The sequence below is a fragment of the Apostichopus japonicus genome, chromosome 23, assembly GCF_037975245.1.
Source record: "Apostichopus japonicus isolate 1M-3 chromosome 23, ASM3797524v1, whole genome shotgun sequence".
In the NCBI taxonomy this organism is placed as follows: domain Eukaryota; kingdom Metazoa; phylum Echinodermata; class Holothuroidea; order Aspidochirotida; family Stichopodidae; genus Apostichopus; species Apostichopus japonicus.
The window spans coordinates 2968764-3214262 of NC_092583.1; the positions used below are offsets into that span (position 1 = coordinate 2968764).

Consider the following 245499-nt stretch of genomic DNA (forward strand, 5'->3'; position numbering starts at 1 on the left):
GTACAGAACCGATCGGAGACAGAACAAAGCCTAGTACAGAGCCTTCATTCAATTGTTTTCTTTTTCTGTTTTAATGGTTTTCAATTTTGACTGAATAATCAGTCAACATGTGACCGGCCAGTGCAAGTCGGTAGAGACTTTGTGATATGAAGGGGGTCACATTATACAGTGGGTTATTCATATACACTCAAAGACGGCCTACTCACAGGCAAAATTTGGTACTGCTTGTTTACTCACCTCTATAATAACAATAAAACCAGAGAACCGGGACAATGCATTGTACATTACTGTAAAAAATTGCACCCGATTGAACCGAAATTGACACTGAATCAAAATGAATCATGGATGAATGGATGAGGACCTACTTGTACTCTTATGAAGCGAGGTTGACATTATGGTCACAGGGTGTGATCAAAGACACGGTCTAGTGTGGTATGTGTAACCTGTTCAAAGTATAAATTACCTACGAGGGATATTGCAACATAATCTTATAATGCAAACGGATACGACGCCGTTCACTAGCCCGTTAAATTTCGGGAAAAAGGGAGATGTTTTATTTTAAGAAATAAATCTGCAATGACTAGTGCAACGTTTCTGTAGTTGGATAAAACTTAAAGACAAGCATGCATGGCTTACGGCTTAGCCTACATTGTCTAGCAACATGTGATATATGTAAACTATACTCCTCTCCAAAACCTTCTTAGCCTCCCCCCCCCCCCCCCCTGCCAGCGATGGACGCAGCTTCTTTTGACACAAAAAGCTGGTCAGTGAAAAAATAACGCAACGCAACACAGCAAACATAGGCACATTCGCTATCGAGGAACACGTACAACATTAATGTTTTAAACAACCTCATGCCCTTGTTACAAACATAACATGGACATAACACATACACCAGGATCTTTCACGAAGACCAGAAGGCCGTGAAGGTTAACTAGCGAGACGTGAATACATCAGATGCATCGTTGATATTATGTGATCAAAGTATGGAACAAGTATGTTAGCAAAGTTCATCAAAAGGCTATAGCGTGTTATTGATCTTACCTCCCTCTCTCCCTCACCCCCCCCCCTCTCGTCTGTGCCCTTGAAGACTATGTGCTACCTAGATCCCTTTATGAAGCTAAGAAGTCGTGTTAAATGGAGTTTGACAAGATTATTGAGATAATCTATATATTTATCTTTATCTCTAGTTCCAATTCAATCTTTACTGCCCTCAGTATCTTTTCAGGGACCGTATGACAGTCTAAAAGGGTTATGAGAAGGTCACAATTGCACACTAGTCAAGACTATCACAACTATACAGTGGAAAATAGAGCCAAATTGAAGAGAGAAATGTACTCACCGGTATATGTCTTCCTTGGGAAAAAAATCCTCCAATAATTACACCGAATATAGTGGCTAGTTGCTTCAAACTCAACATGACGATCGGAAGAACGTGTTTAGATTTAAATTAAGAAAATGGAGAGAGATAACGAGATTCCCCCCAAAAAAGTTATTAGAACTTGAATACAAAATAAAAGAATAAATAAATATAACAAAATGTAATCGGATAAATATTCCACTCTGCTTCCTTCCAGGCAATAATTAAAATATCGGCGTCATATCAAATATATATAAAACGAAATTGTTTTCACGAGAGCCTCTTCTGCTATAGACACACACTCACTATTACTACATCAAGAAGCTGTTAATTGTTCGTTAAGGCACGTTCGAATAGTTACTAACCAATAGTAGTTGGCTCTATATATATACCTATATACCGGAACCGTTCACGCTTGTTCCAGTAACAAGGTAACGTACAATATCTAAGAAATCAAGTCTAAGATCAAGTCCCGCTCGTTATACCCACCCGGTGTAATGCGTGCGTGTATGTGGGTGGGTGTGTTTTAATTTGGACTATACCATTGATAATAGGGTTGGCTAAGTTCGTTCGCGAATAGAGTTATACCAGTTCTCACTCAATATGAATTGTTCGGATGTGAGCTTACGCATTGCTGCTATATTGTAGCTCTTATGTCAAATTAAATGACGAGGGGTAGCTCGGATGACTTATTAAGGTGAGGTGGGGGGGGGGGCGAGGTGGGTTAGGAAAGACCAAAATGGGAGGAGAAGAAGAGAAGAGGACAGGGGGAAGGGAAATGGTAGGTTAGGAAGGGAAGGGGAGAGGTGAACATGAGGGTGTTGATTAGAGAAGGTATGGAAGGGGAATGAGGGTGATGGGTGAGGGTAACGGAAAGGGAATGTGGGTAGGAGTGATGTTTATCCCTTAAATGTGGAAGAGGAAGAGAATGAAAACCACAAGAACAAACTGTTACCTACAGACAAAAGGGTACTGTTGGCAGGAGTATACTTCTCTTCCGAAGGTGAGAACCTACTGCTGGCGCATTTTGAAAACTTTTCAAGCTTTTGAATATTTTAGATAAAACCACCCAAACGTGACATGGCATTAATTATTTTTAATATCTATTTCTTTATTTCTATTTTTAATCAACTATTAATTACAGTTCAATATAACCGAGGAAGTGCGGTATAATTGGCTATTTATATATGCACGCATTCTAGCAGATAGTGGTATGAAATGTGGTCAGTTTCTGGGTCATGGTCAGTTATAGTAATTAGATCAACAGACAAAAGCTCATTAACTATTTATATTGTCACACATATTTGTCAGGAAACCCGTAAGAAGACAAACGAATTCTTCAGCGGAGTTGAAAGATATTACAAAGACATTCTTCTGTTAGGACAGAGGCTTGGATTACATTGGGGTGAGCAAAGTGGGTCCCGCGACCAAGTTTTAAAACCACTTTTTGCTGCGGGAAATGCGCGTGGGGGCCATTCTCATCTTTTACTAACAATATGATGTAAATGTGCCCAATTCTGTCAGTTATCTGGATTAGGTAAAAACTTTTCATTGTCGCACCGTCGTATGTCGTATATTTAGTCCTACATTCAAAAACTCAAAATAAATTAGGGAACAGTCACACTGTTACGGAAGCGAAGTGGTTACATATGCGTACCATGCATTGTAGTCCCCTAGCACCTCCCCTACCCCTCACACCTACCCACTAGATTTCAGAAGCACTATCCATAGAGGAACGGCCACATTATTGACCTTTTTAACCAGATCAAAAGAAGAACCAAATACGAAATTAAACGGTTCCATATCGGCAGGTATACAGGCTTCGTTTTGTATGACGAGTTTTCTCCTTTTCCGCGTATCTATATTCTTTACCCTACAGGCCGACAAAGTTTTACACTTTGAAGTCGAGGGATGATTTTGTAGATCTGTTGCTTTTTATAGTGATTGTATTTACATTTTAATAACTATCTCGCCATAAAGTTAAGGATCCATGGTATTTAAATCGTGAATTGGTGGAGAATACGGTGGTTCATGATAAAATTCTGAAATGAACATGAAAAAAAATGGCGGTGGTTGGGGGGGGGGGGGGGATTGTTTAGTCAGTGGTTCGAATTCTGATATCGCTGAACATGTTTTTTGCCCTTTTTCAAAGTTCGCTAATAATTTCACAGTCAGTTTTCTTATTATGTATTTGACAATGTTGGAGAAACAGGTTAACGGATAATGTATGTTATTTGATTTTTGTTTTTTTAAATTTATATTTGTCACTGGAAAATGCATTACCTGTTCCACTGAGCGTGAACTGGCGTAATAAAGTACTTTTAAAGCGTAAGGGCAACATATAGCATAACGAACGAGATTCAAGCACTATACGCTATGGCTTTCACACGCCGTTTGTAGATTTATATGATTGAATTACAATGCATGAAGTGCATTTCAAGTGATTTATTTTATTTTATTAGTGCCTCCCCCATTCCATGAACTTCAAATGATTTCCGATTTGACTCACGGTTAACGTTGCAGACTTGGCAATTAGTTGAAAGTCGTACTGTGTGGATAGGGTGTAAAGCGCAGACCTTATCATAATGTTATTTCTATCATATGAATATGTTGATTACAAATGGATTATTCATCCCGTAGGTGTTAAACATTGACATTTCAATGATTAACTTGGGAGATACCGGTTATGTGTAAGCGGAACTAGATATACGCAGTTAGAAACGTGATGTATGGAATGTATGCCACTACATGTCCGACCGCCTAAACATCATGCAACGACCTTCACAAAGTTTTCCACAAATTTCTCTTAATTGACTTTTATGTTCCCCCCCCCCCTTTCCCACCCCATCACCTCGACAAACCAATTCACATTGTGACGAAGCTGGCATGTAAGAGAAGTGTTGGTTGTCTTTGTTTATTCAAGTTTCAAGTTTAACCAAATGTCACTTGACAAAATGACAGGTTTGTGCCCAAAACTACCCACCCCCCACTAACCCCAACCTCCTTATACTTGGAGCAGTGAGCAGTTAGACTTGGAGCCTAGCGTGGGCAAGTTGATAACCTTCAGGAGAGAAGACTGCGGGGCCCTTACATATGTGTTCTGTTGTGTATGCGTGTAGGTGTATGTGTGTATATCTTTGTTGGTGTTTTGGAAACGACCACTTCTTGGTAATTCACGGTAATCTGCGAAGGCCGAGAAGGCGGAACGTTATCGAGTCTTATGTGTGAATGAGAAGTTAAAACAAAAGAGAGGTTTTACGATGAAATCTCTAGAAGCCTTGTTGAATCGTTGTTGAATCGTTTTTGGGAGTTGCAAGCAATAGAGCCTCACAGAATATGAAATGCTCAGATCTCTTAATTCTCCAGAAAAAATAAATAACTACACGATTTTTGCATGATTCCTGAAATTGTTCTCCCTTCTATAGGTTTAGCATTTCGGATAACATTTCTATTTATAAAGTTTCTTTCCTTCTCCCTATATTAAGACTCCTTTTTTTTTCAAATTTGTAACAAAAGAATGAAAGAAACCGATTTTTTTGAACACATGTAGCCCTTCATGTCGACAAGTTCCTGAGAACTCTTTAGAGGTTTAGAAATGTATTTCAAACGTAACTTTGATATAGAAAATACGTTTTTTCATATTTTTTATAGAAAATCATATCCAAAATATCTTATTCTATGAATATCACCACAGGGTGTTTCTTTCCCGATATGTGACAACCCCACCCACGCACGTGTGACCTTCATTATATGATGCTCTGCGTGCAAAACAAGCAGTAGACTATTATTAGAGAAACATACAGAATAAGTCACACTTTTGATGCAGAATTGAAACATGAGCCTACTCCTCTTTTTCATTCCTTTTTTTTTGGCAGCTTTCTCTAGTAGTTGTTCAATAAAAGGAAGAAAGAGTTCTTAAACATTCTGCATTATAGCTGACAAGTGTGATAGTTTCTTACTGGTATGCGAAGTGTTAGCTCAGTGGTTAACGCGGTGCCTTTCAATCATAAGGTCCCGAGTTCGAGTCACTCCAAGATTAATGTATGTCGTCCAGTTACAGAGTTGTTGACATTTGACAATTCATAATCATGGACGTTAAATGTGAATCTAAGAGACTGACTCTGGTCAGCTTGCGGCTTTGATAAGCCAATGTTGGCTCAGTCTTCGCGAGTTCCTGCTTGCAGGAGGATCTAAAATACAAAATAAATACATACTGTTCGATATTCCAACTTAATATATTCTTCATAATATTCTAACTAAAACTACACACACATATTGCAATGTGTCTCAATCTATACTCAATCTATACTCAATCTAACCGACTGATCACGTGGTATGAGCATTTTTTTATGGAACGCCAGAAAAGCTAATTTGGTATAATGATGATGTAACAAAAAGCTATGCCAATGTTCTAACAGGGAAACTCCCTGTTTCTAAGAGATTTGTACATATTGTTAAGTACCTCAAACCATTCACCCCAGTCATTTGAACCCGTTTTACAGTTTAGATGTTTATCCGGATGTTTTACAGTTCAGATTTAACACATATCACTTTATATGTAAGACTTATCTTTTTGTACATGGACATATATCTCGAAGCACCGATCATATCTCGTGAGTCTCTTTGGCGTTCCATACCAATTTGCTTTCCACAAGTCAACAGTAATGCGCTATATGCTCATTTGCCACAAACTGGTTGTATTAAACTCTTTTGTTTATCTTGATTATACCGTAAACGTTTGACAGTGTGCATCGATCACATTAGCTGTAACTTAAAGGTATATGCACATGTGTTGGCCCCAGTATGCTAGATATTCAAATATGGTCACCTTTGGTGAAAATTCTTAAACTGTTTCTTATTACCGTTCTTCGAGGAAATTTTCCTCATTGGGACATTCAGTCACCTTCTGTGTTCCTTAACAGTATCTGAGAACAATTTGGAGAGAAAAGACCTCCAGGAAAGTACTTTTTTTTTAAACTTCTAGCCATTATTGAGTGCTATAAGTTTGGGCCTATACTGACTACCTTTAAGTACCACCGGCAAAATCTCACAAGGATGCATGAACTTATCAGTATATATAGCTTCAGGGGTTTGCTAAATGAAACAATATGGCTTTATATTTAAATTTGTGGGACACATATAGGTATAAACGGTCGAAAACTCAAATTTTAATCAAGAAGGTAATCGAGACGTTGTAGCCATGTAGATAGGCCTATAGCTAAATTAGCAGATATCTGCGATCATTACATTTGGTAAAACTTAAGAAAATGATACAACATAACTAATACAGTTTCGAACGCCCTATATATGACTAAGTTAATTTCCCACTAGTCAAAGGAAACCTTTCACGTTTTGCCTGACTATGTAGGAACTGTGAATCAAACAAGGCGGTTGAGTATAGTTTTTTTCTTCCGCAACGAAAATGTGTCATTTTGAACTTGGTGTCTGTAAATAGCCATTTCCAATTAAAGAGCTGACGTTCTTTTGTTCCACAACAATGAAGTTTTAATTAACAATAGACGTCGATTGGTTTCATATACATTGGGGTAACCCCGTTAATAATCGTAATTTAGCAACGAGAAGAGGTTACACAGAATGATTGGCTCAGCTAGTTTGTAAACAAACGGACTGCCAAACTATGACTCATGATCTATCTTACTTGATACTGCATGGAATGTATTACAAAACAACGTTTTAACAAGTCACTCCTTCATTTTGAAGTCGAATCGAGTCATTTCCTGACTCGAATCGCTGTACAGTCTCATGGGGTGGGGTGCGGGTAGGGGTGGGGTGGGGTGGGGTGGGTGGAGGGGACTTCACAAAATCACTTTCGAGCATTTTCAGTTTGGAGAATGGTTGAATAGAATCGTGGACTCGTTAAACAAACTCTGTGACAGAAACGTCGACGTAAACACTTGTTAATTTCACCAATCCATCAGAACTGGACAAAAGTCTTTCTTCTTTTTTACTGATGTGGAAGCTCATTGGTGTATACTTTCACAGCTATTGCGTGGTTTTATCCATATGTATAATGTAGCCTAAATACAAAGAACGGTCACGTGATGGAAGTACGGGGAGAATGATGACTATATATCTTCAAGTCAAAATGCCAGTTATAACCCTTAGCATGAATGGCTGAATGATAAGAAGACACGAAAGACGATTTCACCCCGCGTACAACCTAGGGCATACATTCTCCAAATGGCCTGACATTTTTTCTATTTTTACCCCCGGGTCACGATTCTACTGACACCACCTGTAAACCCATATTGACAGCTAACTTCAACCATTCGACGGGATGCCAAGTTTAATTATGTGATGGGGTAGCCCTTTTCTGACCTAATTAATTGAAAAAAAAGTTAAAGAATGTAGCACAAATTTGGTGAACTTTTACCCGCTTCTCTCCGTCGCTTGCATGTCAAACGTCATCGTTGGAGACAACATGTGTTACTTCATTAGTGTTGGAACCAGATGTGCGAAACGCGGTTCTGATTACGATACAGCTTTGACCCCTGGAGAAGAAATACACCAAATATGTTATAGAATACCAACAGAAGAAATATAAAGACTCCGGGGTGGTCAATGTTTTGTGGGGGGTATATAAGAGAAGGTACCTCTCAGTCACCAAATGCATCGAAGGAAAAGTAAAAAAGCCAACAAAATAACAACATGAATCTCTCTTGAAGACGAAGTCAGCAATGTCAATGTGAAAATAGAAATTATAGAAGTGTTCTGTGGTTTTTTTGACAGCGGCATAGCAATGTTGTCACCTGTTGGGATGTTATTTTTGGCTATCTTTGAATGAAATATGAGATTATTAATCTTACTAAACGTCTTTGACATCTGATTATATTTGTGGTATAGTCACCCGGTGTCTAAGATATGTGGATATTTTCACTTTATAAACCGCCAAAGAGTTTCTACCTTTTTGTTGTTGTTGTTGGAGGAAACTGATTATGTCTGCAGAATGATCCTTCCTTTCGCTTTTATAATATATGTTTGAATAGAAACAATGTTGTCAGTTTGTTTCCTAAATGTCACCAGGCCTGACGAGAGGTGTTGGCGGGAGTAGAGAGGGGGGGGGGGGGTTACAGCTCCAGGGGCTTCGGTGTCAATTAGGGGACCGGGAGAATATAGTCCATGCATGATAAAGATTAGTTCATGTTCACAGTTTCATAATGTACTTATATAAGGACGGAAAGACGACTACTTCATGGGACGGGAGCGGGCGGGGGGAGGGGAGGCGTTAGGCTAGTGGTATGATTTCCCAGGGCACAACTGCATGGCTCTCCACATCACTGGTTTAAACTGTTTGAGCTGTTTTTTTTTATGTTTTCTTAAAACAAACATGGAGCACTTGTTGTTAGTCCACATTTTACCTATAGCTTTACAGAGGTCCCTATAACCAAGGCTAATGGCATTCAGTATGTTGGGCCGACTTCGGTATTAAAATGAATGCCTAATATCACAGCTAGCTGCCATTGTTTGGACCGAACCAAATCTCGAAGGAACAGACTTCTTATACAAAGCTTTTTCAGTGTCATTTGTTTAAGATAACCCACACTTCAGTATTTGGTGTACGTAAGTATTTGCACTTAAGACTACATGTATGTATGTATGTAGCTGATCGTTATACGTCATCGAGAAAATGTTCAGAGGATGGGGATGGGGCAGTCATTTTGTATAACGCACTCACGAAAAACCAACTTACACATTTATGTCTTTTCTCTCCTCTTTTTTAATATTTCCAATTACTTGAGGTAGAGGGACGAGATGCCTGATTGCGGATACAAATGATGACGTCATCGAGAAGTAAGCAGCGGAACACTAAGGTGAGTGTTTAGGGCAGGAAGGGGAAAAAACTTTTTTATTGTGTTTGGGAAAAGTACAACAGCGTTCCCTCAAGTATGATTGCCGTTCATAAGTTACAATCACACCACACGATGTGCCGGAATTTTTTCCCCCCTAAAATCATCATAATCGCTTTTCTGCCCCTCTAGACCATAAAATTTAGGTTAAATTCTAATAGTTTTTAACCTCAAAAGTTCAAGGCCAGTTTTATTGATTCACGCACTAATTAGTTAATGGATTTTTAGTGTTCTGTACCTTAACGTGTTTTTTTTTTCTTAAATAAAGTCATTAAACCAACTACAGAAGAAAAGAAAAGAAAAACTTTGTGTCGATAAGTGATATCCCTTTTTATAATCTGTTTATAATCTGTAGGTAAAAAGCTTCTTAGGCAAACAAAACCCAATTCCTGTTCTCCATTCAAGGTAAACTACCTGCTATAGTGGTTGCAGTAAAGCTCTTATACCACCTCATATCTAATTCATGGAACTTTGCTAGTATTTTACCATAAAACTAACAAAAGATTAAAAAAAAAATAGACAAACACAGAGGTGTACTTTCGTAGAGTTGGTGTTATTGACACCGACGTGAGTGGCCAAGTAGAAGACTTGAACAGGTAAATCACCGTTCAATGTCATGTCACGTAACGCGTTTGTTTACATCGGATAACTTCGAATGAACCTAAAATAACGATGAACTTAAAAAGTGCATCTTTATCACTATAAGTGCAAGTCACAAAGGGAGCTGGCATACCAAGGGGGTGAACAAGGGGGGGAGGTCTGTTTCAGGTAAATGGGTCCGGGAAATGTCGGTTGTATCGCCCCCTCCCCCTGTTTCCAACCCAAAATTAAAAGTAGTTATTAGCACAATGTTGCGTGTAGAAATAATTATAGAAAGTTTAATTCCACGACACTTCATAAGAGTCAAGTCTGGTAACACCGTGAACAGTCTGAAATGTTCATAGCCCCCACCCCAAACAGATTTAAATCTCGTGTACGTCTGTTCCTTGATGAGGGTGGTCCCAGTGGGGTGGGGAACAAGTGGGCTATGTGGGTGGGGAGAGGCGCATCTTATCAATGGTAGTAAATGTCTTAGGGAGATGATGCTGGTTGCAGTCGTTGACCGTGATACTATATGTCACATATGCTATTACTTTTAATTGGTTAGTGGATTTTAGTGGTGTTAGTCACGCTGGACTGTAACCAAAGAACATTGCACTAATATTGTTTGCGGTAAATTAGTGCTTGCAAAAAATGATGCAATACTGCTTAGCTATTATAGTCGTTTGACAACTTAAGCTATATTAAAAACCACATCGCGGATTTGGGTATATGTGATTTTTCTGAGTCATGTGACCTTTTTGTAAAGACTTCGCATCCTTCCATGGAGTCTAACCAAAGCAGTCGTTTGACCGAATATCACTCACATAGCTGTAGATACACCGATAACTTCTATCTACATTGCTGAAAAACTAACTAAATAAAAAACAAATCATGGCTCAGTCGTTTTATGACCAATTGAATCCAAGTATTTAGCCCGAGGGACATCCCCCTTCCTTCCTCAAGAACAACGACAGATGAGTGAGCTGGGGTTGATGTTTACATGTTCATTTAAAGTTATTGTTACTCAGTTATGTCATTATCGTTATTAAATGTAAGATTTCTACGTTATATATAATTCTTCTGTTTCTTTCGTCCCCTTTTACCTCTCTTTGACTTTGATAAGTTCCGCCAATAATTTCAGGAACTTCAGTTAGAAAAAGAGTGTTGGAATGCAACGACCATAACTAGGACAATGCACTAGGTTGATTATCTATTCAAGGATTCATATACGTGTGAATGGTAACAAATAAATTGTTGTGACGTCATAATCGTGTCGCTTCAATGGTTCCGGTAAAATAGTCGTCAGTGGGTGACAACTCCATGATGGTTTGAATATATATATATATATGTATATATCTGTGCAATACCTCTGTATCTGGTATATGCCTTAGATATATACCGGTAACTCGTTGTTAGGTCAAATTGTAGAGTGCCATACCGTATTGTATATATATAAGAATTAACTTTACTGATGCTTCTTGCAGTATATATATATGGTATAGCGTATAACCTGAGTATGCATGGAGGTAGTTGTCCTTCCACTTGGGGGGGGGGGGGGTGAGTGCCTGACTAATCAAATCGGGATGGATGGATGGAACAGTCAAATTGTAGCCGAAAAGTTCCCTTCCCAGTCTACTTCAGTTATCGAGGTAATGTAGTGGAGCAACTGTTGACATGGATGCCCTCTATACTCCCACCCCCAATTGCCCCCACTTCCTGCCACTTCAAGCCACACCCTGTCCTTTTTCGTTCCCAAAATCACAAATTATTTAAGTAAGGATAGAAAACAAAATCGGAAAACATATGAATATACCAATCAAGCATTGTTTTAAAAAGAGGAACCGGATGTATGACGTCATGATCACGTGGATTAAAACGATGTCCGTATATGGCTTTCCGATTATATCGTGTATATATGGGGAAGGTTGGGTGCAGATTATTTAAGGATTTAGTCCTGTCGAATTCCCCAGAATTCTCTCTAATAATGGTTTATATAATTAAATTCCAGTTGCTCTTTATTTGTTCTTCTAACAAAAGATTAAATACCGATATTATCTTGTCTTTAGGTTTGCACTAATAATTGTCTGCGGTTTGTTAATAGATTGATATGTCACGAGTTAATTGTTATCAGTGTGTTTAGCATTAATTATTTTCTATTTGTTTAAGAAACTTTAAATAGCCATAACGTTCGAGTAGCGTTGAGGGATTCTTTGTGGGTAAAATTCTGTCATTGACATCCAAAAAATCAAGTAATAATAATGCACAGGGCATATACTATTTTGCAACACTGTTTAACCTCGTAAAGTTATGTAGGACAGATTGTGTAAAGATAAACGTATGATTATATTCTTGTTGATTCACTCTGTGGAATGCTTTTCATTTTTTTGGGTATATAAATATTTTTAGCTTGATGACTGTGTCACCATCATAAAATTATAATCCGTATATCTACACTACACGCTAAGAACGATGTAGCAAAAATTGCCCAACATTGAAGAATATAATTACTAGAAATTGGGGAAACATAGCACGTGAAACTTTTTTAGCATTTTTTGCTTAACTGTGTTTAGCACAGGTTTTTCCTAAACTTTTGGGTAACATTTTTCTTAAAAATTGGGCAAAACTTGAGTTGCTAAACTATGGGCAATGTCACATTTACCCAATATTTATGAAAATTTTTACCAAAAAGTTTAGGAAAAACCTGTGCTAAACACAGTTTAGCAAAAAGTGCTAATAATTCTTACGTGCTATGTTTCCCCAATTTCTAGCACTATTATATTCTCCAATGTTGGTCACTTTTTGCTACAGTTGATTTTTAGATTATACAGCAATTACAAACATGCAAATCAAATCACAGAATGGACCAAAGTAAGTTTCTGATTCGCAAACTGCTTTATTTTTCACTTTCTCTTAAGCAACATTTTGCAATTTATACAATTTCTCTTGCAGTTACTTATTGTTTTGTTTTTTATCTTGTGATATAAGTTTTAAGTGTATCTGCACATATATAATATGAATACATAAACATTCCCCAAAAGAATTTATCACTTGGGTTTAAATTGAACAAGCAAAAATGTGATACCAAAAAATTAAAAATTGTTATCATTCACTGTAAAATGTAGCCTGTAAATTTTGTAGAGTTTGCAAGTAAACCAGGCCTGAAATCTTTGACTAACATGGCAAGAGTTTGATGATGTTAATGAAATTCCTTTTCATAGTGGGTCATCCCTTTCACTACTCTATTTAATTGAAAAATGTAATATAAACCCTAATATCGTTGTTGTTGTTATTATTATAACTGTTTGTTTTTCAGGAGGTGGTAGATGTTAATTGACAGTTTTAACAAACATATCTAACAATTAAGTTTTCATTGCAATGCTAGGTCAGGAAAATCTCAGGGCCTGGAACACAATACATGGAGGGCTTTTGAAATTGAGCTATATATATCCAAATGCTTCTTGACTTTGCAATCCCTGCATGTGCAGGCAGAGTACCTAAGTTTTTATAGCCTCTGCTGATGTCAACTTATGATATACTTCATATCTCATATTAAGTATCTATGCCTCAATAAAGAATTCATCAAAATAACAGGTTTATCAATACCACTCTATCTGAGGACTTCAAAAACCCAACAACAATATGATTTCACACGATGTATACTAATTAAGAAACCAATCAATTAAACAACAATGTTGACCAACAAAACCCACCATATTCCTGATGGTCAGAGACTTGAATCATTCATGTAGTTGAACTAATAAATCATTATATGGTAATTACATGTTATGTTGATCAAACTTACAATGTATAACCCATGAAATATCTTTATGCTGACTGTCGATCAAGCTAATTAATTGTAATTAACTATCATACTATTTGTGATGTCAAACTAGTCAGTCATGTAGCTTACATAATAAATCAGTACCAACATGGCAATGGTAACCAAACCAATCAGTCATAAACAATGATACATAATATCACAATCAAACTATTCAATCATAATCAACTGCTATATTAATAATAATATTCAGGTAAACAATTCAATCTTAAACTATCAAACTAGTCAAGTCATGTTGAATGAAAGTGATAAACTAACACATAATATTCATGAAAAGCGAACTTAATCATTACAACAAACAAAGTCCATTATAGAACTTACAACAGAAAAGTTACAAACCAACACAGTAGAACAGGGTTATCAATGCAGGCAGTTACACGTAATAGCAGCTGGTGGTATAATACTTTACATTGAGTTGTAATAGGCACGGAAAGCCTTCACAGAGCTTATTTCCTTTGTGATAGCTGTGTTCAACTGATAAATAATGCTTTGCAGAAATTGCCATGATGCCTCACAGTCAGGCTGATACTCAATATCGAACACAAAGTGCATCTTGAAGCATGTGTCAATGGCTTTCAACAGTGAGGTTGCAGGTAGAGCCTTTCTCTCAATCAGCACAAAAAATTGACGAGACTTCTGCTTTAAGTCCCAAAGAACTACATGAAATGGCTGTGGATGTACCGTTTCATCTATATCTCCACAAAAGGACTTGATGTTTGTCACGTTCTGTAATGATAAAGGATGTATAAATCATTCACATAAATGCTGACTGAAAGAGAGACACAGCTGACCAACAGACAGACAGACAACAGACTAATGGCAGATATAACGATGGAAAAAGTGTAGGCCAATAATTTATTTCACGATAACCATAATAAAGTTTTGTTATTAGCATAAATGAATGCATATCAGACAAATGGCTTACTGATATTGGCAACTGAGTAGACATCACTGTAATGAAAAACATTGACAATACTAAACATTTTGTGGCACCAAAATTCATGATATCCCCTGTTGACCGATGATACCATCAAAGATATGAAAAAGCTTGTGATGCTGACCTTGAAGTATCAATATCTACTAACTGTGTAATAACAAATAATGCTACAAATATTGTGGAGAAATCTTGGTTTAACAGCATATTGTGGCATATCACAAGTGTAGCTTCACATGGTCATAGGGTGCCAGCAGATTTGCATAAATATCCAGCCTACATCATATATGAACTGAATGAATATTCAATACTTACAGATCGGATGTCTATGAATGCCTTTACACCGGCAGAAACTGACATAGATCCTCTGCCCTTCTTTCTCTTGTGCCGACTCTGAAATACATATGGCAGAGCAAAAAATCCAAGTTCCTCTTCTGTCACTGTCAAAACGCAGAAAATAAAAATGTAAATATAGACTGTTATACGAACTTGCAGGGTTTTATAAATAGTTGCATAAACCCCTCCTGAGTGCACTGCCCTTAATCATGGGTTGCCATTTCCATTTTACTGCAGGGATGGGATGCCCAAATATTTAGGGGTGAAAAATATATGCTAAAACATAAGTCAAAGGCAGCTGATTAAGGGAATTGCTCAATGTGTGTGTCTCCTGTGTGTGTCATATGAACCTTGAATTTACCAAGGTTTTACAATTGGTAATATAGACAATTACATCCTTCTTTTCACACACAAACACACACATACTTCATACTATTAGCCAAAAGCTGTTTGTCTAAATTTTTCTCCTTTGGTAACATTACACAAAACTTTTTTACTGGTTTGTGATGCTTAATCCAACTTACAAAGTGTGCAGTCCCAAGGAAGTTCTTTCATCCATCCTGGAAAGTTCTTTTCCGTATATGATAAAATGACCTTGCAGACAGCTGGCCACTTCTGGAAAATGGAATGGAATGGGAAATAATTTGGTAAATCACTGATTGCACTGACGTAATGCTGAGGTTATAGTGCAATGTCAATCACACAAAACTACTAGAAAGACACAATGCAAAAAGGCATTGAGAAACAAGAAATTGTAGTTAAAGCACATATCAGGAATTTAGGCATGAGAAACGGTTTTTCACCAGAAGGATAACTTGCCATTCGTTCCAATCGTTCAAATCACAAATTGGAGAAAGTAGACCATAACTACATATGTTTGCAGCATTTTCTTGCAGAATTGGTGCATTTAATCTTTCAGCTTTGACTCAGCAAAACTGTGTATTCATCTTTTTGGAGAATACCGGTTAGTCTTATTTCAGCTTGTCACACTGCATATATCTGTAGGCCTATACCTAATCCTTCATTTACCACCCCTGTAATGATGTGCATGAAGCCTGAATGAATTTGCAAGGGCAGCCAAAATGTAAAGTATTACAATAAGACATATATTTGTCTTCCAAACTCAACCATTACCATTTGTGAATTAATAGCACAAACCTGGTATCAGGTCATCAATGCTCCAAGATGTTGGAAACATCAACAATCCTTACAAAATGGGTCAAACAGCTATTATCAAGGAATGTTCTGAGTCAATCACTGTTTAGCACAATATTCTTAAAAGTTATGTTAAAGTTGCATTCTTTCTATGCTCCAAGCACAATTAATTCAAGAGCACTGTCATTGAGACATAAGAACCCTCCCATTCTCAACAGCTGTGACTTAGAAAACAGCTACTTCCATAAAACATCACAAAAGATAAGCTGCAGAGGTAGAAATTAATGAACAAACCCATTCATCCTAGTAGCATTTACAATATGCTGACTTTTCAATACTTACCATGCCTGGAAGTAGTATCTTTGGATACTCCACAAGAGCTTCTTTGAAGCCTTTTGATTTGATCAGCATCTGTCTTCTCTTTGCTGTCTTTAGCATGTACTCTTCCATAGTAGCACGTGGCTGCTCATTATGTTGAAGCCACGTCTTCATCTTTTGGGTGTCCTCCTCAGACACAGAATCATCTGAAATCAGAATGCAAAAATGCATAGTGGTTTTAATTAGGTAATAATAGGGTTCTATGGTCCACCTACAACTAAATATGAGATCTGACTAAGCTTCTAGTCTTGAGCACATACACACATGCATATGCCCACGCATACACACACACACACATAAGCCACTATGAATGCATATGCTTCTCTTTACATTGAAACCATAAAACTAAGTTGTGATGAAACTTAATGTGAGCACCGAAATAGACAGATACTATTGGTTGAGGAAAACATTTCTTATTGTAACACTACTTTTTGAAGACAGCAATGTGATCTGAATGTAGTGAAATTCAATGCACAATTTTTTCTTATATTAACACCCCACTACCAGGTTACTCCTATTTGCTCATCCATCCAGGCTTTTTCCAGATATTAATGGAGTGCTAAGATTCAAATCCCCAAGTCCACCTTGAACCCCTCCCCCCCCCCCAATTCACATCAACATCAGGATTAAAAACTGTGTTAGTGTGAAACATTATTCTTGCAGCACAATGAATCTTTCCTTACATATCAACATGTTCACTAAAAATTAACCAGCCAATTGGGACCCCCTTCCATCTACCAAGAGAATAAAAAAAAACATTTAGAAATTGTTCAACTGCCTAATGTGGGTGAATTTTCTCATTCTCTACACTCCCTAACAGCTCCTATAACCCAAGGGGTTCAAAACCTTTCATAAACCTATGGAACATCCCAAGTTTGCAATACAATAATGCTTTCTTATCAAGGTTCTTTCTTTATTCCCCCACCCTACCCTTCACTGGTGAGGGGCCCTTCAATTCAGTGTTGACTAAGTTACTCAAGTGTTTCACACTCACCAGTGTCTTCATCATTATCATGCTTGCCTTCTGGTGATGTTGCTTCTTCAGTTGTGCTGTATTTCTTCACTCGTTTTCTACTGTATTTAAGATGCTCTTCCAACCAACCGCTCGCTGGTCTCCCACTGGTGCCTTTAGTGTAAAATGCCTCCTGCAAAATGAAATACCACCAATTTCACAATTAACTATACCAATCCCTTCAAGAAGTTAAACATATCTGCAATAATGTGTTTACTACAATAATTCCCTTTTTACTTGACACTGGTTATCAAATATTACTTGATGTTTTGTAAGTATGCCCACATCTGGTGCAAAATTTGAGTCTATTTGGATATTTCCTGTGGCAAATCCAGCACAGGGGGTACAATATGCACCAACAGATAGTGTCACTCTGGCCTATAAGTAGATAATAACCCCCCCCCCCCATCCACACACATCCATTGGCCCCCTCACACTAGTTTTGTTCCAGTTCCGGAATGAATGCCATGTATGTATTTTAAATGACCAAGAAGAGCTTCTACACTTGCCTCTTGTAATGTAGCCAGACACTTGAAGCATACTAATAACATGATAGTAACTATAAGTAGTAAAGTAAAGTATGCAGAAACAGTGGTTTTAATACTAACATAGCTTTTCAATCTGTAGGCAAACTTGACACGGAGCCCAACTTTTGGAATCAGCTCTTTCAGTGAAGTTTCATCAAGAAGTTTGAATGATTCAAGGTCGATCTCATTGTCTGAAAGAAACAACAAACAAGAAAGAAAACATTATTACTTTAAAACCTATTCATATTTATGTGAATAATGTGATCAAAACAATTTGAGAAAACTACTGACCAATGTTTGAAATTGGTAACCTAGGTGGCTTTAAAAGACCAACTGAATGCAAATTAAAGAAAACATAGACCACCATACTGTACCTGTAAATACTAACAAAGCACAAGCCAACTCCTGAATAAAAAATCAAAACAAGCAAACTTGTCAGCTGTCCATTTTTCTTCCAGAGATGTGCCCCTGTCGGGCGGTTCCCCCGCCCTAGGAATTTCCGCCTGGCAATAATTAAAAAATCCCGCCCGGCGCTTTATATCTACTTGGTGCGGGCAAATCTCTACCGTAGAGGCCTATTCCTGATAGAAAATTCAAAATTCTACTTTTAATAGTTTCTTATAATTTTCCAAAAACCAATCTTATTATCATGATAGTCATGCAAACTACAATAACAAACTTTCATAATGCATCGGTTCATATAGTTAGCCTACATAGGCCTACAATCGCCAACATACTTTGCGCGTAACCAACCTACAGCTATTGTAGTATTGTACGTGTTACTATTTGCCGCACAGCAGATTCATAACAATGAAACAGAGCAGTCTCAGTTTAATATGCAAGTTCTATTTGATTACACTATACCTATTGTGCGCTGCACTTTTGAGGCTAGATGTACAACAGCGAAACTGCTGTACATAGTAGGTTTGGATTTTGACTGATTTTGCCAATTTATCAATGTAATCTAATCACTATATTTGTGCTGCTAATTAGATAGTTTAATAAAGAAATGTTTACATCAAATCGAGGAACAGACTAGGCCATACAGGATGAACACCGATTGGGAATTGAAATACTGTAGCAACTCACAATACTTAACGGTTTTCAAATAAGTACATGATTTATTCTTAAACTTACAGATTTTCCTTAAAGAACTCGAAAAACGGGTAATTGTCCTTTTCATTCACACAATGTCGGCCTAGGTCAAATGTTATACAGGCTTGAGCTTTACAAAGTGGTCATGCATGGGACACCCCCTCCCCCAGTGGCAGCAACTTCCCAATAAGACTAGAGGAAAATAACTAAACCATAACTGAGTGGTGATATAGCATACTTGCGGTAGGCTGGGCTAAGGCCTGGTCTTATGTTGGACCTCCAGTAATCCAGCATAGCTAGCCTATTACAGGTCTCAATTGCAACCTACGCCTAAGCAACATTTAAACTGGTAAAAACTCTGTAACTAGGCCTAGGCTAATCATGGTGTTAGGCTCACCAAATCATCACTATCACAAAGAATGAGTACGAAATGTCTGGCCAAGACTAGGCCCTTGGTGCATACTTTCGGTGGAGCGTGACCACAGTTTCTGTGTACTAGCCTAGCCCATTATCATATTCATAACATAAGACTTCACATTACAACCTAACACTAATAATACATACCTACTTGCTAAGCTAAAATTTAAAACGTTACTGTTACTACTTCTAGGCTAACGTATATGCCTACAACAAATAGTAACGGCGACCTAGCCTCGCGTTAGGCCAACGGACGGAAGTTAAAATCGTGTATGCCGCACATGCATAGTTTTACGGTTTTGGCGAAGGAAATTACAAATAACTACCTTCAAAAGTCTCTATTAGCTCATCCATTCCCCATCTGGTGAGAATTGATTTGACTTCAGGCTCTGACATGATGAATTACGGCCATAGAGCAAGTATTACGACAAATCACCGTTCGCTTTTCGGAGCTTGATACTGCGCACAGGTACGGTATGGCGCGATTGCAGTGCAGAACAATGAGGGCCAAACGAATTTGTTGCACGCAACACTCTTTGTGCTCAACTATTTGGCACAAACCCTTTGCTAAGTGCATGAAGCAACATTTTGCTTACGAACATAGTAATTGACTCTCAGGAGTTGGGCAATTTTTGCCAAAAAAATTATTACCCAACTAAATTTGCCCAACAGTTCTTAGCGTGTATTCTACTAACCCGGGTAGGAGGAGTGGGGGTGAGGCGGAGTGGAATTTTCTTGATGTCGTTGGTTATCCTGTTATAGTTTGACTCTCTTTCATACCGTTCTGTACGTTTAAATATTTTGAAATTATCTTCATGATCATACACGGTGACATTTTTTTTTTGGAGGGGGGGGGGGGGGGGCTATGATCAACTACAAACAGTACACAATCGATGCCGCCCACCAACCGTAAACTTGATCCTGTGTATAGTTGATAACTATATTCCCTGGCGGAATCGTGGTTCTTACTTGACATATATGCCGTCATGATTATATATACGGTTAATCGGTTACGCTCTCGGTGTATAAGGGGATTGAAATTAAGAGTTAAGTTATAAATTGGTATTAAGTGACTTTTTCTTAAAAATTTTTTTTTAATATTTTAAATGATCTCCATTCCGACACTCTTAATTCGACAGAGTGAGAATGTCACTCTTGCCGAAAGATTGGCTGTACGCAAAAGTAGCTCTAAAACTATAGAAATTCCGCTAATACTGTAGGATTTCACTCTTACTAAGAAGTCGCAGTGGTGCCAACTCCTGAAATATCGACCAGATACTTTAAACATTAATCACATACACAAAATCAAAACGGGAAATTAAAAAACAAAAACAACAGCAACGAAAGATATTTAATATATTTGAACTGAAACTTGCCTGTAGTCGAAGGAACGAGCGAACGACATAATTATAGGATTTTAGCAAGGGCGAACTGGCCTTCGGACTGTACCGACTCGGACCCAGTGCCCCTCTTCGGGACTCAAGCAGCCGTCAGGTTGTATGCCGAGGCGCCGAATTCCTATAGGTACATCGCGGAAGGCTCTAGTCTCGTCTTAAGCGTCAGATGTGATGTTTATTTCAAGGCTCCAGGGCCTCCGGTTGTATCACCATATGCTGGTATCAATATCTGCCCTAGTCCACCTCTGCATATGTCGATGACCAACAATTAAATTCATAACGCCGCTGTAATGTACATCTAATCATAGTAATAATAATAACAACAACAATAATAATAACAACAATAATAATGATAATAATAATAATAATAATATAAATATATATAGCGCTTTACATAACGAATATCTCAATAATAATAATAACAATAACAATAATAACAATAATAATAATAGTAATAATAATAAACATTTATATAGCGCTTTACATAACGAATATCTCAAAGCGCTTTACAAACAATGCAAAGAAAAAACCACTACTAATTAAAGTACCAAGCAAAGAGGAAAGTTTGAGATGAGACTTGAAAGTTTGAAAATTATCAAGTGCACGAAGAGACTCTGGTATAAGGTATTCCACAAACGTGGCGCGCAAACATGGAACTCCCTATCGCCGTAGAACTTGGTATCTCCGATAAGTTGGTTGAGACTATATCAGGGTTGTCCAACCTACGGCCCGCGGGCCACAGTCCGGCCCGCCGCAGGGTTGCGTCCGGCCCGCCAGAGATGCTCTACGGTGCGAAATTTTAGTGAGCAGATTTATTGATAACAATTTGAAGCTATATATTCAATCATTCGAACCTTCTGGGTCCAAAAAAACTGCATACAGGTCAGTTGATGTGACACTCTCTCAGCGGAGGGGGGGGGGGCGGCTGAACTTTATTCATCTGTTGTATCAGGAAGGAAAATAAATCAGTGCGCTCCGTGCGCAGTGCTCACATTTTGTTGCCTTGGGCTTCGGGCAAAAAATCGAGCGTAGGGTTCATGCGGCCCCTTCCTTCATCATAAACATTCCATGTGGCCCTCCTCTGCAAAAGGTTGGACAACCCTGGACTATATGCATATCTACACACAGGTTAAGCATACACGAAAACAAAAAGAGATAGAACGATGTAAATAATAACATACTTGTCAATTCCTAAACCCTTTAGGCCTTTAATGTGTATTTTAGTTATGTTTGGATGTGGATATATATATATATATATATATATATATATATATATATATATATATAAATATATATATATATATATATATATATATATATATACACATCGGCCTTTCTCATTTACAATCTATTGTTTACGTCATTGTGCTTTGCTTTTAACCGTTATCAAAGAAATGTATTTATAAACATCCGGACTTTAAACCCATGATGATTGTTCAAATACAGCTGTTTTTGCATTCTGTGTTCTTTAATCCTCGATTCCCAATAACAAGTCAGTTTAGGACGTAAAATAGAACAATAGAACGTTTTACGTCAAGAGTCTATTGTCAACTATTTACCACAATGCGTCGGACATGACAGTGTTTTATTTATTCTCATTCTGGAATGGCAAAATCCCGGAAACCTTTTGTTTCCTTTCAGGGGGGGGGGGGGGGCTGGAGGGGGTTTACTTATATCCAAAGATTTTGTATCAATGTAGCAATTACACTTTAAAGTGATGCATGACATCACTATATAAACACTATAGTTTCGTTAAACTTACTTCTATTGTACTATGTTGAAACAATGAGTCTTTAATACAGGACACTTGGTGTACTGGGTACATATGCTGTATGGGTAACTAACAAAAACTATACTTGAGCCAGTGGCGTAGCCACGGGGATGGGGGAGCGGTATAGGCCTCCCCCAAATATTGCCCACCCCCCCCCCTTAAAAAAAAGAGTCCAACTACGCCCCTAAATTGCGGAAGGTTTTTACCCGACCTGTATAATACCACACCTACATGGAGTGGTAATGTGACGCAAGAAATGGAGAATGGCATGCATGGTTAATCGTAGCTATAGGTTGCCTATTAAACCATGACAAAACAATTGCACATCATTGTGCCTCAATTCAGATCATATATACGCAGACAGGCATACTTCATTCAGGAACAAGGAGAAGAAGAAAAAAACCCATCATCGCAGTGAACATCATATTTAAAGGGACATTCCGGTGGCTGTAATTGATTGCTTCACAAAATTGCTGGAAATTATTCGCACAAGAAAATCAAAACCATATCTTCATAGCATTTAGTATTGCGAAGATATAAATTTCTTTCTACTTTGGTGAGTTTTTGCGGAAGCATCGATGACGTCATCATAGCAAATATGTTACTTTTTAGAATTTAAATAATTTATCCACACAGGATAATATACTTTCTACCAAAACGAAACAATTGTTTTCGAAATGATTAATACAGAGAATATCGGCAACTGAGAAAACATTCAAAATGAATAACATTTCAAGGACAAATCAGTAAAAAGACTAAATAAAGGCCGGAAAGAACTTTTGAAGAGCATATACCATGATGACGTCACGAGGAATCTACTGTGATACACTTGCTGGAGTATGGGTGTTAAAAATATGTTAGAACCAATCAACCTTATTGTATGAGATGGGGGGGGGGGGGGGTCTTAATAGCAGGGTAGAATATTTTGCTCATCCATTTTATGTGTCACATTTTATTCCACCGAAAATATCCCTTTGAAACCCTAAAACACGGGCTGAAACTACGGATTACTACTAAATAACACACGGGAACTATCGATTTAAATCCTTGCAATAAATTAACATTTAGGTGACCGGTAATGTGAACACTTCGTCTAAGAATAGACTCGATAGTAAAGGATTTATTATTGAACTGAAATTACGTCATGACGTAACAATGAAAAAGCAAGACATGAAAAGGTGACGGTAACCTTATGTATATCGTTAACGCATTTAATAGTGAAAGAAACGGCGCGTTATTATAAACAAGTATTTCTTTATGGTAGTTTCTGTGTCATTTAGATCGCGACATTAAAACCGATCAAGTATCTTTATAAAGAACATGAATTACTACCACTTCAGCTAATTTGAAATCAGAGATAAATTATATAGCACTTGATATTATACTGTCTTTACTAAATGATGTTGTAAATAAACTATTGATGGCATGGCTTTACCTTGATGGCTTGTATATAGATCCGCTTGTAACTAAGTCGCTACAGCAACGTATTCTTTGCAGACAAAGTTCGCTCTAAGTTTAGTAAATAAATTGTCAAATTCAATCTGGTCGGATGAACATTCATTCGAAAAGTTGACACAGATGTAAAGACTTTTGGAACATCAACATCTCTTATATATGGTTAACCAAAGTTATGAAAGGTAGAGTATGACGTCATCAGACAGCCTTTGTGACGTGAAATCCATGTATACCTGCTTTAAGACACTACGAGGTATGAAGTCAGATAAATCGACACCCAAAACGTTCAATTGATAAATCATCATATCGATGAGTAATAGAGACATCTTTCCTGTTTTAGTATCTATTTCTATACATGTTCGTTGAGTCGTCGGGTTGCTCGTGGAAATGATGAACATTTCCCGTTTCCTACTGCGCACATGCGGCTGTCGTGCAGTTCCGGTTCCTGTCGAGCGACAGAAACAGAGTTGCGTATGACTTGTGCGCAGGAAGATCTGAGGGGGAGGGGGGGTGGTTGTGCAGGGGGATTTGTCCCTGCCAACAGTCGGTATTGATCAAAATGAGCAGAAGGTCAGAAAATAGTAAGCCAGGCTCAGTCTTCCAGAAGCATTTTAACCCCTGCACTCTCAATTCCCTTTGCCCAGTTCTCAGCTATTCTAAACTTTGTGGTCAATATTGATGACCTTTCACCTGTTGCTTTTCGTTTTCGGCAGCTTAGGTGCAGTGTTACGTCATTGAAGTGTCTGTAACTCGTAAAAGATTTGAATGAACCTGACGATAGTTAATGTCATATTTCACAACTTCAAAAGGATTCAATTCACTGTAACACTGAAATGTGACACTGAAAATAGAAGTGGTCAGTTCTTCTTTGTTTTCAATCTCATCTAATAGAATATTCATATTGCTCATTTAAGTTTTGATCCTGGAAGAGATTATTCTAGTAACATTTTAGACTTTACAAAATAACAGTTACGAAAACAATGTGAAAGAACACTTCATGTTATACGTGTACAGTTATTGTTTACTTGTCAATCAACCAAAAGTTATGTTTACCGATCTGCAACTGGCATCCTGTTTTATACTTGTTATTTTGCGGAAAGATAAAGTCAAGTAGAGCAGCCGGTAAAACGATATAAACCAAGACAAACAAGTTTATGTCAAAGTCTTCAATGTATGGAAGATGAAAATATAGATGGACTAGCTATGAAATCATTATATTTTAAAATATTGCCATCTCAGATGTGTCCAAATTAATTTTTCACACATTAAGTAACTACAACTTGTGACATATACGTAAGTGTGTAAGTGCTATTTCTTATGTATCTTCTCCTTTCTCCCCCACCGCCCCCCCCCACCCTCCCACCTATTGATCTCGTTGTGTTGAAGTTATCAGTGTATAATTTCTCTATGTGTTTACATTCTTATCTACAAATAATATCCTGAAAAGAACTTAGGAAAAAGGGAAATGACTTGGAATGGAATGGAAAGGGATAGAATGAATGGAATGGAATGGAATACTGAGAATCTTTCATGTGTATATTATCATCTATTCTCTATTTTTTTTAATTTTTTTTTTTTACTATTACTATTTTACTATAAACCTGTAGTAACCTTGGGTATATAACAATGCTATAGATAGACTACTCCTCGAGATACCTTACTTTGCGATTTCTCCGCCCGGAACGGGATTGAAATATGATTATTCATGAAGTCGCGGTTATCAGGAAAATTACGGGGGTGGGTGTGTTTAGAACTGTTTGTTTATATAACTGAGCAGGGAATATGTAGGCTGGTTTATTTGCATATGAACTTATTACTCTACAAAATTTCTAGGTATGGATTCATGTAGTTATTGGAGGAGAGAGGGCCGAGTGGAGGGGTTTGAGTTTGGGTTGGCGGGGTGGGGGGATGGGGAAAGGTGGGGGTTGAAGATAAGTATGGGAAGAGTTTCTACCTACACTGTTAACAAAAAAGCCTGTATATTAAAGGTGGAAACCTGACGTTAAATTACTGTGGCACGCCGTTTGTATACTATAACAGCGTTTTATGGCTTAAATAACAGGAAAACGTTATATAGCATGTGTACTTCGCTTCATATATAGTTAGGTGTAAAAAGTTGAACATTTAAGGCAATCACTCGTAGTTACATGAAATGAGTTGCCGATTTATGAAGTAAGTACACAATTTGTCAAAAATTGATCTGATGACGGTAAGAGAGGAACTGTTTTTTTAACTGAATTCTGATGATGTGATTTTATGATTCGAATGTAACCTTCAAACACCGACGCACTTTTTTTCTCTTCAAAACCCGCGTGACTCCCGGTATTCTACCGTAAAAATACAACACTTTTTTTTTAACGCCAAACTTTTCAAACCCAACTCAGGCTGGTCAATGCATCCCCATTTACTGAAAGTAACGTGGTGATGCATGAATCTATATAACGAGTGGTTTTTCATAAGTTTACATAATCTTTGCATAATTATGACGGACGCACCGAGGTAAAGAGTATGGTCCAGGGACCCTCTCACCACCCCACTCTCACCTCCCAACCCCCCTTACCCCTCACCGACCCTGCACAAGCTATATCCCAGAACTGTACATTGATATACTCATTAAAGATAAAGACCTTTTAGGCCATTCGCCTCCTCATTCTGTATAAGTGGAGTTTGTACAGGTATATAACTGCGTAATGCATTACGTGGAAGCTCTAAGCTATAAAGTACGCTCAAGTAGCTACATTTTAGGAAGCTCGGTGCATGAATATCTTCCTGTTTTCTTGATTGCTTCCACGTTTTTGTGACAGTACTGAGTCCTTGTTTTTTTTTCTGTGAAGGACAAGCTCATATATACTACCTTAATGTTTCCAGACAGTACCCTGAACTTGATCCAAGAAAATTCCTCAGTATACTGTGACGAAAAATCTTCGAACTTCGCCACCATGGATGGGGAGGGTGATGGGGTGAGAGAGGGATGGGAAGGGAAGGCGAGAGGGAGAGGGAGGGGCGTGAAGGGAAGGAAAGGGAGAGAGACAGAGAGTTAAGAGAAGAACATTGAATAGATTGGTGAGAGGAAATGTCAGTGAAACCTTTCGAAAAAAATGTTCTGAACATGAATAACCATTGTTTGACTTTGTTAGATATTAAGTAGCAATATGCCTGGTCACACACACACACCCAGGTGTATTTTACATTCAGACCGAGGACCCCATCGTTTTTTCGATTGTTCAAATCAACGTACCCTAACCTTAACAATACCCCATAACAATAGAATTCTTGCGAGGACATGATGATTCTTTAGAAATCACGTCCGAGGACCTGGAATGCTCTTCTTCAAGTCCTCGCCAGGAATACAAAACAAATACACCAAAAATGACCCTGCTGCAATTTCGCATAGCCGAAAATATTATTTTGTTCACATTTCATGTCATTCATATTCTCCGTTTGCATTAAGATGAAATACTCTCATCAGGTATTTATATAGGCCAATCATCGGAATTTTTATGAAAAGTCTGCTCTTTTTTATTAACCAACTTGTGGCGACTAACTACCCAATCAAGATGGCGACTGACATATTTTTTTTGTTGCTTTCATTTTTTCTTCTTTTCTTGTTTTCGTTTCAACTCGTCACATTTCTCGTCTCTCTGCAAATAAAAACATGAAAAGAGTTGATTTGGCGACAAGATGTACTCCGAATGGATAAGAAAACAAACATTGTCCGGAAAGAATGTACTAAGCATTTTCTTTTCTCGATAAGGTTTTATCTGTCATTCTTCGTGTCCAAATTCTCAGTTAACAAAATGGAAAAGCCTTTAAGACGTGACGTTTGTGGCAAAGACTAATAAATGGACGTCAAGCTGATAATAAACATCTCTAAAAGTTAGACGAAACAATTATAATACTTTTCTTCGAGATCGTGTCCTACTTTCACATTTTTACAGCTCCCCTGGCTTTATTTTGATGGGGTACTATATATTGGGACGAGTGGCAGATCACAAAAGAGAATGTTGTTTAGCTGTATACATTGTTTCTAAGTTAGTGGATAGGGTTGACAGTGATACACAGCAGACAACGTACAAAATGCCACGGTTACTACCAAGACAATGGTTAATATCTTCTTTTTTTTTGTGATCCGAATATCTTACTATCTTCTACATCTCTACTTTCCAAATAGATTTAAAACAACTGTTATGCTGTCGAGCCGACTTTTCTTTTTTTGTGAGAAGTACAAATAGTCAGACAATATTGTTACAAGGTCAAGCTTTTATATTATATATATGTGGCGTAAATGAAATCGATATGTAAATGTACATGCAGCCACTTTTCTTCAACTAGCACCTAACCTGCCATGGTTATCGTCCAGACGATTTGTAATATACATAATTTTGATAAAAACCGAATGTATTATTGTTTTTACTTCTATAATTTCAAAGTTAATTTTAAAGCACTTTATCTACTGCGGGAAAAGTATTTTTTTTTTGCAGCTTGTAACAATAGAAACAGTTATTTATATAATGCGTGAATGCATGGTGACGTCAGAGAATTCGATATGCAAATTTTCATCGCTTCTCGGCCTTTTGGCTAAGATCATGTGTAGTATCTGTTCCCTTTCGAGGGGAATGGTGATGCACACCCGACGATGATCACACAGTCACAGTCCCAATGCAAGGGGACTTGGGTTGAGAGCGGATCAGTCGTTTGGTATAGTTTGGTTTTCGTGCCCAGGTTCTTTCCTGGGCGACTTTTCCTTAAAGAAAGCAAATTTTCATTTGGAATGGATTTTATCTTAACAGTGTAGATTCACTAACTATAATTCGTATATTACAGCATAGCTTTCATATTTAGTAAACAATTGACATATACCTGTACATCTGTGAAAAAGGTTTACAATATCAGCCTGATCTATACCATAGGCTCACTGAACGATTACATAAACGCCACACATAGCAACCGATCTGGATGAATTGGTTCCGGATATTTTGTTAATTGTTACCGTTCTATTGCTTTCGTGTTGAACTGCAAAAACGTTCTCCATAAGTTCATATAATACATGAACTTCGAATTGCTGATTTGAAAAAAAGACCAAAAAAAAAAGGAGAAGTTTATTACTTAGAAAATGTAGGGAAATTATATCACATATACTATAGAAATATGGAAATTTTAACAAATTATTGTTATTATTGTTACCCTGACTGTGTCGTACTGCCATTGATTGGACGAGAACACCAATAGTATGGCCCTATACCGGAAAGGTCAACTAGCTACTAACAATTTCGTAGAAATGTCTGAATTTCTGTATTGTCATGGTGCGATAACCTTCGTGGAGGTAACGACAATGTTAAAGTATTGAGGTAATTTTATAGTATAAAAATTTTGATTACCGGTAATATAATGTCAGTGTATACATACTCTCTCTCTCAATCAACTTATTCCATAGCAACCGTGTTCCATTTACATTCTTCTGGCTGTACGAGTGGTATATATATATATATATATATATATATATATATATATATATATATATATATATATATATATATATATATATATATATATATATATATATATAAATAAATATACTTGAATCTACAACTGATGGTCATTTGGATTTTAAACGCCGTGTCATTCTGAACATATTCTCTTCCATGCTCTGACTAGGGGCGCAACCTCCATTTCTGTCCTGGGAGGAGGGGGGGGGGGGGAGAGTGGTTAAGATGTTACGTCATCGAGGGGAGCGATCTAAAGAGACGGATGGCCCCTCCCCTGTGAGGAATTTGAGTGAAATGGATGATGCTTATATTAAAAATTGTTCTATACCTTGCAACTTTTGCAACAATGTTGGAGCAATTTCATAATGCAAGTTTTGCAACAATGTTGGAGCAATTTCATAATGTACCGGACACACATTAATTTATGTACATTAGGATTTTTTTGGTGGAGAGGGATTTAAGCTGACACCACCCCCCCCCCCAACCCCTCCTCCCATCAGATGTGTATGTGGTTATATTGACAGACGAAATCTATCATTGTGGTGTAAATTCATAACTACTGTCAGGTCAGAACGTCTTCTGGTAACTTCTTTTACACTTTTCAGTTTGGTCTTTATTGTGTCCGTTTGAAGACGGAAGGTTTTGGGAGTAAAGGTATGATGATGTGTGGAATGTCCTTTTTCCTTCCATTTTTTCGTTCTTCTTTTCTTTTGGTCTGTTGCCCATTTAGTGAAAGACAAATATGTACAACATATCTCTTGGTAATTTTCATAAAGTGTAAGTTGTGGTTTCCTTAAGCGATATATTGCGAGCCCTGTTGAACTTTCGCGCCAGCATGTCCGTTTACTTTGCATGGACAGACCTGTTTACTTTGATTCTTATATAAGACTATATATTCCTCTTTTCCAGGGTTGACTATAGCTTGCCTCAATGATCATCACCAAAATGAACCAATTGGATGTCATATTTGTGGTTAGACTACCGTAGTTGTCGTATAGAAGAAGCGTTATTGACAATAAATAGGCTATTAACGATTGTGGTCGTCAGCTCTCTTGACTTTGAAGAACAAGAAGAAAAAAAAAAACATAGAATCTCCAATGGATTAGAAATATTGAGGAAGCAACAGTGAGTTTGTTTTGCCTTAAATAAATACCTATGGAATTAAAACTAGGCATTAGAGATTTGAAATAACTCAAGCCAGAGGATGTCGATGATCCGATTGTTGGTTGCACTATTGACAACTACCGGAGGAGGGTTTGTAATCTATCGATAAATGGTATCATGGCTATTAAACGCCGGGGGGGGGGGGGGGGACTGGGCCAATAAATTATACTTATAGCTCAGTGACCCAACCGGCGACTTGAAACCATGGAGGTAAAACAGTTGGAAAAAACGGCGCATTTGGCACCTCGGGACGAAACCAGCATATTTCGCGACCAAAGTTGTACGAATCATGGATCGAGATACAGGCTTCAGATATGGAGGATGTGGGTGGGGGGGGGGGATGGCGGACAGACAAATGTCCACCAGTGAAATAGATATTTCCACCTATGACGGTACCAAGACCCCACGAAAATCATTGCTGTGGAAATTATTGTACAAAATGGCCCCTCGGCGGATTTAAAACATACCCCAAAAGTTTCATTCAGTAAATGAAAGTGTCTTCATATAGCTCAACTAAAGAGCTATGTGCATAGATGACAAAAGAGAGTGGTGAACCTTGAACGCTACCAAAGGAAAGAGAAATATCAAGCAAAAAAAAAACAACCCACAATGCAGTGCGCAGTTTACCCGAAGATGCGCGCACCGTCGCGTAACAGACGGGAATGTGATAACCGAAAGAAACTTTTCCCTCAGTTTTGAGGGTGAAACAGGTAAATTGTTATGTAGTTTATGTGTTTATTATAGCGTAAACAGCACGATGGGAAGGTTATTCGCAAACTACACTGAATCAATGCTTGGAGGATGGATATACCAAAAACATTTATCCCTGCTATAGTTCCTCCCTCTTATCCTTCCCCTTCTGTACACCACCCTCCCCTCCCTCACCCCACCATACAACCCCCTCCCCCGCCCCCATCGGAAATGTCATACGCCACATAGTACTTGGCATTTCACCAACGAAAGGCAAACTTGATCCATGTATACTTTTCCCATCACGCAATAGCAAAGGAGTATAGGAATCTTGTTAGCCAATAGCCATCATATTACGGAATCCTTTACCTTGCCCTTCCCTCACCCGTCTCCTTCTTTACCAGGAAGTACCGGTGTACTAGGGTGAAGTCATACTCCTCCTTTAGTAGTTTAGGACGTGTAAATTTACGGAATAGAGGAGCCATTAAAATTCATACAAACACTTCAAGTGAAATCAAATTGATACTTTGCCAAGTCTTACCTCGAAGCGGATGCCTTTCCTCAAAAAACTTATACAATAACATCGGTATGGTATCCTAGCATTGATGACGTCATATTGTTACCACACATGCGAGCGACGCGCTTTCAAGTTTATTTACGATGTTCTAACAATTGGGGGATATTGTTTAATTGATCTTCCGTCCCCAAAGATGATTGGAATAAGAGAGATTTTGTTCTTCAACTCTTTAACCTCACGTACTAGTAGCCTACCACTAGGAAACATTATTGCCAATGAAAATGTTAATTTCCCTAGGGTCGAACATTGATAGATATGGGGTAATGGTTAAGGAAAATATTTGATCAAAACATGATATGGAAAGGAAATAAAAATAATACGCCCTCGCTGTATATAATGTTATATGTTGAAGCTATTAACCCTTGAAAACACATCATTACTCTCACATGTAATGGATAAATGCCATACCACGTGGAACTGACTATTAGCAGAGTCAATAGCTTCGTCAACAATTGAATTGTCACATGGGAACAAGCTCTGCGTATATACATTGTAGCACGTAATAAACTTCACAGAAGACATACCGAGAAACTTGGGATCTTTCGTCGAATAAAAGAAGGGAGATAAGAAAACCCAAGTTTGTCATTCTTTCTTGAAAAGATGGATCTCCTTCAGTAGCTCGTTGACAGTTCGACGTCATAATTCAAAACATGATAGGCGGGTGAAATAAAAAGGAAAAAATGAACCGTATCCCTTGAGACAAAACACACAACATACTACATATTATCGTGATGAAATACGAGACAGTTGTACCAATGTTCAACTGTAAAGACATAATGTGCGAAAGGTCGAGAGTTTAGGAAAATAGAGGGCGACATACTGCATTTCAATGACTCATCTGGAATAAGAAGGCTTCGTAGTTTGTTTTTCCTCATTTAGGTAAAGTGACGTACCCCGCTGCATAAATAGGTATTTGCCAAGAATTTAACCACCTAACTGTCTTTTCATCATCTTCATCCCCCCCCCCTAGTCCTTCCTCTATACCGCTCCCCCATACCACTACCCTTTGTTGACGTCAAATCGCGTCTCATTTTTTTATAACCGAAAGGTATAAGAATGACAAAAGATATGATACAGAGCATGTCAAAGGAAGCAAACTAATCCAAGATTAATCCCAAATTTCATATCTTTGCTCCGTATAGCTCTTGTATAAAATGCTGCAGTTTATTCACTTTTCACTTTTGGTGCATTGCGGTGCACTGTGCAATGTTTTGTGGGGAGACGACAAAGAAAAGAGACCGACTTATATAAGATCCTATAGCAATCATCAGTTTCACAAACGAGTAAAGGAAAGGGGATGGTAACGTCATTATATAGGTATGTTTGAAACTAGTGTATATATGCATGGAACTTATTACAGAATAGTTCTATAAACTGACTATCAACTTCGTGTCACTTGCATTGTAAATATGTTTACCAGGATTGAGCGGCTATTTTGAGAGATTTATTCCTTCTTAATTAAAACTAGAAAATTCACTCCATGAATGACATCCCCATCAGAAAAATTAAAATTCACATCAAATATCGTCATTTTTTTCCACCGCATTTGCCCAAATATCCTTCCATATCATCATCGTTATTATATATAAGTTTAACATTATGAGACATTTCCATTACAAAAATATACAAAATTACACCCCAACATAAATTAAGAAATGCTGGGTTAAAATGCTCCCGACGGTTTTTTTTTATCGTGTTTTTTTTTATATGAAAACACTGACAAATTTCCAAATTGTATTAAAAAGTAAATTGCTTTTTCTGTAGGGTAAATAGCAAAAGTTAATATAATATTGCACATCTAGCAACAAACTCCAATACAACTTTGCCATGAGTTCAAATTTCGATAGGGTCAAGGTTTAAATTATACAGGCGTCTTTACCTGCACTCACCAAAGAACTTATTTTGGCAGATTTTTGTTCAAAATACCATATGAAACGTCTGTGATTCTTCCGTCCGACACAAATATTTTTCCACCTGAGGAAATAAATAGGCCCTTATTCTGATGTTTGTAAATTGACTTTATAAACTGTAATATTGTAAACTTGTTTCCGCTTTTCAAAGTGTCCGGTCAATTCAGATCTAAAAATAATAGGAATAAAATGACAAACAGCAATTCGAAGTATCCAAACATACAAAAGGAAGAAATTGGGTTATCCTTAAAAAGAAAAATTAACCTCAAATGAATGGTTGACGTAAGCATATATACTAGTCATTCGTTGGAATAATTTGACAACAACATTAAATATTGAATTTGCAAGTACATGAGATTAAAAAAGGAGTCCTGCGTCAATATGGGAGTGTGGAGTGTTAGCTCAGTGGTTAACGCCGGTGCCTTCCATTCATAAGGTCCCCGGTTCGAGTCACTCCAAGATTAATGTATGTCGTCCAGTTACAGAGTTGTTGAAAATTGACAATTCATAATCATGGACGTTAAATATGAATGTAAGAGACTGACTTCGATCAGCTAGCGGCTTTGATAAGCCAATGAGGCTAGTTCTGCTTGCAGGAGGATCTAAAATACATACAATATCAGTACGTGACAGCAAATTTCTCGATACATATGAACCACAAAACGCTAGACCCAGTGGCAAAGCCAGATACTTCCATATGCCAGACCGGGAAGCATGGGTAGGGTATAGGTGGAGATGTAGGCCCAGGTGTACAGGTTGAGGCGAGGCTTTGACAGAGAGAGACACACGTGACGTATAAATTTCCATAATGTTGAATATATATAGATTACTATTCCCACTACCATTTTAGATACCACTCCTATGTGTTAATTTCGCCAGCATCGAATGTAGTGATAGATAATTATATATGTATATATATATATATATATATATATTTACATTACGCTCTTCTTCATAACGTGGTATTGAGCACTCTGTCGTGTTCTACTTGGAACATTTTATACACTTCTATATATATATATATATAGCCTATATATATATATATATATATATATATATATCTCACATCGCGACTAATCGACCCTCGAGAATATGGCACCGTTTCTCGAGCAATTCTTATCTTGAAATTAATATGATAAAAATAGTACCATCTGAACACGTGTACCATTTATATTGACAAGGTATTTGAAGAATTGTAATATAATATAAAGTTTATCGGTATAAAAGTCTATAGCCTGTTTTTATATGAGACAAGGTTGAATAGCACTCAACTTAATGTTAGTTGGGGTCATTTATATTTAGAAATAGGTAAACCTTTTGAACATACCTAGACACCGGTAACTTCGCGATTACGAGGCAGTTTGATTTATTGCTCAGTATCCTTAATTTTATGATTTCAGGAGATCTCTTATACAACATAGAAACCCATCACCTCTGTTAGCTCTATATAGATTATGCTTATCCAATACCATATATATAGGGTTGCAATTCCTATTTTCCACATCTCTGTTTTTCGAGATCTTTGTGATATTTCTTCGGACCTGTTTGAGTGAGTATCTAAAGACTTTTAGTTAAATGGGTATTCCGGTGCTATATAGACAATGTAAACACATATCTTTGAAAGACGTAACTACCCTATACTTTTATAGTTGTAAACCCGTCTCAGTATCTCGTAGTTTAATGAATGTAACAGACCTATATCCGTGTTGACAGCAGGCTGCACCGTCCCTGACTCCACTATAGGTGGATCTTACCAGCTGGCCTGGGATATGATAATAATTATAGCAGGTCAACTTCAAGAATTCACGTTTTACTTTCCTATGAAATACACAAAAATATATATTCTTGTTGGGGTTGAGATACATTTGGCTGTCATAATTCTCTCTATTTGAGAATCTCATCAAAGTGCAATTTTTCTGTAGACACATTAATTCACAAAATATCACTAAAATTAAAAAAGAAAAGACAAGAAAAATCATCATATATTCCCCATAAGAAATGCTATAAGTATGTGGTTTTGAGCTAAAAAATATACATAAAACTTCCAGCAATTTTGTTTGAAACAAAAATCAAGTTCATCTATCGGAAAACCTTTCCGCAGATTATATTTCTTATATCTCAATTTGTTTTCGTTAAGATGCCATTATTATAGCTCCTTCTCCCATGTACCAATTTTTAGGTACCTGGATTTGATGTCCTCCGCGTTCAAAATCAAGCCCTGGAACCAATTAACACAATCAAACGGACGTCAAATAAAACACCTGAACTGGAAGATGAGATTAAAACGTAAGAAACTCATTACGTCGTTAATTTTATTACCTTCTTGCAAAGGTTGTCCGGAAAGGGACATTGTTATTGCAAGGACTCAAATGTTTTCTGCTCCAAATGTTTAGTCTGTTTTTTATTTTATATTTTGATTTCTTGTTTGATGTACCAAAGCATAATTTAGGTCAGTCAATGACGAACAAAAACGAATCCGTCAAAGTTCTCGAGATCCCCGGTGAATTAATCTGTTGTTCAAGAAGAAAAAAGTATATTTTTATAGAAAAAAAAACTATAAAAAAAACTTTCAACATGGTACGCTGGAAAAAAAATTAAAATCATTTGCCAACAGTTAGGTCATATTAGGGATTAATGCTTTTTCAATCTGATTGTATAATTTTGTTTATTTGTTTGAGTGATGACAATCACATTCATTAGGGTGGGGGAATCGGAGGGGGGGGGTGTTCTTGCTAAAGTTATTGCATTCGGGACTTCACTCCACAAACTGTTTATCGGAAAGGTCTAATTTTTTAATCGATTTTTATCTCTATATTTTACAGATATTTATGCAATGAAAAAGCTGAGAAATTTAAGTATACTGCCATGAATTTCTTATCTTTAGGTTTCTATAGCGGCCGATTACAGTCCACGCACCTATTCAAGAACAACCTTAACGAAAATATAATTTTGCGCCACTGTGGATGATAATTAAGAGGAGTGAAAACTCCCCCTTTTTTTAATAATCCCTTTTTCCTTATAAGTCATTTCCGGTTTATATCGGTTTGATATTTTGACATAGCCGGGGTGTTGAAATAATTCCTTTATTTCAAAAGTCTCTATAAACTGGAATTACGGAAACCACCGCAATTACCACAATTACATTTGATATTGAATAACGACAAATGTTTACCAAGAACTATTACATCATATCTATCCGGCAGACGTAAATACAGGATAAAACTGACGTCATGAGTTTGTCACAAGTCGTTTTCATAGTGGCCTTCATCAGATAAACATTTAATGTCTTATAGTCACATTAACACAGTTAATATCGCCATTGACCTACATACACACTTGGCACATCTATAGAACTGTTTTTTTATTTGCCAATCCTTCCTTACCGTATTAGCCTATGATAGTTAATGATATGGACAATTATGGCACATATACTATGAAAAGTTAACTTTCTTGAGCTACAAATTGACAAAATAATTGACAAAATTAACTAAAACAAAGATTGCTTTAATGAAACCAAAAAGGCTTCTATCGGTACGATGTTGCTTGCAGGCGCGTATACGCAAGATTTTCTATGAGATGCAGTGCGTTTACTGTTAAGTGTATATGGGGGACCGAGGTGGTTATGGGACGCCGATTGAGCAATGACAAGTATAGAGCAGTGTGGTTAGCCGTCATGACTAACTCTATCCTATACTGGTTCATTATAGGTGTTCCTCATTCAAAATATTCCCAGAATTTCCCATAACTGAGCGTTTCCTTTTGAAGTGTCGCCAACAATGAATCATGAAGTGGTTCTTAATTAGTAGCCCCTTTCAGATGAAATAGGATCTTTATCATTGTTCCATGCACGACTATGGTAGTATTGTTCCGTTTTAAGACAATAGCTTCGGACCCAAATAAGGCTTTTATATATGATATCCCTGGCAGAATTCCAAAAATTACATGGCAACCGATCAAGTTTAAAATCACTAAGAAAAACTTTAGAATCCTGATCAATCATTTCATGAGATTTTATCTGGTGAATCCTGATTTTTTTTATAAATACTTATTCGTCTCAATGGTGCATGGAGGGGGCACGGAACCTTATCCTTCCTTAATCGCAGGAGAATTGTACCACCAAATGATGACGTCATCAGTTCGTATCCGTTTTAGTAATGTAACGATTTGTGGTAGAAATTTATCAGTGATTTATAAAATGTTTGGTCAAAGATTAATGATCATGCAGTCACAACGATTTTTTTTGTTTCCAGACGGGTCACTAACCACATTTGTTGCCGACTTTTAACATTTCCATTTCACCACATCCACAAGCCCGTTCTAACCTTCTCCGCCCCCACCCCTCCCGTCCTTGCTACAGCAACGTTCTTCGTCACGACATTTTCTTTATTTATGTGCACCAGATATGATGATGTTCTAAAAAATGTGTCCATGTTCTAACAAAATGTTCACATTCATGCGGGTGTCACATTATATGTGGACGATATGTACACATATAGGTTGTGTTGCAAAACTGAAAAATATCGAAGCATCACTTTGGCGTGAACAAGATTTCAAAATATGTGTGCGTTGGGGGGGGGGTGGGGGGAGGGCATATCTAAACTGTCCCATGACTGATTTAGGTATAGGGCTGAACTTTCATGAGGGGAACTGGGGAACTCCCCGAACGAAAAAAAAAGTAGAAAATTGAGACGTCAAATTGTGCATTCTGAAGGCATATTATATACTACATAATTTACGTCTATAATTAGCTCTGAACGCAAGATTGTTCGACTTACTCTTCATTTTGTGTGTATGTGTGTGTGCGTGTGTGTGTGGTTGAAAAGGAGGTCTATACATGTAGCAGTGGTCTTATTCTTCCCTGGCAGAAGGAACGTATCGCTGACTGAATCATTTTCTCCCGACTGACTATGGTCGTTAGGGCGGGCCGACCACCCCCCCCCCCTTGCGACCTTGCGAACACCATTACAGCATCGCCCTATCAGGCGAATTTCTTGGCGCTTACAGAAAGTCAAAAGGCCCGGCAAATGTGCCCGACCCCCTGCCCCCCCCCCATAAATTTGGCGTCACACGAAAAGAGACGTGGCATGGTATACGTTATAAGGGGATCCAAAGTGTTGATCTCATAAGCAACAATTAATATGATCTAAATAAACCTATCAAAAAGACAAAACAAAATGGCTACTAGCGAGGGCTATACCCTCTTTACTTATCGCCACCAACATCAACAAATATGACATCATACACGTGATTATGCTTTTATAAATATTGAGTTTTCCACCCTCTTCTCTACATCCATCTAGCTGTTTTGTTCTCATAGAAATTGGCCAGTATTCCCCGAAACCGTCACCTGCTTGTTTAACCAAAATTGAATTTCATAAACAATTTTTCAATGATCCATCATTATAACTCACCTCATACTAGGAGGATATGACGTCATTTCGGGAGAACATTGAAAACCGTTTGTTTATATTTAGACTACGTAGGATGTTACAGCAATGTGTGTAAATCGAAGCACACGTCCCCTTCGCATTAAAGAATGATTTTGGGCGGAATTTTAATCTATGTTCCCATCGAGATTTGTGATGTTTCTGAGCTACTGACCCGATGGTCTGTGTGCTAGCCTCAGCAGACCAGCCACTTTGGTATGATGCCTTGAGATTTGATGGTCTGTGTTCTAGCCTTAGCAGACCAGCCACTTTGGTATGAGCCCTTGAGATTTGATGGGTCTTCAAAAAAAAAAAAAAACACACAGACCCGAGTGGTCTATTTAAATAGCCTACAACTTGGAATGCTAGCAATGGGTTTTAATTAAATGTCTTCATCTTGGTATATCAAGCTCCTATTTGCGATATTATATATTTGAACATATAACAGATGCATGCAGGGGCGGCGATTTGTTTCAAATATTGGGGGGAGGCGCATTTGCTTGGGTGCAGGCGCGTAGCAACTTCATCCCCAAATTTGTTCGCGCGCTTCGTGATATTTTGTATACCAAATTTCATTACGGATGCGGTTCGTCTCATGAGCGCAGATCAGTCTTGGATAATGGTGGGGACGCGTGTCTGTTCTCTGATACTATCTAAGCGGAGCGCGACCATTGGTTCGCGCGTAGCGTACAAGATTTTTTTTGGCAAATATACCTCCCAGATCGCCGGAAATAACACTTCCCAGACCCAATAATGCTCCGATACCTCCTTAAAGTTGAGATCTCATGGCTAAGAAATTTAAGTTGGGAAAACACATGGGCCTCTGCAGAAAAAAAAGTCAGGGGACAAATATTCCAAGTAGACTTTTGTATACGATGGGTCTGGGGTCCTCTCCCAGAAAACAATTATAGACTGCCGCAAATGCGATTTCCTTCCAATATTTAACAACTGTGGATAATGTAATAAAGTGAGAACTGCTGCATGTCATTTGCACAATGCTGGATCAAACTGCGCCAATGTTCAATACAGTGAAATTTGCAATGCAGCGTTTGGTCAAGACAAATTAGTGGGGACACGGTATATCATGTCCCCACCATTGAAAATGTTGATGGGGACGCGTCCGCTGTCCCCACTAGGATCTGCCCCCATGGTCCGTCTAGCTAATTCATTTCGAAAATAAGTAAAAACTACTCTCGGTGAAAGTCTGTGTCGTTTTTTTGGTGATATTTAGTAACAAATTGTGACACGGTTAGACATGCGCGTAGCGAGGAATTTGCCAAGGGAGGGGCGAAGCTTGTAGGGAAACTATCTAAGCGTGGCGCCACCATGAGTTGGCGCGAAGCTGGAAATGGCACTTCCACGAAGTGTCATGTACCTCATGCACCATGTGTTGGATGAAGTTTTAGCCACCGCCAAATATGATTTGGATAAATAATCTCACACATTATTTTCTATTTATAGCCACAAAAAAAAATGCCACCAAATATTGGGGGGATATTAGATACTATATCCCCCACCTAAAATATTGGGGGGACATGCCCCCCGCCCCCCCCCCCCCCCATGATCGCCGCCCATGGATGCATGGACAAGATGTGGAAACTTTTATATATTTTAATTCCCATATAATGTACATCCTTGTCTTGGCACTATAGATACTGCGGCACCTGGATTTGGTATACAAAATATCACTTCGGTCCGCTAAATCATTTCCTTGCCCACCCCCTAACGTTCTATGACATGCCCTCATCACGTACTATATTTCTTGGTAATTGTACGGTATTCTGTTTCCCTATAGTTACAGATTATAGTGTATAGATTTGCAATACCGAGGTCAGCAAAGTTGGCCGTCTCCCAAGGTTAGGAATTAACTATTGAGAATTGTTGTGTGACCTATATATATGCACTTGTGTGGGCCTATATCGTTTTCCAGTCTAGGCGACAACTCTCATGCAGACTTTGAATAGGCTTTATGATAACAAAAATGCAACTAATATGTATTTAAATAAACATAAATATAAATATGATGATTTGTAATTGTGTTAATTGATAAGTAATTGATAAGATATTAATTTCATTGCCTATATCTATATTCATTCGTGATAGCAGCCGTATACGGCTCTGGTCTTTATGCGTTTATGTACGTCCGTGCGCGCGCGTGTTTGTTGGTTTGTCTAAGGCGCGCACGTGTATGGTCGAGGGTATAGCGTATTATGCGACTCCCGCTGGTACACGGAAAATAGCCCAAATGTTGGTCGATTAATTAACTTTGCCCACGTGAGAACAAGTGTACGAAGCTTAGCTGAGTTCAGAGGTCAACTGGTGTCAGTAGCGCCTATATACGTTCCTTTGATTAAAGAATGCTAAGTAAGAAAAGTATAAAAGTAAAATTTTGTATGTAGACCCCGTTATCATATCATCTTGCAAGATTGTTACACCCGGTCAAAAACGTGCATTAGGAACCAGATTCTCTTGACCTGTTTAAAATAGCAACTTGGTATAGTGTTGCTGTCTTCCGTGGATATTTTTTTTGGGGGGGGGGGGAGAAAATTGGGGACACGGAGTTTGGGTCTTTTCTTCCAATGTTTCTTGAAGACTTCCTTCACCAGTGATGATGAATGGGGGGGAGGGGTGCCTTTACCTCCCTTAGTATTTGAGAAAGCGGTCAGTTGCTGAGGTACACTCTCGTTCGTCGGATGGGGGCGTTAAACGAGGGTCAAGGAAGCAGGTATGGGTGGAGACAATTACACGTCTGCATCGGAACTCCCTGAAAATTCATCGGAAGAGGGAAGGCTTCGTGGAATATTCCGGTGTTCATACACGATGCTCATCACACGGATAGCTTTTCAAGAAAGGAGCCTTTTCCTGGCTTCCGGGCTTTTGGGGAAAATACAAAATTTAACTTTACCATTACCATTACCACAGCAATGACATATTTTCCAGGTACTATAAGTTACTGTATATGCACTCACTGATGAAGAGAAAATATACATTTTGTGTTGAAATCTATTTCTCAGTTTCCGTCCTATTACGATTATTACCCCGTAACTACTTCCATGTGGTTACCAAGGAACAATTTTTTTTCTTCTCGTGATTGGCAATAATGGTACAACAAGTGTGACTTATCGAACACTTTTGGTTAGCCCAGGGGTTTCAAAACGGGAGAGAGAATCGGAAATAGTTCATTTTTGACTGTTCCTCATTATGGGTTTCGAACTGACTAATTGGGCAATCGCTTCAAAACAACATTTTTGGCAAATGTGTTCTTGCGGAAGATCTTTATTAATAAAGTATCTTTGTATTGATGTTTCAAATTTGATTTCCATATAGAGCTTTCAATTGTCACCGTTCATATATGTGTCTGTGGTATTGAAGCGCAGTTTTTTTTCTTTGACGTAGGCGTAAGATATGTATGTTGAGTTCAGATCAAGGACACAGAAGGATTGAGAAAAAAACAAGAACTGAAATGAAGACTACATTTGTTGTGTCACAAGGAATGTTGGCAAAATTATGTCACGTCGAGCAACAGTGAATCTCTGTCCCGATACATTTCACATGTCGTCACAAAATCGTAGCAACAACAACAGACAGACAGACAGACAGACAGACTGCCCGGCCTTACATTTCGGTATGATCCCGTTGAGTCCAAATAAAGGAGGTAAAAGTCTTAACGGATTTTACGTGAAACTCGTCCCCATCTCATGTTTGTTACCTACTCGCAATTCCCCATGCATAGGCTGCAACCTAGTGAAAATTTCATATGTATTTTGCTCTTAAAGACCATCACCCCATAAACACAAAATTTAAAGAAAAGCCAAACCCATGCAGTAGCACCGAGAACCGCGATCGTTCGCGAACCCTCTTTTTGAAGTCCTCATATTAGAATGAAAATCATAATACATTATTCATATAATGCCCTTTTTCACCTAGCCCATATTGACCTCGCCCCTCCACCCCCCCCCCCCCTCCCCTCAGACCGGTCCATCCGATGTAGCTCCACTGATCACAGTCTGGTCAAGTCTGGCCGCACCCAATCTATTCCTCTTCCAATTCCTGTTTCCTTTTATGATCACTATAGCATTGCATCTCCCTAAATATTCTAAGATATGGCCTACGATAAAAAAAAAAAAACGTCCGCCATTAAACTAATGGAACCCGCGGCTTTCAAAACGGTTTCATATCATACTGGCTGTACGCCAGCAAACAATGAGGTACCGCTAACGGTTATATTCAAGTATATAGCCTTGTGTGACCACTGTAGACCTGACCCGCCCCCACCTGCAGGGGCGTAACCATCAAGTTTGTACGAGGTGTGGGGGGGGGGTAAGATGTTATGTAGTTCAGGAAGGAGTCTAAGAGGCGGGGTGGCCTCTCCCGTTTGAGAAATTTGGGGGTGATTGGATGCAAAATGTTGCTATGTTTTGCAACTGTTTCAGTTTTGGTTGTGTACGGCACATATATCTTGCATATAAGCACCATAGGCCTGTATTTATACTTTCCAGTTGTAATATTCTGTCGTTTAGTGTGTGTGTAGGGGGGGGGGTGGTGAGTCCTCAGATTGTATAATGACCCCCCCCCCAACCCCGAACTATACGTAGTTGTATGCGTAGGGCGTTGTGAGGGCGTTGTATGCGTAGGGCGTTGTGAGGGCGTTGTGGTCAAGTGGTTAAGGCAGTGGACTTGTGATCTAAGGATTACAGGTTCGAGCCCTGGCCAGATCATTGCGTTGTGTCCTTGGGCAAGGCGCTTTATCTCCATTGCCTCTCTTCACCCAGGTGTATAAATGGGGACCTGCGAGGTAACTTGTAAATATAGTTGCGTGCGCCGGTTTGTGGCTGCACCCTATGGGAAGTCCCCCGGGGGACACGTGGTTGTGGTGCACTGTGGTGCCCCAGGAGTGATTGATTGAATTGTGCACACTTTAGTGTGTGGGTGTGACAAGTTACCAATGACCAGGGGTTAAGTTGTAAAGTCATGTGAGGAGGCATTAGCCTCATACAAGACTGTAAACCTTCAACTTTATGCGGGAATTTTTCATTGTCTTTTGGAATTCTGTGTTCTCTTGTTTAAAGTTGGAAGACGGTTTTCTAAGTATTTTGCAATTTTAATGAATTTTACCTCTTGTATAACCGAATTTTAACCCAACACGTATTTTTCGCTATTGTCTTCACGCCCACGATGGGGATTACTTCAGTGTAGTCTAACTTCCTACCCCGTTCTTGGAAGTAAGTAGTTTTGGTGATTAGGTTACCAGGATTCCAATACGAACGTTAACAATTAATCATTTCGTGTGGAGTCGTCTATACTGCAGTTAGTTATATAACAGTTGTCACCTTAATCATTGAAAATAAATCTGCCAAACAAATCATATTCATTATGTTTTAATTGTCTTACCCACATACCGTTACCTCGGGTATATACAGTCAGTATGGATGTGATCCTTCCCAGAGGGAGGGGGAGGGGGAGGGGAGGAAGGGAGGGGTTCTTAAGAAGGAGAATACTACGGGTAACGCATTTCGTCATCCACACTTGTGGTTTGGAGCCCTCAATGGAGGTTTACTAAAGCTTTTCTCCCTCTTCTTTTGGTCGTTTAAATGTTTTATTAAGAATCTACATCCCCCCACCCACCCCCTTCCCACCAACCACTCAATCACACACACAAGAAAGCAATGAAAGAGTACACACTGACGAAGCATCCCCCCCCCCAAAAAAAAATGGGATTTGAAAGCCTTCAGATGGGGTGCAGCAAACTTGCCCCGCGGCCCACATGTCGACCATGCTACAAGCAAGATTGGCACTAAGGTTAAACCTCAAGTGGTATGTTACGACACCCATTTCCGCCACTACGGTACTTCAAATCGCATATATGGATATTGTACGCGTTAAGTATACAATAATGAATTTCCCTATAATTTGATGCTATTCTGTGCCATACAGTATAAACCAACAAAAACGATATCAAAGTGTTTAAACACCGGTTAAAGTGCAGCACTAAAAGGTGAATAATGTTGAAATAAATCAAATATATCAAGAGAAGGAAAATAATCAAACATGTATAGTATCAATGACCTTTGGACTAAGGTAAAGTTAATAAATAGTTTGACAGGAAACGGAGAGACCTTTTCTTCGTGGAACCCTATTAACACCTTCGTTGGTTTAAGCAGGCCCTATATACTTAAACAGGCCCTACAAACTATACAATAGGACCGTTAGGGAATGTAAGGAATGCCACTCATTGTTTAAAACTGGAATACTATACTTTCGGAAAGTTTAACGGTTTCCGTTTGTGGTCAGCTCAGGTAAATAATTGCAAGAACGACAATGGCATATATAACCAGCGAGATGTTGACGAACCCTTTTTGCATATATGATGTTAACGTTTTTGGTAACTAGCCTCCCCCCCCCCCCACCCTTACCTCTCCCATCATCCCTTCTACATGTTATCTTCTGATCCTATAAGATTATGGCCATTATAACTTCCTTTTTTAAAAAGAAAAGTCACCCAATATAGAGTCTGGGGACGAAAACCAAACCGCTTAACTGTACCACGGTCAACCCCAGTCCCCTTGCATCGAGACTGTGACCGTGTGATCATCGTCAGATATGTATCACGAGGGAATAGATATATAACTAATTACTATACATGACTATAGTCAAAAGGTCGAGAAGCGATGATAAGACATATATTCCATGATCGTGTTGAAAATGTTATCTTTAGCTGTTGCAATGCAACACAGGTCGCATTCAGGTATCAAATACCGTACAAAGGGCACTGTACATTTGTGACGTATAAGCTGCTGTAACGAGGCCCCGTCCATTGGGGTCCAAAAACGAGGCCCCGCCCATCGGGGTCCAACAAAGGCATCACAACATCAATAACAACAGAGGACTTAATACTCATTGCCGATACGATTGAAAACCAAATAGACACTAATACATAGCTTCTATATACTTTTCCAACTTAACGTAAACTACAAAATTGTGCAAATAAATGCAAATTACTTTTCAAGGCAGACCTTAGAAGACAATAACCTCCTTAAGCCCAGGTAGTCATTACAGGACAGATCTAACCTAAATTCAACGAAATCATTAGCGAGTATAGGAGTATGAGCTGATAAAAGAACAGCGGTGTAGTTGGGATGTGGGTGAAGGGAGACTGAGGAATTGTTACGAATTGTCAGTGAAATGAGGTGATCATAATATAAGATGAGCATTAGTGGCAGTGTAATAATAATTATGGTAATAATAATATTTGAATAGCTGTACAAAAAACTAAATTCCGTGTAAAACTTATCATCGACGGCTTACTAATAGTAATAACAAACAAGGGATTGAACTTAATATCTCCGGTCCGCTGAACCGGAATGGGGGGGGGGGGGGGGGGTATTGTGCAAGTTTATGCATTCACTAGTGCTTGTCAACACCCACGTGTTGTTACACATGCTTTGTATATACGGTGTAAAGCCAAAAAAAAGTCACGCATGTATGGTACACTTTGTATACAATGATAACTGAACCCAACCCGACAGGCGACGCATTCAACTCGAATGGCACGCGTCACACAAAGTTCATGGCGTTACACATCATGGGCACCTCCGGGGACAACGGTCGTGGTTGTTAGGCAATAACATGCTGCAGTTACGTTATATTTTAACAGGTATACGCCGCCGGAAATGACGTCGTATTCGATGTTCGCTTGATCTATAAAGTCCGGGGCATGTAAATATGGACCACATGACAGACACAGTTAAATGTTTCTAGTCGGCGGACCTTTCCACTCCGATATCATATACTTACTTAGCCTATACACTAGAACATATATTACCAATGGATGCATAAACGTGGATGCATAAACATGCATAACATGCATAAAGCTATTAAAATTCAGGTCTCCTTGTTTCAGTGTTGTCTATACTTTTCATAATTTTGAAATAATTGATCATATAGTAATCAGAGATAAGAAATTCTCCGATAAGTATACGGAGTAAATGTTATGGTTTGATTGAAAGTTTCTCCATAATTAAAAGTTTGTGCATTTAATCATTGTTTGTTGCTAATCAAGAAAGAGAGGTTTAGTTGACGGTCAAACAAATAAATCGCAGGCAGAGAGAGGTGAAGAACTCAAGATTGAGCTAATATTCAATTCTCGACGGCTTTATAAGTTTGAATATTTATTCTCGGACCCACATGATGTCTCGACCTTGGTCGCATCAGATATGTGTTCTCAATACTAAGAGGTTACAACAAGTTCCAAAGCAAGCGTCCTTGTATCAAACATGTTTTCTGCAGACTTATACACCCGCGTTTTCTAAGTTAAGTTTGGGTCTAAAACAGTCTTTCAATAACAAAAAATGTGTAACTGTAGTTTAATCGGGAAATATTGATAAAGTGTCCCTAACACAAATTTTTTGTAACAAACCCGTTAAAATGCAAGTCATTCTCAAGTAACATAATAGACTCTGTATGGTCAACACAGTAGTATAGCCTGTCCCCATTGCGAGCACAACGACGGTGACAAGTTATGAAAGTTTTCAAAGGTGACCTGGTTTTGACCTTGTTAATTAATCTGTGACATTGTTGACTGATAAATTAAACCATTTACATCACACAGAGGAGGGAAATTATTCGAGATGGTACTAAAAATATCCTTGCTGATGTTTGAACACGAGTGACCATTATTTCATACTTACTAGCAGATTTGGGGAATTGTACCGTAATGACCTCGAACTACGTGCGCCGAGCAGAAGTAACGGGTGGGGTGTCGGTGTGTGACCACTTCCACAAAATAAAAAAAAATAAAAAAACACCGAATGTTATACTTTCAAGATGTTAGCTAGTAACTTTGAATCCAAGATGGCGGACTCAAATTTCTACTGATTTACCACAATTTTAGGTATACCACATGATTTTGACAGAATTCTGTTTACAAAATTGGGTATGGAGTCTATTGTACGTAGCCCAATACCCTGCAGGTTAGTTCATTGTTAACATGCCAGGAAGTCAATTGATCATGGGAAATGGTTGTTGAAATTCTAGCTATCACGTGCTTATGACTTTGGCCTATTCATTCATGTTATTATAGAAAATAATTAGGTCACAAAAGTATATTATGGGTAAACAATCATTGTATATGCCAAAACAAATCTCTCACAAGAAAACGACTTCTAAGAAATACGAGACACATTCTTGGATATCAAAACAATATTTCGTTTGCAACTCCTTAATGCTTGATCAGAAACGACGTAACTATGGTGACCCACAACAGGTTATTCGATTTTTTCCGCGTACGCTTATCGCTCACTTCCCGTTGTTGTAAACATGATCATTATGGAGAAAGTTGGAGAACATACCCATGTGTCAAGTAACAAGTGGAGACTGGTAATAGAACCATAGGTCATTTCCCTTCCCAACGTCCACCCAACACAGACACACAGACACACACACGATGAGACGTTATAGAGAAAGGAATATGAACTACTAACAAAGTTATTGAGTGAAACTAATAAATATCAATGCATAATCCTTAGTAGTAGTAGTAGTAGTAGTAGTAGTAGTAGTAGTAGTAGTAGTAGTAGTAGTAGTAAGTTGAGTCTCGTCTATCCGACATGCTCAGTGATTAACCTCCGCCACTTATCACGATCTTGCGCAAGGTTTATTGCTTCCTCGAAATTGTTAATTGTTAACGTCCTTAAATTGCGACTTTATTTTTCCCAGCAAGGTAGTCACGGGCCTTCCTAATGGTTTAGCAGTGTGTCTCAATGCTTCTCTTAAAGCAACCTTTGCTGGAGCGTCCTCCTGGAGTCTTGCTATATGACCGAAAATTCTCAACCTCAATCTCAATCTTCTATGTAATTCTCGAACTCATTACATGGTCAAATCCTTACATGGTCAAATTCTCATTACTTCGTATAAACTTAAGCACAATCCTATTAAACGCCGAAACGGTCAAAACTGCGTTCAAAATTCATGTGATAGTAAGTCATCATGTTAATACAAAATAATTTATCACGATGAACACATTACAACGGCAAAGGAGAACGATGCCAAAATGTGATTATGTGAAGTCATAGCAACATGATGACTTGTGATTGAAGTCTGTTTTGGCGATTATTAGAACGAAAGTGTTGTTGTTCGTCTTTTGATAACAGTAATTATGTCACATTAGGACTTGTAAAATTCTATGTACTTTGTGACTACGACATTACCAAAACAGGTTTGTTTTTGGTTGCTGTTTCTTTGTGAGTGTGTATGGGTTGTTTTGGCATAGATGGAAGTACGTGTGGTGCATAAAATGTGAAAACCATTAGGCAATTTTAGACCACTTTATTCCTTCAAAGAGTGCTGAAGGAAATCTGCCTACGCGGTTTAGATTTCCATTGCCAACAATCTGTATGTTCATGGAACGAAGAATTGGAGATGCCACGTGAAACACCAACGGATCAGCAACTTTTTTCATAGTCAGCCTGTTGTTTTTAGAGGTCAAGGTCATTTGGGTCACAAGAGGATCTCGAGAAGAGAAGCTTGGACCAATCTTATATTTAGCATATAGTTGTGACACGTTGAGTTCAAAATGTCTATTGTTTTGAGGGAAGGTCAAAGGTCATTTGGAGGGTCAAATTGTGAAAACCTTGTAAACACGATATCTCAAGAAGGGAAGCTTGGACCAGTCGGATATGTAGTATGTTGTTGTGACACGTTGAGCAAAAATGTCTATTGTTTTTTGTGGAGGTCAAAGGTCATTTGGAGTCACCAGTGGTCAAATTGTGGAAAACTTGTTTTATAATCTCCAACCGAATAGTCCATTAGATAACATGTGTATTACTCCTCATAAGAATAGGACTGGAGGCAATTGGGAATTCGCTTATGGTCAGATTTCAAAAATACCTCAAACGCCCTGGCAAAATGGCTCCTCTGTGCATTATGTACCACAAATGCCACTGCTATTCGACAAAATGATACTTTTTCCTTCCTTACCTATTTTTTAAAACTTTTTGCAACAAAAAGGCTCTTTCTAGTTACAGTTTTCTTTATGTCTCAACAAAGGTATATTTCTTTTGCTTGAGAAATAACAAAAGGGGACAAAAGAACACTTCTTATTGGGCCACGTTTAAGTTTTTCGCAAATGTCATGTTATTAATATACACGCTTCATTGTTTTGGAAAGAAAACAGTATTACTAATCAGGATTGATACAAAAAAGGAATTCCTCCTTTTTTTTGTGCAAATCTAAGAGAGATGGCGCTATAGTTTTATGTAATAGTTTCGTAAATATATTAAATATTAAGATGGTACTTGTGAGCTTCCGTAGGGACAATGTTAGGAGAAAAGCACCTCATTGGGCCACGTGGACATGGGCTGAACACATGTCGGTCGCAGAGTGTTTCGACCCTCTGGCAAAAGGCAAGAATTCGCGGACACCACCTAGGACGCTTCTGGTCGACCTCTGATCAACCAATCCTCCCGGGTTCGTTTACGACAACAAGGGAAACATGGCCACAAAAAGGACCATACCTACAGCCAGAGGTATTATCGCCTCCAGCCTGTCTCGAACCCTAGCCATGGTTTACTCGATTTGCAGTGTAAGGTATTTCGCTTACACCGTCGCGCTAACCAACATGGTAAATGGATTTGCCATATACTGAGTCCAATAATCTTGTTGCTTGTGAGGCCAAATCTCATTAAAGGTCACCAGAGGTCAAACTTAGAGAACCCTTTTACGTGATATCTAACGATGGGAATCATGGATACTTCTCATACGTGATGCATGGATGCATCACATTGAGTACAAGACCCCTATTGCTTCTTGGTGGAATAGGTTGGAGAACACGAGAGAGGGAGATGAACGAATTCGTTAACACAAGTAGTGGGGGTGGGTGGTGAAGAGGAACATAGGACTCGTGGACAATTGAAAGTTGAATTGTTGCACAAATTGAGTGGAAACTATCTGAGTAGCCATCAAAACATCTTTGTATTTATTCCCACAAATGTAAAATGTTGCCATTTTTGATCAGTTGAGATATTTTATTCTCATACTAACTGTATTTTTAACCAAACATTAATAGTGCACACTCCCCCCCCCCCCCCCCCAACCCTACTCACTCAAGTTTTTCAACCCCCTTTCTATTCTTCCTACTCTCACTGACTATAAACATTTATGTCACTTCTGGGAATGTAGTTTAGGGCTGATCAGGATCAGGGACGTCGCTAGAGGGGGGTTTGGGGGTGTCTCACCCCCAATCTTGGTAAAACTGACGATACTTGGAACATTTGAGTGCGACTGTCGGAATTTCCGACTGTCGCACCCTAAGTTACCTAGGCCTATTCATATATTTTTGTGATTGTGCATGACCTAAAAATTTCGGTCAAAATTGACCTTTTATCGGTTGTATTTACCACGTTTTTCTTGCCACTTTGAGAAATTGTATCTCGCGATCCTTATACTCCACCGTACAAAACTTTGATGATTTTGAATACTCAAAAAATGCCTAGTAGAACTACTGTACAACGTTCGCCAGCTTCTTCTTATCTTATCTTATATGGTTCCTTGGCCCTTCGAGGCTCTGAATGCCATGGTTCGCCACTTCGTTCTATCCTCCGCTGTTCGTGTCAGATCGTGTAGGCTTTTTCCTGTCCAATTCCGGATGTCTGCCAACCACGTGTTCCTTGGTCTCCCTCTTTTCCTTTTGCTCCCCACCTTCCCTTCAAGGAGTTATTTCTGAAGGCCCATTCGATCACAAGATGTGGCCCATATACTGCATCTTTCTGTTTTTCAGCTCTGATAGTAGCTTCCTCTCTTCGCTCACCCTGTTAAGTACCTCCTCATTGCTCATCCTGTCTTTGTAGGACACTTTCAGCATCTTTCTATACAGCCAAATCTCGAAGGCTTCAATCTTATCTCTGTCTCTTTAGAGAGTGTCCATGTCTCTAAGCATACAGCAGGGTTGAAAGGACGTAGCATCTCACCATTCTTTTCCTTGTTGCAAGCTTTATGTACTTACTAGTCAGCACACGTCTTTAGGCTTTATGAAGGAGCCTCTTGCAATTTCTATGCGTGACCTGATCTCTTTATCACAGCGGCCATCATCGGTTATCGTTTGTCCGAGATATTTGAAGCTCTTCACCTGTTCTAGTAGCTCTCCGTTCACTCTGATATTCAGCTCCTTCCCCTCGTCTAACCGACTGACTAGCATGGCTTTTGTCTTCTTCGTGTTTTCAGGCCCATCCTCTCACTCCTCTCTTTAACCTCCTCCACTATTCTTTGCAGTTGGTCTTCATTCTCTGCCAAGAGTGCTGTGTCGTCTGCATATCGCAGGTTGTTCACATTCCGTCCACCGATGCTAACACCCTTCAGGTCTGCTATTTCTTTGAAGATGGTTTCTGTGTACAGATTGAACAGCTTCGGAGATACAACACACCCTTGTCTGACCCCCCGTTCTAAGTTCAATACATCAGACTGTCTCTATTTCTTCTTGTGGCAACCATGGAAGACTATAGGACTTATACTCTGTGAGGTCCCAGACTCTTCAGAGGTGGATGGCCGATTACCCCGTAACTATAAGGCTCGCCCATGACATTCCACAAAGCCTTTGCTGGTTCCGCCGTAGAGACCGTTGCCCAGAGGATCCTCCGCTCTCCTTGCCGTTCCGGTCTTCACACACTTAGGAGAGAAACGTCTCTCCCAGCAACCAAGTGCATGGTTACTGTTCCCTTCGGAAGGTTTAGCAGGCTAGTCGAAGCCAGTGCCCAGGGTGTACCCGCCGGTGTGTGCAACCGACTACTAGGAGGTACCAACGAAAGTAGTGGGGTGGTTTGGGCCCAGTATGCGCCCCATCCACATGCAGAACATGAACGACTGATGGGAGCTGCAGAGGTACTACCCAGACCGCTCCCCACCTATGCCAGCTTCAATTCGGCTTATTTATGTAGTAATTTTGCTATTGTGTGGGTTGACACTGTTCGCTAGCTTCAAGTAAGTTCAGGATATATAGGCCTATTGTCTCTGGGGAATACAATAAAACACTCAATGCTAATCTACGGAAGCTTAAAAATGCCATCAACATGGAAAAATTCCATGTGAGTGATAAATAGCCCCGCCCCCCCCCCCTTTGTTATACATTAAGGTAGCTATTGTAGTATGTGGTCTATGTAGCCTTCAAGCAGATAACTTATACTCAGTTGGTTATTTGCTTAACCAGAGTGATTAATAAGTTTGTGAAGTGAGGGCCATTGGTACAATTGTATCGAAAAAAGTTGAAAAGTGCAGTCGCGAAAGAATGGGTGTCTGGCTGACACTGACCGTATCGTTGACGAGTAGCGCGGGTGGGGGGGGGGGGAGGTACAAGGCAGCAGTCGGAATTTTCTAGCTCCAAAACCCATCCAGTTGGAATTTCAGCCACTGCACACCCCCAATAACCAGGGCTTAGCTATGTCCCTGATCAGAATACTAGTATATGTATGCATTCAAATATGCAAAATACAATTTAAAGAGATGATTTCACTTCAACAATGGTAGAGTCCAAGGGTATATTATATAAACTGCTCAATACCATATTGTTAAACCACAATGTGACATTTTATTAGTTTCAGGCGTCATGCTACTTGATATTGTATAGTGCATGATGAATATACATGACCTTGTTACTATTGTCATGAAGTATTGTACCATATAGGTTCAAGTTCCTAGGTATTGTGTAGATTTCACATTGCGCACTTACAGAAGTATAGTTGAATATTTATAATCTAAATGTAGTTAGTTTCTGTGGAATATTCTTCAACTCTTTTGCTGTTAGTATCCAGAAACATTGTTCTTTGGTTAAACACAGTGTTGGAAATACACCTGTCAGAATTTCATATTTGCCTGAAGAAAATTGCAGTGTTACTAAAACTACATATACTATGAAACTTGATGATTAAGGAGTTAAGCACAGTGGCCGAGTGGTTAAGGCGTTGGACCCTAAAGCTCCAATGGACATGTCCGCGTGGGTTCGATTCCTACCTGTGCTAAGTTTTTCCTCGCTTTTAATTCAATTTCAAGTTCAAAATTGATCAATTACTGGAGAAATTGTTACTTTTAAGAAAGATATAACGTTTTATTTAATCTTCCATGTTAATGTGATGGCTTAATGGCAGAGTGGATAAGGAGTGTGACTTGAAAGGGATTGATGGAACTGAGTTAAATTCCCAGTCTAGCACGATCCAACTCGTAGTAAGCAATTAAGATGACTGTAGACACTTTATATATATTTCTAGATCTCGGCAAAAACCATTGTCACCATTGTTATCAGTGCGAATTACTATCTAAGCGGAGAGCCACCATTGGTTGGCGCGCAGCGTACCAAGAAAATTTCTGGTTTTGATAGCCCCCCAGATCACCGGAAATGGCGCTTCTCGGGCTTGAAATTAACCAACCAGATGTACACTTTTGCCTGAGAACCAAGTTTTTCCCAATAGTTTTTTTTTCATCCATAACCTTTTACAAGATTGTCACCAGTCACACATCATGTTCGACCTCATCGCATCTCCTGTGGATCATTGCTTTTGTATAGGTAATACTACGTAATGGCCCACAATACCCGTCAGCCCCACTTTTTCAAGGTTTTAAGCCCATTATTTGTTCATAATTTGAATAATAAATTCATTTCAAAACATACCCATAATGTTGCACAAAATTTCATCTATGGACAACCAATATAGAAAAAAAAAACCCTTCAACCCTAACAGACCGGTCAAAATTGCACGAGTAGAGGGAAGTATGATGAAGAATGTTGGTCAGGGAATTTACGAAAATTCAGATATTGTTAATTTATTGGTGTACAAATATTAAAACCTCTTATAACGGCTACTATAAAACTTCGATATCATAAAAATACAAAAAAATATGCTCGAGGCGGGGCGGTCTCCCCCTTCGCCCCCCCCCCCTGGCTACGGGCCTGCGGTTAGAAATCTTGTAGGTAACAGGCCAAATGGAAACCCAGTGAACCCATGTCGATGTGGATTATATATATGATTGTACGTACTTACACTCATACACAGGGGATGTACAGACATTATGATAATAATCATGAGTGACAACATGCTATACGGTCACAGGTCACAGAAACGACCACGAAGAGTCATTTACCTCATGCAGCATATGTTGGATGAAGTTTTAGCCACTGTCAAATATGATTTGGATGAATAATCTCACGCATTATTTTCTACTTATAGCCACAAAAAAAAACTATGACACCAAATATTGGGGGATATTAGATACTATATCCCCCACCTTAAATATTGGGGGACATGTCCCCCCGTCCCCCCCCCACCCCATGATCGCCGCCCATGGGCTAGAAGATTGTATGCTGCTATGGGCAACACATTGGCCTGCCACTGGTGATATTAAGAAGTGTCATGCCACCGTCAACTAGGCATCAGCGTACTGCTGCTGGTGAGCCTTCCCCAATTAAGATACTTTCCGAGGTTACAGCCGGTAATAATTTCTCACTCATTAGAAAGGCGAGCGATGACTTAAATTCAGATGACCCTTTCACATGCCATTCAAATCGATTAAATATTTAACAAAATAAACTCCATATTTTCTCAAGAGGACTCTCTCCCAATCTCTTCCCCCTCCCCTTTTGTAGGTACTTTGTTCATCACTTGCTTTGAAAATAAAATAAAATACTGCACACATAAGTTTCCAATGTGCAATTAAATCGAACCATGTATCTGTATAAATGCCTAACCTTTGTTCATTGAAAGTATTGATGTCGTAGATATCTATTATGGAGATTTGAACAGTAGTCATAGTGGCGAGTGAGTTTTGCGTTTTGGCGAGTACATTTTTAGTCACTGTCGCCAAATAGCGAGTACTTTAAAAATATTTAATTGTCGAGGCCTGAAAACCATTAAAACATGATTTCTCATAGTCGAAATCAATGATACTTTTCATGCATTGCATATGGATTTGCCATATTGTGTACACAAATTATTTTGCTTGTGAGGTCAAATCTCATTTGATGTCACCACAGGTCAACTTTGAAAACCCATTTACATGATATCTAACGATGGGAATCAAAGATACTTCTCATACTACGGTGTGTGGATGCATCACATCGAGTACAAGACCCCTGTTGTTTGAAGGTGTGTATAGCCACGTATCATGACATAGCGTAATTGTACATCATAATAGTGATTCAGGCCACTTATATTGTAACAGCTATTTCTGGATAACAAGCAGCCTAGTTTGAAGTCATCTAAACTTCAATGCATTTTGCATTCTGGTTTCATTCAAATGGATGGCGCTGTTAACAAACAGTGTGGATGAATTGTACATTACTAGTTTCAGTTCTTTTTCATATTAGTAGCCTTCGAAATCCACCGTTATCCACACCATCGTTACAAAATGTGATATCGATAGGAAATGGTGTTGTCAAGGTTATGTGCGAAAAAGTACGTTCTTTAGTTCATGGAAATCCACTTTCTATAAGTTATATCGTCACAACTGAACCAAAAGGGATAAGGTGGGGAGTCTTAAGAGGATACTGGTTTTACATCGAGTATGCAGTGATCCCTTATCCGACATAATCAATGACATTTTAAGGGACAAGAACTAATATTTTTCAATGGCTGAGAATAATGCAGAGGATCACTTTTAGTGACAATACTAGAGTGCTCAGGTGGAGAGGGTGGACAAAGATACCACAGGTGGTGGGCACTCAAAGTTTATACTCGCCCCAAACCACGTGCGGCGCTCTGAAAAAGTTAACTTTCCGTTGCTTGCAAGTGAAGTTTTCTTCTTGTCGTTACAAAATGCAGACAGTAATGAAACGTGATACCTTGTTACCTTTTATTAAGACCTGTGATGTCCATCGCTGCTATGTACACTGTGTTGTGGGTATTGACCGTAGCTGTATGTATTGACTGTACACTAGTGTCTAATTACCCATGTTAACAAGCTGTGTGTGTATGTTCTGGGATCGATGGTGGTGTCTAACACTTCTGTTACACCTCATTCGAAACTAGGTCAGATTACCGGCATGAGATGTTTCTTTGTGCGCGAGTCTTCACACCCTTTAATTTGCCTCTTGTTAATAAGTTTCTCAAGTTAAGTTCCACTTTTCGAACAACACAAAATTGAGAAAAGCAAATAATTGTGTCACAATGAGGATGGGGAGGTTAAGAAAGTATAAAAGCTTTTTTCATTAAAATAATCTTGCTGAATAGTTTTAAAAATGAGGTGTTCAATGCTTCACTACTTGCACATTGCATAACAATGGAGGATGGGCTGAGGATAGGTCCAACTGATCAGAATACACAATGTTAGACTGTGTAATACTCTGTAATTGTTGCTAAACAAAAGAGAGACAACAAAAAAAGAAGACCCAAGTGTATAGTTTTGTTTTTTCTTTCACATTCTGGATACCATTAAGCAACACAACATTACAAAATCAGTTAATTCTCTGATATTTTGTAGTCTATGACTGATTCAGAAGCAGGATCGGTCGTCTGTTCTTTATGTTCGTGGTCCAGGGCCTCCGCCACCACCACCGCCGCCGCCAGTGTTACCGCCACCACCACCCCCACCAGGGCCGCTCTGTCCTTGCCTCTGTTGTTGAGACTGCTAGAGAAATAAAGAAGATTGAGAAATCATCAGCAGTGTGAAAACTCAGGAAGCCATGTTACTTCATCAACGACCACCCCTTCCCCTCAACTCTTTATAACTATTGAATATCTGACCAGGGAGCAAAAAATTGCATGATTTTCATTGCCATGTTTTTTGCATGAGAACATATAAGGACATGATTATTACATATACAACAATGTTAGACACTGACCTCTGGTGACCTCAAAATGACCTTTAATCTTCACAGATAACAAAAGTGTGCTAATTTTCAACCGGTGCATAAAAAACTAAGAGACAGGTGTAGCCAAAGATGTTATGAAAACAATTTTTCTTTCTTACAATCATCCTCCAATCCATTTATCTACAGAGGAAGATTGCTGCATGAGAAACATGCACTTTTCAAATGCCTTGATATTTATAGCACATTGGCAGCTAAGTACACATTGCTAGTGTATCACAACTTAATAGGAAACCTGGACAGTCTCGACAGGCACATAATGCCTAAACTCGCCTTCTCACAAAAACCTGCAATTTTTCGTCAGATTAGGATTGTATCATTTCCAGGATGCAACCTAACCTTTCAGCCTTATTTACCAAGCTCCACCTTCCAACTTACCATGCCTGGCCTGAAACGAGGCGGAGGGGTACGGTCCTTACGAGCTTCCTTAGAACGGTTACGCACAACCTTGGAGTGAATGGCACAGCTTACGCAGTAGTGTAACTTTGCGTAAAGTTTTGGTAGAGCGTATACTGTAATACAAGAGAAAACGAAGGAGGGAGTATTATTGAAAGCATTCCTAGTAGTTTGCTAGAAATCGACATCGAAAGTTCATGTCGATATCTTCTGTAATTTTAAGAATATGTGTCGGTATGGACAGAATGTTAAGTAATGTTTTTAATTTGCTCATACTAGTTTTACTATGCAAATGTGTCCAGGTGAAGAAATGTGAGGACGAAGTCATCAACCTTATTTCATGAGTAATATGCCTACCGGGAAGAGCTGTCAAAACTTGTCAAATCATAAATAGCTCTGGTGTCCGTATGATCTCTAAACATGACGATGTTAAAGATGCTTTCCCACTTGGCTTTAATAAATGCTTTGATGCGACCCCATACCAATATAGTTGACGTAAAAATAAAGTCCAGAGCAAAAATTTTTTTTTTCAATGCTTCAAACTATACAAATCCATTTAAAATAAAAAGATTCATTCAGTCCACATAGCGTCAAGACAGATCTCAAGGAAAAGTTTTAATTTCTTCCATCTTTCTTACCATCATACACACTGGCATCTTGGATATCCCTAATAGCAGCAGCTTCCACGATGTTCCTGATCACAAACTTCTTAATTGCCTTATCCTTAGGCACACAGCGGGCACAGTTGGTGCAGCGTACCGGCTTTACGTGGCCGCGCCCCTTCTTGCTGCGGCCGTTGTTGCGCCTTTTCTGCGTCTGCAAGAGAGATAAGAGGATGGAAGATACAATATTGAGCTAACACATAATTGTGCCATGTTTTATGTTCACTACTCTACAGGACATTCCAAATCATGACAGATGGGAAATGTTCTCACATTGCTTCTTCACCTTTGTACTTCGATGACGAGAAAGTTATTAATTAATAAATCAAAGATATTCACAAGAGACAAAAGTTTACTTTAGAGTAGGTACAATCTGAAGACAAAAGACAAGTTACATTATCAATCAAAGTCATGAAATTGGATTTTTTATCTTCCGAAAATTGGTACTCTCTTTGTACTATCTTATAGTGGTTTCATATAAATGCAGAAACAAAATATCAAGGATTGAAGTGCAAAGAGTTTACAGAAGAACAAGAATTCACAGAAGAACAAGATAAGGCAAATTCTATGTGGACACTTAAGATAAGATACGAAACTTCATGTGACAGACAGTAAAGAAGTAATCTGTGAGATTTGTCATCTAATTAGTAGAATAACAGCTCCAATGTATACTCTTAAAACATCATGTTTATTCACAATAAATTCTCAATTATTATCTCAATGATGTCATATTTCATAATTTTGATATATACAATCTGGATGCAACATAATTTGTTTTCAAATCCATGCTAGAGGTTTATGCAAAACACTGTCCATTACAATGTTAGCTCAAATGCTATATAGTTCACTAATATTGATCATCCTTGGCTCAGTAGAAAAGCTATGTGAAAAACTTTTTTTTTTCTTTTTAGAAAATTTCAGCATAGTTTAAATAGAAAGTTTGATGTGTAAGTATATAACATTGGGAACAGGCAGGGGTGCCAGCCATCTCATGGGGCTTTCAGCCCAACTGCAAAATAGTAAAGTTTAGGGATATCAAGAACCAAAATTGCAATTTTCATTAGTGAATCTTTGTATAAATGTTAGTTTCACTGATTTAAGGCCACTTCAAGATATTCTGCCCATTAAATATGCCTTTATCTTTTTGACTGTAGATACAATAATCTATTCTGATTTCAGAATACTGTGAAAATGGTCAAACTTATCAGTGTATGATCGCCATTTTCACCTACCAAACTTGGAGAGCTTTTGTACCTTTACAGCATCCAGTTATCAGTCACTGTGCACTGCAAATTGTCAATTTACAACTAGCCTCTAAGTAAAGTCAGTTTAACTGTTATGTTGTGGTGTTGATTAGTAGTTGATGGCAAGCCTAGTCAGGTCAGTTTAGCTGTTATGTTGTGGAGTTGATTAGTAGGCAATGGCAGGTCATGGGCCTACCTACTAATAATATTACATCTCAATATAAAAATAACAAACTAATGGGAACCCCTGCTTAGGGCCTAGGCCTACATCATATCCAATACGATCTTCACCCTGGGCCATGTGAGACAAACACTGGCCCAACCCACAATGTAGAATGCTAAATATGTAACACAGACCTAAGGTAAGCCTAACATACTGAGGCCAAGTCTAGGTTACATAACTACAATATTACATGTAGGCCTAGGAGAGTAATTATAGAATACCCTGCACTTTTCTATCACCATATTTTTTGGTTAAAGTTGGAGTCGCAGTCGTGATATCATGTTTTGATTGGCCTATACTTGAACCAGAGTCATAGTGGAGAAGCATAAAACACCTGACTATGACTACATCAGAAAAAGGTAGCTGCAACAAAGTGTGGGTATTCTATAATTTTACCCAATTAATTTAGGCCCAATCCAAGATTTCACACTTGTGTAGCCTAGGCCTAGGCCCTACTCTCATTCAGATATGACATAACTTCAGAGAAAATATTAAACAATGACAACTTGTAATTATTACAGCCTGCTTATTTTCCAGCGGTTTATAATGCTGTGAACGTCAAAGATTAATAAAATACGGACTAGGCCTACAGCCTTTATTTGCCTTGTCGTAGGCTAGGCCTGCAGGATGGTGTGATGAAGGTATGTTAGTCTACCCGAATCTTTGACATGCTTTTAATTCTGAGAACAGTCGTGAAAATCAAGTGAAGTTTCCACGACTTACTCACAAAACCAATAACATTTTGTCGACCGTTTCAAATCTTTATGCTCATTACTAACGGATTAGGGTAAAGAGAACTAAAAGAAGGCGCAAAGTAGTGAGAAATTAGAAGAACAAAATAGCGGGGATTTTGGTCACACATACCATGTTGCAGGGTGTCGATCAAAGAGGGCGCTCGGTAAAAATCATTTAGAATCGTGAACGTAACCAGATTGCAATACGCCTTGCGGCTAAATGTAATTTGCATTTTGCGGTAGTTGGAAATAGCTGTGTATGTGTTCAATTGGGGGTGGTGGCGGGGGGGGGGGGGTAGGCCTGCTTCGTTTCTCGCCAGAAATGTTAACTTTAACAGATGACAAGCTGTCAAAGTTTAACTCATTAAGGGGGGGGGGCGGGCCTTTTTACCCTTCCCCGGATCCGTCTCTGCATCCTAATATCGGTTCCCAACTCATGTATGATTTTCCTATGCCCCTAAGAGTAAGTCAGTTGAACTTATTTTTTCCAGAAATGGCATAGTATTTTCATAGCAATAAGGGGCACGTATTCACTTTACATTTTGTTAAACTAATACCAGTCGAGTGCGCAATTGGGAGGGAAGCAGGGCGGGGGGGGGGGGAGCCCCACCCCAACGTCGCAGAGAAATTGGTTCAATCGAGGTATTAGACCACTACTACGGGTGTCAACGTTGCGTTTAAAGCTACCGTTTGTATAGCAATAATTGATAGTTTAATTTAGTATACCACAGAATGCATCATTTGACATCAGGAAGTTTAATTCTACCTGTCATTCAACGTTCCTTATTCAATTCGTATCCATATTTGTTCAATCATTTCAGTGTCATTCTGTTTCCTTCTCGTGAACGTTTTTAATTTGATTAATTTTACTAATTTTGAAACAGCGCCACGAGAATGTCACGTTTTCAAATGATGGAACAGATTTCAAACTTGGAAGTTCTCTATAAGTAGTGTACTTTCTTTAGCCTTACTGCCCAGCAGTTAATCCTTTTTTCAGAGAAACCATCCTCTTCTCCCGTGCCTTGCGAAAACTTGACCACAGCGTTAGAAAGAGTATTTAGTGTGTTGGGGATCTTCCTCAGAACTGAGAATATTAGGTTTATTGTGTTACGGTGGCACAAAAAAAAAGACAATTGAAATTGCAGCACGCAGCTGGTTCAAAATATCATCCATTTTATTCCCAAATATCGATTGCTATTTGAAATTTCGCGGTTTTAATGCCGCAATTTCGACTTAGTAAGTTTATATAAAAGTAATCTACCATCTTCGCGAAATTTTAACTTGTATATCGACTCGGTTCGAAGTGTTCCTCGGGATTTCGATTCAAGTCTATCGACTTATTTGCTTAAATATTTCGGCGTTTGTGTCGAAATTTCGACTCGAATTTAAATTATTTCGTCGCAAATTTTACACAAACAATGTGAGTTTGTGGTGACTTTTTACTCGAACAGTTTCAACATGAGAATCGAAAATTTGACATCTTGTAATATCGACTTATACTGCAGAGCAGTCTTTCAAGTGAAATACTATTGCATAGGTCTGACCTACTTCCTTCCAAAAAAAAAAAAAAACATAAACAAGAAAAGACTAGAATGAATCAAGATAATTTCATCAACTGTCTTCATGAAGCTCTCGTGTTCGTTGGGCGGCGAAAATGGAAGGATAGAAAATTCCGTTTTGTCAATGAGGACTCGGGAAAACATCGGTAAATCATAATTTATCCTCATTTTCATTAGTATACTGACTTAATTCATGAAGGGGCTCCCCCCTCCCCTGGCTATGTACGCCATCAGTGGTACTTTTTAAGCAAAGTCACCCAGGAAAGAACATTGGGCACAACAACCAAACTACCGAACGACTGATCCGTTCTCAACCCCAGTCCCCTTACATTGAGACTGTGACTGTGTGATCGTCGTTGCGTGTGTATCACCATTCCCCTCGAAAGGGAACATATACTACATATGATCTTAGCCAAAAGGCCGAGAAGCGATCTGTGGTTACGAACCCAGAGCCTAGTCTGTACTGCTTTATTTTTTTAGGTAAGGGGTTCACTGTTACCAAAAGTTGAATTTCTGCCTATAGACTGCGTTCTCATACAGTAGTTATTTTGTTGAGATCATATTATATCTTACCGTTCCCCTCTCCTCTAACCCTCCTCTCCACCCCAAAATAGAAGAAGAATTAATGAGCATACATCTGATGTCGCAACTGTTATAATTGCGTAAGGTTACCACCAAAACGTTGAAATTATGGGAGATATAGCAACGTTTCTTGTCCTCGTGCATAATACAGACTGGAGCAACTTTTCTAAGCTCGAATATCGTCGTCATGCAGAAATTACTACTAACACGTTTGTTATTTGCTTACCGTGACTGCCTTGCAATACTGTACACTGTGGTCTCATTTTGCGCACATGTGATTGTGCCGAAGTCGCAGTTAAGACAGTAAGAGGATAGCCTAGGTCTGTGCCGGTCGCATGGACAGAGGAATCTCAGAAAGGACCTTTCGAGTCAAATGTTAGATTTTTAAATGCGTTATCCTTTAATTCAACGGAAAGGTAAGTATCTAGACACTTGTAAATGATTGCGGCCATAATGTCTGCGTTGAATTATTCATGAAAATAGCAGTTAAGCGAAGTCACCACACTGCCTTTAAATTAAAGTTTACTGTTCGTATCCCACAGCTGTTTCCTTTGTGTATCGCATAAATGTGGTCGCCTATCACATGTAAAATTAACGTTAGGACACGGTTCCGCGAATACGCACTCATTTGATCGTATTGTATGTTGAACTAGATTTGGGTTGGGACTATTCTAAGAAAGGTCTTCAGACATGATCGAACTGAAATGAGCACAGGTCAATTAAAGCTAGGCCTAGTAACAGCACTATAATGTAATCCTAGCTATAGCTGGGCCCTAGGCCTAGCCTATGTTTGGCCAAACGACAATATTAGTTGGCCAGTCCAATTAGGCTAGGCCTGCAAGCCATTAAGTGCTACATCTTGAGACTGAGATGAGGCAGTTTTCCTTTCTCATTTTCGAACTAGGCTACTGTTATTTTTAGCCTCTTATTTACGAAGAAGGACTCTACAAAGATGTATTTAACAAAAGGGCTGTGAGTTTTCGTTTAAAGACCTAAACGTTTAAACGGCCGATTTTACGTTCGTTTAAACGTTTAAACGTTCGCGAAAATCGCGAGAAAACGCCGAGTATAAAGGCGTGGGGTCCAGGGGGCCGCCCTAGGGCCCTGGTGGGGCGAAGACCCCGGAAAAGGAAAAGGATTTTTTTTTTCGTGTCTGGCGATAAAAAAATTCGCAGTTGAGGATGCAAAATGCTGACAACTTTTTGAATTTAAATTGTCACGAAGCTGATGAAAAATTTTAAATGACAAGTTAGAGTAGCTGTATTATGTTATAAAATGAAAAGAGATTTAATCTGTTTTACAATCTTTAAAAAGTTTAACTTACAGGACCTCCGATATTATGAAACAAAAAACGTTCGGCAAAGCCCCGTTTCTAGAATGCCTAACAATGAATAGCGCGCACTAAACGTACATTAGTTTACAACTGCAGTACGGTTTAACCTAACTTAAATACTACGGTAGGATACTGTATATGTGCTCAGAATTTTCCCAGGTACCTTGGCAAACAACTGCGCGCTCATCCCCTGTCTAACACCTGTTTGTTAACATTTTTGGCACGTTTCCAAGAAACGTTTCATGGAGTACTCCCCATGATACACGAGGCACATTTCATACACGCAGCACAAGATATCAAGCTATGTCATCTTTATGAAAGTAAACCTTGTAATAAAATATGTTTTAGGCCACACGTTTTTGTAGTTACGTGAGATCCGTAACAGACGAGGTGGTTAGGCTATTTGCTATACACTTAACTGTGGTAGGACATTATTTTTTCCGTATTTTTGGAAATTCTAGAAAATACTTTCTCTTCCCCCCGCTTAACACCAAATGTGGTCTTACGGTTTATTCATAAATGGGTGTACTAGAGCCTTGTATACATGACATTAGTTGCATTTAGCACGATTTGCCAGTTTCGCGTGAATTTTTCGAAAGTGTTTTGCTGGATCTTTCGTAAAATTTGAAAGGTGTACCAACTTACTTTTCGTACACAATTGGTAATTTCTCTACTGATTTTCAGAGTTTTTTTACGATCTCCAATCGATACATTTCCTTTGATCATGTATTTGAACAACTATTACCAAGTCGAGTATTCGACCCGGTATTGTCTGGTCGGAGAGTTCAACGTGATGGACAGGGATTGTAATCATTTCGATCGAACATGCATTGACTGGATTATCTGCGCCGCCGCTGTCGGCCCTAATACTAAGTATATTTCTACTCCGGTTCTAATAATACATGTTTATAACAACGAGGTGTGATCAACAGATGATCCTAACAGATGGCGCTATTACAATATCGTAACAGCTACATCATCAAAGTACTCCTAGTCCCTTTTGTTTTAGTTTTAATGAAAGGCCCATTAAAATCCTGCAATATGTCACTGACATTTGATTGATACTGAAGGTAGGGTTTGGGTCTAGGCCCCAGCCCTAATCCATATTGTATTATTATTTTTTGGGGTAGGGAGGGGGGGGGGTAGGTGGTAGAAACCTAACTGGATTCTTAGATTCATTTAAATAATGATAAATGTCTGAATGAAGGAATTTGGTGTATTAACTGCACATTGATAAATTTATGATCATTTTGTGTACTACTACTGTAGAGTCCGAGGGCTTGACAACGGACAGACTTTGAACACAAAACACAGAAACAAGAAAATACATGTGCACACTCTGAGGGTCTGGGAGGCTCTGCCTGTACTTCTTTATTCAGTCTTACTAACTAGACTGCTTGTCTAGCTATTTACATAACATAAATGAATAAGAACAATGTACCATTGATAGGAGGAATGTAGCATGTACCACACCAACTATAGACCACTGGTCTAGCTATTAACATAATATATGCATAAAGAACAATGTACCATTGATAGGAGGAATGTAGCATGTACCACACCAACTATAGACCACTGGTCTAGCTATTAACATAATATATGCATAAAGAACAATGTACCATTGATAGGAGGAATGTAGCATGTACCATACCAACTATAGACCACTGGTCTAGCTATTAACATAATATATGCATAAAGAACAATGTACCATTGATAGGAGGAATGTAGCATGTACCACACCAACTATAGACCACTGGTCTAGCTATTAACATAATATATGCATAAAGAACAATGTACCATTGATAGGAGGAATGTAGCATGTACCATACCAACTATAGACCACTGGTCTAGCTATTAACATAATATATGCATAAAGAACAATGTACCATTGATAGGAGGAATGTAGCATGTACCATACCAACTATAGACCACTGGTCTAGCTATTAACATAAATATATGCATAAAGAACAATATACCATTGATAGGAGGAATGTAGCATGTACCATACCAACTATAGACCACTGGTCTAGCTATTAACATAAATATATGCATAAAGAACAATATACCATTGATAGGAGGAATGTAGCATGTACCATACCAACTATAGACCACTGGTCTAGCTATTAACATAATATATGCATAAAGAACAATATACCATTGATAGGAGGAATGTAGCATGTACCACACCAACTATAGACCACTGGTCTAGCTATTAACATAATATATGCATAAAGAACAATGTACCATTGATAGGAGGAATGTAGCATGTACCACACCAACTATAGACCACTGGTCTAGCTATTAACATAATATGCATAAAGAACAATATATAGGAGGAATGAACTGAATACAGTATTATGTCCACCTGGTATACATATGTAAACTGACACACATACTTCTTGAACATAACAGTGCCAGTGCAAGCCGCATAAGTAATAAGCTATCTCTACACTACTAGGCTAATGCCTATTGTTGTAAATCATTAATCTGATGCAAAAAGCTCCTAGAATTCTCCTTGCTAAGGTTTATTCATGACATGTAAGATTGGTTTTGGGTCCAGAATAGAATGCAAGATATTTCATGGAAGGGGCACGTTGTTGGTTTGAGTTTTAGGGGCATTGGACCATTCTTCTTTTCAATTTTTCAGTACTAATTCTATCAGTTTCCTCTGATCACTTAATCTTATAAAGATTGGGTCTCTCTCTCCACGCCACCTCTCTCTCTCTCTAATTGGCTACTTTGAAATATAGGCCAAAGGCAGCTTCCATTAATTGATATTATAAAGATCACGTTGTCACTAACCTTGCAGGTCAAGTGTTACCAATGTTTGCTGAAAATGTACCATGGAGTTTTGTGACATAACTTTTACTGTAACTTAGTGTTGTTGGTTGAAAGGTTTACTTTTGCTGCCTATAGTATTTGTGACAGCATTTGAAATCATTTTGCCAAAGTTTTTGGACATTGCTACCATTTTACCAGATTTGCCAGTACTACGGTAAAACTGCAAATGTGCATTGAGTTTGACATTGTACGGTTATAAGTACCAAGCCATTTGATATGAAACACATGATTTGATACTACATGTAAACAGACTGTTGGGAAATATAGCATATGCAATGTAGGCCCTATGGCCCTATGGCCCTGTAAATTTTGGGTCCTTCTCATAGTAAATGTTTTGAAAATTAACATGATGCTTAAATTTATTGGGCAGATACTGTAGATTCACCCCTTGTTGATGACTTTACAAAAGTGAAATCCCAGAAACTTGATGGATATTTTGTTTGAGCAAGGTTTGTAAGGACTAAACAGAATAGTCTAATTACAGTGTCTCTCCTGTAATGGCACCATATTGTGATTTGTGACATATCTTCAAAAATGCAGTACAGAAGATATATAGTTAGCAATATTGTTAGCATACATATTTCATTACGATGGGGGGGGGGGGTGGGGGGGGGGGCTACAATTCATTCTATTGTGCTCAATCATGATAGAGATGTTACCAAAGAGGTCTATTTTACAACGATACGCTTGTAGCCACGTTGGTTTGAATGATGAACAATTGAGAGCGGTGCTGACTCACAGGAGTCTCTTTTTGGAGGATGTGATGAACAAATTCCACTTTCCACCAGGCTCAGCCCCTATAGTAAATATAGTGAGCTGTTATGTATCAACACAATGCACAACATGTCTTAACATCTAAATAGTAAGCTAAAAATTATCATTACCAGACATAGAATCTTCTGGGGGGGGGGCATGCCACACCCCTCCCAGCTTCCAAATGACATTTGCCATGTGACAATAAAAAAAAAGGTAGGAAGATTTACAATTCTTTGAATGCAACTGGTTATATAATTCACTTGCTTCTACCTTCAAATTTCTGCTTATTTGAAGCTGATGTGCACCTGGAATTGGCTTTGTTTTAGGCACCCATGTTGGCTCCTCTTGCATCACATGCATCCTGTGCCCCCCCCCCCCAAATGTTGCCTTATTAATTCTATGCCCACCTCTCCCCCCCTCCCCGGTTTCCAAATGCCTGCCACCCAACAAATTGCCAGAACAGTTCATGAAATTAGTGAACAACCTTTACAAGTCTATATATGCAAAGTATGGAAGGCTTCTAGGCTAGGCTTGGTGCTGCTAAATACGTACCAATTTAATGGCATTAAATCAATGTCATCCTTTCATATTTAGAAAGAGGTAAAAGGTGGAGAAGGTTGAGACAATGTTAGAATGGTTCAAAGCATTGTTCAGAATACAGAAGTGTATATATTTAGATGTTTCTGAAAGTAAAAATAAATAAGAAGCTGTTTACATTGTAAATAGATTATACCTACTTAATAGATATTGTACTCGTTTGAGTACACAATGCTATGAAAAAAAAATCAATTTGAAGATCTGATTGTTTGTGAATGTGAACTTTGTATGATTGATGGTTCGACACATTGTGTACATTTCTGGGTGTTTAAATTAAACAAAGAGACTCAATGAGAGTATGTAAAGGTGAACTTGTGAGAAAAGAAGCACGCATTTATTCCCAACTTCAGATGGCAAACTCATTTCCAGTGTGTTTTTAATGTACAGTACATAAATCTTGCAATAAATGTTATATACTTTGCAATGATGTATTACATTCAAGATGAATTTCAATATGAATTTCAATATATGCCAAAAATTGAATTTTCAATTTTGAGTTGGGTTGTAACATTTATTTTTTACCTACAGGAGTCATGTAATACTCACACATAGTGATGGCTCTGAATTTATGTCTCTTATACTGAATTGTATTTTGGTTCCTGTGTAAAAGAGCTGCCATGTAAACATTTTTGGACCTTGTAGCAATGAATTGTCTCTGGCTTATAGGACAGAAGATTCACTTCTAACAGCTAAGAATTTGTTTTTCCGTTTGGGAGATTTAGTAGTTTAAAAAGTCATGTCTGATAGCTGTCATTTTGTAAATCTGTGAAAATCAAAGTTTCTGCTAGGATCTGAAACCTTCCACTTCCTCGTTGTTTATCTCTTCATATTTCCAAGGTAGAATGTTAACAGTGTTGAACTTGTTACCAATGCCATTTTTAGGTCATAGTAATAGTGTCAATATTTTAGATTAAACATTTGTAAAAACCCATCTTCATTATAGAAATATTGTTATAAAGAAAGAAAAGCATAAATAATTGAGGCACATGTGGCTCAATGATGTCATATTATTTATACTTGATCAAGTCTTCAGCCTTTTGTGTGAAGAAACATTAAATCGGTGATATCTCCTAAATGGATTAACTTTTTTCTAATAGCTGTTTGGATTGATATTATTCATGACAGTTTTTCTCCATCACATAAGCCCATTAATGATGGTTGGGTTTTGGGTTCTGTTAAAGTTACAGTATTGTGTTAGTATACATAAGTTCTAACTTCTTACCAAAGATGGATTTATTGTTTTGAACAGTCTTCCAAAGAATTGATAATAATTATTTCTAATTAATAATTATTTTACCCTACCTGTATATGTAAACTATTTACTGCAGTGTAGGATAGGGTGATGATGTTGGTATTGAAGTCTGTATAATATTATACCCCAGTGGTACCTGGTTCAAAATCTATCTTTGCCCCCTGTGATTATCAACCAATTGCTGCAATGCATTTCAACTGAGTCAGGGAAAGGGCAAGAAATATGAATTGGAGGGTTTTGTTAGTAAAATGCACCCAGTGGACTAAATCATATTACCCTCTGTAAGTTACCCAACCTGATTTGAAAGTATTTTTTAAGGTTACAAGAAGTAGATTGCAGACTATTGCCTGTTAGAGAATAGAGACAGTTGTTTCCATATCCTTCTGACTTTCTGAGCATAGCTCCATTCTTGAGCTACCCATGTGTACTGTATTGGGACAAGTGTGATGGCAGTAGTACTGTAGGTAGGTGCTTATACTATGTTGTCTGTAAGGCCAATTCCTTGGAAAGTTATTAGAAGTTTTTTAAGCATTTTAGAGTAAAAGGATATTACTTAGAGCAAAAAATTGTTTGTCATAGATATGTAGTACATGTGTAGAATGTGGTGATTACCACAGGCAAAAACGTAAATTTTTCCCCTGGGTGACAATGTTTGAATATTCATAAATATCTAGTTCAGTCTGAGTTTACAAGCTGAAGCACACAATACAAAACAATACAATACAATAGAAAACAATTCAAAGATTTTCATTTCAAGTAGTGAACAGGAAGTTGCTCAATTTTGAGAAATTTGTTACTTGCTGTTTACATAGTTTATACTAATCAATATGAAAACAACGTGGCCACATGGGGAAGAAAAATCAGTGGAAGTAAATGGACTTGTTGATTAATGTAAGTGTTTCATTTCGTGGGAATGTTTACTGTATATATAAACAGAAATTAGAATGGGCGTCATACCCAGTTCAATGGCACTTTGAAGTAATATTTTTTGGCTATCGTAAAATTGATGGGAAATGACGATTAAATGGTAAGCACTCCCTTTGATTATGTTGTTGTATTTAGTAAGAACTTTAGAAGTAAAAGTCGTCCTGATACTCCCAATCCTCCCATTTTCTGTACCTCTTTCAAATTGCCTGAAAATATGGCAGGCTTTTCCTTGTATGGAGTCACTTTTGCCAACTCGCAAAATTGTGATGGGGACCGAGAATTGCAAAGTCAGCAATGACTATAAACGTGGATTGACAGTTGGTAAATACTATTATGGTTACGTTCGTCAAACACGGCAACATATAGAAATGCTGTACTCAAAGCCGAAGACTTCGTTGGTACAAATCCTGTGGCCAGTGACAGGACACTGTCATTTCTCAAATAGGTTGCTAATATTACTAAAATCGTAGGGTCTGCACTGTTTGTCAATGTTATGAAAAACATTTAACAGGTAGAATAAAATTATCAAAGGAATATTAAAATTGAACTTGGTACTATTAAACTAGTAAATGTTGATATGTATTTTTAAAAGAATCTTTGAATGTTAAAATATGTCGATTTTGATACAAAAATTGGTAACCCACTGTACAATTGTCCATGTACCTGAAACTTTGTAGATTTTTCTATTATGTTGATAACAAGTAACTGGCCTGTTAATGTAACTTGGCTTTATATAAAAACTAAAATGGAAATATATCTGTAAGGAAAGTAACTGCTTGCAAGGCAGATGACGTATAAGGAACACATTTAGTTTTTTTATTATGTATTCTGAAGTAATGTTCTCATTTTATTACTCAAAAATGTATTTTTACATGCAAACCATGTTCATTACGAGTAGAACCCCAGTGTCAAATCTTACGCGGTACAGGTAGGACCCTTGCAATGTCATCTGCCAATTAATCAGATCACACATATGCAGGCCTGCACATATGGAGTCTATACATGCTAGCTAGGTCATTTAATACTGCCCTAATTACCTATCGGTAAACATTTTATACTGTAGTTTTGAAATTGTCTGGGCTGAGTTCTTGCTATTATTGTTCTCTAAAAGTGACCAGGTGGCCTAGTCTACAAGTCCCTGGCAGTGTTCAATGCTGTGCTGAATAGTGCCTTTAGAGAACTTTTCATTGGAAGAACTTGCTGGTCCAGTAATTCATTTAAGGGAATCATGCATACTGTAGTCCTGATATCACCAAGAGGTTGAAATTTGAGAATTATTTCCGCAGGCCAGTTGTCGTGCAGTCCTATTGGAATGCTGGAGGTACAGTACTGTAAACCAGGGCAATAGTCCCAAGGTGCATGTACCTCTGCTTGTACCAGATGTTGTACTGTATGGTGTATTATCTTTAGGGCTGTTAAAATAAACACAATTCCATGGTTAAGCTATTAGGAGGTAGAAATTATGTCTTGATCTATATTATTTCAGATGAAAGGGAGACACAATTGTATACTGTAGGTATATATCATCACATTAAATGGCCTGTGATGCATAAAAGACTCTATGTCACATAGACTTTCAAGTACTGTAAATTGTGCTGTTGTGTCATCAAAGTTCTGTGTGTTGTCTTGTAAGTGATCACAAAATCATTACAGGCACACAGGAATGGTATTCATGTTCCTCTTTTACACCCTTGTAGCCTCTCCTCTGCCTCTCATAGTCCCTCCTCTGTTCCTCCTTTCTATCCCTCTTTCTTACCCCTCCTTCCCATCCCCTGTCCCACCCCTCCCTCCCTGACCAAATTCCACCAATGACACTCTTACTCTTCTCTGATGGCAGAGAAATGAATCCATCATGGAAAAGCAAAGTACTTTCTCAAGCAGGAATCACTCTGTGTACTGTACTGGTTAGAACAACTCCCTGGTCCAAAGTAATCAATTTGCTATGTAACAAGCAGTGTGTTAGAATGTGTTTTAGTACTTGTGAGTTTCACCATGCATTATTACACTTACAGTACTTTAGGAAAGAATATTTGATAGGGAAGAGGAATCCTCTTGATGTGTAAAAGTGGTCTAGATGCATATTAAGAAAGCTTTAATTATTCTGTGCTTGTTCAGCTCAAGTGGCTTTGAAGTGTTATTTCTGTACTTGACTTGTTAATTACTGTAATTGTCATCTCTTGCTGACCAGACTTTTAGTTTTAATAATTTGGGTGAGTTGCTTTGTGTGTGGCTCGGTTGACTGTTCATCGCAATTATTTGGTTTGAGATATAGATATAGTATATTATACAAATAGTGCAAATATTTCATTCGTTGAAAGATGTAATTTGTTCCATTCAATGAGGCGCAGCCGAGTTGAATGGAACAAATTACATCTTTCAACGAATGAAATATTTGCACTATTGCATGAATGGAAACCATTCATTATTTGTTTTATACAACATACAGTATTATATTAAGATGGGTAAAATGCACTTATGCAACAGATTGTTTTGAACAGACAGGTTTCTCTGCTCTCTTACCATTGAAAAAAGTGCTCCCAAAAAAGTATAACCCATGGTTCTATTTCATAGAGTGGAATAGAACGGATTTTGCATGCAATCAAAGAGCAATTGACCAATCAAATGACCAGAACACAATTAGGTGTTGTATAAAGTAACATAACCAAATGAGATGAAGCAAAATAGAATCAGCCTAAGTTTCAACATTTCCTCTTCTGTGGAAAAGAAAGTCCCTCTCAGTAAATTGAGGTTATTAAACTGTTGACACATTATAATTTATAATTGTCCCCCCCTTTCTCTCCCTTACCCATTTCCTCCCCCCCCTCACCCAAACATGTATCTAATTACTTGTGCCATCATTGGTAAGGACCTGCCTGTCAAACTGGTAATGCATTGCCACCCTCAAGCAGTTATTTTGAAAATCTGATTAGTACAATATTAATTCATTAATCATATCTGATATCAACCATCAAAGTATATGGTTCTGTATATTAATGTGTATATTCAGTCGTTATTGAAAATTGCACATAAATTGTAACATTCTGGCATGAATACAATATGGCGGGGTCAATATGTTAGATCTACTGTATACTGTACAATACAGGCATGAGACTCTTCCGCGGAAACGTGGATTTCCCAATTTTTTTTTTTTTTTCATTTTCGCGTTTTTTCTCGTAATTCGCGTTTTTTATTATTTATTTTTTTTATTTTTTTTTTAATTTTAATTTTTTTTAATTTTAATTTTTTTAATTTTTTTTTTTGCCGAACATGCTGGACTGTGAAGGGAAGGAACACCGAATTTGACCAGTGGTGGAATCAAGTAGCACAAAGCAAGAAAAAAGCCTTTTTTTGGTTCAAAAAAGCTAATGGATAAATTATACAAGCAGAAATTCCACACTTTTTTGGCGAGTTACGTGATGTGATAGATTCCATTTAGAGTCTACCATTTTGCATCTAAGCCCTCCTTACCTGACAAAAAATTCTTAAGGGGAGGGGGACACCCCCTCCCCTTAAACCCCTCCCCCAGGACGGCGATCGATAAATTTCAGATTTTTTTTCCCCAGCTCAGTCTCATCCCTGACAATAGACGTATGTGCTATAACAGAACAAGTACGTCACAGTGCAGTGTTTTAGTCATATTTTGAATCAAGTTTGACCTCAGTTGCAATGACATGTTCATGTATATATTGAAAAGAGGTGGCATACTTTTGTTTTCATTTTTATCAACCTTGCATCATGGGTATCCTTTCGATACTAATAGAGGTATTGTCTCTTTAAAAGAGAGGGAGGGGCCAATGTCTTGGCAAATGTTGATCCAGTTGGAATTGGTGCAACAGGTGTGAACAACTGAGCACTTTCTTGTAGTGATCAAACCCACTGTTTTGTAATACCTTTTGAAGTGATGTGGAATTTAGAAATCTATTGAGAGTCATATCAGCATGTTTCCACAGATCACCTTGACAACAAGTGGACCATGTTGTCCAGTAGGCAGATCCATTGTTAGGCAACTCCGATAGTTCTTCTTGACTAGACTTACGATAGCTGAGGAAGGAAAAGAAAGTTACCATTGGTACAGTACTGTAGTTAAAGACGTACATGTAATTATTTGCAACCAAATACCAAAATGTTGCTCTCATATTGTTGTGCCCTCCTCCCACTTCAAGATTTCAAGATGATGTCATGTGTCTTTTAAATCACAAATTTACTTTTGATAGCCTTTGATGATTAACATACAGTATTTACAGTACAAGCACTGAACATAAAAATCAATAGTATATACACATTAGTATAAAGCACTGCAGCCTGTCTGTAAGATATATAGCATATTATATCGCACTGTCACAGTGATTGCTGTTGATTCTGGCTTGATATTACAGTACTGTATACATACAAATGGTTTACTTAGCCCCTGTCAGGTATTTGAACAGTGACATTACAGCAGTTTGCATAGAACTCTAGATATCCATATATATGTTTAAAGCTGTGTTTTGTTATGATGTACACTTTTGGTATTAAACACTGGCCCAGTTCCTTCCATCTAGTCAAACATGAACAGTATTCAGAGGCACACCTGATGTTAACTTACAACCATTTGGCTGAACTTTCACATTGAAAGGGCATGAACTCTGCTTTTAGAAGGCAGTACAAAAAATTATATCTCACAAATATTTCTCTCTTGTTCCCCCCCCCCCCCCCTTTTGGCTCCATTTTGTGTAATTCCTTAAAATTTATGCCCAATTTTAATGGGGGTTCCTGTTGTGAGCTTACTTGGTGAAATGTAATAGATTAAGTTTACAGGACTATACACTGGTTAGTACAGTAGCTTGCCCTCTTTAGTAGTCGAGTATTGTGCTACTAGATGGTCTAAAAAAGAAAGAAAAAATATATAGTTGATTTTACAATAATTCAGCTTTTTTTTGCCAGAAAGCAAAATGCAGCCTGTACGTTTTTACTCAGAGTGCAGTCTTTGTAACTTTTCTTATCAAGTGTTGATATAAATTTATACATGGTTGTATAATTGTCAGTACTTCACTGTATGATCCCTGGGAGTAATATATAACACTTGCTGGTCAGGTGACTCTACAGTACTGTATATACAGTATTTATAGTAAAGGACTCAAATATTGCTCCACCAGTCTTGGAGGATCAAACCCCTGATAAGGCAGAGGTTGAGTCCTTGTATTAAATTAACACTGGATGAGGATGAAGTTGTCTTTATTGTAACACTTCAAAGGATATTTCTTAAAAGTCTACTTAATTATTACATGTAGCAAATTCCTAAAGCAACCTTTGGAATTTTGTTGTGATTTGCTGTTTGATATTGAATTCCAGTGTAACAATGAACTGACATGTAGCCCATTAGCTAGGCAATGCTCATTTCACTATATATAACAGAGGGAAATTTGAAAATGTTGGCATATTTTTTGCCTTTTCACATAAATTGAAAATTTTGGAATATTTTTGCTGTCCACATTTTCTCAATAGTAACGTAAAAGACAGTCTAAGCGAAGAAATATCGTTAACAAAATGGACTCCTTTATTATTCGGCTTAAAATTCACTTGTAATAATCTGTATCTGAAAGGTTGATTGATTGCAACTGGTAGTTTGAGATGTAATCAGTATAGAAATGGAGAACTTTCTGACCAAATGCCCCAAGAACAGGTCTGAAGAGACAGATGTCTGTCTGTTGGTAAAGCTGCAGTTTGTAGGTTGAATGTGTTACTGAAGTTCTGATGATGGAGCCATACATGATAGGGTATGATACTGTAGGTCAATCTAAATACACTTTGTTTTGTCAGAAACCCTCTCTTAGGTCAGTATTGCTTTATTTTGTCAGAATCACATTCTTAGATCAGAATCATTCTATTTGTCCTCGGTGACTTTGTATGTCAGAGTTACCCTTTTGGGTCAGAGTCACTTTCTTTTGCATGTGAACAGGAAGTATTAACTTTTTGAACATTTTTGTGTTGGAAAATGTGAGTTAAATCTGACTGGTAGAAGTTTGTATGTATACATACGTCCACAGAGCAGGGATTGCACAGAGCTATGTATACTACCCTGTTGTTATGTCCTGGTATTGTTATTTGTTATGTCTAATGACCAGGTGTTATTGTCTGTATACAGTTGAGCCTCATGAGATGCTACTGGGCAGAATGAATATTTGGACTGTATCTACATATTGACTGAACACACACAATCACCATTGTGTTTATTCAGTGTAGTACAAACCAGTTGACCAGTCTGCTGCACACAAAACAGTACCCTGCATTACAATGCACAGTTTTTCAATAGACAGAGGAATGCTAAATCTGTTGCGGCCTGAAATATCCATCAGGGGTTGTTGATTCACCTTCAAGAATCGCACTATAAAGAAGAGTTCTGACAACGCAACAGCTCTCTATTTATTGCTCTTCCCTAGAAGTCCCTAGCTGATAGCTTGCCTGTCTCCTAATGACACTATCACTCACACGATACCATGTTTACAGTGAACTGGTTAAACCTTTTTAACACTATGCACCCTTACATAGCGACCAACACCTAGAGCTGGCCAGTGACCGACCTCCTCAGTCTACCAACAAACGTGTCTGGAAGTTTTTTTCTCTAAGTTGACTGGTCTATAATATCTACATGTATATAACATGTACTGGGGATGAGATGGCATATGCCATTATTCACTCCAGAACGGAAGTACCTACAGTTAACATGTTACCTATATGTATATAACATGTACTGGGTGTGAGATGGCATATTCCATTATTCACTCCAGAACGGAAGTACCTACGTTTACATGATACCTAAATCTCTACATGTATATGATATGTACTGGGTGTGAGATGGCATATTATTCACTCCAGAACGGAAGTACCTACAGTTAACATGTTACCTATAATCTCTGCATGTTTATAATATGAACTGGGGATGAGATGGCATATTTTACTTGCTAAAATCAAATTCCCTTCAATTTACAACACAAAAGCAAGTGAGCCTACTGGCAGCAAAATGCCAGTACATTTTTATTCTGCTGGCAAATAGCAAAATCCATTGGCATTTAGCCAGAAAATAGCCTGAATTTGGAGGCTTGACTTAAATACCGTAATTTACTGCCCATTCCATTGTTCCATGGTATTCAACTGACATTTGGTAGGTTAGTATGCATCAGTGGAGGGGAGGGGGGAAGGTGGGGATGGAGGGAGGCAATGGCAAGCTATGATAGGTTAACACATTTAACACACAATTTAATGTAAAATTTGCAACTTAAACATAGTTAAAGCAATTCATAATCAGGTGGATATATTGTGTATACCTACACTGTAGGTTAGAAGTAATATGGAACATTGTGTAGTTGTGTACAGTAGTCTATTGCACATTATGCAATGTAATACTGGATACCATACTAAACTTATCACGGTTTGGTTCTTTCTATTATAATATGACCTGTCCTTTTTGCCATTTAAGGATAATGTCTTTTGTTGAAATGATCAAGGAAACAGTGTTATGAGCTGTTGACCTATAGTATATAGGGTTACTACAGTATGACTGACAAGGGAATCTGAACATTGTATGCAGTGTACAGTATACTGTTGTCCGTGCACTAACAGCTATTAATGCATATTAAACAAAAAGAGATGCCAGTTGAAAATTTCTGCTAGCGGTAGAAGATTGGATATGGAGCTACATTGTATCACTTCCTGTTATTTGAAATAGAGTCGTTTAATGTTTTGACTATTGACTTCACTCCTCTCTAACCTGTCTCCTACCACACTAAAGCGCTTTCGTAATCTACCCAAAACGCCACTGGTATAAATTTTGCACTGCGCAAATTGAACTGGATGGGGAGGTCAGTAGAGAATCATTGTAACAGATGTCGTCCACTCCTTATCATATTTAAATACTTGGTCAGATGCATGTTGTAAAATCTTTGCAACTACTGTGAATCAGAATGTTTTCAGTTGAAAGTGCACTAATTTTATATATATACCTGTAAATGGTAGATCATTGATCATGTAATGGAATCACAGTACATCCATGCAGTAGTAGATGCACCACACTGTTTGGTTGCCTGTTTGAGGCATGTGTTGATAACGTTAGGATGTTGGAGTACCGAACGGAAGAGACAGGTAAGCTGATTTCATATGATCCATCTGATTTTGGCTAGCTTTAGGATCCTTTTGCTTACCTCGCTCTGCTCTTAAGTTCAACTTCAGTACCTGTCTCCCTACAATCTTAGCACCCTCATTCTACCTAAAATGTCATGGTAACCTTTTTAACACAGTGTTCTCTCTATGACCGGCTCCTCCGGTCAAATGCCCCTCCTCATTTTACTATCCATTGAAGTACCTGGATCACCTGTTTTCAAGTGGATTTTTTCCTTCGGTTTTCCTCCATAACGGTTACCAATGATTCAATATTTTTTCCATCCACTGGATTAAAGTGTTTAGAAGTCGCTTGCAGCCCAAACTGTCTTTACTATACTGTATGCACTTACAATTTACCTTGCTTACAATTTTAGCACTGCGCCCTCATTGACTCACTCACCGACCAACGCCCCGCTCTCCTCTCCCTGTGAAGATCTGCTTTTGGTGACTTTTCACAAACAGATTCTAAATGTGTGTTTTCATTCATTTCCAAGCTAGGTGCAGCAGATTTGCATTATGCAATATTGTTTCCTTCATAATTTAATAATAAGCAGTTGATTAACTGGATATTGACTTAATACTAGGGCATGGTGTTAATATTATCTTAAAGGAGACAAATCCCCAAACATCATTATCTATCTATGGGATAGAGATAACTGTCATAAACAACATCCTAAGGAAGCTAAGAAAAGGCTTATTCCATTTGGGAGATATCACAGACTTAAGTTTCTTCACAATGCTATGAGAGAGATGACTTGATCAAGTCTAAATATGGCATCATTTATAATGGATATTTGAGTTGTGCTGAATCTGGTTACATACTGTACCTAACACGGTCAGAAAAAATGTTTTTTTCCCTGGAACATAAATCCGGCAAAGTCGGATTTCCCGCGGAACGCATTGTAGGGGGGTGTCTGAGGGGGGTGTCTGAGGGGGATGTGCCCCCTCAGAAGCTGAAGCTTTTTGAAAATTGAAGACCTAATTGACGCGATTTGGTGGCCCATTTTTACAGTGATTGCCAGTGTACTACACATATGTTAACCATGTTACGGTAGCACATGAGTCGTTTTGTTGCAACATGAATCCCGGTATCGTAACTACAACCGGTATTTTCCTCAACTTTCGTCTATGGTTCAAAGCACTTAGTTACGAGACTGTCAATGTCATAAATTCAATATGCATAGCCTAGGCTACAGTATGTACATACTCTTACACGCACGGTTATAAAAAAATATAAAAAATAACAAGCTATATTAGGGCCGTTGTGTTTTAACATACACTTCCAAAAGAAAAGCACAAAACTTGGAAAAAAGCAACCCACACCATCCTTCATTCATACTCGACGTAAGATATTAGATTATCACGTTCACACATGGATTAAACTAGTAATCCGTACGCAAAAAGAAATTGAGAGTTCCCCACTATTCCATGATATTGGAATAGGGCAACCCCTTCAAGTTCAAAATGAAAAGTTTTTAACTATCAACAAGTCACCACGTGTTTGGAACTTCAGACAATAAGAATGTAACATAGGGGCTACGTAAATACGGGATTATAAACTACATACATAAGAATAGTACAGATTTATTCATATCGTTAATCGGCTGTTGTTTACTCCAGAAAATATACTTTCAATACGTACAATATCAATCTTTCGTACAAAAATCTTAAAAATTAAAAAAGTGGCGAAAGATAACTATAAATGACATCGTGGAACCCCCCGCATTAATAAACGAATCCATTTCATTACAGCATCAACTCTCAAGTACCGCACAGCAGTGTGTACCAGTGTTACCGTCCCCTGGAGGGGAGAGAGTAGACAGACAAATATAAATTTTATCTGATAAAATGGCGTTGCTGTATCCTCCGTACACATAACAAAGAACTGAAGTTTTAACATTAACCATGAAACAACTTTAAGATGTAGCACTTCACCTACAGTAGAGACTTGATGCCTCTCTTGTGTAATTAATTTAAGTAGATACTGACCTCAGTCTGTTGCTTAACAATAACAGCTAGACAAATAAGTGGTTGAGTGTCCTTACTTCTTTATAATAATAATAAGCAAATATTTATATAGCGCTTTATGCAAAGGCCTCAAAGCGCTTAAAACAAGTACACAAATATGCAAGACAAATCACTGTAAATTTTGGAATAAATGTGTTTTTAAGAGACGCTTAAAACAGTCAACCGATGGTGCATTGCGAATTGAAGATGGTAGATTGTTCCAGAGATGAGGTGCAGCAGAGATGAAGGCTCTTTCTCCATAAAACTTTGTGTTTGGGGTATGGCTGGTGGCAATATAACAATATTTATACTCAATTAACAGCACAATGATCAACTATATGATCACTCCTTGAGGTGAGGCTCCTTATACAATTTGTATGATTCAACCCTACTCATTTGCTTACCACGCTTCCCTATGCACTACGTACTGTTACACAAATGCATAAAACCTAGAGCAACTGCTACCTAACACACATTATAATACAGACCATGCCTACAGCTGTCAAACCTATGCTAATAGACTCTATATTAACAGTACAGCCTTGCCAACATAATATACTATCACATGGACGTATGGTCAACGTAAGCCAACGGCCTGGCCGTAACTATGAAGAAAACTAACTTTATAATCATTGTAAATATGGCAACAAGCTTGCTTTAAGTAATCAAAGAATGACCGCTGAAGAGTCATTTATCGTTTGTGATCATTTAAGGTAAAATTAATACATTATGTACATACCTGGAGGGGAGAGAGTAGACTGACAAATATAAATTTTATCTGATAAAATGGCGTTGCTGTATTCTCAACCAGTAGCGTGCCCAGCCCCCGCAGTAAACAAACTGACAGATTGGAATCTGCTAACTTCTGACAACCTGAATCGATGCGAACGCAGTCGTATAAATGACGATAATACTGCCAATTGGAAAATGACATGTTTTTTTGTAGGGGGCATAATTCATACCTGTTACACCAGTACCCTACCCTAGGCTATAATAATATACAGTCCCGTGCGAAGATGGATTTAAACTGGATATACTCCCTGCGGTTTTGGCTCAAAATTTATTAAATCGTTATAATTATTATAACAAAATGAGGTGAAATGCAAAAGGGTAAGATTTTGTACATGGGAACCTTCGCAATCATCGTTTGAAGGAAAAATAAATAACGAAAATTTCAGAATAACTTTGAAGACCCGTAACATGCTGAGCCCAAGTAACGTTCGATATTTGGTGTAGCCTAGGTCACGTAGTGCACGTAGGCCTATATTGACCCGCAGATAGTGACTGACGGTAAATCGGTAATAATAGAGTTTAATGTGCTAATTTAATGGTTCACATATGATGTTTTATTGTAGGACACGTCTTATTTCTTTTCATTTTCCTTTCCATCTTTCTTTCTTTCTTCCTCTTCATGTATTTGCTGTCTGTTTTTTTAATTTTTTATCTCTGCTCCAAAATTTCCCGCGAGTGACAAAGATTTATTTTTTTTATCTATGCTCCAAAATTTCCCGCGAGTGACTAAAATTTCCCGGGAACGAGGTTCCCGTGTTACCTTTTTTGTCCTGGCCTGGTACCTAATGATGACATTGGGTTTAGGGTCCAAACTGTTATGAAATATATATATATAAATATGAAAAGAAAAACAAAGAGAGAGTGAAAGGTTTCAGATACTAATGTCATTATGACATCACAGTACTGTAAATCACTGCTCCCATACGTGACACTTAAAGTAGTGTACCTGTGCTTCACAAAGATCATATATTGAAGCTACAGTAAAGATGATGGTTGGGTTTGTAATCCCATTTAAGTGTCAATTAGTAGTTTATATAAGCTAGCTAGATAAGTATGTACGTATTTTAGATCCTCCTGCAAGCAGGAACTCGCGAAGAAGCCATCGGCTTATCAAAGCCGCAAGCTGACCGAAGTCAGTCTCTTAGATTCATATTTTAACGTCCATGATTGTCAATTGTCAACAACTCTGTTACTTGACGACATACATTAATCTTGGAGTGACTCAAACTCTGAACCTTACTGTTTGATTTAAAGGCACTGGCGTTAACCACTGAGCTAACACTCCCTCAAATGCATGTATACTGTATCTAGACAGGTAGGTGTGTTCATTTGCAAGTATCTAGAAACTAGTAACTATTGAGGTTTATATTTATGCAAATGGGTGTCATAAAGTACAATGAATATATACAGTAGTTTTAAGGCTGCAAAAAACTGTACTATATATGTGTAGCACATCTCTACAGTACTTTGTGCTTATAGCTCAGCAATTCATTGAGAATGATTTTAGAATTTAAATTTACTTGACTTTGTTCATTTCCCGTATCATTTTTTCATTTTGATCATTTCTATCTTGAGTCCCTCTCTTCAGAGCTTTTTTCCCCCATTTCAGTCATTTAGATTTGATCTCATAATATGTCCCGTTTTTGTAAAATCTGATCTACAAGGCATCTGTCAAATAAGTTCCGGAAATTAAAGTCTTTGTGATTTATCCTGCATTGAGAGGTGTCTTTAGGGAAAAATCTAAAATACGATTGGCTAATTTCAGATGAAATTTGTTTAGTTTTATCTCCTTGAACTATTGCCACCTCTGCTAATTGCTTTCAGTTTATCTATATATAGCTATTGGGGCTGTTGTGGCGATATATGGAGAAAATTGAGATATATCAGGTTTAAATTATTATTAAAGTGGGATTTCAAAGATTCATATTCAAAGGTATTAAAATTATGAACTATGACTGACCTGTTTTTCATGAAGTGAGCATGGCAATATTGTCATGGCTTTTATGTATTAGCAAATTATATTGATGCTGAAATTTGCTTAGATGTACGTGGGCGATGTGTGAGGGGGGGGGGTGGTATGCATAAATTTCTTTCGAAAGTCATTTTATAGCTCTACATGTGTACAGTGCATGTACAGTACAGCAGAAAATGCTCCAAAATGAGTTATGCTTACATGAACTTTTTCTGAAGAATAGTAAATTCTAGTTTCAGTTGTAAAAGATGTCAACTGTTGTGTACTATACCTAGCATGAGTTCACATGAGATTACGCATAGGTTTAAAGGAGGGTAGTGATGAGGGGTCAAACTGTGAAATCATTGCAAACAGGATATATTTTATCAAAGAGGGTTGGGGGGGGTGGGTCAAAGGGAGGGGGATGATACTAGTGTATACTTCACTTTGATGTACCTTACAAATACCTGACGAGGGATCACAAAGTTCTGGGTTTCATTTAATGCAACCTGTAAGACAGAAGGAGATAGATTTTGAGAAGGATTGTTCATTTTAACATGCATGCTTACAATATACCATGGTTGACATACCATGTCACCATGGTTGACATGTATACCATGGTTGTATACCATGTACAGTATACAGTATACCATGGTATACCATATACCAGTATACAGTATACCATGGTTGACATAAAGAGGCCTAGAATTCCATAATTTTAGCTAGTTCTGAAAAAAAAAATGCCAGTGTACAGAAAATCCAATTGCTACAACCGCTCTCATATTTCCCACTTTCATTTTTCTTTAATATTAATATAGCCTACAGTACAATACAAAGATTATTATTGTAGTATTGTCAGGCTTATAGGTGCAGCCCAATAATGTTTGCTGATCATAAGCAAACAAAGGATACAAGAAGATAATTGTTTTGCTAATATCCAAACTAATTAATAATATTATTTTATTGAAGGAAGTTGGAAGTTACTTTCACTTGTCTCGTAAAAAAAAAGAAGAGATCTCTTATTATGATTGTGTGATAGGTCATTTCTGTGGATATTCTTTTCAGTACTCTACTGTGGTTGTGATATTCTGTGTTTGGCAATTTGAGCATCCTGTATGTTTCCTGCAATTCTGCTTATATCATTGTTACATGAAAAAACACAAAGCTCCTGGCATTAAACCTTCCCTGGCTACTTCTAAGCCATTGTTTAGTGATTTAGATCTCTTTGACTCAGGAGCTTTCTAATGAAAGGCTGCCTAGCTTGACAGAAACAGTAATAATACATTCTACACTGTAAGGTTTATACAGTCTACAGACATCTGTAGGTATACAACCCAGGAGCAGCACCCAGGTGAGCTAAAAATCAATATTATTTGGGATGTTTTGATCGAGTGTTTGGAAACTTTTGTTGACCAGCGGAAATGCAGGCGTGTAAGATCAGAATACTGTCCAGATTATTTGCAGACATCTGGTCACAGACTGTAAGTTGATCGATCAAGTTCTCGAAAAAACTGCCTGGTGGATAGATTAGGAAAAATGTCTCCATCTTTGTGAGGTATCCAGCCATACCTTATATTTCTTCCATGAGGTTTGTTGCATAATTTATGCTGTTTTTATATTCTTGTTAAATTACTAAACATAGAACTACTTTACTATTTACAGTGGTTCGTCTCCTGTTGTAGCTCTCATACATAATTTTTGAACCAAGGAGTAGCTAAAGTCTCCCGGATGGAAGAGGGTCAATCATTAGAAAAGTGTGTACTTGGGAATCAAGCTGATATATCTAAGTTGCATTCTACTCACTGTGTAGGTTTGTCAAGGATTTCCTGAGCAGTTAATTTGTAAGGGACACCAGTACTTACTGTACATGTCAGCATTTTACTCACTGTGTAGGTACAGGTACTGTATGTCAAGGTTTTCCTGAGCGTTTATTTGTAATGGACACCAATACTTACATGTTAGTTGACCTTGAATTGTAAAGTTGGTCAAATGCTCTAAAAATAAGTCATATCAGATGATGGGATGACAGTTAAAAATGATCCTAACTTTGCAAGAAATGACCTACAGTAAGTCGTTAGTAAGTTTTAACCTGTAAAGTACAATTCTCTCTCCAAAATTTGATTTGTCCCTCAAATGGCAGATTAATTAATTAGCTACGTCTACTGTACTCTACTCTTGCTCTTAACCAATGTTTGGGAGCTACAGTAAATCTGTTATCATTTTTGACCAAGTGCTGTACTGCTGCGAGCGGTACGGAAGGTCCCTTCTGGTGGACTGCCTTCATTTTTGTATCACTGGAAGTGTAATTTATTTCGCTCCTCTCTTACCTGTCTCCCACGCCACATTTGCACTTTCCCATGTACCTAACTACACATTGGAACGTTTTAGCACTGCGCCCTCGCTCCCTGGGCGCCGCCCACAAACACCTCCTGGATCTATCACGTGCAAGAAGAAACTACATGTTTTGTGCTAGCGATCCTTCCGTAGCAAATTTGATTCGTTTCTCAGGAGTTTTGGAAATCCATCTTGGCTACTCAGGGAATATTCTATCCTACATATCGCATTGCCGGCTACTACGTAAAGTGGTCAAACTGCCATGCAAATCCAAAGATGTGTAGCAGATGTTTGTTTTTTTTCTACTTAGGCACCATAGTATTTTATAAGACACATAATTCAGAACGGTCAAAACTGTTACTGTTACACAATATTTGAACACTAAGTTATTCTGTGAGTAAATACTGAGCGATTTGATCAAGTTTCATTCATTCCCAATTATGTTTTAAAAGTCCCATGCTATACATTATATTTGACCCCCATGGTTTAGATTAGACAGTGATAGATAATTTATAATTCCTAATTCAGTGGAAATATTAAATTAATTATGTAATAGTAGCTTTGTTTGTTTTATTCTCTGCAGGTGTTACAGTATATGAGGCTGGGTCTATCATACAAAGCAGTCCAGTTCTAATGCATCACAATAACAGTAAGTCTGTGGTTCAATCAAACAAACATAAATATGATTGTATACCATGAACCTGAGTGTCTTTATGTTCAGTAATGGTTACCGTATATTTACTTCACTCCTTGCTTACCTCTCTCCTCACAACCTTTTCATGCTCATTCTTCCATGCCTAGAATGAACTGGTAAACTTTAACACTGTGCGCCCTCTATGAGCGGCTCCTCCCGTCAATGCTCTCCCTTCTCATTCTACCATCCAAAGTGCTGACATCATAAGGTTGTGAGGAGACAGGTAAGCTTGTCACTCCTAAATATCCAAACCAGTTTTGGGATATCTGGAGGTCCCCCCTCCTGTCTTATGTGATCATCCAGGTGGTTGTATACAAAAATTTAAAAGTTGTTCAGATTTTTAGGTAGTTCTGACAGGGTTGTAATAAATACAATGGAAAACTGTTTTTAGACAGTGATTTGGCCATCTAGCTAAGTCCAGTATGAGCACAGAAATATAACAGTACTTTGACCGTTCTGGTTCTGATATTATATTTCTAGATTAAGCTTGTAAATTTCAAATATCAAATCTGATTTACTTCACTGAGGCTCTCTTAACTTCAAATGTTGTACCTTTTGCATGTAGGTACCCTTTCTTCCAAACAGTGGAGGTGACCCCTTTAAGTTAATAAATCCATCTCGCAGACAGTATTTGACAATATACATTGACTCAGTGGCATGATCACGGCCAGTGAATTAAAAATAAATTTGTTTCGCTACAAGTACAATTCATCACATGGAAAAAATACTATTCTAGAAAGAAAAGTTGCACATTGATGAAGCCTTGAAAAAAAATATTTCAACTGCACTATTTTCAAAAGAGCAAAGATTGCAATTTAAGGAAAGTGTTCAGTTTTGGAAGAAACATGTGTCATGATGACATCACAAACCACTTACGTGTGTGCTGTGATCACTTCCTGTTATTAACTAGGTGTCTATCTACCAAATTAGCCCTTCAAACAAGAATAAAGAAGATAAAAGGAATGTGATTTTTCACCTGTAGCTGTGTGGATTATCATTGTTTTCCTAGTAGTTTAGGAGTAAACGAATGCTTTCCTCACCTCCTAGGCATACACACTCTGATGTACCTCTACGGTCTCTACTGATAAAATGGATGCACTGCGCTCCCCCAAATGACCCCCCAAGAGGTCAACGCCTCTCTCTCTTTCTAAATCTAACATTCAGCAAGTTTCATATTGTCCGCCACGGATTATTTTTTTTATAAGTTATTCATATTTGTGTTCGTAAGTATTCCCTTAAAATGTTGGAAATTGGATTGACTATTTTCAAATTAATAGCAGAGTACAGTGTTGTATTGTCATACAGTACAAACCATTCCATTCTGTTTTAGATATCATCATAGTCTTAAATATATATAGTCTAAATAGTACAAGAAATTGTTATACTGAGTTTCAGACTTGAAATAAAAAGACCAAAATGTAAGCCAATCAACCCTGTACCTTTCAGACTTTGATGTTTGATGTTTCTCTCAAACAACCAAGATTCAGAGGGTTACTTTATTCTAGGCCGGTACGATAAGGTCGGTCATTAATCCAACTATTTGGGTGAATACTTGAACATGCTGAGTTCCAGAGACTGATGGATGAATTTGTCACATTTTATATCAAAGAGAACTTAGAAGCACGTAGGAATGAAGTCATAGCTGTAAACTGACAAAAATGTTATGTTTTAGTAATTTTTCAGTCCTCTATTTTGACCTTGGCTTTGGGAATATTTAGTTCCTACTTTCTCTACAGGGGTTGTAAAGCTTGTAAACATGAAGGTATTAACATGCTGATACATCCACAGTTAAAAGTAGAAAGTTGACACTTTTTGAAGGAAAAGGGAAAAAAAAAGAAAGAAGAAAAAATGGGAGACTTTCCTCTCAGGTTTCCCTTTAATGATACTATAGTATATATGGCATGTGTCCTAGTTTTATTCTCCCCCCCCCCCCCCCCCCGTTCCTGAAATATTTTGGCTTGACATTGTTTTAGTAATGAGAGGGAGTACCAGAAAAAGGAACAACACAAAGTAGTATATAACAAAAGAGAGACTCAATATTTGTTTTGTAGATAACAAATGTCATGGCAACCTATGATTTCTGTTAGTCGAGGTGGTTTATATTACGGGAAAGAGATTCCTGGGATGCAGTTTGTTTTGGATTAACATACAGCTATTTCAGGGAACCCTCCATCTGCTAAAGAAGAAAGTGTCATTAGATGTAATCACCTCATACCTAATAGACTACTGACATTTGATATGCAAATCAAATCTTGTTTGGCAGGTCAGGTGTTTGCAAAATATTTTCATTTATTTATTTATTTTTTTTCTTTGGTGTCTTCTCATTTTGTTAAATACGTTATTTTATTCAGATTGGTGAACTCTTTTACTGACGGAGTCAACGTGAACATACATCTATTCATGAGGTAATTCCTGTGTGGGATTCAAAGCTGGGTACGTATTCATGTTTTTAGTAGGGATTTATTAATATTACTCAAGAGAATGTAGTGTTTCTTTTTGTTTTATTGATAATATATTAATGAAACAAATTGTCCTTTGTGGTTAGAATGATATTCACTCTAATAATTTTAAGCAGATGTTGTAATAATTTTTTTCCATTTTTTTTATTTTCCACTTGTCGTGTGAAATAAAGATTAGAGAAAGTGAAGCTAGAGTTCAATAACAGATGTACTTGTTGTAGAGGAAGAAAATATTTGTGAATTTAGAAGACATCAGATCATGGTGAATGCTAAACAAGCATCAGGTCAAGGGTCAGAAAAATCCAGACGTACAAGTTCATGGTACTGCGTCATCAAGTATATTGTGGACTGTTTTCGTCAAAATTTTTGTCAAAAGAGGAATTTATCCATTTTGGATATTTTGGAAAGCAAAAGTTCTTTTGTTGGAAAGAGACTGGACACCTCCGGCCTAAAGATGACTTTCAAGTAAAAACAGTTTTGTAGGTGACACAGAAGGCTACATAACACTCTGACATATAAATCTGATTTTCAGTCTCTAGATGTAAGATATATCCCCAATAGTCAAAAAGACAATCCTATTTACTTCGTTCCCCCCTTACCTGTCTCCTCACAACCTTAGCACCTCATTCTACTGTGTCTAGTATGCCCTGGTAATCTTTTAATACCGTGCACCCTGAACGACCGGCTCCTCCGGTCGTTGCCCTTCCTTCTCATGGACGTGAAGGTCGATGGAAAGTACCTCGACTCCTGCCCCCTGGGGCGCCTCTTCCCGGTGCTCTGGAGGGCTGAACTCTGCCCCTGGGGGGTCTGCTAAGGTTGTGAGGAGACAGGTAAGCTGGTCACTCGTAAATATCTAAACCAGTGAGTTCTATGATTTCTGTGCCAAATTCCTTCTCTCTCTGTCTCTTCCTTTTGAAGATTTTGTAGAAATTGTCAGGTGGATCCTCATCTGTGAGACATTTCAAGGGCAATCGTATGTCATTTTGAGGTCTTGGAATATATGCTTCTTCAAGGGTTTATGAAATGACCAATCAGTAAAAAGATGGATAAAGTGTGCTTGCCTGAAGCGGCTAAATTTCATCCCTGATGATGTTAATTAGTTGAAAGTTATTCTTGCTTGCCAAGTTGTAGAATCAGGTTTCTCTGTTTTCTAGTTGGTCATTATCTGTCGTGATGGTCATAGATCCGACGATTGCTGAAGTGTGGGTGGCTGTTGTGGGTAGCTGTGGGTGGCTAGTGAGGCCATGATTAACACATGTTAACTGCAATTTGGGTCAATTTTTGCACAGACATATGGTGTGTTTATGTTCTTAAAAAAACGTTCAGATAAATACAAAGCATGCCTATATTAACCTACTGACAAACAGAAATATACATTTTCAGGGAAAAATATAGTCTTCAGAAGGAGAGAGCAGTATAAATCTAAAACAGAGTCAGTGCTTACATGGTTTGTTGACTGGGAACCTTGTGACATAATACAACAACGTTGTTAGAAAGACAGAGGGACATTGTATGTTGGTAATTTATTTTTTTTACGCTCACTCTAACAACAAAGAGCTTAATTTGCATATTGTAATAGTTAACCTGATGAGATCCATTTTGATATTTGGACCTCTGCTGGCCCCAAATGACTTTGACTCCACCCAAAATAATAGAGTTCTGGTACTCACTATAAGGGAGGCATGTATGCCAATTATGAGCTACAGTACAGTATGTGATGTAACCTATCTTGGGATATCCTGTGTACAACAATGAGGTTCTTAAACTCATTATAGGGAAGCCACATGCAAAATATGAGAGCCAATAAAATTGTCTATCTTTCATTCATTCATTCATTCTTTCAATCATTCATTCATTCATTCAATCATTCATTCATTCATTCATTCAGTCATCTTTATTCCAAGGTATCTTTACAGAAATTTTTCAAATAGGATTTAACAAAATCAAATCTAGCAGTAAAGAACATCAAGAATAACTGGTTAAGAGACTAAAACGTTTAAGAGATTAAGAAATGAATAAACCATAAAATTTGTTACAAAAATTGTAAGCGAAAATCTACAATAATGGATCTAAGATGCCGTTCTGTGCAAAAAGGGCTGCTCTGTAATGAAAGAGTTCTTGAAGAGTAATATTCTGATACATGGAGTGATATTTGGATTTCTTCAATTATAATTTATTTTATTGCACAGAGAATTATGCTCAGAGTGTAGAGGATGTCCCTTAGTACCTTGAATATATTTGGCAATTCTTAACAGTTTATTCCTAGTAGATGCATTGACCTTAATATACACATGATTCACATAATAAAGCCTGAAAATGTTTGACAAATTTTTTGGAAACATATTCTTTTCATATCTATCAGGATGTATTGTGTTTACAACATTTCAAGGGTTGACCCCTGGTGACCTTAAATGAACTCTGACCTACACCAAATTGTGTACAATCCCTAAACTACGTAAGGCTATCCTACCATGCATACAAGAGCTCCTTTGATGTTCAGGTTCTGGAGGTATCGTGTTTTTGAGATTTTCATATTTTGCCCTCTGCTGACCCCATATGACTTTTGACCTCCACCCTAACAAAGCAACAGGGCTCTTGTACTCATAGGGAATTCACATGCAAAATTTGAGAGTCAATAAAGTTTCCTATCTGGAGATATCGTGTTTACAAGGATTTCAAGTTTTGACCCCTGGTGACCTTACTGTAAATGAACTCTGACCTCAACCAAATTGTGTAAAAACTTGACACAACATAAGGCTATCTTACCATACATATATGAGCTCCTTTGATGTTCAGGTTCTGGAGGTTACAGAGTTTTTGAGATTTTCACATTTTGCCCTCCGCTAACCCGAAATGACCTTTGACCACCAGCATATCATCTGAGTGAGTGAAGCTGGACACCTCTAGGCTCTATCGTTATATAAATGAAAAGTTAAGAAACGGGTCCAACCCGTACAAGTTAACCAAAAGTTTTCTTCCTGCCACATAGTAAAGTACATTACAATTAATTAGGAGCATGCTTCATACACACCAAATGCAGGGTTGTTAACCCTGTCCATACTGTACGATATACAGAAGCCATCTTAGAGATTGACCACAATGCTGAGAGAACAAGAGATTACAGTAACTCCTGAACATATGGAGAGGTGGCTCAGGTTGCACTTATAACAATTAGTTACATATTCATCTACGCCCCTTGACCTCTTCAATTCGCTGCTGTCTTCCTTCTCAATTTACCGTTCTGAAGCTTGCCATGCAATTCAATCTAGTCGTTTTCATCTACTTGAATCTGCCCGTGTCGTAACTTCACCGTTTATCAAGTTTGAATGTCAGCGAAAGTGGAAATTTGTCTGCATTAATACGTATTGTATTTTAAGGAAACTAGATTGACAAAACACAAAAAAAAACGTATCGTAGGAACGTGTATATGCGCAATACAACATATGCTTAGCTCAGAATCGTACCGTAAAATATGAATATTTTCCATCGCTATAAATTGCTCACATGTATGGATTTTTCAAATATGTTAAAATTTATACAAAAAATGATCCCATTGGGATCTTTGGATATGAATTCAGATGTGGAAAAATTCTATCTTTTGATTTTGAAGTTGTTATGGCAACCAGATGGTATCTGAATGTAGATTGACTATTTCACATGACCCCCTAGATGAGTTGTCTGCTAAGTACATACAGTCATAGCTGTATCAGCAGTATTTTCTGCACATGTATGTATGTATATGTATGTATTTAAATATGTATTATATGTATGTACGTACAGTACATGTACATGTATGTATGGATGAGTTCTTGCACACATATGTTAAATACTTCTATGCACTCCTACCAGTCTCCAGTCTAGACTTGTACTCTTCTTACCTATCCTATCAGTTTGATTCCCCCCTCCCCTTTCCCTACCTCCCTCATGTGACTCGATTCCAAATCACCACCCTCTTTCACTATCTTTGAAATCAACCATGCTGCAGTTTTGCATCACTCTTTTGTGGATCCACATTTGTATGCCAGTAAAACATCTTTCATCCGTCATTTGGCTTTCGTGGGTGTTGCAGTCACATCTGTTATACACTTTCACAATCATTATATAGATATAAAGCCACCCTTATGAGGTCACAAATATCTCCTGCAAGAAAGAAAAATAAATAAAATAAGGAAAAAAGGGTCCTTTCAAGGCATAAATCGTTTGTCAGTTTTCATCATTCAAGACTTTGCTGTGAATTGTGATATGTTGCTTGGGCCCACGTATCCCCTTCCCTTTTGTGGCCCTATCATTGGGCCAGTTTTGGGATTTTTACTATATCCCGATAGTCGTACAGTACAAGGCTGATTGTAATCATTAGGGCACATCTCTTTCTCAATCAATATGTCAGCCAACTGACAGGTTAAAACTCAGATTTTCCCAAGTGGAAAATTGGAAAATGTCTTGCAAGCAAGCAAGCAAGAAGCTGACAGGGAGGTTGCAGTCATTGAAGTGGTTTGAAAGTACCATGTAAAAGTATGGATTGATAACATAAATTATAGGGAAGAGGCTGACATATACAGACAGTGTGTAGATTTAAAGGCCTTAATTTTAGTCTTGGAATTTCACCAGAGTCCAAGAACACGAAAAAGCAACAGGGTAGTAATATTTTTATAGCTTGTTGATTTTCAAGACATTCTGCTCTAAAACACTCTTGCATATATTAAAATGTATAATTTTCTTTAACGTATCATAAAGCATATATCTTAAGGTCAGTGGCGGCACCGGCCAAGGCAACTTGGCGGAGGGGGGGGGGGAACTAGGGGAAAAGGCTGTATATATTTTTTTTTGGGGGGGGAAGGGGTTTCCTCTCTCCTTTGTGATTTTTCTACAAGTAAAATGACTTAGACCCAAAATGGCACTATCATTTGACACAATTTTTCAGATTAATGCATTGCACTAGAAGCTGTTTCTAATACAAATGATTAGCCTAGTTCTATATATTTTGGATAAGTAGCTGATTATTAGTAGATTGGGGAGGTAACCTGGGGGGCGGCAAGGTGAAAATTTGAGGGTGGGGGCAATGCCCCCTCATACCTCCCGTAGTCCTGCCACTGCTTAATGTCATAAAAGTATTAAGTTTCCTTGAGTTTTGTGATGTATCTAAGGAACTGACTTATAGGTCTGTGTTAAGCTAACTAGTTAATCCACTTTCACGAAACTTCTCAAATGGGACGAATGAATATGACATTTTTAAGGGACATTTCTTCAAAACTTAAAAGTCAGTATAAACATACAACAAAGACGAATAGCAGTGATTGTTAGTGTTCTTCAACCTATTTATATCAAAATTATCTTGATTATTCTCGATTGATGATAACATTAATGGTTGGGAGGGCATAGAAATACTGAAGGTGTGTGTCGATAGAATTAAATTGTATATATATTGTGTTCTTTCAGTGAGCAGCACATTAATGTAGTTTGAAATGTGTATATATAGTTATGATGTCATTAATCGTAAGACTGCAATGGTAATTTATAGGAAACATTACCAAACAGCTGGCAGTTTAATGTTGGCTACCGCTGCACATATACTGTAGTAGATATTGCCTAGATGAGATAACCTTTACCTGTTGTAGGAACATTAAACCTGTTAAGGGATATTACCATAAAGGAATAATGTCTTAGAATAGACTAATATGGGATTTGTTCCAAACAGTTTGAAACATTTTGATTCATTTATTTTCAGCTGTCCATATTTTCTACAGTAGTAAAGTTGCTCCCCTTTGCCAAACTTACCAGAGCAATGGAACATAAAAGTTCGCACGGTGTTTGCAGTGCATTGGTCCTCAGCATGAGTTGACTTGAGTAACTCATTGCGCAACTACAGTTACTGTATGGTTGTGTAAACTTTCTGAATGGGGAAAGGAGGGGAGGTGAGGTAGAGCCTGGACAGTCACAGATCCAGGGCCCCGGGGGGGGGGGGTGTACAGGGAAAGATTAGAAAGGGAATCAAATCATCATCATTCATAAATTTTATAATCTTTTCTTCCAACAGACTCACCTTTAACAATAAATAGTCAACGGGATCAACTTTTCGACAAGTGACGAACAAGAGTTGGTAGACATAGCTAAGATAAGCAGCGAATTGTAGCCTTTCCCCTTTTGTGTGGGTTGGGCAAGGAAGATGTTCTCCGGAAACGATTTTCGGGTGAGTTTATTACGTAAGAATTAGACAGTTTGCCGTCAATGATTAAGGGAGACACGAACTTTACCATCATTAAAGGGTTTGAAGACTCGTGCAAAAAGAAACGTCTAATGCCGGTAATCTGACCTAGTTTCGAATGAGGTGTAACAGAAGTGTTAGACACCACCATCGATCCCAGAAAATACACACACACAGCTTGCTACCGTCGGTAATTATACACTAGTGTACAGTCGTTACATACAGCTGCGCTCAATACCCACAGCACAGTGTACAAAAGATACAGCGATGGACATCTCAGGTCCAGCTAAAGATAACAAGGTATCACGTTTCATTACTGTCTGCATTTTGTAGCGACACGAACAAAACGTCACTTGCAAGCAACAGAAAGTTAACTTTTTCAGATGGCTGCACGCGGTTTGGGGCGAGTCTTCAGTGCCTTTAATGGTCTGTGTGATAGAGACTCCCCCGAACAGCTAAGGCAAATCATACTCCAATTGGAGGATACCACAGATATACCACACAATACCGAAGACTTGATCAAGTCGAACGACAACATCACTTAGCCACAAGTGCTTCAAGTATTCCTGTATGATCTATTACAATATTTATTTTCTGTAATTGGTAGATGGATGTTGTCATAATTGAAAGCTCTACAAAAGGACCTTAATGATGACATTGGTTTCATTGTCAACCCAGCTAGTAATTTTATCTTGAAAATAGATAAAATTAGTAATTTTATCTTAGTATAGATAAAATTAGTAATTTTGAATTTTTCAAATAGGAAAAGAAAAACAGAGACAGTAACTGCTGAATCGAAAAGATCGAAGCACTTAACATGAGCTAATGACGTAATGGGTTTCAATATCAACACTGTTGCGCATTTGACCTTGAAAATATTAAAAGAAAAACCGAGAAAGTAAACGGTTCTCAGATCCTAATGGCTCTATGACATCACAGATTTTACAAACTGACATCTCCCAGACACGACTTTTAATCTAGGATATCTCCCAAATCAAGCAAGACTTTTTTTTAGCTGTTTAGTGGAATCGTTCATCACGAAGAACGCTGTCACAAAAGCCAAAAATGATGGTTGGGTTGGTGTCGCCTATAAAAGCTATGCTTGCGTTGATCAGCAGACCTTCGGTCGATAGGGATAGCTTTTTCAAGTTTAAACATTGAGATGAAACACCTTATCACCGGGACAACGCTCTGTAAATCAAGGTTTGTGTCACTTTTCCTGGAACCATCTCCCCACTCCTAATCAGGGATCTCTAAATAGCAGCTCCAGCCTCTAATGGTTCACAATTTATAGCCTGTTAATGGTCCTGATTTTGCTTCGATCAAAGAATGACAATTAAGTGTTCCTTTGGGAGATGAGCCTCCTTTGTTACATAAAAAAAAATCTTAGTAATAGAGGAAAGCCAGGTTTTGATGTATGATTGCTCGTAAATTGGCAAAAATCATCAATAGCTGTGAGGGTGTATCTCAGAAGGATTGCATTGCTAGTAAGATTGGCTGATGGTAAAGTTAACAAGTCACTAGGCTGTAATTTTCCATGCTATGGCTATGGACGCTGATTGCATGTCCAGAGGTTCGAAACTGGTAAGGAAGGTCGTAATTCCACTGTATGCATTTGTCACCTGTATCGAACAATATATAGATATATATATAGATATATATATATATATATATATATATATACATATATATATATATATATATAAACGTTTTCATTTATATATATATATACATACATATATGCTGTTCACCACAATGGTGTCAACCAATCTCTGACAGCCTGCAGTATCAGGTTTTTGTTTCTAAGCTGTCTCCCTCTATCATTCCATGTTAATGGGTCTGAAGTGTGACGATGCTCAACTGATGCCGGTGATTCACAACTTAGGTCTCCCGTAGGGAGGAGGGTGGCCTCCTTTGTCACAAAGAATCTGCACAGTAGCAGAGGGATGGCGTGTTTGAAGATTCAGTACTTCATAATTTGCATTATCTATCATATTTTGGAGAATTTTTAGGGTGCGTTTCATCAGAATAGCTAGTTTGCAAGAAATAGAGCTGAAAGGTTCATATATCATACTCTTGGCTAGGACTTGTCAGACACTATAGTTAGGGCTAAGTCTCACCATCGTTGCCAGTTTGGCATTTTAAATGCAAAAAAAACAAACAAATTTTGCGTTTCTTTTCACATTCCTTGGCCGGTGGAAATTGAAATGTCTGGCCAAACAGCATTTTTTTTATTGGCCCAGGGACTGAAAATTGTTTAATACGCCAAAGAACATTGATTTCAAACATTTCAAGTTTCTTCAATTCGACTTGTGGTTGTATAAAGACTTACGCATCAGAATTCATCGGAACGTTGGAATTCATTTACCACTTTTCACTCCCTAATGTTTGTACCCTAATTGCAATGAATTGCTAGCCCACACAATTCCTACCCATATACAGGGTCAATTATCCTAAACTAACAGCAAAAATTTGTATATTATGCATTTTTTCCACCCGAATATGAGGCGAATTTGGCCGGTTATGTCACATGAGATACCTGACACATTTCCTCCTAGTATCTGAGACGTCTTCTACATTCTTATGGAGTTGTTTTGCATTCTTGTCTTGTGTTTGTTAACAGAAAATTCTATACTTTAGATAGTCTTCCTATCAAAACCATGCCTTTCCTGTACCATTCAACTCCCCCTTCATTAATATTTTCTTTCTCAGATATTAAGTGTAAATGTTTTTTTACCTAATACAAAGTGTGATATTTTCTTCTCCCTCTCAATCTTCAATTTTTGTCTTTATCTGTAAGTGAAGTTACACTGCAATATATATGCCCCTATCAAGTGACTTTGACACCCGTGCCAAGTAATTGGGCTTTAATGTGATTGAGCCTTGAAATCATAACAGCCATGAAAAAAATATATCAGCTGTTGTTTAATCCATGTTTAGCCAGCTGCCCCTAAATGTTTTTGAAAAACAAAGTACTGCCCTCTATTTTATGCACACGTATTTCTTGAGATCTATACAGCATGTTAGTAGTAGATTATGTGTCAGCCTACCCTTAAGTTAATGTGTGATGCATTTTACAAATTAAAAGTCAGCACTCTGGAATGCCTTACAAATATCTCCAGGTTTTGGAGAAGGTCAAGTAAAGCAGATAAAAAAAAAATACCAAAGCTGAAGTCAAGAGAGGAAAAGTACTCTACAAATGTCATTTCAGGTATAAAAGAAGGTAAAAATAGAGATAGAAATAATGAAGGTTAGAGAGAAAACATTGTCATACAATATTAAGCACGTTACTAAGTGTAATTGTGTAATACTGCCCTCTGATAACAATGCCACATATTTGTAATGAGTTACTGTGACACTGTATAATTGTGATTGAGGATTTGGTGGGGACTCAAAGGAGATGGGATGAGGTGGGGGGGGGGGGGATGGGAGGAGGCAGAATGGATACCTACCAAAGTGGTCATCCAACCTAGAGCTCCCTCTCTCTGGCAGAAGTTGGCCCATGAATAAAAAGTGCCTGCAACAAGACTATATGAGCTGCCTTAGTACCCATTGTTTAGAAGTTATCTTGTTTTAGAACTACTGTACTGTGGGCCTACAGTATATGTCACCATTCAACACGGTCAGCACATTGTCAAGGTTTAGATGTGCCTTATTGTTTTTGGCACTGACTTGAGTATTTAAGGGGGTTATGGAGTCAAACATAAAAATTTGTACATTGCAATAACCCCACAACCTTGAATTGGATGGAACTCCCAAACTGTTAACTGCTGGTACATGTGGGCCTAAATACTTTAGGCCCATTTGGGCTCCAAATTTTGTCGGGCCCATTTTGGCACGAGTAGGCCCAAATGATTTCCACTTCGTATGCAGTTTCGGACACATGCTTTGGGCCCGATTTGTGGGCCCAGATCCACACAAACTTCCTTCTACAAATTTTTACTTATTTTGTATTTAATGTGGTCACAAGGTCACTTTCCAAAACTGAAAATTACTAGACCTATGCAAGTGCAATATTTAATTTGAATAAATTTGGTTGAAATTGTTGTCGCTGTTTTATGGCATACAAGACAATCTGGCACCATGTGAGGTTTCCTTTAATACGGGTATGCTTCATGGGTACGTCTAGGATAGGCCCAATAATAATAATAATAATACATGTAGCCTACAGTCCTATTAAACTTATGCATACTAATGTAAGTATAGTATAATTAAAGTTAGTATTCAAATTAACATGCATTATAGGTGAAATGTCATGGAATTTTACAGTTAGATCCTTGAAAGTCATGGAAAAGTCAGGAAATTTTGGGCCCTCCAAATGTGTATTGTGCTAACCATGACTTATATATTTATATTCCACTAAGCAAGGAACCATAGTGCTCATTGGGCTCTTGTTGTAGTTCTGGTTTTAACTGGTTGCCAATTGTGTGAACAAATGTGACATTTGTATCGTTCAAAGTACAATTGCAATTAGTTTATACAAAGTTGATGTACAGTTTTGAATCCTTGCTAACAGCGTTTAAGTAGCACGCAAGTAGTGCACGTATACTCTCCATGCTAGGAATAGCCAGCCAGCCTAACCATAACCAGCCGCAATAAATCTCCTACCTAGATGTATGTTAGTCTAGCAGTTGGAATACTGCGAGTATGTTGTACTTGGTTTATACCCTCATGATCATATCCAGGCACAACCTGCCTTACGATCCTGCCTCACGATGATTTAACATCCAGGGTACACACGGTCGTAAATTGTTTCATAAAGAGTAGCGGTTTTCCAGCGATCTTACTTCCCACCGACGTTAGCCTTCAAGCTTATTTCAGTTTCAAGTTCAAGATGGGATGAATATGAATATTTGATGATTTGTTATACTGTAGTGTGAGAATTAGCGACTTCAAGGGGCTAACAGGTTGGTCATTTACACACTTTGTGGTTCACTGTTTCCATTTTGTAAACATGTCAAATTTTTTCAGTTGTTTAATGTTACAGGAGGCTCTCCATATAAAAGGGTTATCTGAAGATGAAATTGGTCTTTAATATAGGGTGACAGTCCGTAAATGATGTTTGTCACTTTACAGCCATAATGTCAAGAGGCTACTTCAATAGTGTTAGATCTTAAGAAATAGGCCTCGTAATGTGTCGATGTACAGTATGTTATCAGCATGTCTGTGATATGGAAGGTTAATTTAGACCTTGATCTCAGTTGAAATATATTGATACAAAAGGGTCAGGGCCCAGTCTCATTGGGTTTTAGTTTCAGATAAAGCTGGCCCATAGCAATGCAGTGTTTTTATGTTCAGGAATAGTTTGAAGATAAAGGCTACAACTGTTGAGGTGCAAGATCATCTTGTGGACACAAAGGAATGGAGTCTTAATCTTATTGCAGAATTTCTTTCTTTCCTCGCTTACCTGTCTCCCCACAACCTTAGCACCTTGTTCTACCGTGCCTAGAATGAACTGGTAATCTTTTTAACACTGTGCGCCCTCTATGACCAGATACAGAAAGGTATCAGTGTGATGTTGGATGTGGATGGGAGCCAATGTTAGTTGTGGCACTGGATTGGTTAGTTGTGGCACCGGATCGGTTAGCTGTGGCATAGGATCTGTTAGTTGTGGCATAGGACCGGTGAATTGTGGCATAGGATCAGTGAGTTGTGGCATAGGATCGGTTAGTTGTGGTATAGGACCGGTTAGTTGTGGCATAGGATTGGTTAGTTGTGGCATAGGACCGGTTAGATGTGGCATAGGACCGGTTAGATGTGGCATAGGACCGGTTAGTTGTGGCATAGGATTGGTTAGTTGTGGCATAGGATCAGTTAGTTGTGGCATATGACCAGTGGGTTGTGGCATAGGATCGGTTAGTTGTGGCATAGGTTCGGTTAGTTGTGGCATAGGATCGGTTAATTGTGGCATAAGATCGGTTAGTTGTGGCATAGGATCGATTAGTTGTGGCATAGGACCGGTTAGTTGTGGCATAGGACCGGTTAGATGTGGCATATGACCAGTGAGTTGTGGCATAGGATCGGTTAGTTGTGGCATAGGTTCGGTTAGTTGTGGCATCGGATCGGTTAGTTGTGGCAAAGGACCGGTTAGTTGTGGCATAAGATCGGTTAGTTGTGGCATAAGATCGGTTAGTTGTGGTATCGGATCAGTTAGTTGTGGCATAGGTTCGGTTAGTTGTGGCATAGGACCGGTTAGTTGTGGCATAGGATCGGTTAGTTTTGGCATAAGATCGGTTAGTTGTGGCATCAGATCGGTTAGTTGTGGTATAGGATCAGTTAGTTGGGGCATAGGACCGGTTAGTTGTGGCATTGGATCGGTTAGTTGTGGTATAGGACCAGTTAGTTGTGGCATCGGATCGGTTAGTTGTGGCATAGGATCGGTTAGTTGTGGCATAGGATCGGTTAGTTGTGGCATCGGATCGGTTGCTGTCAAATCTATAATATCACAGTTTAGATACTCTGGCCTTCTAAGTTCAGATACTAGTTTATAAAAAGTAGAGTTTGCTTCAGATGCAAGCGAGTACATGTATAGTAGTTATTTTCAAGCCAAATGTTTGTAGGATAGGTTGATAGTGTTCAGTGTTAACTACTTGTAGGTTTGGTCACTTGTCTCTGTGGTATTATCTCAGGTCTTTCTACATTCACAATATACAATATAATACACTCCTTTGCAGAGCTGTAACCTGTACGGTGTTTGTCCTATTCTCTGTCCATATATCAATCTTCAGTATTATGTGCAGACTTATATGTTGCATACAGATGAATATTCAGATTTTGATATTTTCTTACCATTTGTATAAATATGTTTTTCATACATCCATTTGGATGCTGACACCAGAAAAGCCGTTGTAAGGTTCCATTTAGGATGTAAACAATAAGAATGTGAAATGCAATTAGATATACAGGAAACAACATTGAAGCCAACTCTAAATTGTTAACTTAATTTCCAGTTTGGCAAGAATATAATTCACTTCTAATTATGTTTTGGAAGCCAGCCTACAATAGGATTATAAATAGAAATCAATTGATAAAGAAGTGTGCCATTTGTGGCATAACTACTGTAAAATTGCATAATTTATTAATGTTATTTATAAACTTATCACACTGTATATCTGGCCAGTGGTTGAAGTCAACATTCTCATGAAAGGAATTTGTGAAATATCGTCAAATTTCTGTTGTGAGTAACAGTGATTGTAATGTTCATCACGTCCACAAAGTGAATTTGTTTGACACATTATGACATTGCCAAAAGGAATCCCTTACCTCTGTAGGATACAGTTTAGGCACAAAATTAATTTTGGCATGTTGAAGATCATCATCAACAAAAAACATGGTTGCCATTTAGACCAGGTTGTATTTCTGTACCACTTTAACAATTTTGAGAAAATGTCCTTTTTAAGCATGTGTAGGTCTTCAGGTACAGTCAGCAGCTTTTCCACTTAGACTAAATACACTGATATACTATTAGTTCAGTTCCTCAGTGCACAACTCAATAGGGAAAGCAATTAAGACTTTTATATAAACTCAAATGACATGTTTACAATGCATTAGTTTCAATACACTTTCAGTTTTAACACTTTACAAATTTGTCAAGGATAAATGTTTTGAGTTTAAATGTTTTAATGTCATTCAATGGTGCTCTGTAGTCTGTTGTTCATATGCAGTTGAAAGAACATATTTTGGGTGAGTTTTATTATGTCAGTAGAATTTAATATTGTTACAGTAGGCCTGCAACTGAGGAACGAACGCAATCATTAATTCAGCCCGAATGGGGGATCTCAGGGAATTAGCATATTTTACAGCTGAAAATCTTGAAAACCTGAAAAAAAACAAGGGCAATTTGGAATATTAATTGACCAGATACAAGCATTGGTCCATGCATCATAATGTTAGCCTTTGGTGATTTGACTTGATGCAAGGTAAAACATGCATTGACTGTGTGTACTTCCAAGTACAGACAAAAACATTAGTGTCCAAATGTTTCTGTCATTTACAGTATGCCTTACTGTAGGGAAATATCATTGATGATACACATCACTAAAAGTAAACCAATGTATGGTATGTTCAACAAACCACCCAGATTTATTGCTCCACATGAATCCGTGACCATGGCAACCATCTCAAGTTGTACCAGCTCGTCCTTCCGTTTCTCCAATTAGTTCTAGGTAAAGAAACACATTCCAAGAAGATTTTTCCAATTTCACAAAGTTCTGCTTTAATGTGCTGTAAACTTGAAATTCAATCAAGTTTATGCTAAGAGGAGAGAACATGAGAAAAGCAAAGTAATATATAGGTACATGTCGCATATATATGGAGTTTTGTTCAATATGTAAAGTAGATATGATGTAATAAGTGTGTGGTATAGTATTCCACGTAGTAAAGATTGACTATGTGCAACCCAACCCGAATGCATGCGAGAGGACCGTTCGATAATGTTTGATACAGAAGTTACGTTTCAGTAGCAACAATTTCGTACAGTACGTGAGATTTTCAAGGGTCGTCACTGTTTTGGGAGTGATATTAAAGCTGTTAGCACGATAATATTGCAAAGGGAAGTACGAATATATATTACTCTAGTGTAGTTAATTGGTGAGTTTCAATTTGTGGGGAGATGGGGGGGGGCATGGGTTTAAAAATGTGGGCTGTTGTGTAAAATGTATGCTGCTCCACCAAAAAGAGGTGAATCTGCTAGTCTTGAATCCCAGCTTGCAGTTCAGGAACAGAGGTAGGAATTAACTCTGAAATCAGGGTTTTAAACATGAATTGTAGGGTAAGAATTAAAAGAAATGATTAGCAGTGGACTTTTGAATTTACAGCTGACCAGACCAGCTATACCACCAGTAGGCTACGGTACATGAATACAGGTGATATCCCATAGCCTCAGACGAGCCGAAAGTTGAACAGTCAAAACTTAAAGGTTAAGATGACCAAGAAATAACCAGTTTGTAAAGAAGTAAATCTGCTCTACTTTAATAAATTCATTCCATCCAATTCTAGATCCATCCTTCAGTGAAGGAGGATTGACTAGAGCTGCTGTCTGCACAAACTGATTTAGAGAGAGAGAGAGAGTCCAGGGTGCTTTGAAAAGAATAACCAGCAAAAGTTACAAAAAAAAATACAAAAATTAGACCTCGGATTGCTAATCGTGTTCGCCGGGCATGGCTGCGTCCCGTTAGTATTACCATCAGTAGTAATTCGGATGGATAATAGATTCTAAAAATAAACTGGCCAGCTAGATCTAGATACCGAGGCACGGATTCATCGTTTATTTGTTATGTCTCACTCCGAAACAGAAGAGGGATGTCTATCTTCGCCTAAACCAGGAATAACAAATAAAGTAATATCCAATCAGGTAGTGTAATTCTCCAACAAAACTGCAACATCACTCCGTATCCCCTCGGGTCATAGACGTGGATTTCAAAATGCACATTTTGTACGTGCAGGAACGAGTCAGGGCTTTCTAAGATATGGTTTCTAGAAGTTGAAATATATGCAGTTGACTACGGGAATTGCCTCGGACTCTGTAAAGTAGTAGTGTGCGTGATATTCTGAGCTTGTGTGTAAACAGTCTCTTTCAGCTTCTCTCCTTCATTTCAACAGCTATATTGATTTTTTGGAGACATAATCGGGGGGGGGGGGGGGAGGAGGGCTTGTGCAGGGTGGAAGATAAGAGAGATATGAGAAAGATGGCAAATGTGTTGTTTCAGATGAAGAGAGGAAGGCACACAGCTCAGGCAGCAATGCTTTGATATGTTTATTAGTCAATGTAAGCGAACAAAATTCTTGAATTTTATCGTAATTTTAATCAGTTTATCGTTACACAGTAGCTGGTAATGATTTTTCCTCCTAAAACTCTCTACAGATGCCAAACTGTCATTCTTTATTTCTTTATTTGTGGTGCACAAATCCAGCTAACATCTTTTCCTTTTGATGAAAGAGACCTTGGTGATTACCGTTGTTACGAGGAAGGTTTTTTTTTTCTCAAACAGCAAAGAAAAAATCTTGCACAGTTTGGGAAGATATCCTACAGTAGTTTAAAAGGTCATGATTAGGGGCTGTTTAACAATTGTGTTGTAAATCTGTGAAGACTGTGATATCGTATTGCTCCTCCCCCAGGAACTGAATCTTACTTTCTCTTTGTTTTTTCTTCTCATATTTTCTAAGGTAGAATGTTAACTGTTGTTGCTGAAACAAAGACCATAATCTTAAGTTTCAGCAGTTGCAAAACTCCTCTCTATTACAGAACATAAATTATGTGATAATGAACAAGCCTAGTGTGCGAAGGAACATAAAGCCCTGTGGAGTCTCCTGAATGGAATAAAAGTTCTTCTTGGCAATTTGGGGGGGGGGGGTGAAGAGGTGGGGGAAGTTGTTAAGTGGAGTTATCTCGATCACATAGACACATGATTGTTGGGGTTGCTTCTCATGGCTTTGGAGGGTGGGGTGAAGAGGTTATTGTGGGAGGGGGAGGGGGGATGGTGAGTGTTGTTCATCAGAGTTAATGATGATGATTTAGTTGTTTCTCTTGGTTATAGAAGATGAGATGAAGAGGTTGTTGGGTGAGAGAGGGGGGGGGGGAGGAGGATGGGTGCTGTTGGTCAGAGGTCAGGTTTGGTTGCTACTCTTGGCTATGGATGCTCAGGAGAGGATTTGATGTTTGATGTGACTGACAATTTTAAAGACCAAATATGGAGGCAATTTTTGTTGTTGAGATTTTCCATTAATTTAGGAGTTTACATACCCATAATCAACATGTGTAAAAAATAATCTTCGAAAACCTACTATAACCCATCAAAAACGACCACGAAAATGGACATTTTGGGTAGTCACGTGACATGAACCTCTGGAATGTCTGAAAACAGAGATTGACCCAAAGGAGCCTCTGGTCACCGTGTGACGTCAAAGTTTGTATACCGCGAAAATCAAACGCTGATATAGGCACTGTTTGTACACAGATAGCGAACAATTGTACTGTTTTTGACTTCCAATTTCGAGCGTTTGAAAAGCTGTTAGCTTAAAACAAGAACACATGAAGGTTAACAACAAGTTTTAAGACAATTATAAGCAGAAATTTTAGTTAAATTGCTTATTTTATTAGCAAAATTTCCACTCAAATGGAGGCATCTTTTACATAGCATAGCGTCAATAGGTCCGTACGGTACAATATACTTACATAGTACTTACTCGTTTTAATATCCAAAAGTATACAAACACAGAAAAAGTATCCTGTCAATAAACAAATTTAGCAGTGAATATCCTAATCCACGCTTCTTGTTCAATCCTGGGCGAAAAACTACCGTGAGTCTGTGTAGTTCCATAGAGTTAGGTCTAGTTGAAACAGGCCTTGCCCAGTACTAACATCCCACAATCACAAGACAGTCACTAACGAAATAAAACGTCCGATCGCTACATACTACCGTTTTTATTCAACTCCTTGGACCATGCAGATGTCGGAATAAACAGAACGGACAATATTACACATGTATCAGGAACTCACGATACTGGAATACAACAAATGAAATAGATAAATCCTAACATGGCTATTTACACATGCTGTGAGCCAACGCCGGCGAGAGTTGTAACTAACTACCGTACATGTACTAACAATGCTATACCCTTGGCAGGGTATATACGGTCATCTCTTACAGTAAAGATATTACTGTCAATTGCGTGATATAATGTTACATGTAAGGACGTCCAGGGCGTGTTTACGGTCAATTTCACATTAGCTATGTCCGACCATGGTCCGACACAGCTATCGACAGTATATAATTTTCACAGAATGAGACATATGCAGCATACACAGAAGCAGGGTCATGCATGTGGACTCATGGGCATGAGATACTCCGGGTGCTGAAAAATCTTTCCGCGTGGATCTCAAAAAATTGATCCAAAGTCTGCGGCGTTTTACGTCGGTTCTTTTACTCGGAAATCTAAAAAAGCTGATGCTTTTGTTGGATGAGGTATAACTGCAACCTCCAACAACACAGAATTGTGACATTTTGAGGAAAAAGGAGTAATATCGTTGATGTTTTTGGCAGCTCAAGCATACGACTTTACACACTAAAAGTATAGTTGTGAGTGAGGTATACAAACGTTGACGTCACATGGTCACCTTATGTCTTAGGAATGTTTCAGGAATGTCTGAAATAGAAGCAGACTTTTCGTCCCATTTTTCACTTATTTAACGTCCGAAATTGGTAAAGTTAATTACAGCAATGTAATTGGAGTCAGTTAAGGATTACATACATGAAAAATGGTGGGATTTTATGTTCATCGAAAAGTCTCCATAGTTGGTCTTTAAAGATTGTTTGGGTTGGGATATAACTCAGTATGGTGTGGTATTTTGAACAGATACAGTACGTGTTGCTTCAGTCATTGTTATACAATATGGTACTACTACTGTACCCTGTGTATAATATGAGGATTTTTCAGGGGGATTCACTTGTTGATAGTGATTTCACTGACAGTCATTCAACTTAAATCACTCACGATTCACTCGGGTTGGGATATAACTCAGTATGGTGTTCAAGCATGGTTGTACATGAATTCACAGCATGTACTGTACTCCATCACCTCATATAACCTTATGCATTACCGTATTTACCTCGCTCTAGCATCTGGCAATTGTTTGTGTGTGTATATGGCCATCTCCCTTCCGTAATTGCCAGCCTCTTGTGCGAGCTTCGCTCTTCGTATCGCTCTTGATAATCGTTATCAATCTTTCTCATCCTATCTCTATCTTGATCATCGTCGCTTTTGATTCACCAGCTGTTCATCGGTTCAGCAATTGTTCGCTTTGGACTGCTTTTGATGGTTATATGTATGTCAGATTGCTACAGTAACTGTTTTGAAGATTTACACACTACTTCTGTGTGTAGTATCTGATCATTATTCGGGGGGATTCACGAACCGAGAGTGATTTTACTGTCAGTCATTCAACTCTCGAATCACTCCCTAACACAGTCAATGAGGAGAATCTCCAGCACAAAGGAGCCTCTATCCATTGCCATGCCACTGTATCTTTAAAGGCATTGAAGACTCACCCCAAACCGCATCTGAAAAAGTTAACTTTCTGTTGCTTGCAAGTGGCGTTTTGTTTGTGTCGCTACAAAACGCAGACAGTAATGAAACGTGATACCTTGTTATCTTTAGCTGGACCTGAGATGTCCATCGCTGTATCGTTTGTTTACTGTGCTGTGGGTATTGACCGCAGCCTTATGTACTGACTGTACACATTAGTGTCTAATCACGGACGGTAGGGCCTTTGAAGCTTTGAAACTTTTGGAATAGTTTATGTTTGGTATTGATCCTAAATTGTTTAACAGATACAGTCAAAGTTAGGCAGAGTTCTAGCCTGGATAAAGCACAGTTCAAGGATAAGAAAAAGAAGAAAAAAACCAGCGTTCGTAATAACGCATCTACTCTATTTATATAAATATGTAGCTATTCTCGTTGTCCAAAATATGGAGTTGAAAAATACAAGAAATGTAGCTATTCTCGTTGTCCAAAATATGGAGTTGAAAAATACAAGAAATGTCGGGAATGCTTCTTTAATTAAGGCTAAACTTGATGATGACATCTTGCTCCTTTGTGCAGACTAAATGTTCATGATAATTTTGTTTCAACAACTTTCAATCCAAGCGCAACATTTTGTTAACTTCAGGTGAGCGACAGAGCACCTTGGATATTGTTATTCACAAATCTATAACCATATTTTATATTATGATTGTAAACATATTATTGGAGGCCACAATGACGGCGGTCACTTATGTTCAGAATTCAACTAACAAGTTTACTGTCACCTCGAAAGCCTTTTCGTTTCCTGAGGCAATTTAATCGTCTAATTAAGCCACGGCTGCAGTTTAAAGTAGCTGATAGTTATTTTGGATGGGTAGAACTTCAAGATTATTAGTATAACACTTAAAAGCGTTTTTAGCAGTTGTCAAAAACTAAAATTTGGGGCTAAGTACTGTACTCTAATGATTTCCTTTGAATCTATGACTATTTGTGTCAAAAGTCAGTCTACTGATTGCACATTTAGCAATAGTCACGTTGGTTTAGCATCTACGCACAATTTTGTGGATATGTTTACATTTGCTCCTCTCATCAAAACGTTACTGATTAAACGGTTGAAAACTTTCCCACTCTTATTTTTAATGGAATTGTAGCTGCAACTCACTTGATGAAGGAAAAGTCAATCTTTTGTTTTCTATTCACTATAGGACCTGTTACTGAAAGATATTGTTTGTTTTCAAACCTACCCTTAGTCTGCCTCTTTCCCCTATCTCCTTTCCTCTCCACTTTCCCTTCCTTCAAAGGATTTTTTTTTTAAATTGTTACTCCATTTTTTGAAGTTGAAAACCCCCAAGACTTCATGGAATTGCTAAAATCTTCAAGAGGCTTCATATTCGGAAAGGGTATTTAGGGAAAGTCTAATATACAAGGGGAAAAAAATTAAATGTATGAAATTCTTAAAACACATTTATATTAGAAATCTGAGTGATAATGGATTGAAAATTGTTACAGCATCAAGCAATTCAGGAAAAAATATGCAAGTAAATTTTGCAAGTAAACGTTTTAATTGATATACGGATTGTCAGCTTCATGGGAAAAAATATGCAAGTAAATTTTGCAAGTAAACGTTTTAATTGATATACGGATTGTCAGCTTCATGGGAAGTACAGCGTTTCAAAATAGTGAAGTCCTGTGTGTCAGGAGAGGGTACCCAGGGAGCTCTTAATCTCTTCCATGTGCTGTTTGTGTGTGAATTATTACAATGGAATATTAATCAGCGTTGTTTGGCTAACTTGTTATCGAGATTAAAAGTTCTCAAGGAATTCTGTTATTGTAGTATCATTTTGATGCTGTTAATAACATTCCATGTTTATTTTGGTCTGTGCCATTCAGTGGGGATTTGCAGTAAATATTAATCTGATCCACTCTTGTGTGTACAATATTGTCCTTCTCAATTGACATTCATGAGTCTGGCAAAATGCCACTTTTGCTCCTTATCAACATTTAAACCTTGCACAGGTGGAGGAAATCTATTGCTGAAAGTATGGAAGTAAAATGTGAACTCTTTTTACATTATATTACATGAGGAGTGTGTTAGATACTACAGTATCCTAGCTCTCCTTCTTGATAACACCATGTAAAATATTGATTTCCTTTCTGTACTGATTGATCACCATCAGTCCCTCTTACCTGTCTCCTCGCTACTATTGCACTTTCCTCATCTACAGTACTCTACCTTGTCTGAAATCTGTGAAAACTCTGCCCATTGGTTAATATGCACCATGTCAAAAAGAAAAGCTGTAGCAGCTGCAAAAGTCCCTGCAGCCAGGCTGCAGCCAGGCTGCACCCAGGCTACATTAATATTAACCAATGTCAGAGATCTATCTCTGGCAGATCACCAGTGCCTATTGTGTGATAAGTACTGCATAGCATATAGGATTAACATCCTACACAGCCTGGCTGCAGGATCCTGCAGCCAGGCTGCAGCAATATTGCCCAATGGCAGACCAGCATTGCCTATTGTGTGATAAGTACTGCATAGCAGATAGGACTAACATCCTACACAGCCTGGCTGCAGGATCCTGCAGCCCCTTTAGGATCCTACTTTGGACACAGTGTGCGGTAATGATCACTTCACTTCCACCTGAAGTTACGACATTTCATGAGGTCTACATCATGTGCACATATTTCTTTCACTTAACATATTTTCAGACAGTTTTCAAGTCTCTTCCAATCATTCCAAATTCTACCCCTTGAAGTGTTTGGTTGAATTTCCATTCCCAATCCACAGGGAATAAAGTGTATAGAGAGGAAGGGCAGGTAGAATAGTGTAGTGTTACAAATCTCCAAACCTGTGTGATATCAGTACGGCTGAGCTTCATTCTCGGAGAAGCTCGGGTACATTATTATAGTAAGGTGTGTGTGTGGTGATTAAAAGTCTAGAGCTTAATTTTGGTAGTTAAACAGCAATCTGAGCTTAGTATTATTAATCAGAATCTTTAATATGATCCAGGTTGATTTTCATAACATTTCTGATCTAACAATGACTGACTCCAGACATCATACATAATGAAGACTTTTGTTGTGGTTTTTCCATTCATGGAAGCATTAGGATCATAATTGCGTACCTAGGTACGTACAATGAAAGAATAAATAGTTGGTACTGAATGGTTATCATGAAAGCAATCTCGTGTAGATATACATATACAGTATACTTGTTCATGCATTGTTCAATCAATTTCAAAACAGCAACGTCATTTGCCAGACTTACACTTGTCACCATGGTATTTTTCTGCTGGCATTGAAAATATAGAAAATTGCACAGTCACTGTAAGTGTGACTTGTGAACATAGGCATTTGTAACTGCTTTTATTTATTTTATTTATTTCAATTTTCAATGGTAAAACTCGTTTAGCGAGACCCCCTCCAAAAAAAAAAAAACTTTTTTTTATAGAGATCTTGCTTCAGATCTGTCTTGCTCATTAAACCAACATTTGGCCTTGAATCTGAAGCCATATAATCCCATTAAAAATGAAAATTAATTAGCATTAAATACTTCTTTTCGTTGTAAACAAGGGAATTAATGCAACGAAACCTTCTGTGACAAAATGGATCCTCTGTGCATTCCATAAACAACAGATTTTCTCCCAACAAAAGGGCTTTCTTTCATGTAAGAGTTTTGAACAACAGGGCACTCTTTAATATTGAAGAGGATGCTTTTTAATTCATGAAAAGAGGCAATTTTGATATTTTTTCAGTATTAAGCTGAAAGGCATACATCCTCCTGGCAATTCACTACATGGGTTCTGGAATATACATATAGATATAGGCCTGAGCTTTTTCTGCAAATTTTTTAACTATTATCCTAACACACTGTAGCATACGCAAATTGGAGCCTATACCGCAATTTTTTTTTCTGGATTTTTCATAAAGTTCCCAACAATAGCTTAGATAGTCTTTGGGACATCCAAGTCCCCACAACTTTCAGGCCCTAGGGGCAAACCCTGCTGGCATCACTGACATATGATCTGTCTTGACCATGAAATTGACTTGTATGCGACTAACTAAGAGTTGGTAAGACTTATCGATCATGATACATATGACCCGTCTTGACCATGAAATTGAATCTATATGACTGTTAAAGTACAGTAGGAGATGGTAAGACTCAATGCACTTCATGCAATCGACTATGTGACTAACTAAGAGTCTGGTATTGACTCATTTCCATTATACTGTATTATCTAACTTGACCAAGTGAAACTCAATGCATGGTGTATTATAACTGCCAGTAATCGCCTTTTTGACAGGCATCGAGAAGAACCATTACTTGCCAAGCAGGCAAGATTGATACACTTCATTATAGGTTTAATTTAGAGTAGCCAAGGGGCTGATTAATATATTCATCCTCTTAGGAAATCAACAGAATAGTCAAACAATCAAAGCCTGGGATGAAAATAATGAAAAAAAAAAAAGAATTATAATAATAATCATAAGGATAAGAATAAAAAAAAAAACATGAAATAAACGGAAGCAGTTACTTCCCAATGGGAAAATAGTTTGAAGACTTTGGGAGATATGCGTACTGTTTGATCAATCGATCGATGCTGATATATAAGTAAGTTAAAAACAGTTTTGAAATTATAAGAAATGGATAATTCACTGTCTAGCAACTAAAAACTGTCCAAATCAGCTAGAATATTTGCCAGATTGGTCGGCAAGTACAGGATCCATACATGTACAGTAGTATAATTTATAGTGGTCGCAACAAAACCTTAAAGGTATGCTGTATTGGCCCCATATATGCTAGATATTTAAATATGGTCACCTTTTGGTCAAAATTCTTCAACTGTTTTCATTACAACCTTCGAGGCAATTTTCTTCGCTGGGACATTCAGTCATCTTGTGTGTTCCCTTAAAAATGGTTGAGTACAATTTGGAGAGTAAAGACCTCCAGGAAAGTACATTTTGAAAATTTCTAGCAATTATAAGCGTGCTATAAATTGGGGCCTATACAGAGACCTCCTTTATGAACGTACAGTAAATGAAAGTACTGTTATGATGTAGTTTGCTTCAGTCGTGTTCATTCAGTATGATGCATGTACAAATGCCTCTTTGTTGGTTACCTGTTAAACTCATTGCTTCATTAAACCTGCATTAAACTTATGTAGAGACTAAGTGCTATTGTAGTTATCATATATGTACAGTATGTGTACAATGGTTCATATTTATGAGTGAAAAAATTAAATTGATAATGGACTATTTAAGGCTGGGGGAGGGGCGGGGGTTACTGTATTATATATACAGCCTTAGCATAAATAAGCGCTCATTCTAAAAAAACTGCTGTCATTCTTTCTAAGACTATCTTTGCCTATAGCCATCTGGCACAGGTGGAAAGACAAAAAAAAAAAAAGAACTTGATTTGATTATATTGAAAACATGCTGACGAGATATGGATTGTGGAACCCTATTACAAAAGCAGATAGTGACAAAATCATCTATAGATTGTAAGTTTAAAAACATCTAGACAGAAATACATTAAAGACGTATACATGTCCTGTACTGTCCATGTTGACCTGTGTTTCTACTCAGTATTCAATCAGTAATGGATTAATATTGTCTAATTTTGTATGTAGAAAGAACCAACTGTATGTTTGCATGACAACCACTTCCAAATATTTTAATCATTTTTCTAAGGTGGTTTGTTCATTCCTCCAAGGCGGTATGTTCATTTCTCCAAGGCGGTTTGTTCATTTCCACAAGACGGTTTGTTCATTTCTTCAAGGCGGTTTGTTCATTCCTCCAAGACGGTTTGTTCATTTCTTCAAGGCGGCAGTTTGTTCATTTCTCCAAGGCGGTTTGTTCATTCCTCCAAGACGGTTTGTTCATTTCTTCAAGGCGGCAGTTTGTTCATTTCTCCAAGGCGGTTTGTTCATTCCTCTAAGGCGGTTTGTTCATTTCTCCAAGACAGTTTGTTCATTTCTTCAAGGCGGCAGTTTGTTCATTTCTCCAAGGTGGCGGTTTGTTCATCTTATCAAGACGGTTTGCCGAACTGTTCATTGTTGTCATATATGTCGGTAAAGCTTTGTGGATGGTGTATGACAGATGTTCTTTTAATGTTATTGCAACTGTCATCTGTTCCATGGATACACACAAACCTGTAGCAGCTATACTGAAGGTACCCATTTCCAAACATCGCAAGATTCTTTGCAAACGTGACAGAATTCCCTACAATATAATGTATTACAGTACAGAGTTGACCCAGTTAACTAAGCAGTTAAGAGTATTGCATGCTCAGGTAATTAGCCCAAGTTGCATTTTTGATGGCATGTTTCACTTGACTTAAAGACTTACTGTTTACGTTACAGTACATATTTAATTTTTCTTTTCGCACCAATTTATCAAAAACAATTCATCAGTAACTATTGTGCATATTTTATGTGGTTTACACTATACTGCCATATATACATAAATGTAATGTAATCCTGCTGTGTTAGAATGAGATACTCTGTCCATGTGACCTTACACTCATTCCTCTGTGCCCCTCCCCATCCCCTCCACCTTCCTCCACCCCCTCCCCCAGACTTTTAATTTTAAAATAACAGTTTTGAACTAGTAAACTTGAAGGGAAAATAAAGAACTGGACAAAAAAGAAAGTTGTTGCTTACTAGTTTCTAGTAAAATGATGCAGTGCTTGACTTCTAGCTAATGATGCAACACCATTCCACCCCCTCTCCCGGCTCATGTGTACAGTACATGTACCTATTGTAAGTGTACAAACCAAAATGTTGATGTGCCATAATGATTCATTCTACTGTATATAGGACGGTACAGCTTCCCCATCCTTTAGCTCCCTTTTAATAGATCCACTAATTTCCCCTTACTTCCTTTCCATAAATCACCAGTCATTGCATTTCCATGACCCAACAAGACTGAGACTATCAAATTTCCTAAATATGATTTGCAAATTCTTGGCAATTATTTCACAATTGCACAATCATATTGTGTACAAAGTTGCTTTGTTACTAAGAGGTTATCGTAGTTGATTCATGAACGGTTCAGACCTTACAGTCTGACTGCCACCTGTAGTTAAGCCACCAGCTGTCGTCAAGAGGTCACAAGGTCAAGTACACAGGAGGTCACATGTTCAAGTAGACAGGACAATTAACAGATCGTCAAATTGTTCCGGATTTGTCATGATTAGGGGAAGTGCAGTGTATTACATATTTAAATGTGTCTCGATTGATTGGTGGCATGTGGAGTTTTTTCCCCTCCCGGTTAAAACATTCTTTAGATGGAAGCAAGCCCATTTGCTTGCACTATCTCAACTTCTCCCCTTGATTTGATCAGATCATCAAGATTTCAGCTCAGGCTATTTTCTTCGTTTACAAGCGTATCACTTTCTCTTGCATTAAAAGTTGTCACTTCTGCACATGGAATTAAAAGAGTGTTTGACATTTGGAGATTCGTGACATTTTCCTAAATTTTTAGAAAATTTGCAGGAGTTTATTGAAACATTGCATTTTTAATTTACAATCATGCTCCGATCGAGTCTTCGCAAAATCAATCCTGATCATGTCTCCGAATTTTCTAAGAAAGATGGATGGCTTCTGGTAAGATTTCTTTATTTGTTTTCCATAAATTGTGTCAATAATCAATGTTTCAACTGGAATATTTAATTTGATTGCGAAAATCATGACAATTTGCAAAATTAAAAATTGTGGCAAGCCCCGCTTTTATTAGATCGTCAGCAAGTTGTTGAACCCTGCCAGGGCTTGGTGCTAAATTTTGAAATGTTAACTTTTTAAATGATGACGTGGATCAGACCCCATATTTTGAACCCAGCAATAGACTGGGATTGAAGGTGGATCTAACGGGGGTGCTCGTTGTTAAATTCGTAAGTTAATGTAAACCCAGCTTGAGGTTGACTCGAGATCATTTGAGCGGTCACCTCTTTTTTCCGTCGTCGTTTGTTACGCATGTAATTTGACACAATAGTTGTATACAGTAAATTGGAAGCAGGGGTGTAAATCACACCCCCTTACGATTCCATTCCTTTACTTCAAGTTGACCAATCAGGCATAAGTTAACTGCAAAACTGTGTATAAATGATATTTGTATGATATGTACAAGAACCAATCGTAAAAAGATGCTTTTAAATATTTGAGGAAGTGAGCATTCAGTTATGTCCTGTCTGTGATTTTGACTTTACGTAAGTTACATGATAATAAATATGGTACCTTAACCTTTACACGGCTCTGCACTAACTCTATTTGAAGAGAAAACATTTAATCATTTTGATCATTAAGATGTAAAACAGTCTCCGATAATCGTGAGATTTCTGTTTGCTTGGGACTTTTACTTTTAAGAGAAATGACGTTTTCGGTCATCAGTTATCTATATCATGCCGATTAGTACAGGCAGAACTAGGCTCGAAAAATTCAGGCTATTTACTGGCTAACTGTCAGCGAATTTTGCAAACTAGCCAAAAAAAGAAAAGAAATGGGCACTTGCATTTTTCTGTCAGTATTGAGACATTAGGAAAAAACACATGATATGTCAGTAATACAGTCATCATTAATAAACCAAAGTACAATTCTAAGCCTGAGAACTAGTAGCAGTGCCAAAACACCCCAATAGACTTTTGGACCTAAGTTTCACTGCATTTCTCCTTCCTGCTCCTCCTTTCTACCTCCCCCCTCCCCCTCCCCTTCCACTAGTGGTGATTTGTACAAAGAAGAAAAAAGCGCCGCTTGTGAACATCCACTGTGTGTGTAATATGAACAGCAAGTACAGTAGTTGATTATAAATCTATGCAAAACCACACATTTTATTTCCTGTTTTTATAATATCTACTGTAGAGTTGCACCTACTACCAGTTTGCATTGTAAATTGGCAGAAGTCCTTGCATGTGCTGGTATCAAGCACTACGAAGCTCTTTAACAGTTCAAGTTAATATACCTCAAAATTTAAAGAAACAAGAGAGGTGATTTACAGTGTCTGTTTTGCTTAACATTATATCCATCAAACATTGGATACCAAACTATTTTACCCTTCTGCCAAGAAGTGATAATGATAACCTACAGTGTAGTACCATCTTTACACAGTTTGTATAGAATCTGTCACATTAACCCAGTATAAACCTCAACACATCAGAGCTTCTTGCCTTTGAGAAGTAAACTCTCTAACAACACTTTGGAAAGATGAAATCACTATATTTTATATTCCCCCCGTAAAGTGTCAGGTAGATTATTAATAGTAGTCTGCAAGAGCCCTCTGTCGCAGCAACACAAAGTAGAGACCCATTTCAATTGGTTCTCCCCAGTATAACAATAACTGATGCGTAGATGCTATGTGAGACAAATCTTGGCTGGGTGGTGACATTAACGAGGGTTTCTAGGATCAGCCCTGACGACAGAACCAACGATCGTTTTGGCCGCAGGATTCACAGCCTAGTCTTGTTCAAATACTGACTGACTTATCACATTGGCTGTGTTTATCAAAGCCATTTTATCCGCTGTGTAAACATCACCTTTTTTAATAAATTAATACTCTGTGTCGGTAATTCATAGCAGACTCTCAGCCGTTCATTTCTATTCGTGGACTTCATACTTTGCCGTGATCGTGTCCATACAGTCAGCTGATGATAAACTGGTCGGCGTAGTCCAAAATCCATTTATTTTGCTGCTGCTGCGAATTTGGTTTATGGTCTTCAAGAGAAGCAGGCCACTTTTGAAAAAAACACTGCGGAAAATTACGTCTCGTTTCGAAGCAAAACTGGCTTTAATTGATGGGATTTTAAGGTTAGGCGAGGAGAGATAGACAGGTTGACAGAATTTTTGTCATTTATTTTGGCGCTCTTAATTAGGCTAAGCACACAACGCGTGATATTCAACGGTTGTGAACCAGATTCCACTCGTCAGTGATTTACAGATTTGCATCGATGTGATCGGATTAAGATTCGAGCAGTGGATTTAATTTGAGAGAGAGAGTGAGAGAGGGAAAAAAAGGCCGTTCTTATACCTACAATGACACTCTGTAAGGAATGTTTAAATACTGGAAATAGAATTTGCTGCGTATTAGTTTGAAATCACTGCCAGAGATTGTACCGTGGTTGCCATGGATGAGTTCAAAGGTCGAACAGGAAGGAGCAGCGTTAAGAAAGATCCAAGGAAAGAGGTTTGTGGATCTATCAATTAAAAGCAGGATTTAGAGCTTTTGGTTATTTTGCTAAATGATAACAGCAGTTTTTTCTGCATTATGGGTAAAAGATCTACTGTAATGAAGCAAAAACTGCATCGGTGCCTTTCGTTTCGTTGTCTTGTAGAGGGAGGGGATGGGGAGGGGGGATGCATCAGGTTTCAAAATCAGTTGAACCTGATGTAATGTTCAACACCAAGCACAGGGTCTGATTTTTAATGTGGATCATTCCGTGTCAAATCACGGATGGCTGTTGCTGCATCCTCTCCAAAAATTCCCAAATTTGTTGTATGATTGGAACACCATAATATAAGCATATTCTGAAAATTTCAGTTGCATTGCTTCACAATTGGCCGATTTATCACACTTTGAAATTCTGCAATTTGGGCGCCACTGTGGCATTTGGGCATTTTCTTGACTTTTGAGGTCTCATTTCTCAGCAAAGATGTCGAACTACAACATACTCTAAAGTTTGGTGATTTGATATGGAATGACCCATGTAAATGAGGCCTTAGTGGAATAACTTGCAACTGAATCAAATAGAGAATTACACTGCAGATCAAACTACTCTATTTAGCCTTTAGTAGACATACATGATCACAGAAATTTACAATAATGCATGTTTGGTATGGATGTCTTTCATGAAATGACATTAATTTGTCAATTCAGTTGATTCACTTATTTCACCGTTTTTATCTTAAGGGGGATTGCCGAGGGGGGGGGGGGTGAGGGAGGTAAAGGATATCTTGTTACCACATATCCTTCCAATTTTAGGTGCTGCAGGAAAAAGCAACTAGAAAAATTTGTTGACTAATCACAACCAATTTTAAATAACTTGACCTTAAATTATGTCGCACAGTGCTGTACACTGTAGCTGTTATTGGTATTGTGTTTATTGGATATTTGGCAAACACTGAGAACTCCTGCTGACATTTGAGTAGATCTGCATGCATGAATACCGGTGAAAATTAATTTATGATAAATTAATAGTCTATTACAGGATATACCATGCTGATATCTTGCCAAACGTTCACCCTAATTGGACGTGAGAATATCCATTTGTATGTATTCATAGCATGTGACCAGACATGCAAGTGTAATATGTGAACGGTATGGAATAATAATTACAGTGTATATTATCCATCATCGGTGTAACAGGAGATGTTCTGTGGTTTGAGTGGGGGTTTTAAGCATTAAATGATATATGTGACACCCGTCCCTTTATAATTTTAATATATCACATTCTAAAATATGGAAGTTATATTGCTTGTAAGGGTGACAGACTGACAGTATTAAAATGGGATATATCTGACCACTTTTTGTCATATTGCACATTTGCATACCTTTGTACGCATGCTGTGGATGATCTCATGAAAATATAAAGATGAAAAGTCAGTGGTTTCTTTGTCAAGGGTATCGTCCAGTGGTGGAGTTGGAGTTAAAGTCGAGGGCAACACAGTCCAAAGCAGTTTCTCTGCTAATGATGATGATGATGATGATTTATTTGTTTCAACACATAGTAATACAAGGTGAACAAGACAATATAACTGCAAATCTGAGACATGTCAGATTCTAAGACATGGCTGGCCCAAGAAAGTGGTTTCAAGTCTCAATCAGGAAAGTCCTGGAATAATAAAAATTAACTTTATTTCTTTGCCTGCCTACCTGTCTCATCACAACATCAGCACTCTTGGTCTACGGTGCCTTGAAAGAACTGGTGCATTTTAGCAATCAATGTACCACACCATTTTGGTCATTGAACTTCCTGTGCATTCTACCACCCAAAGCGCTCAAACCACCCTTTTTTCAAATAAAATTATCCGTTCAAGTGTTTTGAAACTGACAATAATCTAACCTACTGTAATGCAATTCTGGTCGAGGATATCATCGAATTAGATCAGTACATGCAGACAAATATATGAAAGAACAATTATCCAAAGTACATTATAGTTCATCTAGTTTATGCAGGCAAGTTCATGAAATTTGTATGCCTTGCAAGCATAGTTCGATCTTAGTGGCTTTTACAGAGCTATGAAATGCCTCTCATGAATACAAAATTTTAGCAAACCTATCTGTAAATAAACTTGTAGCTAGAAGATTAAAGCTATACTAAGGTACTACATACTGTAGCAGCAAAAGCAGGTAAAAGTTCATTTCCAAATATATATTTGTTCTTTTAAAAGGTACAGTTTCCTCTCAATTGACATCTCAAAGTCACCCACACCGTACAAATTCCATCTACAATTTTGAACCCCCCACCCCCCCTCCTAACTGACATGTAATTTGCTGCTCTGCGCCTTTCGACTCTCTCTCTCTCTCTGTAACAGTCAGTCTATACTCAAGGTGTAAAACACACCTGAGAAGATACAGTACTTGATTATAAATGCACGGAAAGAAGGAGTTTGAAGATTTGAAATGATATTACTGTTTAATTCTCGAACCGGCTCAGATGTTACCACTCGAAACCTCGAAAAAATGTGGTTCATACAAGACAAAAGTTTGGTTTACTTCAGTCTGGTCGGGAGACTCATTCCTGCAGATGTCTCCCTCTGACGTCAGTCAGGGAATTGAGCTGCCTCTCTCTGGATATACCTGTCAATATATCTTGCTTTCATTCCTTAAAAAAGATGGTAATTTAATCATGAAATCCTTCTTAAAATATACTTACAGTACTACAAAGCCAGTTCTTCATCTATAGGTTTTTGTTTCTGTTCAGTCTATCAAAGTAACTACTGTAGGTGAGAGCCATGCAAAGGTGGGTTAATATTTTCTATTTTATGTCAAAAGGTGACTTTGAGATGATATGAACATTGTATTTCTGAGTGAAAACTTTTTTCAACCAGGTTATGTTTTAGATGATGAATCAGGTCATTTTGTAGAAAATATTCATTTGTTTTTCTTGAGGGTGGGGTTGGGGGCAATGGGGGTGGGGGAGCATGCTTCATTGGCAAATACTTGACGTCATAATCTGTACATGATCTATATACTACCAGCCATGGCCATGTACACAAACATTTGTGGAGTTAATGGTTAATGACCTTTTGGAGGAGGGAGAGGCAGGAGGAAGGGATGGGAGGAAAGAAACTTGGAATTGGAATATATACACCACCAGGCCAAGTACATTTTCCCTTTCTCTCCTCTTATCTTCCACTTTCCCTGTTTTCTTTCCCTCTTACCCTCCCCACCCCCTGACTTCTCCCCTTCCCCCACCTCACGACTTCTCCCACGAACCTCACTTGATTTGTGTGAGGATCCATCATGGCTCACCTCTGCTCACTATTAAGATTCTAAGTGTATATAGATCGGGCAGTTTTGTACTGTAATAATTGTAACGTGTGTGCGGTTAGTATTGTAATTTAGTAATATTGGATGGATACAGGCCGCGAGACCGAAGGTCCGCGAGACCGAAGGTCCACGAGACCGAAATTAAAAAAGGTCCGCGACACCGAAGGTCTTCGAGACCGAGGTCCGCGAGACCGAAACTATAACTAGACCCACGAGAACGAAAGGAGCTCTAGGCCCCGCGAGACCAAAATTATTACTAGGCCTATAATAGTGGTATAGAAAAATATTACTACCGTTTAAATTACGTTGATAAAGCGCGTAATTAACAAGAATTTACAGCCATTTATTTTCATAGTCGTACCAGTGACTTGCGCAAGGGGGTTGGGGCGGCTTGAATTGACACTAGGGCTCCACCAGTGGTGTAACCAGAGGGGGCGGGGAAGACCCCGCTCTCAAAAGTCTTGCCCCCACCCTCCCTGATGCCCCCAAACAAATTTTAGAATACAATATAAGTTAATAATACAATATTGCCCCCCCCTCCCTCCTTGTCAATATCTTTGACCCCCTCTGAAGCCCCTCTAATGAAAGAGTCTAGTTATACGCCTATCGATGGACCATCCATAGACCAATTTCGGTCTCGCAGACCTTCGGTTTTGCGGACCTTCGGTCTTGTGGAATTCCCCATATTGGATACAGTAGTCGTTAGCACTAGGATGTCACATTGTCACCATAGGCGTAGGAGCCTCATTTGATTTGGGGGGGCTGTAACGACTTGCCCGAAAAATATAACCAAAATTTTTCGCGCGCAGAGTGGGCATTCCACATGTTAATGTGCATATCATATAGGCATTCATCGGTTATTACATCACATGCCAATAACATAAAATCATTTTCCGTCTTATCACCCTTCCATATTGGTTATAATTATTGGGGAAGTCGTTACAACAATAATGATAATTATAATAATAATATAAGTTTAACCATTGAAAAACACATTGCAAATTCTTCTTCTTTCAGTAGGTGCCAGTGGCGGAGCTAGGGGTAGTGGTCAGGGGGGGGGGAGAGAATGGTCTGTAGGGGCGCTTTCGACACTATCTAAGCGGAGCGCCACCACAGGTTGGCGCGGAGCGTACAGAAATTTTTTGAGTAAAGATACTCCCTAGATCGCCGGAAATGACCCTTTCCGGGCCTTGCTAATTTGCAGATAAACGAAGACTAAATAGGTGTCATTGCCATTTGTCAGAAAAGTGCACCAACAAAATGTGACAAATATCAATAGGTATTTGAGAGCGCAATAAAAAAGTCAATAATCGCGAATAAGTAAAAAGTGGTAAAAAGCTGATAAGGGCGCCAGCAGTCCATTTGAGTCCGTCAGGGGGGCATCCGCCCTCTCTGACTGTATGGACGCTCCGCCACTGGTAGGTGCCCGAAAAATTCTCAGCATATTGCCCAAATTCCCCCCCCCCCCAAAAAAAATTGAAAAACACACTGCAAATTATTATTCTTTCAGTAGGTGCCCGAAAAAATTCTCAGCATATTGCCCGAATTTTCACCAAAAAAATTGAAAAACACTTTGCAAATTATTATTCTTTCAGTTGGTGCTCGAAAAATTCTCAGCATATTGCTCGAATTTTCACCCAAAAATTGAAAACACATTGCAAATTATTATTCTTTCAGTAGATGCCCGAAAAATTCTCAGCATATTGCCGAATTTTCACCCCCCAAAAAATGAAAAACACACTGCAAATTATTCTTTTTCCAGTAGGTGCCCGAAAAATTCTTAGCATACTGCCCGAATTTTCACAACAAAGTTTGGTTGGGGGGGCTGCAGCCCCCCCAGCCCCCCCGCCTCCTACGCCTATGATTGTCACTGTTGGTGTACATGCATGTATGTCATTGATGACATAATATGTACCAAAAATAAACCTATTTTTACTTTATATGAGTTTGTTTCACATTAAATAATCTCTGATTTCAATAACTGATGCAGTCATGCTTGAAAGGGTCAGACCCCAAGCAGCCATTCCAAAAATACAGTAGCTACTCTCTATTTGTTGTCTTAGCAAGTTCCTCATTCAAAGTTCACCCTTTGTTTTGACTGCACTAAAGGCATTCCATTGTGAAAACTTATATAGGGACGTTAACACACGGTTTATGTATTTAAGACCGTGAGGTGAATTAAGTAGAGAATCATTCGTTGACTTAAGTTCTGTGTTGAATATCTACTAAGAGTTTTATCGTGTCCTGAAACAAAAGCAAACCAGCATCCATTTTGTTCCAAGAGGGATTCAAGAGATTTTCGGATTCCCATACATACAGACTATGGATTCTAGGCTAGCCGGAGTTCTGTGTGTTAATTAAAGCCAACAATGGAATATCAGGTAATGAGAAAAATAGTGTAGAAGCTTGCACGTGTGTTTAGTATCTATGATATTACACAGAGAGTAGATCCGTTTAGCTTAACTCGCTGAAGAACTCTAGTGGATTCTTATGTTTGGCTTGTACTTACATGTATGAGAACAGCAACATGGGGTACAAGTAGAATTACACCAGTTGGTAGTTAATACAGGTACAAGGCTCCAAACTATAGGACCATTACTTAGCGTAATCTATTGGAGTAATAGAGTACCATTACTTAGTGTAAGTAGGGTTAATAGTACAAGGTTCTAAGCTATAGGACCATTACTTAGTGTAATCTATGGGAGTAATAGTACAAGGTTCCTAAGCTTGAGCACCATTACTTAGTGAAGGGTACTCTAAGTAACACTGTTATATGCTATGTTATAGCCTTGATATCAAACATACTTTAAGTAACACTGTAGGGTTAAAGTATAGGTTCTAAGCATGTGTGTTCGAGTACCTAATCTTACACTAGTATTTATGCTATAATTCCAAGTAAACAGGTTAAACCCACAAGGTCAATTACAATTAAGTACAGGCTCAATTCAAAGTCTTGAAAGTGGCACAGGAGACCATAGAATATTTAGATTTCCATGGCAATGATCACTTTTAGGTGTGATGGGAGAAGGGGGGTGGGGTGGAGGGTGGGAAAGCAGGCAGAGGTAAGAGTGAGGGAAAAGCTTAATTATTTTTATAGCATCTTCCATTACATCTTGTTTTGCAGAGAGATAGCATATAGAAACCTTCTATGTACATGTTAATTGATAAAAGTCCATTGGCATTTCCTAGCTCTGCAGATAAATATCCCTTCTTTTATCTCTCTCTCTCTCGCTCTCTCGGCCTTATCTGAAAAAGTCTTGTAAATGATTGTGCGTATCACTCACAGTCGGCAAATTGCGGTCTTCTTGCACATCACTGTATGCAGAAACCAAACAGACCGTGAACACTTACTTGTCCTAGTAACGGTATAAAGAGCTTCTTCTCTCAAAAGTACAGTACTTTACATTGTACAGACTACAGTATAGCCTACCATGATCAAAGAGAGAAGTTATGCAGTGATTCGATAATAACTACAGAGCCGTGCCTAGCCAGCTGGAAGCCAGACTTGTTGTTTTGGTAGGAAATAAAATGCGCAACATCAACTGAACCAGATGGACGAATTTAATCTACCTAAATGAATCTAGCCAAGGTCATTGATTTACTTATCTTGCATACATATGCTGTACTGTTTACATACTGTACATGCAAAATCATATGTAGGTGTACTTATTTTAGATCCAGGCACTTTTTTATTATAGTGGGGAAGCATTTCTGCAGGCCTTTTTGCTTCTTTCATCTCATCACTGGGAATGAGATATCAATCTGCTTTTATTTACCACTTACATGACAAATGAATTGTTCTCTTTCTTATTGTAGGAGTTTGCTATTTGTGTTAAATTAAAGTGCTATGCCCTTATCCCTTACCCCCCCCCCTTCCTCCCTATCTAAAACTAACCTCTTCCTTCACCTCTTTGACAGACTATGACAGAACAAGTAATACCTACAAATACAGATGCCTTGCCCCATGGACCCCACCAAGGATTCTCCTCCCCTCCCCCCACACCCCCATTGTAGCCCCCTACTTTACATCCCAAACATTAACAGTATACTGCAACCTCTAATCAGAAAAACCATCTGCCAAAAAAGAAAAAAAAAACAAGTTCATTTGGTTCATTGTATGGTAGTATGTTAGATTGTAACACTAAGTAGAATGCATACAGTACTGTAGTTCTAACTGTAGCCTTCATCTTTATAAGGGCCCGGTCACACTATACCGTTTTTTTATCGGAATACTATCTGATTTTCCCGGAGGAATCGAAACTGCCAGTTTTTCGTTCGGGTCTTCTAGCCACAGTGATACAGGACCTGATTTGCTATCTGTTGAGCCATTCCGATGTGGAATAGCCCTCTCCTAACTGTTGATATTGACTCCGTTTCCTTTTATCGGATAGCTATCCGATTTCTCTTACGATTTTTATCGTTTTTCGATGTGACGTCACTTCAGAATGTAGTCCGTTCCAGAACCCTTCAGATTTGGAGTAGGTATTCGAATATTCCACTGCGTTCATTACTTTCACTACCACAAACCTCACTCTGCGGCCTAAAATCGGAAAAATCGGACCGTATTCCGATAAAATATCGCTGTAGTGTGACCGGGCCTTAAAGAAGGAGGAAAGTACAGTATAAGGCATTATCAGGGATATATCCAGAATATCATGCAGTATAACAATAAAAAGAAGGGGGGGGGGGGAATGGAATACTTTATAAAAAATACAGAATGTAACTTTTGCAGGCATCTAAAGATAGTGTGACTTAAGTGTAAAAGTGCACATACACAGTCTGTCGACGGGCTTTATTGCTGAGAGTTCCAACTCTTTTGCTGATTAATGGCTTTAGTTGCATCTTCCAATTTTCGTCTGAGCTGTGAAAGGTTCGAGGTGAAATATTGATCCAATTCATCATGAGAAGAGATGGGTGGATGTAGTCGACCAAACATCTAGGATGCCTTGAAGAAGGAAGAAGGAATAAAAAGAAAAAAGATGGAAAACAAGAAGAAAAAAAAACCAACGACGGTAGAGAATACTCGAAGTGCTGAAAATGAAAGAATATTAACGTAGAGGCGAGACACCAGCGTTTGCCCTGACCTTGGCCTTTTCTTGTAGTGTACACTTATACTTGCGGTGGTATCTTGAATCAAGGTGTCGTCTATCAGTTTCATTAATCAATAGTGAATTTCGTATCTGAGCAAAGAGAAGATTGCGACAAAAATTGTGCTTTTGAATTGTACTTTTCTAGGATAGTAAATGTATTATTATTAAAAAATATTAAAATATAAATTAATGCAAACTCACAGTGTAAGAAACTATAGGTCAAGAAACTGCCAAAGTGTCATAAACTCTTAGAAAGGAATTTTTTTGGGTGGTCCATTTAGAAATACATTAATTTCAGTCATTACATTCATATAAATACTATCTGTACGGCCTACGCTACATTTGTAGTCTGTTTTTCAAGTTCTCTTTCCTAAATAGCTTTTTATGCACACAGAAGGTGACTGTTGCAATATATTTTGACATATGCCGATTTCTTCCAATCAGAATCCTATGGAATCTGAACGAGCCAATCAGAATGCTAGAACCTGACATCTTCACTTTATGCGAAGTTAATGTTCGACATTTGTAGATTTCCCATACATGTAGACAGTTTCTTCCAATCAAAAGTGTTACAGAATGTCATGTGGCAGAGTCCTGCCATCAAGATTGTAAGAAACTGAAATATGACAGTTTAATTTGACATCTAAGACTGATTTCTCCCGATCAGATTTTTAGAATCTGAATGAGCAAATGAGAACACTGAGAAATTGTGATTTGTGGGGAAAGAGCATCAGATGTCAATTTCTCATGTAGTAGTAAGATGATTTTGTTCAATGAGACGGAGCATTAGTAACTGACATGCCAAGTTAGTTTGACATACTGTAGATATGTGTATTTCAGGACCTAAGGCTTGCTCGGCATCCCATACATTAATTGTAGTACGTTAACCGATTTGCTCTGTTCACTTTATTGACTTACCATATATGTGAACAATTTTTGCAGTGGTAAATGTTAACTTTGTACTGCATGACAAAGTCATTTAGAACTATTTTTGTCTAATACGTAATTAGTTTTCTTGGAAGGTAAGAAACAAAAACTGTGCTAAGTAAAAAAAAAAAAAACAGTTTGGCAGGACAAAGTCGCCTGGTGTCAGTGCTCAGACATTGTTTACATAAAGTGGTTTGCTTCTTTCACATCACCATGGCAATATCAAGACAGGTGCACATTTTGCTTTTTTCTTTAGAACTTTTGAAAGGTAAACCAATAAGAATGCATTGTGATTATTTCAGTTTCACCCTGGTGTCCCACTCTCCTTTTAGTGTTAACCTCTCATGAGAAAATGCCTGCCTGTGGATTTTATAATGTTATGCAAACTATGCTACTATCGTTATATAATGATCAATTTTCCAATATCTTGCCAAAGAGGTTCTTAACCTTCAATCAATCCCAGACTCTGAAGACTGTTAAATCGTGCAAATGAAAGTAAATAAACCTCCAGAGGAGACCAGTAGACTTTCCAAGTTTGAACTTTAGTATCCATGGTTTGACTCTCTAGCCTGAGAGTGCATAGGGGGAAGGGAGGGGGAGATGGGAGGGGGCGAGGGTATAGATGGGATAGCAATGAGATGGCAATCAGTGGCGTCAAGAGCCAGTTCTAGCCCGGGAAAAATGTCACTGTTCCTTTCTTTTAATTATGCATCTTAGCTATCAAAAGTATATTTTAATGAAAGATATAATTTATCCCATATTTTCCCTGCAGCCCCTAATTGCCCTCAGGCTCTTTCATCTCCCATTCCCCCTCCCCCCCCCCCTCCCCATCTGCCAATATTGACAAAATTTTATGGTATTCAGGATTATGCATTCTGTTATCCTATAGACAGCCTATAATGATATATATTTTGTAATGAAGGATTAAGCTATACCCATATTATGACTGCTTGTGCTTTTTTTGCCCCAAAGTGTGACCGTTTGTGAGAAGACTTCATGTGAAGATTTTCACCACCAAGATATACTATATCTACATGTATATGTTAATATCGACTGAACACTTGAGCAAGTCTACAGTAAATATGTCATCATACAAGCCACATATGGCATTGGATTGGTCAAGTTTTTCTTTTATAATGTTCTTGTTCAATGTTTATTTTCTTTAATAGAAAACAGGTTTAACAAATGGCAAAGTTATAAACATTTTACAATTTGACCTAATACTGATATTGGGCTCAATATTACTCACTACTGCTTCTTAGGATTCATACTGTGGTTTAAAAGTCTGTAAAAGTCTGTTATAACCATTTCTGTTCTTTTTTCTCTTCATATTTCTTGCACAATAGTTTACATCACCTTGAGCAAACCTGCTATGTCGCTTTTCAGAGAAAGTCAAATTTTTAAATTAAAAAGTGTGACATACAGTACATTGGTGAAGCTGTGTGAATCAAAACTGTTTGTGAATTACTGTAGCTTACAGTATGTTCAAATATCTGAGTTAACCGTATGCTGCCGCATGCCGTGCGGTTGGCAAACATGTGCTTTCCTTGTAGGTCAGAAGGGTAAATCACAAGGGTAAAATCATTTTAAATATCATAAGACATTTCTTCTACTCTTCATTGTCTGGAGGATCAATTGTTTATCAGACAATTGAATGCCATAAATATCATGCTGGGAAATATAACATTCTACTAGGATCATGATTAAATTAAAGTTATGGCAAATGAATAATCCCATGGTACCACAAGCTTGTGGAATGGGGAGGGGTATGGGCTGGGGTATGGGGAGGGGTATGGGCTGGGGTATGGGCTGAGGGAGGGGTAAGGTAAGGTACTCTGAGTATTTTGTTTCACTGACATTAGACACATGAATAGTTGATTCATGGAATAAAGTAGTGTTCCAGTATTGTGCAGCATTTTTGAAGACTGAACATTTGCCCAAGCACATGAAGTATCATCGTTCCTATGTGGAAAAATCTGCTAAACATATTTGCACAGTTTGTATACATCAATTTGCCCATCTTACAAAGCAATGCTATGCAAATCTATATTGCACTATGCAGTTTAGTTTTGCATAGTATATATTATGCAAAGCTATATTGCATGATAGTTTTGCATACTATACACTATGCAAAACTATACTGCACCATGCTATATTATACATTATTCAATTGGTTGTTGCTGTGAAAGTTATAACTATTTTACTCCCCCTAATATAGATAATGTAGACCATTAATATTAATGTTGCACATTAATTATTAGCAATGCATGCTATCAACACACAAGAAAAAAATGCAAAAATTTGCCTATGCAGGGAATAGTTTTATTTTTGTATTGCATAGCAAAATGTTATGCAACAGGAGCAAATTTGCTATGGTGTTTTTACACAGGACTCTGGCTTATTATGCACAAAAACTGCTACTTTGTACATTACATCCATGTAGTTGTATTACAGCTTAGCCATGTTGCATCTATACAGTAGGATAAGTATTCCCTGCACAGTAACAGATGTGTTAAGAGCATTCACAACTGTTACACAGAAGTTGAACACTAAATTATTCAAGCTGTCCTGTATTCAAGAAAAGTGGAACTTTTGTTGTTTATGTTTAAATTGACTCCAAGTATACTTCATTAAAGGATGTGAAGACTCGCGCACAAAGAAACGTCTAATGCCGGTAATTTGACCTAGTTTCGAATGAGGTGTAACAGAAGTGTTCGACAGCACCATCGATCCCAAAAATACGCACACAGCTTGCCACCTTCGGTAATTAGACACTAGTGTACAGTCAATGCATACAGCTACGGTCAATACCCACAACACAGTGTACATAGCAGCGATGGACATCTCTGGTCTAGATTAAAGATAACAAGGTATCAAGTTTCATTACTGTCTGCATTTTGCAGCGACAAGAAGAAAATGTAATTTGCAAGCAACGGAAAGTTAACTTTTTCAGAGGGCGGCACGTGGTTTGGGGTGAGTCTTCAATGCCTTTAAAGACCCTGGGTGTGTCAACTGCACACTGTTCGTAATGTAGCACCCTAGGGGTATAATTCACATGTATGTAATATTTCTATATTTATACATATCAAGTTTTGAAAACGGGAGATTCAGCAATTCCAAAACTTGTTTCGTCCATCCACACAGAAAAAAAGATGCTTGCAAGTTCTGCTAAATAAATAGGATGCATAGCTTTTCAAATATTGTAAAATATTGTCGATAAGACACTCAAGCTTGGATGATATCGTTCTTGCTCTTGCCTTAATGATGGCATTTACTTCCGCTTCGATAATGGTAAGGAGATGGAAAGATGCTTTTTTTATGCCATGGTACCTGTCATGTATGAGGACTTTAGGAGAAAATGGCTGTTTGAATAAAGGGGAGGATGGTTTAATGGAGTAGTGGAGAGGATGGATTGATAGAGTTTGAGTATTTCTTAAGATTACAATTAAATTCTTGCTAGTGATCTTGTTTAATTACATGACATTTCAATTCTAATGATCCCAGTTCAGTCTTTAGAAGGGCATTGACTTGGGATAAAAGTATTTAGCTGAAGGGATCGCCATGGTGATGTGTGCTATTACTTGAAGGGATCGCCATGGTGATGTTTGTTATTACTGTAATCTAATCGCATCTCATGCGAATTTGACATCTGAGAAAAGAGGAATAGTTTAATACGCAACAAATATAGTCTGCAAAATTTGCTGCAGTAGCTTTCATATCAATGTGAATTATTTTTTTCAAAATGTATTGGCAGTTTTGTGGCAAAGTAAATCATGTGGAATAAAACACTGCTTATCATGAAACTTATATGTTTGTATTGCTTTGAATCTGCTGGAGCCTTGAAACTGTTGCACATCGTATCATGTTTACAGAACACTCATTTTGACTAATTAGACATATACGTGGCTCATTCACACAGGGTATGTTCGTCAGTTGACAGTGTCTGATATTCATACACAGACCAGAGATGTGCCCTCGTGGGGCGGCACTGGGCGGCCCCGTCCAGCACTAAAAATTACCGCCCGGCACTGTCTTAAAAATCTTGAATGCCGCCCTGCAATATTTTCATCTAAAATCCCGACATTCCTAACAATATATTCAACATAAATTTGGCCTAACCAAAATGCCAAAATCATACAGACTAATAATGCATCAGTTACGCATGCGAGAAACATTACTTACGGCTCTCAATCGGTCCCTTGTGAAATCTCTTTGAAACAAACTAATAACTTTTACCCAGGTACGTAATATATTTTACTTAAAAAATTAAAAATGTAAATTGTTAGAAAAACTAGTACTTGTGTATGTGCTTAAAAAGTAACACAAGTGCCAGCATTTGGCATCTGAACACCTTCAAAAATCAAAAACTTTCTCAAAGGAGAGGGACTTCCCCTCCCCCTTAGACCCCTTCCCCAGGACGGCGATCTTTATACCCGGCACTCAGGAAATCCTGGTCACATCCCTGACAGACGTATCTTTAAATGTCATTTCCAGGTGTCTGACACTTGCTAAGTGTCACTTCCACGTGACCGTGTAATCTGTGTGAGACTTTGATTTATTTTGATAGGTCTCTGTCATCAAAATGATTTGGGAAAATATCATCTGGTCTCTGTTTGTATATACTATGTACTGAATGTGAAAGATTACATGCTAAGATTGGCTTGGCCATTTTTGAAATAGTAAAATAACATTGTGCTAGAAATATATAAATTGGTTACAAGGAGCAGCTTTTGAAAAAGAACAGGATTTTTCCTGCATTCCTGTCTCAATGTAGCTGCCCCCTTGTTATTATTGTACTTTTCTACTTACCTGGTCTTCACATTGGTCACAGTTTAGCACTGTCTCACCCCCCCCCTCGGGGGCCCTCTCCTCCCCTCCTTGATATTAATAATTATTTTGTGGTGTGGTAATACTGTTTGTTGCAGTTTGGGAATGACTAGTTTACTTTATGTTAATTATTTTATAATTCTGTGTTTGTGACAGTTTTTGGGAAGACCAGTTTACTTGATGTTAATTATTTTGTGAGACTGTTTTGTGTTGAAAAGTAATGTGAAGACATAAACGTGAATGAATCAAGACAGTGTTCGCTGACTTCTGGTAAAATTAATCAGCGATGTGCTCAGGAATATTTGAGTGCCGGGCGGATTTGTGCGGTAGTGGGATCCAAGTCCTGGAGGAAGGAGTCTCAGGGGTAGGAGGCCCACTCCCCCCTTTGGAACAGTTTCAAATGAAGTATCATTAGATGGCAGATGCTATCTTTTCCAATTAATGGCGCAAACTTCTGTGCCAAGTGTTCACCCATATTTTGGTATTGGTAAAATTGATTAAATTTATCATCAAAAAAAGTGCTGGGCTGAAATGTTTAATATGCTGTTTGTGCTGGGTGGCATTTAGAAATGCCGGGCGCAACAGCCCTCCTCCGATGCCCGGTATGAGCACATCCCTGTTAATGCAATGTTTCTCTTGGCTTCACTCCTAGACGGTAGTAGTTCTAATAACGGTTTTACTCGTAATGTATATATACACCTTTGAAAGCACTTGAACTTAATCCTCAAAATGATATATAAATTATCGAGGATGTTAATCCGGTAAAACTTCCCCCACCCCCCACTTTTAATTTATTATTTGTCTGCAAGGCTAGAGCCGATATAAGTACATAAACTGTGCATTCCTTCAGTACATTATGAAAAGACACGCCAACTTTGAAGCCAAACTGCCAGTGAAGCTGTTGAAGTCATGTCACGCAAAGTGTCGTACGTGCTAGGTTGTATATCACAATAAGCAGCTTCCCTTAATATTCTCTGTCGGAAGGACTGTCAGATTTACGAGACTATTAGCTTTAACTTAATATATGTAGCCGCCAGATCGCTTTTATGGCCAGATGAGAGGTAACATGTGGTGATGCCCTTATGTCATTTTGGGATGAGAGCCGAGATGCAATCCTCATCTGCATAACATCTGTGATATTATCTCATTTTCAAACGCTGCTGAATTGCACGCGCTCCCAAAATACCGCAAATTATGCTAAGCTTGCTTGACAGTATTAAATGGTTCCAAGAAGTATTTAATTTTGCTCACAAGTACTGAAACCGTTTTAAAACCCTGCAGGCCTGCCTATCAAGTGAGAAAGAGTGAAATATATGTAAATTAGTCATTGCTATTATTATACATGTCTAGTCTATTATCCAAACTATATTCAGTAAAACTGTATATCAATGGCATAAAAGGAAGCAAATTGTGGCATTTTTATCTCCTTTTTTTTTTTTTTTTACCTGTCTCACATAAATGTACAGTATGCACTCTGATCTACCTACTGTATGTATGTTGCAACGTTTCATTCCCCGACCCCATTGACCCGCCTCGCATCAATTTACCTCTGTTTTCTTCGGTTTCAAGCAATCGGACGCTTTAACGCGTGATTACAGCTCACAGTTCAAGTCAGTTCCATTTTAGTTTTACCTCTCTGTTTTTGTCTTTTCTCAACCGTGAATATATGTAACAGAAGAAAAGAAACAAGTTACAACATGACAAAGGTTTTCAACATCATTAATTTTGTAGCTTTTTTGAAGCCAATCCCCCTGTGGATGAACCTGCTGTCAGTGTTGCGTTTGATAGCTCTCGTACAATCACTCTGTAGTGCCTCAATGTTGTATTTAATGTAAGGGGCTCGCGGAGGAACATCAAAGATAGTAAACCTATTAATTGAGGATACATTCTTGGTGTGATAAACTGCAGGGTCTCACTTGGTCGTTAACTTATTCATGTCTGGGCCGACTGGGTGCTGTTATGTGACATTATGACTCTGTTAATCTCTACAAAAGGGTATCTATAGAATAAATGAGTCATCTATTAATGGCATCAAGAAAGGGGAACTGAAACAATGAAACAATCCAGTTGGCATTTTAGACAAAATTCCCCAAATGGATCTATATTCTTTGACGTCTGGGATTGTTCACACTTTTTCTCCCTTTGGATTCAGAAAGTGATAATTCAGAATAGATTCAATGAATATCACTACAACCAGAAATATTTGGAATATTTTATATAAGACAAGTTTTGTCTGTCTGTAGGAAAGACATTTAGTGGCAATGGCTAATTGAAAACAAATTAACTAAAATAATAACAATATTTGTTAATAAAATTATAATAATAACCAAATAAATCAAACAAATTAAATCAGTTCTTCTAAAAGGAATTACAATAGTCAGATAATCCATTTTACCCCAAGTTTTGGTCACAAAGAAAAACCAAAGATAATCCTGCAAGACAGTTGTGAATATTCATCACATCAGTGGCATATTTAATGTTCTTATAGTTTTGGGTAAGCTGCCAGTGTATACTTCTCATGGTGAGGAGGTCAAAGATTCTTTTCAATGCTAGCACTGTACAGTAATTCATGTACAGTTAAATGTACCTGGTTAACAGAACTCTTTTAATGTCATCATCAATAATTTGCAGCACATTCACATTACGTATCAGACCCCACGCTCTTGTGTTCAGCATCCAATATATTGTGAATCCCTGTGAGTTACATGAAACCCTGTGTTTGGTATCAGCTAGACCCCACACGATAGGGATCGCTGAACAGGAAGTTGCGGTTTCTATACAAGAAGGAAAGGCACAAAGGCTATGTGATGTGCAATACTGCTACTATTAATGCCTATTGTTATGTTGCTTTGTCAAATTGTGCATGTGTGTGTGTGTGTGTAACAAACAACAATGGAAGTTAAAGGTCACCGCTGATTCCAGGGCCGACCCGAAGCTGTGCTTGCATGACAAATTATGTAAAACTGAGCCTGGCGTCTGATTGGCTGTTGATCCATGTCGCAGGGTCTAATAGAAAAGACAAGGCCTTGTTGGCCCAACACACGTGTATTTCAAACAATTTAGGTTTCTTATTTGGTGCAGGGCTCACAAATTTAAAGAATCGTTCTGGTTAATTCCCAGATCTCGATGTTATAAGATCACAACATACTAAACATTAGCATGAGGCATTAGTGATGTGACATTTAAAATTCTTTCCAGCTACTGGTTTTGAAATTCCAACCCACACTTTAGCAGCTCCTACAGCCATTGGGTTGTAATTATTGCTGTTATCATTCTCCACGCAAAACAACCTGTTTATTTAACCTATATATATACAACAGTTAGTAACATTAAGTGCTGCCTCCCTCAATTTCCTCAGAATCTTACATTTTGAAGCCCCATAGCTACAATTTTTGGTTCGTACATTTTCATGCTCTGGAACGTCGCTGGTTTCAATCTCTGTTGTTCACACACAACGCCACTGCCCAGCAGTGACGATCCATCAGTTATAGGGCAGATTGAAAATGTAGGTACAGTACGTCGTAGTACTTTCCAAAGTGTAAAAAACCTGAATTAATTACAGAAAGGAAATTTCATAAGTCATCAAGATTGGTCGTCCTTTGCTTCGAGCCTTGTTCTATTATCACCTTTGGATGGAACAGTAATTTCATGTCGTACCTGGATGTGAATTAATTAATAGAATATCACCGCCTAAAGTAAAAACAGTTTCTTTATTAGCCATGGTTCTACCTTGGAAGTCGGTAGTTTAAACATGTTACTTTCTACCCAAGAATTCCTTGTTTATTCATGTAGGCTACTTCACCACTTCCCTTCTAGCATGTTTTCTTCTTTCTACTTGATTAAATCTTACGACTGTTTCATATCTAGGCCGCTATACGTCACGGGATGGTTTGCGGACTGTTCATCCTCTTCGGTGATTACCTAAGATCCTTGACCAAGGCTGTATCTCAATCCATTACTTTCATTAAAGCAATATACTATATGAATGTATAAATATATGTATATGTATGTATGTATATGTATGTATATATATATATATTTTTGTATATATATATATATATATAAATATAAATATAAATATATATATATATATATAAATATAAACATATAAATATATAAATATAAACATATACATATACATATACATATAAAAGCTGATGTATCATTTGCCTATGTTGTTTATTTCCATTCATTTAACAGAGCCTGTTCAAAGAATCTCTTTTGAGATCCAGCTTTAGGAATCATAAATGATTTTGAGTTGGTTAGCATCATGTTTGATCTGTAGAGTAAGGCACAATATGTCACCCAAAACAGCACAGATACAGGTGGCAAATGCCTACAGTGGAATTACGACCTTCCTTAAAGACAAAAATATAATAGCTGTTATCACTACAGTATAAGGTTGTACAGTAACTTCTATACCACTTTTGACTTTTTTGAGAAGTGACAATTTGAGCAGCTGAGGGTCAGCAATTATACTCACCGGACTATGCTCAGTATTTAGTCAATAAACAGACCATCAAAATTTGAATAGATCAGATAAAAAAATATTGAAATTTCAACAAAAATAGGCAATCAGATGCGACGTACCGCTTTAAGCTGTACATTGCAGTCGTTGTAAATTACCAGTACAACAAATGGCAATGTTTGGAATGGCGTCTCGCGACGTCTGACGGTGAAACCAGACACGACAGGAATAGCACGGAATATTAACGTTATATGTATTAAAAGCAGATTTGTGTTCATCTCGGTATTTGTGATGATATCGGGAGAGATAAACACCAACAGATGTCTGGGTGAAAACCAAAGATTTTTATCGTAAACTTATTCGATGAAGAACGTTGGATAATCATTTTTTTGCTTGACTGGTTGCAAACTGCAAAGCTTTTCTTTGAGTGATGTATTGTCTGAACATGGCTTTGTGTAGTAGACTGATTTTGTAATCCTATAGTTCTAGCGGTTTTAAGTTCTAGTTGCTCAATTCGTGCTTTTAAAACGGCTCTTTGAATTGATGTGTAAATTTTACGAAAGGTATACGATTTATTGCTTAAAATGAGGTTAGTTTATTCAAGCTACGACGTTTGTATCCGAAGTTAATAAATTTTCCACAAAATGAATACTCACATTATCAGTAGATGATTAAAATTGAAGAATGAAATTACATGGAATTCTAATTTGTCAAACGCTTTAGAATTCGCACATAGCGGGGTCCTTCTGAACGTTTCAATTTGACTCAATGTTATTCTTTTCCCTATTGTTTTCTTTTTTTCCAGAAAATGAGCGGTGATGATGTTGTGGTCGATCATGGAAGCTACAACTGTATGCATCAAGCAGACGAGGATGATATTGCTGGTAAAGTTATAAGCTCTTGACTTTCATGTATAAACCACTGCTCTCTGTTTATACCAGCAGGTGGTTTAATATTAGAAGCAAGATGTTGGTTTTAATATGAAAAAACATGATGAGAACGAATGTTTGAAGAACTAATTGGTTTACTAAGATGTTTCATCAGCTTGTAGCTTGTAGCTATATATATATATATATATATATATATATATATATATATATACACATTATATATATATACACATTATATATATACACATTATATATATATATATATATACACATTTATATATATATATGTTTTCTTTTATTCCTTTTATCTTCTGCCTGTCAGGCTTCTCTTTCATTTTTCCCATTTTGAAATTCGACAGAGTAATGACGCAAGGGAAGTCCATTTAAGAAGTATTAGTCTGAAGAGTTAGAATGGACGCTACTCCTGTATAAAGTTACTCTAAATATAATATTCTAAAGTTAAAGGGTTTATGTGCAAAGGAAGATGTGTAGATGTTGATTGGAGATGTGTGTAATTTTGAGGGAGGGAGTAGGGAGGGGTAGGGGAGGGGATTTGGGGAAATTAGTAGGTAAAGGAAGATGAGCTAGTGAGGAATTTAATGAAGTGCAATTTACTGTAACTCTGGTCATTCTGAGAAGTCCTCTGTCTTAGCCAGTGTTCTCCTAAGACTTACGTGAATGAAAGATCCTTGAATGAAATATCAATAGGAACTAAACTATGATACCTAGGGTGACCATAAAGAGACATGCATACAGGAGTGAGGTGGGAAGAGTGTATGGGAGGGGCATGTAGGGCAACCACATTGTTCATGGTGGTACATTAATACTGAATTAGTTTACTGCAATGAATTCCCTGCATTGTATGTGAACTGTGAGTTGTGTTGGAGTTTTGGTTGATGTAGGAAAAGAGATTTTAAAAACTTGCAGCTGCTGTGTATTGTCACCTTAATCTAAAAATTTCTGTATTAGCTAATCTCTATTAGCTAATTTCATAGAGAGACCTGTTAATCAAAAGTTGTAAGGGGGAAAAAAAAGAAGGGCGTTCTTTATGATTTCGTCGATAAACGTCCTGCAGTACACTCCAGGAGTCTCATCACAGCCGATTTTGTATTCTGACTCCATTTCTGGTTCGTTCGTTCTGACAGTCTGATCCGTCAGAGATGCATTATTATTATTTACTGCATCCTAGAGATAAGCCCACTCCTCTCCTCCGCGCTGCATTGATAACAAACAGAGACTGCTCTGCCAGTTTGACGCTCATTACTCTCGTCTGCCTCTCCTGTCAACGTCTCTTCCATTTCATCAGCGATGCATCGAGGAAATGATTATGAGACGCAGTTTTTCTCCATCTCGTCTCGAGTAGCCGCTGCGACCGGTCGTCAGTGACGTAGTCTTAACTCCCAAAGGCTCATCTCTGGTCACATGTGCCGTTTTCGGATTGAAAAAAAATCAATCCTTTAATTCTTCCAGCTCTTCCTGCCTCTGGCAGGTTTTACTTCCTCGCATCAAATTTTGTTTTCCTTTTTTTGGGAGTCACCAGAGCGAGTACGGGTCAGTCATGTCAAGTGATGTGAACGAGAGTTAGGGAAGGGGAAGGGGAGGATGAAGTTAATTTGTCCATCGATGGTGGATAGGTGTTTTGATAGGTGTTTGATAGGTGTTCTGATAGGTGTTTTGATTCATGCGTAATGTGACCTTGGGATGGTCTGATAACAGTACTTTCTTCATAAATTAATAATGTTTTGATGAAATTGAAGTTCAAAATTACAGAAATTGAAATAAGAAAGGCCAGAGAGAGATAGATAGATTTAAGCATCTCCCTTGTTTTAGTTTCATAAATTTGTGGTTTATTAGTATATGGCTAATTCAAATTAAACGTGGGTTTAGTCAAATTTGCTGAAATAAGAGGTTCAGCTCCCCAAACATCCTCTTTGTCAAAAAACATGTGGTGTGACATTCCTGAGCAAAACATGTGACTTGAGCTATATGCAACAGAGGCAACTCCATGGTAACGGCAAAGGAACAATAAACCACTGTTGTGTATATAATTTTTTCTGTACTCAAATGACCTGAAGCCTCATTACCATCTTTAGTAGTCAACTGTACCTACCCATGCTGAGCTATCCATCAGCTGTTCTTATTTGGGTTTTATCCACAAAATGGTGCCAATAGAGTAGAATCTAGAAATATTTACTGTCTTGAAAAAATTAACACCTGTTACTGTATGTTCTTCACAGAAATTCCAAATATGTGGTGTAAGAAAATTCTACTTGAGCACGAAAACAATGACCTTTTTTTTTCAGATTTAATGTTTTCATAACATGAACTCAGAAAGCCATGTATTATTCTTGATGCCCGTTGCCAAGGTAGGAGGCATCAACAGGCATCAGATTTTATGAATATTTAGCTAAATCTGCTGCTCGGTTAATAACGTGATGTGGTGTTTCCCTCGCATCGATCCATCGGTAGAATTTGACATCATGTGGAGATGGTTGAGGGTGTCTTTCAAGATAAGTGGTGGAATAAATAGTTTGGTATTTAGGTTATGTGGTATAGGTATTATTTAAAGAGTCTTCATTATGTATGCACTAATGGTAAACTATAGTGTATTTGTAACAGTCTGCGATTCTTGCTCAGGACTCTTTCGTTTCTCAATTCGCCGAGATTGTCAACAACAAAAATCAGGGAATTTATGTGAAATAGCTGATTGTGCTTTCAAATGTTTAACTGTTAATGTGTTTCACTTCTCACCAAATTCCCCAGCAAGATGCTACAATATTCTGTATATGATATTCTGTATTAGCTCTGTGGAAGTATCTTCTTCATTCCACCTTATTACCACACCTATCATGGGACTTCAAATGACCTGTTTATGCTAGATTGGGGCATGGTACTCCCAAGATCATAAATGACACTCATAAATGAGGCATTATAATGAGGCTCAGATGATAGAGCTCGGAAAGAAACCTATTTGTGTTTAAAGGTTAATTTTGATCCGGATTGAATGAAGAGATTTTGATCCAGGCAGCGATCCGGGATGAAAGCAATCTCTCGATCCCAGCTCGCCTTGGATCAAATTGGATCACTGTATAATAATTCTGTATGTAAAGTTCATGTCAGTGAATGCATTGTTTTATGCATTACCAACGTGTACGGTATCAAGCACAGTTTCTTGTCATGCTGGATGTAAATCTACTGTGAAACCGTGTTTAACTGTTAATGTGTTTCACTTCTCACCAAATTTCCCTCAAGATGCTACAATATTCTGTATATAATATTCTGTATTAGCTCTGTGGATGTATCTTCTTCTCATTCAAAAAAGATGCTAGTATTTCTGGTGTCGAGACTTAGAGAGACTCAGTGACAATGACAACAACAACAATAGCCCTGATATATTGCATGGAAAGCAGGCAAGGCTAGGTTCTAGTGGAAAGTGTGGTAGGGTAAGATAGGAATATGACATTTGTAATTTTATCATCTCTTGGGATATCCATGCAGTCAAGCTAGGTATATATGTAGTTAGTTATTATCCAAGCATGGTTGGTGTTGAGAGATGTTAAGCTGGGCACACACTGGCAAACAGATCACCATCTCACCCAACCCCACCATTGTGACGTAGTTTTCCATGGTTTTGAAGACGAATAAGTCTTACAACTGTGAACCACGCCCCCCCCCTTCATATCTACGGACTGATCGGAGAGCACGACAACTATTTTCCTTTATTCTAAGGTCACATGCAATTTTACTTCCCCACGATTGGTTGTTAAAAGCTTACAAAGTCGTGATCGGTTGCACATACACTGCCCAACCATCCGTGATTTTACAGGTAATGAGAGTCGAGTCTTGTCAGGTCACATTACCTGTCTGGCATTGTGAGGCGTTTTATACAGTAGTAAACACTACCAGTAGATTTAGTGTGATGGTTTCTCTTTCCTCTCGACCCAGTCATGCATTGTTTCACTTTAAGGTATTGAAATGTAGCAATTAGATTATCAGCTCCCAACTGTTCTGTTCACGAGGTGCATTTCTCTGAGGTCACCTGATCAAGTTTGTCGCTAAACACATATATCAGCTTTCAGTTTCTGCATTAAAGAGCAGTTGGAGGAATATACTGGAGTCTGTGTTTTATTGGTTTTTAAAAAAAAATAATAATAATTAGTGGTGTAGGAAAAGAGTACAAGTAAGGAAATGCAACATCATCCCTACCCCCAACCAACTCCCCTGATCCATTAATTAAAAGCTCTGTTAGCTTTCTGTTGGTGAAATTATAGTCTTTTACAAATAAGAAACAGAAAACAGATTGCTGATTAATCAACAAGAGTTTGAAAGATCAGCAAAGTGCTTTCCCATCCACATTGTGTGTCGAATTACATGAATCTGTGCTGTTTGTGCTAGGTTACATAATATGAGGATAATATGTCCTCTGACAGACACCCTGCCTCACCCCCCCCCCACCTTTGCAAAGAAGTGGATGGAGTCAATTGAAGCAAAAACTTGTTTCCGGGAGTAGCCCTGGTTTCAAAGCCATTCTATCGTAGCCAATAATTTAGTTGCTCTTTAAAAAAATGAGTCCTTGTCTTAATTAATGATGTTGCAAATACAGTAGTCTATGGAGGGAGACATGATTGTCTTCCTTTGGCTACCTCCCCTTATTTGCCTCCCTCCCTCCCCCACCCATTCTCCTAATCTCATTTTTATATGGAGAACATCCTGTACACCATTCTCCTTGTCTCATTTTTTATCTGGCGAACATGAATCCAACTCAATGTTGAAGAAGAAATAATTAGTTAACCGAGCTGTTATTTTCATAATTTCTTCTTGTGGACCTTTTTGATTTGCTTTATGAATAAAGTAAATTTGTCAAACTTTTTTTTGTTTTTGTGTGTTTGATATAGGCCACAGGGCGGTATACGTGGGTATTCACATGCCGTTGAAAAACAAGAGCCACAGACACAGGCATCACAAACATCGTCACCATCGCAGCAAGGAAAATAATACAGACCACGACGCTAGCCAAGGAGACTCGCAAACTCCGCTACTCTCCGCCCAACCTCCCGCCAAGGAAAGAAGACCGTCAGGTGAGACATTAAATTTAAATAATATACCAGTTCTCTACGACTCAGCGAACGATATTACAGAAGACTTAATATACAATCAGCATGCACCCATGTCTATTGAAATTAATCTTGTGAAGTGGATGTTATTTTGTGATGAGTATTCTTTAAATGATGCAGTTTCAAGTTAGATACAGATACAAATTGTTGGACAAATATTCTTAAGTTAGTTTCTCAATTAGATTCATTCCACCTTATTACCACACCTATCATGGGACTTCAAATTACCTGTTTATGCTAGATTGGGGCATGGTACTCGAAGATCATTTATGACACTCATAAATGAGGCATTATAATGATGCTCAGATGATAGAGCTCCGAAAGAAACCTATTTGTGTTTAAAGGTTAATTTTGATCTGGATTGAATGAAGAGATTTTGATCCAGGCAGCGATCCGGGATGAACCAAGAGCTCTGAATCATATTTAAGATGTAAGCAATCTCTCGATCACAAATCGCCTTGGATCAAATTGGATCAATGTATAATATTACTGTATATGAAGTTCATGTCAGTGAATGCATTGTTTTATGCATTACCAACATGTATCTTGCACAGTTTCTTGTCATGCTGGATGTAAATCTACTGTGACACCGGGGTCTTGAAATTATCACCTAATGGGTGGGTACTACTACTGTCCATTAACTAGGGTCTTATTATGCTGCAACAGAAGAAAACAAGCTTAGAATTTGTAACCTCGTTTGCAGCTCGTTTTAATTAGAGGGGGAGAGAGGATTGATGGGGGCGGTTGGAAGGGAGTGGAGGGGTGGGAGATGGATTTTACAAGAGTTCATTACGTAGAAACTAATTTAGTATTGAACGAGTGATGATCAGAAGCCATTTGTCATCAAAGAATGTTAATCAGCTGATGCCGGCCATGTCAGTGATCTGTTTTTTTTCTTTTAAAAGCTCTCTGAGAGACCGACCTTGTAAAATAATAATCATTAGTCGTTAAATCTCCTACTCACGTTCATCTTTCTTCGCAGAGGAACAACGCCAGCAAGGTACATGGCCGACGACATTTTATCTTTGGCACATTATTGAATGATTGAAAGTGTGGCTTCATCCGCCCCCATACCCCCCCTCCGCCTCTCCTACCCCTTTCACTCACCACCCACCCCCCCAGTCACATTCAGTGGCAGTTCCAGCCCATGTTTCTTTTTCAAGTCAGTATAACCCTTCTTGCACCCTCCCATGTTTGTTCATTCAATGTTTTGTATCAATTTATTTGAGTGTTTACAGTATTTTGTCTCAGGAAAAATGTTTATTTTTGCAGTTTGATGTTATATTGTGAATACTATACAGCATCTTTCTATGTTTTGTGTTGATTAGTCGGTAATAATCTACCTGGTACACTGTAGCATGACAGAATGCTGTGTTAAAATAGTCACAAATTGCTATGTACATGCATATAAATATAGCAGTTTTTATATGCAAAAGCAAGCAGTTTTGGTATTTTGTTTATCAAAGGAAAAATCCATGCAACAAAATAGTAAATAATTAGGAGTTATTCATTTTTTAGGAAGTCTGCTTATGGACATAATAATTTTTTTTTTAAATCTGGTATAGCATGATAAAGTGCTACAGATGTAAAATAGCCACAAATTGCTATTCCCATAAACATGTATAGTTTAGCAGGTTTACTATACCTATGAAGAAGGAAGTAGCGTTTAATAGCACTTCATTAAATTTTAGGCAAAATCCAGGGAGAAAATCGTAAGTAACTGTATACCATTTTTTGGGGTCTGCGTATGGACGAGTTAGTAGATTACAGTTAGTTCTGTGCAATTTCTGCTCTCTGCAATTGCCTTCATCAGTTGTTGTAATCTGGGTTAAATCTGAAATAATTTCTCACGTCCGATACTCATGTCGATAAAACCAGGCTACGGTGATCTTTCATTGAGAGCTTTCATAACAGTAGCTCTGAAATGCTTGTGTAAGATGATTAACTGCCAGAGAAGGATTGGATATCACTAACCCCTCCCCACCCCCCACCCCCCCCCGTAGCAGTGCTTCAGCCCTCTTGGTTCCTTCTTTGTATATATCCATAAAATATTTATTAAGACCAAATAAGTTGTTCTGTTTACTTTCTTTATCTTGCAAACATGTAACATGCATTGATGACGCTTATAAAAGTACCATTCAAGTTTTGCATAACATGCATCCCACTTTGTCATGGTGGGAAAATGAATGAGTTGGGTAGAATCTCATTACTGTACCTCCAGCATCCAACCTCTCTCTACCTGCTCCTCTCCCTCCAAACATGTCAATTGATAAAGCTTTTTGTTTTATATGTTATAGGGTGGTTTTGTTCATGTAGTCTCTCACTTTAGCACCAGGAAGTGTAAATTTGTCTTTTACAAACGTGAAATAAATTGTGTCTTTTGATACTCGTCAGGATGTGTCGAGTATGTCATCGTTCTTGCCCTGCCATAAGGTGTACCTCTCCTCCCCCCTCCCCTCCCCTCACCTGTCGTCCCGTTTTCTTTTCTGTGGTATGAGCACAGGCAACAAGGAACAGAAGGGAACTGTTGTGGAAGAAGGAAGTCATTGCTAAGTTTTTGTGACTAGAGTATTCAGTGGGTGTTATAAGAGCTCTTGTCATGTTTTCCCACCCCTCAGTTTCTCCCCCCACCCCCCCCCCCCCGATCTCATTCCCAATCCTCATTTCATACCCACAAATTTTCATTCCTGGTTGAAGTTGGAAAAGCAATCCCCTTTTTATTCAATGGTCTGAATAGACTCACAGTGAACTTCATTGACCAAAACGTGGACAAGGTTAATTTCATTAATATAGGAGATGCACATACTTTCATTTTAAATGAATAAGTTGCATCCATTTTGCCTCTGCATTTAAAAGATTACCTTCAAGTACTCAATCCTCATGTAGTGCTATGGCTCAAACCAGAGAAACGTCAAACAAGTCTTATAGATCACACATTGCAGCCTCTTTTTCGCCCTTTCTTTCACCCCCTTTTCTCATCCTTATGTAGAAATATCAAAGTTGAATGCCATGTTCGCTCTTTTAAGTCGTTGAATAATATTTGTGGTGGAATGTTCTTAGAGGCACTGGGAGATGTAAGTGCCATTCAGAATGTGTGAACTGTGAGTGGGAGTGTGTATATATATATATATATATATATATATATATATATATATATATATATATATATATGCATATATATATATATATATGTATATGTATATATATATATGTATATATGTGTATGTATACGTATGTATGGGTATGTATATATATGCATATCTATATATATGCATATACGTATGCATATTTATATATGCATATTTATATATACATATATATATATATATATATAATGCATGACAAATTTGTCAAGGACAAATATGAAATGAATGAAAATGTTGTAGGATATCATCTAGGAATCTTTGTTGATTGAATGAAGAAAAAAAAGTCAAATATTTTGTAAATTTACCAATTTAACTTCTCATATATGATTTACATTTAGTTTTAAATTTTTGTAGTTGTCTGGGCAACAAAATGAAGAAAAGGATGAAAAGAATTATCATTCACTAAATTAATATCATTTTGGTTGAAAATTATGTAGGTGGCCCGGACAAGGATTTCTGAGCTTGATCAGTTTCAGTAATAACTAAAAAAACTTGTCCAAATGACTGCTAAACATGTAAATTTGATATTAAAGTTATTGCGTACCCAATCGATCAAACCCAGCGAGCTGCTACCAGCAGCTAACAGCTCCCTGCTTCAAACTCTTTCCTTTTAATTTTATTATAATGTCCCCAGCAGTTATAGTTACAGTAGTTCTTATGCTACAATTGAACTCATATTGCTAATAGACCATAGCCTTAATTTAAATTCAAGTCCATGAATTGCATTGTAACCATAGCAGCAATGTTCGCGTACATATTGACTGTGGGAACAATTAACCTACATCCTTGACACGTGTATTAATTACAATTTTTTATTCCTTTTTTTTCTTTCCCTATTTTTTTTCTTTTTTTGCATCATCTGATGGCATTTCCTTGGGAAATGACAGTGACTTCTCTACCTTGAGAGTTGTAGAAGTAGTAGAACTACTACAAAAGTTGAAATAATCAGTAATATCAAACGTCGCATTTTTTTAATTCCAACCTACTGTAACACACTGCCGAGAGAGCTAGCTACATAGCTGTTCAAGAAATTAGTATGGTAGCAGACGCTTGAGGCCTTGTTCCTCATGCATATGTACAGAGCTTGTATAACAGACACCTTTTATGTTATCGGAAGGCTAGGATCAATGCTCTCATTCCTCATAGCTATATATGTATGTATGTATATATATATATATATATTTATATATAAATTTATATATATATATTTATATTTATATATTTATTGATACATACATATATTTAAATAGATATAATTATATGATATATTGATATTGATATATATATTGATATATATAGGGTAGGTAAGTATTTATATATAGTGGAAGGAAAATCTTGAACATGCAGTATTTTAATATAAGATAAGAGATGGTTGTTGGAACATTTGATGCAAAACATTTAGTTATTCTTTATTTGTAGAATGTCGAGAATGCACATAGAATTATGTAGTTATATATATTAGCAGCATTATACTGCAATAATAGTAGAATGTATATTGAGGAAACCTTTATGTTATATTTAATTTAACAGCATGTGGAAATAGCAACAGTTTGTGCACATCGTCAAGTTACTGTATGTGTGATTATGTATTTGAGTGGTTATGTGGTTTACGCAAATGTGGAAAATAGCATTGGCTTATGACTAATTTACTGTATGTGGTTTATGTGAAGCATGTGAAAACAGCAATGACTATCAAGTCACAAACACCTGATAGGTGTAAATCACTCTAAGTGTAATTATGTGAAGAATGTGGATATTGGGTTATACAGCACACAGTAAATTACTGTGTGTATGACGGTGTGGACGAAGTAGATCTTATGTAGGAACATGTGATGCAGTGTTTATGATGTAATGTGTGATTATGTAGATAATTTGGATATATGGACATACGTATGGTTGATGTACTGTTTGTATGACTGTGTGGACAAAGCAGATATATAGGAACATCTGATGCAGTGTTTATGATGTTTTTTATATATATTTACATATATATATATCTATATATATATATATATATCTATATATATATATGTATGTACCTATCTATAGTTATATTTATATACATACATATAAATTGTTTTTTTGTTTGACGTCATATACAGATTGAGTATCATAAGAGCTCATTAGGATGTTTACATAATTACAAGATTGCCTGTAGCCTCACAAGGGTTTTATTACTTGCGCTGAAGTGATTGTTTATGTACATATCTGCGTTATGAGTGTTTTAGGAGTACAGCACTTTACTACAACTGTGGTGGAACCATCTTGTTATGAACCATGCACAATTTGCTTATATTACAATGTCTTACAGTAGGTTGTTCAACTTTAAAGCAGTAGTACTGTAGTCCCACAAGTGTGTGGGTTAATGCACTTCTTTGTATAAAGGGATAGTACTGTACTGCCCAGGATTAATGAATCAAAGAATGAAGAGGTGTTTTTAGCACTGAAAGTTTTATCTATTATCTTTGACCAAAATTTATGGCTGTAGCCTGTTGCACATTCCTCCACGCATCCTCATTCAGTAACGATGTAAGGACAGTTTGTTAATAATTCAGCATGGGTTGATTTCTGTTTTGAGTTTATGTTCTTGTGGTAGGTTGATAGTAGCAGTTATATAGTTCTCTTAGTGTAGTATAGTTGTAACCCCTAGGTTAAATTATCATCTGAATTTGCAAACATACTGTGAGAACTATAGGAAGGACATTAGCTCCTCCCTTCCCCTTCCCCCACCATCTTATGTCACTGTTGTCGTCTCACAGAAGATTATTCCAGCTCTTGAGGGTGTTCGTTAGACTTGTAACTGTTACAATATAGTCTTATCCTTTCTGATCCTACCCCTCCCACTCCACCCCCCCCCTTTTTCCCTCCCTCATCCTTACACGCTTTCCTTTAAGAAATTGTTTCCATAGGGATTGCCTGTAAACAAAACCACGGTTCTGACACTAAGCAGCTAACAAATATATATATTTTTTTGCATGGTTAAATATTAAATTGATATTTTTAATTAAGGAAGGTACATTGTGTAGCAGCATGGCGCAAATAATCTTCATTGCTGTTTCTGGTAAATCCTGCATCCTTCCTTATCGTGTGTAATTGCAAAATGTATTGAGAAATTCTGCAGTGGGAGGTGTTTCAGCCATTTTGGTTAATATCAATATTGGCTTTGATCTTGTCCTGTAGAACTGCTGCAGAACTATGTAAAAGAAAATCTGCATAATGATGCAATTATAATTAAAAAATTAACATTAAATTAAAGCCTGATCATGAATTCTGCAGTGAGGTGTTTCTGCCATTTTGGTTAATATCAATATCTTTTGATCTTGTCCTGTAGAACTGCTGCAGAACTGTTTAAAAGAATATCAGCATAATGATGCAATTATTATTAAAAAATTAAAATTAAATTAAAGCCTGATTATGGCATTGATATTAGTCCCAATCACCTTAAATTGGAATTAGAACTTTTACCAATTTTAACAGAACAAACCGATTTATCAATTAAGCAATATCACTAGTCTATTGAATAGATAAAATATGCATTTGCTGATGGTAAGCCACTGGTATGAAAAGGTGACATAATGATTAGAAATATATAGAATACAGAAATGTTGGAATACAGTGTTGTAAAAATTGGGAGTCTGATCAGTTGAGATAAAATGAGACAGTATGCTATCAAGCAACAATGATTGTGAATTGGAGTATAAAACATTCGCAAAATTTCTAGCAAAGAATCGCTTCAATGCACAACATAAGCTGCCCACTAGGCTGACGAACGACACGTGGAATTAAAATATGACACATTTTTAAATATGAATCACAAATTTTTCTAATTTTTTAAATATTCTGCTCAATGTTGAGATGAAATTAATGAACAGTTGCATACATGTGTTAAAGTATCACTTTAAGAAGTAGTGAACAGAAAAACTTCAGCATTTATATGCACAAATAACAAGATTAACACATGATTGTACTGTATATGTACTGTATGTGAGATACACTTTTAACATATTCTGATCAATTTTGAGATGAAATTAATGAACAGTTGCATACATGTGTTAAAGTATAACTTTAAGAAGTAGTGCACAGAAAAACTTCAGCATATGCACAAACAACAATATTAACACACGATTGTAGAGTACATGTACTGTATGAGAGATACACTTTTAACATATTCTGATCAATTTTGAGATGAAATTAATGAACACTTATGTGTTAAAGTGTAACTTTAAGAAGTAGTGAACAGAAAAACTTCAGCATACGCACAAACAACAACATTAACACACTATTGTACAGTATGTGTACTGTATGTGGGATACACTTTTAACATATTCTGATTAATTTTGAGAAGAAATTTTGAGATTTTGAAATTTTATTATTTTGAGATAAAATTAATGAACAGTTGCATACATGTGTTAAAGTATCACTTTAAGAAGTAGTGAACAGAAAAACTTCAGCATATGCACAAACAACAACATATACACACGATTGTACAGTATGTGAGATACATACAAAATAATAATTGTGAGTCATCTTATTATTGATCACAAACCATTCTGTCTTTCAAAACATTTAAAACCAAGTAAGTTTCCAATTTTCAGGTTAATGGCTTACTTAAATATGATTATTGTTAATGAGCCATGCAAAAACTGAAAATTGTCAAATTTTGGTACTTATAACTCAATGAATTGCAGTAATTCATTCTACAATATTTTAGTAAGCGTAACTCGTTTGGTATTAATTGTTTTAAAAAGAAAATTACTGTACTTTGTAACATGAAGGAGGTCAAAATCATGAAGATGTAAGAAATTTATCATTGTGGCGGGGCGGTCAAATAAATGCCTAACATGGTTTTTCGTACTTCTAAGTAGAAATACAAAATATCAGATTGCCAATTCTCTTTATTTACTGTTCTATACTGCCACACCCTTTGTACACAGTAACATCATATGTACATTTAGATCTTACAAGAGAATAAAATCAATTTGAAAGTATAAGTGCAAGAATTGGAAGGAGTCACTTTTAAACACTTTGGACGAGCCGAATCAGGTCATTACTAAGAAATTTTCCCGACTCAAGTGGGATTCACTGACTGACTCGTTAAAACGATGAAGAAAGCAGGTAGCTTTACCCGAGCAGTATTTGATATCCTTTTTTTTTTTCAAGTTTTATTCCTATCGTTTTGACCTTGATATACAGTAGTTCAGTTTTTATGTCTAAATCACAGTGATTTAAAAGAAATGCAACTACTGCTCTAATGTATATTTTGCTGCACTACCCTGGATTACCAGGTGAATATTAAAGTATAGGTAAACCAACCAACCAATTAAATTCTGAACGACTACCTAGTTACAAACACATGTAACACAAACCATTTTTGTAGAGGCTTGACCATATAATCATGTGAACAATATGCTAGATGCTAATGATTCAGAGAAAGCCAAAATAGATGAGTGAGGAATCAAAAGAAAACTTCCATTTTTGGAAGAAAATCTAACTTGATAGAAGAAAATATTAGACTTGAAAGAAGAACATTGAGAAGGGTTAAAAAAGAAGACAAAAGTTGGGAATATTAAAAGACATGTTTCACTTTTAAAAAACTTATGGAAGAAAAGGTCTGATATAAAATACTTTTCATGTTAATTGACCAAAGAAATGTAAGCACATGTATGTCTCTTCCCAGAAACATTTCCTAACAGACAAGGATTATGTCAGACCTTACAATGCAAGTTTCCATGTTTTCTTTTCTTAAAACAATCATGTTTTTACTCTCAAAAAGAAATAGAACATGCTGGTGACCTGATGGAATGACTCCCCTCTCAGGACCAGACAGACCCCCTTGTAGGTTTCCTTGGAAATCTCAGACAAAAAATGAGATTAATTGCTGATTTGCTGGGTTTAAATTTTTTTTTTTTACAAGATTATAAACCCCACTGTGAAAGGAAGCCAGACGTTAGAGAATCTTATAAGTAGCTGTGTAGTTAAAGCAACACATAGGTGCAACACATAGCAACACAAAGCAACACATAGCAACATAGGTACAGTAGTCAAAACACTGTTAGTTGCACATACATTACCAGACATCATATGAATATCAACCCATATATAATGTAGTACAAATTTATGTACAATACAGAGAATAACAAAAGTAAAAATTTTCTCAGCTGATTTTGTAAAACGTATATATATTCAGTATCTTCATATCTTTCTCAAGATCAATTTTGTAACATAATTTAAGAAAAAAAAAATTGAATGTAAATTATTTATGTAAACTTTTCAGGAGGTATTTTTTTCATGGATGGTTGGTTGTGCAATAGTTGTTCCTATCCACAAATTTTGTCCGTTCATGAGTTCCAAAGTTCTGATATTTGACTATGTTTTGCAATGATCCCTTGGAATTTTAATAGCATGCACATGTGTGTTTATATCATATCACATATTTGTTCATGTTTACAATATTTGTTTGTTCCTTCCAGGCATGCTGTTTGTTAAGTTTGGTATTCCTTGTTATATCCAAAGTGTGATTTTTCAAAATACCCATCAACCAGATAAACATTAAAAAATCACTAATTTTCATCTTGTTTATTAATTATATATTTTGTGTGGAATTGGATGGTTTATTAAGAGTGAAGCAGAATTGTTTGTATAGATATGAACCAAATATGACCCACCAAGTATGAAACAGTTATTTCTGTATTGTTTTGTTCAAAATTCTTCTGATTTTTTAGGTTGACCCGTTGATCTGGTTTAATATTTTTATTTGATTTTAACAAATATCCTTTCTTTATTTTTATAGGATTAGTTTGTCTTTTGTTAGTTTACATGTTGGACATATAAAGTACAGTATTTTTCTCATCTGGTGGTGTAGGACATTTTCCCGCAAACATTTACAGAAACTTCTCCCAATTTATGTAAATTATGGTACAGTAGATTGCCATTCTTTACAGAATACTGTTTAAAGCTGTGGAATGTGTACAACAAGCCATTTAACACTACGTGTGGCATTGGGAATAGTTTTACAAATGAAAATAGTTTACACGCAATAATGACCTCTTGAGCCATATTTACTTTTGAGTTAGCCAAACTTTGTCAAAACCAGTCGCCTGTAAATTTAATGGGCAAACCTGTACGATCGGTGTTGTATTAAGCGACATCAAACGACGTCACCCCTATTTCCGTACGGTGGGGGGGGGGGAGAGTTTACCTATGAAATACCTACGTAATATCTTCGTTACCTTGCCTTCGGGGATGGACTTAATTCAGCTTTTATCGTATTTTGACTCGCACAGAGCAACCTTCCCAGAGGGTGAAATTCATATTAGGAGACGAGAGCACTGCCGATGAAGAGCACCAGAGCCACGAAGTCTTCACGGAATTAGAAGAACTCAGCACCGCTCAGGATGGCGATGAGATGGAATGGAAGGAAACGGCGAGGTGAATGAAATTCTTATTTTAAACAACTTGAAAAAACACTTTTGTCCGTTGTTGAGAAAGTCTAAAAGATCACCAAACATGCTGGGAAATCCATCGTTTAAAGTGCCCGGGTCTGGGGACTTGAATCTTGCTAAATATTGATCCAAAACTTGCTAGATATGTATACCAAATGGGCCAGTAAGTGTTAAAATTGTTTTTTGTACATGAGAGTTTTGGAATACCTATTTACATATTATACCAGACTTGTAGTACAAGTACACCAGGAAGTATGAGTGAGTATATATGAGTATAAGTATACCAGGTAGTATGAGTGAGTATGGTACAAGTACACCAGGCAGTATGAGTGAGTATATATGAGTATAAGTATACCAGGTAGTATGAGTGAGTATATATGAATACAAGTATACCAGGTAGTATGAGTGAGTTTACTTGTAGTACAAGTACACCAGGCAGTATCAGTGAGAATATATGAGTACAAGTATACCAGACAGTATGAGTGAGTGAGTATATATGAGTACAAGTACACCAAGCAGTATGAGTGAGTGAGTATATATGAATACAAGTACACCAGGCAGTATGAGAGAGTATATATGAGTATAAGTACACCAAGCAGTCTGAGTGAGTATATATGAGTACAAGTACACCAGGCAGTATGAGTGAGTATATTTGAGTATAGGTATACCAGGTAGTATGAGTGAGTATATATGAGTACAAGTACACCAGGCAGTGTGAGTGAGTATATATGAGTACAGGTTCACCAGGCAGTATGAGTGAGAGAGTATCACCAGGCAGTATGAGTGAGTGAGTATATGTGAGTATATATGAGTACAAGTATACCAGGCAGTATGAGTGAGTGAGCATCACCAGGCAGTATGAGTGAGTATATATGAGTACAAGTATACCAGGTAGTATGAGTGAGTATATATGAGTACAAGTACACCAGGCAGTATGAGTGAGTAAGTATATATATGAGTACAAGTATACCAGACAGTATGAGTGAGTGAGTATCACCAGGCAGTATGAGTGAGTATATATGAGTACAAGTACACCAGGCAGTGTGAGTGAGTATATATGAGTACAGGTTCACCAGGCAGTATGAGTGAGAGAGTATCACCAGGCAGTATGAGTGAGTGAGTATATGTGAGTATATATGAGTACAAGTACACCAGGCAGTATGAATGAGTGAGTATCACCAGGCAGTATGAGTGAGTATATATGAGTACAAGTATACCAGGTAGTATGAGTGAGTATATATGAGTACAAGTATACCAGGCAGTATGAGTGAGTATATATGAGTACAAGTACACCAGTGAGTATGACTGAGTAAGTATATATATCAGTAAAAGTACACTAGGCAGTGTGAGTGAGTGAGTTTATATGAGTACTAGTAGAGTTTATATGAGTGCTATATGAGTACTAGTAGAATCTTTCCCCTTGGTTTGAGTACCATTATGAATACAAGGCTCTTAGTGTGAGTAAAAGTGCATAATCATGCACTAGTACCTAGTAAACTAGAATCAAAAAGTATGAGGATTCACTGTAGTGCATCAAATCTGTGATCATAACTTTTCTTGGTGAAATCAAGAGAACAAGGATGTCAAAATTACTGAATGTTTGGTGCCATCAGACGATGCCTTTTATTGCTTCCTTTTAACAACCCAACATAAAATACTACATCTGGAGGTTTTGATGATGTTTGACATATATGTGATCAGTGTACATTGAAATAGGCTGCCCATTCTGGAAGATTCTAGCAGATTTTGACTCACAAGTGCAACTGGAATGAACTGATCCGTATCAAATGATGTTCCATTTGTGGTCGTTAACCTTTAAGAACAGCCAGGTTTCCTTCTGATGTCATTAAGTCTATAAAAACTTTTTGTGTGATTATATCTGGTAACTTGTTGTATGGGGTCAAGATTTGTGAAAGTTTACCCCAGTTCTTCAAGTGACCAGACAAATGAAGCGTTCTTCTTGTCTTATATCAGTCTTAAATTTTTACTGTAATACATTTGAAAAAGAAAGAGTAGTTGTGGGCCTTCACAGGAAGGAGACATCCACTCAGTATTTCTCGTCAAACCCTTCATCTTTGCCCGTTAAAATGTTTTAGTACTTACATCCTGTAGTGATGGATCTTGGTTTTATCCTTACTCAATATATCTGCTGCGCAGCTTCTAGTAATCTTAAGTGAACATGTGTAAGAAGATCCTGAATAAATTCAGCCTGGCTTTTCAAGAAAGAAAGGAATTCTCAATCATTGATTTTTTTTTTTTTTTTTTGTGGAAAGAAGAGTTTTCCTTTCATGCAATGTGTTGTTTACATAGTTTTCGTTTGAGCGAGGTCTACCTTCGATGATAACCACGTAGGAATTTAATACGATATACAAGTACGGAAAGGAAAAAGAAGTAAGCTTTAATATGTCCATCCATGATAAGAAGGAGCTGATTGGAGGACATGTCTTCTCCATCATCTTCTCTCGCCTCGGAAAACCTTATTAAAATTTATCTCAGGCTCGAGTGTTAGAATTATAGCGTCACATGAATGTTATCGCGAGGTGAAATATTTAATTCCCTCAAGAGTAGAGAGATTTCTGAAATAATTTTAACAGGTCTCGGAATTCATTGCCTTAAATTTCATTTTTATTTCGCTGAGTACTCCTGGCATCGATGTCAAGAAATGTTGAGATTATGCCACATTTTCTCATCCATTATGTATGCTTGGAGGGCATCCACATAATTTTTTTGGGGGGGACTGCGATTGGTAGAACTTGTAATAATAATAGTAAAGAACAATTGTTAAGTAACAAGGATAATAATTAATTATGCAAATAACCATGGTGACAACATCAAGCAAGATCAGTGACAACATCAATAACAAGAACATGACCATCATCATTAAACATTACCAACCACACCACCAGCAACAACATCAACAACACATCAGGCTGACAACATCAGCATCAAGTACAAAATCAACGAGAAATGGCATCAACATCGTTAACATTACCAACAACAAGATCAACAATGTCAACATCATCATGTCAACAACAACACATAGATGGTAACATCAAAACCAAGGATATCACCATCATTAACTCCACTCAACAACATCATCAACAGTGTCAACATCATCAATATCAACAACAACACATAGATGGTATAAACATCAATGCCAAGGATACCACCATCATTACTTCACTCAACAACATCATCAACAGTGTCAACATCATGTCAACAACAATACATAGATGGTAACATCAACACCAAGGATATCACCATCATTAACTCCACTCAACAACATCAGCAGCATCAACAGTGTCAACAACAACAACACATAGATTGTAACATCAACACCAAGTATATCACCATCATTAACTTCACTCAACAACATCAGCAGCATCAACAGTGTCAACAACCACAGCAATGTATTAAGCTGTGTGTTAGGGTGCATTGTTCGTTTATATTGCACATATGACTACCAATGGTGGAAGCTGATTGCATTGGGATGTCAACAGGCTTAGCTCATTGCAGAGAGACAGAATACTTTGCTTCTTCCGTCTTCGAATCATCTGACATATTGCAAGTTGCTGTGTGCATTCAGTTTCCACCATTTCCATTAGTTTATGCAAATTTATTTGTATTCCGTGGAATGTACAGTACGCGGTTGACTGTCAAACGTTGTTTCCGTGCAAAGTTTCAGTTTCCTCTTGTTCATCTTTAGACCAATCACTGTGATATTCTGTTTCAGATGGATCAAGTACGAAGAGGCGGTGGACGAAGGAGCAGGGAGATGGAGCAAGCCTCACATAGCGACTCTATCCCTTCACAGCCTCTTTGAGCTTCGAAACTGTCTGATGAACGGCGCTGTCTGTCTGGATATGGATGCAGGGAACCTTGACTTAATAGCAGGTACAACGAGAGAGACGAGGGCGAGGGCGATGTTGAACATAGCTTATTATATATTATGATTATCATCATCGGTTTAATATGACTATTGGATAACTAGTCACATACACACAGAATGAATGATAGCAGATGTGTGGAACATTGGGCATAAAATGATGATAGTTGATGTTTGGTTACACGATAGATGATGATGATGATGATGATGATGATGATGATGATGATGATGATGATGATGATGATGATGATGATGATGATGATGATGATGATGATGATGATGATGATGATGATGATGGTGATGGTGATGGTGATGGTGATGGTGATGGTGATGGTGATGGTGATGGTGATGGTGATGGTGATGGTGATGGTGATGGTGATGATGATGATGATGATGATGATGATGATGATGATGATGATGATGATGATGATATCATATTATATACTATTTTTATCATCAATTATGACTATTTGATGCTCCTTTTGTGCAATACATAACACGCAGAATGAATGATAGCAGATGTGTAAAACATTGAGCTTTCAAATTACAATTGTTGATGTTTGATTATGATATACCATTAGTATTATCAATTATGATTTATCAATATGTAGCTAATACATCCATGTATAAAGAATAACATTGGGTCAATAGAACATTGGTCTAAAAGTGAAAATGGTCGATGTCAAATGATGATATATCATTAATATCATCAATTGTTATTGTCCATATTGAACGTTGGGCTAGAAATGATAATTATTTAGTGCAGGTAAGAGTTTGACTTGACAGACAATTTAATAATGATATAAGATGATCATATAACATTATCATCAGTTGTGAGCATCCATCATTTACCATCGAGTCCTTGTTCATGTATATTGAGATCAGTTCAGCTCAGAATAAATTCAGAAATTTTGACTTAATGGATGGCATAAAATGAGAAATTTTAGTGATGGAGAGGCAAGTTGGTTTACCACCATGTACTTGAATCCTCATCACATAGACAAGTATCGTCAGAATTACTCCTAAACGTTGAGGTTCTCAATAACAATGTCTGCAATTTTAACCGACAGATTTGGTAATGGAAAAGCTATCAAACCTTGGCCAACTTGACGACGATAAGAAAGAACAGGTGAAGGCTGCTCTGCTCAAGAAACACCACCACCATGGCCAGAAGAAACAGAAGAAGTCCAACACTGCCCTTATGCCCATGATCAGAACCTTGACAGACATCGGACGATCCCTCTCAAATAGCGGGAACCAGCATGTCAGTATGGAAGAAGGTATGAAGACTCACCCCTCCCTCCCCTCCCTCCCCTCCCTCCCTCTCCTCCCTCCCTCTCCTCCCTCTCCTCCCTCCCCTCTCTCCCCTCCCTCCCCTCCCCTAAGCCTTTTTCCATCTTACATTTTACCATCCCTCCCTCGTCTAACCCCTTCCACCCCTCCCTATTAACCTTTTCCCATCTAACCTTTTACCATCCCTCCCTCTTCTCATCTCTTCCACCTCTCCCTCCTAACATCCCTAATCCACCTAAATCCCTAATCTGACCTACCCTCCCTCCTAACGTCTTAATACCCTCACAATCTTCTGCAATCCTTGCAGGGATCAAAATGTTATTATGGAAGAAGGTACGTAGAGTTTATGAAGAGAAGGAAGATCCCACCCCCCATCTCTCTCCTCAGTCCCTCCCTCCTAAGCTTCTACCCACCTCATCTACACCCACCCCTCCTTTCTCTCTTCCTACCAGTCCTCCCCTCCTCTCACCCCTCCATCCTAACATCCTCGTGCCTTATCTTCTACCCACTCCTACAATTTCCTTCCGTCAAATTAGTGTTGTAAGAGACGTATGTGTCTAAACTACCAAAAAAGTGTTATCACTTTCCTTAAGACAATGTATTATCCGTTAACATGACAATGGTGAGAATATTTGTGTTCTTTTACAAGATGACAGCACTAGTTATAATACATCTGGTCTTTGCTCTGTGGTGTTGTTTCATCTGTCCAGTTTATATATGAACAAAGTTTGCTAAAATTCTGCTAAAATATGAGATTTGTATAACTGTACAGTCATGCGTGACATAAACAGCAAAATGCAGGCAAAGAGCCTCAGGCTTCAAGTATCTTTTTGAAGTTTCTGTAAACTTCCCAAAAGAAATGTTAATCAATTCTTGAACCAGCCTCACAAATACACCTTGTTGTTCGCTTGATAATATTGTTGTTCGCTTGATGATATTGTTGTGATTTGTAATGCATTGGCCAGTGTGATGTGTACAATTGATACTACAAACAAGTATACAAGTCTTTAATTCCATCACAGTAAACAGTGTATTTATACTATCATTCGTTCATATATCGATGACCTAATGCATCTTGTCGCTGGAGTGGAGTTTTAATTCTAGTTTGAATGTTTTCCCTGTAATTTCATAACTTTTCCGCCACTTCTAATGCCGCTTTCTCCTTTTCCTTCTGTTTTTAGCTGCTGCCCACATTGATAGCCACGCTTCTACTCCAAACTTTCACAAAACTAACTCTTTAACAGTGGAGAGTGAGATGTCAGACACTGCCAGTGAGGGTATGGTGAAGGTGGCCAGTGGTCCTAGCATGAAGGTAAGAGTGGGGTATCATGTAGGCCAGCTGTCTCAGTTCAGTCACTTGCACCATATACAACAAAATACCACACTCTCAAGTGGATTCTGTTATTTTTCACCGAGGGAGTTTATTGTTGAAAAGTAAATGCTATGAAATAGTTGCCATGTCTCCAAAATGGTGTACTTAGCTGGAAAGCATCGTTTTGTACTTAATTCAACCATATTATCAGAACTTTCAATTATCTTTCAGCAAGCATTCGAGCAATCAAACAATCGGAGATACATGGACATTTTCACCAGATGGTAGAAGGTTAATCAGCGAGTAATTATTGATCTTGATTAATTGCCCAACATTACCTTCCACTGGACAGTTTTCATACAAACAGCAAAATTTTAAAGCTTTAAAACAATTTGTTTAATTTTACTTCATGAATTTAATTGAAACACTATTGACTAGGCAAAACAAAGGAACTTGATTGTTACAACCGGATGATAGTTTTGAATAGCAATCCTACAAAGTTACTCGCATCTCAACTCAAACAGGCTGTTTTAATGCATGAAGTCAAGTTGCATATCAGCCCAGAATGTTATAAGCAAATTAGACAAAAATTGGTACATCAAAGTGTTGTAGAGTATTTACAGTGATAAATGACAGACTGCCAAGCGTTTGCTACAGTGCTATTGAAACGTGTAAGAGCGTGTTGGTGTATATATAAAAATTAAACAAAACTGTCAGCAAACTGCTTATTCACTAAAGAGCCTGTGTATAAAGAGAATTTATCAAATTAAGAAGTGTCTATTGTATATCTATTTAGTTTTGTTTAGTGTTATCAATTCTTGGAACCGATTCTTTTGAATTGAGAAGGAAACGTGGCGTGCAAGTAAAGAAAAATTTCTTTTGTTACATCACCTTGACAACTCTTTTCAATTTATTTGTTTCGCATAAACAGTAAGCTAGCAATGTTTGCGATCCAGTAACAATTCAATAATGTTCAAGGTATGAATTATTACAGTGCTCATTATTACACATTTAAACCCTACTCTATACTGTGTAACAGAAATGATGCTGCCTGGTGTATTATGTTACTGTTGTTAAACTGTGTTGCAGGGTGTGTAGCGTAAAAACAGAGTAATTGTCAGGAAAAAAAATTGATATTGCTTTAGAGACGAGAACATTCCTCAGATTAATTTTGGAGTACCTAGTCACCCCCACATTATACTTGACTCTCTCGAAACAAGTATAATATTCACCAGACATTTGTGAACTCTTGAGTACCATTTACTCGATTTTGAGTTGTTTAGTGTACTCAAGTGTCTCTGATTTAAATAAAATTAACCCATATTAGTCATCTAAAGGCTTTCACCTGTTGATTATTCTTAAAGCAGCATTTTGCGTCCTTTTCTTTGATTTTTCTCAACCTCACTGACTCCACTATGCCATAACGACATACATCACTAGCTTATCTATTTAAATCTTACTTCATATGGTGGCATAAAAGTTGAAAAATTTGCAACTTTCAACTTTGTTTTTCTCCAAGATATTTTCCGTTGGGATCCCAATAAACCTCGCCAATAATATGAATATTTAAACTCTACGAACGTCATTGACCAATACGTAATACAACACCATGCTTGATTTGTGTACAGTCTATATGGCAGTTGTACCAGGGAGTTTCATAACAACTCCCTGGTTGTACCAACGCAAAGTCTTGAATCTATTTTTAGCAACGGCTCATAACTAAACCTGCATCTCTGATTGGTTGAATTCAACTAGTGGGTTTGGGGGAACTGTATGCGATTAATTTTAAATGTGGAAATTGTCGTGGACACTTTTCTCATTATCTGCAAATATCCGTAATTACTTGCCAATTAACGTTGTTGGCAGGGAAAAACTTGGCTAATATCTTAGTTTGCTGTTTTGTGATTGATATATGTAAAAAACTCGATGGACGTGTCAAAAAAGTAGAAAACGACGACCAAACGCAAAATGCTGCTTTAAGATTTGACTTTACTTCTATATAAGCTGCCTCCACTCTGGAATTTCATTTGTAAAAGAGCGTGGGAACTATGATGTTCAATTTTTATAAGGTGAATGATATTTTTAGTAAGTCACAATCAATGAAGTCCCATATTCAATGAATTAGGTGTACACTTCATAAAGATGTTGAATGGTTCTTGTGGTGTAACCTTTGACCGCTTATCTGTTTCTCCTTTCACAGGCAAGAACAAGTTTCATGCGAAAGATACCGCAGAATGCGGAGGCATCCAACGTCCTGGTGGGAGAGGTTGATTTCCTGCCACGTCCAATTATCGCCTTTGTGCGATTGCTTCACTCGGTTCTACTCGGCGACCTGACGGAGGTGCCGATTCCAACCAGGTTCCTCTTCATCATGCTCGGCCCCCCGACGGAGCAATCCGCCAGATACCACGAGATTGGTCGGTGCATCGCTACTCTGATGTCAGACAAGGTGCGATTCACTCTCTCAAAATGTCCGAGGACTAGACAAACACAATTCTTCTCAAGCAACCTTGAGATCACCTGTTCTAAGAGAGCAACACAAGACTGTGTGAAAAGACTACAACACAAAATACTACAACAGATAAGACTACAACACAAGAGAAAAACAACAGGAAAGACTACAACACAAAAGACTACAACTGGAAAGACTAAAACACAAGAGAAAAACAATAGGAAAGACTACAACACAATAGACTACAACACAAGAGAAAAACAATAGGAAAGACTACAACACAAGAGAAAAACAATAGGAAAGACTACAACACAATAGACTACAACACAAGAGAAAAAAAAATAGGAAAGACTACAATACAAAAGACTTCAACACAAAAGTCTACAGCTGGAAAGACTACAACACAAGAGAAAACAATAGGAAAGACTACAATACAAAATACTACAACACAAAAGACTACAACACAAGAGAAAACAATAGGAAAGACTACAATACAAAAGACTGCAACACAAAAGAGTACAACTGGAAAGACTACAACACAAGAGAAAAACAATAGGAAAGACTACAATGCAAAATACTACAACACAAAAGACTACAACACAAGAGAAAAACAATAGGAAAGACTACAATACAAAAGACCTCAACACAAAAGACTAAAGCTGGAAAGATTACAACACAAGAGAAAAACAATAGGAAAGACTACAATACAAAATACTACAACAGAACTTATGTTCCGAGCAGCCACCCAGTATAATTTACCATGATATTACCATGACAATTATATTGATGAATATTCATTATCAGAAGCATGGCCTGCTATAACATAATTCAACAGTTGGGCAAAATGCATTGTTACACAGAAGCTGATATAGAGAATGATGGTCAGTAGGTCTCTGTAACATCCATGAAAGAAAAGGGAAAGAATTTGTTCCCTTACAGTTTACTGTAACCGTATAAACCCAGAGGATTTTTGAGAATATTGATTAGGGTTTGGGTTACGAGTTGGAGGGCAACCAACAATTTAAGATGGGCCACAAGACTTTAGATCATGTGATCCTGTGGCTTATTGTCAATATAAGCCAATTGTTTGTGAAAACCAATTTATTACCTTAAGTGTATGTTTGTACTCAATTCCCAGGTATTCCACGACGTCGCATACAAGGCAAAATCCGTGGAGGATTTGTTAGCGGGCATTGATGAGTTTATGGATCAAGTAACTGTTTTGCCACCTGGTGAGTATAAACATATTTTAATGGGTGCTAACTTGTATTATTAATCATGTATCTGAGTGTAGTATGGAAGTTGTATCTCATATCGTTACAGATTTTGCATCATGTTACTGTTTTGTGACCTGGTATTACTTATTGTTGTTGTAGAGTGGGCCACTTGTATTAACGCTCATAAATTATGCAGCCAGTCTTCAACCTGTAATAAGGTTTCATTGATCAAGTTATAGATTTCGTACCAGATAAATCAACATAAGTGTTGTCATTAAAATGGGCTATACTGGTATTACAATAGTATGTGGTATGGACCATATCACCTTTTTGATGTGAGCTTTATGTTGCCACACACCAGACTATATATTAGCATGGCGGCTGCTCTAGTCAAGCAATATAAATTATACTCCTCAGGCAAATGTTTTGTTCTCAGTGGATAAATGTAGAATTGTTTCTAAACTTAATTTATTCAGGTGTCTGGGATCCTAACATCAGAATTGAGCCCCCGAAGACCAGCCCTCCGCCTCAGACCAAACGTTTAGAGGGTCTAGCAGACCACATGGGGAACGGTGACATTCCTGTAAATGGAACCGATGAACCAGATCACCAGGGACTGGAGCGCACAGGACGGTGAGAATCTCACGCTAAACACATTTTAATTTTTAAAATTTGTAAAAAAAATTTTAAACTTTAAAAAACATAATTTTAATGGTAGGAAGTCATTTGATTCCTTACAAGCAACTTGTGTTTGCACCGGGTAAAAAGATACTAACACTGTTGTTGATCCGTCTTGAAATTACAGTCATGTTCTGTTTTCTTTTATAGTATTATGATTATTATTATTATTATTCATTTTTTTCTATTGCAATTGTTGCTTCCACCTTCACAAGTTCCTCATTATGAATCACGTTATTAGAGCTGCTTAATTCACGAATACAACAAGCCTAGTATAAGAAAGAAAAACAAAACAACAATTGAAGGGGGCAGAATTATAATATAACCCCGATTGAGATCCCTGTGGCAAGAGGATGATAATATCTCAACATTTAGTAGTCAGCCAATCACTGTTGAGCATTTCGAATTGTCACCGTTTTGAAGTGAAAAACTGTTTTTCATACATAATGCGTAGTAAAAGCTGAACATCTTTTACAGAAATTGTGATCTGATAATTGCAACATTCTTTAGAGAAATGATAAGGAAGAGGACAGATTGTGCAGATTAAACCTGATTTCATGTGAAACAGGTCATAGCAGATCATTCTTAACAGTCTTTTCACAAACCCTTGTGTTGCATTTTTTACCAATTTCCCATTTACAGAAGAAAAAACTATTCTACCTATAAACTGCTACACCGTGATGGCCAAACCTGATTAAAACGTGGCTTCTATACCTGCCAGAATTTTTGGTTACTATCTATGTTTCTGCATATTTTAAAAACAATAATAGTAATAATGCACCATTCTCATGTAGCACGACACACCTTAAGTCTTGACGTAGGGAGAAATAGCAAACAGAGTAAAACAGAAGGAGAAACTGTAACATCGAGAATGGACGATGTTTCTAATTATGAAAAGCTTTTAAATTAGGCACAGATATCACTTTTCTTATTTGGGGAGTGCAGACTATTCCACAGAAAGGCAGAAGAAGACTGAAAAGTGCAATGAACACTTTGTGGTTACAGTAGGAAGGGAACAAGTCAAACTTAAGAACTAGAGTAGAAGTGAGCTGGGATGTACCTGTGGACAGGACTTTGTAAGAAGCAGGCAGGAAGGGGGGGAGGGCAAGGCTATGGATGGGTAATCCTTTCCCAGTATAATCACTTTCCCTTCATTAGCCATTCAGTTTTGGTTTGATAACATAGTCTTCTGAGTACTTAGATACTCTAACCTATAGAATTGGCAGTTCAATTATGAACCAGCTCAAAGTCTCATAACATCTCTCTCGAGTATTGTCGGTAACTTGAGCCAAATTTGAAAACCATCAATCCAGGCCCTATATTTTTCATCTACTTATGATAGCACACTTGAACTCATTTAGCAAATTAGCTTTGTTCAAAACAATTTTTCCCCCGTGCGGAACGGGTAAAATGTTCTTAAGTGTATTTGGAAATTTTCATCTCAAGCCTCTCTCTGTTGCGTAGTTAAAAGATGACGAAGACTGTTGCTTCTTTAATGAGTGAGTGATTGATGCCTGTTGATTGGTGTCCTCTTTGTTTTAACATCAAAATAATTGCCTTCATCTTTGGAAGCAGGCTTAGCCTAATTGCAGATGGATGTTAAAGTAATATTTTTACTCTGGACAAGCTGACATACAAAAACGTACATGTTCAAAGTAGATGTATTTGTCACAGTTGTCTGTCAGTTAATGCAATCGCGTGAGAGATGTGTTTCATTAGTTCCAGTATATCCCCACCCCCAATTAACGATAATGATCAGCAGTTATTTTAACGACCCTCAAGCGACCACAAGTGTGGGAGAAACCGGCATAGGCTTATGGATTACAACTGACAAATCGGGTGGCTTCCAATTCAACATTTTAACTCAAATTTTGAATCTTTTCCAATTTAGAAAGTCATTTCAGATTGGAAAACCCTAGATTGCTCCTGGAGGAAAAATGTTGCCCTTTTATGAGTCAATTTATGTACCTTTTGTATACTGCAACTTTGCTTGCTGTGTGTGTTGTTTTAATCTTCAGAGGGAGTTGGGGGGGGGGGTGGGGACTGTGAGTTCATCCAAGCAGTAACTTACTTGATTGTACATAACAAGTTTGGACAATACACCTAGTTCACACTGCCTGTTTCGATTTATTTTTATTTTTTATTTTTTATTTTTATTTATTATTTATTTATTTATTTATATTTATTTTTATGTTTATTATTATGCAGGTTATTTGGTGGTCTTATCAAGGACATCAAGAGAAGAGCGCCTCACTACCTGAGTGATTATAAAGATGCCTTGCACATCCAGTGTGTCGCATCCTTCATCTTCATGTACTTCGCCTGCATCACGCCCGTGGTGACATTCGGTGGGCTCCTCGGAGAAGCGACGGATCAGCAAGTGGTGAGTTTGCAAATAGATCAGGACTCATGGCTCATAGGTCACTGGTGAGCTGGAGGAGTTTGTGGTGAATGACCCCATAGAGGTAATTAATTGACTGTGGTCAATTACCTTGACTCGATTCAGTGAAGGCGATGACTCCCTTCAAACTTTCCATCACTGGAAAACAATGTAGAAGTAATATTTTCCTTCACACAAGGAAGGACCTCATCAATTGAGGTACATCCCTCACAGGAGTCCACATTACATTACGGACCTCATCAATCGAGGTACATGCCTCACAGAAGTACTGGCTACATGAGGTGCCTTATGCAACAGGTACCTCATCAATTGAGGTACTTCTAATACCACTAGACCTGTCTTTTGATGAATTTCCCTCATTTCAAAGAGTAGTCCATCCCTAAAGTTAATTTTGCATTTGATAGAGACAAGATTGGGACATTTTGTTCAAACATAAGTTTGATACCCTCCCATTCTAAACAAGACATCTTTATTGTAATGACCATTTTAATAGTATTGATTAACAAATCATCAGAGGTTTAATGTGCAGTGTAGAGCACAAGATTGTTTCTTGCGTTAATTCGAAACTTTACGTATAAAATTCTGACCAATCCATTTAATATTCACACATGATTGAATTCCCCCTCAGTCCAACTAAGATACCTTCTCCCTAGCATCATGTGACCATCTTCATTCTTTTCTCTTTCTCTCTCCACCCCCCCCCCCTCTCTCTCTCTCTCTCTGTATTGTTTTTTTTTCCTCTTCCATTCACAGAGTACCATGGAGAGTCTGCTGGGTGCATCAGCTTGTGGAGTGGCATTTCACTTGTTATCGGGTCAACCGTTGACTATTCTAGGCAGTACTGGCCCTATCCTGGTTTACGAGAAGATCATGGCGTCTGTTTGTGGGTGAGTACTTCAGTCCAAACTCCAAACATCAGAAATAATTTCTAGGTGACCTTAAAGCGACTCGTCACTGCTGTCCTTGGTAGGCTGCCCCTCAGGCCCCGGTGCCATCTCGACTTTGTGGCTTCATCGATGGCAAGTTTGACTCTCCTGTTTCAAAAGAAAGTTTCTGTTTTTAATTGTGTTCACAGGTCCACTTTCAAACAATTGTGTTACTTTGTTTATCCTTCAAACACCTCCTGCTACTTTTAACTCTTCTCTCGTTGCTTTTCATGGCTGATGACTGTCTTTGTAACTCCTTGTTAGAAATGCCCAGCCACGCTTCAGTCCTTACGGTCCCGATCTGCCTCACCCTCTGACTAATTGAAGATTTTGTTGAGAACGGCTCTCACAACCGACAGAGTAGTTCCTGGCTGTCGTTTTCTTTTCACGAAGAATCAATATTCCTAGTATTTCATCACCGTTCATCATTGCTTCTATTTGTTTAATTTTCAGGTCCCTCGGTTGGGACTACCTACCATTTAGGGCCTGGGTGGGTCTATGGACCATGCTACTGTGTCTGGTGCTGGTGGCGACAGACGCAAGCTCCATGGTGAAATACTTCACTCGGTTTGTGGAGGAGAGCTTCTCGACGCTGATCTCGTTTATATTCATCTATGAGGCCATACACAAACTGATTAACATCTACCATGAATATCCAATACACAGGTGAGTGAGCGCCATACGGTCATCTTGCATCTGACCCTCAGCTTAAGATGCTGATTTTGTGTCTTTATTCCAATTTACACCAGATTCTCAGTTTCTAGTCATTTTGTTGGTTTTTTTTTTTTTTTTTTTTTTTTTTTAATATATATTTTTTTTCCCCTACATATGCCTCATATTAAGCCCCTTAAACCTTCAACAACTTTATATCAGAGCTTGTAACGAAATAGACTGAAGTGCGCGCGTTGGGCTTAGGTCAATTAAAAGTGATCAATATGTCTCTTTAACCTCTCCATGTTACGTGCACTCCTAAAATCCATTGATCTCTACTGAAAATTGTATCTTCATAAACCACAATATTTCAATCTTTTTAAAAAAAAAAGTTGATGTTAAATAGCACTTGGTATATTCTGTTTATATGAATCATGGTCCAATAAATATATACATTTTCATTTTTCGGGAAAAGCCTAATTTTGTGCACGATGATAGAAATGTCTGCATCAAACCTATGTCATATCTACAAAGACTTTTATAAAACAAAAAACGGAAACAAAGAGGAAAGCAAAAACGATATGATGATGATAAAATAATGCCCGCCCAGGCCGATTGTAAAGAAGCTTGGTAAAGTAAAATATCTTCAAAAAACATTTTTTGATAAAGAAAAGACAGTGATTGAAACACGATGCTGTCTATTGTTCTTTCACACGATGCTGTCTATTGTTCTTTCACACGATGCTGTCTATTGTTCTTTCACACGATGCTGTCTATTGTTCTTTCACACGATGCTGTCTATTGTTCTTTCACACGATGCTGTCTATTGTTCTTTCACACGATGCTGTCTATTGTTCTTTCACACGATGCTGCCTGTTTTTCTTTCACATGATGCTGTCTATTGTTCTTTCACACGGTGCTGTCTATTGTTCTTTCACACGATGCTGTCTATTGTTCTTTCACAAGATGCTGTCTATTGTTCTTTCACACGGTGCTGTCTATTGTTCTTTCTTCTTTCACATAAAAGGTTTCCTTTACTAAATCAAACTGAGTACGACTGTGAATGCCACCCCAATACTACCAGCGATTACTACACCGATAGAATTGAAAACATGTGGCATACCTCGTTGAAGGAATGCAAAGCCAACAAAGGACACCTGCTGACTGTCACTGGGGAAGCCTGTCACGAAAGCGAACCCGTTTCCGACGTCTTCCTCATGTCGGCCATTCTCATGTTTGGAACGTTCACGATTGCGTATAGTTTGAAAATGTTCAAAAATACCAGGTATTTCCCAACCGTGGTAAGTTGTTTTTCTATTTTTTTTCTTTAAATGTATATTATAGTTTGTTCCCCCCTCCCCCCCCCCCTCTTCTGTATTAAAGATAAATCTACCTGTGAATAATCTTAGCCTGATGTTCCCCTCCAACCATATTTTTTTTTGTTATGTCCTAATTTTGGCTCCTGGGTACACCAACAGTTTGCTTAATAGTCTGATGACTGCTGTTAACCTAACACAGCTTAGTAACATTTCATAACTTAGTTTCATGGCTCATAACACAGTTGAAATCAACAAGAATCACAAGTGAAGATTCATTTCAAAGTAACCCAGAACTTTGCTTGTGTGTCTCTGTCTCTGTCTGTGAGTGTGTTTGTGTTCTTGTCTATTAGCCTCACAAGTCACAACAATAGTCAAAGGAAACATTGATACCAGAATGATACCTAGTCAAAGAAAAGAATGATACTAGTCAAAGGAAAAATGATACCAGAAGGATACTAGTCAAAGAAAAGAATGATACCAGCAGAATGATACTAGTCAAAGAAAAGAATGATACCAGCAGAACGATACTAGTCAAAGAAAAGAATGATACCAGCAGAATGATACTAGTCAAAGAAAAGAATGATACCAGCAGAATGATACTAGTCAAAGAAAAGAATGATACCAGCAGAATGACTAGTCAAAGAAAAGAATGATACTAGTCAGAGAAAAGAATGATACCAGAAGAATGATACTAGGCAAAGGAAAGAATGATACCAGAATGTTACTAGTCAAAGGAAAGAATGATACAAGAATGATACTAGTCGAAAAAGAAAATGATGCCAGAATGATACTAGTCAAAGAAACAATGATACCAGATTGATACTAGTCAAAGAAAACAATGATACCAGTAGAATGACTAGTCAAAGAAAAGAATGATACTAGTCAAAGAAAAGACTGATACCAGCAGAATGATACTAGTCAAAGAAAAGAATGATACCAGAATGATACTAGTCAAAGGAAAGAATGATACAAGAATGATACTAGTCAAAAAAGAGACTGATGCCAGAATGATACAAGTCAAAGAAAAGAATGATACCAGAATGATACTAGTCAAAAAAAAGAATGATACCAGTAGAATGACTAGTCAAAGAAAACAATGATACTAGTCAAAGAAAAGAATGATACTAGGCAAAGAAAAGAATTATACCAGAATTATACTAGTAAAAAAAAAGAATGATACTAGTAGAATGACTAGTCAAAGAAAACAATGATACTAGTCAAAGAAAAGAATGATACTAGGCAAAGAAAAGAATGATACCAGAATGATACTAGTCAAGGGAAAGAATGATACCAGAATCATACTAGTCAAAAAAGAGAATGATCCCAGAATTATACTAGTCAAGGGAAAGATTGATACTGGGCAAAGAAAAGAATGATACCAGAATGATACTAGTCAAGGGAAAGAATGATACCAGAATGATACTAGTTAAAAAAGAGAATGAAGCCAGAATGATTCTAGTCAAAGAAAAGAATGATACTAGGCAAAGAAAAGAAGGATACGAGAATGATATAAGTAAATGAAAAGAATGATACCAGTAACTCTCTTTAACTCTTCATTAAAGTTGATTTGGTACAAAAAAAAAAAAAAAAACGAAGAATCAGTTAATACACTGTTGTAACACTTTGTCTCATTGTAATCACGTCATCAGGTAAGAAGAACAGTCAGCGACTTCTCTGTATTTCTGGCTGTTGTTATCATGGTAACGGTCGACCTGGTAATGGGAATCCCCACGCCAAAGTTACCCGTACCCACCGAATTCAAGGTGAGAACCTGATGCTGCACGGTTTTTATTCTTTCTTTCTTTCCGTACACCTCATTCTAAGTGCTCAAACATTTTATCCTAAAGTGTTATCTTTTACCTACCTACAGTGTCAGGGTTTATTTGTATGATAGAGTTGTGTTATAAGCAACTAAATGTTTGGTTATTTACTTGCTTTTGATTTTGCCAACAACCTGGGCTTTCCATATTTACAATCATCTAACATTTTTTTAACATTTCACATTTAACAGAACAATCAGATATCTTTAAAACTAAATTTTCTACTGCACTCAAAAAAGTCCAACCAAGAAGTAAGAAATGTTATGCATTTTCCTTTTTTCTTTTTTTTTTTGGTGATCGTGGGGTGGTTAGGTGGGAAAATATTTGCATCATGAAACAGTTTAGCAGACTAACTCTTTGCATAACTCCACAGAGATGTTTATATAAGGAATTGACTTATTTTGAGTGTAAAAACATTTCTAGCCACATGGATATAAAATAAATATAATATAAAACACGGTTTGATCGCAGCAATGCAAAGTTCCTGTCAAATAAGGCTTTGATGAAGATAAGGTGTAGATCGGGTGTGTATTAAAGCTGCCAGTTGCAACTGTTCATCATTTTTCTCCCGTCCATTTCAGCCGACATCAAACGAAAGAGATTATTGGGTAGTTCCACTGTTTGCTCCCAAAAACCCCTGGTGGAGTATCATTTTAGCCATATTGCCCGCCCTCCTGGCAACCATTCTGATCTTCATGGATCAACAGATCACAGCTGTTATTGTGAACAGGAAAGAAAACAAATTGAAGGTAAGATTCGTGTACCGATCATATCATTATTATTTCTCGCTCCTCGTGTCGCAGAATGTCTTTCTCCGAGATTTGCAATCGTACGCGAGAAGAAAGATATTAATGCTTCCGAAAAGAAATAGAAAAAACTGCTTCTGAGTGTGTTTTTTTTTTTTTTGTGGCTTTTCTCTCGAGGGTTGATTTTAGTTCTTGATAAGATTCTTTGTGTATGACTGTGTGGAAATCCGTGACGATGATGGCGGTGACTTTCTTTGAGGGCTTCTCACCCAATTTTGATGGAATGAACTGGTCAAAGGTTATTATTATTTATTATTAACCAGCATTAAGAACGCTATTCACACCCCAAAGAGTGTACCATAGCATGTACAACTTAGACCTGGTCATTGGTAACTTGTCACACCTACACACCAAAGTGTGCACAATTCAATCAATCTCTCCTGGGGCACCACAGTGCACCACAACCACGTGTCCCCCGGGGGACTTTCCATAGGGTGCAGCCACAAACTGGCGCACGCAACTATATTTACAAGTTACCTCTTAAGTCCCCATTAATACACCCGGGTGAAGAGTGGCAATGGAGATAAAGTGCCTTGCCCAAGGACACAATGCAATGATCTGGCCAGGGCTCGAACCTGTAATCCTTATATCACAAGTCCACTGCCTTAACGACTTGACCACAATGCCCCCACAATGGTTATTGGGAAAGTTGATGTATTTGAAAGCCTGTCATTGTTGCCAGTGGAAAAGTTTTTTTTCTGAAAGGGTATTGCTCCGAAGAACAAATATCATTGCTCGTTTGAATCGCACTATTCCCTCGCATGGAATTGAACCATATAGTAGACAAGACAGGCAGCCATATGTTCAACCTTTTTTTTCCTAGCAAAGGAGAGGGAAGGTGGAGGGGAGGTGGGGGGGGGAGAAATACATGCCAGGAGAAAATAAAAAACATCAAGGTATTAACCATGAGCTGGAAGAGTTGGTTGCAGTCTCTGTGACCTATTTATGTTGCTAAGGTTACTTGTGAGAACCTGGCAGTATCTTGCAATAAGCCAGGGTTTGCACACAACATTCATTGGATACAAACCGTAGCAAGCAGCAGGGAATGGCTTTTTCAATATAAATTATAAAGAAAAGTAAAAACCGACTTGGATATTATAGACAATAAACTATTGGGATTCATACAAGTGACCTATCTAATGGTTTTATTTTGAAAAAAAAATTGTTCACACATTTATACAAGTTTAGACATCATTGAGCTATATTTGTGGAAAAGAAAAATTCTCTTTTTCTTTGATTATTTTCTTCCTTTGTTTTGTCGTTCTTTGCCTGCAGAAAGGTGTTGGTTACCATCTTGACCTATTGATAGTCTGTGTAATGTTGGGTATGTGCTCCGTCTTTGGTCTGCCATGGTTCGTTGCCGCCACCGTCCTATCAATCAATCACGTCAATTCCTTGAGAGTAGAATCAGAATGCAAAGCCCCTGGAGAGACACCGAAAGTGATCGGTTGCAGGTGAGTCAGATGGCGATCATGGTTTGGCTCTTACTGTTTTACCGACTCGGAAATGGTTGTGCTGCGCGTCCAAGGCATTGAAGCAGGCATGAGCTTTTTCCGCGAATTCGCAGAATATCTGTGATATCTTTTCTACCTCGGGGACAAAAACTATTATCCTAACATACTGTAGCATAGGCAAACTGGAGCCTACACCGCAATTTTTACAAAGTGATTTTTTTTTTTACCAGGCTCATCCCTGCTGAAGTGCAATAGGTACCAGTTTCATCCGAGGCTCCATATGGGCTTTCCGACCCCACTCACCCCCCTCCCTCCACCCCCGATCACCGAGCCAGTATCAATTTATCTCTCAGTCTGCCCCTACTAACTAAAAATGTGGGAAATATATATTCCAAATAATATAAAAGCTTGGTCGATTCCTATCTTGATAGGTGCTTCTTGTCCCATCACTGAGATTACAAAAGTTCCACTTTTTATTTTGATGATGCACAAGCTGTGATGTCCTAACATGGATGACACATCAACTGTCTTTTCTCTTTGGGCTTGGGTGGGGAGGGGGGGTTGGGGTGGGGTTGCTGCAATTAGGGTCACTGTACAGTTGAGGTCACTATTATATTTCAGTGAAGCCACTGGATTATACCTTACTAGTGTAATATAATGGTGGTTAAAGAGATCAATAAATTTCAATTGTTCATATTCACTGAAAAATTTGAGTTATGAGGGGCTGAGAGTTTGAACGATGTCTATTTCCATTTGTGACACTTGTCGAAGGAAATTATCACGATGTAAACTGCATCCAGAAAGTCAAAGAAAAACGAAGAGTGTACTTCTAATGTACAGCTTAATAAATTCTCCGAACATTCAGAGGAAAATTGCGCCATTTGCACAACCAATCAATAGGACAAGAACATACTTTTAGAAGTTTTGTAGAGAAACAGGATTTCTGTCATGGATGTCCAAAGATGGCAAAGTGATTGCAGTAGTAATGCATGACCTAGGAGGAGTAGTTTTGAAGAGAATAATAATTGGTGACAACTCAGTCAGTGCCTTCATTCTTGGAAAAGATGTAAACTTATCCCACAGTAGTCCATTTAAAGCAATCACTGAACTTTGGGAGTCAGAAATTTGTGTGGGAAACCATGATTTTGACACTTTAGCTGAGGCTTATCGTGAAGAAGGAATGGAAGGAACTGTAGTTCTGACTGTGGCTGAGGTGGAAACTCTTCACACAGGGGACCAGTTAGAGGGGAAACTAACAGTACGCCATAAGAAATGCCATCTGATAATTTCAAAGGAGGATGAACAGCAGTCCAACCGAGCCATCAGTAAATGCTGTGCTGTTTGTAAATGTTATTCATCAGCAAAGAGGACAAAAAGAGGAAATCCAAAAACAACATTCTCTTGTCAAAACCAGAACTTATTGACAAAGTCAGTCACCTACAGACAGAGATGCAGCTATAAAAGAAAAGACAAGAAAAGCACCATTAGTGATCTGGTTGCAAAGGAAAGTGTGACCATTGCAGATGATGATTGTGAAGAGCTCCTTAAAGTTGTCAAATGCAATGAAAAGGAATTGGAGTCTATTCTACCAGCTAACAGTCCTTGTGCTCTACTTTGGGAGCAGCCAAAAAAAAGGCATTGCAAAGCGAATCCTCCAAAGGTATGAGATGGCATCCAGCTATAATCAAGTGGGCAATTGCATTGCATTTAAAATCATCCTCTGCTTATGACATCCTTAGAGATTCTGGATGTCTTATTCTTCCTCATCCAAGTACTCTACATATGAAGACACACATTTTACACCTCCATCATCTGGACTTAATGTTGGTTTGCTACAGAGGTTTTTCGACAGTTTCAAGCTGAGCTCTCTTGAGCATCATCAAAAGCTTGTAAACTTTGATTTTTGATGAAATGAAAGTTAAGGCAGGACTTCTTTTTTTCCAAAACAAATGGCAAGTTGGTGGGATTTATTGATGTTGGAAATGTCAGTAAAGACATGGATCGTTTTGAAGCCAGATGAACTGAATTGAAATCTGAAATCCCAAATGTGGCCTCACATGTGCTTCTCTTCATGGTTAGAGGCTTGACTTGAGGCATTAAGTTTCCAGTGGCTTTTTTTTTCACTAACAGTGCACAAGGCCATCAGCTGTATGAGATGGCCAAGAATTGTGTTAAAGCCCTCAAGCTGTTAGGATGTACAGTTCTCTGTTTGACTTCAGATGGTGCAAGCTGCAACAGAAAGCTGTATGAGATTTTGTCAGGAAGCTCCTCTTCACCACTTACTCCTCATTACAAGACGAAAAATGTCTATGAAGAGAACCAGAATACATATATTTTAATTCAGACGCTTCGCATTTATTGAAGACGCTTCGGAACAACTTTGAAAATTCTTATTGGAACCGGAAGACTAGAACTCTTGTGGTACTCTGTAGTATGCATTACCTTAAATCTCAGACTGAGCCATATTTCGACTTGTTAACCAGAAGTCACTAACAGCTTGTTTTGGCCAAAACTTTACGGATTTTTCGCTTAAGATTGCTCCATTATTTTAGTGGTGTTTTTTTTGTCTTAAATCAGATACGTGATGTTTAATTTCAAGTTTACAAGGGAATGTTCTTATGAAAGAAGTTGATCGCTGTATAAGTATTAAAGTAACTTTTCTGTTGTTATTCTAATTAACACATTCTAGCATTTTTGTCAAATATTTTGTTTTATACAAATGTAGCGAAACTGCTGAGATCTGGAGTCACACTCTTGTAATCTTAGCAACGGAATGCAACCAGTTACAGAAAGGTCATCAGACGCTGATTAGGCCAAGCGAAATGCCGATTTCGTTGTTTGGTATCTTTCATGTACTGGGTTTTGTCACTTTTTCCTTTCATTTTGGGTGAGACATCTCATCTCTAAGACCTTTTTCTTTTCCGTGATAGGGAGCAGAGAGTCACCGGGGTCTTGGTCTTTGTCTTCATTGGGCTGGCTGTGCTCATGACATCCATATTAAACGTAAGTAACAATCTGCATATGCCAAGAGACATAATTTCCATTTATTGATTGCCAGTAAAACCCAAAACCTGGTCTGGCTGTACTCATGACATCCATATTAAATGTAAGTAACAAATCTGCATATGCCAAGAGAAATAATTCCATTGGCTGATTGCTAGTAAAAATCCAAAACCTGGCGACAATTAACAGGGTTTGATGTTTTTTATACCATTAGTATCACTTTGGGGGGGAGGGGGGAAATGTCAAAGTTTACAATTCTCTCCTGAGTAGAGTTTGTTACTTTTCCATATTTCTGTCTCATGTAGTTTTATTGATGTATTTTAGGCCAGCTTGGAATGTATTGATTGGTTTAACTACTTTTTTCAATAAAGATATTTTCTATTTATTTTTCTCTTTGTAGAAAATTGCCATGCCGGTGTTGTATGGTGTGTTCCTGTTCATGGGTATATCCTCTCTCAAGGGTGTGCAGGTAATACCTACCATTGCACCTCTTGGTGTCCTTCTTATTGCAAATATAATTAATTCCCTTTAATTTGATAACATCATCTTTATTATGATTCATTCATAAGCAAGATTTCCCCGTTTAAGTCTTTCCATCTCTCGGAGAACAACATCGGAAGAGAAAAAAAAAAAAAAAAAGATTTAAAAATCCCCTTATGTTGTTAGTTTGATACCATAGTATTATAGAATATGTTTTTAATAACCCTTGTCCCTAGTCATTTAAGTTTAAATGTAAATCTAAAGCAGAAGGTTTTACCAAAGTTCAGCCTAATTTGCATACAAGATTCGGGATGAATGCTGTACTAGTCGTGGAATTATTTGGGCCAGATCGTCATTGAATTTGCACGTGTTTGGTGTAGAGGAAGCGTTATTGCCACTGTTGTTGTACTTGATCAAGCAGGAAAGTTGATGTTAGCCCTGATTATCGGTGATTATCAGTGATTAGAGTGATTAAAGTCCATGCAAACTGGGACTTGCCCTGCTGTTAATCGATTATGTTTGTGGGGATCAGAGGTGGCTGGTAGTGCAAACTTTGTGGTGGCCGTAATGTATTGTCAGAGACTTTGTACATCGATTGATGAAAACGTTTTCCGTCATTTTTCCATTTGAAAGTTTTTTTTGGCAAAACTGTGGCCATGTTTACACTGATAAATCAACGATTTAAACTTTTGATCGACTGTTCACCTTAATAGGCGAGAGTAGGTTCGAGTGAACTGGATAGGGAAGGGTGCACCTAAATATTTCATTATTTTTGTCTACTTTGAAATTATCTGAGACCTTACAGATGTTGAAAGTCTTGATGAACCTTTCACCTAAAGCTTTCAACTAAACTTCTGATGATGTTTGAAATCTTTGTGAAACGTCAAATCGTAAAATCTTATCGTCTGACCCGTCCCTTTCTCTCATTTTTGTTTCCACGACAGTTTGTGAATCGCATCAAGTTGTTTTTCATGCCTCCCAAGCACCAGCCGGACTACACTTACCTGAGAAATGTCGGCATCCAACGAGTCCACCTCTTCACTTTCATCCAGCTCATGTGTCTCGTCATCCTCTGGATCATCAAGACAACGATTGCCGCCCTCATCTTCCCAATCATGGTAAGTCCACATTCACTCAGCCACGAGTCATCATCTAGAAACCAACACTCTCAGGCTTAAACATGTCTAAGACGATGAATGAAGCCCACCGAGAAAAGGCGCACCTAATAATAATATATGTAAAAGTGAGAGGGCCTGACATTTCGATCCTAGCAGGATCTTCTTCAGAGGCTAAATGACAAGTTACAGTAACAGAATGGAGCAAATATATACACAGAATACAGACAGGTTAATGAGCAGGGTTAACACAAAAGAGATAGATATAAGAGGATTAGTAGACAAGGGATGGAGAGAAGAAAGAAACCAACAGGGAGAAGAGGTTTTTTTCTCCACATTTTTCTGTCTTTGTCCTTCTCTAGTTTTACTCCCTACCCTCTTCCCTTAATCCTCTATTTTGTCCCTCTACAGGTTGTATATCCTACCTCTCCTCTTCCCCCTGTTGGTTTCTTTCTTCTCTCCATTAGAAACTGGATTTTGTTCTCAAGTTTGTGACTTCAAGCATGAAGCATAAAAAACAACAAAAACATTGTGACACTGAAAACATTTTGCAAAATTTTGTTCTTGGATCATAGACTAAAGAAAAATATACACCATTTGTGATCATTAGATGGCCTTACAATATCATCTCCTCCTCACTATGCCCACCCCCCGCCCCCCCAATTCTCCCCTTCTGAATTCTTCCTTGGCACCCCATGCTCTTCTCAGCATCATCGGTCCACCCCCATCCCCCCCTCCTACAAACATAACTGAATGCAACTTTATCTCCACTCTTGCCTCTCCTTCACCAGGTGGTGGGTATGGTATTCGTTCGTAAGCTGATGGATTTTATCTTCACTCAAGAGGAGCTGTCCAACCTGGATGATATCATGCCAGAAGTGATCAAGAGAGATCGGCACGAACGGGAGAAGAAGAAGGAGGAAGAGGCTGCTGCTGAAAAGGTCAGTGCCTGGAAGTTATTGCTATTAATCAATATATCAATCAATTGATCCCTACAGAGTAATGCTGTATTGGTCAGTGCCTGGAAATTATTGCTATTAATCAATATATCAATCGATCGATCGATCCCTTCAGAGTATCTGTAATAATGATTACACTGTTGTTTAAGTATTGTGACATTGCAGTTTACACATATTGCCGTATTGGTTTCGTAAGAATTTATCGGTGAATATCAATGAATATTATCAACCAGAAGCAATTCAGTGAATTGTTTCAAGTATGTAGAACCAGTCTCTTTCTTTTACCGTGCAGGAATACGAAGATCTCTTCTTGTTTTTCTGTTACAAGTCTTCAGATGTTTTTATATTGCTGTTTCATCATCAGTTGGGTTTAAGTGTAGCACTGGGAGGTTAAAGCTACAGAGATGACATTTATTGTGTTTTAAGTTTGGTTGATTTGCGTGGATTGATTTGATTGGGTATTGACTTCCTTTTCTCTCTTCGTGATTTAATATTAATTCCTCAGGAGAGAATGAACCAGTGCACGGTTCCGGGTCGAGTTCAGGTACCCCTGTCAGGGGGTAACGTCCTTAGCATTCCAGTGGAGAAGGTCAAGTTTGAACCGGACTCGCGGACGATAAACATCTCGGACGAGATGTCAAAGTGCGGCGTCTGGAAGTTCATAGCTGAGAACTCAGAGACACATACGATGCCGAAGCATCACCATAAAGAGTAAGTCAACCTCCCAAATCATCCTTCCACTGTGTCAGGAGGGACCCATCTCTTACCGCTGATTAGGTCTGATTAGAAGAAGGGCTGGGGGGGGGGGGGAAGTAGTCAGGGGATCACAGCCCAGGGTAATATGTAGTAAAGAATAATCTTCCATGAATTTATGAAGACTATAAGGAAGGGAGGGGGGGTCAGTGGCATGATTGCTGTTCACAGGGCCGATCCTGCTCTGTTACTACCCTCCCATCACTCCCTCCCCCCCCCACCCCCTGCTGGCCTGTGACTGTAGTTCATTGCAAGGAACTCACAGCCACATGCTTTGCCAGAGAATCACCATAACACCACCCCACAAGTACTATACTATAAGTCTTCAAACCGCAACACAAGCACACCACATTACTCGACACCACCCCACAGGCACACCATATCACTCCACACCACAGGCACACCATAGCACTCTACACAACACCACAGGTACACCATATCTCTCCACACCACAGGCACACCATAGCACCCCACCCAACACCACAGGCATATCATATCATAAACACTACAGGCACACCATAGCACTCCACACCACAGGCACACTATAGCACCCCACCCAACACCAGGGGCATATCATATCACTCCACACTACAGGCACACCATAGCACTCCACACCACAGGCACACCATAGCACCCCACCCAAAACCACGGGCATATCATATCACTCCACACCACAGGCACACCATAGCACTCTACACAACACCACAGGTACACCATATCTCTCCACACCACAGGCACACCATAGCACCCCACCCAACACCACGGGCATATCATATCATAAACACTACAGGCACACCATATCTCTCCACACCACAGGCACACCATAGCACCCAACACCACGGGCATATCATATCACTCCACACTACAGGCACACCATATCTCTCAACACCACAGGCACACCATAGCACCCCACCCAATACCACGGGCATATCATGTCACTCCACACTACAGGCACACCATATCTCTCCACACCACAGGCACACTATAGCACCCCACCCAACACCACGGGCACATCATATCACTCCACACCACAGGCACACCATTGCACCCCACCCAACACCACAGGCACACCGTATCCCTCCACACCACAGGCACACCATATCACTACAGAGACACCACATGCTAGTATTCACAGACCCTCGAGTGCACGTTAACATGAAATGAAGTTTAGTTGCTTGCAATATTTTTTCTTGTCATTTTTTCTTTGACACAATAATACCTTATTTCCATTCCCATGCCTTTTTATCCTGTTTGATTCGTGAACAATCTGTCCCCCGCCCCCCAACGCCCCTCTCCTCTGGTTACTTTACCCTTCCTTCCCTTCTACATGCAAGATCGTCAGATTTCTCACCCTTCATCTTTACTCCTCAATGCAGCTCCCAGGCCGTTCCAACATTGGAGACGATACCATCTAGTCCGAGGGAATCTACCATTTTCGAGGTAGGGGAGCAGTCGTCCCAAGAGGACGTGTCGGACTTTCGCATCGAAGTGCCGACGATATCCGTGCAAGAGGACCAGGGGGAGACACCTGTATGATGATAAGGGGGTTCATACCCCTCCTACTAGAGTCACTATAGATGATGGGTACGCCGTTTACGGCTAATATACCCAAATTATTGAGGTGTGTGTGATGTTGATAAATACACATTATTATATAACTATAGCCATTGTTTATAAGGACAATGTGATGTGAGAAGACACGAACGTCTAGCTGATTTTAGCGTGACTATTTTTTTCTTTTTCTTTCATTGTTTTGGAGAAATAGGGTCAAAGCCATGCAGGCGATACAAAGTTTACAGGTTCAACTTTGATTTGCTTTTAACGTTGACATTTCTTAGAAAGGAATTTGTCATCGTCCAAAAAAAATTTATGAAATGAATTTGAGATCATCGAGAAGAAAACAGAAAAAACAATAGTGTGATTTTTATTTTTTTTTCAAAATGTTTTTTTTTTTCATTTTTAACTTCAGCATATCAGGGAAGAATCTATCAAAATTGATTTGCAGAATATAACTTAAAACCTTAATATTAATGTAACTCGAAAATAGAGGTATACCTAATGTCATTATTAAACATATCTGATAGATATGCTTGTGATGGTTATCTCTCCCACAAAGTAGCTCAGCTTAATAAAAATGCTGTTCACTTTTCACTTTGAAAATATCAAAAGGTAAAAAAACTCGGGAAAAGTTAAAAGCTTGCATTGGCACAGTGACTTCATAGATTGGGTAAAGGGGGAGGGGGAGGGGGAGGGGGATGTAAAGTCACATTCCAGTGGAGAGACCTTTACCTGTAATATCCAATAGGAACGAAGAAAGACTTCTTTTGGGAGAGGGGGAGGAGGGGGGTAGAATTATTCGGAGAGTAATATCTCACAAGCATATCTATCATATTCTTCAAAATGACAGCTGGGCTTGATTTTCCGTCAGGAAATTTATTAATACGAGATCTGTAAATATGATACGAAGTTTAAGAATGAGATATAGTAAGTTAAGTAGTTATTTGCAATAAGGTCTGTTTAATACTTTAAAACCAGAACGGCCAGAAGCCAAAGGCCGTCGTCGAAGTCTGCAAAGAGAGTTTGAACGATGAAGTGAAGAGCTGTGCTGTCATGAAAAAGAATTAATTTATGCAATTGTACATGGAAGTGAATATGTCCCCGGTGGTAGAATTTATACAAAAATTTCAATGTTATTGCAGTTTCCAAACAGAATGTTTGTTATTCCTTGGAATAAATAAGCATTTAGGTTTTTCAATGTTTTTCGATAGCAAACCCATATTGAAAGGTCTCCCAATGTTCTCATGTTGGCCAAACCCTGCCTCCCCCCCCCACACCACCATTAATTAATACCCTGTGCGATAATGTTAATGTTCTGAAATTTGAAATGGTTGTTGGTTTCGCGGCAGACGTTTCAATCACAGTTCCGTAATTCCTCTTTTCTCATTGGTCGGTTCTCTTTTCTCATTGGTCGGTTCTCTTTGAAGAACCAAACTGTAAGCCTGGATTGTTTAGGAATCTTTTCCAAATTTGGTCTCATTTTGTTGTTTTGGGGTTGTTTTTTTTTCACCCCCCTTCTTTTTGCATTCTTTGCTCATCGAATTGTTTTCAGTTGTTTTTTTCCTTATCAAAGATGTTAAATTTTCGAGGCTTACATGGATTGGACATTGATGTTACGTCTCTCGTTTGGCAGACTAGACACATCTTAGTTATAAACCTGTGTACACTTTATATGAGTGAGTTGCTGTGTTAGGCTTGTTTCTGAAGCTCTCCTATGGTATTCTAGTCTTTATCACACACAATCAAGCAAACACAAATATAAATAGCTTATAAGAGAGGATCATGATGCTACAAGTAAATTAAGCGAAACAGATTGGGAAAAACAACGATTATTAATGGAATTTTTTAATTATTGGGCTGCTGGTCGTACATTGTTGACCTATTTATCGAACCTTATCATCATCTACAGGGCACAGAATCAGTTATTTTTCAGTCAGTTTAACATGGTTACAAGGTACTATGTTTTTTGCTATGAATTTCTTAAAATTTGTCCAAATATTCACAAAAGTAAAATATTCCACACCAAATTCGCTTACACTGGCAGTAGTACTTCACACTGTCAAGAAGAGTTCATGTTTTATTTATCACAAAAGATGGATATCGATGTCCATGGCTCTGGTTAAGAGTTATTTGACAATAGAGGTGCATGAATAACTGAATATTCATGACTATGACAATGTAAGAACAATGGTCTATTGTGTTTATCTCACCATTTTGTTTACTTGTCCGAGAGAGAAAGAGACTCTTTGTTTTGTCCTTTTGGGTTTTTTTTATTCTCTTCGTTTCTCTTTTTTTTGTCATATTCATATAGTTTTTAAGCTTTAGCGAAGAATTATTTTATGGTGTACATGAAAGTTATATTGAGTAATGTTTACAGATGTCTAATATTTTGTTTATTATTTTGAGAAAAACAAAGATTTATTAAACATTTTTGTCTGTTTTATCGCAGAGATAAGGTTCAAGCTTTGACTAACTTAAATAGTGACTTTTAACATCAATAATGTAAACTAGAGTTTTTGCTTCTACTAGAAACATGTTTGCTACTACTTTAATCTCACTTCTATGAAGATGTTGGTCCCATAACATTTAGTTTGAATTGAAAATGAGACTAAAAGGTCATCATCTTGCATCATTCTATAGTCTTGCAGACTCCATAATGTTTCTAAATCTTCTCTCAAGAATTTGATGCTTTCAATTTATTACCCTGAAAGCAAGAAGGGCAGAGGAAAGGGAGGGGTGAAGGGGGAACAGGGGGAGGGGTGTGAGGACTTCCAAGCAGATTGTCAGATTAGTATGGGAGGGAGCTCCTCCCTCCTGTGGAGCTAAGTTTCTGCTGATGGTAGACCAAGTCACAATTTTGTAGGAATGTAGTGTATTTGAACGATTCTCTTCTGTCCATATAAGATTTTCATTTGATTACAAGACGGGTCCATAGTAGATCTTTGTGTCGCACGTCGTTCCCCTGTATTTAAACAAATGTGCAATTTACATGATGTTGATATGATTCTAGTAATGCATCACCTGTCTACACCCTACAATCACACTCTTATCTATCATGTAGGATGGTCTACAGTAACTTCGCTATACTAAGGGCATTCAGATTCTTTTATGAAGACAACGGTATTAACGACTATCTCAACAGTTTTTTCTCTGTGGTGTAGTTCCATTCTTTGACTACGTGATTTCAATCGGATGGTTTGATCAGATTCCGCCCGAAAATCAAAAGAAATCATACCTTCCCTAACTTTGCGCATGTATTGAAGTTTACCGGAAAGTGCAGGTAAATGGGTGTGAAGTAGTACATGAAAGTGTGTCAAAATACAATATTGGTGTTTCCTCATGGCTTTAGTTTACAATTGTGATTACTAAAGTGGTTACAGTTTGACTCAAGGGGAGCATTGTAGCTAAGGTGTGTACAAGTGCATGTATGTATGTTTACCACCGTGCACAAAGTTAAGGCCGTTAGAAGTTACCGTACTCCACCATACTTACAGTCAAAAACTGTTTGAAAACATAAAAAAAACTGTTTCTCAAAACAAGAAATGGAAGACTGCAAGATGTAAGCACAAATCATGCGACTAAATATCTTCTATTCGTTATTGTAACAGAAATGAAAAAACCAGCACTGGTTTACACAACTTTTAAAAAGAAATGGAAAATTTTGGATGAAAAATGTAAGAAAGAGTTTATTTCCACGGGTTCAGTCGCACTGACTTATTAGCATTCCTGTCAAAGTTGCTGTTGAAGAGAAGTAAAAAAATGTAACATGTTCTGTTTTTTTTTAATTTATGTCTTTTCTCTTTATTCCTCAAACAAACTGACATTTGTGCCCTGTGATAATAAAACAATATTATGAGACACAGGGAAGTGTTAGGAAATTTGAGATTAAAATTATAAAGATGCTTTTATTTAATTCAACTAATTATTTACTAAGAAATTTGAAGTGTTAACACCTGGTCCATTCCTCTTAACCTGTATATATTCCAGCTATTGAGTTTAATTTCTACCCTTGAGAGAGAGTCAAATTTAAAGAATTCTTATCGTTTATAAAAAAAAAAAAAAGTTACACAGGGTTTTGAGGGTCCACATACCAAATCAAAGAACGATGTCGAAAAAATAAGGTCACACGGAACTCTTGTTTCACAGGAAATGACGAAATGTGAAAAAACAGGAATGAAATATTAATGGCTAGAATCAAGGGCGGCGGAAGCACTTTTAATCTTGGGGGGCACCGACATCAAAGGGCACTTTGCAGAAATTCGATTGGACTGATGCAGCCTTATATTTAGTACCATTTATAGCTCTGTATATCTTATTTGCGTATACACATCACTCCATCAACGCCTCCCCCCCCCCTTCAAGGAAATTATGCATACTAGCACTGCAATGTCCAATGTGCAAATTGGAAACAAGGAACAAGTTTTCTTTTGAGACAAAATGAGGTGAAATCATGCTAGTTGCTAATGTAGGAATCTTCCGAATTAAAGTTTATTTCTTGTTAATATCTTAACAAATTTTTTCCAGTCGAAATAGCTTTGAGTATGACCCACAAAAATACATTAAAAGTCAGGGGCGTAGCCAGGATTTGCAAAGTCGTATGCATGACTATCTGAGCGGAGCGCCACCATCAGTTGGCGCGGAGCGTACAAGAAAATTTTTGGTTTTACAAACCCCTCAGATGGCCGGAAATGCCCTTCCCGAGTGTTCATTCTGGTTCCCTGGCCTCTTGCTAACTTGAGACACCTCAATGTTTATGTAGAAAAAGGGCACATTTTTAACCTGAGGAAAAGTGGGGGGGGGGGGGCACGTGCCCCCTGTGCCCCCCCCCCGGTTCCGCCGCCCTTGGCTAGAATTTATGTTAATAAATAATGAGCATTATTGGTTTGAGGAATACATGTAATGTCAAGCATTTCTAGCGATTTCAAGCAATAAGATTTCTGTTGTATTTGATTCCTTCAAAATGTTGGAACTCTTTTGTTTCGGACTATGATGAAGACACCACTCAAAAAATGTTATTGAACTCTAAAGGTATGAACTCTTTTTTGTTAGGATACATTAATGTTACAGAGGTGTGGGAGAGGGTGCGGGAGGGGTGGGGATGGAGGGGGTGGGGGAGGGGAATGAAATTTAATAACACCAAAGACCATGAATGTTTTCATTGTAATCCATTGTTTCAATTAATAACCCTATAATGAAAAAAAAAATTGTTTTAAGCACACGAAAACAAAAATGTTTTTTTCATTTTTGAAACGCTCAGCTGATGATGCCCTGGCAAAAACCGTGTTTAGGGTTTTATATAGACAGTTTCCCCATGGTCTTGGGAGATGGGGTAACAGGGGTGTAACAGGGGTGAGAGGAAACATTGTGTTACCATTTAGATCCCTCTCCCTGGTATCTGTGTAACTCTCTATATCAAGTTGGTTTAACACAGTTTGAACATGGTCTTACCAAATTGGAAGAAAGAATCGTGTCAGGTCGAATCTGAAAGATTTTTGAAAGTAAATGTTTGGAAACAAGATCTCATTGAAAAGACATAAATTGTTACATTATAGTTTAAGAAAGCTCAGGACAAGAAGATATATACAAGGTGTTTCCAGGAGACTATAAAGTAATGATAAAGGCTCAAGGAAAGGTTGTGTTTTCAATGAATATTCATTGCACAGTGTTTCATGTCGAATAAAATCATCGTTGATGATGATTGGATGGGTACATCGTCTACATATCTCATCAACAGTTCAGGAAAATATCAAAAAGACTGTTATGGATATTTATTTACATATTCATATATTTATGTTTGAATATTCATCGTTGATGTATAAGTTGACCAACAGCCAGTATAGGGATAATTTTCCAGTGCTAATACCAATCCATACTGTACTCTCACGTAATGCTCCAAAGCACACGTACTGACAGTATGAACAGTTCATGAAAACATTTATATGTGATAGAAATCGGACTTTAGTAACGTTGGTATTTGTCAGTACAAGTGCTTTGAAGGTTGACTTGAAAGTGCAGTATTTAAGAAAGTGTCCCAACTGGGTAAAGTTTTTTTTGGGGGGGGGGGGGGTGTACGTGTCTTGCTTCCTTATCATCGTACTAGTTCAGTACTTTTTAGACTTCAGAATATTTGGTTTCATACCGAGCTCTATATCGGTTTTTCCTTCTTCATTTTTGAATATATCTTCTTCACACTCTTCTGTTTAATTATTCTCAATTGAAAGTTTGCGGAACAAACTTCTTGAAGTGGCAAAGAGAATGAAGAGTGGAGTGGAAGGGGTGGGGGGGGGGGGGAGCAGGTTAGGGCACAAAAAGGATTCTAGTTTACACAAATTATAATTTTGTAGTGAAGATGACACAAAAGATGATCCATTTAAATTTAAGGTCAGTAAAGTGACTGAATCTTGTTTCGTTTTAACACCACTCAGTTCGGAGGCATTGCTAATAATTCCTTTATTTTGTGTCTGTTCTGGTTATTTGCAATAAATCCCTAGTATTTTTTCCTCCAGTCTATCATATAGAGATAGTTGAATTTAATGTAAAAGCTTATATTTTTGTAGAAAACACACAAAAATGAAGACATCGGACGTGTCTAAAGATCGTCAATCCATTCAAGAATACATTTAAGTAGTTCGACTTGCGACTGAATAAAACCAAAGATTTGATGTTAAGAGAAACGGAATCACCCCTTCCCCGACCACGCCGTACCCCATAGCCCTCTGTTCTCCCTAACGCTTTGAACTATCATTTGTCAGCTGTGCAAACAACATAGCAAGTACAATAAGCTAGTCTCCTATTACCTGTTTCGTTTCGTGAATTTCACTTTCCAATTCCAGTGTCTTCTCGACAAATAATGACGTAATAAAAGTCTGGAGAATCTGAGGAAAGCAAAGCTTGTACAAAGCTGATCCAACAAAAGAAAAGAGAGAAAGGGGGGAGGGCGAGGGGGGCGCGGAGAGAAAGTAAATCACATGAACAGGGTACTCTTAAATGAAGATAGGAGTTAATAGCACTTCCCTATCTCTCCACCCTCTGTTTTTTCTTTACTTATGTACCTCGTTATTTCTTATATACCTCGTTTTTTCTTTGTGGCAGTTGAACGTAAAATAGACTTGTTTTTTTGGTTCATTGGATGTCTCTTTTCCCCCTTTCTCTCGATCTCTTCTCTGTTGCTGTTTATATACCTCTCTCTCTGCCTTCCCCCATATCTCTCGCACTGTCCCATAAGTTTTTTTTCCAGTAAGTTGCTCGTCCTCAAATTTCCTGTTTCTAAATTCTCATTTGTAATGAAAAGTAACTTCTGTTTTTCCTTGCTTCCTGTTCGATAATAACGATGGGAGTTCCATACGGGATGGTCAATTTACATTTACAAAAACATTACATTTATGTTTCCGTCTTACCCGAATACTTATACTTTAACAGCAGACAGGTACAGATCATCGACCATCTTACAACTATTACATTCGACCCCTCTCTGTAATCTAAATTTTACTACATATGAATAGGGAATGGTTTGTATTTTGGTGTTTAAGTCTACGAACAAGCGCATAGGTCGACGCATAGGTCGACGCATAAGCGCAATGGACATTGTGTGGGATTGTTGCAGTGATGGGAGGTGACAAATCCAATAATTTTTTTTTGGGGGGGGGGGGTGGGGGTTAGGGGAGAAGATTGTCATAGCCGTCCGTAGGAAATAAATCCAGATTGGGGCAAGCAAATTTTACAATTGAATTGCCCCCCCCCCCAATGTATTGGAGTTCCTACAAGCCACTGGATGGTAAAGGCTAAGTCTTTTATGTTATCAGTTGGTCCAGGTGAATTTGGGAGGATTGGGTGGGGGGGGGGGGTAGGGGCTGCTTTGTTCATAAGTCTTTTATGTTATCAGTTGGTCCAGGTGAATTTGGGAGGATTGGGGGGGTAGGGGCTGCTTTGTTCATAATGTTCAGACTATTTGCGGTGAAGGTAACTAATGTTGAGTCATGAATGTTAGTTATGATGCCATCCTAAGAGAGTGACATTCAACTGTCCGCTCTCTCTCTCTCTGGGATGTTTTTGTTTTTCGATTACAACAAAAATTATTGTTGTCAACATGCCCGGGATGTTTAAAGAATGTTTTATTTTTGAAAATAATTTCCAATATGTGGTTACAATTGAATGGAGATTAAATACAAACAAACAGTGTAATAAAACACGCACTTATTTTGTTTTTACCTTCATTTACAGTTTTCTCCCTTCCTTTCAACTGTTTCAGCTTCAAGAATTGAACAACATTGAATGCACACTCTACAATAAGCAATATCAAATAAGGACGTATTCTGTTGTTCCCCGAGAGAAATTGAAGGAAGATATAATATGATGCCATGGCGTTAGATTTTGTAAGGCCAACAAACATTTCAACATGTTATGTTGATTTCCCTACTCAACCCTCCAAACCCTACACCCTACAAAGGGCAAACGTGTTAGTGACGCCGTTGATACAGTCATGGCTATTCGGGTGTACATTATTAAAAGTTACTCCCTTGCCTGTTGGACTCAAGCACTCTAACACTCAGCACGGTACTTTGTTTTGTGGCAACTAGTCCCTTTATTAGTCTACTTATCATATTGGTGTTGAAGGGCAGGACTGTGGGAGGGGGGTGGGGGGAGGTGATTGTCATGGTCATCCGTAGGAAAAAATCCAGATTGGGGCAAGCAAACTTTTTCAGGTTTTACAATAACACAACAAACTAACCTTAACCGTCAAATTGAACCGGTTAACCACATTTTTAACTTTTTTTGTGTGTGTGTGTGTGGGGGGGGGGGGGAGTCGACTAATTTTTGTTACTAGTAGTTAATAGCTTCGCCCTATCTGTTAAGCTGGAATGTTGACCCTTTCATGGTACCTTCAATATTCCGTACCATGACGGTGCTGGTATCTAGCAACGGGCGTTCAACTTTTTCTTCACTTGTAAACAAAACTATTTTATTACCCATGTAAACATATTTCCTACACTACTGTTTGAAGGCCCAATTTTTACGTGTCCTTAAATTTCCTAGAGTTTTCCTCCAAGTTTCAAACAAGCAAATCCAACTTGATAAGCATATCTAAAAGATGATATTTTGGAGAAGAGTCGGGCGGATTTGAATCGTCTCTATATGGAAATATAACACATACCTGCAAGCTGGTAAAAGATCCGCAAGATAAAACACAAACACTGAAACATTGATTTTTGGTAATTTGATTTATTGGCTCATATTTGTTGTGATTTTTTTTTTAGGCTGTCGACAAAATTTAGAACTTTTGTAACATATAACGCGCTTACTTTACCTTAAGAGTATGCAGAATTAGCTATCAATATTATGCGTATGTTGCGTTGCCCATAGCATGATGTGCATGCGTAATTGTTAATTTTAATTCATTCATCTTCACATTTCATTTCAAAGACAATAAGAGGCTAACGGGCAAACTGATTCCTTGCTTAGTGGAATATTTAAGTGTTGAATGTCATTACCCAATATCATAATATTTATGCCCACATGTACCAGCTATTAACCAACCACTTTATTACAAGTTTGGCTACAATCCGACTTAAGGTTTTAGAGTTATTGCAATGTTCAAAAACTATGAGATCAAATGGTCCAAAATATATTGGGCCCCACAAATTCGAGCCCAAAGAATGTTTCCCTTGAGGTGGAAATAAAATTTGGGCCGATCCAGCGCAAAAATGGGCCCGGGTGTTTTGAGGCCCAGATGGTTCCTATGAAATTTGGCCTAGGCTGTGTAGCAGCTATTAACCAACAACTGTATACCAAGTTTGGTTAAAATCTGATTTAAGATTTCGGAGTTATTGCAATATAGAAAAGTTTTTGCGCGCCAAAAGTTGCATCGTCAGTTACCGTGCGAACCTCTACCACCCTACCCCCTTTGCCCCTTAGCAACCTCGCCGCTACCAGTTGCTAGTACTATTGATTTCAAGAATGTATCTTTTATACTATTATTTGCATTGGTACAATTTTGCTGCCTGAGTTTTTTTTTTTTTTTTTTTTTTTTTTTGTAGCTGTTGCTCCTAAACACTGCACTACACCATTGTCTGAAGACACGAACAGAACTCAGTAGCGTTTTGGTATAGTTGTCATGTCATATTAATAATTAAAACACTTCTAAAAAAAATGTTGCGTGTATTTGCCCTTGAAGTTTTAATTTTCGTCACATGAAGAAATATAACTGCCTAGCAGAACGTTTTATAAGATAAGCAAATTAGGTTAAGACGTCGCATTCTATTATTCATGTTAAATGAATATCCATCACTTAAAACAATGACTTAAAATAGTTCCACCCCTTTTTGAAGAAACTGTTAACTGGACCAGAATCCTTATCATCGTCAATCGTTACGTTAAAGTTCTGATTAGTGATTGGAGGATCAAATTCCAGTTCCGGTTCAAATTCTGGTTCCGGTTCAAACTCTGGTTCGGGGTGAACCGTCTGGCTTTTGCAGATCTCCGGTGGGTCAAAGACGGACATGTTTGCAATGCCAGGCGTGAGGTCAAAAAACCTTGTTGTCAAGGAAACAGGGTTTTGTGGGTCATCGTCTGTGAAGATCTCGACGATTGGCCAACATCCTGCTATGGTGAAAATTCCGATCCAACTCTCAGCTGAGAAGAAAACAGAATCGACCAAGGAATTATTTAAAATGTAATCTGCATCGCTCACAAATAAGGTTAAAAACCGAAACTGGAGATGCACTGGATTATCAGACCGGATAATGAAAAAGTGTTGGCTCTAAAAAAAAAACTATATCAAAATATTCTTACTAAGTTTGTAAGAAAATAAATAAAGTATCATAAATGTGTAGGTAAATGAGCAACAGAAAACTGACTGGGCAATTATATAAAAAAAAAAAGTTCAAATGAGCAAAAAACTGTTGACTACAATCTGATTCGAACTCTGATATCACTATTATTGTTTAGTTGATGTCACTGCTTCAGGTAACACGAGCTACATGTTTGATGGGAGTAAGAGGGGGGGGGGGGGGGATTCAATAAAGGAAACCGTTATCATTATCAGTTGCGAAATCGATGACGTAGTTCTCGTATTTCCCTTTGAAATAATCAACCTTATACCTCTTCTAGCTGGGAGACGGTCTGACCACTCTCTGACCCTGAAGCCGGACCCAGGAGCACCCAATTCGTACTCATCTTCCAGAGTGGCGTCTGTCGGGATGGTGTGGTTCTGCCATGGTTGTGTTAGGTTAGTCACGGTACATGTGTTCAAATTTAGGTTGATTGTGTAGAGCGTGTTCGTCTTAAATTCCATTATGTAATTATACTGTCTGTGTAGAAAAGACAACGTTATAAGTTAAAAATACAGAGAACAGTATTACGGTGCCATTTATAACATGAATGATACAGTCTTTAGGCGGAGGGAGGGGGAGGGGTGGTGAGATTGCATGTAGACAGAAAAGTTCTGCACTGTGTAGTAAAAAGTCACAAAGTATAGAACCAAGGAGTTCACAATAGAGGAGAATGGTCAAGCTATAATGGATCAATGTTTTTCTGCTAAGATTTCTTAAGAAATCTAAAAGCGTAGGATGTTTTCTTTTGTTATATTATCTATCATCTGAGCATAGATGTATCCTAAGGGTGACATTCTGTTACCAGAACCAACCACGCATTGTCACAATGTCAGTCTGTTGAACATACATTTATAAAGTGTCACAGTTGTTTACCTTCTACAAAGTACCTTTATGCAAGTGTGACATCGTCTGCTGCCAGACTTAACGGCACAAGGTCAAATTGGTATCACATGAGCATAGCTTTCAGTGTCACAGTTGCCTGTCACATTGTGTGTGAACTTAAAATAAACATTTAAATTTCACAGTTGTCTACCTTCTACAAGTATCCTGATTCAAGTGTGACATCGTCTGTTGCCAGACCTTACCGCCAAAGGTCACATTGTGCATCACATTAGCATAGCTTTCAGTGTCACAGTTGTCTGTCACATTGTGTGTGACCTGAAATATACATTTAAATGTCACAATGGTCTACGTTCTACACATACCTTTCAGTGCGACATCGTCTGTCGCCAGACATTACCACCAAAGGTCACATTGTGCATCACATGAGCATAGCTTTCAGTGTCACAGTTGTCTGTCACATTGTGTGTAACATGAAATATATATATTTAAATGTCACAATGGTCTACCTTCAGCACATACCTTTCAGTGTGATATCGTCTGTTTCCAGACCTTAACACACAGGGTCACATAAGTGTGTCACCTCAAAGTTTGACAATTGCCTGTCACATTAAGCGGCTCCCTGTCTCGAACACTTACCAGAGAAAATCGAAATATGTGTCAATATGTAAGCCACCTAAATGTCACCTTGTCACCTACAAATACTACATTAAGTGTCACACACCGTCTGTCACTAGTACTTGCGACACGAGGTCAGATTGTCTGTCTCCTGAAAATACTTATTTTTAAGTGCAAAAATGGCGTTCGAAAGTTATGAAAATATGAAACTTTTACCTTTCGCCTGGCATGAAAGACTTTGCTTCTTTAAGTACTCGCTTTCTCAGTCCAACACCATCAAAACTGATTATGTATCTGTTATTACTCTCTGTAATATGATTCCATTCACTGGCGCGTCCTTCCCACTGGGGTATGGTTTGGCATGGCTTGGGGCCGGTGTTCACCCTCGTCAGTGTAGGGGCAGTATTTCCCTGAATGATGTAAGTCCCCAGAACCGCACCAACGGTCATGAGAAGTATAAATACCCGGATCATGTTTGCAATCTGTTAGAAATAGATCAAAATGGAAGTCTGAGCAAGATATACAACAAAGCCACTTTCGTTTGTTTATTCTCTATTTCTGTTTGTTTGACCCACCCCCCTACCCCAGATCACCCTAATATCGGCAGGGGGTAGAAATTTGTGGTGAGTTACGTGGAAGCATATGATTGAACAAACCACTTACCAACTTAAATAGACAGATTTAGAAACAGGCATACGAGCCAAGCAGATTACTAGCTGAAGCAGAGATATTCCAAGCTAAGGAATCAAAACAATGGGAGTTATTTCAGAAATGCTAATTCCGTGACTCTGTGATAGCAGTGGAAACGGTCGTATGTTAACATATAATACCTCTACACTAAAGATTAAACGAAACTTTACGTTTTCAGTAATATCAAAAGCCTGTTTGTACACTTTTCAAAATCTGATTGAAATGATGACAAAATTCTGGCGATTCACCACACAGAGGAAATGAACAACACGAATCTGCTATTTCTTTGAAACCACGACGTTGGTAAGTGGAATCAGTTTTCAAACGTATTTTTGGATATGAAGTTGTTCTCCACGTGAAGGTAGTATAGGGCTTAGCCTACCACCGAGGCAAGACTATTTAGTGTGTTTCCGAGAAGAAGAATAAGAAAAAGAATGAAAAAATATCCATATTGCATTATTAATCGACTGTTTGTACTCTGGATATAACCAATCAATGAAAATAGCTATACAGTGACGTAAGGGTAGTCAGACATTCACACGAAATTAAAGCTTTTCTATGCCTAAAACTTAACGTGATGAACGTGTCTGCGTCGAATATTTTCAGATTTACCCTATGCACACTGCCTTACACCTGTGTAGGAAAGTACATTATAGTTATTTACGTACAATATGAAAAGGGCCACGTATATCGACCAGCCTTTTAACCTGATCTAAGCCATTCATTAAAATCCATTTTGTGTTATTTGTAATAAAACAGTTCAACAAATATTCAGTTGAACGACGCCCAACAAGTTTTGTCTACGGTTATGAATATAAATTTCGTACTTGAAAAACTGGTAAAGAAATAATGATATAAAACTCACCAGAAATGTCGATGTTTGCCGAAAATGTTTGTTTGTTACTGTCTAACAGTTGGCGCTGGATTGAACCCACCTGGGAGTTTTATCTTTGTTAAGCACGGTTAGGGCAAAGAGCGTAGGGCAAGTTAAGTTTAATCCGAACGGATAAGAGCAACTGAGATTGTACGGAAGCCTTGATTTCCCATAAATGTGATTATATTATATTATATTATATATATATATATTTATATATATATTAATATAATTATAAACATATATTGCTAACGCGTTGTGTAACAATATCGAATGACAAGAGAATAGTTGTTCTTTTACAAGCCAAAAAACTGCGTGTCTATTCACAGCTGAAACGGTACACATGACAATTTAAGTTCTTTGTTTACCTTACTCAAACTCTCTTCCTTAGTTCCATTACCGTCACCCACATTTCCCCTTCCTACCCCCCCCCCCATACACACGCGCACCCTTCCTTGGCACTTCCCATTGATCCGTAAATGAAGATTCGTGCATATTCCTTTTTCGTTCATTGAATGGAGTTTTCAAGGTTCCATGAAAAAGCATGGGACAACAATTCATATCAAATGTGAGCATGTCTTTTAGAGGCTACCTTAGTGCAATAAAACGATGGAGCAAAACTCGTGATTCAATCTATTTGCATACAAAGGATAACGCCACCTTGACATCCCTTCCGATCTTACCTGGTAAAGAAGCGGTCGAACTTTCGAGAACATTGCATATATGGCCATGATTCACATACGTTCGTCTCGTGTTTACGACAATAATATATGGGCTTTTTCCGGATTTTCATAAATTCCACATGTCTCCTACATTCCCACTGGAAGAGTGTTAGGTATGGGTTATCTATTATGACGTCATTAAAACAGATCTTTTATCTGGCAGAAACAAGTTTCGCTTGTTATACGATCACCCAGTTGGGACGATTTTTCTTCTTCTATACCGTACTTTCCTTGCTTCCAAAGCACTCGTAGTGACAGTATCAACAGTATGAATATTATGTTTCTACCAGATAAAGGTTAGGAACTGTTTAAACCGTCAATACGAATGCTTTGAAGCATGATATGGTAGTACAGTTTAGAAATGTATTAGCATTTTTTTTTAATAGTATAAATAAATCGCGTTAAGCAAGAATAAGTTATACACTTTTCGATATCAGTTACAGTTTTAAGGAGGGGGGGGGGGCTTCTGCGTAGGGGGGTCTTCTGTGTAGGTGGGGGCTTCTGCGTAGGGAAAGAAAATTGACTGGACTATCTAGTTAAACATACTGACTTTGGTGTCAGTTTATAAAGCTTATGTTCGCCCTGTTGTGGATTATGCTACTCCTGTGTGACATTACTGCTGTTCAGGCCAACCGTCTGAAGTGTATCCATGGAAACGAGCGTGTCGTAACATTATAAGTGCCAACTACAACTCGTACACCAAAGCCTTGGAACTCACCGGTCTCCAGGCGCTGGCAAATAGGCGAGTTGAACTTGCTTCCAATTTGGCCATAGGATGTACTAAGTTCGATAGATATGCCGAGCTGTTCCTTGCTACCCATAACACGCACGGCATGTCCTTAAGAAACCCCACACCCTACCAGGAAATTAAGTATTGCAGGAACAGGTACGGAAATAGTGCAATACCTTTCTAGCGTATAGACTTATAAACGATTGATTTTGGTGTGTTTGTACCTGGTTAGTCGTATTATTTAGCATCTTATCAAGGTGGGGGGTGGGGGGGGGGGTGGTAGTACTACTGAATTTTCCTTGTAATTTTGTAGGTTGTCTTTATTTATTATTTATTTGTGTGTCTTTTGTTCTTCTACCTTTAGTGTTATTGAGTTACTGTTTTATTTTTTATTCCCCCCGTTACTTTTTGGCCTTTGGGCCACGATATATGCAATAAACTACTGCTACTACTACTACTACTACTACTACTACTACTACTACTACTACTACTACTACTGCTACTACTACTGCTACTACTACTACAACTACTACTACTACTACTGACCAATTGGTCAACTCAAAAATCGAAAGGAATGTCGGACCTTTTTGCTCCCTTCTACAATGTTAACAAAACATATGTAAATTGATGTAAATTCATTCATGGACCCCCTTGTTGTTCATAAGATTACATTGTTTACATTAGTCGGGGAAGATGTTTCATAACCTGATGACAACTTATACTAATTACTTGCCCCCTTGTGGGTGACAAGATATGCTTATATATATATTTTTTTCTTGGTACATACCTACAATTTGAAGAATATATCATCCACCGAAAAGTTTACCCTTGTCGGGCGGGGGGTGGGGGGTGGGGGGTGAGTGGAACACCCTAAAATAGATTCTAGTCGGGTGAATTCTTGAAATGTTTGCATATTTTATTACGTATTATTTTTTATATGTTTGGATATTTAAGAGTATAAAATCATTAAAAGAAAATAATAAAGTTGGTGTAAAAATTCAGGTGGATTTCGTTCTAGAAATTCGTTTAATGAAACAGGCAAATTTCGCAAAGACAGCTGGCACATTCATGGGATGGGGAGTACGATGATAAACATCCACCTCTTCCAGCTTGAAATCAACTAGGTCATGGTGGCTAACTTTGCAAGTACCGTGATGCTAGCTGCCACCACGGTGTGGGGGGGGGGGAGGGAGTGTTAGGACAAATGGGCCAATAAATTGTTAGATTACTATAACGAGAAGTTCCACTATGCATATTCAGTGAATCTGGTGTATGGCAAGTGGATAAACTTAATATCTTACATTTAGCTGTTTATAAGATGACATTTTAGAAAGTACAATGAAACCCTCATGTGATAAGTAAAATGTTGTATTGTCTATAAATAAACATGGTATACGTACATCAGAAAACTCACAGAGCATGCGCAGTTAACATCATCAAATACGCAGACTGTCAAATCTCCAAATGATTTGTAAAATACATAGCGAAAGGATGTTTAAACATGTCATAACTTGCGTATACACCTATCATAACTTGTAATGTATCTCTAAGTACGAAATTTTTCCAAGCAAGATATTATAAATTTGTATAACATATTGAAGGAGTTAACCATTTACCAAAACACATTCCCTTGTTGTAAGATGGTATAGTTTCAGGAAGGTGTACCCAAGGGGGAATGTGTGTGTGTGTGGGGAATTTTAAAGGAGAAATAAACCCTAGTTTTTTTTGCATCCATTCTTACGTTTTGACAGATGGTCTTTCCAGTAAAAGCAAAAGAAAAACATAAAAATCCCTTTTTTGAGGTGAAAAAAACGATTTGAATGGAGTTCATGTGTCGCGCCATTTTGTTTGAATTGAGCCAGTTCCCGGATGTACCGTGACGAAAGCGAGCCGCTTCGCGTATTTCAAGACAAAATAGTTGCCAATCCCTAAAATAATTAGAATTGTACTTTCAACAATAGTAATGAATAAAATATCGATCAAAAAATATCTTTTGTCTTTATTGATCTGTAAAAATGCTTAAAAAGTGTGTGAAATTTGTTATTGTAACGAGTATCAGTAGAAATATAAATTTTGGGATCTTTTCAAGGATTTGATTTTTAACGTGTTTAAATTGTTTTCAACACGGTGATGTTGGGTCGAATTCCGTTGCTGATACGAATACCGGTTCCGCGAGCCACTGCGAAGAATGGTGTCTGTGTGTACTCTGTTCGCCATTGGAAAGCGACAAGGGAAGGGTATGCTGCTATGGATTGTTCGCGGAAAAAGCTTTGTTGAACGCAGGAGAATGTCTGACCAACAGACCTGAATTCTCCCAGATATTTTTGCAGCCAGTTCATTTAGAACTCTGTTTTGTAAATTTCTTGAGGTACAAGAAGAAGAATCCTATTCCTACGGCTGCTGAGAACATGACGAACAGGTACTGTACACCTCAGTGAAAGTTCACTCTTTTCCGGATATTTTATTCCATCTGGAATAACGAAATATCTTTTTCCTTTTTCTGCTCCCTCTTCCACTCTTCGGTTAACACAACCAAAGGCTTGGCATTTGGGCATTTTAACCGGTGAAATAAGCGAAGCAAGGTGCTCGAACATAGCGTGAATAGACTATAACTATTATGCAAAGCTTCATTGTTTTGAAGTTACGACGTGGCTAGCCTACGTCATTTTTGAAGCGCCCTCAATCCTCAAATTAACAAAATGGCCGTTGTTCAAATGGGTAAAAAAAATCAAATTTGCGTAAAATTCAGGGAAACTATATTTTGCTTAGTAATTTCATAAATGATATCAGAAAAATATCCCCTACCGCATGTACACTTCAAAAACCCAGAGTTTATTTCTCCTTTAACCCATTTTTTTATAACAGAAAAGCAATTTATTATACTGTTAGGTAACGTTACGAAATGATATAGTATGATACATGTCTATATGGAATATGTAAAGCAGTGCTCGTTTGATGGACCGCATCCTCAAATATACTATAACATAATGATGCTGACTTGCACAGTTACATTTTAACCCCTCCCCTTTTTTGGGAGGGGGGGGTGTTCATCCATTTTAATTGAGAATTACGTGTTCAATATTTTCGGTAACCTTAATACCAATGAAAACGTCTATCGCACATCATATGTATGATATTACAATATACATAACACGCAGAGAAAGTGAAATGACACAAAACGCAGCTTCAAATGAACCAGGAATTAATGAGCCTATACTTTAAAATTCAACCTGTTACATTATATATATATATATATATATATATATATATATATATATATATATATATAATATCCGTGTAGCCTAAGCTTAATATAACGCTCAGGTCGTACAAACTTAAGTGACAATAAACACACGATAGTCTAAATATGTATTCTGCTTCAATAAATTCCACTTATTTACATAAATATTAACAACGAAAGATTAAAGGCTTTTAGTAAGATAGAATATAAGCTTATAGTAAACTTTGTAAACTCCTAGCGTTATATAAATAAAACTAATACATCCATGTTAGGCTAATCTAAACTCTTCTCAAAACAACTTTTTTTTTTTTAAGTATATTGTCTAATGAAAAATTGGTACCATAAAAATTCTATCTGAAATACCGCATATTTAATTCAATAAAAAAAATTCTACTAAATTTTGCCGGAATTAAAGGGAGGTAAAGCGATATTTAATATTTGAATGAACGTTTTCATGAGGTGTAAGGGAATGTTAGTTTTGCGATTTTTTTTTTTGTATATTTTTTTTTATCAATTTGTGAACAAAATGAGGAAATTACATGTCAAGCTGTATACTGACGAATATTGGAAGAGAGACCAAAATACAACAACAAAAAACATATTTTTCAGTTTTACAGAAAAATATCCACTATTTTTTTTCCATCTTATGCCTGATAGAGAAGTAAACAAATCCACTCAATATACACTTCGTCACAAGTGATGTCATCATCATTACTTTAAAGCATTATCGAGAAATTTAGTCTTATTATGGCTTTTTCATTGGATTGGATATACTTTCCATACAAAATTTTACTGTACAAAGCGGATAGGGGCGGCCCGTCGACATGGCGCATTAGCTGATATGTGTTTCCGTCCTGGGCAGGGGCGTCGATCCTAGGGGTCATGGGCGTCGATCCTAGGGCGCATGGCGTCGATCCTAGGGCGCAGGGGGTCATTGGCCCCTCCAATCGATTAATATTGTGGGCAAAAGTGTGATGTTGCCTTTACAACAGTTGCTAGTCAATGCACGCATAAACATAACAATACATATGATAATTTATATAAACGGTTTCGATTTCTTCTATAAAGTAGCTAGCTAACCCGTATGGAATAAAAACATTTGAACACCTTGTTGAAGAATCATATATATACATGGTGTCGCCTACAAGTTAAATTATTCTATACAAATAAATTCTTCGTATTCCATCGTATTCACGATACTATTGGACAAAAACTTTATCCTGGAAACATGATAAGTTCGGGGAAAGGATGGGGGGGGGGATAGAAGGAGGAGGGTACATCTTACAGCCAATTTATGTATGCTTCTGATCAAGTGCAATGCTACTCATGGCGGGCTTGTATTGATTAGTACGCCCCTTCGATCCTCGAAACGAAACGACGCCCCTAGCCCTGGGGGTGAGACGTTACAATGATATCCATATATGAATTGTGTTAGATAGTTCTAACATATTCATAGACAGCTACATTTTTCAACGGGCGATCGCCCCGCCCCCCCCCCCCCCCTCGCTCCCATCAACACATTCAAAGTTTTCAAAAAGCTCAACAACAGTCTTAAAGGGTAACCAGTAGCCCCTCCCGTTAGCCCCTACCCTCTCTGCACTCCTAAATACGCTAAAGAATAAATTAAAATAGCTTAAAAAGAACCGTCATCAGGTAAGCCCGACCCCTGCCTCCCATCCCTGCCCTCCACCATCTGATTTTGTTGGCAGTAAATCTCAGCTATATACAAACATGTAAATTTGACCATCTGCGTGTGTTCTTCATGCTTAATTAATGTTTTCGTGTACATTCTATTAGTATACAAGTGACTTTCGCCTTTAACAGATATTTATCCCCGCCCTCCACGCCTTTATTCAACATCCCCGCCGCCACCCCCCCTTTCCCCCACCTCCCCTCTACTATTGGTCATGAACAAAGGTAAATCATTTTTAAAGCTTCACCTCAGATTGATTACTACACTGAGATATATTATTATCTACTTAAACACTTTCTCATTTGTCAAGATTAATTTGAAAGTAACGTACATCTATATAGTAAAGACCGTTTGACAACGTTTGATGAATTTTGTAGTATAGTATCAAATTTTAGCTCTAAATAATTTAAGCTCTAAATAAATAATGACGTGATAATAAAAAGAAAGAAGAAGTTATTTATAAATCAAGTATAATCGATATCAGCTTATTATTTCTTATACTTTATAGTGTCGGAAGCATTGATGATTATTAATCATATTTAATTGACCTTTTAAATCCGAGTGTAGAGAATGTACAGTTATTAACACAGTCTCGATCAAAATGGACGCCGTATATAAGCAACGAAAGTATATCATTGCTAATCCATGTTATCTCGAAATATGCCTGTTTGGTTGCTTGAATTGAAGCCACGTACACTATATGGGAATAACTATTGAGATACTGAGATACACAAAGTGATGAAATGTATGTATGTATGTATGTATATGTGATCTTCCCGCAAGCAGGAACTCGCGAAAGAAGCCATGGAGGCTTATAGACTCGCAAGCTGACCGAAGCCAATCTCTCGGCACACATTCATTTAACGTCCATGTCAGGAAATTGTTATTGAACAACACCCTTGCCAGACGACACACATTGCTGTCGGCGGGGAATCGAACCGGGGATCTCATGACTGGGAGACGCCGGCGTTAACCACTAGGCTATACACTCCGCCTGAAATAGTCAAGAATGTTTTGTATTGTTTTACCGTTAGGTTCCAGAGTAGGGATCTGGGTGGATTCCAGTAGTGGTCAAAATATAGAATTGAAATCAGAATTGATGATATTTCTGCTTAGGAAAAGTTCTTGGATTTGAGTGGAAGCAAAGATTGCTATTGTGCTACTCCCCTTGTTTTACACTCCACACTATTTAACCTGCTGAGTTTTCAGTGGCGTGCGCATGATTTCAAAGGCGCGGGTGGGGTGGGGTGGGGGTGGGGGAGGGTGGATGGATGGTGGTGGATTCGTAATCCCTCCCTCCCCGACTGATTTAGGAAGAGGCATTGACACAATATGGAAGGGCCAGGGAAAAATCCAAGATTTTATAAAGGAGGGTTGTGGATCCAGGGTTCGTTGAAGCTGACTCCCATGTTAGGGGGGGGGGGGGTTGGGGGTCCTTCCTCCGTAAGAATAATTTGGGACGTTAAAATGTTGCATTTTGAGGCATATTTTTAGACTATGAATAAGGTCAATAAGCCTAAACGCTTTGACGTGAGGCAGAAGTGCGACGCATTAAACTCATCGTGCGACGCGTAAGGAAAAAGTCCCTACGAAATAATATGCTGATACAATCCTATTTATAATACATTAATAATGTACTTTGCTCCGTCAACAAAAAAATTCATTTGATAAATAGACTTGGCGTAGGCCAACTTCTTATATAATTGAATGTACCTCCAGTCTGCTATTAACTTGGGTCATATTCATTACTTCCAGTGACGCACTAACATCGATGAAAATTACCTGCGCATAAAGGCGGAATTAAGAAACAGAATATTGTGAACGTAACAGTTAATATGTGTTGCTAACAAATGCAAGAAATTCTACGACTTTAAAGTTGACTAGTCTATAATAGACTAAATGTCATTCTTTTTTTCGTTTCCAGGTTACGATGCAATTTCTACAGTCAAGGTAGCTTTATTTGTCCATCGCATTTCTTCTTTCAAAGTTCCCGGATGTAATCAAAGTTTCCGGATGTAATCAAAGTTCCCGGATGTAGGTATGTATTTTGGAATTTTTTTCACCGGCATAGAAGTACAAAGAGGCGATTTTATTACTTCAAGACATTGTGATTATAGCTTAAAGAAACGGCTGATAATTCAAGACAAAGAGAAATGTACACGTGATGATTGAAAAACTGCACCTGCGAAAACATCTCGGGTGAGACAAAAAACTGAATCACTTCGGTGCCTTCAGATTGCATGGCGTCCATGAAGATACTTACAACATTGATGAAACATTGGAGGAATATATATCTAAAGTCACTGATACTTTTAACGATGAAAAAAGATGGATTTGAGGTCAAGAGAATCTGTCCACGATAAATAATAGCTAATACAAGATAATCTTATCCGTCAGTTTTCCCACGTACGAGATGCGATACAAAGTCACGTGACTGATCATTGTGTTTGTATCGAATGACATGACCCGGAACTACGTCATGCACGTGGCGCAGTTGACAAGCTCTCGCCATGTTCGTCAGTTATCTAAACCTTTTTAAAGACGCAACTTTCAAATGGGCCGTTGAATATTGAAAGAACTTTAATTCCCTTCTGACGTTGTGCGTATGTTTCCGTATTCACGACATTGAGCATGCGCAGACGGAGTAATCAAATTATGTAACATAACATGGATCTTTCTTCCATCCTACTTCAATTCTTACTGTTGATCTATAACGTTGTTCAACAATATATTCCGTTTCTCCAGTTTATTTTCTGTTTTCTTTTCATCATTCCCAGGAAGAAATTTTGGTTTTATTCCCATATCCTCCAATGCATAGTTATTACACTGATAATAATAGACAAACTCATCGTTACAATATTAAACTTGTTACAAGTCGAATGCGAACAGTCATCCCCAGCGCAGCAGCCGACACAAAATGTGTCGTCTGATTTTACGTTGCATTGACTTTTGCTTGTTGAATAAGGAGTAAGTCTGCTATGATCTAAAGAATCCGATTCTTTCATACACTCTTTTCTGACTTGTAGCCGTTGATCTGGAAAATCTGGAAAACAGGGGAAAATATATAAATATTTGAAAATAGAGTTTTGGAGAGAATTCAATGGGTGAGGAGAAATACATCCTTTACCTTTCTAAGAGCGCGAAGTTTCATGGTGCTCCAAGGCAAATTTACAAGGTGCTTATGTTACTCATAGGTTTGTGGTGAAACACCATACAGTAGAACCTATCATGCAAAACCGCTCTTGTGGAACCGCAAACTCCTCGTCTTTGCGCCTAAGCTACAAAAACTGATTCACTTCTCTCTACTAAAGTTTTATACCAAACCTTTTATCAATTCCACTGAATTCAGAATTTCTGGATTATGTAAATTAAACTAAAATTTCAAGCTAATTCCACGAGGGGTCATTTTTACCTAGTAAACCATGGCTTCGGTTTTAGAGAACACGTGATAGTTTGACGATGCAGTAATGTTAACGTCAATGTGGGAAGTCGTATGCTGTATACCTATACAGTTATATACGAGTTGATTGTGTTGTTTATCAAATTTTGCTTCTTTATTAGCGTCTGATTCTCTGTATACAGACAGACTTACCCGCCCAAGTCACTGTTGTTTCACAGTCTGTTCCAATATCTGTACACGTGGACAGGAGTCTGTTAACGAGTGTCTGTGGTACCGGGGGTTTTGGTGGGGGTCTAAGGATGCCCCCATTTCCCCCGTTGTTACAACCGTCCTCTGAGCAGCACATTGAGCAAGTGAGTCCTTTCTGTGTTCGCACACAGTATGAGTTGCCGTCCTGCGCCGATACGTCCGGACATTCAGTAGAAGGTAAACAGCTCCTCACTAGCGTCATTTCGGAATCTAAATCACCTAGAAAACAGAGGCATAAGATTCACGAAGAAAAGTGTTTAAGATTCAGTATATACTAGTAAATACTGGACAAAAATGCTTACCGTACTGGATATGGTGGGGGGAGGAGGCCGGAGGGGGGGGGGGTGGGTGGAGGTACCACAGTAACTTATAGGGTCATGAAAAAGGGGAAAGCCAGTTAAAGGTACTATAAAGTTGACAAAAATCAATTGTCAACAAGAATCCAAGTTAATGCGCCATAGAAACGGCTGGCAATGAAAATTTGGAGGCTATCAGTCTCCTCTCGCTTTTAAAGGGTACAGGAGGGGTGGGAGGATATGTGAGGAGGTTATGACACCATATCCTACCCTGTAACACTCCTATCTCCCTTACACATTTCCTCTCTCCACTTCCTCCCATCCCTGCCCCTCTATCGCTACACTCCCCCTCCCCTTCCCCTCCATCATTTGTTCGTATACTTACCAAACCACATAGCCTCTAATGAACAAGAATCCATCTTTTTTGGGCAGTGAACTAGGCTTTTAGATTCGTTGCAAGGATCGTCTGGTGCGCTACCACAGTGATAACAGTGTAAGCAGTAAACTGTTCGAAAGAAGAAAAAGAAGAAGAACAAATAAGCATTACTATATACTCTCGACTCATTCATTTTTGAGGGTAGGGGTAATGTTGAGGGTCATGTAGGGGGTCATGTAGGGGGTCATGAAGGGGGTCATGTAGTGGTTGCGTTATGGTTGAAGAAGAACGTATTTTAACAGTTGGAAATAATTTATAAAAACGCAAGATGCGGCTTAAAGAGGAGCACAATCTAAGCATCTTCTCGAAATTTGAACTCAATTCCTACTTACCGTTTTTTGAGATATTAGCATTTATAGTTGACTGAGTTTTATTTCCAAAGGGAAAATTGGAGCGAACAGGTGCGATGTATTAGAAAACAATTGTCTTTTATGGTTTCTTACAAAATGTACATCCAATTTCGTAAAAAGTATAAACACACTCCAGTCACTCGTATATAGTGTGAACTTCACAGCACCCTTAGGTAAAAAAAAAAGTTGTAAGCCTTTCCAATCCAGGGTCAAAGTGACAAGTAAAAGAAAAACAAAACACTTTGCTGCCATTTTGCAACTATGACATCACACCTGTTTGCTTCAGTTCCACTTATATATGTACTATATGGTACAATCTGTGACGATGTCCATTATCTTGCAACCAGGATCCCTTAAAGAATTTCCATCTTTCAGCAGTCAATGATCAAATTTCCCTTTGGACATTCCATTTCAGCTACGGGGGTTAGAATAGATGGCGCTGTTTCTAAACATATAAGCGTAAGGTGGTATAGTTTCGTTGTACGGTGGATTACATACATATATAACTGTGAAGGAAATAATCTATATAGCCTATAGGAGGATATATATATATATATATATATATATATATATATATATATATATATATATATATATATATATATATATATATATATATATATATATATATATATATATATGTATATACGACTCCAGTAAGTCTAACCTTGTCATTGTATTGTCATTACGGTTACTTCGATAATTTTAAGGTAAATAATGATGGATGGGATTAGTTGGTCTTTAAGTTGGTCTCATTTTATGAGTCATTTTAATCACTTGTCAAAACCTGACATGGTAAATAGGCTGTTTAAATACATGATTACCCCATCAAAAATAATAACCATTTCGTGGTTGTCAGCAACGGTTAGATACGGTATGGTTAAAAACAAAACGAAAGTAAGATGGCTTTGTTTTTATAATAAGACATAGTAAGACACTAGAAGACATCGTCATCACAATAGTATATATATATGATGAAAACATCCAGTTCAAGTAATATCTAATGCCAGATTTTTCGCAGTCACGAAAATAATTCAAATCTATTTTCATAATTGCGAAGGTTTCGAGGACGTGATAGTCTGTTTCGTTGTTTTCATAATGTAAGTAAAAACATCTGTGCTCTTCCACCGTCTGTCGATAATGTTATGATATGTTAATTTTACTCTGTTTGAGACACATCTGCATTATGATTTAATGATCCTGAAATAAAGGAAACATTATATGTTTCGTAATGAACAATAAGGTTCAAATATCTGAGAGAGTGTTGCATAGCCTATATATATATATAATGGTTAAAGCTGCCCAGATTAATATGGACGAAAGATTATATAGGCTACATACGACATAAATGTTGTTTTGTTGTTGTTATTATTGTTGTTGTTGTATCAAGGGACGCTGGACCCTTTAAATACTACTGACGTATTTAGATAATTTGGTCTGGTCATTCACGCTTGGAACAGAACCGTTTGTCTATTAAAATTTCCAATCGCAACCTCAACCCATGATCATAACAGGTAATCCAAGCACACAGTAGCCTACTACGATAAAATTCCATACGTTTAACGCGTAGGCTTTTAGTTTTGTACACACACATATTGACCGACTTACAATGTAGGCCTCATGCTATCTTCTGTAGATCAGTATAGAACCAGTACTGGTTAATTCGTATACAGTATAGTTGCAAATCAAGCATGTTTTCGTCGGTACATTCTTTATCACTCCCTGGTGGGACTCTGAGCCAGAATTAATCAAACCCCCTCAGTTTTGATTTATTTAAATAAAATAACTCCTGCAGGGACGATTTATTAAAAGTACATATATCTGGAGGCTGGTGTTAATGGCTTCACCATACGCTAGATTGTAAAATGATTACTTTGACTATGCGGCTCGCACATGGGATTTCGGAAAATTTAATTCATTTCAATTCTTTCCGTCTGAATTGAGCTAATTACGTCGGCAGACGATCAGGGAGTTCTAGATGATGTCATGGTTGCTATGGCGATACAGATTCGGAAGCATTCCCACCGTAAATTGTAGGACCGGTCACTATGATAGTTTCAGGTGTTATATCTGTCCTCACGTGAGCTTTGGTGCGAGACACTGGCTGATGACGTCATTCATTTGGCAGTTGGCCTGAAGATGTCAGCTCGTCTCCAAAACAGACATGAACAACAGATGAAAATTATCATCCTCGACTTCTATTTCTTGAAGCACCTTGCATTACAAATGTAAGTCAATAGAGCACGAGCTACTCATATAGCAATACCTCATGGTGTATGGAAATTAAAAAATAAAAAGGGCCAAAGGTAACAGAGAGGCGAATGAACCTAAAAACACGGAAAAAAAATTCACGGAATACTGGATTGGTATTCCCAGCTTCTTATGCACAAACTATCAAAGCGAACACTGTTTTACCAATAAGGTAGGCCCATAATATCAAGATACAAGTCTGGAGAAAAAAAAACGAGAAAAATAGAGAGGAAAGCTTCTTTAATGATGGCAGAGGATGTGGCGGAACGGGTACCTCAATTTCGCAGAATTGCTACCCATGTACTAAACTTAACACTATATATCTTTCATCTTTACGACTATTTGTTTTTACTATGACGTACATGAAAACGATCTAGTCTGCCGATTATCAGCGGCGACGATGTGGTTAATAGGGTGCATAAATTTCGCGTAACTACTACCCATAACAACCTATGATTTATACATCGTTCATCTTGACAACCGTACTGTTGATAGAGTAGTGGGTTTCTTTATGTAGTTCAAATAAACGGTTAACCGAATGCAGTTACCTTATGGTTTACATTAGAGAGAGGCCGATGTCCGCTAGATGAAAAAAATGTGTCCCTCGATTGACCCTTAAACGACCTTGAGTAGGCCTAAGAATATAGATAATACATAGGCATATATGCTGCCATATCTGTTTATTACGTGATTGCTATACTTATTTTTTTTTTATAGGAGTATCAGTTGTTCATTATTATATTTCGCTAGAACCAAAACGGAGCATTATGTTTTAAATAAAAACAACTTATGAATAACAGAAACAATAACAACATCAACATCAACATCAACAATAAGTTTGTACCTCCCTGGGGGTGCGTAATCAATACCATACATATTAATACTTCAAAGAGTCGATACCAAGCATATTTCTAGCCGATGCTAGCCGATTTTGAACCATGTGTCAATTACGTACCATCCCTCTCATTTTTTTTTAAGTTCAAGTTCAAGTTTATTAAAATCCAGTATGACTACATGAAAGTACATACCTATAATATGATATCAAATCAGTTCAGAGTTATAAAGCTTGAAATCTGCGTTATCCTTTCCTCACTAATCCTTGCAAAAACACAAATGATAACGCAGGGAATCTTGATATGATCGCAGTGTATATTAACAGCAGTCACACTGAACAATACTTACTCAAGAGAACCATGATAGAGAAAAACAGAGATAAAAACCAAACCAGATGAAATAAAATGGTTCCATCGATCCCTTGTAACATCTTACGCATCAGGGATTTGAATTGTCTATGACGTCATTCCGTCTATATGATTCATGAAATAGAGTATGACATTTGTAGATTAAATTAATCAATTCGCACCTGAGATGCTATGCAATTATCTCCTATAAGCTAGTTTCACACGTTTTGATGCTACAAGTTCACATATAAACTCAGCCAATTCAGTTAAATTCCAACTGTGAGATAAAAGCTACGCGACAATGCATCTATTTACCCTGGTTATACCCGGGAGTTGCCATAACAACACCCTGGTTATACATTCGGCGATCTATAATGCACAGTTTATTATAGCAACGAAACGTACATGTTGTGTCCGCGTAACGTATATGTGGTATAATCAACGTATTTCAAATGTATTGCGTTGTGCAGTTTTAGAATGAGACGATGAAAAGTGGTCCTGATGGCCAGAGATTCATAACTAAAAGAAATGACAAATTGTGATTAAGTCACAAATAGTGCAAATTTGGACAACTTCACTAAATACTGCACTAAATTGTGCTTACGACACTAAACTGACCATTAGTATCAGTGGGTGTGGCAACCTCTCCTTCAAATCACAACCTCTCCTTCAAATGTGGCTTTGATCACCGAACTGAAAAATTATAAGTGACAAAATCTTGAAGATTTTAATTTTAAATTATCGTTACAGCACTGTTGTGGTTCTATTGATAGTGTAATTATGTGCCGCATATTCACTTCGGTTGAGTTCTATGAATCAGGGACGGACTGACCGGTCAGACAATCGGTTAGTGTCCCGCCGAGGACCAATGGGGAACCCGTAGCGTCCATAGCCTTCTAGTTAAATCCGATAGTTCGTATGCTTGTCGTATGCTTGCGTACAAAGTTTGGACCAATATTCATTCATTCATTCGTCCGTTCGTCCGTTTCGTCATTCCGTCCGTCCGTTTGTCCGTCCGACCGTCCGTTTGTCCGTCCGTCAGTCAGTCCGTCCATCCGTTTGTCCGTCCGTCCGTCCGTATGTCCGTTCGTCAGCCTCCGTCCGTCCGTTTGTCCGTCCGTCCGTCCATTTGTCCGTCAGTCCGTCAGTCCGTCAGTCCGTCCGTCCGTCAGTCAGTCAGCCATGCTCAGTTGAACTTCGAAAAAGTGTGTATACCTTTTCATCTCCCCCCTACTATAAATTCTGCTATAGGAAATCTCAACGTAATTTTCAAGAGATTTTGAAACTACAGCACTTATGGTAACTCTCGAATATTCACGCTACGGTAATCTACACCGTACATGCTTGACGGGGCATCCGAAGCTTCTCTCTGCCTCTCTCTCTAGTTCTCTTTGTATAAACATAGGCCAACATCAGTAGTGTACACGTATAAGACGAGATTGAATATAGGAGCTGATATTTTACGGCAAATTCGTGATGTTCAGTTTTTAAAAAAAATTACCCAGGTTCCCAAACGAGACAGTAATTTATCAACAGAAAGATTTTACCGTATGTCACTTCTGTTCGCTTTCATACTAAGGCAGCTGCCATGTTTCCATATAGTTCATGGAAACGGATGAATAATCACGCCTAGATATCGTTTTCTTTATCTCGACCCAAAATCTCTCGATTGATATTAATATATGTTTAGAATTCTAGTTAGTTGTCTGATTGACCAAATAATATCGGTTAAATGAAATTAATTTCATCTTAATGCTTATATTTATTTGTCTCAATCTATCTTTAAAATGAAAAATATATTTATTTTCAATTTCTAAGCTTTGTCTCAATCTATCTTTAAAATGAAAAATATATTTATTTTCAATTTCTAAGCTTATTCCATTTTTGTCATGCAGGTTCGTCTCGTTTGTTACCCTCCCCCTCCCCGTCGCCCTCCCCACCTCCCCTCCCCTCCGCCTCCCCCAATGAAAAATAGGTGGCTAACAAATGATTAAAATGTTTGGTACTTATTAATTTCTTTTATAGATCTCTTTTCCCCCATCTCTTTTAATGAAATTTCGCACTTAATATATTTTCATGTTATAAGAATAATATCTATTTGCATTTACAGTATATATAATAAACAAACGTCATTGGTAAACAAGGGAAGCAAAAAGTTGCCAAATTTCGATGATATGTGCCTAACCTAACCCCATTATTAGATCGATTAGCCTCATTTAATCATCTAAAATGCAATTAAGCCAAAACTTCAAAAAATGTCTAATTAAAGACCAGAAAAAATGTTTAGATTGAAATGTGTGGGACACAAATATCAGTGCAGATAATATATACTTTTAAAGAAGGTCGATCAAATGCTTATTGAAATTTGAACACGGGGAGGGGGACCAGTTTCTGACTTGCTGTCATATTTGGGGAAGAGGGGTGGGGGGGGGTGGTACTGCTGACTTTTAGGGGAAATCATGTGTAGTACATAGTCCCTCTCCAAGGGATTCGTGATAGCTTGCTTGACGTAACCATGGTTACACATGGTTACAGTTGGTTGATACGAGGGTATTGAAGTTGAAAAAGTTGGTTGCCATGTATATTTTTGTTACCAGTTGGGTGACATTTTATTTTAAAATGAACTAAAACATATTTCCCCGGGTCAACTAGCCTACCCACGTGATTATCATAATAGCATAGTTTAATTTAGTGGAAGGTATTCTAGATACTACAATCTCAGCAAACGGATGAGAAGCGCGTTGACATAATACATTTCGGCGGGAACATGAACAATCATCTCTCAGCACGAAGATAATTTTACTTCAGTCGTGGGGCCTTTTCAGCCTCGCTCTTCGTATAGTAGCCGACATCCCATTATAGCTACGATGGCCTTTCATATACAGCCCACATGCATGCATTGTTCTCTTCGAAGAACATGTTGTGTCCTTTTGACACTTGGCCGTCTTAATGGGTTTTGTAATTTATACTCTCTATGCGTGTTATCTATGCAAAAGGAAATGCCCCCCTCAATAGCAATGCAAAATCGAAGTCCCATTAAATTCAGTAATGATAATTACAAATCAAATACGCCAATCGATGCCACCATTGTCAAATGAGGATTCAGTACCCTCGCGGGTTATTTACTTCACCTGTTGGTCACCTATTATGGTACAGAGTATAAAGCGATAAGCCTATTTATTGCTGTGGTACACACGAAACCGTTAGACTTCTACTTTACAACTAACGGTTTTCACAAGAGAAGGAGGAAATTTAAAGTATGTAGGCTTATGAACGCTAACAACCCTTGGCTAAGATTGGAATCGACCTCCTTTGATGGGAACCGATGATGTCGTATTGTTATAATGACATTGTACAATGTTGGCTTTAATCGATAAATCCAGGGTTTATATGGAACGCGAGACAAGAGACGTCCGAGTATATATAGGTTACAGCTATATCGTTATAATGAAAGCTACATGTATTCAGCGTTGGGTTGTTATTTGCTAATCTTACCCACCATCAGCCATGATACATTATTTACACAAAAATCACATACAACCCTTCCAATTAAACTAACATAAAAATAAGATTAAAGTGTTTCTACAACTGCTTGCAGAACTGGATGAGCTCATTCAGGACTCGAGTCCTCTTTACGTGAGTCTTCAGACGTGCTCTGAAATAGGACTTAGGCTAATACATAGTTCGGAATATACAAACGGATTTGAAGTCGAGTCTTTTCGGGTCTGTTCAGTGCTAACGGCTGCTTCAAATGAGAGTGTTCTTCTAAACCATCCGTAACTTAGAAAACACGCGGGTATATCCCACCATACTAATGCTATCAGTGAGTAATTAATATAGCGGATAAAATCTAAAACCACAAAGCTTTGTGGTCCAATATTTTTCTCTTCGTTTGCAGTTTTAACTCTATGCAATCATTAGTTATCCCTCTTTTTGAGATATCTGACGTAGGTTATTGACACCAACGTGTAAGACGAGATCATCAGTATATTGGCCTAAAAATATTAGCCTAGCTCAAAATGGCTAGAAGTTTTACAAAAGGATACTTTCCTGGTGGTTTTATAACTCCGGCCCAAATTATTTCCAGAAATTGATGAGAGTTTTAATGAGACTTGATATAATGTCTTTCCAGTGAGAAAAAAATGCTTTGAGGATGGTAGAAGTTTTTTTCTTTTCTTAAGGTTGTAGCATGAGTGGCAATTATTTGGCTTCTAGCATATTTGGGACCAAAGCGGGTGACCTTTAATCCCATGGTCTATAATGTTTTAAGAAAACGTTCAACATAAATCACTATTTCAACAAAAATTTCCTTTGGATTGTATGTTTGAAGACATCGGTATGATGTGTGGGTGTGCGTGTGCGCGTGTGTGTGTGTGTGTGTGGAAGGGGCGGGGGGGGGGGTTCACGAAGTGGGGTAATTAATACTGAGTAGGTGCTAATCATTTCCATTACCAATTACCAATTTATATTAAACCAGGAAGACCAGAGGTTGTATTGTTACACCTCCCTCTTTGAAAAATTGTATTTTTCCGTTTTTGAAGAATCGCATTGAATTATCGTTCGGATTGCCTGTTATAGTTCTAGATGCGTCCAGTGGGTGCCGGATAATCAGCAAAGTTGTTTTGCGGTTAATAACTGACTTTCATCGCGCCCCTTGGTCATGCACACCGTAATAATATATATCCCATATATAGTACAATGTTTTTTAAATTGATGTACATGTTAGTAATCCGTCTTCGCGTGCCTGCGTGCCTGTCCTCTTGTACGCGATGGTTCTTTCTCGTTATCAGCTGGCGTCGTATTCTTAGATGTATAAGTACACCAAGACGAAGTTGTAATAGGACGACTACCCTGGGAGGGACTCGATAGTCATAAATCACAAGAAATATATCACAGTAGATAGATGAAGATTATCAGAAAGGATGTTAATGCCAAAGACGCGAGACATCATTGACGTATATTGTAATAACGTTGGCTATACATGCGAGGAGGTATAAAGGTCTGTACATAGGGCATGCGCCCGACTACAGGCACACGACGGTACATAGAGATAATTATCATTGGTTTAATTAACCGCATTGGGAATAGGCTACTCTCTTTAAAACAAAACAAGAAAAGGCCCTGTTGGAAATATCGTCGTACACCGCCATACGCTCTTACATATAAAGAACTCAAGAAATATGGTAATTGACAGGGCATAGGGTGGGGGTGGTGTCTAGGAGGGATGGGTCATATCTCATTCAGGTTTGGTTGTCTGATATGTACACTATCGGCAAAATAGCTCTCTGTTTTAGCATTGAGTTTTGTTGGGTGCTTTTGAGGCGTTACCTAGGCAACGAAGTAGTATATGACTGTATAGAGATTGATTTTAAGTGGGGTGGGGAGGGGGGGGGGAGGAGCGTATTTGATTGTTCCTTGTGTGCCTTTGGCGGACTACAACACTCATGGTATCTATTCATGTACTTAATCCAGAGGCGTCGAGGGCCATAACGGGCCTGAGACAATAATGGCGTCCACAAATATTTTATTAAAGTATATTATGAAAATGAGACCACCCTACTCTTTATACCATAGTGCATTACCCTGGGTCCCCTATATATATCCCGGCGTCCATTATTTCCATGGGCCCGGGAGCAGTGCCCCCTGAGCCAACCCCCCCCCCCCCGCCCCACCCCACACCCACCATTTCTCTCTCTCTCACTTTCTCTCGCCAGATCATTTCTTTTACGGTCACCTATGGATACCGCCAGATTCTGACAAAACCAAATCGCCCCGTCACAAGACAAGTGAAAACGATAGGCGTAAACGTCACAAGTTTACAATTAAAAACAGTAATATACAATAGTACTATAAATATAGCCTTCTTAGTTATAACAGACAAACGTATGATATGAGACTAAGCTGCTAGCAGAATGGCAGAGCAGACTGTGTAAATCTATAAGGAACAAAACGGCTGGTCATGCATGCAGACTATTAAGTTACTTTCTATATTCCGCTGTTTTGTACAGACGTATAAGATACGACAACTGGCAAGTTGCGGATGAATATTTACCTGCATTTCAATAAACGTTTACAAAACAGTGGAGACCTCATCCAAATTAGGCTTAACATTGATTAGTTGCAGACGTTCGGCATGCGGTCAGCAGGCTCACAAGGAAGGCCATACGTGACATAATTTAGTATTTAATACAGAATCTATGAAAGCTCTGACCACATGGTTACTTTCAAGGCCAAGAGTCTAACAAACCGAAATGATATACTCAACTATCTGCTTGAAGGTCGATGAGTCTTCATAGGTCAAAATGGACACTCAACAGACATTGCCCTCTTTCCTCAGATTTTCAGCTCTTATACGAAAGAGTCAATTGAAAGTGGGTGTGTTGCTATAGGTGCAACATTGTCACTACTATGCAAACGGAAATAATGCATCGAACGACTTGGGCAAGTTAAACTATCATTGGAAATATAGATTTCATCAAACCAAAGTCAAAACCAAGTGAACAAACAATTACTTTCTGGTCCATTATATTAGTTGTAGGTGTGTGACCTCGATTGACACTCGTATGGGTGCATCCCCTGCTTAAGTAGTATCATACGGACAGCACGACATGGAGCCACAAGGACGCCAAAACTGAAGAACATGGGACGCTAAACGTGACAAAAATGGCCGACTCGGTCAAGGTTGTGCATGACATTCTTGACCAATTTCAGACAGCATCGTACTTTAATAGTTGAAGGTCATCAGTGTAGCATGCAAATATGCTAGAAAGTGTAAATAACGGTCACTTAGAACTTCATCAAGTATTTCACAACCGCTCTCAAAACATCTGTCCATATAGATAGTGTTCTATATCGCAGTTAAGCATGACAGTAAGGAATAAATGTTGGAGTGTCAGAACTTCTAGAAAAGTACATTTGAGTAGCTTTGCAAATGTTTATTAAGCTGAATTTAGAGACAACACCTATGACCTTTAAATGTGACGTCAGTTTTCTCTGCAATTATATAACAGTCGTTCAATGACTAGTATTTGCCATGAAAACGATAATCCCCTTAGGCTTCGTGACTATGGACAGATTAAATAAGAACATAAATGTATACGCTATGAGATTAAAACACTTTTAACTCTGGATCGGCTCCGACGGTCATGTATATGTGCAGATTACCTTTTCCATTTCGACACAAGTTCTCTTGAACTTCCACTGCCTGGTATCTTTTGTGTGCTAATCGTAGATATATTTACAACAACCGATTCGCACAGAGATTACGGTAACTACTGTAAATCTCAAAGTTTTGTACCACAGTAATAACTGGATCGTGCTGATAAATATGATAAATCGGTAGCATGTGCAATTAGGTTTACAGTAAGAACTGAGGATATTGTACTTCTAACAAATGCATTAACAGGTGCGTATCCAGGGGGGGCGTTGGGGGCGCGCGCCCCCCGGGTAAGGAAAAGAGGAGAGAAAAAAGAGAAGAAAAAATGGAAAAGGAGGGGGAAAAAAGGAAAAGGAGGAGAGGAAGGAAGGGAAAAGAAAAAGAACAAAAGAGAGAAAAAGGAGAAAAGAGGGAGTAGAAGATAGCCAAGACCTCGGGAAGAGAAAGAGGAACAGTCATAGTTAAAGCGCTGATACCTATTATATACACAGGGTAGCCAGTGACAGATCAAGGATTACGGAGGGGGTGTGCGCCTCACCCTACACCTTACACCTACAACTCCATTTTTCCTCTCTCACTAATGTATCTATATAAATACTATATATGGTTTATCATAACGCGTGTGTGTGTGGACGCCTTAAACAATTGTACAATTGTGCTATATGGAACCAACTGTGGCTGGTCTTGAATTCGACCGACTCGTCGGGGAACATGACGCATTTCGGGAAGGGGGCGACCGCCCCCCCCCCCCCGAGCAAATTTTCTTCATGACATCGCTAGTAATTTCAAAATAGACAATGCTTAGATGCAACTTACAAGGCCTGGGAAGTGTTATTTCCAGCGATCTGGGAGGCATTTTCGGCCAAAATTTTTCTTGTACGCTTCGCGCCAACTCATGGTGGCGCTTCGCTTAGATAGTTTGCCTACAGGCTTCGCCCCTCCCTTGGCAATTACTCGCTACACGCCTGTTCGAATTTGTAAAGCAAAGAGCAGATATAACATCATATCAGTGAGCATTGAAATGCATGTTCCACGATGAACAGCCTCAAAAACTGTCTATGTGTGTAGTCAAAGGCGTAGGAGCCAAATTGGATTTGGGGGCTGTAATGACTTGCCCGGAAAAAAAAGTCAAAATTTTTCGCGCGCGAAGCGCGCGTTCAACATATCGATGCCAATATCATATAGGCAAGCATCGGTCATTATATTGCATGGCATCGTGTGCCGCACGGTCCGTGAAAGTTGCACAGTATACCGCCGGATGCTAATGTAAACAACCAAATGTCTTATGTAGAAAAAACATACAGATCCATTTATGTCAATACTCTCTTTTACAGTAGTAATGTCGGCCAAGCTTACAACTTTATTTTAATTACCAAGGAGATCATTTGTAAGCTATTGTTGCTATTTATTTTTCTTTCAGTAGGTGCCCGAAAAAAATGGGAAATAATTTGGTTGCGGGGGGGGGGGGGATGCAGCCCCCGCCTCCTACGGGACCTACGCCTATGTGTGTAGTGTTCGGTTTCGATATACCTGATATAGGAAATATCTGGTATATTTCTGTTCCTTCAACGAAGTTTTATAATAGCCATTATAAGAGGTTGCAATATTTCTACACCAATAAATTAACTGTGTCGGAATTTTCGAAAATTTCCTCACCAACATTCTTCATCATACTTTCCTCTACTCTTGCAAATTTTACCTGTCTGTTAGGGGTTGCAGGAGGTTTTTCTATATTGCTTGTCCATAGATTGAATTTTCTGCAACATTATGGGTATGCTTTTAAGTGATTTTATTCACGAGAAATGTGAATTTTCAAATTCTCAACAAATAATGGGCTTAAAACCTTGAAAAGTGGGGCTTTCGGATATTGTGGGCCGTGACGTAGAATCAGCTACAAAAGCAATGATCCATAGGACATGCAATCAGGTCGAACATGATGTGTGACTGGTGACAATCTACAAAAAGGTTATGGATGGAAAAAAACTTTTGGGAAATACTTGGTTCTCAGGCAAAAGTGTACATCTGCTTGGTCATTTTCAAGCCCGAGAAGTGCCATTTCCGGTGATCTGGGGGGTATCAAAACCAGAAAATTTCTTGTACGCTCCGCGCCAACCGATGGTGGCGCTCCGCTTAGATAGTAATTCGCGCCCCCCGGGTTAGAAAATCCTGGATACGCGCCTGATTAAAATGAATTTGTTGGGATTACACGTATCCTCAGTTCTTACTGTAATCCTAATAGCACATGCTACTGATTTATATATATATATATATATATATATATATATATATAGATTTTCATTTATGTATATATATATATATATATATATATATATATATATATATATATATATATATATATATATATATATATATATATATATATATATATATATATATATATATATATATATCTATATCTATATATGTATAGATCTATATGTATAAATCATAATCCATATACTATCAACCATTCAAATGGAAGGGTAATATTATCAACCTGTTTGACTATTATCTTCCTCATACATAGATACTCATCCCTCTTGCGCAGCCTCTCGAATCACATGACTATACCCCCCCCCCTCTTTCTTCATGTCACCAATATAAGTAATTATCCAATTTTGTTTTACCGTCCATGCATATGACAATCGCTCCTCTTGTCTACAGCTCTGTCAAGTTTAGAAAATATATTTGTTGATTCAAGTACTTCTTTTCGACTATCTGCCAGGCCGAGCCCCGAGGGTCGTTTGCTTTTCTCGCAATGAACAAACTTAAATTCAATTATGGATAAAGGAATTCTAATATCCGTCTTGTTATTTTACTTTTTGTCGATAACTTGATAGGATGTCGAGAATGTTTAGCAAAACGGCAGCAGAATAGACAGGATTCTACTGGAGGTAAAATAATTTGGTTTGTAAATGTCGAAGCCATAGTAGCCATTTTTGGGGGGTTTGCTTTCAGGTGCATTTTATCATGTTTATGCTTTTGAGAGAGGTTTTATAGAGGACTATATTTTGCAGTCTATATGCATCGTCTATGCATGGGTAGCTGAGGGATGGCTTTGGGAGTTTAAATTAAAAGACAGTCCCGTCTGAAATTTAAGATAAAGAAACGTCAGGAGATGAATATCGTCGACTGAGATTCATGTTCAACATTGAACTTGGGTACGAAAAAGTGAAATGATATTATAGTAATTATTATTATATTTTGACAACAATTCAGACAGCGAACAATCTATTTCTTGCCATCGACCTCGTCTTGTCGTCACTATCGTGCCCGTCTTCGTTGTTTGACGTCATCACCATCGTCATTGGCACATTCGTCATAATCGTCCCCGTCTTCGTTCTAGTCAAAATCGTTATCGCCATTTTTATTATTATCTTCGTCGCCGTCGTCCCCACTCTTCGTCATTATTATCATCGTATTCGTCGCCATCATCGTCATCGACGGCTCCGTCTTTGTCATCGTCATCTTCATCGCCTTTGTCATTATCATCGTCATCTTCGTCGTCAAAAGCATCGTCATCACGCTCATTATCATCGTCGTCGTCGCCACTGTCGTCACCGCCGTCATCGCCATCATCGTCATTTCTTCATCGTCATCGTTGTCTCCGTCATTGACATCGTCATTGTCATGTCAATGTCGTCGTCAAAATCGTTGCCGTCATTGCCATTGTTATTGTCATCGTTATCGTCGCCGCTGTCGTCGTTATCATCATCGTTGTCTTCATCGTAATCGTCGCCTCGCTATCGTCATTGTCACTATCATCGTGGTCGTATTCATCGTTGTCGTTATTACCATTGTCCATGTAATCGTCGTCGTCGCCGTCGTCATCTTCGCCACCTTCGTGTTTATTATAACCGTCGTCTCCGTCTTTATCATTTTCATCGTCATCGTCATCACCATGGTAACTCCCATCATCGTCACCGTTTCCCTTGATTATCGTCATCGTTATTATCATTATTATCCACATCGTCAATGTCACCGTCATTTTCGTAGTCATCATTGTGGCCATCGTTTTGTCGTCATCGTCATCGTAGTCGTCATTACTATAATCTTCATCATCATATCATCGCCATTGTCGTCGTCATCATCATCGTCGTCATCGTAATCATCGTCGTGGTCATCGTCATCATCATCATCATCATGAATGGCACTTTTCGTTTCATGCCTCACGCTCAACTAAAGTTTCTGCTACTGTAGTTTCTCTTCATATGAAACAATAAACATGTCCACCATTTTGGGGTATTTCCTATTTAGACTCCATTTCACCGCCCTTTCAAAATTAAACTTCGGGTCTTTATTGTTTGGTTTAAAAGTTTACACCTTAGTTGAAAGGATCGGGAGATAAAATATCACCCGAGTGTGACTGTCAATGGTCTTTGTGGCACATTTCTGGCATTTATCCACCCACCCACAATAACCAACCTATATTTGAATCTTTCTGGCAAAAAGGATAACCCTCAGACACTTGTGTTCTTTCTTTGTGGGTAAATGTTGAAAATGTCAGGCAAATCTCACCCCCCCCACACACACCCCACCCTGCTCCCTTTACAGCGTTAGGTTTCACGTCTTTGATTGTCGCTCTATAATAAACAATAACAGTATCCATTATTTCGTATCATCGCATATACCGCGTGTTCATCCATATCTGATCATGTCGGAAAATCTCATCTTTATTCCTTAAATCATTTTGTAATTTTAAACTTCTCCAAAAAGAAAATACAACACAGGCACTTGATAAAGTGTAATGACAGCTAGAATACAAAAATAGGTGTTCAGAAAACTGACACCGGGCGTGACTACCTGAGCGAGAAGAAATTTTTGAAGTCAAACATTTCTTTCGATCCACTGAAGAATTACTTTGACATTTATGAAGACATGAAGATTCTACTCCCGGCGAGATATTCAGGTGGCTTTTGTCAAGTAAGAATTGTCTGACATTAAAGTACAATACACTCTATAATATTTTATGAAAACAATAACATAATTTTATGAATAACTTCCTCGTCGTGGTAAGCTAGTCACCATGAGATTCACAGCAGCAGGGTGGCTAACAATATTCTTGACCCAAAAGCCTCATTCTAAAAAATGCATATGCATGTCTGGGGGCCAATAATCCCACCCAGTTAGGACAATTTTTTCTATACTGTAGTGTTATGTCCCGCTTCAGAGCACTCGTATTGTAGGTACGAATAGTATGAATATCATGTTTTTATCAGATCAAGGTTAGGAACTGTTTGCACGGTCAATTCCAGTGCTTTGAGAGCGCGATATTGGAGTACAGTTTGGAGAGGTATTATAGCATAAGGAAATTTTCCAAACTGGCTGATAATCCAGCGAATTTTATTCACCATACGAGGTGTGCATGCAGGGAGGTAGTGGAAGGGGGGGGGGTGATGGTACAAGATAACCATCAACATCAGTGCCACCGATCCGCAATGGGGTTAAACTATGAGCAACATGACTCCATTCCCTCCTCAAAATTGCATTCCGGCGCCGCTATTCCTTTTTGTTTCTGGGAAACATGAATAGCCATGCGAACTATACTGTACAAGATTATTAGGGTGCAGAAGAGATTGGAGGGGGGGGGGTAGGAAGGGGGTGGCAGCTAGCAACTTGTTATAACAATAACGAATCTCAAATTACGAGATATGGAGTATCACATTGAAGTGCTGCATTGAGCCTATATTATGGAACGCCAAAAGGACCACAAATGATGACGATAATTTGATATTATATGATAATAATATTAATAAATATGAAAAATATTAAATTAATACACCATATTATACTACGTTTACACAATTATAAAAAGAATTTACACGATAACAATAATGCTGATTACGACATATACTGGCAAAGGCAAATTCATATGCATACGCGTATGCATATGCATATTATTCATAAGGTGGACCTCACGACTCACATACAGGTAAGTTGATTGTTATGTTTTCACGTTGTATAGTGTTGTTAGTGCGTATGTGACGTGTTTACTAGTATAACCAATCAAAACTTATGATACAAAATTGAAAAAAAATTATGTCAAAGGAATAGGTACGACTCAACTCGCAACTGGTTAGGAACTCACATTTGTGCTGACAGCAAGTTATAGGGAATTCTATACCCTTTATAAATAATAGAAATGTCCAAAATCTCATACTTATGCATACGCGTATGAGTACGCAGCGCTTCTTATCGTAAGCAGTTTAGATTATCACCGTGTACTTTCTTATTATAATCGTGTAATTTCTTATTATTTTGACATATAGTTTTTATGTTATGATCACATCCTTTTTTATTATAATCGTGTATCTTCTGTATATTATCGTGTTTAATCAGTAAATTGTCGTATATAATCAGTATATTATGGCATAAAATGACTATTTAATCATATCCCATTATATTATTATCATCAGTTCTGGTCCTTTGGGCGTTCCATAATATGTATGCCTAAGTTCGCATATGATGTAATATAGAATGTGAGGGTTAATCACCTGTTGTCGCTCTTTCATTTATTCCGACAGCTGGTTCAAGCATTTCTGATGTGACATATATATAGACCCGCGTGTGTATTTTGAAATATTTCCGTTCGATATTTATAGCTCTGTTTATAAAGATAAACTGTCGCATACACACTGCATGTGTGTATCTGTAGCTTTTTTTTTTTAGCCGACACATTGTCTCTGTTCAGGTAATGCCAAAGATTTTCACATCGCATTATCCCGTTTAACACTAGTTTGTAACCCACGCCTCAAGTCACAGTGTATTTGGTTGGCATGCATCATGCCTTGTGAGGATTGTTGAAGTGTTTTACGGCCGAGAATTGTCCACTAGATTAAATACAACCACATCGACTGATAGATTTTCTAAAGAGTGTAATAAAACGGGACGTTGGAATGGTACTTGTCATCAGACACTCGGAGTTAATGCATTTTAATTGGAACACGTTCGTATTAGGTTCTTAGTGCCGTGTCGTGTTAGTATATCTCTCCGGTTACATTTACCGAGACTATATTGACTTTTCTGCGCATGCTGAAAAGCTACTATATACTTGCGTTCTATTTGACAGCAGGATGCTGAATACTTGATCCTATATATCGTCCTGCCGTTAATGCAAAGTCTGTAATTGATTTCCGTGTTAGTATATTACAGCCTATCCATTAAATGCAAGATTATGACTGTTAAAGTATGTCAATGGAGATGTTACGAACTCCCTGGTTAGACCATAGAGACACATGATAGGGGTGTAATTGCAATGTCATCCATTAAGGTCCCTTTGCAAAGAGGCTTTTTTCTTCCATCATTTTTTTTTTGTCTTTTTGGTAAAGACTAGTAACAGGGGGAGTCAACACAATATGGAATCGTGCAGACGTCTCAAAATCTGCCGGATCGGATGACATATTAAGACAAAGGAATAAGTTCTAAACATTGAAATATATATTCATACAGAAGATAGTTTTCATCAGCTATGGAACAATATTCTAGGTTTGATCATGCACACTTTTCCATTACACGATTGATAGATTTTCTGCAGTAGCTTCATCAATAAGTTTTGAGGAAACAAGCAACGCAGGAAGTTGATATTACAAATTGTCTACGAAAAGTTGGACCTTGGGTAAAATAGTAATGTAAATATACAAACATTTTTGTCACATCCCAATCCAATATACCGTTGTAATATTTCAAAGCACCATTGTTTAATATCCTTGTTTAGATTCTAGTTGGATAGTTAGGTTCGTTCGATCATGGATCTATTAGTGAGATCGATTAAGGTTGAAGAAAAGTTTTAAAACAAGCGACACTTAAATAATTGGTTGACGCGGGGTATTGTGCAGTGTGTCTATTATGAAAGTCTAATGCGCGGATCAAGGGAGAGATGGTTGCAGTTGTTCTTTTCTAGGGGAGTCCAAGATCCTCTATATATGAGTCGGTTTTACGACCAGGGCCAAACCTTTCCTTCACACCATGGATCCGCCCCCTGAGACCGTACTCGGTTTAACACGTGACGTCACTCGTACAACTACATCATGTCAAATTTCTTCGTTCATGATATTTCTGTCAATCAGTTCTATAACATGGTATAGTTTGCTCTTATTTTCAGTGGGCCATAATTTATTCCCTCAATAACGACTGAATATCAAATTGCCCTGTTTTTATTTTTAACTTGATTCTCAGTTTCGTTCGAAAGTACCATACCTTAGAGAATGAACAAATAGACATGGCGGCACAAGATGCCACACAAATCGATCCAGGTCACAAATTTATATCAGCAATTTAAGCTTTCACTTTTTAATATTGCTCGGAGAAGTCGGTGCCTCCTTTCCACGAAGTCATGAAGGTATAATATTCAGTATACAGAGTGATCATATATTAACCAAATTTGTAATTCAAAAATAGTTGAGTTCTAGAACCCTCTCGATGGAAGGAAAGTGCCTTAGTTTTCTAATAGGAAATCTCACAAGATCATCTTACGCGTTATGACGTACAAGACCTTAATGTAGTTAGCTGCATCCTCTCAATCTAATAGAGTAGCGTTGCACGTGTCAGTTTTGAGTCGCAATAACGGGTAAAATGTAAAGAAATATATAAGGTAGAAGGTTCTATACTAGAGTTGTACAGGATAAACTATGAGATGACGAAGACGTTCTGTAAAATACGAAAGTATATTATTTACTCTACACTTGGTGAAAGCCACATTAATGACTATACATAGCGTTAACACAACAGACTGTGTGGAACTTTCTAACGAATGTTGATGCCCAATTGTTCTGCAGCCTCGCTTTGATAGATTGTTTAGTATATACGCAAAGAGTATGATGTGCAGACGATTGAACTATGATGACTAGAAGATTAGTAAAAATTTGAACGGTCTCTAGTTCGTCTTGTATTACTTGTTCACTTCATGCTATCGGTCTAGTTTATGATAACCAACATATATGCTCACTGCAGTCCAGTCTATATGCATTAACACAGCGCTCGTCTTCAAAAATGTCAAGTAAAAAGAAAACTGAAAGCACTAACGTTTCTATATATGATTAATATTCTAACCAGTCAGCGCGTTTCGCAGTTTGCTGCATACGACTTTGCCTGTACATTGTAGTCATGCAAACACCTACATGCTTGGCCTTGGCAATTCACAATTTTCATATTCCATACTCTTAGTATATTGTATATCATTATAGATCGCCGAACATAATGATGACAACTGAGCATAGCACGAGGAATGAACGATTTTCGAATCGAATTTGAATATAGTTATTCACACCCATTTCCGTATATATCATATAGAAAAGATCTATATTGCATTTTTATAGTTATCTATCGTTTCTTAGATCTTATATAATAAATACATCATAACAATTCGTATAGGCCTACCTGCGGTATCTCGTATCTAACCCCATATGTAAACTATACTCCACGGTTTTTCGTTAATTATTTCTCTCGCTTCTAACACAAATAGCTCAAAGAAGCTCATACGCCGATTTCATGTAAATTCTTCAGTCAACACATTAAAATGATCCATTCTCGCATATACTGTCTAAAATGTTGTGTCTTGTTGATATTCCATATTGATTTTTACAAATGCTATCTGACCTACCGTTACAATGTTTGTATACACATAGTACGATAGGATATATACGTAGCTGCTTTCAAACAAATGTTTATGTCAGATAATTCGTCAGCCTATGCCTTTTCAATACGAGTTAAATGAGAGTGTAATTGACACACCTGGTCTAAGATTAGTGAATTTCAGCTTATCAATTCAGAGCTGGAATTAATAAATGAAAACAACATGAAAACCCTCAACAACGTGGTAAATCAAGTTTCGTCATGTTGCCTTCAAGATGGCAATCGTGATGTTCCTATGTTATGCCTATAGGCGTTATGTGTGTGTGTGTCTGTGTTATATATTATTTGAGCTGTACCGTAAATATATTCTGCAATCAGTTGCGGTGAATGATAATGTTATACTTAATTAATACGTTCCAGCTCGTGTAGATTAATGCGGATGAAAGTTGTTGAAAACTTGCTTATAGATTGACTTTTTTCTGATTACTCCAAGAGTCTTCCCTCCAAGTGACTTGCTATCTGTCAAACACACTCTGAATTTATCGTCCATGCTTGACAGATAAAGGCAATGCTTGTCAGGTTTTATTTTCTTCCAGAAATGTTAATTTAGTTCTTGTCTCTTCATACGTCAGGTTATGACGTCGTATGGTTTAGCCTTCTTGGACTATCAACTTCCAAGAAGGGTTTTGAGAGGATAATCAATCCAATACTATAAATTCTGTTTATATATAATAACTGTTGATGTAACCTAAATTCGAACCGAGTATTTATGGCTGTGAGTGACTTATGTCTTGTCGAGAATACGTGATAGAAATGATAGAAATGAAGAGCCTGTTATTCGGTAAAATTAATCAGGAGTGTATAACTTCCTAAATTTACAGGCAGTGCTTGTTTGCTTACAAAACAAACCACTTTTATATACACCCATGACATGTAATAACAAGTAAACGTGTCAAAATATTTCTAGTCAATCTATCTAGCCTAACCGTGCCATCCACCTTCATAGTATGTACTTGCTCATATTTTATCCCGCAAACAATAATATTAATACGGAGGCCTTGCTTTACAACCAACCACCTTTTGGTGATAGGTGACGTAAATTCTCTTTTTCACCGTATCAAATATTTACACAAACGACGTGAAGTAATATTTTAACATGTTCGAAACACGAAATTACGGATCCATCTTGGATTTGACTCACCGTTTTGACTTGGGTCTTTTCTTGACGGTAAACTAATCATATTTTTGTGACTGATGGAGTTCAACCCATAAAGATTCAGTAAATCGACTTGAGCAAGTACAACGATTGCTTTCCAAGTTTTAATCCGACCGCGGCCGGATCGGAGTTAACGAGAGTGGCTATACTGATTATTCCAAACTGTTGTCTTGATTGTCTGAGTGTTCCTATATGTAATAGAACATTTATCGACACAATTGTGAAATTAACTACAAAGAGCCAACTAAGGCGTTCATGAAAAATGAAAATAAACTGGAATAGAATCAAATAAAACTTCGAGGACTGAACCTTGAAAATGCTGCGATTTACCTTTAAATGCATATACGTGCAGTAGGTGCATGGATACTGTACTGTAACACTAATACATTAAGTGAACGTTATCCTGTTAGTTGAAAACTCCATTTCAATATCAAAGTTTTTCTATAAACTCGAGATATGGTTGAAATTACTTTGACTGTCAACCATGTCCTAACACCAGGAAGTGGATAGTCATCTATTGAATAGGATCTCCAAAGCTCTTCATTCCTATTGTAATCGTCGTGTTGATTTTATCCATGGAATTTTTCGGCTCACTTGATAATGACGTCATGATGTCATCATCATACACCCCGCTGTTTACCAGATACATTCACCAAACTATCACAGACATATTTTACAAATTCAAATGTGAGTTTGCGTTACATATGTAGATAAATAAATCTAGCAATTTGCTAAGTAATCTAACCACAGGAATATCCCTTTCGTGTTCCCCATTTCGTCACACCTTCATACATTTACCGTGCGTATGGAGCAGAAATGGGCCTTCGAATACATGTGGAGGGATCGGTAGAAATGGAAAAAGAGAGAAATTAGAAAGGTGAACTGCGCCCCCCCCCCCCCCATGTCTCTCTCTCTTCCGATTCCTCTTCTTCCGGACTATGACATGCCAACACTACAGGTCACCTTAATTTATTTTCACAAGAATAATGCGCCCGCGTGATCCCCCAGCTCCCCCCTCCCACACACCCACCCTTTTCTTACCAATGTGACGTTTTGTTTTCATCTCGTATATACGAACACACAACGTACACTATATCAACACAAACACACACAGAGATATGAATGCGATACTTAGAGAGAACAATTCGATAATAACTTCACGAGCAATTTTGAAAAGGTTATGTGGGAATTAAGAGCGACTTAAATATAATTTCGGAAAGGTTAGCTGATCTCATTATCCTTTGTGACACTATAAAGAAATTTGATTTGCACGTCCATCCCTTGTGCACACTAAACATAAATGTTGTAAAAGTCTATTTATACTGAGGTGATCGATAACATGTGAACCAAACGAGGTGGAAATTTATTAGAAAGTAAGTTAGGTTCGTAATGAACACTGCAGCCTAGAATTAGAATTAAACGTTATAATGTAAAGGACAATGGAGGTCTTTTCGGGGACCAAATGCAAGGACCGGAGTGTACGTCGCAACACCAGTGGCATAGGGGATTGGGGTGGGGGGGGGGTAGTTTGAGGTTACCAACTTCGTGTAAAATTTATAGTTTTACAGTCCGACTGTGTGAGGGACTAGGAATTATTCCCAATATACATGGGTACCTATACATATAAGTGGATGCGGCGATGCGCATTCGCCTCTGTGTATGTCTATATATAAGTGTGTGTGTGTGTATTGTTGGTGCTGTTTGGGTGTGTGTATGGATGTGGGGGGGTAGGTGGGTGTCTAAGGCCCCATGCATATGGGACATGATTACCTTTCTCCCCCCTTTCTCGAAATTCTAAACTAACAATGCACGAATAACTTTAAACTATTACTCCTTTTCACACGGGGTTGGGGTGGGGGGGGGGGCACCCCATCATACGTTTGTCTCGCACGTGGATCCCGACAAGGGTACTTAACTATGTCACCCTTCTGTAAAATGTAACCATATGTAGCCACGTTCGATTGTACGTGTTATTTTGTTAGAGAGAGAGATAATACCATCTTCAATCAAGAATTTTCTGAGAAATGTTCCATCATATTACATATAAATACATACAAATAATAAGCAATTAGAACATAAGAAAAGGGGTTTAGTCGGCTTCTTAGAAGAACATGTCAACTTTCAAATGTTGTTGACAACGATTCTTTTGACACTGCCTGCTCTATGATTAAAAGATGGTCGTCTTTCATTAATCAAAAATAAAACGTTCCTCTGGACTCTCCATTTTTCTCATGAAAATATTAAGTGAAAGTAAAATAAAACTGTTAGCAAACTGCTTATCCACTAGAGAGCCTGTGTAATAGAATGTGTAAAAGTAAGTTGGCCTGACGTTTCGATCCTAGCAGGATCTTCTTCAGAGGCTAAATGACAAGTTACAGTAACAGAGGGGACAAAAACACGCACAGAATACAGACAGGTTAAAGAGCACGGTGAACACAATGAGATGGATGAAAGGGGATTATAAGTAGAACGCAACAGGAGAAGAGGAGAGGAAGGAGATAAACTGTGGAGGGACAAAGAGAGGATTAAAGGCACAGGGTAAGGAATAAACTGGAGAGGGACAAAGACAGAAAGGTGTGAAGAAGAATGGAGGGGAAGAGAGCTGTGAGAGGAAGAGTGAAAGGGGGGGAGGGAGAAAGGGGAGAAGGAGTAGGGAACAGAGGAAAGTTAGTCATGTCCTTCCTGAATGTTCAGCCCATGAGGTTGAATGGTACGAAGGCGTTGCATCCAGAGCCTCTCTCTGCTGATACGTACTAGGTCAGGACGGCTACCTAAGGATTCAATCCCCTGTAGTGACATGTCGTTAATGGTATGGTTGGGAAGGTTAAAATGTTCTCCAACTGGGGTCTCAGTCTTCATGGTGTTGACTGTGGATCTGTGACCATAGAATCGCTTCTTGAGGGTGGTTTTGGTTTCGCCAACATACTGGATGCCGCAAACTCTACAAGAGATCAGATAGATGACATTGGTGGTACTGCAAGTGATGTGACCCTTAGTCTTGTGTGTGAGTTGCATGCTGTGGCTGGTGATGGAATTGGATTCAACAATGTGGTGGCTGCAGACGATGCATCTCGAAGTACGATCACATTTGAAGGTACCATGCTGAATGGGTGTGGGGTTAGAAGTTAGAGGTGGAACAGCAGCACGTACAAGAAGGTCTCGTAGGTTGCGTGGTCGTCTGTAGGCGATGATGGGTTTTTCAGGGACGGCTCGTTGGAGTCTATCTGAAGTGAGGAGAATGTTGTGGTTGTTAGAGGTGATTTTCTGAAGGGGAGGAAGATTTGGGTGGAAAGTAACAACGAGGGGCAGCTTGTTGTCGCAGACTCGTCCCTTTTTGTCCTTCACTGCCAAAGTAGATGATCTGGAAAGGGAGCGGACTCTCTGAATGGCTTCACGCACCCTTCTGGCACTATGGCCCCTGGCAATAAGGTGCTTTTCCAAAGCATCTGTATGGCGAATGAAAGAGGAATTGTTAGAGCAAATGCGACGAAGACGAAGTGCTTGACTGTAGGCAATTCCAGACTTGCAGTGACGGGGATGGCAGCTTGAAGAATGGAGATACTGGTGTGTGTCTGTGGGCTTGGTGTATAAGTCTGTAGAGAGAGAACCGTGTTCCTTGCGAACAGTCACATCGAGAAAGTTGACCTGTTGGTGAGAGTAATCAGAGGTGAATTTGATGGTGCTGTGGAAAGAATTGATGTGATTGATGAAGGTGAGCAGGCTATCCTCATCACTGGTCCAAATGAAGAAGATGTCATCAATGTAGCGCCACCAGATAAGGGGACGGCAGGGAGCCGTACTGAGCATGCGTTCTTCAAGGCTAGACATAAACAGGCATGCATAGGAAGGAGCCATCCTGGTTCCCATGGCTGTCCCGTGTCTTTGAAGGTAATGCTTGTCCATGAACGTGAAGTTGTTTTTGGTGAGAACCTGTTGCATGAGAGCTTTGATGTCAGAGATGGGTGGACAAGGGTGGACCTTCTTAGACAGGGCTGCACACGTGGCTGCGATACCTTCAGCATGAGGGATGTTAGTGTACAGAGAAGTGACGTCGAAAGTACCGATGATGGCTGTACTGGGGATTTGGTTTTTGATATCTTCAAGTTTCCTGAGGAAATCTGGAGTGTCATGGATATAAGAATTAATCTGAGGAACAAGAGGTTTGATGAAGTGGTCCACAAACAAGGATATCTTCTCGGTGGGGGACCCATTGCCCGAGATGATAGGCCTACCAGGGTTACCAGGCTTGTGAATTTTGGGCAGGAGATAAAACCTGGCTGCCTTACAGTCTGTGGGAGAAAGGAAAGAAACAGCCTTCTTAGAGATCTGGTTCCGCTGGTACATATCAGTGATGGTCTGTTTTATCTGCTGGGAGAAAATATCTGTGGGATCAGAATCAAGAAGAGTGAAAATATTAAGTGTTTAAATAGAAGTTAAAACAATTTACTCAATAGCCCATTTCTCACTGCAAAAAACTCGCGCCCTTTGAAGCTAAAAAGTCCGATAGTAAAAGTGTATAGGCTTGTAAATTGGCTTATACTACAGTGGAAGTATAAGGGAAAGAGTTTGACTGAGCACTAAGTCTTGGGTCTCGTCGGCTGTGAATATATCGCTGCATGAGTGTACGCACAAAGCACTCACATGGCCTTATTTTTTTAACTGTATGATTGGGGTAATAAATTTGACTTTAACTGCCTTCATGAACTTCTCGGTCGATGAAAATGAAAGCCGACTTCGCGCGCTAGAAAATGGCGGGAAATAAATCAAGGGTTCTTTAAAAGTATGATATACTGTAGACTGTTTTAGACTCCCAATGTAGTAATTTAGCTGCAGACGAAGGCTTGGTTTACTTATAACTTTTTCCGTGCACGTAAGGTGATATATCTGCTATGGAGGGATATCACAATTATGCACCATTTATTGGTACAATTTTCCCGTTTATTGGAATGATTTTAAAAAATCGCTTCCTGTATTGAAGCATTCCACCATGTGGGGTTCTCGAGGTGTGCGTAATAAACTAATATTTTATTGAACGCTCTGACGTCATAACCGTTTAATTATACTGGATTGGTTGATGGAGAACGACAACATCGTCTTCCTTACTGGCTATTAAAATGTCATAATAGAAAAATAAATGATCTGTCGCCATGGAAACAAGAATACAGCATCAGAAAAACATGTCATGGACAGACAAGTCAATCTTTCTGTGGCGGGAAAAGAGATATAATATTTCCCCAAGGATCTTTTTTTGGGGAAATTGTTCGCTTATGAAAGAAAATGAAGAGGCTGTACTAAAAGTCCAAAGGACCAACACTACATACTTTGATAGCAAACAGTAGCGTCGTAGATCTATAACGTATACGTGAGCACGTGTATAAATTATACCTGACCCCGTATTGGAAGCCGAGTGACCTTTGAACTCACCTGACCAAAATATATGCAACATTACTCATACACACATGTGAAAACAAATACACATAGAGACATACACATGCACGCACATGATATGCCAAACACATCCACTTAAAGTATGTAAGTTAAATGTTGTTCATAGATCGGGTGCGCAACCACCATTTTTGTACAGGGGTGGGGATGGGGTGGCCTATATGTTATGACGTCGAAAAGAGGAGGAACGGATGGGAGAGGGGGGGTAAGGGATTAACGGGAGGGGTACTCCTTCACCTTTGAGGAACTTTGGTAAAATGGAGATTGCTTAGTTGGAAAATAGTTTCACATGTTGCAAATTTTGAAACAATATTGAAGACTTTTCGACTGTTTAGGTTCAGTACGCACATACATGTTATATGTTTCTGTACTGTACACTGCATATATATGTTGTAATATTCTTTCTGCCAGGAGTGGTTGAGCCCCATCCCCCACACCAACCCCACTCCACTTCAAAGTTCAAACCGTTACTTCATGAATGCCCTCTTTCCCAAGAGTTGAAATGCCAACATCTCTCGAACTTACCTAACGGCGTATAAAAGGCAAGTAGAACGTTCATCAACCAGATCAGAAACTTGCTGGTATCCATCTTATTTGTGTCTAACGTTTAGCACTTGCGTAATATAGTTCATTCAATCCTACGTCACTGTTCTGGAACATCCGTTATCTTTTGTTAGTCATACGAACTACGGTATGGTCCATTGGTCATAAGAGGCCACATGAAGGCACGATAGAGAGAGGCTAGAAGAGGTTTAAGAGAAAGAGAGATACGTACAATGTCAAAATATTAATAGTGTTTTAGAAGAACAGCATTAAACAAGATTCTTTGAATATCGTAGTAAGGGAAGATAAGCAGGTGAACACTCAATATGTCAATTCTTTCCGTTATTTAATACCCTGCCCCTTCCCTTCCCAAACATGACATTGACCCAGATAGTGGGCAGAACATACAGGGTGACAACCGTATTATCTGGCTCCCCGCCTAACCCCACTACCGCTCCATTCTTTATTGCAGTGAAGGATGATAAAGGAAATATCCCTCAAATGTCAGTTTGTGTGAAAGGCAAACGATAGCATATAACAAGCAACATTGTCCTGCTTAACTTTTATTTCACAGATAGTAAATGGGTGAAACTGGATGAAGCTATGTTATATTGGAAAGGCAGTTGGAGCACTAAATATATCTACCCATAATGTATCACTGCTCCTTCCCCCTACCCCCCCTCACCCCTCCCCAAAGGCAATTGGCTAAACCACACCCCCGTTCACAACTCCACCCATATTGACCCGTGGAAAAACGAACATCATGTGTGGTATGTCAGCACATGAAAGCAACATTTAAATATCAGATCGCTGTAAGAATGACGCCCAAATAATCGATTTTCCTATTTCGATTGTAAGAAGAGAAGGGGAGAGAAGGAAGCAGGGATGAAAGTTTGTTCCAAGATCGATTTTAAGGGATTCTTGGAAATTTCACGGCAAATTACCGTGTCTGGCGTGTTCACGACGTATTTAAATATGGTCTACTATAAATGTTCGATAAAGTGACCAACCAGACGAAACAATGAAAGCGAAACGGAGCTCTGGCCGTGGCTATGGCGGTGGCCGTGTTGTGGTCGAGTGGGTAAAGGTGGTGGCATTTAAAGCAATGAGGCTTAGAAATCGGGAGGTTCCGGGTTCGATACCCGGACGGGTCATAGTAATTCGGGTTTTTTTCACCCAAGAGCGATCTAACGTATTCCCATCTCAAATGACTCTCTAAATTGAAAAGATTCCAAATTTGAGTTATGAATGTTGAATTGAAAGCCACCCGACCTGCAAGTTGTAATCTATAAGCCCTGGGCGGGTTTTTCTCACATTTGAGGTCGCTTAAGCGGCGTAACCATAACTGCTGATTATTACTATATTATTATTATTTGAGATCAGGCCTAATGGGATATTCCGGTGCCTAAAGTGGCTTCCTAAACACAATTACGGGAATGTAGCCTACTTAGGTCCGAATCCTCCCATATCATTTCGTATGGCAAAGTTACAGTTACGTATATGAATTTTACAAAAAAAGTGTGATATTTTGTGAATGCACCTGGCAACAGCTGAGTAATGATGCCATCGTGGCATTTGACCTGTCACTGTTTTCCCCTTTCTGAGTCTCTTTATATTATATTCATTCACAGGAATATAATATTTCAACGAAAAGTTGTAGCTTGACGGGATTCTAAATATAGAGAACATTGACAGCTAAACAAACATTCCCCAATTTGTATATTCGTCTTCTTCTTTGTGGTGGGAGGGGGTGGGTGGGGTGGGGGGGGGGGGGGCTCAAACAAGAAGAAGATGATAAGACGAGGGAAGTAACATGTTCCACTATATCATTTCAGAAAGGCCAACTATACTTTGATGAACTTCCTAGAGTAAGGAGAGGTTACATTAAATCAGACCAATTCTTGAGGAACAAGATACTGAGATACAGTTGTCAACTCATGACACTTAGTTATAGAATAGTTTATGTTACATTGCCTGTCACCGAAATATCCAACTATAAACTACCTGGTGAATATGTAGACGGTTATGAAGAGTCGAAGAAGTAGGTGTAGTACATTAACCACAAACTTTTCCATGGCAAGAAATTTGCGACAAGATTCCCAAACTGTTGTCATGACCGGGATATTCTCCATCCCCCTCATCCCCGCCCCAACCCCCCCCCCCTCGCCACCCTCATGATTACTCTACCTGACAAACAAGTGATCGATACGAAGTATTGAAATGTCTAAATTAGATCAAATTCTCTGAAGAAGGCAGCTGCGCAAAGTTTGAAGTTTGGCAATCGTGGGTGCGCCTCCCCCTCCCTCCTTCCGCCCGTCACCTCCCACTTGAAATTTCTAGCATTTTACTCCAGAGAATTACAAATGATCTTCAGTACTCTGCGAACAAAGTATAGATAGCATCTCACCCCAAGCCCTGCCCTCATCTCCCAACCTCAGCCAGCAGCTAACAGCCCCACCCCTTCAACCCCACCCCCCCTGCCACCTCGTCATGACCAACGACGAACGAGTCGACTATATGATTCCTTCAATATCTGTTTCCTGAAGTATACAGCAATATTTCGTCCATGCCTTTCATTCGGGTCTATGTATAGTGATGCGATTTAAATAGATCTTATGTCTTATGAACGATAGCTCGATATATTTCATCTGATAAACTTTTTCTAAAAAATTATTGACATGTTCTAAAATAGGACGCTCTTGTTTATCGATCACCCCCCCCCCCCAATATTAACCATAAGAATGATAAAAAATAATAATTCTTAAGCCTATACTTGGCGTGTATATTACCTTGTTTCGCCGTTTAATCTTCTGTAGTCTTGTGCGGTCTGTTATTAATTTGTATTTCCCCTTCGGCAAAGCATTCCACAACATTTACAAGATAAATTCCTGTCATATATAATTTTCTCGTCAACTGTTTGTTATAAAATTTTCCATGAATGATGAATAGAAGAACATTCCTCAGTATTAATTCACATATAATTTCCAAGTATCTCCAGGTTTTCCCCCAAAAAATAGAAGATATTTTAATTTGTGTTTGTGTGTGTTAGCTCTGCACAGGCTTACAGTAAACTCTATATAGATTTCATTATGTGCAGCGAGTTATAGGTTATAGCGGGAAACATGCTCAATATCTTCTCAATGTTATCCTAATCATGTACCGTGACTTAGGTTAGTGCGTTACGTCCCTTTCTCTCTCACTCAACACAATTACACACATCCGAAAAAGTACTATCCGCCGATACTGTTCACATCAAGACGAGCTAGCTGTCCAAACCGCTCGATTCAACTCAGTCCTTGTGAAAATGTTATTAAGGGTAGGCGCGCTGTTAGTATAAACTCGACACATTGAAAAAGAGTGAGATAATCATATTGATCAAGTCGCGTGTGTTGGCCTCAAACAAATTGATCCTAGAAAGGGGCATTGCCATAACAATAGATGACAGGCAAAATTCCCATAGAGCTAAAAAAAAAAAAACCGGTATCGCGCGTAGATTCTAGTAGAGGGCAGTATATAACTACTCCAGTTTAGTCTCTAACTCGATTTCACCCGCCAAAATGGGGTTTGCCTTCAAATTGAATCGCATGCATCCATTTGATTACCATCAAAGTAAGAAATAAAGGGCGACACAACAGTTGAAGGGACATTAATGGAGGCCTAGGAGACGGTTTGAGGTGGGTAGAGTGGTGGGGGTGTGGGTGGGGGTTGGATCTGACGGTATTTATCCCACTCCCGCACATTTAGTTTACGGAAGGAAAAGAGTAATTCGTATATCTGACAGTGTCTACCAGTGTGTCAGATTGCAACTTCGATATCACACTTCCAGTTCACATTTGTTACATGATCTATATCAGGGGCGGCGATCTGTTTCAAATATTGGGGGGGACATTTGCTTGGATGCAGGCAAATTACTATCAAAGCGGAGCGCCACCATTGGTTGGCGCGCAGCGTACAAGAAAATTTTTGGTTTTGATAGCCCCCCAGATCACTGGAAATGGCACTTCTCGGGCTTGAAAATGACCAACCAGATGTACACTTTTGCCTGAGAACCAAGTTTTACCTAATAGATTTTTTTCTTCATTCATCATACCTTTTTTCAAGATTGTCACCAGTCACACATCATGTTCGACCTCATTGCATCTCCTGTGGATCATTGATTTTGTAGGTAATTCTACGTAACGCCCCTTAATACCCGTCAGCCCCACTTTTCAAGGTTTTAAGCCCATTATTTGTTCAGAATTTGAATAATAAATTCACTTCAAAACATACCCATAATGTTGCACAAAATTTAATCTATGGACAACCAATATAGAAAAAAAAACCTCAACCCCTAACAGACCGGTCAAAATTGCACGAGTAGAGGGAAGTATGATGAAGAATGTTGTTCAAAGAATTTTCGAAAATTCAGACACAGTTAAATTATTGGTGTAAATATATTGAAACCTCTTATAACGGCTACTATAAAACTTCGATATCATAGAAAATACAAAAAAAATATGCTCGAGGGGAAGGGCGGTCTCCACCCTTCACCCCCCCCTCCCTTGGCTAAGCACCTGCGGTTAGAAATCTTGTAGGAAACAGGCCAAATGGAAACCCAGAGAACCCATATCGATGTGGATCATATGTGTGCGTGATTGTACGTACTTACACTCATACACAAGATTCCAACCAAATTTCATTACGGATGCGGTCCGTCTAGCTATTCATTTCAAAAAAAAGTAAAAACTACTTTCGGTCATATATATAGTAACAAATTGTGACACGGTTAGACAGGTGCCTTGCGAGGAATTTGCCAAGGGAGGAGCAAAGCTTGTACCCAGACTATCTAAGCGTAGCGCCACCATAAGTTGGCGCGAAGAACAAAAGAAAAATTTGGCCGAAAATGCCTCCCAGATTGCTGGAAATGGCACTTCCCAGGCCTTTTAAGTTGCATCTAAGCATTTTCTATTTTGAAATAACTAGCGATATCATAAAAAAATACAAAACATATGCTTAAAAAAAACTATGCCACCAAATATTGGGGGGGGTATTAGATACTATATCCCCCCCAACAAAAATATTGGGGGGGACATGTCCCCCCCGTCCCCCCCATGATCGCCGCCCATGATCTATATATAACAATTTTAATAACCAATATTTTCGAACACGATATATTCGAATTGCTGTTTTTGTCCCGCTTCCGTCAGTCAAAAACACATTAATCCTTGAGTATCTCTACAGATGCGATTGATAGTTTAAATTATGATTCCACTTCCCCATCAAGTACAATGCAAAGTAATACACGTACGATATGATTTTGCAAATCTGGCCGAACTACGGAAACGTTAAGGTGCCGTAAACTTGTTAAGATCTTTTTTTTTCTTCAATTCATGATTTGGTTGCAAAATGTCGGAGTTTTACGAGATTTATTAAATGATCAATTTATCATTTTGCTACAAATTGCAGGCTACATTCATGACATTTTATAAAGAATCGTTAATCAGCAAAATGTTGAAATCTTCACTTATTAGATTCAAGAAATCTGTTATTTTGTTGCAATTTTGTTAACATATACGAACGGGATCTCTTTGTTGAAAATTGTTAACATATAAACTGAGTCAAATTGCTCCTATCGTTTCGAAAATACGGCAATTTTTTCATAAATAACAGCGTGTAATTGTTTTCAAGTTATCGAAATGACCAGCTGAAGACAAATAAACATGACACGCCCGACTCTTATATGCAAAATAGGCTATTGCTACATGTAAGGGTGTTGAGAGTGAGGTATTACATGTATGGTAGCCGCGTCGCGACATCGAAGCGTTAACCGGACAGCGTACATGATGTTTTATTATAATGAGATACGGTACCTCATTGAGAGGACCGTTCGTTATGCAGCATACTATGTTATGGAGTTGACAGGTTTGTTTTTCGTGGCGCTATTCAGCTTTCATGTACGCCATGATAGAATCTTGACGGTGATAAGAGCCTCACTGAGTACAGGCCATAGACATTGATAGACATATGCCTAGGCCAATATATAACTTCCACGAAGAGTCGTCTACACGCTAACGCTATAACGAGTCTATCATTACGACGACAATGTGTCGCAATGTCCTTGTATATAGACTCCATCAACAGTCGTTTATAAAATAACGATACTAATTACTATAGTGAGTTTCCTATCACGTCAACTTTTTATACCTTTGTTTACTATTAGCCTCCATCAACAGTCGTTTTTACACTAATTAGTCTACTATTCATATCAACTGTTGTGATACTCCTATCTATACTATTAGTCGCTTGTATACGCTAACTATATAAAGTCAACTGTTTGCCTACTATTTCGACGACTATAATGACTTACATTTACGAGACTAATATCTCATTTAACAACTTCATATGTTCGGTCTGGTTGTGAACTTCTTTTCAATTATCGCATACGGCATATCTTTGTATGTAAGGTTATGTTTACCAACTTTTATAGCTAGACAAAAGTTAACAATCAGAGATACCGATTAAGCACTAGCTCTATTAAATATTATTAACATTTGAAAGATTAGATTGAGGAAGGGACATATAGTACGGAAGAGCGTAAGCGCCATTAACGGTCTCGGTGCATCATGGGTAAAAACCAAAACGTATACGCTTGCTATTACATCCCTATTCATTGAAACCAGCTATATGCATGTATGGAACCATTTCAAAAAACATTTTAGAAAAATTCTGTTTACATTGCAATTATTGGATACATGGGGATCCATCAATCAAAGTGGTATAGGACTACAATAATTTAGAAACTTGTGGCCAATCTCAGCCAAATTTATACAAACATCAGCAAATGGGGGGGGGGGGGGGAGAGAGACTTGTAAGTTTTGATTTGGGACGTAAACTTTCGATATCATGATTCAAATTCGAAAGATTTCGATCTTCTGATCAAACCGGATATTCACTAATTATAATATAGGATATTCCGCAATTCTAATAATTTGGCAGAGAACAATGCGGTGTTTGGTTTTCTTTCCATATTTTCATGGTTGAAAAGTTAGGAATATTGCTACTATAATAGCATCGATGCAGTGGCGTACCTAGAAAAGTTGGCACCCGGTGGATTCTCCCTTTGTCACCCCGTGCAGGGGATGTCGTCCTGGGGAGAACATTACTTGTTACGTAAGGTGCACTGCTTAAAGGCAGAATGGTGCTACCTTTGACAAAGCTTTGAACGGATTTACACAAGAATTTTCGAAAGTAGGGATTTTGGTTGGGGGAGGCGGAGGAGGGGATGCGAAGTGGCATCCCCTGGCTAGTACCCGGGCGGACCGCCCCCTCCCGTCCCGCTTAGTACGCCACTGCATCGATGCCTTGTGTGATATCATGTGACAAAGTTCATCATTTTTATCGACAAAGAAAATAACAAAGTAATGAATAATGAAAGCCGCTTTAATATTCAATAGCCGTGTCGTTGTAGACTTGCTTCAAGTCTGCAATCTACAGCATGTTAATACTTCTTGAACCCACTAGAGAAGTAGGAATATAAAGCCCAAATTTATTCTTCATGTTTACTGTATAGGACTATATGCCATAATTATCAACACTTATATCTATAGATATCATATACTTTTGAAAAAAAGTTAAGATGAGAATTCCAATCGAATAGGCCCGCTATTAATTTCATATGCTTAAAAAAGTTCTGACAAAAAGCTGATTATTCTATATGGAATCTTGCAAAGTGATAGAAAGTATGTTGCGAAGTATATTTCACTTTCCCCATTCATCCCATTCCACACTGATATTCTTGCCAAATTTTGAACTTAATCTTTTATCGCTTTACTTTGCATTTTGTGTTATTAAACATTATAAAAAGAGAGTCCTTTCTCAAATATACAATATCAGAAATTAATATTTACGCATGCCTTTCATAAGGTTATATGTACGAATATCCGCGGAGGACTCCTTTCGCTTCAACTTGAACGTAAAGAGAGAGAGAGAAAAAAACCGTGGTTACTTGGTGAATGTTTCTTATAATAATAATATATATATATATAATATATAATATAATAATTTGACTTTGCATTTATACGGAAAAATGCATTCGATACCCAAGTTTAGTTTCAATTACTATTTTTCTTTCGTTAAATTGCTTTAGGATGTAACGTTTTTATTTTATGCTATTTGCTTTCCTTCGGTTCCCTATTGATGATTTGGTTTGCCTTTTTCCCTTGGCAAAACATTAAAATGCATGACAATCTGATTGATCTGTTACAACACAACGTGTTGCTTTTAATTATCCTAACGTCGGTGAGTACTACACTTCCTTTAATCTGACCGCTTTATAAAGTTGATAGATTTGAATCAAGCGTAAACTAATGATATTATTGATCAGACAACAACTTCTGTAGAAAGCCCGTAATGTATACAACACTTTCCATTCGACAGACTTGTAGTACTTCATACTAGTACACTTTGAAAGTGTATTGACCTTTTTAACTGTTCAGTGATGCGGTTTTGTACAGGGTAGTTTATTTACATCCGGGTGGCTGGTCGCGCGCCAAAACCGTGGCGTGAACATGACTGGCGCCACTAGTCAAAACGAAATAGGCCTAGATACGAAACGTTAACGTCATTTGAATATAAACTTTTGAGCTGAATATTTCACCCCCTCTTTGTTGTTCTACTTGAATGCAAGGCCTAAATATTGCAAATTGAATTGATACGCATATTGGTAATTCTTTTTATTCGGCTGACTTCTTAGTTCTTTGATACTGTCATATATGCCGCCACCATGAATACAACAACTTTACAAGTTACAGGACATTAGCCCCTCCTTAAATTGTTCATCTCCCTCCTAAATTGTTGGTGCCCATCTTAACTCAGAATTCCTGTCTTCGGGCTAGGGTGGGTGGGTGGGTGAGTGGGGAAGGGGGCTTCTTGATGCGACAGAGCTTCTGATTGCGTAGCTAGCAATGCCAATATTATATATAAGGGTATCACGTTGGTAATTGTAGTACTAGTCTCCTTGACGACCATATAAAACAAATCTTTAAATATGTAAATCCTAGGAAAGTAGTGTAATTACATGTACTACCCACGTATATAGAAACGTGTGGACAGCCTGACCAACAACTCCTTGGCCTGGCACACGTGAGAGACGGTGAGACGGACCTAGGAGATGTGGCAGGAAGCTCTCGTTTATTATATGTCGCTCGTGTGTCTCATATGGTACTTGACGGGTCTCTAGAGGGTATCCGAGCGATACACCATTCAATTATAGGGGGAGTCAGGGAATTTTGGATACCGAATAAATTATTCTCATTTTCGGGTTGTAGCTTTCGCCCAACAGAAAGATTCTTCATACACTCATGAATAAACTATAAAGTTTCAAAAAGGGAGCCAAGTGATATAAATTGTCGCGGTGATCTAGGCCGGGAAGGGGTTGACTGTAAACCCCCGATTTAAATCCCACACAAAAACACACAAAAGCACTACGATAATTATATAGACCTAATTTATAGCATAAGATATAACTCCAAATGCACGATTTCACGTCTATTTCTTTGGGGTGGGGTGGGGTGGGGTGGGGTGTGGGTGGGGGTGGGGGTGACTAAGACCGTCAGCCCATGTATAAGGAGTCGGCTTCAACGACCCCAAGGCCATACCCCTCCTTGTTAAAATCCTGTATCCGCCCGTTTAATCGCTCATGGACATGGAACCCGTGGGGGACGGGGGATATGTCTCCCATTTTGAGCTGTGGGGGGGGGGGCTAACATAAAATATCAACCACTTTTCAGGCCACTAATAAAAAATAGCCATCATGAAAATCACTCCACGTGTAACAAGTACAAGGTAAGTCGGAATGTACAGTACTGGCAATGTCGTCCAATGCCTCACGAATATATACTGTTGATGTGACAGAGGCTCTTGAGGACAGTCTCTGGTATGAATCGAATTCCGGATATCAGGGTATCGTTAACAGTGGCGAATGCGTTGTAGTATGACGTCATTCTGCTTCCCGTGTGACGTCATTTTCGATTGATCCCAATGGTTTCGCTCGCTCGCTCGCTCCCCCCCCCCCCCCCCAACAACACATCGGAATAGCTATCTACGCCGATGCCGTCCCTTGTTCGAGAAGTTGTTATGAACAAACATTAAGCGGCGCATATATAACGTAACAGCCATGGAATTTGTGATGTAGTGAGAAAGGCCTCATGAGTGACTATGGTCAGATAGTACATTAAGTAGTTAAATATAGCCAATAAATACCGCATCTTAATTAGTACAACCAGGTCAGAACTAACAATCAAGGACTACGATCGATACTGCAGGCCGTTAAGATAATTAAAGACTTAACTTGTAGGCGTAACTGACAAAGTTGTGGGTATATATAGATGTCGGTCGCATATATGCAGTATATGTATACATGCGTATATATGCAGTGAAAAATCAACGTATATACTATAGGCGGCAGAATATACTTTACAAGTTTACGTTGCAGCAACTCAATGCCGACGCGGGGATGAGTATCACAAGATCTGTTATATGATACACAGTTTTGCTATAACCGAATTAGATTAATTGATTATAACATTACGATTATTATACCTAAAGAAAAAAAAACCCCTTTCATTTATTCATGACTGGCTATATAGGATGAAGTAAACTCGAAAGTAAAACTATGTTCCTAATGGTTATGTGATTATCTCTCCGATATTGGTATATCCCTTTTATGAACTTTGACTATATTATTACCATCGTTTTATAAGTTCTCATAACTGAACCAGAATGTGTTGGTTTTACTTATATGCAAACACA

The 245499-nt window shown here is 38.1% G+C and overlaps 6 protein-coding genes, 1 long non-coding RNA gene and 1 pseudogene across 17 annotated transcripts in view; 3 read left to right on the forward strand and 5 right to left on the reverse strand.

Moving 5' to 3' along the window:
• Positions 1 to 1736, reverse strand: part of LOC139964833 (A disintegrin and metalloproteinase with thrombospondin motifs 6-like) — a 43802-nt gene extending 42066 nt beyond the window's left edge. For both annotated transcript variants that reach the window (XM_071966843.1, XM_071966842.1), the window contains exon 1: positions 1343 to 1736. In XM_071966843.1, the coding sequence (XP_071822944.1) occupies positions 1343 to 1420 (78 nt within the window). In that variant the 5' untranslated portion in view covers positions 1421 to 1736. The remainder of the gene's footprint in view (positions 1 to 1342) is intronic.
• Positions 1 to 30960, forward strand: part of LOC139964835 (uncharacterized) — a 51237-nt gene extending 20277 nt beyond the window's left edge. The window contains exons 3-4 of the long non-coding RNA XR_011792106.1: positions 9125 to 9192; positions 30521 to 30960. This is a non-coding gene — a long non-coding RNA (uncharacterized lncRNA). The remainder of the gene's footprint in view (positions 1 to 9124; positions 9193 to 30520) is intronic.
• Positions 12684 to 19970, reverse strand: LOC139964868 (uncharacterized). The gene is made up of 7 exons (XM_071966923.1): positions 19829 to 19970; positions 18072 to 18181; positions 17446 to 17596; positions 16380 to 16597; positions 15443 to 15533; positions 14898 to 15022; positions 12684 to 14374 (listed from the first exon to the last, which is right to left on the reverse strand). The coding sequence occupies exons 1-7, from the start codon at positions 19896 to 19898 to the stop codon at positions 14054 to 14056; spliced, it is 1086 nt and encodes a 361-aa protein (XP_071823024.1). The 5' UTR covers positions 19899 to 19970; the 3' UTR covers positions 12684 to 14053.
• LOC139965109 (U2 spliceosomal RNA) lies at positions 28684 to 28907 on the forward strand (annotated as a pseudogene).
• A 26785-nt stretch (positions 30961 to 57745) lies between the features above and the next one.
• On the reverse strand, positions 57746 to 61726 carry LOC139964844 (small ribosomal subunit protein eS26-like). 2 transcript variants are annotated; one of them, XM_071966868.1, is made up of 4 exons: positions 61606 to 61726; positions 59251 to 59428; positions 58595 to 58728; positions 57746 to 57972 (listed from the first exon to the last, which is right to left on the reverse strand). In XM_071966868.1, exons 1-4 carry the CDS (start codon positions 61606 to 61608, stop codon positions 57868 to 57870), a joined length of 420 nt encoding a protein of 139 aa, XP_071822969.1. In that variant the 5' UTR covers positions 61609 to 61726; the 3' UTR covers positions 57746 to 57867. The 2 variants fall into 2 exon arrangements, with proteins under 2 accessions (XP_071822969.1, XP_071822968.1); XM_071966867.1 differs by having other exon boundaries at positions 57746 to 57975.
• Positions 61727 to 63857: 2131 nt separating this feature from the next.
• LOC139964834 (electroneutral sodium bicarbonate exchanger 1-like) lies at positions 63858 to 183550 on the forward strand. Of its 9 annotated transcripts, none has more exons than XM_071966848.1 (27): positions 63858 to 64036; positions 87135 to 87191; positions 89588 to 89669; positions 95730 to 95882; positions 138514 to 138592; positions 143494 to 143676; positions 144695 to 144712; positions 154142 to 154286; positions 158034 to 158194; positions 159257 to 159466; positions 160661 to 160791; positions 162992 to 163240; positions 164382 to 164475; positions 164937 to 165093; positions 167347 to 167521; positions 168293 to 168426; positions 168919 to 169131; positions 170144 to 170417; positions 172085 to 172198; positions 172837 to 173004; positions 174337 to 174515; positions 177446 to 177518; positions 177919 to 177987; positions 178943 to 179116; positions 179905 to 180054; positions 180578 to 180783; positions 182202 to 183550. In XM_071966848.1, the coding sequence occupies exons 4-27, from the start codon at positions 95859 to 95861 to the stop codon at positions 182359 to 182361; spliced, it is 3540 nt and encodes a 1179-aa protein (XP_071822949.1). In that variant the 5' UTR covers positions 63858 to 64036; positions 87135 to 87191; positions 89588 to 89669; positions 95730 to 95858; the 3' UTR covers positions 182362 to 183550. The 9 variants fall into 9 exon arrangements, with proteins under 9 accessions (XP_071822949.1, XP_071822948.1, XP_071822951.1 ...); XM_071966847.1 differs by having other exon boundaries at positions 63858 to 64032; positions 87126 to 87191; XM_071966849.1 differs by lacking the exon at positions 63858 to 64036 and adding an exon at positions 79151 to 79440 and having other exon boundaries at positions 87126 to 87191.
• Positions 183551 to 191581: 8031 nt separating this feature from the next.
• On the reverse strand, positions 191582 to 196383 carry LOC139964836 (mammalian ependymin-related protein 1-like). The gene is made up of 4 exons (XM_071966853.1): positions 196225 to 196383; positions 194886 to 195151; positions 193480 to 193688; positions 191582 to 193011 (listed from the first exon to the last, which is right to left on the reverse strand). Exons 2-4 carry the CDS (start codon positions 195140 to 195142, stop codon positions 192668 to 192670), a joined length of 810 nt encoding a protein of 269 aa, XP_071822954.1. The 5' UTR covers positions 195143 to 195151; positions 196225 to 196383; the 3' UTR covers positions 191582 to 192667.
• A 2652-nt stretch (positions 196384 to 199035) lies between these two features.
• On the reverse strand, positions 199036 to 238163 carry LOC139964838 (uncharacterized). Its single transcript, XM_071966854.1, has 5 exons — positions 237501 to 238163; positions 234694 to 234909; positions 206950 to 207069; positions 206212 to 206487; positions 199036 to 205662 (listed from the first exon to the last, which is right to left on the reverse strand). Exons 2-5 carry the CDS (start codon positions 234755 to 234757, stop codon positions 205412 to 205414), a joined length of 711 nt encoding a protein of 236 aa, XP_071822955.1. The 5' UTR covers positions 234758 to 234909; positions 237501 to 238163; the 3' UTR covers positions 199036 to 205411.
• Between the last annotated feature and the right edge of the window lie 7336 nt (positions 238164 to 245499).

Coding starts and splice junctions, on each gene's coding strand:
- LOC139964868 (XM_071966923.1), bottom strand. CDS start 19,898: ATGTCAGAGCCTGAAGTCAAATCAATTCTCACCAGATGGGGAATGGAT. Junction 17,597..18,071: donor CCTACAGATTGAAAAGCTAT/GTTAGTATTAAA, acceptor TTCATTTTGCAG/GAGGCATTTTACACTAAAGG. Junction 15,534..16,379: donor CAGCATATTGTAAATGCTAC/TAGGATGAATGG, acceptor TCCATTTTCCAG/AAGTGGCCAGCTGTCTGCAA.
- LOC139964834 (XM_071966844.1), top strand. CDS start 116,450: ATGCTCCGATCGAGTCTTCGCAAAATCAATCCTGATCATGTCTCCGAA. Junction 154,287..158,033: donor GAATGGAAGGAAACGGCGAG/GTGAATGAAATT, acceptor ATTCTGTTTCAG/ATGGATCAAGTACGAAGAGG. Junction 177,988..178,942: donor CCTCTCTCAAGGGTGTGCAG/GTAATACCTACC, acceptor TTTCCACGACAG/TTTGTGAATCGCATCAAGTT.
- LOC139964838 (XM_071966854.1), bottom strand. CDS start 234,757: ATGGATACCAGCAAGTTTCTGATCTGGTTGATGAACGTTCTACTTGCC. Junction 206,488..206,949: donor ATTAGAGGCTATGTGGTTTG/GTAAGTATACGA, acceptor TCTGTTTTCTAG/GTGATTTAGATTCCGAAATG. Junction 205,663..206,211: donor AACAACAGTGACTTGGGCGG/GTAAGTCTGTCT, acceptor CCTGTTTTCCAG/ATTTTCCAGATCAACGGCTA.
- LOC139964836 (XM_071966853.1), bottom strand. CDS start 195,142: ATGATCCGGGTATTTATACTTCTCATGACCGTTGGTGCGGTTCTGGGG. Junction 193,689..194,885: donor TCTTTCATGCCAGGCGAAAG/GTAAAAGTTTCA, acceptor TTTTCTACACAG/ACAGTATAATTACATAATGG. Junction 193,012..193,479: donor CCGTCTCCCAGCTAGAAGAG/GTATAAGGTTGA, acceptor TTTTCTTCTCAG/CTGAGAGTTGGATCGGAATT.
- LOC139964844 (XM_071966867.1), bottom strand. Junction 58,729..59,250: donor AGATGCCAGTGTGTATGATG/GTAAGAAAGATG, acceptor CTTGTATTACAG/TATACGCTCTACCAAAACTT. Junction 57,976..58,594: donor CTCGTTTCAGGCCAGGCATG/GTAAGTTGGAAG, acceptor TTATTTCTCTAG/CAGTCTCAACAACAGAGGCA.